The 288,358-nt window shown below is 41.2% G+C and overlaps 1 protein-coding gene, 2 long non-coding RNA genes and 1 pseudogene across 4 annotated transcripts; all 4 read right to left on the reverse strand.

Annotated features, from left to right (window-relative positions):
- Window positions 1–27,158: 27,158 nt before the first annotated feature.
- LOC148030831 (uncharacterized) lies at window positions 27,159–30,586 on the reverse strand (annotated as a pseudogene).
- A 25,275-nt stretch (window positions 30,587–55,861) lies between these two features.
- POD1 (POLLEN DEFECTIVE IN GUIDANCE-like protein) lies at window positions 55,862–199,261 on the reverse strand. Of its 2 annotated transcripts, none has more exons than XM_087684361.1 (13): window positions 198,884–199,261; window positions 197,725–198,479; window positions 197,126–197,434; window positions 128,663–128,814; window positions 125,518–125,624; window positions 125,351–125,439; window positions 125,093–125,166; window positions 124,847–124,997; window positions 124,581–124,748; window positions 124,386–124,483; window positions 124,022–124,144; window positions 82,198–82,266; window positions 55,862–56,147 (listed from the first exon to the last, which is right to left on the reverse strand). In XM_087684361.1, exons 2-13 carry the CDS (start codon window positions 198,458–198,460, stop codon window positions 55,944–55,946), a joined length of 2,280 nt encoding a protein of 759 aa, XP_087540487.1. In that variant the 5' UTR covers window positions 198,461–198,479; window positions 198,884–199,261; the 3' UTR covers window positions 55,862–55,943. The 2 variants fall into 2 exon arrangements, with proteins under 2 accessions (XP_087540487.1, XP_087540486.1); XM_087684360.1 differs by having other exon boundaries at window positions 55,864–56,147; window positions 197,725–198,506; window positions 198,884–199,257.
- A 12,020-nt stretch (window positions 199,262–211,281) lies between these two features.
- On the reverse strand, window positions 211,282–227,099 carry LOC148030833 (uncharacterized). The gene is made up of 4 exons (XR_015691960.1): window positions 226,969–227,099; window positions 211,909–212,341; window positions 211,542–211,741; window positions 211,282–211,470 (listed from the first exon to the last, which is right to left on the reverse strand). It is a non-coding gene; the product is annotated as an uncharacterized LOC148030833 (long non-coding RNA).
- Window positions 227,100–227,337: 238 nt separating this feature from the next.
- Window positions 227,338–228,241, reverse strand: LOC148030834 (uncharacterized). Its single transcript, XR_015691961.1, has 2 exons — window positions 228,128–228,241; window positions 227,338–227,986 (listed from the first exon to the last, which is right to left on the reverse strand). It is a non-coding gene; the product is annotated as an uncharacterized LOC148030834 (long non-coding RNA).
- Between the last annotated feature and the right edge of the window lie 60,117 nt (window positions 228,242–288,358).

The following is a 288,358-nucleotide window of genomic DNA, read 5'->3' on the forward strand; positions in this document are numbered from 1 at the left end:
GAATTGCCTCCAAGAGATATATTTTGTGTAGGCCCCCAAATATCTGTATGCACAACATCAAGAATATTTCTTCTTACATCTCTATCATGTGAAAAGGGTTGTCTTGCCTACTTACCAAACTGACATGCTTCGCATACCTTATGAAATTCTGCAACTCTAAAACCTATAACCAACCCTTTGGACTGCATTAATTTCAGCCTTTGTACATTTGCATGTCCAATGCATTTGTGCCAAATTTCAATATCTCCAACAACACCTTTTTATTTAGCATACATAGCAGTATTCATAGTAGGAATTCTAGCATCCAGAGTAAATATACGTTCAACTCTACTTCCCTTTGCAACCAACCTGCACTTGTCATTGAAGTCTTCTACAAAGCAGCCCTTTGCATTAAATCTGATTTGCAGCCCTTGCTCTACCATCTAACCAACTGACACCAAGTTCTTTGTAATAGATGGCACATGTAATACATCTGAAAGACTCTTTGTCTTACCATCATGCAAGGACAATAAAACTTTTCCAATATGTGAAATTGGGTGGCATGAATCATCACCCGTCTGCACATAACCTGCATTTTGCAAATCCTGCATCTCTCCAAATCATTCTGCATGGCTAGTCATATGATTGGATACACCTGAATCAACATACCAGACATCATCATGTGTTCCCTTTTCTGTAACAGCATTCAGCATATGCTGCATAACAAACAGACACTCATTTTTGTCTTCATTCTGTCGTGAAGATGATGCATAGTTTCCTTGCTGCAACTTACCACTGCAAATATCATCTTTCTTAGCATAACATTGGATTGCAATATGACCTGTTTTGCCACAGTAGTGACACACAATACCAGAGTTGTTAGAACCTCTGTTCTGCCATCCATCTCTTCCTCTAAAGCTCCCCATGCCTCTAAAGTTACCACGACCTCCTGAAACCTGCATATCGCCAAATTTCTGATTCAATTTGTTTTGCTGGTTGTCACTACCACGTCATGTACCATGGCCTCTTAAAGAGAACTTGCCATATCCCCTTCCTGAACTAGAGTAGAAAGCTTGGACCTGTTCTCCACTTTTTTCAGATGTCTCACTCTGCATGTTGATCTCTTCAGTGAGAACATAAGGAAGACCAACTCATCGAAATCTGGAAATGGATTTTTGACATATACAGAAGTTACAAAAGACTTCCAAGCCTTTTCATTGTTAAGTCCACCCAAGGTAGACGACATCAAATCATCATCATCGGGCATTGCATCAATCGCTGCCAAGGCATCTGCAATGCTCCTTACCTTCAGTGCATACTCATTGATAGACATCTTCCCTTTCTTCAATGTATTCAACTCTTGCTTGAGTTGAATCTTTCGTGCCTTTGTATTTACGGAAAACATACTTTCAAGTATGATCCAAGATGCATATGAATTCTCTACATTTCTAGTATGTCCCAACATATTATTGTCAATTACTGTAGACAGCCAATACATGACCTTTTTGTCTTTTGCATTCCATTCCTTCCGTGCCTTTGTCTCTTCTGCACAGCTGGAGGATCACTCACCTCCAGCTCCTTTTCTTCACCTAAAACAAACTCATAGAGGCATTTTCTAATAAGGAAGTTCGTGACATGGAACTTCCATGAAGGGTAGTTGTTCTTGTCGAGCTTCTCAATGATGGGGTTTCCACTATCCTCTACCATTATCACAAAACTGATACCAAACAGCAAGCAAATTTTCTGCAATCTTTCACAATACGTGCACAGCACTACACCAAGCAACCTTTTTCATTGATTGCTCAATAGCACATGTAATCTGCAACCTATTTGCAAATAAACCTTATGTTTGTTTCCTGCAAACACCTCAAAATTTACAGATTCGCAATCTGTAACCTGCGCATCCACTTTCGGTCGATACAGCCGAAATCACAGTGTACCCTGAAACTGCTGTCTGCAACCTTGCGGCTCTAAAACGGGGCCTAAAATGACCTCAAATGGCCAAAATGGCACCGGGAAAGCCCTAAAGGGCTTATATGCAATCTGAGATTTTTTGCTCTGCCCTGCTTCTGGTGCCTCCACAGGCACTGTCCAAGAGAAAGAGTGGAAGAATGGGAGAGCTTCTTATCCGTGGCTTGCTTGCTCGAACCTTGCTTCTTCTCCTTCACTTCAGCCTTCGAAATCAGCATTTCTCAGTGGCGCGGCTCTAATACCATGTCAAGAATCACGTGGTGGGGGGACTTTCTCAAGATGCTACACCGAACACACGCAGAATGCACAAGGAGAAGCTCACTGAAGAGGCAAGAAGAGAGATGGAGGCCAAAACTTTTTCTTGCTGGTTTCTTCTTCTTCTTCCACACACTTTACAATATACACAAAGTATAGATAAGATACAACATAAAGGAAAGTGGCCTACTAAGTCAAACAATGCATAACCGACTACACTAGTCGACTAGCGCTATAACTATGCCAGCTGTAAATAGGTGTAACAACCTGAATATAATAAGTAATGAGTCAGTGGCCATATGAGAGTCATAATGACCACCGATGTGCTAAGTGTAGACGTGCGGACCCATCTAACCAAGCAGTCCATCATTAATGTCCGCATGTGTTGAGCTTGTCATCTCAACAGAATACACTTTATCTGTATATCTCAGTCATAAAGTTGAAGTTAAGTTTGCATGTCAAATAAAGTAAAAAGTATTAAGGACTTATTTGGGGCAGCTTAGTAGGAAAGTTAAGTGACCTTGGATAAGAGTCAGAAGTGGATAACAAGTGTGAATGCTCAAGAGGCTATCCCCATAAAATCTAGTGTAATTTTTTGATAGATTTATTGTGCCTATGATAGTGAAATATTAGCAGGGAAAAAAGCATATTGTGCATGCCTAAATCAAGAGGAAGATATATGACAACACAAACATACTTAAGCTTTTTATATGCATGAAAGTACTGATTTGGGATCTTATGGATTGTAGTTGACTATTCTAAATAGGGTAAATAAGTTGTCTACTACTGTTCGTGCAATGAATACTTTGATCTACCTTGAATGAGAGATGGTTGCTCTTGGCAATTCCAAATAGAGAGATTATGCAGATTGTTTTGGGGTATTCTTGTTCTATTGCTATATTAGATCAAAATAAAGATTTTTGAGCTGAAAGAAAGGCATTTAGAAGCTTCAAAACATGGTATTATTGGTCTATGTGGGCTCCTTAGACACATGACTATTCTAATTCCAACCACAAAAAACTACCACTCTTATCCTTGGTCTAGTGTAGCCAGCATTGACAAGTCACCCTCCTTTCTCATTTTTCCTTACATGAAAAAAGTAATTAGTTATATTTCTCATAAGAATTTACAACAAAGTACATGTGCAAAGTACAACAAAGTTCTATTAAAGATTGAATGAAAAATGCAAAGTTTGAATGATTTGTTACTGAATGTATTGAATTTATAATTTCTCAATTTCAAATGGATGAAAAGGAGTTTATGCTTGTATTGCATGGATTAAAATTATAAGAAATGATGCAAAATATGCTAAAAACTATATTTTTAGATCATAATTAAGAGATATTAAGAATTATGGATAGTATTAATGGAAAATGAATTGAAAATTTTTAAAATTCAGAAAAATGAACCTAGGGATGAAGTTTTACCTTTTGGAGATGAATTCAGTAAGAGATATAAGCAATTTAGTGATAAAAACTGTAGTTTTTTATCATAATTATGAAAAATTAAGAATATTAGTGAATTATTAAGAATGAAACCAAAAAAAGAGTGTATCAGTATGATGGATCTCCTCATCAATTCTTAGCTTTAATGGATCTCTAGAATCAGAGATATCTAATTTTTAGGGTTGGAAATGGCAATTTTTTGGTGTTTTTAGCAAATAATTATTGAATATTAAGGGTAAATGAAAGAATTTGTTGATGTCAAATGGAGGATCGGCTGAATTCATTATGGAGAATATATTTTTAAGAGTGTTTAAATTTTTTAGTTCAAAAATAATTATTACGAATATTGTTATTTTTCTTTGCTGTAATAAAGAAAAATGAATAAGTCATGATAATGAAGGAATTATTTAAAAAAAATGAAAAGAGACTATAGTTCATTTTATGTTCAGAGTTTTTTGTTAAAAATTTGTGGCTAATGGAATCTGTTTGAAAGTACTTTCTTTGTAAAATGCTATTTAGGGTTGAAGTAATCATTAGTATATATCAATGGTTTTACTAAAGTATTAATAGATATTAATGGTGAATTGAGAGTTTTTAGATAAGTTCTTTCACTTATTTAAATACTGAGTAAAATAGGTTTGATATGCTAGGAGTTGTAGTTCAAAATAAGGGTTAAGAAGTAGTATACTTGAAAGACCACAAGTAAGCTAAAGGGGAATGTTGGGTGAGTTGGTAGTTAGACTACATAAGGGAAAGATAGAATGTATTTTATACTGATAATTTAGGGATAAAGAGAGCGTATGACTCCACTTTCAATCCTTAGTTAACACAATGGCTTCACATATAGTCATCTAGCCTATATTTTTGGGGGCTTCTTAGGGGGCCATCAGATTACAAATGGGCTTATAAGATTAAGAATAAGTCAGATGGATCTATTGAGTGCTGTAAGGTATGATTGGTTGCCAAAGGGTATACATAGACTCATGGTATTAATTATGAGAAGACTTTTTCTCCAATGGCTAAAATGGCCATTGTTAGGGCTATCATAGCAATGGTTGCATCAAAGGGTCAGATCACGATCACGCATCAAATGGATGTAAAACATACATTCTTGCATGGGGAGTTATAAGAGGAATTTTATGTGCAGCAACCACCTAGTTACATAGATGAGAGTCATCCAAATTATGTATGCAAGCTTCGTAAGGCCTTGTACGCAAGAACCTAGGACATGGCAGTATTGTGGTCATTACTATATATGTGGATGGTTTGATCATTGTGGGTAATAGTACGACAGAGATTGAAAATGTGAAGGGTCTTCTCAAGATTGAATTTGAGATGATGGATTTTGGAGAGCTATTCTATTTTCTTGTAATTGAGATAATCAAGACTCCAAAGGGTATATGGTTGTTACAAAGATAGTATACATTAGATATGTTAAAGAAGTATGGTATGGCTAATTGCAAGACTATTTCTATACATTTGGATATTAATGCTAAGCTTAGTGCATATGAGGGTAACTTGATTGAGGAAGTCACTATGTATTGGAAGATTGTGGGCAAGCTTATCTATTTGACAAATCACTAGGCCAACCCTAAACTACACAGTTGGTCTAGAGAGTCAGTTTATGTAGCTTCCACAAAAGCCACATTTGGATGAAGTGTGGCACACATTGCCCTATGTCACATTGGACTATGCCTTATTCTATGGTACATGTGTACCATTAGACTTGCATGGTTACATAGATGCAGATTGGGTTGGTAGTATTTTAGATAGAACATCTACCAGTGATTTTACAATGACATTGCACTATGCCAAGTCCACGTTGGGCTATGTCTTATTCTAATGGTACATATATACCATTAGACTTGCATGGTTACATAGATATAGATAAGGTTGGTAGTATTTTAGATAGGAGACCTACCAGTGATTTTATATTTTGCTTTGGTTGTGGGGTTTTTACTTGGAGCAATAAGAAATAACTGACACTTGCCTTGTCTAGTACTACTACAAAGGTAGAGTATAGAGGTGTTGAAATTTGAGTATGTGAGGTAGCTTGGTTAGGCAAGCTACTTAGTGATTTGGGGATGCAGGTGGACAATAAGGTTATCATCTATTATGATAACCTTAGTAGCACTATTCAATTGGCTAGAACCTAGTACATCATGCATGGAGAAAATGCATAGAGATCCATTACCATTTCATTTGAGAGTGTGTTTTGGAAGGTGATATTGACTTGGTTTATATCAACACAGATGATCAAGTTGCTAACATTTTCACCAAGGCCTTAGGCGCTAAGAAGCATGATTACCTCCCTTTTTCTCCAAAGCTCCTACTCTCAAAGGCTCTCAGAGGAGGCCACAACACAACATTGCAACTTGATTAGAATTTGACCTACTATATTAACATAACTAGTAACCAACACTTTGACACTACAAGGATATGGAGGTATAGTGACGGCGATTTGTGACATAAAATAGCGGAGTCGCTATTTGCATCGCTATTATTTGCGACGCTAATAGCGATGCAAATAGCGATGGCACTTAGACGAAAAAAACACGGGCCAAAACCTGAGCACGTTATTTTGCGCGCATATACGAAAGAGAGAGCGAAAGGGAGAGCGAATATCTTGCATTTGAGAGGGAGAGGGAGAGGGAGAGAAAGAGAGAAAGAGGGAGAAAGAAGGCTTCTCACCACTGCCGTCGCCGTTCGCAAAGAGGAGGAGGAGGTGTATGGAGGGCGAAGAGGAGCCGTCGTCGCGAAGAGGAACCGTGAAACCCTTCTTCGAGCCTTTACGGTGAATGCATTGTCCATTCTTGCTTTACTTTTGTGTTTTCTCTCTCTCTTTTACTTGTTTTTGGTATAATTCATGTGTATTGAGAGAGGGAGAGGAAATGAGAGAGAAAGAGTGGGAGAGGGAGAGGGAGGGAGAGGGAGAGAGGGAAACATTAAACATAATAGGGAAAGAGAGAAAGAGAATGAGAGGGAGAGGGAGAGGGGGAGGGAGAAGAAATGAGAGGAGGAGGGAGAGAGGGAGGGAGAGGGAAACATTAAACATAATAGGGAAAGATAGAAAGAGAGGGAGAGGGAGAGGGAGGGAGAGGAAATGAGAGAGGGAGAGGAAGAGAGAAAAAACATTAAACATAATAGGGAAAGGGAAAGGGAGAGGGAGGGAGAGGAAAGAGAGGGAAACATTCAACATAATAGGGAAAGATAGAGGGAGAGGAAGAGAGAAAAAACATTAAACATAATAGGGAAAGAGAGAAAGGGAGGGAGAGGAAATGAGAGAGGGAGAGGAAGGAAAAAACATTAAACATGATAGGGAAAGAAAGAAACTGAGGGTGAGGGTGAGGGAGGGAGAGGAAATGAGAGAGAGAGAGAGAGGAGAGAGAAAAGAGAGAAAATATATTAAACATAATAGGGAAAGAGAAAAAGAGAGGGAGAGGGTAAGGGAGGGAGAGGAAATGAGAGCGGGAGACGAAGAGAGAAAAGTAAATGAGAGAGAGAGGAGAGAGAAAATATATTAAACAAAAAAGAGGGAGAGGGTGAGGGAGGGAGAGATAATGAGAGAGGGAGAGCAAGAGAAAAAAACATTAAACATAATAGAGAGAAAGAGAGGGTGAGGGTGAGGGAGGGAGAGGAAACAAGAGAGGGAGAGAAGGAAATAAAAAAGGAGAAAAAGAGAGAAAAAACATTAAACATAATAGGAAAAGAGAGAAAGAGAGGGTGAGGGTGAGGGAGGGAGAGGAAGAGAGAAAAGGAAATGAGAGAGAGAGAGAGAGAGAAGAGAGAGAAAAAGAGAGAAAAAACATTAAACCTAAAAGGGAAAGAGAGAAAGAGAGGGAGAGGAAATGAGAGAGGGAGAGGAAGAGAGAAAAGGAAATGAGAGAGGGAGAGGAGAGAGAAAAAACATTAAACATAATAGGGATAGAGAGAAAGAGAGGGCGAGGGTGAGGGAGGGAGAGGGAGAGGAAATGAGAGAGAAAAACAAATGAGAGAGGGAGAGGAGAGAGAAAAAGAGAGAAAGAACATTAAACATAATAGGGAAAGAGAAAGAGAGGGTGAGGGTGAGGGAGGGAGAGGAAATGAGAGAGGGAGAGGAGAGAGAAAGAACATTAAACATAATAGGGAAAGAGAGAAAGAGAGGGTGAGGGTGAGGGAGGGAGAGCAAATGAGAGAGGGAGAGGAAGAGAGAAAAGAAAATGAGAGAGGGAGAGGAGATAAGAGTAAAAACATTAAACATAATAGGAAAAGAGAGAAAGAGAGGGAGAGGAAATAAGAGAGGGAGAGGAAGAGAGAAAAGGAAAGAAAGAATGAGAGAGAGAGGGAGAAAACATTAAACATAATAGGGAAAGAGAGAAAGAGAGGGAGAGGGAGAGGAAGGGAGAGGTTATTGTTTTCTTATTTGTAGTAGTAGTAGTAGTAGTAGTAGTAGTAGTTTTTTTTCTTTTCTTGTTTATTGTTGTTTAATTTTTTTATTTTTTGTAGTAGTAATAGTAGTAGTAGTAGTAGTAGTTTTTTCTTCTTTTCTTGTTTATTGTAGTAGTAGTAGTAGTAGTAGTAGTAGTTGTTGTTGTTGTTGTTGCTGTTTTTTTTTCTTCTTCTTCTTTTCTTCTTTATTATAGTGGTAGTGGTAGTGGTAGTCATAGTGGTAGTCGTAGTGCTAGTCGTGGTCGTGGTCGTGGTCGTGGTAGTAGTAGTAGTAGTTGTTGTTGTTGTTGTTGTTGTTTTTTCTTCTTTTCTTGTTTAATATACTGGTAGTGGTAGTGGTAGTGGTAGTGGTAGTGGTAGTGGTAGTCGTGGTCATAGTAATAGTCATAGTCATAGTTGTGGTAGTCGTGGTCATGGTCATAGTCATAGTCGTAGTTGTGGTCGTCGTCGTCATCGTCATCGTAGTCATAGTCGTGGTCGTGGTCGTGGTCATGGTCGCGGTCGTAGTCATAGTCATGGTAGTGGTCATAGTCGTAGTCGTAGTCATGGTCGTGGTCATGGTCGTGGTCGTGGTCGTGGTTGTGGTCGTGATCGTGGTCGTGGTCATAGTCGTGGTCGTAATCGTAGTCATAGTCATGCTCGTGGTCATGGTCATGGTCATGGTCATGGTCATGGTCATGATCATGGTCATAGTCGTAGTCGTAGTCGTGGTCATAATCATGGTCATAGTTGTAGTCGTCGTAGTCGTGATTGTAGTAGTAGTAATTGTTTTCTTGTTTGTTGTTGTTTTTATTGTAGTAATGGTTTTTTTTGTTTTCTTGTTTATTGTTGTCTAGTTTTCTTATTTGTTGTTGTTGTTGTAGTAATGGTAGTAATAGTAGTTTTTTTTCCTTTTTCTGTTTGTTGTTATTGTTGTAGTAGTAGTAGTTGTTGTTGTTATTGTTATTGTTGTTGTAGAGAGAGATATATTTTTTGTTAAAGAAAATGAGAGAGGGGAAGGAAGAGAAAAAAGAAAAAGGAACAAGAGAGAGGGAATAAGCATATATCATAATAAAGAAAGAGAAAAAGAGAGAGAGATGGAAGGAGAGGAGATAATGAATGGATAAAAAACAAAGAGAGAGTGGTGGCGAGGTCCGATGAGGTCCGGTGCAACACCACGAGACGGGAAACACTCCGACATATATACGTTAATTTGTGGGTGGGTGGGTGGAGGCTTTACATACGTTAATGTTTACTGAGTTACAAGAGAACAAATCCCTTCTCAAACAATTTAAGAAAGAAAAAAAGAATGATAACAAAAACAAATTGTTTGTCGTAACATAGACAAAATGCAAAATGATGAAGATCTTGTTGTTCAATATCGTGAGGCGTATCTTAATCAGCGTGTCCCATGTCCTTGCTCTCAATGCAAGCTGGCAATTAGACGAAAACATCGATTGTCTATAGAACGCGTACGATACTTCGGCGAGTTTCAATCTGAGATCATTGATCAGGCGATCTTAGATTTTCAGCAAACAGTAAGAAAAGTTAATATCAATCATGCATTGTGCTCGCAAGCTAATTGAATACCATATACAAGAAGATTGGGTGTGCCTGGCAAATTTTCTATCCAGGGAGGTGACGTCTCGTCCCAAGGAGGAATGCACCCTTTGTGGCCAATTAGAAGAGTTCGTGGGCGTGCGATGGATGGAGTGCCTGAGCCAATCCACCAATTGGAAGGTACTACCTAATCTATACCATCAATACCAGAGGAGATAGGCAACCTTCCAAACCTACCTACAATCTTAGAGCCTGAGATTGAGGCAATGATCAATACATTGATTCCCATGGATGTCGAAACTTCTGGTCTGCTTAGAGAGGAAGCATCCATACCAATATATGATGGGTGCCGAGTATCTCGCCTGAAGACACTGCTTACACTCCTAAGTGTGCAAGCAAAATACGGGTGGAGTGATGCAAGTGTGACCAAGTTGTTCAGGTACCTTGTACGTACGCTTTGTTGATTTCTTTTCGGCACTATCGTTAAAAATATTTGTGCTTTTTCAAGGTGTTTTATGATTTTTTTTAGGTTACTGAAATATCATATATTACCACTTGCAAATATCATGCCTGAGTCTCGTGATGATGCACGATATGTTTTACGAAAGCTTGGCATGGACTACAACAGCATCCATGCATGTATCAACGATTGCATACTGTTTCGAGGAGAATACGAGACTATGGAGACATGTCCAAAGTGTGGTGCTCACAGGTATCGACAGGACTTGCAAGGGCAAACTATCCCTCAAAAAGTTCTTAGACACTTTTCACTTATCCCCCTCATAAACCACATGTTTTATACGTCCGACATAGCGAGCTTGACAACATGGCATGCGCAGAATAGGCCTATAGATGGAGTTCAACGAATATCAGCGGATTCATGCGCATGGAGCCACATTGACTCTACCTTCCCAGGCTTTGCCCAAGAGCCAAGGAATCTTCGGCTCGGTCTTGCAATGGATGGCGTGAACCCATTCGGTCTGCACTCAACTTCTTATAGTGTGTGGCCTATAGTCCTTATCAACTACAATATCCCTCCATGGCTTTCTACGAAGAAAGGACATCTCATCCTTAGCTTACTCATCCCCAGCCGCCTACAAAGTCAAAAATATGGACGTGTATCTTCGTCCATTAGTCGATGAGCTAAAGATTTTGTGGGAGGAGGGGGTCACCATGCAAGATATGAGTAAGCGCGATGGTCGACCGGTTTGCCAATATTCAAGCCATTCTCATGTGGACAATGCATGACTTTCCGGGATTCGGAGAGTGCTCGGGTAAATAGGCTTCCGTTCTCGTTGATAATATCTATTATAGCTCGTTCAAGTTTGTATTCACTAGATAGAGGTATTGGAATAGGTCTGGTTACCTCAGGTTATCATGCATGTCCATTATGCACTAGACTTCCAAAGGTCGCGAACCATGAAGAAGATGGTATATCAAGGATACGCTGCTTTCTTGCCAGAGGCAGGGTCATGAACTCAGGGGAGGTTTTCTTGGACGACCTCCAACACGTATGAATGCCGCAAGCTGGTATGAGTTGAAAATGGTCCACCCAAAGTCACATCCAAACGGAATGCGACGGTTCTTAGTTTTCTACGAGTTGCCATATTGGATCCACTTATAGATCAACCACTTGTTGGATCCCATGTATATTTTCAAGAACATGGGCATCTTGCTATGGGACCACATCACAAGAAAGAGAGACGCTATAGGGGCACGAATGGATTTGAAGGAGGTAGGCAAGATGGAGGCGCTTTGGCCGCAGTCGAGTGCTGATGGTCGCGTGTAGCTACCTCGCGCTCCTTGGGTTTTGTCCACTAAAAAAGAGCACATTGTGAAGCAAATAGTCAAGTCTATCCACACTCCAACGGGTATGATGCGTTCTCTCAGGTCTGTGTTTTCTAAAGATGACCAATTATCAAGGCTAAAATCCCATGATTGGCATAAGATACGTCAGGTTTGTACTACGAATGGATTGTAATTGCCGTACGTATTTTGCTATTTAGAGTGTAGTCATTGTTCATAATGCTTTCTCATTTGTGGCAATTTGTACTACTGATCGCGATCGCAGGATGCCTTACTCCAGAAATACGTGGGGCCATTTACAGGTTGTCGACTTTAGTGCAATGGATCTCACATAAGGATATTAAGATGTCCTCTATTGAATCCACGAGGTAGGGAGTAGTGGAGACTGTCTGTCTCTTTGAGAAATACCTACCTACCACCATGCTCACGATACAAATCCACCTTCTTATGCATCTTGTAGATGAAGTGGAGATTGTTGGACCTGTCCATACGCGATGGATGTTCTTCTTGGAGTGCTTCATGAAAACCATGAAAGGCTTTGTGCGACAACGAGCTCGGCCAGAAGGTAGCATGGCTTAAGGTTGGTTGGTGTCTGAGGCGCTAGTGCATATTTCACAATGGCTACCAACGGTGGATCCAAACAACAATATGCTATCATCACTATACGACAATGATAGACTGATCGGAGATGTGGTGGTTGGAAATGGGGTAGAAAAAAGAATGGATGCTGCAATAGAGAAGAAGGTGAATCGCTTTTTTATGTTGCACCATGCCTCTATGGAGACGTGGCTCTCCACGTACCAGCAAGCTAGGCAAGATCGAGAGGAAGTGCAATCTGAATTTCAACGTAGTACGCGCCATCGATCGATTCGATATCCTGAGGGCATGGAGGAGATGCCACGGTTCATATCAATGCGATGGTTGTATGGAGCTTTGACCGCAGCGTCTCGCGAAGGGGCAAAGGTCTCAACCGAGGAGTGGGAATTCTCCAGGGGATGTAGTCCAAAGGTGATGACGTATTTAGGATTTGTCATATCTATATTTTATATGCGATAACTAATTTGAGTGTTTCAATGTATGTTACAAAATATATAGTGCAATGTGGTCATGCGGACAGCATTTTCGCGTGGAGCGTATTGACAAAATGCGCTCCACAACAGACTATGGTATCATGGCAAGGTTCGAGCAAGAAAGCCGATGACGAGCAATGGATCCAAACACGATTATAGATGAGATGGAGTATTTTGAAAACTTGCAAAGTATTGTTACGATGGATTACTGTAGCTTCTCCATGATACTATTCGATGTGCAGTGGTTCAAAGTGGTACTTGAAAGAGCTGGAGCAACAGTTCGACGAGGTCCATCTAGATTTCTCAAAATAAATTTCGAAAAAAAATGGACGGATTTGTGCGACACCTTTGTGTTACCTACCCATTGTGAACAGGTGCATGAACTCATTTGTTTGTTAATTATATTACGATATGGTACATGTCACAATAGTTTAATCTCTCTTGTACATATTTGTGAACTGGTAATCTTCTATCCAAACCCCCGACAACCTCAATGGTGGTATGTTATACCTTCATCTCAAAGCAATGTTCCGAGCAGCATAGATGAGGACAACATGCAAATAGAGGGGTCGATATTGCAAGGGGTGGAGGCCACCAAAATCTTGGAGCATATAGAGGAGCCATTATCATATAACAATGATGGAAATACAGGAGTCCAAGAATTCTTTGAGAACGAGGTGGACTCATCCTTTTGTGGTGACATGTCTATCGACCTTCTAGTGTATGTGGAGTTGTGTCAAGAGATTGACATGGGACCATAGGATACTTCATACTTGGAGCATCCACTTACTCAATTCATTGACTAATCGCTTATAAGGGTACATAAGATATGCATTTTAAGTGAGATCATTTTTTTAGAATTTATATTACCATACTTTGTATGATTTAAATTGATTATGCTAACATCATTTTTTATCTGTGCAGGTGACCTTTGTGGATACTTAGATCATCAGGATGAGTCGAAGGATGAGCGATGAGGAGTTGCAGGATATCTTCACGCGCATGTCTCCAGATCAGATGGCGAGATTCAGAGATATGGCGGACCAGGAGCTATCTTGAACATTGTCACGCCGCTCTATTAGATCTACTTCGGCGCGATCAGATGCTTCAGCTTCGAGCAGACGAGGTCGACGCTCCGGACTTGGGCCAGAGGGAGGGAGTGCTTCAGGGTCAAGGGAATGCTACAGAGATACGGAGACAGTGAGCCCGCGGTCAGCACGGGATACAGGTGCTACTCCTCGCTCTCGTGGCGATTCCAGAGGGTGTGGCTCATGTGGTTGCTGTGGAGGCACGGACGCAGTGTGTCCATCTCGTCCTTCTGCTGGAGTTGCGTCACCTCCAGGATTTGTCACACCTGTGGGGACGTCTACTCCAGTTACTCTGGCTTTTGCTCAGTTGCCCATAGGTGGCACCCTTATGGGTGCTACACCGATAGATACTACCCCCGTTGGTACACCAAATGTACAGGGGTCTCCTGGATATGCCCAAGAGCATGGTCGCATGTGGGACAGGACCCATCTTAAGCATACCCCAGAGGGGTATGCCTATCTTATCAATGATAGGTCAGGAGCCATCATCATGAATGATGGGGGGGAGGGTGATGGCTCGCATGAGAGAGTTGTGCCAATAAGTTTTTCGGCACAACATCTTAGATCATTGGAAAAACATACCGGATGGGAGCAAGGACTACATAGTAGTATCCTTGCATGAGGAGTTTCTGATTCCAGCCACAGCAGATAGGTTTTCTACGAGCTGAATGATGGAGTGCATGCGTGGATATATGTCACACAGACGATCAGACGCACGCAAAGCACTCAAGAGTGGGGCTACAAAGCCCGAGTAGCTAGATGCAGACGACCGACGTCGACTAAGGGAGGAGACTACAGATTCTCCAGGACGTTGAAGTCAGCAGCGCGAGGCGGCGAGGGCACAACTAGAGGGCCGAGTGGTCCATCATCTTGGGAGTGCCGGTCATAGGACATATCTAGAGGACTTTGTAAGTTTTTCTTTTATTTTGCTTGCTTATTTTTTTGCAATATCCTTTGTACTGACAATCATGTTTCTAACAATTAGTATTTTGTTTTCTTTGCAGCACTCCATTACAAATCACGATCGGACCGGCCTTGAGACTCGATATGCAGAGAGGCACAGTCTCACTGCATTGATCGACCGATTGTATAAACGCGGCAGCCCTGTAAGTCACTCATGTTTCGTATCTGTAATTACCATGTTTAATTAGAATGCATTATTGTATGGTGGATTGATGTATAATTGTTTCTTTTTTTGCAGAATCCGTTCGATTCTCCTTTGCGACGAGACGAGCTTGCAGATGGCGAAGATGTATAGCTCGCCCTTGGATCCCTGGAGCTCACACACCCTTCTTTTTTGGTCGCTTGATCTGTGTAGACATTTTCTATGTAGTAGTGATATCTTGCCATTATTGTACAAGTCACTTTCATTATGCGATCATGTATTTATTTCATCTATCAGCGTTATGATTTAAGTACACTTTGTCTTTATTTACACGAGCATTGTACACAGTGCAGAAACTATTTTGTATGGCCCAAATAAAGCACATAGTGCTATATGTGTTGCCCTGCCACCAAAAAAAAAATTCTAGGTTACCATCGCTATTAGCATTGTAAATTTACCCACACGCGTCGTTATTAGCATCGCAAAGCGTCGTTATTATCAGCATCATTATTTGCATTGGTATCAGTGCGACACTGATACCGATGCAAATAGCGACGCTAATAACGACGCTAATACTGACTGTTCTATGGCGTCGCCAATAACGATGCTTTTAGCGACAACGGGGGTAAATTTCTTTATTTACATTTTCGTCGCTTTTAACATCAGTATAAGGCCTATATCTTGTAGTGTAAGAGAATTGGGGATAAGGAGGGTAGTAGACTTGACTTGTTGTAGTGAGGGTTAATTTTACTCAAGTGCCACATGTGCTTATACATCTAGAAAGAGAGTAAACACCACTATGAGTTTTCAAACTTGATGTATTAAGATAGAGACTTCATGATAAAAGCAAGAATGAATATGACCCTTTCATGTTGCAAAATAGAAGTAGTCTTACATTTGAGAAACCTTGTATCAACCCTCCATCAATAACTTGTGACTACCTCCCTTTTTCTCCAAAGCTCCTAGTCTTGAAGGCTCTCAGAGGAGGTTGCAACACAACACTCAAACTTGATTATAATTTAACCTACCACATTGACATAAGTAGCAACCAACACTCTGAGAACACTAGGGACAAAGAGGGTAGTAAACTTGACTTCTAGTGGTGGGGGTAAATTTGACTCAAGTGCCACATGTGCATGTAGATTCAAAAAGAGAGTAATCACCACTAGGAGTTATCAAACTTATTATTTCAAGGTAAAGACTTCATGTTAAAACCAAGAATGAAGATGTTACCCCTTTCATGTTGCAAAATAGAAGTAGTCTTACATTTGAGAAACCTTCATACACCTATCTTCTTTCTTAATATGAAATCTTACTAGAACTTGATAAGAGATTTTGTTGAGGCACTTGATGGAAAAAACTCCCTTTTTTTATAGAAAATCCTTGATGTAGCTTAATGTGACTCAAGCCTTCCTAAAATTCTTGATAGGGAATTTTTAATAATGAAAACCTAATGACTCACTAAAAATCTAGAGATTAAGAGAAAAAATTAGTCTATGCTTTTAAGAAGAAACCCATAACAAGATTATTGCGAGAAAAACGCAATAAGCTAAAGAGAATCGATTCCAAGTTGCATGCAAGAGCTACCTCGAGAGCTATTAACCTTGGCCCAGGTCTAAAGCTATGAATAATGGAGAATGCTAGGTCCAAGAGCTTGATGAGCTCTGATGCCATGAAGAAAAATATCATATCACAAGAAAGAGGAAAACATGAATATGTGAAAAATATTCACTTTTGGACTCTACTCCTTTTGGGATCTCTCTTTAATTGATATAGTTAGAGCAACCTTTGCTTTTACAGAACCATGAGAATACATCATATATCAATCATGATAGCATAATAAGGATAGAAGATAGAGAACATGATTGAAGAAGTCATGATTAGGATAAAAGAAAGTAGCAAATTGAAGATAATACAAATTGCAATAGCTAAATTAATCTATCTATATCATTGTGTGAACAAATACTACATGCAATAACTATAGGCTGAAATTACTACATCATGAGACTATTGTTACTAGATTTGTGTTGAAATAATCTATGTATAGAAGTACAAAAGAGTTATAGGTGAGACTCCAATGAGTGAGTGGTAGGTGTGAGATATTACATACGATAGATGACCATCTTTAGTCACTAGTCAATGAGGTACATGATTTTATCATAGCTTATCTTTAAAATCATGCAATATATAAAATCAAGCAACAAAGGCCTTATTATTTGTATTTATGCAGGTTTTAGATATATAAAGAGTCATACTTGACAAAGATTCTATGATCATTGATAATCAATATTATTTTATAGCTTGAATGGTGCCATTTATCATCAAACACATGGACATACATACCTATGCATGATGTGTGTGTGTGTGTGTGTGTGTGTGTGTGTGTGTGTGTGTGTGTGTGTGTGTGTGTGTGTGTGTGTGTGTGTGTGTGTGTGTGTGTGTGTGTGTGTGTGTGTGTGTGTGTGTGTGTGTGTGTGTGTGTGTGTGTGTGTGTGTGTGTGTGTGTGTGTGTGTGTGTGTGTGTGTGTGTGTGTGTGTGTGTGTGTGTGTGTGTGTGTGTGTGTGTGTGTGTGATTTTTATGATTCTCTCAAAGTTCTATGCACAAATGACTCATGGTATTATTAAAATATTCTATGCTTATGTTTTAAATCTTGAGAGTTTGTCTATATATTGGCATATGAGAGAGAGAGAAAGAGAGAGAGAGCATATGTGCATGTGTGCACGTGCTTTTGGATATGCATGTAGAGAGGGGGAGAGAGAGAGAGAATGTGTGTAGGTGTGCATGTATGGAGAGAGAGAGAGAGAAACAAAGAGAGAGAGAGATAGATAGATAGAGATTCTGGGGATTCAATATATGTAAATCCTCTATATCTGGGTAGAAACACGATTAGGTGATACTAAAATTACACTATTTTGGTGGTCTTGAAAAGTTTTCCTAAAGGAGGTTTCCTCCTTGCCCAAAGGATTTTATAAAAGGATTTAATTGGATAAAATATGGGACTATAAGTTACTCATGGCATGCAAAGATGGACACTTAGAATGATTACTCATTAAGGTAGTTTTAGTACCCAACACCTCCAACTAAAACAACCTCTTATATGTGTTTGAGCTCTTTCCTATGCTATGTGTTTGATTTGGTGTGGCTCTATGTGCTCTGTCAACATCTATCTATGCTCTATTCATGCTTGCAATAGTGCTCACTTTTGAAAGCCCTCATCACCTTGCGTGTGCTAGTAGTAGAGTTTGCTTTTGAGCTCTCTCTCTCTCTCTCTCTCTCTCTCTCTCTCTCTCTCTCTCTCTCTCTCTCTCTCTCTCTCTCTCTCTCTCTCTCTCTCTCTCTCTCTCTCTCTCTCTCTCTCTCTCTCTCTCTCTCTCTCTCTCTCTCTCTCTCTCTCTCTCTCTCTCTCGCCCCCTTGGCTCTATGTCTACACTCCATTCTTGCTTGCAATAGAGCTCACCTTTCAGCAGACATCTATTTTGTGCCCCCATCCCCCTCATCCAACAAACCTTGATAGCTCTAGCAAGGCTCTGTCCAAAGGTAAGAGGACCGAGTCGTCTATGAACATTCAGCATGTTAGCTACCTTGAATGTTGATTCTAGTTTGTTCATAAATCATTTTTTCTAGGTGCTCAATGCATGATGTTGATATCGCATTTACAAGCCTCAAATGGAGGGAGGTGTGACATTTGGAACTTTGAGTATCCATGCTTGCCTTAGTTCGGCTATATAGTAGAGGAGTTGCATGAGGTCTATGGGTTGAGCTTGTTCGGTGTGCTCTCCCAGCAACAACTGCCAACCATTCTAGAGAAAAATTGGCTATCAGTTGTCAAGGAGGTCAATCTCATCAAGGTTCCAAGCTCTACCTCAACATTTTGAGGTCAGAGTTTATGAACAAGTGATGCATGCTTCATGGCAAGGTCTACTAGGGCACATTGAGTAACAACAAGATCCCCACAAAGTTCACACAATGCTTTGTGTGGGAATGTTGTCCATTAGTGAAGGATAATCCCAGGGAGAATACGATTCCCTGGGTAAAATTTGGGGCTAATGTACATCGGCTCATCTATACAAGCCAAGGTAGTCTTGATAGAAAGGTAGAGAACTAAGGAAAGGCAAATGGTGCAACAACAGGTGGTAGTCCTAGTGCAACATCTAACAAGATAAATATGGGAGATGGGTAGGACCCTTTTTGCATATCAACTCTAGTGCCCAAGCCATCATCATCTTTGTTACTATGCTCTTTGTTACCAACTAATGTCAATGCTATGTATTAGAGGGAAAAAGTGCAAAAGAGGATAAACATGAGACTATTCGGTGTTGCAAATTAGCCTATGATCAAAGAAGAGAGGATTTCCTATGCCAAGAAGGTGTAAGCGATGTAGAAAAGGAGATGATTGTAGAATTGGAGGCCTTGAAGACATAGCTAAAGGACCTCCTGCAATGGACACTTTGCAACTAGGCTGCTTGTAGGGTCACATCAAAGCTTGTGAGAAGGTGATAGAGTATTGTAGTGTGAATGCAAATGAAGGCTCCTTGGACAAGCATCATATAGAAGTATTGTATGTGAGTTTCTCTACTCCAGCTATTTGTGTATGCTAGAAGCATTTTCTTTGTGGCAAAAGCATTTTTTTAAAGGTAGGGAAGCACTTTTTTGAATGCCAAAACAATTTACACTAGGCCATAAGCACTTTGGTTGATTCACAAACTAGTTTTTCTGGGAAGAATAGCACTTTAGGTACCTTTTAAACATATTTTCATGGAAAATAAGCACTTCTTATTGAGTAGAAGCATTTTCTCTAGGAAGTAAACAATCTCTTGGACTCCTTAGAGTTTTTGTGCTAGGCCACAAACACTTTGGATAAGGAAAAACTCTTTATGCTTCCCTTTCTGTGCATTAGGCCATAGCACGTTGTATGGATCAAAAGAAATTTCTTAGAAGAAAAACACTTTGCATATCCTTAAAAGCATTTTCTCTAGTATTGAAGAAATTTGAGTAGTGTAGAATACTTGCCCTAGTGAAAAAAACGTTTTTGAACATCACAAAGCACTTGCATTAAGCTAGAAACACTTTGTATAGATGAAAAAGTAGTTTTGGTGGTTATGAAGTGCTTTGCATGATGGAGGCTTTTTGTTGTGCCTATGTAAGTAGTTTCACATTTTCAAAATAGCTTTTACTAGCCCCATAGCACTTTCTTTTATGTCAAATGAGTTATTTTATCCAAAAAGAACTTTGTTTAGAGAAAAGTTATTTTTATGGACCAAAAGCTTTTTTTTTTAAAGGAAATGTTAGTTTTCTGTGATAAAGCACTTTTTTTATCCGAGAGCACTTTGTTAAATTGGAAAGCACTTCTAAGTGCATGGAGCTCACTACAAGCCTATAGCAAGCATTTGTCTAGTGTCTCACACTCTCCATGATGATGTGTGTAGCTTAACTACGAGATTTCTTAGGCAAAAGAGAAGGATGCAGTCATGCACTTTGGGTTTATAAAGCACCTTATTGAGGAGCTTAGGAAGGGGGTGGTGCACACTATTACCTCTACACCACATGTTCCATCAATGTCACATGATGTAATTTATGTGAGCAATAAATGTGTTGGTTGTGGCTTGCCCTTAGAGGCACCAAAAGTAATTGGCACATACATGCTAGCTTTCTCTCATCGATACCATCCCTATTACTTTGCATCTATGGGCTCTACAAGGACTACATGCATGAAGCCAAGGTGTGAGCAATTGCTACCTAAACTTGCTAGGTCCTAGATTGTAGTAATGCATCACACACAAACAAAATGTAAGATTTATGGTGTACTTGCTGCAAGCTAGGCATGTACATTTGTTTGAAAATATCAATGATGGTTATAGTTTCTAGCTTGTAGTGGAGTACTCTACCAGTTTCAAGCAGAAGACTAAAACCTATGGAGTAGACCACAATTGCTAGCTCTGACAAGCCTAATCGAGGTGGGCAACAAGGATTAGAGAATGAGAAGATAGCTAGGACTTCTACAATCTCTTTAGCGGTTGAAGGTGATGCTCCGCTTGTGATAAAAGAAAACTAGAAAAAAATACTTTGGAACATGCCAATGTCAAGGAAGGAGACAACTTTGCAAGTGGAGATGAAACAACCAAAAAAGGCAGAGTCATGTGGTGGAGAGCAACTTGGTGCTAATGAAGTGAAGTCCTTGGAAAATGAAGATGTTAGGGGACAACCTAAATAGGGCAATGAACAAATCTAGGATGATAGAATGAATGAAACGCTTAGTGTGTTGGCTTAGAGGTTGAAAAATAAGAAGCACAACATTGAGACCCTCGATGATAGCATACTCGTGAAAAACAAGGGAAGGAAGGTAGATGAGGCTACTAAGAAGAACACATGGACGTTTGCAGATTGTTGTTAGGCCAACAAGAAAAGTAAAACTAATACACTCACTTGTGTCCACACCACACTTGCTCATTTTCCCAAAGCGAGGGCATGTAAAAGAGTGTAATGCTTAGTGTTTTCTTGTATTTCCTTTTAATATTAAGAATGCAATAGTCCTCTACTTTTAAAGCCTTACATTGCTTGATCTTATTGATTGTCTCTTTCTTTCTGGTAGTATCCTTATTGCACCAATGTTCAAGTATTGAAGATATTATTTTACGTCTACCAAATTGTTAATTTGTAAGCTTTTCTTTAATGATTCAAGCCTTGATGTGTTCCATAGGGATTAAGTATGATAAGAGGATCAAGATGGAGGAGATCAAAGTGGAGAAGATAGAACAAAAACCACTGATATATAAGACACCACTTACTTTCAATTAGGAGTCTCTTGTAGGCCGAGGCCATTGGTCATATTTATTTGAATGAGTTGTTTTTTGTCAATTTTGCCACTAAGGGTAGCCAGTCCCAGATTTTCCACTTGGTGATGTTACCATGAGGAATCATGGAAAAAATGTGTTGTACATTAGAAACAATCTAGACCTCTTCTTGCTGGAGGCTACCATGATGGTACATGTATTTATTTGGTCAAGAAAGCTACTAGACAACCTCCTAGATTGTGTTAAGGTTGCATTTCCCTAGCAAAGAACCAGATTAAGGGAGCTATTGGGTAGGAGGGGTGCACTGTTGATAGCAAACCCTTTGCATTTGGAAAGCCCATTATCTTCAAGATTTTGAAACACTTTTAGAAAAGTAAGAGTTCAATGAAGACAATACATTAATTATGGATAATGAGTTGTACAAGGTGTTGATGAATCCTACAAGCACCTTCATTGTGGTGCATTCAATGTCAGACCAAAGTGAAGACATAATGAACAATTTTCGGTTTGGTAATCTTGGAGTTTGGTTATTCAAATGTTGGAATTCCATGGAGCCCAGATAGTGGGCAAAAGTCGACAACTAGAGACAACAAGACAATCCAAGCCAGTTATAAAAAGTGAATATTGCAAAGATACAGATGACGACCCATGTGATAAATCTTGGCTAGAAAGAGTGGTACAAACTACAAGTGATCTACCTGCTATAAGCCAAAGTACTAAATTAGTTGTCATAGGCCCTAGACCCATACTACCTTGTTTTATCCCCCTTAATTGTTTTGCTAGTCAAGTAATGATTGTATACTTATATACAAGTTTTCTTTGCCTCATGTTTTCCAACATGAAATGGATGTATATTCTTATGGACACTAACTAGTTCACTAATGATTCATATATACTTTCTTTTGACTCAACAAACTGTTTAAGGCTGTGAGAGTTACATTTGAGTACGTGTTAAATTTATTATCATGGCAAACAAACACTTTGTGTTGAGCAAAAGAACTTACCATTGGAAGGAAAGACCTTTCTTGACTCCCAAGAGATTTTGGACTATTGGAGAAGCACTTTGAGTAGTAAAAAAAGTGTTTTCCCGAGAAATGAAAGCACTTCGTGCTAAGAAGAAGCTCTTTCCCTTGGAAGGAAAGATCTTTCTTGACTCCCAAGAGCTCTTGCATTGTTTCAAAAGCACGTTGAGTAGTTCAGAAAGGGATTTCCCTATAAATAAAAGCACTTTGAACTACATTTGGCCGAAAGCACTTTGAGTACTACAAAAATATTGTCCCTAGGAAAGAAAGCAATTTCAATATTGCTGAAAATGTTTTTCCTAAGAAAGCACTTTTTGCAATAGACCAAAAGCACTTTGAGAAGTGCAAGAATAAATTTCCTTGGAAAGGAAGTAGTTTTTGAATAGCACAAAGGCTTCTATATGTTGAAAAACACCATAGAGGCATCTTAACATGGCCAAGATATGTGACACTTTATGTCTTATTTTTTGAAAATGAAATACAACTTGAGAGTGGATAGAAGCTATCTAAGTTGTTGTAGGCCAAAAGGCATGCTATTGTAAATATTATCCTCAACCTCCTCATCCATTGTGTACAAGTTTGCATCACCTAGAATTGGATCCATCTCAAACTTGATGGCATGCACAAGGTGTGAATACATTAATGCATGTGACTTATCAACCAGTAGTTGCCAAACATACCTTGCAATCTCTCATCGTAGTATCTAGAAATGACCATTGCACATGTAGGAGAAACATTACCCCAATTTTCCTATTGTGCTCTTCCAATTCTAGTCTTTACAACTATGAATTTGATGACAAAGAAGTCTGCACCTTTCTCTGCATTAACAGTGAAATTGTCTCCTGTAGATAATACATCACTTAGGACATCAGGGTGCCCTCCATACAAGGGTGCATTCCTCTCATCCTTGTCACTCTTGTCACTATTGATTGCTACAACTTCAATCAACAACATAATACTGCGATATTCCTAGCTTGGTACGTATCACTTGTTCTTATGTCTTGCCCATTGCCCATCTATGCATTCATCACTAAAGTATGACAATGAGCGACATCATATAGCAAGCGTGTCAATGGCAAAGTATCAATTTATTGAATGTATCGAGTGGGACTTGACTATCTGATTGCAATCCCAACTATTGTCTCTAGACGCCTCCCTTCCTTGATCTCCTAGAAAACCCTCTGCACATCATTGGAAGAGAACCTATCCTCCTTCAAGAAAGCTACAACCATTTGGTTTCAACCACTCATGAATGAGGGCTCGTTTTATCATCGCACCTACACCACCATGTTTCTCCCTTTCCATGCCTTGAACATGGAAACATCCATAGCATTTCTAGTCCAATGATGCTAAAAAATCTAGCCACAAATTAAAATGGGCTTCCTGCCGCCTTGAATTGATTGAATTGAGTTGCACAACTATCCCCAACCATATCCAATGGCATTTGAGTTGGTATCCATGATGATTCAACCCACTATCATGAAGAAGCAAACAATGTTGGACAAACATTGTATTATGTATTTTGTCATCAGAGATATAAAAGTGATATGTCTTTTTCACATCCTTGTTCATATTACAATTCAAAGAAAAAAAAGATAGACAAAGGGACAAGCAAAAAGGGTAGCAGACATGCTCCCTTCTCAGTTCATTCCATCAACATAGTCTGAAGTCAACTGTCTACCACACACATACACAAAGCAAGTAACCTAGTACTAACCATGGTTAAGTCAGTATGACTTAACCTTATTCAACTAAGATACGACTATGACCTTGAATCTCAACACTCCTCCTCAATCTCAAGTGGGGTACTTCACTCCAAGTAGTTCTTTAAAATGCACAAACTTATCTTTACCCAATGACTTCGTAAAGATATATGTAGCTTGGTCTTCTATCCTCACATGGACCAAATCAATGTCACCTGCAATCACTTTTTCTTTGATAAAGTGATAGTGTACCTCAATGTGCTTAGTCCTAGCATGATAGACAGGATTACTGACTAGGAGCACACTACTCATGTTGTCACAATAGAGTGTGATAGGCCTGACCTCTTGCATGCCCAAATCGTCAAGAAGCTTCATGAGCCATGCTGCCTCACATGCAGCTAATACAACACCTCTATACTCTGCCTCAGTACTAGAGAGTGCAACTGTAGGTTGCTTCTTATTGCTCCAGCTGACCATACTACTACCAAGGGAAAATGCATACCCACTAGTAGATCTCCTGTCATAGATACTTCCTGCCCAGTCACCATCTGTATATCCTCTAAGCTCCAAAGGCTTACCATGCTCATAGAGTAGACCATAATCTGATGTAGCCTTCACATATCTCAAGATCCTCCTCATTGCATCCAAGAGTGGCTTCATAGGCTTTTGCATGAACTGGCTAATCAGTCCAACTGAAAAGCTAAGATTTGGTCTAGTAATGATAAGGTAAATCAGGCTGCCCACCATTTGTCTATACATAGTAACATTCTCAATCTCATGTCCAACATCTGTAAGTAGCTTAACATTTTGCTCCAATGAAGTGCTCAAAGGCTTGCAATCCAACATACCATACTTGGTTAACATGTCTTGTGCATACTACTTCTACAACAACCAAGTACCATGAGGTGTAGAGACAACCTCAATCCCAAGGAAATATTTTAGTTCACCCAAATCTCTAACCTGAAATTCAGCATGTAACATTTTCTTGATCTCTCCAATTCCTGTGACATCATCACCTGATGACTAATACGGCATAACTAGCCTTTGTCTTCTTTGTGAATAGGCTATGATTAACCTTGCCCATAGTGAAACCAAGTTTCTATAAGCATGCACTTATCTTAGCATTCCAAGCTCTAGGTGATTGCTTCAACCCATATAATGCTTTCTTCAATCTACACACATATGTAGGAAACTTTGGATGTACATAGCCCTCGAGCTGATCCATGCATATTTCCTCAACCAAATCACCATTGAGAAAAGCATTCTTCACATCCATCTCATACATATTCCATCCTTTAGATGTTGCCAAAGCAAACATTGTCCTCATGATTGTCATTTTAGCAACGAGATTGAATGTTTCCTCATATTCAAGACTATATTGTTGTGCATACCCTTTTGCCACAAGTCTTGCCTTGTATCTTTCCAATATGCCATCTGATTTGCACTTCACTTTGTATACCCATTTGCAACCAATAGCCATTTTGCCTGAAGAAAATCAAGCAAATTCCAAGTGTCATTTTCAACCAATGTTGAATATTCCTCATCCATTGCCTTACACCAATGATCATCCAAAATAGCATCAAAAAACTTTGTGGGTTCTTTGAAGCTAGTGACTTTTTCCATGTATGCATAGTGCCTCACTGTATAACCACTGTATGTAAGCCTATCCACAGGCTTCCTGACTCTTTCTTATCTCCTCAACTAAGGTGCAGCATGAGACTCTCCTCTCTCATGAGGTGGTACATATCTATGTCTCACACCAAGAGTCACAATTGATAGAATACCAAACTCACTATCCAAGCTATCAGCACCAACTGAATCATAACCACAAGTGAGTGGCCATGTAACATCATCAAGTTTTCCTTTGCCTTTATCCACATTTATCCCCCTCACTGACATACCCATGTCAATGGATAAAGATGCTGAAGCCCTCAATCTACATGTCCAAGGACTAACTGATGTAGTAGCATCTTTAGACGGCCCAAAATTTTCTACACTTTCATTTGTATATGCATGTACATAAGTCTCCTGGCAAATATCATCATCATTCAGCAAGGTGATCTTCTTCTCATGCCATGATGTTAGCTCATCAAATACCACATCTCTTGAGACCAATGTCTCATGAGTAGAAGGATTGTAGCATTTGTACGCTTTCATATCTTGTGCATACCCAATAAAGATAGCCTTTTCTGCCTTTGGATCAAGCTTCTTCCTCTTTTCATCTGGAATACGTACATATGCCAAGCATCCAAAAATCTTAAGATGACTAATTTCCAGCTTTATCCCATAAAGCCTCTCATGAGGAGTCACCTCATGTATATATGGCATACACTACTACAGTCATTACAGCCTCTACCCAATATGCATTTGGTAGGCTCTTCTCATTAAACATGGCTCTAGCCGATTCCATGATCACCCTATTTTTCCTTTCTGCCATGCCATTTTGTTGTGGTGTGTACATGCATGTGAATTGCATTTTAATCCCATAGGCTGTCAAGAAGTGATCAAAGTTTTTAGAGACATTCTCCAGCACTATCAAATCTCAAGCATAAGATGTAGCAAGTTAATTCTTTCGCCAGGTCTCTTGAAATCCTAAAAAGCATCCATGACATCACTCTTATGCTTCAACACATACAATCATGTGTACCTACAATAGTCATATATGAATGACACATAGTAACTTGATCCCCCAAGAGATGCATTTTGTGAGAGTCCCTATACATCAGAATGTACAAGCTGTAAAGTGTTGAGCTAAAATATGCATTACTTGATTAGCCTCTTAAATAGCCCCAAAACACACTAAAAATGCTCTTTAAGAGTAAAATCCTAAAACGGAGAGCAATTCGAGAGAGTTCATTAGAAACCCTCAAACGAGGAGCAATTCGAGAGAGTTTAGTGAAAACCCTATTTTTTGGGACGCCCTTCCACATCTATAAATAGACAGGTTGTCCCCATTCAGTCATCATTCTTGTTTGCAGGTTACACCAGTCCACACACCCTTTGCTGTTGTTGGCACCTAGTTTCCAGCCTACAGCATGCCTCCATCTGCTGTCCAGCCATCATCGACTGCAACCACATTATCTTCAACTCTCTCCATTACTGTAGGCGATAGCTCTCAGCTGCTACCGACTACTCCAGACTGTCCCAGACTGTTGTTCAACCTACTGTCCATCATCTCCAAGGTCAGCCAGCCTGTGTTTTCAGCATTGCAAGCCCTGACACTCTCAGACATTGTTTCAGTCTGTTGTTTACAGCAAACTGTGCATAGTTTCCAACCTCCGATCGGTGGTACACTATTGCGTTTACCAGTTTCCAACTGCCAGACTATTGTGTTTTGATGACCAAGCTACTGCCATTCACTATATTCAACACTCCTACACCCTAGTTGGTGGTCACAGACTTGGGATGTATCTTTGATGGACGTCACACTCCGACATTGCTCTACCCTTGAGCATACTGTACACTCTTACATTCATTTACAACATTCATTCACTTCAGAGTTGTATTCTCTCTCCCTTCTTCTGTATGTGTTTGAGTTTTGAGTTTTGCGTTTAGGGTTTGAGTTTTGCCATTTGTGTTTGTGTCTGTCTCTTTGTGTTTCTGTCATGGTCATACACTTTGTGTGTCCTCAATGCAAATCCTAGCAGTTTCCTTCACATAATGATCTAGTAATAGTGCTTACATGCCTCATAAACGGAAGACTTAATTGCTTCCCAAATTGACAAGATTGACATACATGTCCCAATTTCACATGCTTGAATTTAGGGAGTCTAAGTACAACTTGCTTATGCTACATATTCTTCAGCTTCTGAACATTTACATGACTGATCCTTTTATGCCATATCTCAATATCCCTTATTGCAACATTGTCATGTGAGTACATAGCAACATTCACAATGCTAGAATTTTCGTGTCCAATGTAAACATCCTGCCATTTCTTTTGCCTTTAGCAATGAGTTTGCATCCTTGACCATACTCTTCAATGTAACATCCATCTCTATTGAATCTAACTTGTAGATTCTGTTCAGTCATTTGTCCCACAGAAAGTAAGTTTTTAGTTATGGAGGGTACATGTAACACATCATAGAGACTCTTTTTCTTGTCACCATGCATCATCAAGGAAACAGTACATGTATGCATAAAGTCATGTTGCGTATCATCCCCTGTGCAGACATATCCATAAGCACCTTCAACCAATGTGTCAAACGACTCTCCATAAGTAGTCATGTGGTTAGATGTCCCTGAGTCTATGTACCATACATCATCTACTTTGCCTTGTGTAGGCAATCCTTTCTTCACATATTGCATAGCAAACCTGTCATCCTCCTGCATACCACTAGAAGAAGCATAATTTCCATGTTGCTTCTCTCTTGCTCTCTAATCATTCTGCTTCTTGTAGCAATCCTTAGCTACATGCCCGTATTTGCCATAATAATGGCAATCCTTATTTGCATTTGATTGTTGTCCATGAGTCATTTGAGCCTGTTGCCAAGTACCTTTTCCTCTAGCTGAATAGCCCCCTCTTCCATGAGCATTTGAGGCACCTCTATTTGCTTAAGGCTGCCTATTTCGCCATCCAGTACCTTACTATCCACAAGCTGCATATGCATTTCCAGCACCTCTTCCTCTAAAGTTTTATCTTTCTCTTCCACCTCTACCCTTTTGATTGGAGTAGAAGACACTGTCCCTGCTGTTTTTAGACCCACTAGAACATGTATTGAGTCCAAGTTTCACTTCTTCATGCAATAGAAGTGCCACAAGTTCATCAAAGTCAAGCTTCTCCTCTTGACGCACTCAAACAGAAGTGTTAAACTGTTTATATTCCTGTCCAAGTCCATGGATGGTAGTGGCCACCAAATCATCATCCTCAACTTCAACTCCAATTGAACCTAGTTGTTTTGCAATGGATCCTATCTCACTGACATAGTCTTCAATAGACCTTCCATTCCTGGATATATGGCTGAATTTTTGCTTCAGTTGTGTCTTTCTTGTATGAGTGGCATGCCCATAATTCTTCATCAATAAGTCCCAATCAACTTTTGGGGAAGTACAGTTTGCAATTTGCATAGCTTTTGTGTCTGACACACATATAATGACAACCAATGCAAGACCTTGCTGGCCTTTTCCAACCATGTTCTATGTGCCTTTAGTTGATCCTCTATTGGAGGTCTATCCTGTGGTAGCTTGGGCTCATCTTCAAGACCTGTGACTAGGTCCCAATAGCCTCTTCCAATTAAGAAATTAGACATCCTGAATGTCCATAGAACGAAATTATTGTAGTCCAGCTTCTCACCAACTATCTAAGTAATAGTATCATTCTCTCCTATGTTCACCATTTCAAAGTCTTAAGCTTTTCAGAACTAGTCAATTTCTCAAAATGCCAGCCCGGCAATATACTTCAGTGACCTGTAATGGAACCAGATTTTTATTGTAAAACTTTCACAATAACCACTATTGCATTTTCAGACAGTACATGTGCTTCTGTTTCCATTCAACTACTGTTACAATGCATCAACAACTTTGCATTCCAATCTGATATGATGACTACATAAGATGCAATGCATGCATGAAATAGACCCTCAGTATTCCTTCAACTGACTATTGAGAGACCTGTTGTACAATGTAAACATGACCTACAGAAATTGTTTCTAGCAAAGCTTGTACATGCATCAACAATGGGTCTATAGCTAGTGCACCTGCAAATATTACCTACTATGGCAGATTGGATTTGTTATGACAATAGAGAGCAAGTGTGCAGCCAGCACACATTTGATGTCCATAGTCTTGAACTTCAATCATGCAAGCATGCTCAAAACAAAAACAGCATAACTCTATCTCCTCTTCATCATTCTCTGCTTGAATAGCTAATCCATCCAACTCTTCAGAAGTATCAGCTGCACCAGAGTCACCTGCAAAAATATTTTCTTTTTTTTTCAGGCATCATTGACATGTGCCAAAGTATCCCCCAATAACCATTTGGCTCATAAACTTCCATGGAGATAGCCAGACTAAGGGCTCAGTAGAAGGCGAATTCACAACATGCTGCACATGTTGTATTGTTGTACTTCATGGCTATGAAGAACAGAGTGTGGCCTTGTGAATTTCTTTGCATTCGACATGCACATACAAGTGCCCCCTTGTTTAGAAGCAGACGAACTACTGCTAGGGGTGGCTGGATTGGGCAACCAGATGTTAAGGAGTAGCACCACTCCCATCAAGAACATTCACAAACTGAGCAAAACCCCAAGTTTTTTTTTTTTTTTTGCTACTGCGAAAGATTAGGAAGCATCTAGAACTCTCAGAACACAATCAAGATGCCCACTTTTATTTGTTGTCCCCACTGAGATCCATGAAAAACCTACAGTTCTTTATTGCTGTCCATATTGAGTATCAAACGGTTCTTTATCGCACACAATGGCTTGATTTCCTGCCATGGCGATGTAAGCCTTGACTTGATTAGCCTCCTTTCTATTCAGCCTCTTTTTCTACTTTCAAGCCCGACACCTTCATCTAGCCAGCATGAATGAAATGACTTCTTCAAGCCTGACACAAATGTGTTGAGGTCTGCAGGAAGAATGGAAGATTCAAAAGAAAAAAGGGGTGCAACATCTAGGTCACCCCTTTGAAGGATTCGGTTCCTTCTCTGTTGGACAGCATTGCAGCACATTCAATGCTTGGCAAGTGGAGCATACGTTTGTTAATTGTCGCAGATAAACTTTAATTTGCCCCTGAATTTAGAAACAGCAGCCATGGCTAGATGAGCAACTCCAGTCAGCAACATAGATATTGGTCCATCTGTCATCGCAAATGAAGAGCTGAATGATGCTACTGCTGCTTAGCAAGGTCTTGCTGAGAATTCCACATGTGGACACAAGCGCCGAGTCCTGGGCTTCCGCCCTAATCACTCGGCTCTCTTACCTCAAAATTGACGAGTCTACTGCTTCCTTTCATGATCAAATCAAGCCTTTGTTAGCAATGATTCTAGCAGCTTTCATCCTGAGAAAACAGTTGCTAGCTAGTGAAGGAGACATGGCTTGCACGATGCAGCTGGGAGTTCCGTCTGCCTTTCAGGTCGCATAGGTCAAGCCGGCATCTCGTCTCTTCTGCTCAGAGAATGGCCCTCCCTATGCATCTGATTCCCTTTCCACAGCAGTGTCAAAACCTCACGAAGGTGAAGTGGTGGCAGTAGGTGAGGGACCAAAGCTCTGATACCATATTACAATTCAGAGAGAAAAAAGATAGACAAAGGGACAAGCAGAAAGGGTAGCAGACATGCTCCCTTCTCAGTTCATTCCATCAACACAGTCGGAAGTCACCTGTCTACCACACACATACACAAAGCAAGTAACCTAGCACTAACCATGGTTATGACTTAACCTTATTCAACTAAGGTAGGACTATGAGCTTGAATCTCAGCAGTTCACACCAGGGACATACTTAATGTGTACCAATATGGTGACTTGGTCATTGTACTAGTGCATGGACTGAATCTCATTTACATGCTAAAGCTCTTTGTGTCCATGAAAGGACTGATTTGAGATATCTTGGACTATAATGGATTGTTCTAAATAGGGCATATATGTTGTCTACTGCTATTCATGTAGGAAACACTTTGATCTACCTTGAATCTGTAAGAGATTATAGCTCTTGGATATCTTGAATAGAGGGATTTTTTGGGGTATTCTTGATCCACTACTATGATAGATCTGAACACAAAATTTTGGGTTGAAAGAAAGGTCTCCAAAAGCTTTTAGCCTCATATCTATTGTTTGATGCTTGATCTCATGTATGGCAAACATTGATTCATACTTCTAAATTAAAGAGGTTTTTTACTAAGCCATAACCTCAATTTTATAGTCTATAAGTGGATGAACATCAAAGCAAGAATAGTATACTATAGCTTATATTGATATTTTTTCTTTGTCTTCTCCCAAGCTCATACACTCACACACACTTCCTCACTCAAACTATAGCTCTCACAAGCATGGAAGTTACTGTATAAAACAAAGAATCCCTACCTTTTTTTACCAGAGAGATTGGTAGAAAGAGAATGAATAGGAGACAAGCAATAAGCCAAGCAAGAACTAATGCAAAATGGACAGAGGCAATATGCTCTTATTTCAATAGTTTTGCCCAACATGTATTCGTCCTCACTCTCGGTACACTTTCGTCCACCGATTGTGCAAAGAAAGGAAAAGCTTTTGCCTTAGTTCTTTTACCGCATCGGTTTATATGCACCGAAAATTGTGCCACTTTATGTTGATTTAAGTATTGGTATAGGTGTTAATATATACCTTTTAAAGTACATTGGTATATGCAGTGCTATATCTATCAAGTTTATATTGGCATATATATTGACATATATTTAAATGATTATATAGATGCTTATATCGACCTTGTAGGGTTCACTATATATATATATATATATATCTATCAATTTTATATTGGCATATATATTGACATATATTTAAATGATTATATAGATGCTTAGATCGACCTCACAAGGTTCACTCTGTGTGTGTGTGTGTGTGTGTGTGTGTGTGTGTGTGTGTGTGTGTGTGTGTGTGTGTGTGTGTGTGTGTGTGTGTGTGTGTGCATACATACATACATACATACATACATACATATATATATATATCATGTGTGTTCAAGACTTATTTATAGATATTCTTATTTATGAATTTTTCTTGAATAAAACACTACTCTTATTTATTTAATCCATAAGTAACCCCTTTATATGACACCCTTTTGTATGTAAGAAGTGTATAAAAATGGTGTTTTAAAAACCAATTATTTTGAAGTCATACTGTCAAACAGATATGTGCAAAGGTCGCAAAGATTCGAGTTCTTTGAAAGGTAAGGCAAGGTAGGAAAGAGGAGAGAGAAAAGAAGTTTGATTAAAATGTCTCAAGAAAAGAAGCTAAGAAAACTCTAGATTACATTCTCTATGAATTCGTGTGAGCTCAAAACACAAAACTCATGTACCTTGGCTATTAGCCCTCAAATCAACAGGAATCAACCACATGTCAAAACATCAAGTATAATTTTCAATAAAACCTAGCTAGATGCATAGCTTTCTTCTCATTAAATATCAATCCACACTTTGCTAGAAGCAAGAAGCTCTATCTTCAAGCCTTGAGGAGTGTCATCCTATCTTGAATTTCTTATAGCTTAATTTTGATCTAACTTTTGTATATGGACCTGGAAAATAGTCCTCATGGTGCTTTAATTAATTGGAACATGTATGTTCTGCAAGCCATGAAATTTTTCTTTGAATAGTCAAAATTCCACTTTTCATCAAACACACTACTTTTCTTTTATATTTATGGCCAATGCCATGTTGCACTTGAACATAGACTTGAGTTAACCCCAATCATGTAATGTTACTTGCTTTAACAAACAAAAAGATTTGGGCTCTTCATGATCCATCTAGACTCCTTGCCATAGCATTGTAAGAATTCCAATACAAGCTCTTATTCTCCTTGATTGGTAAAAACTAAAGGAAACAGTGATAGATGCACAAACTATATTGCTTCATCAATCTAAAACATGCAGAAATGATGTTGGATCAATTATCCTACTTCCATTCTCTTAGGCTTTTCATGAGTGCATGCAAAATTTCATGACATCCACCCTCTCCACCAAACCTACCCGTCCCTCAGATATGCCATGCTATGTAGTCCACCAAGATCATAAATCTATATAATTATCTTGCATAAATTGCATGCACAAGAATACCCACCTAGATCATATACTCATATCCCTATCATACTTAAACTCCCTCTTAGATCTAAAGGCCATGTATGCCTTGTCCAAGCAAATGTACACCCAAACCATAGGCTTTCTCCTAGATCATGTGGCCCACTCACCATACATAGAACCCTAGGATCATAAGGCCACATCATTCTCTTGCATGCATCTATGTCAAGATAACAACCTTGTGTAACTACAATGTCCATATACTCAATTTTCCCATATGTATACACATAAACACATATTTTTTCCCTCTATTCTCAATGCATTGGAAGCAACCCATATCGGTACTCCGACTCCTTACTCTTCATTTTCACAACTTCCATAGCCTCAATTAAAGCCACTAAATCACTCATATAGGGAGAGATCAGTGCATAATCACACAATACAGTATTAGAGTGCCTAAGCTCAATCGCATCAATCACAACATCCTCATGATTAGATGCATTCCACACATCCATGAAGACTCCAATACTAATTGCAAATAGAGTTGCAAGTTTCTATGAACTCAAAACACAAAACTCATATGACAAACTATTGGCTATTAGCCATCAAATCAATGCGGATCAACCACATATAAAGATATCAAGTATATTTTTTGATAGTGAACTAAATCCGAGGTAGATGCATAGCTTTCTTCTCATTCAGCATTAATCCATGCTTTCCTAGAAGTAAGGAGCCATCTCTTCAAGCCTTAGGAGTGTCATCTTGTCCTGAATTTCCTGTAGCTTGATTCTACTCTACCTTCTATATATGGAACTAAAATATAGTTTTCATGGTACTTAAATCAATCAAAATAGATCCTGCCAACAAGCCAATGTAGGTAGAATTAAGAAATTTATCTTAGAATAGTTAAAAACCCACTTTTCATAAAATACACTTCTTTTCTCTTATATTTTTTGCTCTAAACGCCCTATAGCACATGAACATAGACTTGAGTTAACCGCAGTCATATCATATTACTTGCTTTATTAGTAAAAGAATTGGGTTCTTTATGATCCATTGATACTCCTTGCCATAGCATTGTAAGAATCTCAATATGAACCCTTATTCTCCTTGATTGACAAAAATAAAAGTAAGCAATGATAGTTGCATAAAGTACATTGCCCATCAATTCAAAGCATATTGAAATGGCACTGACTTTATTCCAACTAATCAATTGTCCTACATCCAATCTCCAAGGTTTTTCATAAGTCCATGTGAATGTCATGACAACATTATACATACATATATTCACAAGTTACCCACCCACACCCCCCCCCCCCCCCCCCCCCCCCCCCGAGATATTGACATGCACATTTTTTTGCAAATAGCATCAGAACCTAACTTTGGATTACCCCTCACCCCTTATAGTGGTGGATATTGATTGTTTATATCTTCTTGGGATGATGACAATTTGTTCTACTCCAACATTACTATAATCATCTTAGGATGATCATGGTGGTGGATATTGATTGTTTACCTCTTCTTGGGATGATTACAAGTTTTTCTACTTCTTGGGATGATTACAAGTTGTTCTATTGTTAAGGTGGATTGCTTACTTTAAATCTATGAATCTTGAGTTTTGATACATAGCATGAAAGGATAACTGAGTAGCTAATATGTTTTGTAGAGCAAGGTATGAAGATAAAGAGGATATGATGGCTAATGAGATGAAGAGGCTGAAATTGTGGGTGCAATACTTGATCATGAGTGTTTTATTTCTTTAGTTGAAATATTTTTCGAGGAGTTATATAATGGGGAATCGCTACAGATTAGGTAGTATTTGAGTAGCTAGACAAGAAAATTTGGATGGATAGACGATGATTTCAAGAGAATCAAAAGAAAGACATATGGCTATTTTTTGAACGGCAATTTTCTATGGAAGCACCAAAGGCATAAAAGAGAAACTCATTTGCAAGTAGTGTGCAACAGGGCTACTGGCCTATATATTATGACTGAATTTCATGAGTGTTTATGGGTTGTTCATAGAGGGATTTTGGCTACATTTGAAATTATTAAAGAGAGATACTAGTAGAAAGCCATGTACAAGGATATCTTACAATTTTTTGAGACTTACAATACATGTTAAATGTATTCTTCTCTGAGACACTCCAATTGTTTGCATCCTATGTATCCTCTCTCTATGCACTAATTATAGATTTGCTAACCATGCCTATGGATTATGGTAGAGGAGATATATTTTGTTTGCATGGGAAGACCTTATCAATCAATTTGAAGGCCGAGCTTTGAGGACAAAAGCTAGTAGTGTTGTATGCATGTTCTTATTGGAGGATGTGATACATTGTTATATGGGGAAGATCATAGCTAACACAAGAGAGATGGATGTTGGTAGAACTAAAGATTTCTTCTCTAGGTTGGGGATCAAATTTGCACTCACATTGGCATATAATCGTGAAGAAAATGAACAGCATGAAAGGAGGCATCCATTGATTGTAAGACATTAGCAAAGGCATGTTGAGAAAAAATATGGGAGTGGCCATGGTTACTTCCATATGCTTCATGGGCTAACTTCTATGACTTTCTTCACTCACCCACCCAATATTGTTGGATCAAGCTTTCACCCGTTGTCCAAGATTCTCCAATATTTCCTCTCAACACACAACAGAGCCTAAGTTGTATATCAGTCCCAACGTGGCTAGTCATCCAAAAAGATTAGTTAAGCATCATCGGCTTGGTTGGCCTTTACCAGATGACCAACTATCTAATACTATGTAGGCTCATCAGAGAGCTCTTTATTATCTTGTTGCATAGCTTTATTGCTTTTATTTCTTCGAGATCTAGCTCGAACTGTTTGGTAGGTTCCTATGCACTACTATGCACCCTCCTTTTGCTAATTTTTTCAATTATTCCATAAAACTAGAACAGAAATGACATCCAATTTACATGTATTAAGCATATCACTAGCATTCATTTGAGGCCAAGATCAAACCCAATTTTTTAGTGAATTTTTGTCTTATGAGATAGGTCTTTCTTAGTAAGTTATTAGCTTTTACTAACAATTGTAAGCTGGCAAGGCAAATCATCTTACATTTCGGATACTAGGTTATTCAGTCAAAAAATAAGGACTGAGGCCCTACTTAGGCCAAAGCCACTACTTTTGAAAATACCTCTTATTATAGTTATAGTCTTACCATGATATGTTCTTTTTGGCAGTGCTTGCACTGCTAGCCTTAAATGGAGTTTTTTAGCTTAACATGAAAATATTTATGTCCTTTTAATTGATGTCTCCACTTATTGATTGCATGGAATGAAAATTGAAAATAGGGGATATCAAAGTCAAAAATCTCATCACTTTCATTAAGAGAATTTTGTCTCATAACGGCATCAATGTGATGTGATTAATGTGTTACATAAAAACAATTCGGTGCCCAACCACATTTCCCGATAACTTCTAGTACATATGGCAAAAAATGCAATTTTCACACATCGGGGTCAAAATGGAATTGGGTGTTTCATGTCTTATTAGAGTGCCAAAGATTTCCTAACTTACTTTAAAAACAAAAAATGCAACTATACTAAAGCAAAGAGATATTGGGGCCATGATGAGTTCAATTGATGGGTTTAGAGCAATTTTTTGAAAAGACAAAGATTGTTATGGCACCATTTGGATTGGCCAAAAGAATAGGTTTTAATTATTTGATTATTATTATATAAGAATTTTTTATCCTCATGCAAATCTTCCATCTATGCGAAACCAAATTGTTTCTAGTATACTAAGGTTTTGTTCAATCCATAAACATGTGCATTTCCCGATTGTTATCACTCAACTAGTCTCATCCACTGATAATTTAGTACAACAGTCAATAATTCTTCTTTTCAAGATTGTTATTTTGTTGTTCTAGCTTTAACCAATCTCATTTTCTCTTTGATTTGCATTTCTCTCTTCTTCAATGCCATAAATGTTCAAGAGCTAATGCATATTGAGTAATTCTTCCTACACGTCTATTGGCTTGTTTTCGTCTCAGTGTTTTCTTTTTATACTGTAGTGTTTTGAGAGCTTTTTAGTAGTTGCATAGAATGGTCAAAGCCTTATAGATGACAAAATTGCTAAAAATAAATATTTCTCACACGTGTTCTTTAGGAGAGATGGGTTTCTCACAAGTGCTTAAAGGATATATTATTGATATTTTCTTTCCCTTGGAATGGAATTCTTTTTACTTCCATTGCTCTTTCCCTCTAACTCCATCCTATCACATCATCACCATTGTTGCTACACCTTTTGTAATGTTATGTGGGTAGGAAAGCATAGAAATAAAAGAATTGACAATATGCATGGATAAACCAGTGGATATAGAGAGCGAATAAGAAATAAAAGAAGATATGACATCTATAATCTCAGACTAGGCTATGAAAGCTAGAGAATCATGCTTGGTCCAAATCCAAGCACCCTATAATGTGTGGACCCTCTAGGCTGGCCACCTCAAAGTACTATTATCTAATGCCCAAATCCACAAAGCTCCCAAGTTCATCAATCACAAAGCTCCCAATTTCTCAAAGCAATGGATCAATGCTAAGTTTGGCCATAGAGGTGCCAAGTCATTGTGCTGAAAAGGTGGGGATTTTGTCAATTGCTCTACGGAAACCTCCACTTTGAACTCCGCACTAGCATTCAATGAATTCCACCGATCTGGAAGTTTCATGTGTCATCACAGTCATGGTCTCCTTGGCCTACTCTGCATTGGCATGGAATGAAATTCGTCAGTCTACAGAAATGAAATCGGCACGAAGATACGGATTGCAGAGTCTTTGTTATGGCATTTCAAGAACAACACAAAATAGAGATCTACCCTATCTGTTGCAACCTCTAAGATTCTTGAATCAAAAAAATGACCACAAACAACATAGACTACCTACTTCTTGAACATAAAGGAAACATATATAGGGATTCAAGTTGCAATGTGAACAACCCAAAATGGGCATTGTCCTACATGATTTTATTGTATCAAAAGAGAGATCCAAAAAGATACATCAATATCTTACACAATGATAGCCACCCGTAAACTAAACCTAAAGGGTTGTTCTATAGATAATCATATAAGTGCATACATACTAAAGTCACAAATTATGGTGTGTGATTCAATCCTTAATAATATTGTGGTCTTGAGGGTTTGTTTCCCTTATTTGGAAAAATTGGGACAACATACGTGTTTAACTATGTGTCTTATGATTCAATTGCATGGAATATGCTTGACAATGGTTGCATTAAGGATGGGCTTGCTATGAAGGCAATTAGTTACCCAACAGAGATGCATTTGCAGTGTTTTTATCCTAATGCATTGCAGTGGTTATGACAAAGGAGTGTTCTCTGCAACAATTTTTTGGATATGTAAGCCAAATGTATGCATTGTAAATGTGATGATTTGATAAATGTGTGAATGTGTATGGTGAATGCGGTGGATATGCATAGATGAATGCAATGGTTCAATCAAAGCATGACATAAATGGTTCAAGAGAGTCATAAGAGCAGGAAATGGTTCGTGGATGCAAGATATGGTTCATGGATGAATGTTGCATTCAATGCACAAATTTGCATGCAACATTCTGCACCAACACTATTTGAATTACCTAGACTATAAAAGGCTCATCAACTATCACTTCACAAGCCCTCACATGTAATGGGGAGAGGTATTGTACATTGGGGCATTGCAACATTAGCAATTAACAGGGACATGAAGTTCTTTGAAGAGGGTTTAACAAGTAGCTATATGATACAAAGCTTACCATTCAATACCTAGAACACATGCAAAATAAGGACTGCCTTCTAATTGTATCGAAGCTTGCACCTACAAAATTATTTTGAAAGAATCATGTTTGAAGTCCATGTATTTGGATTTTAAAGAATTACGTTTGAAGTCTATATATTTGGAACTACGATGAGGGAGCACAAGATTGGATTCGTATAGTCATTGCCACCTTGCATGAGTGTGTCAAGTAGAATAATCCTTACAAGAGTTTGTCTTAGGGTACCAAACTCTATGATGTAGATTAAGAAGATTGTGTTATCTTTTTAAGAGATACTTTGTGGTGTTGCAATGTCATCAATGGGTTGTCCACGTAGAGGAGCTCAATTGCCTCTTAGGTGAGTACATGTTTTCAATTCTTTTGAGGTATAGTTCATAGCTTTTATTTCAAGTATAACAATGTTGTTAATGCTGCAACCCCTCCACCAAGACCAAAGTGAATGAAGAATGTTTCTTTTTCTAATGAGATAATTGATCAAGTGAATATGGTGGAGGCACCACTACAACATACTAAGGTGCATGAATTGGGCCATGAGACTAAGAGCCATCATATCGAGTACGAGGCAAATGAGGAGGCACATGACAATGAAGACACTAATGCTCTGTTGGAAGCCAACCTATAGATAGTGTCTTATGTCTTTCAGCCTGAGGTTGGCTCATTGGATAATGAGATGGATGATGCCAAGATATACATGGATAAAGGAGAGGACATCATGAAGAAAATTTGGTTGTTGAGCTATTTTCATTGCCTAGACATATTGATGTGCATGTTGATTGTGTATGCTCATGTCAGAGGGCTACAAGACGATGTTTTAGGATTGTATCAAGATTTATATTTGGTTATGATAATTTTTGCCCATTTTTTAAATTTCTAACTACCTTGGAGATAAATTTGTAGGCTTGAAGTCTGCTTTTGCTAAGGAGGGCTATGTCGTCCCTGCAAAAGGGTGCTTTCATTGTTTCAATATGATCTATAGGAAGATGACTATTGACCAAAGGAAAGATGACACACGTGTGGTAAGTGGTCAATATCAATGAGCCCATCGCATTAGTCATACATCCCCTTACAAAGACGAGTGTAAACTACTATGCTAAATGATAAAATTTTGTAGAAGGCAAAGGAAGGAGAAATTGAGCGATGAAGGAAGTGTTGAAGACGAGTGTAAACTGCTATGATAAATGATAAAATTTTGTAGAAGGTAAAGGAAAGGAGAAATTGAGTGATGAAGTAAGTGTTGAATACCCTATGGATGTGAAGGAGAACAAGGAAACCACTATAGGGAGGAAAAAACTTAAAAAGAGTAAAACTTTTCTTTGCTTGGAGGAGCATGCACTACTTGCTCCAATTTTTTATGTTGGGAACATATGTATCGTTGTTGCTAGGGATTACATATATATTGCAAGAGAGACTTTGTAAGAGGTATGAAGAATCCTACATTCACATTGATGTATGAGCACATGGTGTGAGCAAGGCCTGTAGAGAGGTAGTATGTTAAGAAGGGCAAGATTGTCTCTTGGGCTTCAAACTTTATCTTTTAGGATATTCCATGTGGTGCCATTCTTTATAGTGGTAAGCCAAGTCCAGCATGGGATAGATTGATGGAGGAGAATGCATGATTTGGGATTGCCCTTGATACCTCCACATTGGGAAGATTGTGGTTGGTTGTCGGTCATGGTATCATTTGCATTTACCTACAATTAAATGTATGTATTGTATTTGTGATATTGAGAGGTGATCAATTACATAGAACGTTGTGTTATATTTTGTGCAGGACATTGTATTGGCTGGGTAGAGAGATACACCCATATTTATGATTTGGAGATCATCAATTCTGGTTAAGCATGTGCCCCCTTTTGGGTGTTATGATGTTGATGGTTTCGATTTCTTGGAGTTTGCCTTGTGTTTTTATGTTTTCCTCAAAGTCTAGAACAAATAAATATTCTCAAACCTTGTGTTTTTTTAGGTTGCAATATCAATGTTGTTCATGTTATGGTGCCATGGAATGGACCCTATATGTGCATGGCAAAGAGAATGCCGCTATTTTAGGCCCTTCGCATGCATCCGATGGACAATGTCATGCATCACTACATACCAACCACCATGGCGAGGGCCAAGAGGCCTAATGGTGGAGATTGATGAGCAGGCATGGAGAGGAGCCATACTTTTATGGTATGCTTCTTGGAGCTCCTATGCCCCAAGGAGAGTGTATGCCTGAAGATGGGTTTTCGCACTATGCCCATTCTCAAGGCATGCATTAGGACCAATCATATATGTGGGTCCCTAGATTTGGATAGTGACATCACTAACTCTTGCATGCAACCATTGTTGGCAGCATGAGCAAGCAAGGGGGCAAGTATCAAGACCAATTCTTATGTGCTTGATGATAATGTGGATGACAAACCTGGTGAAAACCCCTATGACTAGTGAGCATCTAGTCTCTTTCATACAGAAGTTAGTCCTAAAGTGCCTCCGATGATTGATACATAACTTAGATGGTCATGTAATTGTCCACGATACACATAAGGATGTTGTATGTTGTTCTCGATAAATAATCATTATGGTTTTTGTTCATTGTATGTATGGAGTTGTGTGAGCTCAATTTGGTATTTAGGATTTATTTTTTTGCTTGAACCTAGCTTTTTATAGTAATTGAACACATGTGACAAATTTTGATAGTCATAAAAAGTGTTGATTTTGTGCCTTCTTGCTATGTTGTTAGAAGTGGGATACCTTTGATGTTGATCCTCATAGGCACAACAAAGGCATTTTCTTTTTGTGGATTTTGAGTGTGAATCCATGTGAGATTGACATAGGCATTGAAGTTGTTGCTTACTCTCTTTCATTGATAGTGAAGAATAGTGAGCAAAAACAAGTTGTTAGATGTTCCTATGGCATTCATCACAAATGACATTTGCAAGAAAATCTTTTTTGATGTTATTGATTTGGATCAACCATTATTGTAACTTCCTTTCATGGTCTACACATGTCAAATGATTTTCCTAATGATGCTATGTGAGTAATTTGAGAGTCAACTATTTGGACACATATTGACATATTGGAACATGCTGAGAGATGACATGTCTTGGAATAACAGCTAGTGTAACTTCATTTCATGGCTTGTGTGTCAAATGATTACTTTGTCGAATACATCATCTAGTGATGCTACATGTCTAATTATGGAATGCATGCTTTTTGCATTTAGAACAAACCATTAAGACAAACCCTACACATATTAAAACATATTGAGAGAGTGGGAAGGAGGAAGGAAAAGTAATGTGCAAAAGATTCATGGTCTGTCTATCAAGCAAACTGTTGGGGGTAAAGGCGCCTCTGCCTAGCCGCCCGTGTATTACTACACTGACAGTCACTACCACTGCACACTGCAGGTGGCAGGCGCCCATCACCGTCACTTTATTCTTTATTCTTTTAGTGACAGTTTGAATAAAGGAAGGCCCGGTCACACATTGTGAATATTGGAGTTCCCATTTCTAGTCTCTCCCTTTCTTGCTCTTGCTCTCCCACCATAGCTCTCGAGTCCAACCTTCGATCTGTCGCTCCCTTTCAATTAGTATCAGAGCTTTGCTTTCCGACTCTTGAGCTTGGTTCGTGGCATTCTCAGCATCCCATCGACTCCCTACTTGCATTGGGTCTCCTTCCCGGCAGCCACATCTGACTCCTTCGAGCTCCCGTCACTCCCCGGCTTCTCGAGCACCTTCCCGCATTGTTAGGCACCTTCAGGGCATTACATCAGAGGTATTTGATTATTTTCTTCAGAGTTTTACTTCAGTTCTCAGGTCTCACTGGCTGTAAACAAGTTGTGGGCAGCCATAGCTCATACCTCTTGGAGCTTCCTTCACCTGGATCTTGCTTCCAACCTATCAAGGCTTGCTGAGGCTTGGTGTAGGCCTTCTTTGGCCCTCATTTGTGCCCCCTTTGGGCCCCATTGTTGATACATGGGACAACAGACCCCCCCCAGTCAGCTGACTTTTTTTTTGTGCCTGTTTCAAAATCTAGCCCAAAAATCACTCTTTTTGTCATATGTCGGGCATTCGGAACCCGATTCAGGCAAGGTAAGAGTTTAAGTTGGGGTTTTGGCATGCTCTGAATGCGATGATGATGTCGGATTTGCCAAATTTTGATGACAAAATCTTCTGCAATAGATTTCAGGTCTGAGACAGCATGTATTTGTATATCTATGCTTGTTTGGGCATGACTACATAACCGGTTTGATGCCTACTGCATCCCGATTGATTGGGGGAATGAAGCTACATATAATGCTATGATTTTGGCCTGATTTTGGGGCTGGAAATACATAGTTTATAACAGTAAATGCATGTTGAATACTCTTGGGCTGAATCTATCTTTCATGCTTTGACATATGCCTATTAGTTCCGGATGTATGTCTTGGGTTATGCTATGCTGTATTGATCATCGAAGGACAACTTTGAGCTTGTCATTCAATCCAGACGCTTTTTGGAAGCTTGAGCTTATTTCAGCCTGCACTTATTGACATTGGTATATGCTTTGACAATTATGCTTCTTGGGTTTATGCATACCCGTTGCCTACGGCTTGATGCTCATGTCACAGTTGATTACCCTATGCATACGTTGAGCTTGAGTGCTCATTGAAGCTCCACCTTGGATGCATTTTGGATTATTTGGAGTAGTCTTGGATGTTACTTGGCTTGTCAGAGTTTGGATTGGGATGTATATGATGTCTTACATGCTTACGGATGTTACATACGGATGCTCTACCACCTACATATTCAGGATGTACTATTGATGTATTGTCTTGGACTTATGTCATTGGCACTGTCTCTTGCCTTGGCTTGAGCTCTTAAGCTCATACATATGGATTTTGTGCCAGTGGGAGCATTCTTGAATGCTTATCAGACATTAAGCAGGTGGTACTTTTATGCATTGAGTCGTTACATGCTATTGAGTAGTTACAGACACTTGAGACTTTGGGACTTCTTACCTTTTGGGATGATACATCATATGTCTTGGTTCATTGTATGCTTATGAGCTAAGTCTCAATTTTGGATCCGTATCATTGTGAGCTGACACCTACTTGCGTCAAGTTTTGGTAGTGGCAGGAACACTTTGTCTCGTTGCCTGGGGGGTGTGCCTACTCACTGGCACATGCTTGTATGACATACTTGGGTGTTGGATTCATGCTTATCGACCATCATATGCTTATGCTATGCATGCATGATGTCGGCTTTGGTCTTGGCAATATCTGATTGCCTTGGGATCCGATTTTGGCACTGTTAGCTCTCTTTTACTGAAATCTGAAATTTATTAGAGCAAGCATATATGTATGGACTGACATGGATTTTTCATGCTAAAACACTCTGAAATGATGTACTTTCACTAGTACTTGGTGGGCGATAGCTTTGGTTTCACTTTCCTCGCCATTTTTTCTCGATTTTTGTGATTTTTTTGTCATTTTCTGCAATAATCAGCAAGCAGTTTTGAACAGTCTACACTCTTCCAACCTGCATTATGGCAAGTTTATCCATTGATCATGCTATTTTTAACATCACTAAGCTTGATGGTACAAATTATTCTTATTGGAAGAGCCAGATTTGGCAGGTGTTGGTGCAGAAATAGCATATTAAACCTTTGAGGTTAAGCGGACATCCACCTAAAACTATGCCAGATGAGGAATGACTTGAGCTTGATGAGTTATGCAAGTCCACCATTGTATTGTCTCTCACAGAACAGGTTCACTACAATGTATTTAAGGAAGAACAGAGTGCATGGCAGTTGTGGGATAAAATCAAGAATCTCTATGACAAGAAAAGTCCAGCGAGTCAAGTGTATTGGCTGAAGCAGCTTATGGATCTGTGCATGAAGGAGAATGTGACTATGTCTGCTCACTTGAGCTAGTTCCATGCTATACTCAAGGACTTGACTTCGCAGGACATCACTTTTGCAGAGGATGCCACTCCTCTTTTCTTGCTTGGTACACTTAATGAGTCATGGGATGTATTCCGCACTGCATTATGTGCCTCTACTGCTACCTTGAAATTATCTGATGTTAAGAGTGCTCTTCTGCAAGAAGAGGTTAACCGTAAGAATTTGGATGCCTCTCGTGTGTCGTATGCTATGACAGTTAGAGGTAGGAATGATGGATATGGAAAGCATGGCAGTGACAGTGGCCGTGGACGGGATTCTCAAAAATCTATGTCCAAGTCTCGTGGGAAGTCACGTAGCAAATCCCATCGTAGGAATGCAGATGTTACTTGTCACCATTGTGGGAAAAAGGGCCATATTAGGCCACAATGCCATGAATTGCGCAATGAAAGGTGTAAAGATAAGGGGAAAGACAAAGTGCAGGATAAGTCTTCTGTTTGCAGCATAGTACCTGCAAAGTCTAGTGTTAAAATTGAAGCGATCAATGTTATGCAGCCTGAGAAAGTTGATGATGATGATTATATCCTAGCAGCTTCTTCTAGTTCTTCGTAGATGACAAAGATACACTCTATGTATGCACAGTGTTGGCTCTTGGACTCAGGTGCGTCCTTTCATGTGACACCTTACCGAGAGTAGTTTCATTCATACCATACTGTTTCCGGTTCTGTGCGCTTGGGTGATGACATCTCTCTTGATATTGTGGGCATTGGTGATGTTAGGCTGCAGTTTCCTTCTGGCAACAGTTTTGTTATGTAGGATGTACGTCATGTACCTGCTTTGACATGCAATCTCATGTCAACTGGACAGCTTAATGACGTAGGTTATCATGTATCTTTTGGAGACTCTGCATGGAAGATCACTCGTGGCAGACTTGTGACTGCGAGAGATGCCAAGGCTGGCCATCTCTACCCCTTGATTGTATCAGCTTCTTCCCTTGATCATGTTTTGTCTGCGGGTTCTATCCCACATGTATCTCTTTCGCATGCCCGTTTGGGCCATATGTCTTTGAAGGGAATGAAAATGCTTTCTAGTTTGCAGTACTTACCGCCCCTTGATTATGCATGTTTGATTCATGTGAGCATTGTAAGCATAAGAAGTTTAGTAGGCCATGCATGAGTGAGCCCTTGGCATTGGTACATTCGGATGTCTATGGGCCCATGCCTGTCTATGGGTGGTGCAAAGTATTTTGTTACGTTCATAGATGATTTTTCACGAAAAGTTTGGGCTTATCCCATTAAGCTGAAATTCGATGTCTTGGCTGTGTTTCAGAGATGGCTTGCATTGGTTGAGAACCAGTCTGGGTATAGGCTAAAATACCTAAGGACAGATAATGGGGGTGAGTATGTCTCACGTGCTTTTGAGTAGTTATGTGATGAGAGGGGCATTAAGCGCTAGTTGACTGCCCCCTACACCCCCCCAGAATGGTTTGGCTGAGTGGATGAATAGAACCATCCAGGAGCATGTACACAATATGCTTGCATTGGTTGAGAACCAGTCTGGGTATAGGCTAAAATACCTAAGGACAGATAATGGGGGTGAGTATGTCTCACGTGAGAGATGGCTTGCATTGGTTGAGAACCAGTCTGGGTATAGGCTAAAATACCTAAGGACAGATAATGGGGGTGAGTATGTCTCACGTGCTTTTGAGTAGTTATGTGATGAGAGGGGCATTAAGCGCTAGTTGACTGCCCCCTACACCCCCCCAGAATGGTTTGGCTGAGTGGATGAATAGAACCATCTAGGAGCATGTACACAATATGCTTAGTCATGCAGGCCTACCACAGAGCTTTTGGACTGAGGCAGTTAGTACAACTGTGCATGTCATAAATAGATCACCTTCTAGTGGTTTGGATTTTCAGGTTGCAGAGGAGGTATAGACTGGAAAACCCCCTCTTATGCGCATCTCTGTGTCTTTGGATGTGAGGCGTTTTGCCATGTGCGCAGGGACAAGAGAGTAAGCTAGATCCTGAGAGTGTCAAATGCATTTTCCTTGGTTATGGGGATGCATGCGAGATGGGTTACCGTCTCTGGGATCCGCATGCGCAGAAAATCATCTACAGTCATGATGTAGTCTTCCATGAAGACAAGATGCATAGGCAGCCTGAGAGAGTTGTTGAGATCTGTAGGGTCATATTTCAGGAGGATCCGAGAGCTCCCACACAGCCAGTTGGACAGCCTACAGCTGCAGTAGATGCTCATGGTCAGGGCATTGGACAGGCAGCTAGGCAGGCAGGAGAGCCTGCCGTGAGACGGTCTACTAGAGACAAACGTCCACCTGATAGATTTTAGCCCTCGATGCATTATGTCTTGGTTACAGATGCAGGAGAGCCTTTCACTTATGATGAGGTTATGCGCAAGGGTGACAGTCACTCCTCGGAGAGGGCTATGCAGTTTGAGATAGACTCCTTGCATAAGAATGAGACTTGGGATTTGGTTTCCTTGCCTACGAGCAAGGAGGCTTTGCCATGCAAGTGGGTGTACAGGCTAAAAAGTACCCCTGGACACCCCAAGTCTGCATACAAGGCTAGATTGGTAGAAAAGGGTTTTAAGCAGGAGCATGGTGTGGACTTTGATGAGATCTTTTCTCTTGTGGTTAAGATGACCACCGTGCGCTTAGTCTTGGATTTGGTTGCTCAGCTTGACTTGGATTTATACCAGATGGATGTCAAGACGGCTTTCTTACATGGGGACTTGCATGATGAGATTTATATGGAGCAGTCTAAGGGCTTTGCAGGACCTGGCAAGGAGCACCTAGTGTGCAAATTGAAGAAAAGTCTTTATGGCTTGAAACAGGCACCTAGGGAGTGGTATCATAAGTTTGATGCCTTTATGCAGTCACAGGGCTACAACCAGTGCTATGGATCCATGTCTTTACACGAAGAAAGCCCGTGATGGTTCTTTATTGACTTTGGTACTCGATGTGGATGATATGCTGATAGCAGGGAAAGCTCATGATGAGCTAGATACTCTTAAGGCTCAGCTCAAGAAGAGCTTTGAGATGAAAGATCTGGGACAGGCCACTCACATACTTGGTATGCACATTACACGCGACAGGCATCAGGGACTCCTCTACTTGTCACAGAGGGAGTATATTCATAAAGTCCTTGAGCGCTTCCACATGCAGGACGTAAAGCCTATTGGCTGTCCATTGCCTTCTTATGTGAAGGTATCACAGGCTGATTGCCCATAGACAGAAGAGCAGAAGGCTGAGATGGCCAAGATTCCCTATGCATCCACAGTGGGCAGTCTTATGTATGCCATAATAGCCACTCGTCCAGATATTGCCTTTGCAGTTGGTGTTGTAGCATGCTATATGGCTACACCTGGCAAGAAGCATTGGGATGCCGTGAAGGGTATCATGAGGTACCTGAAGGGCACTGTAGATATGTGCATATGCTATGGTAGCCAGGATACAGGAGTCATGGGTTACACTGACTCTGATTATGCAGGACATGCAGATAGTAGGAAGTCCACTTCTAGCTATGTATTCACCTATGCTGGAGGTGCTGTTTCTTGGATATCCAGGGTGCAGAAATGCACGACCCTTTCTACTACAAAGGCCGAGTATGTTGCATCCACTGAGGCTTGCAAGGTGGCCATTTGGTTGGGTCGTTTAGTTGCTGACCTTGGTATTGATGCTATCCCTACACTGCATTCGGATTCTATGAGTGCTATTCAGTTAGTCAAGAACCCGGTCTTCCATGCGAAGACGAAACACATTGAGGTGAGGTATCATTTCATACGTGGGGTTGTTGAGGACAATTTTGTTGATCTTTTCAAGATCTCGACTAACCAGAATCCTACAGATCTGCTCACGAAAAGCCTCTCTACAAAGCGCTTTGCCTTCCTCAAGAGGTTGATGGGCGTGAGATGAGATGAGGTCTTTCCTCATCCTATTGTACGTGTGTACATGTTGTACTGTCTTTTTTCTTTTTCTTTTCGCTCCTCACTGGGACAGATTCGCCTTTAAGTGGGAGGTTGTTGGGGGTAAAGGCGCCTCTGCCTAGCTGCCCGTGTATTACTACACTGACAGTCACCACCACTACACACTGCAGGTGGCGGGCGCCTGTCACTGTCACTTTATTCTTTATTCTTTTAGTGACAGTTTGAATAAAGGAAGGCCCGGTCACACATTGTGACTATTGGAGTTCCCATTTCTAGTCTCTCCCTTTCTTGCTCTTGCTCTCCCGCCATAGCTCTCGAATCCAACCTTCGATCCATCACTCCCTTTCACAAACATAGTAAAACATATTAGGATAGTATATGCAAGAGGGAGAAAGGGAAAGATTTAAGCCTAATGGAAAGATTTCAATATTGAGAGAGTATGTGCAAGAGTGGTTGAGGGTTCAAGTTTCACATAGACCTAATTTAAGCCCAAGAGTGCCTAGCAAGAGGAAGGAAGAGCAGGATTTTTGTCATTTTTATTTTAGAATAACAATTAATGCAACTTCTATTCATGGTCTATGTATGTCAAATCATAGAATGGACCTCTAATGGGAAGCAGAACCTCTTACATTGCCCTACTCTATATCGTCTGCTTTGCAATGTGTTACTTAATCATGTAGATTCTTAATCCACGTGACAAATGCTTTTGGTATCTCTCCTTTAGCAAACTTATCTACTATTAACTAACTCTTTGGGTTTTGGATCCTTATTTCATTTCACATTTTATGTTGACTCTTCAATACATTCCAATCCTTTGAATGTGAAAATTACTCGTAACCAAAGTGTGCATAACATTTGTATTTTTTCCATTCCAAGCTTGCAATGGATCAACATTTGGAGGAATTCCATTCAAATTTTATGGGTAGGGGATAGGTTGTGGTTTCCGATATAGCGTGGCCTCTAGAAGCTCATATGTATCAATAGTAGTTGCAATTTTGAACTTCCTTAAAGTGTAATCAACACCATCTCACTTACTTTTGGTAAAGTTTGGTGGATGAATCCTCAATATTTGAATCACATGTGCAATAACACTACTTCCTAATGTGCTGAAATTGCTTGTTGATATGCCAACACCATTTCATAATATATAAACATTACTCTTTTTTATTGTTGAATCCCTTGCCTCTATTGTACTCTTCAATCATTAGATCACTCTTGCCTTTGATACTATCTAAAATTGAATGGAGCAACAAAGAAAATGTGAGAAAAATATAAAGAGGACACATTAACTTACCAAATAACTTAGATTTCTTTATTTGCAAACAAAGTGATACAATGATAGCTCTATCTACCCATATGCTTCCACAAGAAGCTTAGATGGAAATCTAGACAAATAAATATATTGTTGGATGATGATTATTGACTTGCTACATGGATCACCCTTTTAAAGGTACCATGGGTATAGGGATTTTTTAGAATATTTTCTCCAGGAAATTTTCTAGAATGTTCCTTGGACGATTATTCTAAAGTACCCTCTTTAGGGATGTTCTAGACTGTTTCCTTTAAGAATGTTCTAAAAATATTCCCTCTAATAATATTCTAAGACTCTACTATTTAAAAATATTGTAGGAATATCTTTTGGGATCCATATGTGATAGCTTTGATAGCACAATGTACTGTGACTTGAGTTGCTACTAACTTAATAGCTCCATATGACATGTAGGCTACATGTATATAGCTAACTTGTTTACCATCTAATCACATAGACCTCATCTGACATCAATTTTTAGACCCAACCAACATTTGGGCTCACACATGACTTGTTCTCATAATAAGGGCCTTACCATCCAATCACATATACCTCATCTGACATCAATTTTAGGACCCAGCCAACATTTGGGCTCACACATGACTTCTTCTCATAACAAGGTCCTTACAAATTTGAGAACCATGGAACATTGGTGACACCTTATGAGGATGGGGTATGGAGCACATCTATTGATGGCTCTCAAGATCATATATGAAGTATTCTTTGGAACATTCCCTAGACTTGCATATTTCATATACATGGGTAATTGATAGTAGATTGATTGTACCCCATGGCAAGTCAAGCAAAACCATGTGTGCACATGTATGACTATTTGACTTCTAGTAATATATCCTTAAAAGACATATGGGAGATCATGTCTTACAACAAAAATACACAAAATCAAGTTTAATATGCATGAAGCCAAAGTATGGTAATGGATAAAGGATGTAGAAGAAAATTATAAATGCTTGTATCATAAAATGGTTAGTCAAAGATAAAAAATCATGAAAGTTTATAACAAATAAACTTTACCAATATTTTTGTATAGACCAGACATTTGTTTATCAACTATAAACATATAACCCAATATGAACCATGTTTTGAGTACATCTTTTTGGAACATATCCATGAGAAATGGATGAAAATCATTCTACATGTGAACATATCCATAAGAAATGGATAATCATTCTACATGTGAGGACGATAATCATTTCATGGGTGAGGATGATGCATTATATCTGCTTTGAAAATATTATTCTAGTTATTAAAAATAATTTATTATCATAATTGTTTGTAGGATGGCATGTTTTACAACTATTTACAAATCTACCTGGACACACTTTATGGCACTCACTTTTGATAGATGTGATGTATCATATGAGTGAAGCAATGCCATATTTTTAGGTATTGCAATTTCCTAATACATAGAGAATGCATGTATGCAAATTTTGTTGTAGAGGTGGCATAATATTTTCCTATAAACAAGTAAATTCTTATTGAATAGTTAAGAGTTGCTATCTATTTAAAAAGAATATCATGATTTGGAAATTTGACTAATGATAAATAAGTATGATAATGCACTTTCATTATTATTTTTGGATGTATTTGTGGTATATATATCAACATATGTTTTTTTTTTCTTCAATTGCTTCAGTATCTACAATTAGTGGCCAAACAAATATTTTATAGGCATGTAGAGTTACTTGTTTGCACTTATAGGTAGCATATTTTCTTTTTCATTTACCAAAGTCCATGGAAACACGAGAGAGCTCCTAGATTTCCTCCATCATTGCATGACAAATGTGTACATAAACACCCTCCAATAAAATATGGTATTTCAAACAAATGTGAGATATGTATGCTTGTGTGGACAACGCAAGGAATTTTGTGTACCTTTTATAAGGTTTGAGGTGCCCAATCAAGAAAACAAAGTTTGCAAGCTTAGAAAGGAATTATGTGAGCTAAAATAGGCCCAAAGGGCGTGGTACCAAAGGAGAGATGGATTTTTAAAAAAGCATTAGAATTGTGTCTTAACAAATATGGGGTGGTGATTTTATGTGTAGATGGTAATGATAATAGGAAATCATGATGCTTCAAAAGATCAGAGAGATGCTAAGTTTTGAGTTTGAACATCAAGGTCCGCATATTTATGCATATATTTATCTATTTATTTATTTATATTTGTACATCGCCACATGTACCTCTCCTTAAGCAAGCTCAAGAAGCAAGGTCCATCGATAATTAATCGGTGATTTTCAAGCAAAAAAACCAAAACTACCTTGCAACAATGGTAGTCTAGATCGAACTATCTCTAAGAGCATTGTACCCTTGGAACCAGAGAGCTCTTACATTAAAGAATTAACTTCCTTTAGGTTCATAAGAGTGGTATATGCTTTCATAAACTCAAGGACTATTATTCTACCATAATCCTCCATTAAAATGAGTTGATCATCGCTTCTATCATTAATTTAGACTATCAACTAATGTTCTTAAGAACTTGAAAAGTTACATAACTAATTGGTTCCAAACATCCACAGGGTACATTCTTGGGGAAGCACTCAACCACTTTCCACCCAAAAATCATCACAATTAATATATCATTGCAACTAATTTTAAACATGCACACCATCCTTCATAGGCCCATAGTCTTACCAATTGTGATAGATATACACAAACACACACACACACACACATGTAGAAACATAACATAAACATACGCTCACCCACACGTGTAGATACATACATACACACGCATGCACAAACACATACATTATGTATATTCACATGCATATGAAACTTTTATATATACATGCAATGTTGTCATCTAATGTATACACCGCACCTATACTGGTCCCAATCCATTCCAATCACCATCAAAGCTCATAGAAGCACACAAGTGGGCATAGCCTTCAACTAAAATATATTATAGTTTGGCATAGTAGAAATATCTATTCTCTTTCTTGTTATGTCCAATGATGTCTTTCATTGTGATGTGTCTTCTTTCATCAAAATTGATTCCATTCGATAAATTATTATGTTTTAACTTATGAAGTCAAGCACCGCTCAAAACCAAGGGTAATAATGATATGTATGAAAGTAGAGATTATCTTTTAGAGTTTATATGTATTTTATAAAGCATAAGTAATAATATTTTCTTTGATAATGTGATAAGTAAATCTCTAAGACATTTCAAAATGTGTAATTGTAAGTATCATTTTCATATACTATCTATGCGTTTCATATTTTATGAATTTATTTTGCAACGGCCTCTACCCTAACAACTAGTATAGATAAATTATAGACATTGAGATCATACTAGGTTGCTTGTAAAGCCAATCTAGCTTTTAACTCAAGAGCTTAACCTTCAACCAAAAGAGATTCAAATCAAGGTTTGCTTCATAAATACATTGTGCTTAACCTTGAGCTAAAGGAGATTCAAATCAAGGACTGCCTCCATAAATACATTGTGCTCAAATCTAAATAGATTGGTTTCATGTTCCATCTCCAATTAACTTAGTCATACTTCTACAAGTTTTCATATTGTGCTTGTAACAACTTACAAAAGTTGGATACTTGGAATACATGTGATACTAATACATTTTAAACAAACTTTGACGCTCTTGAAGTGCTTGCTTTCATCCTTGCTATCAATTGACCAAGCGTGTCGCATTTTCTCAGGTCCCTATCTCCAAAAATTATGAGACCTGACTTCCAAGCTCTTAAAACCTTTTTGAACCTAGTGCTCATAAAATCATTTTTCTTACTCACTTTGTCACTTGAACTTGGCATCTCTTGAGTTTGATTGGACCTCTTTATTTCTCTGGCTCCACTCCATCTTTATTCCAAGAAGACTTGAGACTCATAAAATCATTTTTCTTACTCACTTTGTCACTTGAACTTGGCATCCCTTGAGTTTGATTGGACCTCTTTATTTCTTTGGCTCCACTCCATCTTTATTCCAAGAAGACTTGAGACTAGTTTAAGGTCTATAATATTACATAATACCTAGAGACACTAATCCATTCATAGAGAGAGCAAGGTCGTGTCCCTAGGACTTGATAGCCCATCACAAGAGTTTTCGTTTCTTCGTGTGATTTAATAGCCTCAAATTGATTTCAAATGTAGACTATTTAAGGTCAACAATAGTACACAATACCCCAATAATTAAAGGCGCTAATCCATATATGGAGAGGACATTCGTATCCCTAGGACTTGATAATCCATCCGAATGGTTATGTTTTCTTTGTGTGATTTCTATCTCCTCATATGCTGGAATTGTAATATGTCCTACAATACTACAATTTATATTAGTAATTTGGGCCTCTATTGTGCCCACTTGATCATTTCAAATCAATCACTTTGGAATTGCTTTGATGACTTTAACATGGCTAATAAGGTATTGATGTGCCATTCAAGCTTTGTAAGGTATTGACAATCATCAAGAGTTTCTACTTCTAGAGGGAGCATCCCTACCCCTACCAAAAGCAAGCATTGATCCCAATTATCAATGGCTTTGCATGATTTTGAGCTTATTGAATCTATCTCATGATACACCTATATCTCGAGCATTCCCATGACTCAATTGTCTCTACCAACATTTCGTAGACATGTTTGCTTGAAAGCAAATTGACTTGCATAGGTTTAGTGTGTCACAGCCAATATCCCCAAGTTGCCATTTGTATACTTCCACATTGTTTGCAGCCCAAACTGGAATCTATCCAGACTGTACCTAAATGTAGTCCTACAGGTAATCTTGTCCTGTGCATTATGGATAGGGTTAAGTGTAAGGTCCCCATTTCAACAATTGAGCTACCAGCCCTATGATACCCCTCAAGCATCTTCTGACGGGTACTTCTAACATTGGTAGCTTAGAAGACATCAACAAGACCCTCGTCAACATTTGCACACATGCATTCACTATCAAGCATAACAGAGAGATCCTATGTTCTCTAGGCTTAGAAAGAAGTGTTTCCGAGCAATGCATTTATGGACTGGTGTTTGTATTGGAGAGGAAATAATAATTCTAGAACAGGATCACATGAATCTCCATACAGCACGGTAGACCAATTTTGGTCCATGGACCACGACACACTTTTTAACAGAAAAAAAAAAGAATTTGTAAAAAATTTTAATCAGAGTGAAAGTATTTTTCTTTCTTTTTGTATCGCTCAACATACCAATTGGCATGTTTCAACAAGCTAAGACCAACCAGAATTTTGAGTACAACAAGTGTACTGTAAGTCATGATACAGAACAAGACTACACAGAAAAGCCGTGGGAATGCTCCTACAGGAAGATACCCTGCATAAAGAGGCATAAGTACTCGCACAACCTGCACAAAGCCAAAAATATGTAAGAAGTTTGCCGATTAGGGGAATAGAGATAGCCTTCATATGTACATCTTTTCTTGTGCATTTTCTTTGGCATGCACAGAGGGATAAGCAGGCCTTTTACAAACCATCATAAACATTGCTTGGAATAAAAAACCAAACAAGATCTGCCTGTGTGATAATGTTTAGGGAACAAAGGGTCAACACGTAACCATTTTTTTTATGAGATACTTTAAAAGTCAATCTACCATAATCACATACTTTAACTGCCAAGTCATGCTAATTCCATATGGTTTTATACTTAAAGACGTGTCCCAAGAGGGGCTTCAGCCTCTTGACTGAAGGGAAGATGGGCTTCAGTCACTCAACCTGGAGAAGACAACATTGGCAGGCACATCTTTGAAAACTTTGCCTGCAGTACAACATCAGAAGTACAGATCTATCCAATCAGATGGCATCCCAAATCCTCATAAAGACCTCATTACATAAAGTTGACCTTCGAAGACCTCGTGAAGACTTTTCCTTGGAATTCTCGATGAGCAAATCTACAGAATGAGCAGTACAGCCTGCCCAGCCTTCTAAGTGGCTTCTCACCTCATGAAGACTTTTCCTTGGAATTCTCGATGAGCAAATCTACAGAATGAGCAGTACAGCCTGCCCAGCCTCCTAAGTGGCTTCTCACCTCAAGATGTCCATTCACATCAATAGCATGGGATCTTTGATGGCAACATTGAGTTCTGAACATGCCAGAGACAGCTATCCAATCCAGCAGAGAGCCCTATTCATCTCCAACTCTAAGGCAAACCAAAGGTTACAACGCTAACAGAGTGTATCATCCTGAACCCCTATCTTTGATGGCAACATTGAGTTCTGAACATGCCAGAGACAGCTATCCAATCCAGCAGAGAGGCCTATTCATCTCCAACTCTAAGGCAAACCAAAGGTTACAACGTTAGCAGAGTGTGTCATCCTGAAAACCACCCCCCACCCCCCGCGCCCCCCCCCCCTTCCCCCGAGATTGTCTACAGCAAAGAGCAAAACAATCATGGAAGAAGGTGCAGACTTTATTGTTTAATCCTCAAGCAAGCTCTTTCATTTAAGAATGCTGCATACAACTATCACGAGAAGTGTAAAGCTCATTATCAGCCCTCATCCAACAACTAGGCAATCCCATCCACTAATGAAATGGTTGTGGTGTTGTCCATACAGGAAAAATCAAACAATATGCAGAAGTTTTCACCAGTTAACAGGCTACCATAAAGCACCTTATGAAGACATTGAACCTCTTAGATAATATGGACCATTGTGGAAAGTAAGCATTGACCCAGCTTTACCAGATTTTAACAATCATCAAACTAGAGGCAACCATTGTAAGCGAGTAGGACATACAGAGTACCAGTTCTATGCCAAATTGGCAGACAGACAAAAGCAGGCAACTATCCACCCATCCTTTAAGAATGGGACAAAGAATTTCAGCAAGTAGCTTATAAGCCACATCCATCATGCAGCATACAGCTCATATAACTTGACATCCCATAGCCCCACAGATGAGGATGGTTGGGCCATATGATGCCCACTCTATGTATCAAGGTTTGAGTATATGGATGATGCTGTATCTTTTCCAAATTGACTTTCACAAGTGTGCCCTTGGGACCTTGGGTGCAGCATTTGAAAATTGAGGGTCCACACTGAGCATGGTCATGCAATGCAGTCAAGGGGGCACTTCACGTAAGTTTCTCCTATATTCAAAATTCATTTGCTAAAATATGATTTTCTGAGCTGTGTTATGCTGGAAGAAAACCACTACCTCTTTGAGGCAAGTCCTCTCCAACAGGAATATAGTTTTGAGGACTGGACAGGGGCTCTCAAAGCTAGGATCTCCCCTTAATGCAGAGGGGCTAGCCATTCTATGATGTCTTAACAATTTGGGTTGAGAAGCCCATCCCAAACTGGGGGGGATCTCCCTCCGTCCATAGTCAACCCACCCACCCACTCTGTAGGACAGGAAGTTTTGCCATGTTCTTGACCCATTTTCCAGGCAACCTGTACAAAGCCTCTCTAACCTTGCAACTCAGCCAGCAACTTGCTTCTCACCTGCATTCCATCCATCCCATCCATGCCATACAGCCATTTGCCTCACCTCAAGATGAGACACTAAATACTGATGACAAAGCACCAATAACCAAAGTCTTCTCAAATTGAGTACACAATGTTTACTATAGTGGTTGTTCACAATGCTAGTGCAACTAATAGAACAAAAGCACCTTTTAACAGATTTACAAATCAACCCTGGCCAACATCCTCCCTGTGAAAAGAATCTCCGAGAAAGCTGCCAGCAAGGGTGTCTTCACCTGCTCCAAAAGTTGGCAAATATAGCTCTAGAAAGCCCATCCACACTAGGGCATTTCTACCCATCCTGATTCTAAGCCTACAACACAACGAGAGGGAGGGGGAAAACTGTGGGGTGTGAAAGAACTGATGATTTAATTAAATTTCACCTAAGAGTTCTAACTAAAATGACTTACTAATTTCGAACCCCTAGATCTGGGCGTGGTGAACATTGCATTGGCAGTCAAGGATTTGGCACTCCGCATGCAATAGACAAGTGTATGGGCTACATAGCACAAAGGCAGGGCAGAATGAACAACGTTAAATGTGGATTGTTTGTTAATTGTTTAGACCTTAAAATTAAGCTACATTGATAGTATCACTCAGTGAGCAATTATTAAAGACCAAGAGGTCCCTCATGTTTTAGAGAATTTTAGAGAAAACAATGCATTTGGAAAGGCATATATTGCCAGGAAACGCTAGAGCACAGAAAGAGAGAACCTAAACAGTACAACAACAATGGAGCACAAGCTATAGAATGCTCAGATGAAATATGAATGAATATGATATAACAAGGCCCTCAAATCTTGGTGTCTCCAAGACTAGAGAAGGTGAGCTGAGAATGGGGATGAGGTGAGCAAAGAATGGTGTAGTATTAGAATTTGATAATTCTGGACAGTGCCCAATGTATTTCGTGTGGTGGAGACACATATTCAAGTGTCAATGTAGTGTGTGTACCGAGTGTCTCTAGACCCCACACTTTTCCCCCTCCATTGCTGGTCCTATTTTCTCACAATTGGTATTAGAGCACTTCTACACGCAAATCCCGAATAGCCATCATCAACCGGTGCCACTCCGCCAATGTCTTGCTGCAACCAGCCAACACAGCTCAAGGAAGAGGAGGAAGAGCCGCCAGCTGATTCGTCAACTCATACAGCTGAGACAGCTCCGTCCGTACATGCTGCCACCACTACTCGTGTCAGCAGCCACCACTGCTCATGTCAGCAGTCACCACAGCTGCAACAGCCACTGCCTGCAGCACTAAGGCCGCCGCCCTGCTCCAGCTCCTGCCACCTCTGTTGCTGCAGGCACCGCCTGCACCTGTGCTGGTCTTCTACCTGCCACTGCTCGCCGCCACCTGCCAGCTGCAGTCCAAGGCGCCAACACTGAGTGGCTGCCGCCCTGCAAACCTGTTGCCACTTCCTGCCCAGTGCTCACACTGAGCCTGTAAACTGAGCGCCGCCAACTGTGTCTTTCTGTTGCAAGCAGCACCGCCTCTACTAGCACCACCCGCCTACCGCTTGCTCCTGCAGTTTGCTGCCTGCTACCAACTGCCATTCGCCTCTACCTACCGAGCTGCTGCCACTCTTCTCTAGTCATCTCTGCCTGCCTATGATGCCCTGTTCCCGCCGCCACCGTCTAGTCAGCCAGCAACAACAGCGCCAACTCAGCAAACTGTGCACACCTCCTGTGCACAATTCAAGACCAGGCAAGCTGACGTTGCACAATTTCCACTAGATTTGTGCAACAAATTTGGGCCTTTTGCCACAGAAGCTCCAGCATACATCCCAATGCAAATTTCAGCTCCTACTCCCGTTGGCATGAATCTTGAGGTGCAATTCTACAGAAATTTAAGCTGTAAGGTAAATATTTCTTCAATTTCTTTGAAATTTCAAGAAGAAATTTGGGGCTTTTGCACTGCACGCATCCAAAGGCAAGAAATCAATGGTACACCAGCATTTAATTGTGGCTATGGACAGATTGAAGAGTAAATTTGGGGGAAGTTCAAAGACTTGTGTGAGAATCAGCATTAAATTGCTGCAAATTTGTAATTTTGTGGGCACACATTACAAGGCAGGTGTATTACAGCAATATACAGTAGTACATTGTTGTTTTTATTGTGCTGAGTGCTATTTTGGGTGATACTTTGGCACTTGTGTGACAACTTGGCACTTGTTTGATGATCCCAAGGGATTTTTGGTGCTCTGGTACTCTAAGGAGTACCAACACTATACTTCAGCATCGAGGTATTTTGCTGCAGATTTTTGCTCATTACTGACAGCATGGCATGTCACAGAAACAATGATTAGAGAAACATCATTGGTGTCCTCGCTCAAGAGGACAAGCTTGATGGCTCCAACTACCTGTTGTGGGGTCTTATGGTCCACAACCTCCTTGTTGCGAAGGACTTGTGGAACTATGTTGCAGGTAACTTGCAACGACCAGGAGTTCTCGCACCTTAGATACCTCAACATCACACTTCAGGACAGGTTGCTAATGTTGTTGCTGCCCCTCCTCCCCCTCCTACAAAGGATTAGAGGAAATGGGATTCAAAGGATACTCCGGCACTTTCTTTGATAGCATTGTCAACAAAAAGAGCTATCATTCTGCACATTTGATCTTGCAAGACCTCAAAATCAGCATGGGACATACTTGAGCATATGTTTGCTGCCTACATTGAGGCCAGCATCAACATGGATGAGGGTAATAGCATGACAAATTACCTTACTCATATATAGGATTTGCATGAGCAGCTACTCAATATTGATGAGATTATTCAGGATGCTCAATTGGTGAACATCACACTAAACTCTCTTCCAAAGTCATATCTTGGTTTTCACACCTCTTTGATGTTGTCATTGAAATGCCTCTTGTTGCAAGAGGAGCAAACTCGGAAGAATGTTGCATTGCGTTCAAGTGATGTGGCTATGCTTTCCAAGTTTAAAGGCAAGGGTAAAGGTAGGCAAAATGCAAAAATTAGCAAAAGGGTAATGCTGAAACAAGGCTGTCCAAGACTTAAATAAGTCTAAAAAGAATTTTGCATTGCGTTCAAGTGATGTGGATATGCTTTCCAAGTTTAAAGGCAAGGGTAAAGCTAGGCAAACTACAAAAAATTAGCAAAAGGGTAATGCTAGACAACCATCAAACAAGGCTGTCCAAGACTTAAATAAGTCTAAAAAGAAGGGAAAATGCCATTATTGCAAAACGCTCGATCACTATATTGATGAGTGCCGAAAGAGATTGGCCAAGCAAAAAAAGAGAGACTCCGGTTTGTGCGAACAACAACAATTATGATGTTTTTGATATTGGGACAATCACTATTACTGCTACAAAATGGTTCAAACTTCATGCTTCTAGATGTATTGTTTGTGCCTGGCATTAAAAAAATTTGTTACCTATTTTTTCCTTCAATAAACATGGCTTTTAGGCTATCTTTAAGGATGACAAATGTATTGTCAAAGATAGAGAGATGGACTATGAACTCAGGCTGTTTGGCACCCTGTACAAGGGTTTATTCTTGTTAGATACTTATGACCGATGGTCCATGATGCTCTGGTAGTCACTAGTCTTACGTCCGCTATGCAAAATGCATAGCTTTGGCATGCCCTCTATAGACATACGAGCTTTGGGAGTTTGACGACCCTTCAGAGGTATCATATGGTAGATGTATTGCCTCCAATGGAGACTCCACCTCCTCATCCATGCAAGAGACGTATTTTGGGCAAGATGCACAAGTTTGCCTTCAAAAAGAATGGTGTAGTGCGTGCTATCCAAAAACTACAACTTATTCACTCGGATGTCTGTGGACACAAGCACTTGGGGGTCATCTTTACTTTGTTACATTTATGAAGGCTCAATCTGATGTATCATGCATTTTAAACATCTTGTGGCAAAGCTTGAGGCTGAAACTAGTTTAAAACTGCAAACACCTTGCATAAATAAAGGAGAGGAGTACCTATCTCGTGCATCTGAGACATATTGGTTGGATCATGGCATTACACATCAAGCCACTATTAGAATGACTCCTTAGCAAAAGGAATCGCTGAAAGTAAGAATCGCACTCTCATGGAAATGACTCGTTGTATGTTGAAAAGCAAGGGGGACTGCCACATAAATTTTGGTTAGAAGGGCTTCAGTATGCCAATCATGTATTAAATCAGACACCTACGAAGGCTTTGAAGACGATCACACCGTTCAAAGCTTGGCATGGCAAGAAACCCAAAGTTAACTACTTTCGTGAGTGTTGGGAATAAAGGCACCTATGCCTAGCTGCCTATATATTACTATATTGACAATACTCGCACACCTATACACTGCACACATTGTGATTATTGCAGTTTCCACATCTTGTGTCTCTCTCTCGCTCTTGCTCCTTCCACCATAGCTCTTGCTTCCACTCACGTGCTTTCACTCTAGGCTCACTCTCTTCAAGTCGCATCCAACCATTAGAGGAGCTTCTTCATTCTTTGTTTTAGCACAGATTCAAAGCTTCAACTCAAGGTTTCATGGCAGTCATTGTTTCTTTCTCTCGAGGTATGCATTAAGTCTTTCCTTCTTCCGGCTTGTTCCAACTTGCTCCGTGCTTGTTGAGGAGCTTCCCAAGGCTTAGCTAAGCCTTCTTGAGTGCTTATTGAGCTGAGGAACAGCCATTTTATTCATTTCTGAGTGGATACAAAGCATATTGTAGAAGTCGTGGGGACAACTATGGCAGCTTGACAACACTGGCGTATTTTGGCCATAACTTTTGCATATAGTATTGGATTTAGACGTTCTATAGCTAGAAACAAAGAGCGCAACAAGATCTACAAATCTGGACACTCACAGAGTTGATTCCTATTTTGGTTTTGATAGCAAACAATAAATTCCATAATGCATATTTGATGCTTTGGGAATGCTATTTTGGTGCCCAAATGGTATGGTTATGCTTTTGGGCTTCGATTGAGCTCGCATTCACTTAGTTTTGACTATCATATCCATGTTTTTCACAATGGACAATAAGCAATTGTCTGAGAAAGATTATGCCCATTATGCTTTGAAGCTACTCGGGTACCACATATTGGATGTACCGACACTTTGGTTGTCATGTATGCCTATGGATATGTTTATGACATGCTCGTAAGCTGAGATTGGAGCTTGGATGTTTTGACATTGGCTGTCATTTCTGTCCTTGGATGCTAGTTGGACGCTACAGTCAGAGTCTTACAAACTACTTGGGTTCAATGCTTCCGGATGTATGCTCTATGGATCTTGGAAACTCAGATGTCATTTACATGATGTTTTGGGCTTTGCTTCCTCATTTGGCATTTGTATTTTGCTTCAATAGGAGCTACTTGAGTTTATGTTATTGAGCCACATTGGCACTTAGATGTACTACAAAGCATTTGGTTTATGCAATTGATGAGCTTAAGCTACTCAGCTTTATGTATTGAGCCACATTGGCACTTAGATGTACTACAGAGCATTTGGTTTATGCAATTGAGCTTGAGCTTATTACAATGAGATAGTGGGACTCATTGTGACATGTACATGCTCTCTTAATATTTATTGGATGCAGTTACCCTATCGTAGGCTAATTTGATCTCTTGGCTTGGACTTGGTACTTATGTCTCTCAAGGTATTATCAATGGTATTTATGTGCTTTTGGGTTATGTATTGAGCTTTGCTCAATGGGTTATGCATCTAGTAGTCCTCTTCATTTACCTTTGAGACCTACGTTGTGCATGATGTCTACGCCTATTTATTGCATGTATGGTTTCTAACATGCTGCAGTTGTGAAAGTCTTCAGTGCCCGTTGTTCCTGGCTTCTTCCTTCTTTGTTGCTCACAGTTGGCTATTGGCATATTGCTGCAGTTTATTACAACAGCTTGTCATTTCAATTTTATGCATTGTATTTGAGGGCAGTCACCTGGACTTGACAATCTTTTGCTTACAAGCTGTGGATAGGTCATTACTTTGGCAGTATCTCCAATCTCCTACTTGATTTAGCAATGGTTTTGGGGCTAATTTCCAGGGTATTGCAGCAGCCCGTCTTGACCTTCTTTGTACTTGCTTCTCATTATGGTTAGTGGTTCTCAGTGCCCTCTTAACACAAGAGGTGAACAGAAAGAATGTGAATGCTTCCCATACGTCCCATGCATTGATTGTGAGAGGCCAACTGGATGAAAATGGCCATGGTAGAGACTCTAACACGTCTCAGTCTAGGACACGTGGACATTCTCGCAGTAAGTTATGTGGCCGTAAGTCCGGTCTTACTTATCATTATTGTGGGAAAGCAGGTCGTATTCGGCCACAACGCCATAAAATCCACAAAGACAAACGCAAGGAAAAGAGAAAGGATAAAGTGCAGGACAATAATGATGATCGCAGCATTGTGCCTAGCAAGTCTAGTGTCAAGATTAAGGAGATTAATGTGGCGCAGCCTCATATATCTGATAATTTTATCTTGGCAACTTCATCTTTGGATGCTTCACAGCTAACTAATGCTTTGTCAGGATATACTCAGTGTTGGTTGATAGATTCAAGGGTCTTTTTTCATGTGGACCCCCCATAGAGAGTGACTTCACTTCTATCGCAATATAACTATATCTGTTAGTTTGGGTAATGACCTGGCATTGGAGATCATTGGTATTGGTGATATCCAGCTACGTTTTGTTTCAAGCAACATATTCACTCTTCATGATGTACGTCATGTACCGGCTCTCACGAAGAGCCTTATCTCTGCTGGCACCTTGGATGATGCAAGTTATGTTCTCTCTTTTGGTGATTCCTCATGGAAGATTTTCCGTGGGAATCCTGTTATTGTACGTGGCGCTAAGTCTAGTAGCCTCTATCCTTTGCTTGTATCTGGGCCAGTTGACCATGTTTTGGTTGTGGCTGTAGTTCCACATGATCTATCTTTGGCATCGTCGCCTGGGCCGCATCTTTGAAAGAAATGAAAATGCTTACCAGTTTGTAGTATCTTCCGCCCCTAGGCTATAAGTGTTTTGAGTCTTGTAATCATTGTTTATATGGCAGACAGACACGTAGTATGCATAAGAAGTCTAGCATGAAGTACACGGGTGAGCCTTTGGCTCTTGTTCATTCAGATATATGTGGCCTCATGCCCTATTGATCCGCTAAGTGGTGCGAATTACTTTGTCACATTCATTGATGATTACTCACATAAGGTCTGGCTTTTCCTATTAAGCAAAAATCGAATGTCTTGTCTACCTTTCAGCATTGCCTTGTTCTTGTTGAGAACCATTCTGGGTATAGACTAAAATGCCTAAGGTCAAATAATGGGGGTGAATATGTCTCAAAAGCTTTTGAGCAGTTTGGCAATGAGCAGGGTATTAAACGTCACTTGATCGCCCCCCATACCCCTCCCCAAAATATTATTACCAAACGCATGAATAAGACAATTCCAAAGCGAGTCCATAGTATGCTTAGCTAGGAAGGCTAACCCCAACACTTTTGGACTGAAACAGTTACTATGAATGTATACTTAATCGATTAAAAGATCCCCTTGCACTGCTATTGATTGCCAAGTTGCAAAGGAGGTATGGACTAGAAAACCTCCATTATATACTCATTTGCGTGTCTTTGGTTGCGAGGCATTTTGCTATGTTCCCAAAGACAAGTGCAATAGGCTGGATCCTAAGTCCGTGAAATGCATCTTTCTTGGTTATGGAGATGCAGGTGAGATGGGCTATCCCCTATAGGGTCTGCAAGCTCGCAAGGTTATCCGCAACCATGATGTCATTTTGCATAAGGAAAATATGCATAACTAGCCTGAGCAGGTGCTTGAGATACGCATGGTGATCTTTCAAGAGGAGTCTCCTACTCCTGTACAACCAGGTCGACAACCTACAGCAATTGATATACCAGTGGCCCAAGCCTCGCCTGTTATGCAAGTTCAGCTTGCTTTGGGACGCTCTACTAGAGCTAGACGTCCGCATGAGCACTTTACACCCTCCATAAATTATGTTATGGTGATAGATGCAAGTCAGTCTCTCTCTTATGATGAGGCCATGCACAGAAATGATAGTTAGTCATGGGACAAGGCTATGTAGTCAAAGTTTGACTCCTGACACATACAAGGGATTTGGTTTCTTTGCCTAATGGCAAGAAGGCACTGCCTTGCAAGTGAATATACAAGCTAAAAAGTATCCCTGGACGGCCCAAGCCTTGCTTATAAGGCCAAATTGGTAGCTAAGGGTTTCAAGCAAGGATATGGTGTTGACTTCCATGAAGTCTTTTCTCCTGTGGTCAAAATGATGATCCTACGCTTGGTACTAGCATTGGTTGCTCAGCTAGATTTGGACCTTTATCAGATGGATGTAAAGACGGTCTTTTTATATGGGGACTTGCATGATGAGATCTATATGCAATAGTCTAAGGGCTTTGAAAACATAGACACAGAACACCTAGTGTACAAGTTGAGAAAGAGCCTTTATGACCTTAAGCAGGAATCTAGGGAATGGTACCACAAGTTTGATGCTTTTATGCATTCACAAGGATATAGCAGTAGTACTTTAGAATTGTGTTTGTTTATACATGAAGAAGGCTTGTGATGCCAACCTTATGATTTTGGTACTCTATGTGGACAATATACTTATTGCTGGGAGAGCTCATAATGAGCTCGATGCCTTGAAAATTCAACTCAAGAAGAACTTTGAGATGAAGGACATGGGACAAGCCTTGCACATTCTTGGGATGCGCATCACACACAATCGCTCTAAGGGGCTCCTTTATTTGTCACAATACGAGTATATCCAAAGAGCCCTTAAAGTTGTTTCATATGCAGGATGGTAAGCCTATTGGCTGTCCTCTACCTTCTCATGTGAAGGTTAGTCAAGACGATTATCCGCGGTTTAATGAGCAAAAAGCCGAGATGGCCAAGATTCCTTATGCATCCACCGTGGGCAGTTTGATGTATGCCATGATAGCCACTTGTCTTGACATAGAATTTATAGTGGGAGTTGTGGCATGCTATATCGCTACACCTCTGGCAGATGACATTGGGATGTCGTCAAGGATATCATGAGACACATGAAGAGCACAACAGCTATGTGCATTTGTTATGGTGGCCAAGATACAAGAGTCGTGGGATACACTGACTCTAATTATGTAGAACATGCAGATAGTAGGAAGTTCACCTCTGGCTATGTCTTCACCTTTGCTGGAGATATTGTTTATTGGATAGCCCGTGGATGAAGGGAAACCTAATGGTCCTCGAAAGGGTATGTTAGGACTCTGTGGACACAATGACTCTCGTAGATGGGTACCGATGCGAGCCCTATGAGAGACTCTTGGTAAAATTCCTCTCTGTATGACATGGTTGAAGGCACTATCAATCTCAAATAGGTAGGGAGTGAAATACCCAAGGCCACAAAAGAGAGAGTGATCGCAGTGCCATCCTTGAGAAATAAGTAGTCCCGACCATGCATCCATCTCTTAAAATATATCATTAGGGCCGGATGTCAAGCAAACTGGTGGCAAGCACTACCTCTATCTGGTGGTGAGCTGAATTGAAGCATGAAGCATCCCTTTCTTAAGGATACCACTCGGATGATCCTAGCTAGGTTACCAATAAGAGCTGCCTGCAAGGAGTCCTTTAGAATGCAAATGGGGAGGCAATCCCAACCAGTCTAGGCCAAAGAGGATGCCTTTAAGGCCATCACTCTGTGCTTGAGTCTAAGCTCTATGTCTACAATGAAGCAGATTGGCAAAAAGGCATCAGCCATAGATGTGCAGGGACTACATTGGAGCCCCTAGCAGTGGTGGACTGACTGACTGCAATCTCATGTGACTTGCTAACTTCATGCATCAGTGGTGCTGGCGCTACTTGGTCGATTGATGCCGAGCTCTTTGCTGTGGTAATTCTGACATCTAGAGGGCATGTGCTGAAATAGGGTAGATAGAAGCAACTTGGGCAACGAATCAACCAAAGGCCAATAGGGTGGAGGAAAAAGCTGAAGACGCATCCATGGCTGGAATCTGATGGAAGGGGGTGCCTAGGACAGCAGAGGTAGGAAGGGGCACCCATGTAGGGGTAAAGGCTGAGGAGGTGGGGGCAACGGGCTAAGCCGGGAGAGTAGGCGGGCCAGATGGCGGCAAGTAGGCAGGCTGTGGGGAGCAGCTAGCAGGACGGGGAAGGTGGCAAGCTGGACAGGCGGTGGCAGGAAGGACAAGGGAGTGGTCACAGGCAACAAGCCAAAGGACGTCAGCTCAGTACGTAGGGATGCTGGCCAGGATAGGGGGCAGTGGCCAGGACAGAGGGTGGTGATCCAGTCAAGAGGCGGCGAGCAGGGAGGGGAAGGCATGCATGACAGGTGGCAGAATGCCAGAAGGGTTGGTGGTTCTGGAGTGGGTGGGTTTTTTCCTCTCTCTTTTTTTTTTCGTAAAAGGTAATTGTATAATTACGAAAAAGGTACAAGTTTACATGATTACAAGATACACGATGGCTCTACCCCATCGTGTGTAAAGAACACACTGTCTCTCTACAAGAACCAGACGACCTAAGAGTTACAAAGTCATGGCAAAGATGCAGAGGAAATTGCCATATGCTAGGGACGTAAGTCCTCCCGAGAGAGTATGTCAGAGTGCCGGAGAAGATCTATCTGCCAATACAAGAGACCCTTAAGCCTAGCAATATGCCGCTGAACATTATAGGCGGAATCAAAAAGAAAAGCATTCTGAACGGTCCAGTTATGCCAACAGCCCCAATATCGAAGAAAGTGAAACACGATCTTTATATGTGGCTGTGTCGGTGTGGGGTATTTGGGCTGCACAAAACCCAATCAAACGGGCGTAGCGAGAAACCAACCACCGCTCGCCAAACGGCTGACAAGAATGACCAGATTTTCTTAGCGATGGGGCAAGAAATAAATCGGTGATAGGCGGATTCCACACTGGTGGTGCAAAAGAAATAGTTGCCATTGGAGATTCGACGCTTGGAAAGAGCTAAAGCAAGCGGAAGACCACCAATCATCACCCTCCAAAGAAAGACCTTATATTTGAAGGGTGTCTTGTTCAACCAGCCCTCCATCACAGTTGCCCTCCAACATGACCTAGATTTACGCAATCCCCACAGAGTATTAGCTTTAGTAACCAGCCATTGATGATCTTTAATCAGAAGATGATACACCTGGTTAGCTGAAGCCTTTTCTAAATTCAGCCGGCCTGCAAAGTCCCAGTCCTGCCAGGGACGATCCGAAGCAAGGCCAGGAAAGGGTTGTCTGCTTTGGAGCAACATCAAAAGCTGTTCCCATAAATGCCTGTATCCACGAGGGATCCTGAAAAGCCACCTAGCTGTACGAAAGGATATCAACACATTGTGACTGGCAAGGGTGGCATCCGCGACTGAAGTTAAGCCCAAACGTGCAATGCAGTTGAATTTTGGTCGAAGCTCATGTTTACCTTCCCATGAAAGTAACCGCGAGACTGCCAACAATTCCAATTGAAAAGAATTAGTAGCTAAGCGATCCTCCGCTGGATGCCATTGAGCCTTCCGGAGGACCTATCTCCAGGAACATACCAAATGGGCAAGCAGAGATGAAGAAGAACTGGATAACCGAGAATCAGCATTAAGAACATGCCACCAAGAACTCCGAATTTGGGTATTACCATGCAGAAGCCCGTGATCCTCAAGAAAATAACGGGCTATAACGACCCACGGATGATGATCCGAGCACATGGCGCGGCCCAATGATTGCAAATCCCACTCCGTGCAACTGAGAATGGCTGATTTCAAAGCATTGATGCGAAGACCGGAAGCCTGACCAAAGAGAGCCCAAACATCTAATGCTTTGCGAAGGTTATCCTTGTCCGCACACAGAATCATAAAGCTGTCATCAGCCAAGGATTAACTAATGAAGTGCTCTCCAAAAGAAAGCGACAATCCAGCCAACTGAGTAGAAGCTGCCATATGAGATAACATCGAAAGAACTGGATGAGTCGCAAGGGCAAAGAAGAGAGGACTCAAAGGGCACCCCTATCTGACATAGCAGGCAAGGACAAATGGCTCGGTAACACCTCCATTCAGCATGACTCGCGAAGACGCCGCAGCACTGATGATGTAGATAAGACGAGACATCCGAGCACCAAAGCCCATAGTAGACATAAGTTCTGCAATGAAAGACCAGTCCAGATAATCAAAAGTCTTTTCCAGGTCTAATTAAATCAGTACGACCTCCTGATTAGAATGCCTTGCTTCATAGTAGCTTGCATGTCCTGCGAAACCTGATTGCGGACCAGATCATAAAAAACTGAACAGGCATGAGTAATTTGGCCTGAAGGTGGAGAAGTGGAACCAAGAAGGTCGAGGAAATAATTCCTACACATATTCACAATAGTCTGCGGATCAAGGAATATTTGGCCTTCTGCATCCTGGAGTCTAGCCATATTCTCTTGAGCAGGAGAGGCATGGAGAGCTCGAAAGAACTTATGAGTCTGACAAGCACTATCTTGCAAAGTCTCCGTCAGATGTTGCAATTTGGCCTGCTGATAAGATTTCAACTGAAACTCTTTAATAAGATCAACCACACGCATTGCCAGTGACAGCAAAAATTCATCATCTGGAGTGTCCACCAGCAAAGAACGAAGCAAAGCCAGCAGGTCCTCCGCTGCTTGTCAACGCCGCCGACAAAGAGAGGCATGATGAATCCCATACTGCCGAGCAATCCGCTGCACATTAGAGAGCAATCGTTCAAACGAAGCAGTGCCCTGAGAGGAGAAGTCCAATAAGAATCTATCAATCAATTGCTGCATATAGCCCTGAAAGATTGCATGCTTCAAATAAGACGAGTTGAAACGCAAAGGGAGTCTCTCCAGAAATTGCTTAAAAGGTGCAATGGGTTGTGCAAGCAACTCAAGCTGTAGAGGGAAATGGTCCGACAAGGCATATTGTTGCAACACTTTCATTTCGAGCATCTCAGGAAGGAAATCATCATTCTGCATGATGTATATGCGGTCCAACCGCGACCATGTTGTTGCATACTGGGCAGAATGGAAAGTAAACCCTATAGAAGAAGGATGTAGCCAAGACTAGAGATCTTGCTTAAGAACAGCAAGAGCCAACTCATGCCACATACGACTTTCCGGTGCATCCATTACCGAATGCTCCGATGTGGACTGCGAAGAATCAACACACATATTGAAATCCCCCATCAAAAAACCCCATTTGCCAAGTGACAAGGAAGTCTGCAAAGTATGCCAAAGCTCCCGACGAGATAAAGGATCATTCGGAGCATAGAGGCCAAGTAACCATAAGATCTCTCCTTCGAATAAAATTTCAATCACAACAAAGCGGCCATGTACATCATTTTTAATAAAAACAGGCTGATATTTTTCATGTACAATCATGAGCAAACCAGAATAATGCATGGCACGTGTCCCTGCATAGAACAAACGAAAGCCATGGCAATCCACAACTTTTCCTGCTTCACCGTGACTCTTGTGCTCAACAGCACACAAGACATCCCACTGATTCTCATGCAATACAGTCCACATGGCATGTTGCTTGTGGCGAGAACAAATTCCTCGCACATTCCACGTGGCTATTTTCATGTGTATTCAAAAGAAAATCAGGTACGAGGCACAGCGTGCCTCGATTTGACATTTTCTGCGAGAATATCCAGGACTCCCTCATCCAAAAAATCAACTAACACGGCAAAAGAGTTCTGACGACCAGATTTGGAGGTAGACGGTATGTCCATTGTCTTGGGGATGGAACGGGGATAACGACGATCCCATGGGGTAATGACCTTATCTCTTGTATCAAAAGCCAGCTTAGCAGGTGGATCCTTTGGACCATCCGAATACACTCTTCTAGTGGCCTGTTAACGGGGAGCAGAGGAAACCATAGCAGGAGCAGAATGCTCTAAAGACAACATTTCTTTCGTACGCATATAAGTACACATGGAATCTTATGAGGCAGTAGGCACAGTATCCACCATGTCAACAACAAGCCTATTGCCTTTTTTTGCGCGTACATCGACCCAGTCATTGCCACGGGAATCCAAACCCGAAACCTGTTGTTTACCTTTATCCAAAACTTTAGGTGGCTGGATAGCATCCTGCGACGGAGCATCACACACTATATCTTCCATGGGCAGCGCAACATGCTCAGCATCTGAAGTGTGGTGCTTCTCTCGGCATTCGGCCATAAAATGCATTAATTTTCCACACGAAAAGCAATGTCCTGCAAAGTTGCCCCATTTCAAACAAAAGTGTAAAGTATACATGCCAGAGCAATTAAGACGTAACCAAGCAGGCCTTTTCCTAGAAGTGTCCCATAACATATACAAACGGTTACGATTCACGGCCCTTAGGCTTGGGGGGAACAGAACAGTGCCCACAGCAGCCATGGCGTCCTTTAACAGTAGCCAATAGACAGCCGGACAGTTTTCCACTTCAACCCACACAGGGCATTCATGTTGCAGCAAGCGCTGAAAATCTACCATTGGGCGCCATGGCACAACATGGACCAAACGGCGATCAAAGAACAAAGGCAGTATAGACAAGAGAGCAGCACCGTGCGTATCAGATTTCAACAGCACCTCAAAAAAGCCTCGGGGCCCAACAAAAATCTCTTCAACGCATTCCCCTTGTAGCAGACTGTGCAGCCACTGGCGAATAAGGGAAAGCTGTGGGATCCTACCAATGAAGAAGAGTATCACAGCACGTTCATAAAACACTGAAAAGGAGCGCAAGACATTTCTCGGGTCCACAGTGGCTTCCAAGACATCTTCAGTTTTTGCAGAGTCAGAAAAGACTTCTTGATTATGTTGAACATAATCGCGAAGCAGAGTGTTGGCAAACTCTAGCAAATGCTCCCAGTCAACATCTTGAGAGTCCACAGAATCAGAAGCAACCTGAGCATAGGAACGATCCTGATGATCCATTGTGTAAATGCCCCGAACAACGTAGTATGCTTAAAAATTATGATATTCGCTTGTTTTCGAGATTTAATATAAAAGAGAATGAACACTTAGAGCTGAAAATGAAAACTACTCACAAAATTACAGCCATGAAAATGTAAAAGTAATGGAGACAAGATTGAGGGTTGAAGCAAACCCCCCCAGAAGGAATGTATTCCTGCTCAACCCAAGTCCCTTAGGAAAGAGTTCAGTTACAATCAACCTGAGAGTGAGAAGAAGTAATTCTCAATCTCACAGATCATGCAAAGATGTACAAATACACATGCATTATCTATTATGCAATGATAAGAACTGATTTCTTTACAGTATGAGAGAAGAAAGAGGGGGAAATCAACCTTTCTCCATCGTTGATCAGCAGTACATGGATAGGGCTTGCTTCTTGTTGCTAAAATGGAAGAAAAAGCTCGAGAACGAGGTGATAGAAGAGGGAATATGGAGGAATTTGATAATGGAAAAGTGGGGGATGATGATGGGGATGAATGGGGCCAGTTTTTGGCTATCTATGGGTGCTGTACATGAGTTTACAGCAAAGAAAAATGATATTGAATGAAGAAAAACGAGCTCTTATTTATAGGAGAGAGAAGAGTTAGTAAAAAATGGGAAAGTGGAGTAGCACAAGACAAGTGTCCAGCCACATGTCATGAGATGTGACAAGTGGTGGGACACTTGGAAACTTGTGTGACAAGTGTCTTGACACTTGTCTCTTCTCTATGGCCTTCCTTTTTGGGCTGAATACTGTCAAGAATAGAAACAACCAAATTTAGTAAGCACAGTCAGGGTACAGAATTTACTATTTTTAGAATGTCATCCCTATTTTTTAGGACTAGCATTTTTAGGCTAATTCGAGGCTCCTAAAATTTAGGGACCCCCCAATATGGATATCATATGAAAGCTTTTTCCGTGTACATCCCAAAAACGGTATCAGAATCTTCATGTGACTTTCCTATGCAAAGAAATGTGCATTTCAAGCTTTCAGCCCACACATGCACATTGTACAAGCATTTCATGATCATGCCATCTTGTTGATTGTAACTGTGTGTTTTGGTGGATCTAGCCCACACTTCAAGGCATCAATCCTTTCTGTGTGCGAGTCTAACCCTGATATGCGTGAGTTCTGGTCACAGGCGTCCAATCGGGCCATATAGGTAGAAGTGTGAACTATCTTTCCTCTAACCCACCGCGTGGGTCCACCATAACCTGTGACCACTCATCAGTGGCCAGCTCCAATGCACTTTTCTTTATATCTAATTAGTGCAAAGGAAACAAATTTAATAAATCATTATATAGACAAATTAATGAAAAAGGATACAAATTCTGTTTCTATAGAGTTGTGACAGCCCTCTAACTTTTATTCAGCTGTCCTCAGCTGAAAAGCTTCTTGATATGGCTGAAGAATGTCTGGGTAATCCTTCATGAATTTTTCATCTACCCACTGTGCATCTGTTGTGGGTAGATTCTTGAATTTTAGTAAGAATTTTCATGTCACAAGGCCACTTCTCGTGGTTCGATCCTTGTGAAACAAAATCTGTTCAGGTTCCAAGAGTTGCTCTGTTTCTTCAACTTCTGGGGGATCTTCAGTAATGGGTTCCTTTGGTTCTGGTCCTATGTAAGGTTTTAACAAACTTACATAAAAAGCATTGTGTATTTTCCAATGAGCAGGAAGCTCAAGTCGATAAGAAACTTCATTTATTTTCTCAATCACTTTGAAGGGTCCAAAGTATCTACTGGAGAGCTTTGGAAAAGATGAATTTTGATCGGAACCTTATTTGAGCCTGCTTTTATCAAACTTTAGCAAGACATATTGACCTTTTTCAAAAGCCAAAGGTCTTCTTCATTTATCTGCTTGCTTCTTTTGTCGCTCTTGGGCAACTTTGATAGTGGCTCGAACTTGATCCATTGCTGTTTTAAAATCTGAAGCAAACTCATCAGCAGCAAAAATCTTATCTTTAGTGCGAATAATTGGAGGAGGAATCACTTTACTCTATACTATTTCATTTGGAGCTTTCCCTGTGGATGAGTGCACTGTATTGTTGTAAGCAAACTCCAATAATGGAAGATATTTCTCCCATTGTGACTTATGTTCACTAACATAAGCTTTCAACATATCCAAAAGAGTGAGATTCATCACCTCTGTTTGGCCGTCAGTTTGAGGATGAAAAGTTGAGGAGAACTTTAAAGTGGTTCCCAAATTCTCAATTAAAGCACGCCAAAAGTTACTTGTGAATTTGGAGTCTCTATCTGAAATGATCTCAGAAGGCATACCATGTAATCTGAAGATATGTTGAATGAAAAGTCTTGCAGCTTGTGCGGATTTCAATGTTTTATGACATGGAATAAAATGTGATTGCTTGCTGAATCGATCACTTATGACCCAAATTATATCATGACCTTGAGATGTTCTTGAAATACCTGAGATGAAATCCATTGTGATAGATTCCCATGGATCTTTGGGCACTGGAAGAGATTGCAACAATCCTAGAGTCTTCTGCCTATCATACTTGGATTTTTGGCATACTAGACAAGCCTCAATGAAGTTATGTGTATCTCTTTGTAATGTTGGTCAATAAAAGTAGCGCTCAATTGCACTTAGAGTGGCTGCCCTCCCTCTATGCCCTGCATAAGGGGGTTCATGACTTTCTTTAAGCACCTTTTGTCGAACAAGAAGAGTGACACAAAGGCGATTGTTCATGAGAAGGTAACCGTCTTTGATGGAATAATCTAGATGAGAACCTTCTTGCTGTAAATTTGACCAAATTGCTGCAAAATCAGTATCTTCATCATAAGTATTCTTCATCGTTTGAAAATCTTCATGATGAGCCACTGTAATAGTTGCAATGCGAGGCACTCTAGAAAGTGCATCAGCAACTACATTTTGTTTTCCTGGAGTGTACATAATTTGAAAATGAAACATACACAAGAAATTTTCCCATCTTGCATGTTTCTCCTGCAAATGTTTTTGAGTCTTGAAATACTTCAAGCTCTGGTGATCAGTTTTAATAAGGAATTCATTGCCTAAAAGATAATGTTTCCATATCTTCAAAGCATGAACCACTGCTAAGAGCTCCTTTTCATATATGTCATACATTTTCTCCACATCATTTAGACGGCGGCTTTCAAAGGCTACGGCATGGCCTTCTTGATTTAGTACTGCACCAATACAATCACCGCAAGCATCTGCTTCCACCACAAATGGTTTTACCAAATCTGGAATGATAAGAACAGGTCCAGAAGTAAGAGCTATTTTCAGCCTTGTGAAGGCTGCCTTTTCTTTTTCCTTCCATTGGAAAGAGATCTTTTTCTTTGTAAGGTCATGAAGTGGAGAAGCCATATGTGCAAAATGCTTAATGAAGCGGCGGTAATAAGAGCATAAGCCAAGAAACGATCGCACCTCATGTACATCATGAAGATGAGGCCATTCTTGGATTATCCTGATCTTTTCAGGATCCATCTGAATCCCTTCAGAAGAGATGACATGCCCAAGGTAATTTATTTTATGCATGAAAAATTCACTCTTTTTACCATTTACCAAGAGTTGATTTTGTTGAAGTAATTGTAGAACAATCTCCAAGTGCTGATGATGCTCCTCTTCATTCTTGCTAAAGACAAGAATATCATCAAAGAAAGTACCGACATATTGTCGATGCTCTCTAAAGATGCGCTCCATCATTCGATTAAAGGTGGTTGGTGCATTGGTTAATCCGAAAGGAACCACCAAGAATTCATAAAGACCGTATGAAGTGCGGAAAGCAGTTTTGTGTACATCTTGTGGTATTACCCTAATTTGATGATAACCACTCTTTAGATCAGTGTGGCTGAAAACCTTTGAGCCTCTTGGACGATCCAAAATATCGTCAATTCTGGGAATAGGAAACCGATTCTTCACAGTGATTTTGTTGAGGGCTCAATAATCAATGCACATCCTGAATGTGCCATCTTTCTTTTGAACAAGAAGAACCGATGAACAAAATGGTGAGCTACTTGGCCTAATTAGCCCACGGTTGAGTAGGTCTTCGACTTGCTTTCTAATTTCTTCTTGTTGAGGACGGCTCACACGGTATGATGCTATATTAGGAGGAGAACTGCCCGGAATAATATCAATATGATGGTCTTCTGGCCTTTCTGAGGAAAGCTGATAAGGAAGATCTTCCGAAAAACAATCTTTATACTTTTCCAAGAGCTGAAGTCGCTCTTGGTTTTCAGCATTCATATTATCTTTTACATCAGTGACATAAAGCAAACAACATTAAACACAATCCTTAATTGCTCTAGAGACTTGCATATGGCTTACCATAGGTATGGTGTCTCCAGAAACTCCATCTTGGATCTCGTACTTCTTGCCTTTGTTGGTGAGTCTACCTTCTTTTTCTGAGAGAAGATAGTTGAATCTACTCTATGATTCTAGGGCATGCCAAGAATCACATCGCAACCATCAAGGTCTTCGATACAGAAGGTATCTTCGTCACTGTAGCCTTGAATTTGAAACTTGAGTTTGCCAATGTAGGGTGTCACAGTCTTCACTGTGTCACCTTCATCGACATTTAAAGCTTGGCGAACTTCTGCCGGAGTGTCTATCTCTTCATTCTTTAATCCAAGCTCTTTAGCTAATTGCAAGGAAATGACATTTTCATTCGCCCCAAGATCTATCAAGAATAGTGCTTGCTTACCTTGCAACTGTCCCCAAGCTTTTAATAATTTGCGCATCTCTGGAGTGTGAGTTGTGTTTGCAACTATATCACTGATAGCATTGATTTTCACTGGCGACTCAGGCTTGTTGTCAGGAACCTTGCTTTGTCCTTTGTTTGGACATTTCTTCGCTATGTGACCTATTTGTCCACATTTAAAGCACTTCCCTTCTTTCATGAAGCGCTGCTTTTCTTCTTCGAAAAGTTGCTTTGCTTGTGGGTATAGATTGGAGCGAAATTGAGGAGCATTAGGAGGTGCATAGGGCTTCTTCTTCTTTTGATTTGATGGCTGTTTTTGTCCTTCATTTGGGGCTGAATACTCCTCATCATCAGCTACTCTCTTCTTATCATTCTTTTGGAATGATTTGTTGCCATTGTGCTCCATTTCCCATGTCTCAGCATGGTCAATGAGTTCCCTGAGACTAGAACAATGATAATGATTAAGAGCAGTACGAAGTTTAAAATGCAAACCTCCTTGAAACTTTCTAAGCTTTTCCGAACTGTTGATCTTCTTGAAATGTTGAACCTTCAAAAGTAGCTCCCAAAATCTCTTGGTATAGTCACCAAGTGACTCATTTTTCCTTTGCCAAAGCCGGTCCCATTCCATTTTTACATCTCTTTTGAAATGAACAGGAAGAAATTGACTTTGTATCATGCGAACAAAGGACCGCCATGATTTTGGGGCAGCATGATCATATTCCAACCCTGTCCACCAAGTATGGGCTAAGTCGGTCAAATGTAAAGCTGCAAACTTAATCTTTTCTTTTTCTTTATACTTGTCACGACCATACAAAATTTGAAATTGACGAATAAACTTCAGAAGAAGATCAGGATTTCGGGAACCATCATACATACTGAACTTGATCTTCTTTTCAAGTTGAGATAGTGACTTAGTCTTCTTCTTATTCTTACGCCTTCGTCCATGCCCGGATCTTGGGGTTGAAGATGATGAAGTGCTTGATGGGGATGAAGATGGAGACGAGGGTGAAGAATGTCGATACCTTTGACGATGATGAGGTCTTCCACGAGAAGGGTGTGACTCTTCGTCACTAGAAGAGGGTCCATCAGAGTAGGCGCCAGATGACTTTGAAGAAGAGGATCAGCTTCGACGCGATCTCTTTCTTTGTCTTGAAGTAGAATGGGACTGCCTCTTAGAAGTAGTTGGACTTCCTGATCGGCTCCTTTCATTGGTATGGCTTTGTCTCCTTGAAGCAGATGGCCTTCTTTCCTTGAATTCTTTGGGATTCTCAACTTTTTCTAGTTTGAGAAGTTGCTCACGAATTTGCTGATTCTCCTCTCTAAGACTTTGAATGGCTTGAAGGATAGCACTCGACTGATCCATTGAGACTCTAAGAAAAATATGCTCAAGCACTCAATGCAAGAGCTAAAAACAAACAAACTTATAATTGTAAGAACTACCAGTGTTAGCGTGAGGACCGAGCCAAAGCTATGATACCACTGTAAACGGCCCGAACAACGTAGTATGCTTAACAATTATGATATTCGCTTGTTTTCGAGATTTAATATAAAAGAGAATAAACACTTAAAGCTGAAAATGAAAAATACTCACAAAATTACAGCCATGAAAATATAAAAGTAATGGAGACAAGATTGAGGGTTGAAGATGGGCAAAACCCCCCCCCCTCCCCCCCCGGAAGGAATGTATTCCTGCTCAACCCGAGTCCCTTAGGGAAGAGCTCAGTAACAATCAACCTGAGAGTGAGGAGAAGTAATTATCACTCTCACAAGATCATGCAAAGATGTACAAACACACATGCATTATCTATTATGCAATGATAAAAACTGATTTCTTTACAGTATGAGAGAAGAAAGAGGGGAAATCAGCCTTTCTCCATCGTTGATCAGCAGTACATGGATAGGGCTTGCTTCTTGTTGCTAAAACGGAAGAAAGAGCTCGAGAACGAGGTGCTGTAATGAATTTACAGGCTTGTTGTCCTGTAAAACAACAGTGATAGAAGAGGGAATATGGAGGAATTTGATAATGGAGAAGTGGGGGATGATGATGGGGATGGATGGGACCAGTTTCTGGCTATCTATGGGTGTTGTACATGAGTTTACAGCAAAGAAAAATGATGCTGAATGAAGAAAAACGAGCTCTTATTTATAGGAGAGGGAAGAGCTAGTAAAAAAGGGGAAAGTGGAGTAGCACAAGACAAGTGTCCAGCCACATGTCATGAGATGTGACAAGTGATGGGACACTTGAAAACTTGTGTGACAAGTGTCTTGACACTTGTCTCTTCTCTATGGCCTTCCTTTTTGGGCTGAATACTGTCAAGAATAGAAACAACCAAATTTAGTAAGCACAGTCAGGGTACAGAATTTACTATTTTTAGAATGTCATCCCTATTTTTTAGGACTAGCATTTTTAGGCTAATTCGAGGCTCCTAAAATTTAGGGACCTCCTAAAATTTAGGGACCCCCCAATATGGGTATCATATAAAAGCTTTTTCCGTGTACATCACAAAAAAGGTATCAGAATCTTCATGTGACTTTCCTATGCAAAGAAATGCGCATTTTAAGCTTTCAGCCCACACATGCACATTGTACAAGCATTTCATGATCATGCCATCTTGTTGATTGTAACTCTCTGTTTTGGTGGATCTAGCCCACACTTCAAGGCATCAATCCTTTCTGTGTGCGAGTCTAACCCTGATATGCGTGAGTTCTGGTCACAGGCGCCCAATCGGGCCATATAGGTGGAAGTGTGAACTATCTTTTCTCTAACCCACCGCGTGGGTCCACCATAACCTATGACCACTCATCAGTGGCCAGCTCCAATGCACTTTTCTTTATATCTAATTAGTGCAAAGGAAACAAATTTAATAAATCATTATATAAACAAATTAATGAAAAAGGATACAAATTCTGTTTCTATGGAGTTGTGACACATTGTCTCTTCCGAAGTATGCTTGGTGCGTTTGCCCGCAGGCTGGAAGTTAGGACCAGGGGGCATTTCTTCTGTGCACGGAACCATATCCTCTGGTTCCTCAGTATCAGAATCCGGACCAAGAGCTGCCACCGTTTGGTCTATAAAAGCCAGATCCAAACCAGCCATATTGTATCACTGCATATGCCGGTCAGAGGCCAAGTGAAGAGCTTACGGGAGGCAGAAACTCGCAGGCCTCTCTCTCTCTCTCTCTCTCTCTCTCTCTCTCTCTCTCTCAGGCAAAACGGGCCCTGCACTGGACTGACGAAGGGGCTTAGGAAGCACACGCGCAGAAACAGACGGCTGCTGTGCAAAGAGGGCACGTCCACAGGCAGAGAAGGCCTCGTTCCCTTGCTGGCTCACGCTCTCGCGCTCGCAAGCAGGCGTCAGAAGGGACAGGAGGCGAATGGACAGGCAGGACGAAACAAGCTCATTCAGGGCGGAACAGACCCTGTCCTGGTGACCTGTCAGTCGCAGAGCAGGGCGACGTAGGCAAGAAGGTCGCACGACAGACAACACAGCAGGTCGCCTAGATGAATACTGGCAAGGGTAGGGCGCGATGACACGAGCAGGGCCGAACGTTGGTCAAAGGCAGCAGACACGTCCGCAAGACGGGGAAATCAGATCCGCCATCGCCCACGCACCGGACGCCTCGCCATCGCGTTGTTCTCTCTCTCTCTCTCTTTTCGTAAGGGGGAAGGGGCACATGTCAGCCAAGGCAGTGTGCGTCCAGCAGGGGGTTGCAGTCCAGCGTCACATCAGTTAATCCCACAGCATGTCTGGTTTCCCTGCACTAAATGTCAGTAGCTTTGTGAACTGCTCCTGGTACAAATGCCTAGTTTTCCAAATGCTTTTTTGGCACCTTGCAATTCTTCATATTTGCAGGCAGTTCTTGTTATTATGTGGGGTGGCACATCAACTTATGGAATGTGAATCACCCTTTCGAAGATATAAACAATTTACAAGGGCACATGGCTCTTTTGTAGCTCAAAACATTAGAAGGGGCGAGAGCCTCATGTCATTTAACATCCATGTGCTTGTTCACATGTCATTTAACATCCACATTTACACTTTTTTATTGTTCACATGTCATTTAAAATCCATGTTCACATTCCAAAAATGACAGCAATACAAATAAGCATTCATCTTGTTTTTACTATATCAACTTGTTTTCAAAAAATAGGTTTTATTCATAATTACAGCACAGACTCGGCATCAGAGCCAGCGAGAAACTAGTGAACCTCTGGACAGAGGGCAATCTTAACAACAAAACCATAAACCAGATTGCATTCATACTCTGTTATGCAAGAGATGTAGGTTTTGTCTTTTCTAATTCTGAAATTTATGGATGTGAATCACATAAGCAGCTCACATGTTAAATGTTCAAGCTTACCACACAGGCTGGAGCAAATGGAACAAAGTCCATTGTCTTATGAACATCATGTGATTGGGAGTTGAGAGTCTGCAATCAGCACTCAGACAAAAAGCCAAAATTCAGAACCCACAAAGCATGCAAATATATAGGGAGTTTGAATATGACATTCCTTCAGCAAAAACCTTTAATTAACAAACAAAATGTAACATGAATTTTTGCTACAAAAGATTTAAAAATAAAGGAAATCAGCATTAGCATTTAAAATCAAGGTAAAGAGATTGTTCCCCCTAATCTAGCCAACTCTTCCACACCATAAGTTTACTAAGAAACATCACGAGCTTCATGGTCCTGTAAAATAGAAGCTTCTTGTCTTAGCTACCATTCCTCTCTTTGACTACATATTCAAACAGTTCATGAATGTTTGATAAGTCACACATCCTAGACAAGATGGTAAAATAAAGGAAAGCAACATTAGCATTTAAAATCAAGGTAAAGAGATTGTTCTCCCTAATCTAGACAACTCTTCCCCACCATAAGTTTACTAAGAAACATCACGAGCTTCACGGTCCTGTAAAATAGAAGCTTCCTGTCTTAGCTGCCAATTCTTCTCCCTTTGGCTACATATTCAAACAGTTCATGAATGTTTGATAAGTCGTGCGTCCTAGACAAGATGGTAGGTATGAGTAATTGTTGAGCTAAAAATACATTAGCTTCACTTAAACAGCCCCAAAACATGCTTAATTAAGGAATAAACCTTATTTATTTAAAAAGAAATGCGTTCCAAGAGAGTGTCTGTATCCCATAAGCACAAACCCACTCGGGAGGGCCCAAACTTTCTATGAATAGGTATGCTGCCCTCCATTCAGCCTTAATCTCGTTTTTGCAGATTTCAAGTATTTCAGCTTGCTGTCCACACCCTGGATGTGGAGGACATCGTGGTCCAAGCTGGCCATTGCTGTCTGCAACAATCTAGCGCCTATTTCCAACCTACCACACATTGTTTGGAGCTGATTTCAGCATGCTGACTGTTGCTGCTGGTTTTTCCTACGTTTTTAATATTTCTCTCTCCTCACCTACGTTTTTAGTCTTTCTCTCTCTTGCACTACCATTTGCATCAGATTCAGCCTTCCTTAGCTGTGTTTGTTGGTATTCGACATCCGGAGGCTACCTTGCTACGATTCAAGATCTGTTCAGAGTACGACGCACTCTCTAACTCATTACCCCTGCCCTGATCCTTGAGATACAGGACTTCAAGGTACATTATTCATTCACTAGCCACGTTGAAGGCATCCCATGGCTATTGAAGAGTCATGAAGCAAGTCAACGTGGCTAGTGCCAGTTTTACGTGGCAGAAAATTGGCTACTACCTAGTCACACTCGTTTCAGCTCTCAACATGCATCTTACACTTTTGATTGCTATGCATCCGTTGCATCTTGTGTGTGTGATGAGGCAATTGAGAATGTCAATTTCAAGGCTGAATTGAACTCCATCTTTGAGATGTCAGATTTGGGCTTGTTGCATCATTACTTGGGCATTAGTTACAGTGCTTTGTTGCAAAGTAAACCAAGATATTGCAAGACTGTAGTATAAATTCAGACTTAAGGGACTACAAAAAGGTGTTTATACCTATGGACACAGGTTTGCATATCTTAGCATTAATTATGCTGAAGATTATTTAATGTTGTTCTCTATCGATACGCCATGGGATGCCTCACCCAAGTACCATGTCCGACGCTAAATTTGCAATGTTTGAGATGATCAGATTTATGCAGGGCCCGTGCACAAAGAATTGGCAAGCAATCATGCAAATATTTCCAAATGTCAATGGCATTAGGGACCCTCAATTGTTTTATCACATGAGGATGGGACCATTGTCACCAAATTTGCATGCTTTTCAGATTTAGGGCTGGTTGTAACAACACACATATGTCCACTCATCATTTTTGCTTCCATTTTCACTAACATCAAATTTTCTCCAAAGATTTTAATTACTGTGCTAGATGACATTTTCCTACCCAACCACATTGTTTTTTATCTCATGCCTCAACAAGAAGCAACCCATTGTGGTCACATCTTATCATGAATCTAAATACAAGATAGCATTCCAAGCTACTATGGATGTCCTCCAATACTATGTCAATGATAGTTAGAACACATTAGCAATTGAAAGGAGTCCAACATTTCACACTCAAACAAAGCAAATTGAAGTGCATTAACATTATGTCAAGGAGAGACTCCATGCAAGGACGATCAATGTGGCTTACGCCAACACACAACATTGTTGTAGATTTCTTTTATAATAGCTTTGCCTCATGAGAAGTTTGAAGCTTTTCACAAAGCTTGTGAGCTTACTCACCTTTGTATAACAATTGTAGTCTATGCTAGATCACCTACAGTATACAACCACTGCTAGCTCATTGTTTAGCTCATCACACAAGGGAGATTTGTTACCATGTTATGGTAGTGATGTATGTGAGCACACTTGGAAACATCAAGGCATTTATTCCCTCTGTAGGAGGTCTTTTCCACGTGCATGTATGCATGCCCACCTAGGACTACATCTTTTCTCACTACAACCACTGCTAGCTCACTGTTTAGCTCATCACACAAGGGAGATTTGTTACCATGTTATGGTAGTGATGTATGTAAGCACACTTGGAAACATCAAGGCATTTATTCCCTCTGTAGGAGGTATTTTCCCCGTGCATGTATGCATGCCCACCTAGGACTACATCTTTTCTCACACACCTAGTAATACTCCTTGAGCTTCTTGTTCTTATTGTAAGTATGTGTCCATTCTTGCAACCCTAGCCCTAGATCCAACAATCCCCAAGCAAGATGATGTAGCCACAAGCCAACCTTAAACGAGAAAATGTGGTTGTGGCTCCCCCTAAAAAGGAAAAGGGTGTGTGTGTGTGTGTGTGTGTGTGTGTGTGTGTGTGTGTGTGTGTGTGTGTGTGTGGGGGGGGGGGGGGGGGGGGGGGGGGGGGGCATCTCTCACCCACTACCAATAATGAGAGCACATTGCATGTCGCATGGGTCTCCAAATCTCCCTTATCCACAAGACAAAAGCAATGACAGACAGAAACCTACATCCTAAAATTGAACAATATGCAAAATTGGAAGCTTAGCTACAGTTGGGTAAAGAAAACTGACCACGCTTTGACACACCACGAGAAATACGTCAAGCACTGCCTAGAATTGGCCCTACTAGTGCCAATGTGATAAAGTACAAGGATTATCAATCACCAAACAGTAATAAGTTCAAGCACATACAAAAATCCTAAAACTTCTCACGTGGTAAAGCCTTGGTGAAAACATCTACAACATTTTTCTATATGGGAACATACATCAAGCTAATCTCTCTTACATAAGATCTCTCTATGAAATAATGGTACTAAATCTCAATGTGTTTTATGTGAGCATGAAACACAAGATTTCATGCTACTACAATAGCACTCTGACTATTCAAAAGAATGGGTGTAGGACCCTCCAATAAAATCTATGGATCAACTAACAATCTGCAAAGCCATACACATTTTTCTATTGCTGTTGTGAAGATTGCTCTGTAATCACCCTCATACAAAACGAGGTAGTCATTGTAGATTGTTTCTTACTAAGCCATGAAATGCATGACAAGCCCAAAAAGAAAAAATATCCACAAGTAGACTGCCAAGTAATTGAGTCTCCAACCCAATCTAAATCCTTGTAAGCCTATCAAGTCATATGTCTAAGTAACTTGCAGAAAAATGGAAGATCCGCTTAATAGCTTGCCAATGAATTGTGTGTGGGCTGTCCATAAACCTACTCACTTAAGATCCTAAGATATTGCAAACTATATGTTAGCATGTGTTGCAAAGATAAATAAGGATTCCAACATCCTAGCTGTAAATTGCAACATCAGTCATCTCACTACCATCATGCATAGATGATAGAAAGCTTCAGCCTTTGCTCCATTAGAGTACTCATAGATTTACAATCATGCATGTTAAACCTATGTAGAAGCTTTTTCACATACTGTGACTATGATATGATAATACCATATTGGTTTTGGGTGAACTAAATCCCCAAATAGTAATGTAAAAGGCCCATATCTAACATAGCAAATGTATTCTTCAATTCAGCTTTAAAATCTGCCATTCTCTCCTCTTTAGGTCTAGTAAGCAATGTATCATCCACATAAAGAATGATGATCAGCAACTCCTCCCCTTCATTCTTAATGTATAGAGTAGGACCAGTCGGCCTAAACCCTTTGCTATTCAAATAAGCACCTCCTCCCCTTCATTCTTAATGTGTAGAGTAGGTCCAATTGGACTGTTCCTGAACCCTTTGCTATTCAAATAAGCATCTAACTTCAAATACCATGCATGAGGAGCTTGTTTCAAGCCATGCAAAGAGTTGTTTAACTTGCAAACTAAGTGCTCTTTGGCTTTAACCACAAACCCGGACGTTGTGATACATAGACATCCTCATGAAGGTCACCATTAAGAAATGTTGTCTTAATGTCTAGCTAATGTACTTTCCATCCACGATGGGCAACCATTGTAGTAACACATCTAATTTCTGTCATACAAGATGTAGGAGAAAAAGTCTTATCAAATCTATGCCTTTTTTTTTAGCATAACTTTTGGCAACGAAGTGTGCCTTATGAGTATAGATTGAACCATCAGCCTTGTGTTTTAGTTTAAAAGCCCATTTCATGTCAATAGCCTTCTCGCCAAATAGCAACTCAACAAGGTCCCAAGTGTCAAAAGATAATGTACCACCAAGACAGTAGGGTTTGCGGGGAGGAACACAAAGTGAACTCGGCAAACATGGAGAAGAGAAGAGAAGAGAGAAGAAACTAATGAATGGAATGATGAGGTTTCAAATCATGAAGTGAATGTGATACAAGGGATAGCACAAGGAAGATGATGAAGATAGCCACGAACCACGAACCGCAATGTCCTCCTGAAGGGGTGTGAGGGTAGTGGAGAGGCTGAAGAGAAGAGGTGATGGACTGAATGAATCAACCGTAAGGAATGAATGAGAGAATGGCCTATAAATAGGCATAGTCAGTCTAGGATGGCACCCCTTTTTGGGGCTGCAAACCCTAAATGCAAAACGCAGAAACGCAAACATGCAAACCGCGGGTGAAGGGTTTCTCAACACCCCCTATCAGGCCCAAAAAGGGAAACAAGAGAAGAGTGAGGTGAAGATGCAATGCTACATGCTGAAGAATGCTCATGCAACAGGTGCCACTTGGACAGTGTCCCTCATGGGGAGATTGTTCACTTGCCCAAGCGCCCTAGTACAAAGATGATGAAAACATGCAATGCATAGGAGATAGAGGAGGTAGAGGATCACTAAGATCCAAGATTTCCACAGGAAAGGGAATCTACAATAAATAACAGTAGACAGAGTGAACTAGAGAACCTAAAACTCAACCTCGGGAGAAAAGCCACTAACTCCGTGCATCCATGCTGGAAGGAATACGAAGGCCTCGTCACCAAGTCACGGCTAAACCTCCCAGGTTCCGATCTAGGTGGTACCTCAAGATCCTGGATATCAGTAGAAGAGATAACTGGTCGAAGACAACCACCCCAAGAAAGTAGAGTGGGTGAAGAACTTCATGTGGAGTAGGTTCCCCCTCTGAGGTGGGAGGTGGAGGGGCCCCCGCTGAAGTCAAAGAAGAAGTAGATGCTCCCGTTGAGGGCAAAGAAATAACATCCCCCTCTGAATCCCCTCTGAAGTAGATAGGGAATCCAAAAACTCATGAATCACGGACTCTGAAATGTTTGATGACGAAGGAAGTACCACCGGTCATGCCGAAGAAGGTATCTGGGGTGCCGAAGAGGAAGCCAGAAAGCACCTAGAAGTGGCCTCTCGAGCCTGAGTGGAAGAGGGTGGGGAAGGAGGAGGCTCAAGATGAGCCAAGGGTGGAGAAGGTGGGGCTCAGAATGAGCAAGAGGTGGGCAACATGCGTTGTCTCTCAATGGAGCAGACTGGGTAGCCGAAGAAGAGGAAGGAGTCGAGCACCCACTGTCTCTCGAAGGAGCATACTGTCGAGGAGACGGTATCAAACAATCACTGTCTCTCGATGGAGCAAACTGCAGATCCGTAGATTATGGAAGCCACTATACCTAAAAATAAGTGGGAGAAGACTGCCGCTCGCATTGTGACAATCTCCAGGAGGTCGTAGCGCCAATCGATCCTCCATGTGCTTGAAAGGACTTAGTGCGCATCGGATGTCTTATTGCCTTGAGCACAGTACTCTAATAGCCAACTCTGATAGCCAATGGAGAGTGTTTTCTGTGGCCCAAAAAGGAGAGATGGCACAAGGAGTGCCTAGTGGAAGACACATATACTCCGGGGGGGGATGGGGAGCAAAGGTCGAAGTCGGCAAGCATCGGTGGTGTGTCCGGTGATGCCACAATAGGAGCACCCAGTAGTATGGATATCTATTGGTAAAGAAGCATGGATACCACTATGCCTTCCTCAAGAAGGAAGAGGTCAGCCACCATGAACCATGAATTGCAATGTCCACCTCAAGGGGTGTGAGGGTAGTGTGAAGCACGAACCACAATGTTCGCATCAAGGGATGGGAGGGCAGTGAAAGGATTGGAAGTGAAGTATGAGTTTGAGGAGAATGCGACCAACAGTAAGAGGTTCCAACCAATAGAAAAATGCACGTGAGAAGAGAGAAAGACTAAAAACGCAGGCACACAAGCAACAAGTGAGAGAAAGACTAAAAACGCAGGCAAGACAGCCTGCAGGAGAGAGAGACTAAAAACGTAGGCAAAAGGTGAGAGAAAGACTAAAAACGCAGGAAACACAGCAGCAGCAGCAGTCAATATGCCGAAATCAGCTCCGAACAGTATGTGATAGGCTGGAAATAGGCGCCAGACTGTTGTAGACAGCAATGGCCAGCTTGGACCGGTGGGGCTCTTTGGTTTGGGAGCTGTCTGGCCTTCGTGTATGGGGTGTGGGCAGCAAGCTAAAATACCTAAAATCTGCAAAAACGAGATTGTTTTCTGAATGGAGAGTAATCAACAACGGTCGTTCTGCTGTAAACAGCTGCAAACTGTGAGTGGAAGGCTAGAAACAGGCGCCAAACTGTAGACGAAAGCAAGGGACAGCTCAAACTGCGATGTCCTCCGCAAGGGGTGTGGGCAGCAAGCTGAAAACACCTGAAACCTGCAAAAACGAGATTTTGATGCAGCGAAAGAAGAAGTGGATGCCGAACCCGCCACTAGTCTTTGCCTTCACTGGAGTGGAGGATCTTTGCCACTATTTGAGCAAAACCGGCTCTGATACCATATCAAAAGATGACGTACCAACGAGACAGTAGGGTTTGCGGGGAGGAACACAGAGTGAACTTGGCAACCATGGAGAAGAGAAGAGAAGAGAAGAGAGAAGAAACTCTGATGAATGGAATGATGAAGTTCCGAATCATGGGGTGAATGTGATACAAGGGACCAAGGGTGCCGTAGCACAAGGACGATGATGAAGATAGCCACGAACCACGAACCGCAATGTCCTCCTGAAGGGGTGTGAGGGTAGTGGAGAGGCTGGAGAGAAGAGGTGACAGACTGAATGAATCAGCCGTAAGGAATGAATGAAGAGTGTCCTATAAATAGGCATAGTCAGTCTAGGACAGTGCCCCTTTTTGGGGCTGCAAACCCTAAACGCAAAACACAGAAATGCAAAAACGCAAACTGCGGGTAAAGGGTTTCTCAACACCAAGTACCATTAGTAGCAATGGAGTCCAACTCCTCTTCCATGGCCTACAACCAATGTACATCCTCTTTGTGCGTCATCAAATGAAGTAGGCTCATCCTCATCCAAATGTGAGCTCATGAATGCATACTCATCAAAAAGAGAGTCTACTTCCAGATTTTCCACAAAATGAAGTACGCTGATCCTCATCCAATTGTCAGCTCATGAATGCATACTCATCAAGAAGAACGTCTACTTCCAAATTTTCCACAAAATATGCCCCCTTGCATTCTGAGCAACCTATTTAGCAGCCTTTTTAGTATGTTGAGGCTAGTTGAACAAGAAAGGGCTGCTGTAAATGCAGTAAAAACAGTCCTGAGATGGTTGTTACTGTGAGAGTGCGCAATGGAAGAGGAAATACGAACACGGAGGGAGAGAGAGAGAGAGAAAGCAGAAAATAAGGAAGAGAAATCTGCACTGACTGAAATGAATGCTGAATACACTGAAATGGACTGATCAGTCCCTGCACGCAGCCCACAGCGTTAGTGAGGGCACCAGATCAGGCTGATGACGATGGCAGCACCACCACGGGGGAGAAGGAGTGTCGGAATCTGCAAGAAGACAACTGACCAAGTGGGGAGGGGGGCTGCCAATAAATAGGCAACGGACAAACCCTAACCCTAACCCTAACCCTTAAAATGGGCGCAAACCTTAAAATGGGCGCAAACCCTAAAAGTGCCCTAAAATGGGCGCCCCACAACAGTGACCAAAAAGGTGGCCAGGCAGCCAGTGTTTCCCACTAAAAGAGGCCAAAAGGAAATACACATCCTAAGATAGTCAGTCAAGAGTGACTAGCCTCCCCCATCATAACACATGACAGACATGTCAGAGCTCCTAATGTCCTCGTCTGACTCAGACTGAGGCTCACAAGCAGGAGATGACAAGGCATGACAAACATGACTGCTAACACCCCCTCTCAGATCCTGGATGTGGCTGAAGGCCGAAGAAGAAATGGAGCCGGGGATGGCAAGAGGAATGCCAATGTCGATAAAGTCCGTCGATGTAGACTGCCGCTGAAGGAGCTCCTCACGATCCTGGGAATCCCCCTCTAAAACACTAGTGTTGAGTGTTGAAATGACTTGTTTTTTGGCTGATTTTTGTTGTTTTTGAGAGCTGAATGGTTGATTTTAAGTGATGATTGATTGATTAGGAAGTGGATTGAGAGGGTTTTGGATGATATTGATTGTGTTTTGGAAGATCATGATGTTTGTTGATGGTTCTGTGATGTTTTGATAGGTTCTGATTGGTTCTGTATACCTTCTGTTTTGTTCTGTTTTGGTCTGTTTTGTTCTGATTGTCTTCTGTAAAGAGGGATAGAGTATTGATTGATGAAGAAAGAGATATTGTGAAAGCTTAGTGAATGGTTTGTGAGATTTTGAATGGTTTGAGAGTGAGTTATGTGGTTTTGATGACCTTCTGTAACCTTCTGTAGGTCTTCTGTAGAGCTTCTGCTTCTGTTCTGTTTCTGTTCTGTTCTGTACTATAACTGTTCTGGTACTGTTCTGTAGACTGTTCTGTAAGTGTTCTGTGGAATGTATGTGTGATTTTGGGAAAGTTTTCTAGCCTTGGAAAGAGGTGAATACAAGTGCAAAAGAGCTGAAAGAAGTGGAAGAAGTAGCTGTTGAAGACTCAAGTGAAGACTAGAGTGAAGTGACAGTAGTGAGCTGTGAAGAGACACTGTAGTGGCTCTGGTGACCTTTCATATCAGACATACCTCTTGGGAGGGGTATCCACGACCTAAGAGTAATTATTGAGAGTAATTTTGAGATATTGTAGTGAGGATATGATGTATGATTGATGGTGAGAGAGAGAGAGAGTCAGAGATAGCCAATTCTATTGAAACAGAGTGATTGTATATGAGAGATTGAGAGAGAAGACTATGAAGATATTGAAGATGAATACTATGTGATGTATTTCCATTCAAAGATGGTGTACTTCTTTGCTTTCTTTGTGATATTGATGGATTTTGTGAAGATATTGAAGAACATGGTTGATTTTATTAAAAACCGTGGGAGATTTACATGATGCTGCATGAAGATTTGTTGTGCCTGGTGTTCTTTTCTTCATTGTGATAATATGAAACATGATAAACAAGCTTGTTGATGTTACAAGATAGATTTTCTTGCAAGAGAATTCCCTTTTCCTTGGTGTTCCTCTCGGGGCTCCATGTTTTTGGTGCGCAGCCGGGGGAACTTGCCATCAACAAGCACCAAAAGAGGCTGAAAATGAAGGAAATGGTATTGCCAAGAAGAGAAGAATTCAATGAATGTTTGTAAAATTCCTTCTTCCACTGAAGAGTTGGAATTTCTCATAATCAAAGCCACTTTCCACAAAAAGTTCATCCCACAATGGCGAAAACACATCACCATCATGATGCATGCTCTATGTGGTGGACAGTTTCCTCTTCCTATTGAAGCAGCAGAAACTTGCATCTTTGTGGCAAACTGTTTGAGAACAAACTGAAGAGCAGAAACAGAGAGAATGACCATCCATGGAAGATTTGGCATTCATTGAAAAGTTTCCAGACAACATCAAGTGGGAGATTGTGAAGAAGCTTCAGGAGTCTTGGTCTGTAGAGGTTCACAGAGACAAGAAGGAAAAGAGTTGGAATTTGTTCGTGGATGCTCAACAGCAAGATACATGGGATGCTTGGTGTACTGATAATCTTCTGTTTGTTCAATTAGCAACCCACTGGAAGTTGGTAGATAGAGTGTTTTTTACAACATACACTATTGAAACCATCAGAAGCTGGCATTACTATAATGATGGCACCACCACAATGCTCAGACGTATGCATTTTGACACCTTCAGAACCGAATACCTTCCTCTGTGTAGTGGCATGAAAGCAGAATTTAGAGACGTTGAAAAGAAAGAAGTAGAAGAAATGTTGGCAAGAGAGTCCTCCAGAGACTGAAGCCTTCTGTTAACCCTCTGTGGAGCACTAACAACATAGTGGAGTCAACCCCCTGATGAATGACGCAATAAAAAGGCAAGCGTTAGAACGAGTCCAGAGATACGTAAGAAGAGAGAAAGCAAGAATCAGAGCCGAGAGCGAGCTCGAAGCAGAAGCCGCCTTTGACGCCCTTGCGAAACTCTTTACAGAAGTCCCAATGGCACATCAAGCCCTTCCTCCTCCTGCTGGAGGTCCACTTCCAAGCCAGATCCGTCCTGGAAATATTGATGACAGACCAGCGAATGTAGTCCCATTGCCAGTTTTTAAGGGAGAATGCAATGAAGACCCCGATCTTCATGTAGCAGAGTTTATGGTAGCATGTGTGGCTAACAATGCCAGAACCCCTGAGCATTGGTTAGCAATATTCCCCGCCACTTTCAAGGGCGCGGCGTTTCAGTGGTATGAGAGACAAGCAGCAGGAACTTTTGGCACATGGGACGACCTGAAGTTGGCCTTCCTCACTAAATTCAGGCGTGAAGGTTTTGAAGAGCGGATGAGAGAGGAATTTATGAACCTAAGTCAGTCCTCTGGAGAAAGAGTAGAAGCCTATGTCTCACGAATGGAATCCATCCTGAAGAGATGGACTAACCATAATCTAGATGATGGCATTCAAAAGGGGGTATTTCTCAGAGGATTACAACCAGAAGTCCGTAAGTTTGTGGAGCTGCAAAGACCAGCCACACTGCAAGCTGCAACAGAAGGTGCAAGACTGTACGATGAAGTGGAAGCTAGACTAGCAATGAATACAGGAAGAGGAGTCCTACCTCCTCTGGTGCCAGGAATGATGTACCCACCAAATGCAGTTCCAGGGACTGTTCCCTATTCCTACCAACAGATGCCCCCAGTATCACAGTACAGTGTACCAAATCCACAGTGGCCACAATCCATGCCTCAAATGATGGCTCAACCACAACAAACATGGTCTCAACCAATTTCCTCAATGCCAAATCAGCAGCAACAGTGGAATCCTACCAACTGGAGTCAACAGCCAACAGTTCAAACAGGAGCTCTGAATCAGAACCAGAACAGAGACCCCTCTGTACCAGCCCAACCAGTTTATGCAGTGATTACAGAAACTCCTCAAAACCCTCCTGCTAGTGCCTCAGGAGGAGAAAGCTTGAAGGATTATTTATCCAACTCAGTTGCAAACATCAAAAAGGAGTTGATGGATGTGATTACAGAACAACTACAGACGTTGAAAGTGAATACCGCTAGCATATCCAACGTTGCAGGAGCAGGAAGGGATGTGATGCAGTCAAATACTTGGTGTGGTAAGTGTCATCAAGCAGGCCATTTAGCCACTGAATGTACACGAAAACCAACCATTCCTGGGGCCTTCTGTTCCTACTGTTTGCGGAAGAACCATACAGAGGACATTTGCTCTCTGAAGGAGATGCATGATAGGAGAAGAAAGGAAGAAGACGCAAGATTTAACTTGCTGGAATCCAAAATGACAACACAAGATATTGGACCCAAGCCTAGAGAGTTTGGTCCTAATTTCGGACCCAGAAGATTTCCTTCTCAAAGTTACAGAGGAAGACAGTCTGGCGGTGGTCAGAGATCAGAAGTGGAGTGTTACAGATGCGGAGAAAAGGGACACATCTCACCAAATTGTCCAAATCCTCGAAGGTCAGTGGATTACAAGCCCTTATGCAGTCGATGCAAAGGAGAAGGCCACACTGCAAAAGACTGTCCAAGCCCAGCCCCAGTGAAAAACAGTGCTACTGATAGTCCGTCCAAGGCCCAAGAGCCTACCTCCAATTTAGTGGAATTGGAAGTTGCTGCCATCACTCGTGCAAAGCAGAAGGAACCACCTATCCAGAAAGAAAATAACCCTCCTGCCAGAACAGTGAAGTTCAATCTTCCACCAGAAGAACAGAACAGAACAGAGCCTAACAGTGCCGTACAGAGCCCTACAGAGCCACAGAGAGTTACAGAGACAGTTACAGAGACAGGACCAGAGGTCCAGGATACAGAAGAGGAGGAAGTGCCACAAGTGGCAGAAGAAGTTCCTGTAATTCCTCTGTTGGAAGAAAGAGGAAAAATGAAAATGGGTGTTGCCCCATTCCCTAACCGATTAGAAAAGCCAGTGGATCCTATTAAGGAATACGATCTGGTCAGAGATCTAGATACCTTTAAACCAAACCTCACATTCCGACAACTATTGATGTTGTCTCCCAGTTGCCGGAAAAGGTTCAAAAGTATATTGACGAAAAGACGTGGTTTAAGGATTGCTCCCTCAACAGTGACAAAGTCCAACAAGACTCCAGAGCCTGTAAAAGAAGTGGATGTGGCTAATGCTTTTTTAGATCCGGGTACCCCAGAGACTGGCGTGTGGATAGAAGGCTGCTTCATTGCAAATGCACTGATTGATGGTGGTTCATCAGTGAACATTATGACGGATGTGACGATGAAGGATCTAGGCCTACAAGGTGTGCAACCAACCCAATGGCTCATCAGACTGGCGGATCAGAGTAGAATCAAGCCTTTGGGCATTCTTCCATATGTGAAGACTACAGTGGCTGGAAAAGATTATTGGCTAACCTATCTGGTGGTGAAGCCAAACTCTTATGGTACATCCTATCCTCTGTTACTAGGCAGACCATGGCTTTTTGAAGCCCAAGCAAGGACGGATTGGTTTAAAGGAACTTTGATCTTGGGTAGAGGACCCAACAAAGTGGTGCTGAAATTGTATGGTTCTCAAAAAGGACATGGATCCACCTCCTTGGAATTATCTTCTGATTCCCCTAACGAGGCTACGGATGGAACATCAGCAGACGAAGATGCTGTCAAACAGATCCTTCCTAAGAAAACAGTGGCACATTCCTTAACAGTGGATACAGTAAGCCGACTTCCAAAGGATGCAAAGCCATTATCAATGGGTGAATACTTCCTGCCTGAACCAGGAATGACTTCTGAAATCACTTCTGACAGTGAGATAGAAGCATGGATGTACTGCTCTCCCTGTTATATAGCCACAGCAGAGCCAGAGACAGAGGCAGGAGAGGAAACAGAGAATCTGTTCTTCTGTTACAGAGCTCCTACAGAGACAGAAGCAGAAGCAGAAGCAGAAGCAGAAGCAGAAGCAGAGATAGAAGCAGAAACAGAAGCAGAGACAGAGACAGAAGAGGATGAATATGATATGGACGAAGAGGATTATGCAAGTGAAGTAGAAGAGTCTATCCCACTTGAAGAGGATACATTTGAGGAAGAAGTTCCAGAAGCATCAGAAGCCGATGAGCTCATGCTATGGGACAGAATGGCAATGATACCATTTGGTCTGGTAAATGGATCTTCTCATATGCAAAACCTTTATAAGAAATGGATTAAGAAGAGCAAGCCGTCTTTTAGCGGTGGCTCATGCCGTCCTAACCCATCCGTGCCAAAGAAGGATGATGATGATGCACCGTGCCAACAAGCACCAGTCCCATCAACCCAACAGGCATCAGAGGGTCCCTGTTATGTGACGTTCCTAGATGTGTCATCTTCAGAAGATGAGTCTTCAAGCCATGAGGTAATTAATTTTGAAACCAAACCCGAAACAGCCCTAATCCCATTCCAACGTCTTAAGGAGCAACCTAAGTCCCCACCAAAAGAAGAAATCGGTTCTAGTGGGACATCAGAAGAGGACATCACTCCTTTGAAGGAGTCGGACCTGTATCCAGAAGCAGTCCGCGGGACCTTTATCGTGAAGTAGAAGGTGAAAGACAGTTAACCTTTGTGGATTCAGAAGGCACTGAACGCCACTTGAAGGTGGGTAGCAGTCTCCCAGAAGAGGAGTTGTTAACCTTGTACAACTTGTTGAAAGAAAATTTGGATGTGTTTGCGTGGTCTTACAAAGACCTAAAGGGGATTGATCCCACAATATGTCAACATCATATTGACTTGGAGCCTGATGCCAAGCCAGTACGGCAACGACAGAGGCGAATGAATCCGAATTATTCCACATTGGTGAAAGCGGAGCTGCTGAAGCTTCTAGAAGCCGAGTTCATTTATCCAGTGGCAAATAGTGAATGGGTTTCACCCATCGTGGTTGTACCCAAGAAGAATGGCAAATTGCGAATATGTGTGGATTTCCGAAAGCTTAATTCCAAGACAAAGAATGATCACTTTCCTATCCCTTTCACAGACCAACTGTTGGACACAGTGGCAGGACATGAACTTTATTCTCTCCTGGATGGATTCAGTGGATACAACCAAGTCCAAATCGCAGAAGAAGACCAATCCAAAACAACCTTCACCACAGAATGGGGGACCTACGCTTATCGAGTGATGCCATTTGGGCTCTGCAATGCCCCTGCTACTTTCCAACGAGTCATGATGGCTGCATTTCAAAATCATCTGCACGACTTCATTGAGGTATATTTGGATGACTTCTGTGTCTATAGTTTGATCAGTGAACATTGGGGACATTTGGAACAATGCTTTGACCGATGCCGGGAGTATGGGATCTCCCTCAACCCCGACAAATGCATCTTTGGGGTCTTTTCTGGAGTGCTGTTGGGCCACATTGTCTCAGCACAAGGGATATCAACAGACCCTGCAAAGATCGAAAAGATCTCAGCTCTGCAAGCACCCACCAACCTCAAACAGTTGAGGGGATTCCTAGGCCATGTGGGTTACTACAGAAGGTTCATAGCTCACTTTGCAACAAAGGCAACCTCCTTACACAAGCTCCTGAGGAAAGATGCAGAGTTTACTTGGACAGAAGAATGTGACAAAGCCTTCCACACTCTGAAGCAGTGTCTGATAGAGGCACCCATCCTGCAACCTCCTGATTGGACGAAAGAGTTCCATGTACACACTGATGCATCAATTGAAGGCTTAGGTGCTGTCCTCTGCCAAAAGGGCTCCTCGAAGTTGGATCAACCGATCTATTATGCAAGCCGAAAAGTCACTGATAGGGAACGAAACTATACAGTGACAGAGCTGGAGTGCTTGGCCATGGTGTTTGCCTTGGAGAAGTTTCGCCATTACCTCCTATCTACCCACTTTAAATTTTATGTGGATCATGAGGCCCTGTCCTTCTTAATGAACAAAGCAGATGTGAAAGGACGAATGATGAGATGGCTCCTTTTATTCCAGGAGTTCGACTTTGAGGTGATTACTAAGCCTGGTCGTTCCCATGTTCTGGCTGATCATCTGTCGCGTATCCCACAAACTGCAGATGAGGAGCAGGATGATCCAGACCTCCCTGATGCTTCCCTATTCTTGGTAGAAACTGTAACTCCCTGGTATGCAGACATTGCCAATTTGCTGGCAACCCAACAATACCCTCCTGGTATTTCTAGTCGGGAAAGGAAGAAGCTCATGCTAGAATCATCCCCCTACACCCTGCTCGGCGGTGCACTGTACAAGAAGGGCAAAGATGAAGTGCTCAGAAGATGTGTTGCAGGAGAAGAGATTGGGATCGTTCTGAAGGCTTGCCACGACGAGCCATGTGGAGGTCACTTTGCAGGAGAAGCTACAGCCAGGAAGGCTCTGCTAGCAGGATATTGGTGGCCTACCATTCATAAGGATGCCTATGATTACTGTAAAAGATGTGATGCTTATCAAAGAATGGGAAAACCCACGAAGACAAGTGTCATGCCACTGCAACCTATCCTTCCGTTGAAGCCGTTTGAGAAGTGGGGCATTGACTTCGTAGGTCCGATCGATCCTCCTACCAGAAGGAAACAGAACAGATACATCCTCGTATGTACGGATTATGTCACAAAGTGGTGTGAAGCTAAAGCCCTAAAGCGGGACGATGGTAACAGCGTGGCCCTGTTCATGTACGAGAATATCATCACCCGTTTTGGCAGTCCCTTAGAGCTGGTAAGTGACAGAGCCACGCATTTCCTTAACAAAGTCATGGAGGAGTTGACAGGGTTGTATAAGATCCGCCATCGCAAGTCCACTCCCTATTACCCCAAAGCCAACGGCCAAGTCGAAGTCACCAATCGCATCCTCTGCTCGATTCTGACAAGGACGATTGCCGCACATCGTCGTGATTGGGATGATCGACTTACAGAGGCCCTCTGGGCGTACAGAACCTCCCATAAAGCAGCAACGGGACAAACACCTTTCCAGTTGGTGTATGGTACAGAAGCAGTTTTCCCTGTTGAACTGGAACTACCCTCTTTGAGAGTAGCTATCAAAGAGCATTTGGGGGATGATGATTCACTGCAACGCCGTCTCCTGCACTTGGAATGTTTGGATGAAATTCGTCGGATGGCTCTACAGTGCATGGAAGCCACGCAAGCTCGACGTAAGGCTTACCATGATAGTTTCATCAAGCACAAGGAGTTCAAAGAAGGTGATTTGGTCCTAGCCTATGATTCACGCTTTGGCAAGTTTCCTGGCAAGCTCCAACAGCGGTGGATGGGCCCCTATAAGGTACTTGCAGTCAACCCTAATGGCTCTGTCCAAATACAGACCCTGGATGCCTCTGATGATCCCTTTCTGATCAATGGATATCGCCTGAAGAAGTACTTCCCTCCTTGGGGATCTTGACAATTACGGTCACTTGATCTTTTCCCTCGTTGGCGCGGCACTGTACTTCTTATGTTGACACTTCTGTTAGCCGTTTTTCAATCACTCCTGATGAAGTGGACGCAACCCTCTGTCCCCTCAAAACCCCCTTCTAGCCTTGATCTCTTATCCTCTATTTTTCACCAGCGACAGTGGCGAGGTTGGTTCTGACACATGGTCTTTCTACCATTCCCTTGTTCAATTTGAAGAAAAGAGAAAAAGAAAAAAAAAAAAAAGACAAAAACAAAACATATCGGTCATGGGAGAAAAGGACTTAGGTCCCTGTCATGCCGACCTATTCTTCGAGAAAAGGTGGAAACACCCTCGGGGATAGGGAAAAAAGAAAAGAAGAAAAAGAAAAAAAAATCAAAGAGAAAAAAAAAAACAAATAAACAAATCTGTTATGAGAGAAAATGAAGCAATTCCCTGTCATAGCAGGCCTCGCTCCAAGAAAAGGTGGTAAACACCCTTGGGCGGAAAGCTGGCTGTGGAAAAGGTGGTAACACCCAGCAGTCCAGAAAGCGGATTCATTAATTGATATCCCTCGGATCCAATTCCGAAGCTGCCTCCCTTGGTACGCTATGTCCTGGGTCTTTCTGCAAAGTGACTACCTGTCCTCTAGCGAACGACCTATTCCTATCCAACACAATGTTCGATTTGATGGCTACCTCCCTGGGTACGCCTCTTCAACAACTGATGACGCGATCTTCATCGACAACCCCTTGAGTGATGTGAGCTTTCATCCTAACCGGATGGGGAAGTGAGTATGGTTGCCCTCTGTATCTATCAACAACGAGTGAGACAGAGGGTGGGGCGAGAGACCAGTCTTTTCCCTTCAAATCGAATGAGAGGTGAGAAGTGTGAATGAAGTGTTGCACCCACGGGATGGGCCTCTCAAAGCACAAAGCACAATTTGTTTCTGTGCACTGCACCATAAGGCTCCCTGGCCTTCCTTCTCGCACCGTATGCTGGCACAGGGCGGGATGCACTGTTGCACCATCAAATGCGCACAAGGCATACAACCTTTGCACCAGTGATTGTGAGAATTACATCAATGGGTTTCAGGAAAAGGCTGCCCCTCTGTATCTATCAACAGAGCGTGAGACAGAGGGTGGGTTGAGTGTGACTGGAGTTTCTTCAATCAATTACCGAGAGGTGAGATTGAGGGACGTTACGACACTTGGAGTCAGGTATGTTCCCGTTTCCCTATGCACCCACGGGATGGGTCTTTACCATCAACACAAAACACATCACCCTGTTCTGTGCAATGCACCATAAGGTTCCCTTGCCTTCCTCCTTGCACCTATGTCAGACGGGTTGGACGCACTAATGCACCGTCAATCGTGCACCCTGGCATACTCCTTCTACACCATTCCCCCCTTGTTGATGCCTCAACCGGGTATGCGATATGGGTTTTAATCATTCTTTCTCGAGTGATATTAGTCATGGGGCGAGTGACTGTTCCTTCATTCCAAATTGAGTGACTGTGAGTTGAGTGCAATATCCCTCATCGACAACGAATTTCCTACGATTCCTTCCATCAGCTACCTCCCTGGGTGCTGCCGCGTGGTCCCTGCCATGACGAACGTGTGCCAAGAAGATGCCTTGGTCCCTCTAGCGCCGACAACAACACTGGACGTGCCGTCGACACTCAACCTTGATTCTTGACGAAACGGGCCAAGTTTTTCTAACCCTACACTTGGGTTTCTTCGTGCCGGTCATGTTTTAAGTGTGGGAAAGTTAGTGGATGGTCTGTGGCATGGTCCTAGGTCCCTGTTGCTCGGTTAACCCTATCCGTTAAGGTCTTAAGTGTGGGGACGCGTCCCTGCGCGTCTACATTGCATACTCATCTGCATATGCCTTATTTTGCTCATGCATGTATACCATGACTTGCTTTTATCCTAATGGGGTCCCTTCCCACCCACCCGGTCATGTTCCACCCACCCTTGGGGCTATTTCCTTGTAGTTTTCCTTCATTCCTTGATTTTGAGGTCCTACTATGTGAATGCATCCTACGTTCACCAAAGTCCAAATCCAACCTCATAGCCCTGTTCCTCCTGTTGAACTGACCATTTTTCCTTTTTACCTACCCCTGTTCCAGTGCACGGTTTTCGAGTTATTAATTTTTGAAACATTTTGCGCAATTTAGCCCGTTTTCCATGTGAACGCACTTTTCTTGCTTCGACACTGTGATTTGACGTCATAGCCCTGACCAACGCTTTTCCCCTGACATTTTTTCTTTTTATTCCGCATCATTCCGATACACGATTTGTCCATTATTAATTTTCCGGTTTTTTACGACTTTGTTCTGCGTATTTTCGACATTTTTCCATGTGAACCTGCCCTATTTGTATCGGCATTCCAATTTGATTTGACAGCCATGTCCCCTGTGCCTTCCCCTCCCTTTTTCCTTTTTCCTCTACCCTTTTTCGACTTCTGGATTTTTACTTATTAATTTTTAAATGAGTTTTCGGGAGTATTTTTGGAGTTTTTCCCATGTGTACCCCTCCTATTTCCGCCGGAACTACGTTTTAACGTGATCACCCTGTGCCACCCCTTCCTGCGGACATTTTTCCCTCTTCTTGCATCTCATTCCGGTAAACGGTTCGTCCGATATTAATTTCTGATCCCATTTTCGGGTTTGTTTTTTGGGTTTTTCCCGTGTGAACGCGTCTTACCTTCGTCGGAATTATGTTTTGACATGATCGGATTGTCGGGCACATCTTTCTGCACAGTTTTCCTTTTTTCCACACTTCATTCCGATGCACGGATCTTTCGATATTAATTTTTAAATTACGTTTTTGGTTCGTTTTTTGTGTTTTTTGCATGTGACCGCCCTTTATCCCTCCCGGAACCCCAGTCTTTTTTTTGTTTCCCCCCTGTCGTCCTTCCCACTTTTCGTTTTTACGATATTTCGTTTTGACATCCGGATTGGGAGTTATTAATTTTTCTTTCTTTTTACGTTTTTTTCTCGCGCTCGTTTTGCGCGTGAACGCGCCCGTTTTCAATTTAACGCGTCTCCACGCGCCCCGGTCGTGTCTGCGTACCCCGTACCGTCATCCCCGCGTCATTTCAATCCGGTCACGGCAAATTTTTTTACCCCGCCCCGCGCACGTGCGCAGGACGAGGATCCGCCTCCTCTTGACCCCGCCCATCCTCCCTAGCCCCTGCCCACTCTCTCCTGCCCTCCCACCCATTTTATTATTATTATTCTTATTCTTTATTTTCTTTTTATTTTTGTTTTTTTTTTTTTTTAAAACACAACAAACTCCTCTCCCGCCTCAACCGTCTCTCTCTCTCTCTTTCTTTCTCTCTCTCTCTCCCTCTCTGCACGTCCTCTCCCTCTCCCTTCTTCTTTCTTCTCTCCCCTCTCCTCTCTCTTCTTTCTTCTTTCTTCTCTCTCCTCTCCCTTCTCTCTCCTCCTTCTCTCCTGCCCGCCATCCCTTCTTCTTCCTCTCTACCTCCTTCCCTCTACCTCCTTCTTCTTCTTCCTCTCTACCTCCTTCTTCTTCTTCCTCCTTCCCTCCTCCCTCTTCTTCCCTCTTCTCCCCTCTACCTCCTTCCCTCTTCCTCCCTTCCCTCCTCCCTCTTCCTCCCCTTCTCCTTCCTCCCCTCTGCGCCGCCCCGCCGTCTGCACCGTAGTCGCCCGGCCCTGTCGCCTGCCGCGCCACTGACCGCACGCCGCGCCGCCGACCGCCCGCCCACGCCTGCGCTCTCCGCCACCTCGCCGCCACGGTCGCCACCTCTCCCCCTTCTCCTTCCCCTCCACCTCCTACCTCCAACTAACCTAGGTTAGTAACTAACTAACCTAAGTTAGTCACTAACTAACCTAAGTTAGTAACTAACCTAACTTAGTTACCACTTAACTAACCTAACTTAGTTAAAACTTAATTAACTAACTTAGTTAGTCAGAACTAACCTAGGTTGCTTTCCATGACCACCATGACTAACCTAACTTAAGTAACTTAAGTAACTTAAGTAACTTAAGTAACTTAAGTGACTTAAGTGACTTGTGACTAATGTGACTTATGTGATTTATGTGATCAATGTGACTTAATTAATCACAACCTTTTTTTTTTCATTAAAAATTTTCAAAAAAAATTTCTAAAAATTCCTTTTGTCTTTTGTTAATTTTTGGACCTTTGTCTGCTAGGAATTGCCTTTCCTATAATTTTAGAAAAATCCATCTTTCCTAAAATTACCCATAAATTGCCAAAAAAATATGAAAAATCATTTTAAAATTGTAAAAAATTCTAAAAAATTCTAAAAACATTCTAAAAAATTTCCCTCACCTCCCTTGCTCATTTTCCATTTATTCCAACATAAAAAAATCACAACTAAAAATAAAATAAAATAAATAAAAATAAAAACCCAACATCAATCAACTTAATACATCTGCTAAGGTGTTGTTTGTTGTTTCATCAGTGCTTTTTGCTTTTCCTTTCCTGGGACTCTTCCGTGCGCATTCCTGCATTTCATACACACCCTTCCAGAAACAGGTTATAAGATGGGGTCGTGGTGGATGGATTCTTTGTAAGAAGATATTGAAGATCAAAAATGAAGCTTTTTAATGAACTTGTATTCCCTTTTTCCTGGGTCGCGAGGACGCTTCCTTATTAAGTGTGGGGATATGTTGAGTGTTGAAATGACTTGTTTTTTGGCTGATTTTTGTTGTTTTTGAGAGCTGAATGGTTGATTTTAAGGGATGATTGATTGATTAGGAAGTGGATTGAGAGGGTTTTGGATGATATTGATTGTGTTTTGGAAGATCATGATGTTTGTTGATGGTTCTGTGATGTTTTGATAGGTTCTGATTGGTTCTGTATTCCTTCTGTTTTGTTCTGTTTTGGTCTGTTTTGTTCTGATTGTCTTCTGTAAAGAGGGATAGAGTATTGATTGATGAAGAAAGAGATATTGTGAAAGCTTAGTGAATGGTTTGTGAGATTTTGAATGGTTTGAGAGTGAGTTATGTGGTTTTGATGACCTTCTGTAACCTTCTGTAGGTCTTCTGTAGAGCTTCTGCTTCTGTTCTGTTTCTGTTCTGTTCTGTACTGTAACTGTTCTGGTACTGTTCTGTAGACTGTTCTGTAAGTGTTCTGTGGAATGTATGTGTGATTTTGGGAAAGTTTTCTAGCCTTGGAAAGAGGTGAATACAAGTGCAAAAGAGCTGAAAGAAGTGGAAGAAGTAGCTGTTGAAGACTCAAGTGAAGACTAGAGTGAAGTGACAGTAGTGAGCTGTGAAGAGACACTGTAGTGGCTCTGGTGACCTTTCATATCAGACATACCTCTTGGGAGGGGTATCCACGACCTAAGAGTAATTATTGAGAGTAATTTTGAGATATTGTAGTGAGGATATGATGTATGATTGATGGTGAGAGAAAGAGAGAGTCAGAGATAGCCAATTCTATTGAAACAGAGTGATTGTATATGAGAGATTGAGAGAGAAGACTATGAAGATATTGAAGATGAATACTATGTGATGTATTTCCATTCAAAGATGGTGTACTTCTTTGCTTTCTTTGTGATATTGATGGATTTTGTGAAGATATTGAAGAACATGGTTGATTTTATTAAAAACCGTGGGAGATTTACATGATGCTGCATGAAGATTTGTTGTGCCTGGTGTTCTTTTCTTCATTGTAATAATATGAAACATGATAAACAAGCTTGTTGATGTTACAAGATAGATTTTCTTGCAAGAGAATTCCCTTTTCCTTGGTGTTCCTCTCGGGGCTCCAACTAGGGGCCAGGGAATCCACAGCCGCATCACCGAGATCGTCCCCCTCTGAAAGGGATGGGAGGTACGAGGGAACCACCGGAGGAGAAGGTGGGGGATGGGAAGAAACCTGTGGAATAGAAGGTGCACAAGTGGGAACGGGTGTAGGAATAGACTGCCTCGGAGGACCCTGTATCAAAGAAGGGGAATGGAGCCTGTAAAGCCCGCTCTCCTGCCAACCTGTAGATAAGACAGCTCCTGTAAGAGAATCCTCAATAACAACGGCATGCTCGGTGAAGATCACTCGTGTGCCAAGCCTCGTAAGGCCATAAAAAGAGGAGGGGAAGGCCCAAATCCGGAACATGTAGGGCCTGTGAAAGGAAGCTCGTAGGTCGGTCTGTAAACAAAGGCAATGTGCCAACACCACTAATAGGCACCGATAAAAGACACTACAGCCACGGAAGAAGGATCCTCCTCCAAAGCATGGATATGAAGGAACACTGACTCATGGGTAACAGCTGGTGTAGAGGTAGAAGAAGGCTCCGATGTAGATCCACCCTTCGCTCCCGGACGAAGGTGAGGGTACTTCTTCCAGCATTTCTCCTCTGGATGTGTCCCTTTCCCACAGTGTGGGCACTTCAGTCTCTCTGAATCTGAGTCAGAGCCTGAAGAACTGTCCTTCTTCTTAGCCTTTGACTTCTTCTTCTTCTTCTGTCCTCCCGAACCTGCAACAAAGGCTCTAGTGGAGTCGGATCCACTAGCACTGACCTCTCTGAGTCGCTCGTCATGCTCCAAGACAAGCGGGGATAGCTCCTCCCATAGAAGCTTCGCACGGGTCCTCGATGTAAGAAGGCTGGTGTAGAAGACATCAAACCGAGGCGATGGCAGCTGAGTCAAAAGAATCATAGCCATGTCTTCAGAAGATATCGTCCGACCGAGGAATGCAAACTCATCCCTCATATCCTGTAATCTGTTGATGTGGTCCTTCATGGAAGGACTATCATCAATAGCGAGCATCCGCAACTTCTTTTCAAGAGATATCCGATGGGCAAACGTCTTTTGTTGATAGAGAGACGCGAGCTTTCTCCACACGTCTGCTGCAGTCTTCAACCTGTGAACATAAACAAGGACAGAATCATGCAAACTCAGAAAGAGGAAAGATCTAGCTCTAGAATTAAGCCGATCCCATAAGGCTGCACGATCCATAGATGTCCCATCTGCGGGATCCACCTTAGGCCGGGAAATAGGAACAGAAACAAGCTCCCAAAGATCGAAGGAGTCCAAGATACACTCCACCTTGCAGGACCATAGAGAAAAGTTGGAGCCATCCAACCGGTCCTCTTTGGGCAGCTGAGGAAGTATAGGTACCTGTACAGGGGGTACCAAAGGCTGCATCGTCGGCCCACTGGAACAGGATCGCCGAGATACATGAATAGAAGGGGGACGGGAACGAGGAATAGACTCCGTAGGACGATCCTCGCGATAGAAATCACGCCTCCGTTCAGATGAATGTCGAGACAAAAGCTCATCATCTGAGTCATCAAAACCTGTAGACTGATGATAAGACATCTTCTAAATCTGCAAAACACCAAACACCAAAGAAAACTGTGCCGATGCCGAAGAATGACCACCAAAAGGGTCACCAACCACCAGAAGAACCACCAAACTCCAGGAAATCAGGTCGCCTATCACCAGGAGGTGAAAACGCAGCTGTGTAGGGCACAAAATCCGGAGGGAAAGTTGCCAAGCACCAAAACGCAGCCAAGAAGAGAAGCGCCAGCTGGAGATGAGCCGCCAGGAGGGAATACGACCACCTTGGATGCAAAACGCAGCCTGTAGTGGAGTCGCCCAGCTGAAGAGAAGGCCGCCCAGCTGAAAACGCAAGGAGACAGGGCTGGTTGATGACGTGGCAGCCTCTGGACGGGGCTGATGCAGCAAACGCAAATATTCAGACCACCTATGCAGCAAACGCAAATATTCAGACCACCTGGAGGGGCCGCCTCGCTGTTGGAGAGAAGGGGGGCAGCAACAGATGATAGGTGTGGTCTCTCTCCAGTCGATGAAGACCTCCGTGCTCTCAGTTTGGCGATGATACCATGTGAGAGTGCGCAACGGAAGAGGAAATACGAACACGGAGGAAGAGAGAGAGAGAAAGCAGAAAATAAGGAAGAGAAATCTGCACTGACTGAAATGAATGCTGAATACACTGAAATGGACTGATCAGTCCCTGCACGCAGCCCACAGCGTCAGTGAGGGCACCAGATCAGGCTGATGACGATGGCAGCACCACCACGGGGGAGGAGGAGTGTCGGAATCTACAAGAAGACAACTGACCAAGTGGGGAGGGGGGCTGCCAATAAATAGGCAACGGACAAACCCTAACCCTAACCCTAAAAATGGGCGCAAACCCTAAAATGGGCGCAAACCCTAAAAGTGCCCTAAAATGGGTGCCCCACAACAGTGACCAAAAAGGTGGCCGGGCAGCCAGTGGCTGCCCACTAAAAGAGGCCAAAAGGAAATACACATCCTAAGATAGCAAGTCAAGAGTGACTAGCCTCCCCCATCATAACACGTGACAGACATGTCAGAGCTCCTAATGTCCTCGTCTGACTCAGACTGAGGCTCACAGGCAGGAGATGACAAGGCATGACAAACATGACTGCTAACAGTTACAAACTGCTTGGTTCATTGCCAAAGGCAAAACATGATCAATTAAGGGCTCGTATGGGGTAGATGGAGTAGCAACAGCTTGCTCTAACACATCTGTACCTACATTCACAACAGGATTAGATCCCAATGTGTGACATTAATGTGACATTAAAAGTGACATTTAATGTCACGTTAAGGTCATTATATGGAATGTGACATTAAAGTGACATTTAATGTGCCATTAAGGTAAATCTAGGGGAACATGCACGAGAATGACCGTCCGGGCTCTTGGGCGCCCGAACGGGGTTAAGGGGAGCCTAGAGAGTAAGAGAGTCCAAGAATAGTAGGACTCACCAATAGTGGACGGCTGGCAGAGGAAATGGATAGAGAGGGGCCAGCACTTATCTAGGCGTGGTTGGGAGGAGAAGAATCACTCGTGCTCAGGATTTTCATCGTTTTCTCTCTGTCTTTCCCGAAGCCATCTTTCATTGGTATCAGAGCCGTGAGGATTCCTGGAGATCTTCAACGAAAGGGTAGCGTCGCACAAGTGCTCCACGATCTGTTCAGTCGACAGTCGATGGACAAGTGCTCCACGATCTGTTCAGTCGACAGTCGACGGACCCGTTAAATCGTGGTCAAACGTCAAGTGCCCGCTATTCAGTTAGTCGACAACAGTCGACGGACCCGTAACGACCCGTAAGCCACTGGTCAGACGTGACGTGACACATCACGAAAAACTTAACGTGACGTGTAATTGTGGTCACGAAACGTATCGAAAGGGCAGCCATTCGTTTTTACGCCTGTTTTTTTTATAAAAAAAACGCGTAAGCTGATCGTGGGCCATCGAATCTTGCCCACGCCTGTCTATGAATGCTCCTCCATGAACACACCAACAAGACACGCATTCTTCTCCTTTTCACGGGCTGAAGTTGAAGTTCTTTTCTGCGTGATTATTAAAGAAGGGAGCTGAATACTAGTCGTTCTGCAAAGAAGCTCCATTTTCGGCGTGACCGACTTTGTCTGGGAAGATAAAATTTGTTCCTTACTCTTCGGATTTCTTTCCAAACCAGCAACCACTGCCTGCCATTAAAATCAGGGAAGTACTTTACTTTGTATGCAAATTTCTTATCTTTGCTTTCAAATTCCAGTATATTAATGGCAGAAAAAGGGAAAGAAAGGGTAATGGAAAGCTCTAGTTCTGGGGACCAACCTAGGGTAGATCCCCATGAACCAGAAATACAAGAAGAACAATGGGAAGAATTTTTTGCTACACGAGAGCAATTTGATGATCTTACTGCTCGTGTGCAAACTCAGGGGGTTCAAATGGAATTTTTAACTCAAACACTCACTGAAATAAAATCTCAATTCACTTTATTGTTGGAAAGAGATAAAAATAAGATAGAAACCTCGGATGTCCCATCTTCATCGAAAGATTTAGATGTGACTATGCGAGATCCTAAGGAACCCCAACCTTACCATAAATTGAGGGATAATCCAGTTCTAAAGGATATGAAACCACCTCAATTTTACGGGGAGGAAAAAGATAGGAATAAAGACACAATCTTTAATTTCCTCCAAAAATGGAAAGATTTACATAAATTAAAAAATACCCCACCACATCTCCAAGCACTGGAGGCTAGTTTAACTTTGGGGCCCAAAGCATATAAGTGGTGGCGAACTTTAAAGGAGGCAAATAAAATACCTGAAACTTGGGCTCAATTTGAATCTGTCTTTTTGAAAGAATTTCTTCCTGAAAATGAAATGGAAAGAAATTGGAAAGATTGGGATTATGTCAGACAAAAGGGACGACCCCTACTGACATATCTGGAGGAATATCGTGAGATAATCCTCAAATTGGAAGGAATAGATGAATTCCAAAAAACAAGAGGATTCATTAGGGGACTAGATAAAGCCTGTAAAAAGGAAGTAAAACGAAGTTTACCTAAGACGCTGGAAGAGGCAATTAAATTTGCATTAATTCATAACGATAGTATGCGTCCAAGTACACTCACTAGTCTCACTGATACGGAGCCCAAGTCTAAGGAATTGGAAACCTCAAAATTTGTGGGCAAATTTAAAAGGAAAATGCCATTTTTTAAGAGTAAAAAACAACCTTTTGAAAAGAAACCATATATGAGGCCAAAGTTAAGTCCTGATGACTTTGATAAGGCCAAAAAAGAAAAGTTGTGTTTCAATTGCCTATCCCCTAACCATGCTGCTTGGAATTGCCCTCAAAAGAAAAAGGGGGAAGACAAAGGAAAGGATAAGGACAAGGGCAAGGGAAAAGAAAAACAAATCCATGTAGTGCAGACCTTAGAATTAAAGGGGCATGAAAAGTACAAATCTTTAGAGGTCTTGCACATGGATGTACAACATAAGTGTTGTATGTCAACTTCTATGTGGCAGCCTACTTTTGGGCCACATGATTTACTTAGAGTACATGGATTGATAGCTGGAAAGAGGGTTAGAGTCATGATTGATGACTCTGCCACACATAATTTTATAAATTATGCACTTGTCAAAAAATTGAAACTTCCCCAACAAAAAAGTGGACATCAATATGTTGTTCGTATAATGCAAGGCCAAGACAATAAAATATGGGATACATGTAAAATATTACACGGCGCAGCGAACAGAATCTGAGAAAGAGATAGAGAGTACACAACAGATAAGAGGAGAATCAGTAAAATTCTTTAACTCCAAACAACTGATACAAAGATGGCTCTGTCCACCCGTGCGCTTCCACTGTGTGAAGCTTAGATGGCGATCTAGACAGAAGATAGGTGAAGAGCTTAAGGCTAGCTGGAACAACAACTCTGACTGGGTGAAAGATGAGTGTGAGATGGCTGCGAAGGGGTTTAGCTTTTATAGCCCGCGAAGGTCGTTAGGTCGGCCTGCTGACTGACCTACCATATGAGCCTCCACTAGTCGGCCAGGGAATATTCCAGGGAATATTCCCTTTACCATCGGGCCGGGGGCGCTGCCCCCGGACCCCCGCCAGGGGGGCTGCTGGCCCCCCTGGGACCCCCCAGCCAGGGGCCGCTTCCGCGGCCCCCGGACCCCACAATAGGGGCCCCTTTTAACTCCCTTACCACGCAACTCAATGCAATGTGCCTCGAGTTGCTACCAGCTTAACCACTCCGTCTAACCCAAAGATTAGACCCACAACAGTCACCTTTTTGCCATCCGGTCACATAGACCTCATCTGATATACAAGTCAGGACTCAACCAATGTCCGGGCTCACATTTGGCTTCTCCTCATAATGGGGGCCTTACAACTTTGAGCATCATGGATCATTGGTAGCACCTAATGAGGGTGGGGCATTGATCATATCTAACACCCCCCCTCAATGTCCACCCATAGGTGAACTATCTCCTTGGCCCAATGCCGAGTCTCTGAAGATGAACTTGAAGCAGATCCTTCGTAAGTGCTTTGGTGAAGATATCTGCTCCATTCTCCTCTGTTGGACAGTAGACCAATTCCACTATCCCATCCTCCATCAAATCACGCACATAGTGATACTGGATCTCTATATGTTTGGTGCGTGCATGAAACACTGGATTTTTGGCAATGGCTATGCAACTCTGATTGTCACATCTCAGCACAGTTGGTTCTTCATCCTGCACTCCCATATGCCATAGAATCCTTCTCAACCATACGGCCTCACATGCAGCAAAACAAGCTGCCTTGTACTCTGCTTCGGTAGAAGACAATGCCACTGTTGGTTGCTTCTTACTAATCCAAGAGAAAATTCCTGAACCCAAAGAGAAACAATAACCAGAAACTGACTTCCTGGAATCAATGTCTCCTGCCCAATCTGAGTCACAGTTCCCCACAAGAGAAGTTCCGAAACTGTATGTGATACCATAGTCAAGAGTTTTCTTCAAGTATCTGAGCACCCGCATCCCAGCCTTCCAATGACTCTCATGAGGTTTGTTTGAGAACCTGCTCAAAACACCAACAGCAAAACTGATATCTGGTCTGGTGTTACACAAGTAGATTAGACTGCCGACCAACCTCCTATACCTCCCAATGTCTGCTAGTGCTGATGTATCCTCAACGGATAACTTTACATTCACCTCCATAGGTGTAGCTATCTCCTTGCACTCGGTCATGCCAAATGCCTTCAAGATCTCCCATGCATACTTCTTCTGAGAGATGAAGATCTTTCCTGGCTCTTGCCAGACTTCAATCCCCAAACAATAGTGCAGCAAGCCCAAGTCTGTCATTTCAAACTCAAAACTCAAAGCCTTTCGAGTTTGGTTGATCATATCTTCATAGTCACCTGTAATAAGAAGGTCGTCCACATATAGGACAATCACTGCAGACTTTTTACCATCCCTGTAAACATACAAGTTAGCATCTGAGGCACATCTTTTGAAGTTTAGATTTAAAAAGAACCTATCTATCCGCTGGTACCATGCTCTGGGGGCTTGTTTCAGCCCATACAATGCCTTCTTCAGTTTACACACTTTGTTCTCAGAATGGGGGGCCTCAAACCCTGGTGGCTGAGCCACGTACACCTCCTCCTTGAGGTCACCATTTAAGAACGCTGACTTAACATCCATTTGGTACACTGGCCACTTCTTGTGGGCAGCCACTGCAAGTACCGTGCGAATAGTGGTCATTCTGGCAGTTGGGGCAAATGACTCTTGAAAATCAAACCCTTCAACTTGTGAAAATCCTTGGGCAACCAGTCTAGCTTTGTACTTTTCTAAGGTACCATCAGCCTTGTACTTTACCTTCCAGATCCACTTGGTGCCAATAATCTTCCGCTTTGCTGGCCGATCCACTAGCTCCCAAGTGTCATTCTTCATTATGCTGTCATACTCCGCCTGCATAGCAGCCTTCCATGATGGATCTGCAAGTGCTTCTTCTAAGTCAGTTGGCTCCTTTACTTCTCTCATAATCTCAACCATCAAGGCCATGTTGACTATGTGAGCAGAAGCCCTCCTTTGCTCCTCTATTCTCTGAGACCTCCTTGGTCCGTCTGCCTTCTCCTCAACAGATGCAGGCATAGGATTATTGTGGTCATAGAGTTGCTTCACCCAGCGCGGCAATGGCTTTTCCGGTGGGGTGATGTCAGGTTGGTGAACTTTTTCCTCATCATCTGAAGATGATGCTTCCTCCTCCTTAAGGATAGGGATAGCTCTCGGGACAGGTTCATAGTGGACTACTTCTTCGCTTGATGATAAAGTGGAAGACCTTGCCTTCTCCTCCTCCACTGTATGCGGCTCCTCCTTGAACACCACATCACGGCTCGCGATGATCTTCTTTGCCTCTTGGTCATATAACTTGTAAGCCTTCTGCTCATCACTATAACCCAAGAAGATACATTTTCTGCTTTTTGGTTGTAACTTGTTTCTCTTCTCATCTGGAACATGTGCATAACATTCACATCCAAAAATTCTGAAATGTGAAACAGATGGTTTCTTACCAGTGTAAGCCTCATGAGGTGTTTTTCCCTTGAGAGCCTTTGTGTAGCTCCGATTTAGAATGTAGACTGCAGTATTAACAGCTTCAGCCCAAAAATGGTTAGGCAATCCCTTGCCCTTTAGCATGCATCTTGCCATCTCCACAATGGTACGATTCCTGCGTTCCACAACACCATTCTGCTGAGGTGTGTGAGGCGTTGTCAATTGACGCTTGATACCTTTGCTCTTGCAAAAGCCTTCAAACTCCTTTGAGTTGAACTCACCACCACCATCTGTTCTAAATTTCTTCACACTTTTCCCTGTTTCATTCTCAACAAGTATTAGCCATTCTTTAAACTTACCAAAAGCTTGAGCCTTATCACGAAGGAAGTACACCCACATCTTCCTACTGTAGTCGTCGACAATCAACATAAAATAAGAAGATCCCCCCAAGGCCTGTGTAGGCATCTTACCACACAAGTCAGCATGCACCAACTCTAGAGGAGCATGTGCTCTATTCTTGCTTTCTTGTGGAAATGCCTTTCTCTGTTGCTTGCCCATCATACAAGCTTCACATGGTTCCTTCAATTCAGTTATTGTAGGTAGGTGAGCAACCATACCTTGCTTTTGCATCTCCTTCAATACTGCAAATCCGATGTGTCCAAACCTTTCATGCCAAAGCTTACTTGTGCCCACTCCAGCGGTGGCTGTAAGAGCACTTAGCTCATACAGGTTGTTCCTTCTTTCTCCTTTGCCAACAATTGTGCCAGCACTATCAATAATTTCTGCACCTATCTTCTTGAACCTCACTTCATGACCAAGATCAGTTATGGCAGCAACTGATAAGAGATTTCTCCTGATTTCGGGAACATACAACACATTTGAAAGCTTTTTGACTTCACCATTTGCAGCAACAAAAGAAATAGTACCTGTGCCCGCAGCAGGGCATTTAGCATCATTTCCAACCGTCACAGTGATGGATTCTTGTAGAGGCTGCATAGAACTGTATAGACCTTTCTTGTTGGTCATGTGACGGGAGGCCCCACTATCCAACACCCAAGAGTCAGTGGTAGATTCTTCTTGCGCCGAGGAGCACACTTCCTCAATGGTCGCCATGAATAATTCCAACTCTGCTTCAGCCGTATTGGCTGTCTCTTTCCCTTTAGTTTTAAGGGTACCATTCTTTTCATCTGCCTTCTTGACACGACAATCTGCAATTGCATGTCCTTTCTTCTTACAGTAGAAGCACTCTCCTTGAAACTTCTTCTTGCCGCCCTTTTTCTTTTTGTCACCATCATTTTTGGTGGAGGAAACACCTTTGCCTTTTGCATTGGCAGAGAATGCAGCATCTCCATTGTTGCTTCCTTCTCGGGCTTTCAGCCTCAACTCCTCCTCCATTAATAATGCACAAAACTCCTCAAAAGTCAAAGCTTGAGGTCTCACCTGAGTATTAAGGGCAGTTACTAGTCCATCAAACTTTTGTGGACAAATCCGAAGACACCTCCGAGCTAGCTCTTCGCTAGTCTTTTGTATCCCAGCGCCAGCCATCTGGTCGCGCAGATTCTTAATCCGAGTGATGAATGCTTCAACCGTCTCTCCTTCAGCAAACTTCTCCGCTGCTAGTTGATTCTCCAAGTTTTGAATCCTTGTTTGGTTTCGTGTTTCATACTGACTCCTTAGTACATTCCAAGCCTCTGACGCTTTGGTTGTATGCTGAATCAGAGTCAAAACACTGTCAGAACAGCTTGTAACTAAGGCACACAATGCATCTGCATTCCTTCGTTTCCACGCTCGTAGAAGATCTGCATTCGGAGGAATCATCACACTAGGATTTGATGGGTCGGGGGTAGGCTGTGGTTCTGCGTCAGTCCCCAGCACAGTCTCCAGAAGCTCATAAGAATCAAGGATAGTAGTAATTTTGAACTTCCACAAGGTGTAGTTTGTACCATCTAACTTGCCTTCGCTGAAGGTTGGTGGACGAATCCTCAGTGTTTGAATAGCCGGTACAGCAGCACCACCTCCTGCACCGCTTCCTGATGCGCCAGAACTGCTTCCCGGAGTCGACATCGTTTCTCTTTGCTGTTGAAGCCTTTGCCTCTTGCACGCTCTCCGATCTCTAGAGCCCCCTGGGCTCTGATACCATGTAAAATATTACACGGCGCAGCGAACAGAATCTGAGAAAGAGATAGAGAGTACACAACAGATAAGAGGAGAATCAGTAAAATTCTTTAACTCCAAACAACTGATACAAAGATGGCTCTGTCCACCCGTGCGCTTCCACTGTGTGAAGCTTAGATGGCGATCTAGACAGAAGATAGGTGAAGAGCTTAAGGCTAGCTGGAACAACAACTCTGACTGGGTGAAAGATGAGTGTGAGATGGCTGCGAAGGGGTTTAGCTTTTATAGCCCGCGAAGGTCGTTAGGTCGGCCTGCTGACTGACCTACCATATGAGCCTCCACTAGTCGGCCAGGGAATATTCCAGGGAATATTCCCTTTACCATCGGGCCGGGGGCGCTGCCCCCGGACCCCCGCCAGGGGGGCTGCTGGCCCCCCTGGGACCCCCCAGCCAGGGGCCGCTTCCGCGGCCCCCGGACCCCACAATAGGGGCCCCTTTTAACTCCCTTACCACGCAACTCAATGCAATGTGCCTCGAGTTGCTACCAGCTTAACCACTCCGTCTAACCCAAAGATTAGACCCACAACAGTCACCTTTTTGCCATCCGGTCACATAGACCTCATCTGATATACAAGTCAGGACTCAACCAATGTCCGGGCTCACATTTGGCTTCTCCTCATAATGGGGGCCTTACAACTTTGAGCATCATGGATCATTGGTAGCACCTAATGAGGGTGGGGCATTGATCATATCTAACAATACAATGGTATCCAATTTGGAAATTGAAATTCAAGGATATAAAGATAAACTTGATTTCCAAATAATGAACATGGAAAGAGCTGATATTGCTCTAGGGAGGGAGTGGCTATGGGGATTGGAACCATCCTTAAAACGTAGTTACCATCATAATACACTGCAATTTGAAAGGGATGGTAAGACTTTTGTTATTCAAGGTGAACATGAAGTATCTGATAATCCTTTGATGTGTTCTACTGAAGTTCAGAAGCTGAGAAAGAAGGAAGTTTGTGAGGTATATATGCTATGGTCTCTTCCTGTACAGAATACTTTTACTTTCTGTAATATAAAGCAACAATTTTCTTATGTTTGTGAGTTGAATGTTAATAATGAATTGAGTAGTTTGTTAGATGATTTTAAAGATGTGTTTCCTTCTGATTTACCAAGTGGCCTTCCACCAGATAGGGGTGATATAAATCACCCAATTGATATAAATAAGGATACACACCCAATTTCAAAACCACCGTATAGGTTAAGTAAAACACAGCATCAAGAAGTTGAAAGACAAATTAAGGATTACCTGGATAAAGGGTTTATTCAACCCAGTAATTCACCTTGGGCTTCACCAATTTTATTGGTAAAGAAAAAAGATGGTTCTATGTGACTTTGTGTTGACTATAGAGCACTTAATAAAATAACGATGAAGAATAAATTTCCTATGCCCAAAATGGAAGATCTTTTTGATCAATTACAAGGGGCAAAATTCTTCACAAAGATAGATTTAAGATCAGGTTATCACCAAGTAAAAATTAAGGCACAAGATGTTTCTAAGACAGCATTTCGTACTAGATACGGGCATTATGATTTTTTGGTGATGCCTTTTGGCCTCATAATGCACCAGCTACCTTTATGAAGCTGATGAATAGTGTTTTACGGCCCTATCTAGGACATTTTGTAGTAGTCTTCTTGGATGATATCTTGATCTTTAGTAAATCAAGAGAAGAACATTTGAAACACTTACAATTAGTATTCCAATTGTTAAGAACACATTCCCTTTATGCGAAGAAAACTAAATGTGAATTCTTTGCACAAGAGGTCAAATATTTGGGGCATATTATCTCCAAAGAGGGAATCAACATGGATCCAGAAAAAGTAAGGGCAATTATTGAATGGCCACCTCCAAGGAACCTGGAAGAGCTGCAGATCTTCCTAGGTTTATCTGGATTTTATCGTAGATTCATTCGAGATTATGCCAAAATAGCTGTTCCAATGACAGACCAACTTAAAGGGAAAGGGAAAAGTTTTAATTGGGGAACAGATCAAAATGAAAGTTTTCAAAAACTTAAGGTAGCTATTGCTACAGCTCCAGTATTATTAATAGTGGATCCCAATAAACCATTTGTGGTTGAAGCTGATGCCAGTGATAAGGCGATAGGCGCGATCTTATTACAAGAAGGTCGACCAGTTGCTTTTGAAAGCAAGAAATTAGATCGTGCAAAACAGAACTATTCTGTTTATGAGAGGGAGCTGTATGCAATAGTACATGCAATGAAGAAATGAAGGCACTATTTGTATGGTGCCAAACTTTTGATTTTATCGGATCATGAAAGCATTAAGTGGCTTAATGATCAACCGGATTTACACGGGCATAAAGCCAGATGGGCCGAACTCCTCCAAGAGTTCGACTATGAGATAAGATATAGAAAAGGAAAGTATAATATCGTAGCTGATGCACTCAGCAGAATGCCCATAATTAATGAATTGAGTTTTACTCAGTTCACTTCCAATTTGCTTGAATCTTTAAAAGGGAAATGCCAGGTTGATCCGGCATATTCCAACATATGGGAAGCAATAAAAAATGGGGATCCAAATGAAAGTGCTTCTACTAAGGAAGGAATATCTGAGGATGTTCAACAAGGAAATGGAGCATCAGGGGTTGCTTAAACTGGATTCAAGTGGAAGAATTTTACCATTGATAATGGTTATTTACTCTACAAGGGTAGGGTATGTGTCCCGAAAGATACAGAAATAAAGTGCCAGATACTCTTTGAGTGTCATGATACCCCTAGTGCGGGACATCCAGCAGTTAATAAGACTTATAGTCTTATTAAAAGGCAGTTCTATTGGCCTGGAATGAATAAGGACGTCCTTGACTATGTGGTCAAATGTAATAAATGCCAGGTTAATAAAGCTAAAAGATTAAAAATGGGAGGACTTCTCCATCCATTAGAAATTCCTTCGGGAAAATGGGAGAGTATCTCCATGGACTTTATTGTTGCTTTACCTAGAACACAGAGGGGGCACGACTCTGTGTGGGTGATTGTGGATCGGTTAACCAAAATGGCTAGGTTCATTCCAACTTCAACTGATGTTAAAACACCAGAATTGGCTAGATTGTTCGTAGAGAACATATACCGATTGTATGGCCTTCCGGCAAATATAGTTTCTGATCGGGATAGAAAATTTGATAGCCATTTTTGGCGTGCGGTATTTAGGAAATTGGATACTAAACTTAGCATGAGTACGGCGGATCATCCGCAAACAGATGGGCAAACTGAAAGGGTTAACCAAATTCTTGAAGATATGCTTAGGGCATATGTAAGTAAAAGGCAAACTAATTGGGAAGAGTATTTACCGATAGCAGAGTTTGCATATAATAGTGCCAAGCACTCTTCCACTGGATATAGTCCATTTATGTTAATGTATGGGTTTCAACCCAGAGCTCCTTTTGCAGTAGGACTGCATAAGGAAAAGGTTCAAGAAGCTAAAGACTTTTTGGAGGATATGAATAGTATGTTAAAATTTGCTCAAGAAAATATTAAAAAAGCTCAAAATCGAGCTAGAGCATATGCAGATCCTCACCGAAGAGACATCTCCTTTGAAGAAGGAGAATTAGTCTATCTTAAGGTGCCTGAACAAACTAAAACTATGAAAAAGGGACAATGTCCAAAGCTTTCACCAAGGTATTGTGATCCTTTCATAATACTTAAAAGGGTGGGAGAATTAGCTTACAAGCTCCAACTACCTGCTGGTAGTAAAATACATCCAGTTTTTCATGTAAGTAAATTAAGGAAGAAGCTGGGTGATTTGGATAATCTAATCTTAAATGATGATATTGAGGAGCTATTCAATGACCAATCTAATCCACATGAACCAGAAAAAATATTAAATGTTCGTAATAGACGAACAAGGAATACTATTTATCAGGAATGTTTGGTTAAGTGGAAAGATTGTTCAGAAGAAAGCTCAACATGGGAGCGAGTAAGTACTTTAAAGAAAAGGTTTCCCGATTTATAGTTAGACCTTCCAAGTATCGTTTTCGATGACGAAACCGATTCTTAAGGGGAAGGAAATGTGACATTAAAAGTGACATTTAATGTCACGTTAAGGTCATTATATGGAATGTGACATTAAAGTGACATTTAATGTGACATTAAGGTAAATCTAGGGGAACATGCACGAGAATGACCGTCCGGGCTCTTGGGCGCCCGAACGGGGTTAAAGGGAGCCTAGAGAGTAAGAGAGTCCAAGAATAGTAGGACTCACCAATAGTGGACGGCTGGCAGAGGAAACGGGTAGAGAGGGGCCAGCACTTATCTAGGCGTGGTTGGGAGAAGAATCACTCGTTCTCAGGATTTTCATCGTTTTCTCTCTATCTTTCCCGAAGCCATCTTTCACAATGCAAGTGGCAAAAGACCCTCAAAGACATCACCGAACTCATAGGTGGTTGGCATCTCAAATTGATCCTAAGAATAGGCTGCATTTTCAGCAAAAAGGACATCTCTACTAATAAAAAACTTTCAATTGCAAGGATCTTACAAATGGTAGCCTTTGCTCTCCGAACTGTATCCAAATAATATATATTTAAGTGCTTTATCATCTAGCTTCCTATGAAGCTCTTTAGGCACATACACAAAAGCTATACATCTAAACACACAAAAGTAATCAACCTTCGGATTTCTATCATGCCACACCTTATAAGGAGTGATCGTCTTGAGTGCCTTAGTCAAAGCACGGTTGAGTACACGATTTGCACATTGAAGGCCCTCAAGCCAAAACTTGTGTGACAACCCTTTGCTTTTCAACATACATTTGGTCATTTCCATGAGCATGTGATTTTTCCTCTCGACTACTCCATTCTATTGAGGTGTCATCCTCACAATGGCCTAAAGTGCAATGCCATACTCAAGCAAAAAATGTCTCAACTGCACAAGACATGTACTCCCCTCTCGATCCATGCATATTGTTTGCACCTTCAAACATGTTTCTGCTTCCAATTTTGCAACCAAACGACTGAAGTTCATAAATACATCTAACTTTGCCTTTAGGCCATACACCCATGTGTAACGAGAGTAGTCATCTATAAAAATCACAAAAATACAAATGATCATTAAGAGCTCTAGTCCGCATAGGACCACACACATAGAGTATATTAGCTGCATTTTCCAAACAACACGCACTGCACCATACTTCTGAAGGGCAAAGCGATGCATTTTTCCAAGTATACACCCCTCATATGCATAGGGAGGTGGAGTAGCAATTGGAGGCAAAGCATCCACCATCTAATGACACTAAAGTGGCATCAAACTACCAAAGCTCATATGACCATATCGAGCATGCCAATGCTCCACATTCTGCATTGCAAAAGTAAGTGCACTAACTATCAGGGTATGATGAGATCTCCTCTCATAAGTATCCAACAAGAAGAGACCTTTGTACAAAGTGCCTAACAAATGAAGAGTGTAATCAAGCTCTCTATCTCTGCCAAGATATTTATCATCTTCAAAGATGACATGAAAGCCTTGCTTATTAAAAGTTGAAACTAAAAGAAGATTTTTAGTGATTCCAAGCACAAATAATACATCCATAAGTTGAAAATCTGATCCATGCAATGATCACAACTATACCAATACCACAAACATCATAACTAGAGTTGTTTGCACAAGAAACTCTATTCCCCGCCAAGGCTGATTGCATGGATGTGAACAAACACTTCTTACAAGTGATATAGCTTGATACCCCACTATCAAAATACCATGTATGCCTGGGTTTCAATAGCATTAAATGTAGAACCGGCCATAGAAGTATCATAACTACAAGTGAAAAATACATAATCCTCCTCGATAAAGTTGGCTAAATCATCACCATCCGAATACTGAGTGGCTAGTGTTTCTAGGACAGCCAAGCCAAAGTCCTTTTTCTCCTTTGCTACATTCATCTATGTAGTGGTTGGGCTTTTTGCAATACTTGCATTTACACTTTTTATTTTCCTTGTCTGTGTCTTGAGCAACCTTGCTAGATGGCTGTCCCATACCAGCCTTGGCCTAATTTTTCCCTTGTTGCTTGCCTTTGCCTTTACCCTTATACCTTAAAAGCATAGCTACATCACCTAAACTCATAGCCATATTCCTTGGAGTCTATTCCTCTTGCAACAAGAGACCAGTTAACTCCATAAATGTGAGGGGTTGTTATGCCGCCCTCAAAGACAAATTCAATGAAGTATGGAAACCGAGATAAGACTTTGGAAAAGAGTCGAGTGTGATGTTGACCATCTCTTCATCGGATATCACCTCATCAATGTTCAGCAGCTGCTCTCTTAGAACTTGTATGTAGGTAATGTGATCTGTCATGCCATCAATCTCATCCGTGTGCATTTACCAACTCTCTTCTCAGGTAAGAGACTATGGCTTCATTCCTAGCTGCAAACATGTGCTCAAGAACATCTCATGATGCCTTCGAGGTCTTACAAGACCGAATATGAGGTATTATTGCTCTTTTGATGGACAGAGGAAATAAAGACAAGGCCTCTGCATCTTTGGAGTCCCATCTCCTCCTCTATTCGGCTACATGAGGAATGGGGGCAGCAACAAGGATGGGACTCCTCTATTTGGTTGTACAAGAAATAGGGGCAACAACAAGGCTAGTTGGCTGCCCTCTAGCACCACTTTGAGGCGTTTGAGGAGCAATCCCTTCCCCCCCCCCCCCCCCCCCCCGGTCTTGCCAAACCACCATAAATCCAGTAACATAATCCCAAAAATCTTTAGCAACCAACAGATTGTGCACCATGAAACTCCACAAGGAGTAATTGGTCCCATCCAATTTGTCCTCTTGAGTAAGGATGCCTGAAATGTTGTGTGATCATGGTGACCCTATTGTGCCATTGTTGCAATAAAAATTGAAATGCACAAAATCTGCAAACAAACACTTTCAAGCTGAAGTATATATTGTACTCCCACAAGTACCGAAATCCCAACACGGGATAGAGAATGCAATCTCAAAATTGTCACAAAACAAGTTCTGACCGAAATGTCCTGTAAAGTGTGCCAAATCTGCACAAAACAGCAATGCACTGCTGTACCTTGGAATGTGCACCCAAAAAGTGAATTTCAGCTATTTAATGCTGTAAATCCCAAATTCGTATAAATTTTTTGACCAAACTGTACCAGTCAGCAAATAAATGTTGTACTTGCACCTATTTTCTGCCTTGGGATGCATGAAACACAAAGGCCCCAAATTTTCTCAAAGAAATTTCGAGAAATTGAAGAAATTGTGTACTTACGGCCTTAAAATTCGATGAACTGTCAGTTAAGAATGCCAATTGACAGCAACACGCATCACAAAAGCCCCAAATTTCTTGTGAAAATGTCAATGAAATTCCAGATGTGTGTCAAACTGTGAGTGACGGGCCGGTGAACCCTGCAAGGCAAGGCACATCTGGCAACAGGCGGCGGCAACTCAAGCATGGCAGGCAGCAGTGCAGCACAAGGAACAGGGCACTGGCGGTGGCTGCCCAAGGCAGGGCACCAGTGGCAAGAGTTCAAGGGCTGCACTGGGCAGTGAGCCGCAAGGCATCAGACAGAGCGCAGGTGGCACAACACTGGGCGGCAGGCTGCACAGGTGACAGTGGACCAGGCTAGAGGCGCTGGTGGGCAGCAGGGTGGCGCTGGACAGCAAGCTCCTCCTCTTGGGTAGATCCAGCAACAGCAAGGGGGCTCAAGGCCGTGACACAATCTCATATGTGCAGCAGCTCTAATACCAAATGTGAGAACTGGCTATGGAGGAGAGAGAAACAGGTAGACAGTGACAATGAGAGCATGAGAGAGAGTGTGTAATCTCTCCTAACGTTACAATTGATTGAAAGTATTGAATGAAAGCACAACTAAGGTCTAAGGTTGACCCAACCAACCTTTCACACACTAACTAGAGTTGAATTAACTAACTCTAGGGCCTAGTGTCACCACATTAAAGTCCTAAGATGCAAGGTGTTCCACCACACTTTGATACTTAAATATACACCACACGAATTACATTGGGTACTGCCCAGAATTGGAAAATTCTAACAAGAATGGGATGTGGGGTCGGAAGAAACTACCATCCCCACAATCCTCAAGTCCAAAAATGACCGTAAATTGTGACTGTTTCCAAAGCACCCCATTTTTGACATGTGAACCACTTTAGTCATTTCATCTCAATAACAGTGTGACATGTTCACCTCCAATAAGCGGTTTCTTCCCTCTTGCCATCGACCAAGGGAAAGCATTAGGCTGTGCATTTGCGTTTTTCAATTTTCTTTTGTAGACCACTAGCAATCATCACTGTTCCATTGAACATGAAAATAGTTGAGCAGATCTCATCCACGCACTTAAGGACTATTGTTAGGCACATCAGAGTGTGACCAAGTGGCATGAAGTCTTCTAGCCACATGGATCTGCAGCCAGTCTTACTTATCAGCCTGTAGAGCATTCATTCGAGTACAGTACTTTGTAAAGAACATTCCCACTACCTGTACAAGGTAGGCAGGGGTGGCATAGCAGTTTTACTTTACTTCTCAATTCTATATTGCATTTGATACCACATAAGAATAGAAGTACATGAAACATTACACTTCGAATTTGAATGGTCAGATTGCAGCAGATAAGACAACCATCTAACTTGGCAGAAGAAGGCACAAAAGTAAAGCATAACTGGAGACCTTGATAACATACCTGTTTGCAAAGAGCTAGAAGAAATTCAGAATAAGCTGCTGGCTTGATTTCATTAAATTTGGCAAGAAATGCATGTTTAATAGAGTCAACAAGAACTTCACACAGCAACATCATGCCTGCATTCTGCACCAGGAAACAAGCTTGGTTTAGCAGTTATTGACTCTTCTCCAAATTAAAGCTTGAAAATTTGTCCACTCAAAATTCCTGAAGCCCTAAGAAACAACAAGCAGCCTTCTGCTTTCCTTCAATATAATCATCAAGCCAACACTCTCCATATCAGCAAAATAGAAATGCACTAAACATCTTTCAAATCAGAACCTATTATTACCCTCTTAAGTATTGTAAAAAAAAAGGGCCTACTTACTGAGGCAAAAGTCATCAGCCATGGCTCATTGGCTGCAAGAAGATTCTGCGCCAAAACAAAAAATAGGTGTGCTATAATGTGAAATCGCTCCACAGTATCTGGTGCAAAATGATAGTTAAATTTCATCATGGAAAATATACAAATTCTTTGATCACAAACTAGTGTACATGCAAAAGAGAGACAGATTTCATGTACCAAGGTAAGCCAGCTTATGGAGGTTATCTTTTCCTAGCCGTTTGAAAACATTACTCTTGATCTCTGCAAAGTTGTTAGAGATCAAGAGAGCTAACAAAGCATTGTTGTGAGATCGTAGCGCTGCTGACACAGTGATGGATTGAGCCAAGATAACAAGAGAATGCACAAGTAAGCACAGTTAAGAAACAGCAAATAGCCAAATGTTGACAACTGAAATTAAGAACCAAACATAAAACACCGACAATGATGCAAAAGGTGAAGGATATTGAAAGAAAAAATAGCAATGCACTGGTCCATTGCAAATCTGAGTGACTCAAACAGCAGACGGTCATGCGAGCAAGTTGCAACACTCTCTGCAGAGTTCAAGACCACTTGAAGTACATCACTGCCAAATGATTGGCAAAGTTTGTCAAATATCTGGGAGCATATACCAGAACAAGGAGGTCAAGCCAAAGCACAGTCCTCTACATTAAACAAACTAGTATGTAAATGGCTCAAAAGAAAATGCATACCTCCAAAACATTATAAACAACATATAATTTGATAGTGGCCTGACTCCTTATCATGTGATAAATGTAGCTGATATCTAAAATCCCAATTGCAAATGCTCAGAATCTGATTTGAAGTATTTCCACCATCCAAGCAATGTTGAAGTTAATTCAAAACCAAAGCTTGGCAAATTGCTGCAAGTAGCATCTTACAACAGATAGATATTAATAATAACTCTTTTAGGAAAGCAACGATTGTAAGCATGCAATAACAGAGATCACCTGCTTGCTGCAACAAGGTTACCCCACAGACCAACACAAGAACAGCACCTAAATCAGAGAGATCATCTGCTTGAAGCCTTTGAAACTGCCTGCCGATGAATCATTAGAAAGCACTACCACACAACTGCTGGTGATTCAAAACAATACACAAAACAAAACCATCCTACCTTCTCTGGAAAAAGCATCTCCAAAGAAAAACAATTATCCGTAATGGCACCACAGTAAATAATGACAGAAAAGAGTCGAGACAGACCAAAAATCCAACTATGATAAGCTGACATAAACACAAGCAAATGTTAGTCAACTAGCCAGGTAGCTAGAAAAAAACCAATTATAGAACTAGAAATATAAAAAGAACACATATTTAATCACAAGAATAGAACCGAAAGCTATGTAGAGAAGAAGATAGCGTATCAATTACATGCATACATCACCTCCCTGGTGCTAGCGTGCAGTTTGATTATATGGACTGAACAATGGTTTGAATCAAAGAAAAGAGCTTGGAAACGGCTACATGTAGATATTCTGGAAATTTGAAAAGAAAGCATAGTCGATGGCAAAGGCTACTGACAGATCGATACAAGTGACAGTGCTTGCTCACCCTTGTGATCTGATAGCAATCTCTCCCTTACCTTTTCAAGTGATCCTTCTCCCCAGATAAAGATTTTGACATACAAATACCATTACCAGGTGTGCATGCTCTTATAATAATCTAGAAAGTTTCTGGCAGAATCTTTCCAACTGGAATGCTCTTGTAACAATCTAGAAAGTTTATGGCAAAATCTTTCCAACTAGACAGGAACACAAAATATGATATGTTCTGCTCTAGTTTTTGAACTACTCAATTCGAGGTAACCAGAAAGGTTCAACTACTTCGTCAATGCTAAGATTGCATACTGGTCAACCAGTACCAAGTCACCATGTACAGCCCAAAGGAGCTTGTAATTGACCAATTACAACACAAGTATTGACTCAGCTTTTAAGGCTATCTCTGGTTCATCAAGCCACCACTGCGATGATCCTTGAGTTCCTACCTGTCACATGCATCCTTAATCAGGCATCCAATAGGCATTTGGGTCACACCAACCAACTTCACAAACGTAATGGCAAAGTGGATGTACAATCTCCTATCACTACTTATGGTGAGCCTTGGCATATATATAAAAGTCGCTATGAGCCTCACCAAGTAGAGCCCATGAGGATCAACCACTATTACCCTCTTGAAAGTCAGGTTTAAGAGGACAGGCATTAGTCCTTTGATCTATGGTAGTAGCTTTAATCTTGGACGATGTGACACCAATCCCTCACTGTCCAACCAGCATAGGTCTGGGCCTCTGGCTGTAACCTCACAAGCATGGTTGCATCCCACACAAGAGGGGCATCACTAGTTTGTTTGCAAATGCCAATTTGTGACCTATTTGTTATAATTCATGATTCATTGCCCTGGAATCTACCTGAAAGCATCAATAGGTACGTGGCGTTAATAGGTAAAAATACTTTTAAAGTCCTAATGTTCAGCCCAATCATGCAATCCCAGGTCATGCCCATTTAATGACCATTATATATGACTAATTATACAATCAGAGGTCAGTATTGATTGCAATGATTTACCCAGTTATACAACGATGGCTCAGGCACTGATTTGCTCCAAGAAATCTCTGCACCCATACCCACATCTCCCAAGAGTCTCAACCAGATTCCAAGAAAATGCCACATAAAAATGAAGCAACACAAAACTCTAATGCTGAAGATGACGCAATCTGTTGGCACAAAACATCTCACTTATCTAAAACCACAAAGGAGAAACCCCATGTCACGCAAAACATGGAGCTGGGAGCACCTAAATTGGCCATTATGATCCAAGCAAGAAATGCTTGATCTGTTCACAAGGGAATGGGCCACTCCTTTGAGAAAAAGGAAGCTCCAATAGATTGACTTGATAAATTGAACTCTGATAGGATTCTGGTACCTTTTTGGATTGGGATATTTCAGGTTCTAACCCTAGCTCTTGCAAAAGAGACTGTCGCCTTATTTTCTTGCTTATGAGTTTTGAGTTTTTGAGCTTTGGCTTTGAGGCTTTTGTTAGATTTTATCTTTAGATTTGCTTTTGATGTACAACATTTACTTCACTTTTCTTGCTTGTCTGCTTTTTGGGTTAAAAGCAGCAGCCTATGCATATATCGTCTTGGAGTGAGGGGCTTCTATCTAACACACAATTTTTAAATTTGGACTTTGGAAATGTCTGGATAAAATGTTTGTATACTTCTATGGACATGCAAAGCTGACATATCATTAATCTTACTAACAGATGCTCATCCACTGCAAAATCCAGACATACCCATGTTTGTCACATTCACGATTAGGGTTTTTATGTATCCGTCATTCATGACTAAGGTTTTTACTTGTTCATCACTAAAAAACCTAATTGAGCACATGAGCAAGAGTTCCATGCAATGTAAATGCCCCAAACCAGCAAGTAAAAAAATGGCCAAGCACTCGCAGGTAAATCTGTATGAAAGAATGCAACCATGAAAATTTGCTCTTACATTTTGTCTATTTGTGGAATTCATGGTCCATTTAAACAAGATTATACCTCATCGTCTATATTTCATTAACTTGTACCCAATAACCCATGTCATACAGTACATCTCCAAAGAAACTCGCTTTTCAAATAGCCTTGTTTACATCCATGTCCCCATCAAAGTAAGGCTTTGGTTGTTTTTGTTTCACATATTGTAGTTATAATATAAGGTACAAGAATAGGTGTATAATTAGCCATCCTAACCAAAGTTTTGACCAGATTGTGACCATCTTCCAAGGCAGAATGGCAAATAAAACAGCAGTCCCTCTGGCAAAATGGAAGAAGGGATTCATGTTTCTTATTCAGCAGTCTGTCCTGCATTTGCTGGTTTTTTTTTTTGTGGTATGGCAGTTCAGATTTGTCATAGATAGGCTCAGCAATTGTCACACTATAGTTCACCACCCATCTTAATGCCTGTCTACCACTTATGTAGTATGCCACAACGCATTTGCTCCATTCTAATTATAATGGAGCCTTATAATTGCATGCATAAAATGGAAAACTGTGAACAGGCACATTGTCCAATTCTGCATCAAAGATTGGAACAACAGCAGTGTCAAGTATGACACCGGTGATCATAACCTAACATACACATGAACATTGGAAACACGAAGGTGTTATGCTACACTCATCAAAATCTAGTTTCAAGGAGACATGAATGTTAAGATACTGAAAGCTTGACAGACCTCAAACTTAATTTAAAGATAAGGATAGATTCTTGCACTGCATACCAATTCACATCTCCAAGGGACGTGAAACATAGTATTGTAAACATGTTGCCGTTTCTTGTCAGTCTCAGCAGATTGTGTATCTTGTAAGTAGCGTGGCCGAATAACTTCTCCAAGAAAATAGCGAAAAGGAGAGGTATTGACATGCTGAGAACCTGGCTTTTCACAATAAATAATTATGCCATCTCAGATTCCTCTAAAGACACATGCTTAGAGTGTACAAAAATACAGCCAAAATTAAAAATCTGGCCATCCTCACTGATGCATGACTAACTTGGAATGTTCTTGAGACAACTTTAAGCATCTAAGGTTGCAAATAATTAAGCGCTTCTATTAAATCGACATAAAACCAAATACACTGATCAAGTCAATGTTGTCTGATCAAGTCACCAGTAACTTAGGAATCCTTGCCAACATAAATCTGCTTGACAGTATGTGTCTCACAAACTTCAATTCTGTTTTCACTCAGCACTAAACTGCTCAACTTTGAATTTTTGCCACCTTCACTCCTTGCAATCAATCTTGCAGTGAAAGAGAATAAAGCAGAAATAGAGCAGCACAAATTCACCCCAACACAACCAACAGATGTCTTACTGGATAATGGGACATATGAACCAGACGGAAATCTCTGAACAGAATGCATCAAATGAAACTAAATGGTGGCTATATTTTAGGCAAGAAAACTGCACAAATGCACCCCAAACATAAGTCACAGATGTATTACTGGAGAACAGGAAGAGACGCACCAGACAAAAATTCTCTGAGCAGAATATACTAAATGAAGCTAAAGGGGGACTTTTTAAATAGGCAAGAGAACTGCAAAGAGCCAAGCAGTCGGATGCATCTGATGGTCTCGGCTGCTCTATGTTCGCTCCAATTTTAGATCTATTTCAGTTTGCAAACACAGACTTCGTCTGTTTTCCTTTAATTGTGTGTTTATAAAAAATGAGAGGTTTCAATACCAGGGGGTCAATGTGAGCACATGGCTCATGTAAAGTAGATATTGAACCACAAGTTTGAGATGACAAAAGAACTCAGTGTCCTTCATCAAAATAGCAGCCCAATTCATCCAGAGGCACAAGGTTCAGCATCTTTCAGGTGACGATAGGCTTCATCTAGGTAAAAAATTTCAAAATTTCTTTGATTTTGCTCCAATTTCACAAGAAAATTTGGGGCTTTCGACGATTTTGGCCTTACTCATCCCAATTAGGGCCAAATTCAGCATTTACTGTGAGATTGAGCACCATCAGGGTCCAAATTTCATAGAAGTTCTTCAAATTTCTCTTTAATTTCGTAGTAAAATTTGAGGCTTTTCACCATTCAAGCTCAATTTTACGCAGATTTCTTCAAAATTTTTGGGCCTTTTTTGAAATTCAAAAATCAGGCCTTCATTCAGCTTCAACGGCAACATTCGACATCATGGTTAATCACCCTATCCATAAAGAGAGGTATAGTTCCACATATTCAATCATGCACGATAGCTAAGGATGCATGGGATCAAATTGCCTCCTTATATCATGTGTGCAAGCACAAGTTGCTTACTTACATAAGCAACTACAAGACATTTGCATGGAAGGACAAGGTAACATGGATGCCTATCTCACTGGCATCAAAGATTGTCAAGGGCAATTATTGAATATTGATGTAGTCCTAGATAATCAGCTTGTTTCAATTACTCTTAATGGTCTACTTGAATCTTATCAAAGTTTTGTTACCACTTTGTGGCTGGTAACTATGGGCAGCCAAGTTGCCTATAACTTACTGCAAGAAGAACAAGGCCATCTCAAACCGCAACGCTACTTTGGCAACCGAACAGGCCTTTTCCACCCATCATCATGGAAAGGGCAACCCTAAAGCCGAAAACAAGGCTGCTGATCAAAAATCAGTAAACCTTCATGCTGGTCATCCTTCTATTTCCATACCTTCTACATCAAAGGCCTTCTCCCATGCTGGCCCATCTTCTTCCAACCCTTCAAAAGGTACATTCAACAAATCCAAGAGGTGCAATTACTGTCAAAAAACAGGGTACAACATCATTGAATATTGAAAGTGCATGTAGAGTTGAAGCAGAAGTAGATAGAGAGAGAGGAGCAGGCACTTTAATCAAGGTGCACAATGATCTAGAACTGAACAGTGTTGAAGAGTGAGATGGAGTGAGAGTGAGTCGACGGATAGGTGTGTACCAGCGTGGTGCACACAAAGAATAAAAGAATGTATTTATACTTAGGGTACGATACACTTACACCCGCTAGGGTGAGTTCACATGTGTGAAGTAATATATACACGGGAGAGCGTAAAGGGCCTTTACACTCAACAACCTCGCACTTAAAGGTCCGAAACGAACCTTTAACCAACTCCCACAAGTCTAATGCAATGCTCATGTTGAGCCTTTGCAAGACTTTTAGTGAGAATATCTGCAAGGTTATCCTGTGATTTGATCTTAGTCAGGGTGACTAGACCATCATCCAGAACCTGTCTGATAAAATGATACCAAACATCAATATGTTTGGTACGTGCATGAAACATGGCATTCTTAGCCAAGCATACAGCGCTCTGGCTATCACATCTAAGTACAGGTGTTTTGGTGGGCAGCCCGAAATCCTTGACCAAATGACCAAGCCAAACTACTACTTTTGATGCTTCAATGGCTGAAATATATTCAACCTCAGTGGTAGAGAGTGCTACTATTTTTTGCAATCTAGAGCACCAAGAAACCGCCCCACTAATCAAGGTAAAGATATACCCGCTAGTAGACTTGCGAGTATCCAAGTCACCTGCCATGTCTACATCACAACATCCCTACAGATCTAACGTACCCTTGCCATAGCAAATACATTTTTTTTGTGTGCTCTTAAGGTACCATAAGATACATTTCACTGCTTTCCAATGTGCTTTGCCAAGATTTGACATGAACCTGCTTACAACTCCTACTGTATAAGCAATGTCAGGTCTAGTGGCAACCATAGCATACATGAGTGATCCACAAGCTGAAGCATAAGGAACACCCTTCATAGTACTGGCTGCCTTATCATCTTTTGGGCAATCTGCTTTGCTAAGCTTAAGATAAGGTGGAAAAGGTACACCAAGAGGTTTAGCATCAGCCATAGAAAAATGATCAAGTACTTTATTGATGTACTTTTCTTGTGAGAGAAGTAAGAGATGTTGCTCTCTATCTCGTGTTACACGCATGCCCAAAATATGTTCAACTGCACCAAAATCCTTCATGGAAAAGGTTAAATTCAATTGTCTTTTCAATGCATTAATCTAGCTTTTATGCTTACCAACAATAAGAATATCATCCACACAAAGCACAAGTATAATAAGGCTTTCATCATCAACCTTCATAATATATAAGCAGTGATCTACACTACTTTTAAATCCATGTGAGAGCATGAAGGCATCAAACTTTTTATACCATTGTCTAGGAGCTTGTTTCAAACCATACAAGCTTCTCTTAAGCTTACATACCAAATGCTCCTTTCCTTGTATAACAAAGCCTTCGGATTGTTTCATGTACAGCTCTTCTTCCAGATTACCATTCAGAAATGCAATAACACTTCCTAAGATTTATGCCCTCCTTTTGTGTATAGCCCTTAGCCACAAGTTTGGCTTTGTATTTGGATTTGCCATCCACACATTTGATTTTATAGACCCATTTGTTAAGAATGGCTTTTCTATCCTTGGGCAATGTAACCAAATCACAAGTATCATTCTAATACAATGACTTCATTTCTTCCTACATAGCTAGCTCCCACATTTTCTAGAGGCTCACCTTCATCCGTGAGCAAAATGCAATCCAAAGAATGATCAAATCTTTGTATAGGTCTTCTAACACGTGTAGACCTTCTTACCCAATGATTTGTGTTATCAACTAATGGATCCACATCCAAGGGAATGTCAATGACCTCATTGTTTGGCTGCTAAACTGCATGTTCAGGTTGCTGTAATACAATTTCAGGCTGCTGTAATTCATTTTCAGCATGCTGATTTTGGTGCTCGCATCCCTTTGCTGCTCATTTTCATCTGGCTCAATAATGCTACACTAATTGTCATAATCAGCATCAAAAGGAGCTGAATTTTCAGTGGCTGATGGCTGCTCAAGTAACTGATCATGAAGAAATTTAACTTCCTTTTTTACTAAGTCATTAGATGTGACATTTTTCGGTAGCTTTGACTCATTAAATACCACATCTCGGCTACGTAGCACTTTTTCATGGTTGAAAGCCAAACTCTATAGCCCATTTCACCTTCATCTCCATAACCCATGAAGATGTCTCTACGAGATTTCATGTCAAGTTTGGTTCTGCTATCAACAGGTACAAGTTTGGTTCTGCTATCAACAGGTACATGTACATAGCATTCGCAGCCAAAGACCCTTAAGTGGCTATATGAAGCAGATTTACTAGACCAAATCTCTTCAAGGATGCCACTTTCAAGTGCACAATGTGGAGATCGGTTGCAAATATGCACCGCGGTTTTAAGTGCCTCTCCCCAAAACGATTGCGAGAGATTAGCTGTGGATAGCATACACTGAATCTTCTCACATAACGTGCAATTCATTCGCTCAGTCACACCATTAGATGATGGATTGTAAGGAGTTGTAAGCTCTCGTTTAATCCCATTGACATCACAAAACTTATTGAATCCTTTAGATACATACTCTCCCCCATTATCTGTTCTAGTTGCCCAAAAGAAAGCAAGCTCTTCTTGATACCAGGTACATACCTAACATCATGAAAATCAATTCCTGACCACTTTCTAGAGCAAGGTGTATGGTGCCCATTCCTTCAATATCACATGCATGATTGTTGCCAAGATAGACTTTTCCAAGATTACCTTCTGCATAAGTAGAAAAACACTCAAGAGATGGAGTTACATGAAAAGAAGCACCGTTGTCAACAATCCACGATTGTGACAAACCATCATGAGCTGACAACAAAGCATCTATCACATCTGTTTTAGTGATATACATGTCCTCCACTGTCATAGCAAGCGGATCTAAAAATGCAACCAACAAATCAGCATCTTTATTCTTTTTTATTTCCTCAATAACAACACTAGATACCACATTTTATTTTTTGTCTCTTTAGAGGTAGAGCTGCCATCCTTGTCATTCTTTTTTCATTTTGCATTAGCCTACTTCTTGCGTTCTTGTTCGTTTTTAAAGTACCTGCAATCGGGCTTTTTATACCCTTTGCGAACACATTGATAACAAGCTACATCTTGCTATTTTTCCTTGCCTTTGCTGCAATTTTTGTTTTTATTTACAGCATTATATCTTTTTTTCAGTTCTTCCTCTTACATTGTAGGCTAATCCACTGTTTTCCCCACTTGCCTTGCATCTAATCTTTTCATTGAGAATAGAACCACGCACACCATCAAATCAAACTACATAGGCAATATCAAGCCCCTTTATATCAACCAAGATATCATTTGTGACGGCCATTTTAATGTTAGTAATGGCCTTTTTATTCATTTTAGCCCAATCCTCATCTGACAAAGCAACAAGCTTATGTTCTGCTAAAGCATCATCACAATCCTTTAGAAAGAGTATACCCTGCATACGATCTTTCCAAAGATCAAAACCATTCCCATCAAATTTACAAATCTCAAAGAGATTCTTTGTGTCAGATGTAGATGCACTACCAGCCATCTTTAGCAGTACACAACTGCAATAAAGAGCTGAATGCTTAAGAAATTAGCAAGGTTGCTGAATTGTAACAACAAATACACACTCTTGTACTTCCAAGGTGTCCAAGAAGCAGATATTTAGCTGCAATTTCAGTCTCAAGTACTGATTACAGCATATACATGAATCAAAACTAATACATTTGCATTAAAGACAAATCCCACTTCAGTGATACATCACCAAAATTCCCAAACGCAATGACCCAAACGTTGTATTTACCACTGTTTCACTGAATAGTGAGTACTCAGCAATGCATGTACCAAGAGAAGCTGCCCTTTTTCAACATTTGAATCATCCAAAACTCAAAAGACTCCCACTCAACAATGAATGTGCTGCAAATTTCACTATCCAGTCTCGAATCGACTCAAAATACATCACCAATGTGAAAAGCCCCAAAATTTCTGCAGTGAATCTGCTCCAATAACATCAATACATCTTTCCAAGCATCAAGTATAGGCTAATGTTTCAGAAATTTCACAATTTCTACAAAAGCCTCAAATTTTGGGATCCAAGAGTGCACAATTTCCAAGAAATTGGCTCAAACAAGCAAAAAATTCACTTGCATCTAAAAATCCCTAAAATTTTTGAGACCAATGCACTCAATGTCTGCAATTTATGGATCAGGAGTCATTGACACGTGTCTGGCACCAAATCTAGGAAAAGCCCCAAATTTTAAGGAGCAAATTTGCACAAATTCATGCTCTATGCTTGCTCATGTGAACACTCGAAAGAGGGGGAATAAATCACACTGAAAATTTTTTATTTTAAGAAAAAGAAAGTATTGGGGGCGATGTCGTGCTGACCTAGAGCTCACATCGCCTCGCCACGCGCAACCTTCGTCTATCGCCCACGCTGGTCATCAGCCCGTCACTGGTCGTCAGTCCGTCAACTGCCTACGTCCCCCGTCTGCCACTTGTGCACTGGTCGCACTAGTCCCCGTCAAATGTTTGCTCCCTCATGTGATGTTGATTGGTTGATTGCTCTTCATCAGTCCCCAGACTGTTACGCCTATTGCCTGTCACACTCCTCTGTGTTGACTACAAGAGTCACCTTAGTCTCCACTGCCTACGTGTAACCTAGGTTTGACAGTTGTCCCTGCCCTATCGAGCTTGCAGCTGGCGACTACTACCTATGGCTTGCGAGAACCATTGTGACTCTAATATCAGTTTGTAGAGTTGAAGCGGAAGAAGATAGAGAGAGAGAGAGAGAGAGCAGAGAGCAAGCGCTTTAATCGAGGTGCACAATGATCTAGAACTAAACAGTGTTGAACAGTGAGATGAGTGAGAGTGAGTTGACAGATAGGTGTGTACCAGTGTGGTACACACAAAGAATAAAAGAATGTATTTATACTTAGGGTACAGTACACTTACACCCACTAGGGTGAGTTCATGTGTGTGAAGTAATATATACATGGGAGATCGTAAAGGGCCTTTACATCCAACTGTGCATTGCATTGGAAAAGGAGTTGTCTGGTCTTGTTATCATACACGAGACCATGAACTATACTCGGTTTAAGGATTATAATTTTCATTCAATGCCAATATAATCCTTCCATTCATGATACTTTTCTAGCTTTTACAATCAAATATGAAGCAAGGACAAGTATGCAATTTCATACTTCCAAGGCCATCTATGGTTAGAACTATTAGACAGAGAGCGAATAACAAAGTGAGAGAGATTCTAGGTGAGCCTTTCCATATCAAGGCTAGCTTCAAGGGCAAGAAAAAGGAAGTTGTACTCAATGAATTTAACAATATTTTCCTTGACTTGCCCACCCTACAATGTTTACTGATCACATTCTATGACTTGTCACTAGAAGAGGCACAAGGAGTGGCTAGATTTGTGGTTAAACTTAATGAAAGTAAGATTCTAAAATGCATAAAACTAGAGAGGGAGGGCACAATCATGTGTGCCAACAATGCCTCTTATGCAACAAAAGGCATTGATCATGTGCATGTTGTCTTTGTTTCAAGCACTCCTTTAACATTGCACAATGTTCTCTATATGCCCAATATCAAGAAGAATATTATCTCTATATCAACCATTGCAACTTCAGGGTTTCGAATCATTTTCAATGGCACCCGATGCATAGTATATGATGATCAAGCTTCTTCTTTCATTGTCTTGACAGGCACCCTCACTAAAGGCCTCTACCATCTTGATACATATGATCAACACCTCGTTGAAACTCCTATCGATCGTGCCTTATTAACAAAGAAATCTTTCCAAGTTCCACATTTTAGGCATTAGAGGCTTGGCCACAAAATTATCGTGCATTGATGAAGCTCCAATCATAGGATATAGTCAAATATCTTGGAATTGTTTGTGAAGCCGATCTATTTGGTAACATGCACCATCTTTCCTTTCCCAAGGATTCTCGTATTGATTCTCCATCTATGTTGCATCTCGTCCATGTCAAAAAATGACTACGAGACTAGAGAGAGAGTAAGGTTTGCGAAGAAAAACACAGAGTAAGTATGGCAAAACACACTGAGAGAGAAAAGAAACTCAGAAACACTCCTCCAAGCAACTGCCTATCGAAGTAATCGCACACTAGAAGGTGAAGGATAGCTATCGAGGGAGCGGGGAGCGAAGAGCAATCTTCTGATGCCATCAGAGATGAGGAAGATGATCACCAACTATTGAGGGAGCGAACCACAGTCCTCAGATACCGCGGAGATGGCCTCGCTACAAAACACAAATGCTAGATGTGTGTGAGCTGCCAAACGCAGATGTTGACAGCCCAGATGCTAACACCAAGTGTGTGGATATTGACGCCAAATGAAAGGAGTGATAAAGGCTACAAACGCAAACACCAATAGTCTGTGTGATGACACTTATGGCCTGAGAACCCTTGAATTTGCCAAATGCAACAGTCAAGATGATGCCAAAAGTGGGAGGGGTGACACCTGATGGTGGAAATCCTCCAGGAGTGCAAACGCAAGCCTGTAGCCTGACGCCAAGGTATGGATGTTGTCACTAGGTAGAGGAGTGAAGTTGCCAACAGTTTGATGATGACACCAACAAGGTGGAGTCTCCAAACACAAGACTTGATTATGGAAACAAGACACTTGAAGGAGAAGAGAAAGGGTGGCCATGAATGGGAAGCAGTGGTGTGGAGAGAAAAGAGTGTTGGAGTTATGGAAGAACGGTGAAGAATGACTAAAGGGATGGTGGTTGTCGTGAAGAATAAATGAAGTGATGGCCTATTTATAGGCATAAGCTATCTATGGTGGTATACCATTGTGTGGATGCCCATTGAAAAAGTGACCAGAATGTGGACACCAATCCATTTTGGGGTTGTCATTGCAAAACCCTAAATGAAGTGTGTAAACTAAAGAAGTGGTTTCTCAAGAGTCCACAATGATGTTTGTGGTCTTATGTGGACCAAATCTCTTGGTGGATTCCAATATTTTTTCACCTTTATTGATGACAAATTTCAATTCACTTGGGTATATGGGCTGCAATCTTAAGTCTTAAGTTTTCTATTGCTTCAAGACTTTTATTGCCATGGTGGAGAACCAAAGCGGGTCTCGCATTCAGAACCTTTCCATCAACAAGGGGGTGAATATCTTTCTAAACAATTTTCAAAGCATCTTGCATCTTGAGGATGTTAGTAGTCTAGTCAGCTCATGTATAAGTTTGGGCTATGCCTAGTAGTACTAAGGTATCTAGGCATTTTTTAGTGATTATTATGATGATTATTTTGGCATTTTATGCTGGTCAACCTGATGCCATTTATGGCATTCTTTTGGCCTATATATTCACGCTCCTCCTTCACACTCTACCATTCATCACTGCAGATCCAATGCATGCCTTATGGAGAGAGGGAGCCGGTGCCAATGCCCACGCACCTATCTACTCACTATTTTACACAACTTTCTCGTGTTTGGTATATGGATTCCATTTCCCGAGCACATCTCTAAGTTCTCCATTGCAATGTTCTTCTATTTTCTCTTTTCTCTCTCTTCTATCTTGTGTTCAGCAGTTTATTTCAGCATTCTTTCATGCTTCCATTGCTGCATCCACTTCTAACATGGTATCAGATTTTAGGATCTACACTCCTACTGTTGTTTTCTCCTGATTACATGTCTTCTACTGCTGATCACTGATTTCCCGACTGCTGCCTGCAAATCGCCCTATTTCCAGCCTCTGCAGTCTGCATTAATTACCCCTACTACCTCTGTTTATCTCCAACAATCTGGGTTTTGAATTTTTGCATTATTTGATTATGGTACTACTACATTTAATGCCTCTTTTGTCTATGTTTTGCCTCCTACAAGTTAGGTGACTGTATTTTCGGGTTCTGTTGGCTGTAATTTTCACCCTCTGGCTGTGTTTGATCAGATTTTGTCCTTTTGCAGCAGTTATTTTCTGATAAGCTATCTCTACACTGCATGTGAACTTCAATCTGTATTGTGCTTTGGCTGTTCTCTCTCTCTCTCTCTCTCTCTCTCTCTCTCTCTCTCTCTCTCCCCCCCCCTTTATTTTCTCTTCCTATCCTCTCCCGATGGCTCCTCCCTACTATTCTACTGATGACAAATTACACGGCCCTAATTACCTAACATGGAATGATGTTATGAAAGCATGGTTTGTGCAAAAGTGGTTATGGTACGTTGTCTCTAGAGCTTTTGAGCAACTTGAGCATCCATTGCTGCATCCACTTCTAACATGGTATCAGATTTTAGGATCTACACTCCTACTGTTGTTTTCTCCTGATTACATGTCTTCTACTGCTGATCACTGATTTCCCGACTGCTGCCTGCAAATCGCCCTATTTCCAGCCTCTGCAGTCTGCATTAATTACCCCTACTACCTCTGTTTATCTCCAACAATCTGGGTTTTGAATTTTTGCATTATTTGATTATGGTACTACTACATTTAATGCCTCTTTTGTCTATGTTTTGCCTCCTACAAGTTAGGTGACTGTATTTTCGGGTTCTGTTGGCTGTAATTTTCACCCTCTGGCTGTGTTTGATCAGATTTTGTCCTTTTGCAGCAGTTATTTTCTGATAAGCTATCTCTACACTGCATGTGAACTTCAATCTGTATTGTGCTTTGGCTGTTCTCTCTCTCTCTCTCTCTCTCTCTCTCTCTCTCTCTCTCTCTCTCTCCTTTATTTTCTCTTCCTATCCTCTCCCGATGGCTCCTCCCTACTATTCTACTGATGACAAATTACACGGCCCTAATTACCTAACATGGAATGATGTTATGAAAGCATGGTTTGTGCAAAAGTGGTTATGGTACGTTGTCTCTAGAGCTTTTGAGCAACTTGAGCATCCTACTCTTCCAACTAATTTCGACAAGGACAACTATGAGGAAGTTGTGCTCACATAGGATACTAATCGTGCCCATGCCTATTCTGCCCTTCTTTGTTGTATCTTCAAAGAAGTTCTTCCGACAATCACCTCCTATAGAACTTCTTCCGAGATTTGGGCAAAACTTCAAAGGTTGTACGAGACCCCTTTGAACTTGTGTGCCGTTACCCTTTATGGATAGCTCCAGCAGATGAAGTTTGAACCAAAGAATACTATTCAATCATTCCTTACACAAGTACAAGACTAGCTTCAACATATGCAATCCACCCTTCCAAAGGCTCATCTTGAGGGGACTGTGATCTATAAGCTCCCTCTGAAGTTTGATGGTATGGCATGCTTTACAAGCCCAGACATCAAGGCCAATGAGTTTTACCCATATATTCTCAATACTGCTTGAGCATGAGGCATCTTTGCGGTTACAAGGGAGGCTTCCATCTCAGTACGGTGGCCCTAATAAGACCTTTGTAGCTTCAAAGAGGGGTGAAAGGAAGAAGAAGTCAAAGGCCTAGTATTATCATTGCGATAAGAAGAGACATTTACACAAGGATTGCAAATAGTTAGTGGCTTCAAAGAAGATGGAGAAGAAACAGCACCAAGATACAACCTACTACGATGAGTCATCCACCTCCTCCGACTCCAACTCGGATCCTCCAGCCAAGGCCAAGGCTAAGGTGCGAAAAGGATCATCTTCTTCATATCACAGGAAGGGCTTAGCATCCCCTCCTGCTTTCTAGTGCAAGTGATGCGATCATCCCTCACAACTCTCCAATGCCAGAGAGGGAGTGTGAGTGTTGAGGTGGGGTAGGTGAGCCTCATCTATACAAGTATATAGGTGCACAAGTGCCAGAGAGGGACATTCTTGATACATCGACCAAAGTCTAGCAAGTTTTGAAATCTTGGAGCTGGGATTGACTTCCAGATTGGGTTGTTACTTGATAGAGAGCGAGATTAGCTCCTAGTTTGGGCTCACATGAGGGGACATTTTGGTGGTCTTGGCCAAAGGCAGGGAATCCATGTTCATGTATGATCAAAAGAATTTTTGACAAGATGATCATATATTCTACTACGAGGCGTTAATGACACACACAAAGAGGTGTTATGACTCTTCTCTATTTTCAAGAGTTTGTATAATCACCATCAACAATTAGATTCTCTCCAAGACAGCTTGGTGGTGGCTTGATCACCCATTGCTTGGATATCCATGGTCCTATTGTAGTGTGTCTTCGTTATATGCACTATGATGAGTCATTATCATTGTATCATTGCATTGTATCAAATCTCCCAAGATCTGAGAAAGCGCGTCAATAGACTAGTCAACTCATGTGTGAGTTTGGGCTATGCCCAGTATTACTGAGGTATCTAGGCATTTTTTAGTGATTATTATGATGATTATTTTGGCATTTTATGCAAGCCAACCAGCATTAACTACTAGCTGACCTGATGCCATTTATGGCATTCTTTTGGCCTATTTATTCAACCTCCTCATCCACACACTGTCATTCATCACTTGCGGATCCAATGCATGCCTTGTGGAGAGAGGGAGCCAATCTCATTGCCCACACAATTAATGACTCACTATTGTACGTGATTGTCTTGTGTTTGGTATATAGATTCTATTTCCTGAGAACATCTCTGAGTTCTCCTTTTTAAAAGTTCTTGTGTTCTCTTCTCTCTCTCTTCTATCTTGTGTTCAGCAGTTTATTTCAGCATTCTTTCATGCTTCCATTGTTACATCCACTTCTGACAAAGGAATGGAAAAATAGATCCTAATGGAGATAGCAAGATACGTGATAAAGAGAAAGAATTTACCAAAATCTTTTTGGTTCGATGCTATTCTTTGCATTGCGTATGTTTTGAACAAGTGCCCCACAAGAGCTTTGAGCACCATCACTCTTTATGAAGTATGGACTAGCTCCAAGCCTTCTTCTCTCATATGAGGACTTTTGGATCATTTGAGTACACTCATGTGCCCTCTCAGAAAAGGCAAGAGTTGCATGATAAGGTTGTCCATTGCATATTTATTAGGTAAAAGCAAAGGATGGCGATTTTATAAAAGTTCTATCGGCAAGATTATTTTCAATCGAGATGTTATCTTTGCTCAAAAATGCTTTTCATCCTTTACTGGACTGCCAAAAACAGCTTATTATTGATGCTGCAAACATCTTTGACAGCCTGTTACCGCTCTTCCATTATTTCCCTGGCTCATTCTTCTATTCAACCCTCATCTCCACCATCTCTAGATACATTGCAGAAAATGAATCGGCTTGAATTACAACCACAACAACAGCATGATACCTTTTCCATAGGCAGCTCACTATCAATGATCATTTGGAGCATACAAGGTCTGAAATTCAGCAGGCCAAAAGAGTCCCTCTTTGGCTGCTCAACACTCTTTGGATAGCAAGCAGCCTCTTCCTTTGGCTGCCTACACACGAGCCTCTGCTCTCAAGGAATAAGATAATCTTCTTAACGTGTGCATTGGTGGCCACATCATGCAATGAAGAACCTTTATGATACAGAGATGCTTCAAATGATCGTTGGGTGGAAGCAATGAAGGCAGAAATTGAATCCATCCATCAAAATGAAACTTGGGAGCTATGTGACTAAGCACAGGAAAGAACATGAGAATGACAATACTTTGAACTTAACCAACTCGATCAATTATCATCATGAAAATTAGAAAGAGAGAGGAGTCAACAAAACACCACGTTGAGAGGGGAACTGGCCCCTCCCCCTTTACAGGAATGTATTGAAACAAAACCACGGGCACGAAGTGCCTGAACCATATACAAAAGGGCTGATTTGCTACAATTCTGAAAATTAGGATTTTGAAAGCCTACTTTAGGCAAACTCCGGGCAACAAGCTGATTTTCTTCTTTAGAGTTTGGATTAGATCAAACTAAGTAGAAACTGCTTCTTGGATGAGAGAGAGATAGGAGAATACAATGCATGTGGCTGAAATTTCAGCATAAGAGATTATCCCAAATGAAGAAAGAGACCTCCTATACATAAGTGTGTGGCTTGGATGCTTAAAAGTGGAAAGTAGAGACTACGAATGACAAGTATAGGGTTTCTCTTGGGCATTTCATCAATGACAACCCAAGTATGATTATAGGGCATTCTAGCCATTGGCCACCCTTGAATAGAAAGATGAACATTTAATCCATAGTAACAGGGGACGCCCATCTCGGGCCCCCGGGACACCGAAATGCAGTCCCGAGACGGGACACCTGTGTTGGACGTGGAGGTGGAACGGGGAACGTCCCCGTTCAAAAGCGTCACAAGGGGACCCCATCCTAGGGACATGTTGCCTATTGGGGATGGACTGACATGTTGCCTGTCGGGGACGGACAATCACCGTCCCCCGCTTTTGGGTTGTCTTGCCTCCCACGCAACTCCCGCCAAGCCGCCTCGCGCATCTCTCGCCTGACTCGCAGCTCCTCTGACGCCTGCTCCAGCTACCAACTCCCACTCCCCCCGCAGCCCGCCTTACTGCCCGCCCTGCAGCCCACCTTACTACCCCCCTTGTAGCCCGGCCCACAGCCCTTCTTCTTCTTCTTCTTCTTGTCTCCTCCTCCTCCTCCTCTTCTTCATTATCATCATCATCATCTTCTCTTCCTTCTTGCTCCTTGCAACTTGGACTCCTAGCCTCCCTACATCGAGCACCTGGGTCCCGCAATGAGCAACTGAGCAACCAGCATGGCTTCTTCACGACCGGCGAGTCGAGTCGAAGGGAAAGGTAGACGCACCGGCACATGGCCATGGTGGGATGAGGTAAATGCTGAACGTCCATCAAGTGGAGGCGGATCACGCCCTTGGTTATGCAAGCTGTGTCCATATCGGTGTACGAGTGGCACAAATAAAGTAAGGACCCATTTATTACATGAGCCAAGATTGGAAGTGCAATTTTGTCCCAATGTCACGCCGAAGAAGAGAAGGGAGCTTCTAAATCGTGTGGCTAGACAAGAGGCTCTATTTGCATCGAGGCGTGCACGAGTGGCAGTCGATCCAGCTACACTTGCAGCAGCGGTAGCAATAGCAGCAGCAGTTGATAGGCCTAGAGCTTCATCTATAGTAGCGAGTGTGGTATCCACACCACATGGAGTCGCTGGATTGAGTCCATATTCACCATTAGTGCCTTCATCCTCAACCATTAGACGCCAGACTACTCTCGAGGAAAGTTGGGACCCAATCAGAAAAGAGGAGACAGATTCAATAGTGACTCGTTTCTTCTACCACGACCATATTGCATTTCATACAGCCAGGTTTTGAGTCGTGATTAATTGATATGCTCGAATCTTTACTATTTACATTTTTTTTCTTAAATAATATAGTTTTTAAATTTATAAGTTGGTTATAACTTATATAATATAAACTTATAACTTATTCTAAAATCATGTCATCATGATAATTATTGTGTTTATTATTTTATGTCTCTAGGTCAGAGTACTTTAGAGCCATGTTGAAGAAGGTTGGAGAGTATGGACCTAACTATGTGCTGTTGAGCTAAAATATGCATTGCTGATTAGCCTCTTAAACAGCCCCAAAACACACTAAAAATGTTCTTTTAGAGTAAAACCCTAAAACGGGGAGCGGCTCGAGAGAGTTCAGTGGAAACCCTAAAACGGGGAGCGGTTCAAGAGAGTTCAGTGGAAACCCTAATTTTTGGGTCGCCCTTCCACATCTATAAATAGACAAGCTGCCTCCATTTAGCCATCATCCTTGTTTGCAGGTTACACCAGCCCACACACCCTCTGTTGCTGTTGGCGCCCAATTTCCAGCCTACAGCCCGCCTCCATCTGCTGTCCAACCGTCATCGACTACAGCCACATCATCTTCAGCCTGTCCATTGCTGTAGGCGACAGCTCTCAGCTGCTCGCAACTGCTCCAAACTGTCCCAGACTGCTGTTCAGCCTGCTGTCCATCATCTCCAAGGTCAACCAGCCTGCGTTTTCAGCATTGCAGGCCCCGACACTCTCAGACACTGTTTCAGCCTACTGTTTACAGCAGAATGTGCACAGTTTCCAGCCCCCGATCGGTGGTACACTGCTGCGTTTACCAGTTTCCAGCCTCCAGACTGCTGTGTTTTGGTGACCAGCCTGCTGCCATTCACTACTCAGCACTCCTACACTCCGACTGGTGGTCACAAACTTGGGATCCGTCTTCGATGGACGTCACACTCCGACATTGCTCTGCCCTTGAGCACACTGTACACTCTTACATTCATTTACAGCATTCATTCACTTCAGAGTTGTGTTCTCTCTCTCCCTTCTTCCGTTTGTGTTTGAGTTTTGAGTTTTGCGTTTAGAGTTTGAGTTTTGCCCTGTGTGTCTGTGTCTGTGTCTGTTCTTTATGTTTCTGTCATGGTCGTACACTCTGTGTGTCCTCAGTGCAAACCCTAGCACTCTTCTTAACATGGTATCAGAGTCGGTGCTCTTGTAAAGAGTATCCTGCGGATATTGTTGAGAGCTAGTCTTTGTGCAAGGCACACAATACGGCTCATAACCGAATCACAATGTCCCAGACACCTTCTTCTCCAGTTCCTATGATGCATAGTTACCTGGAACGGGGAACGGGAACGGGAACGGGAACGGGACCCCCTGGAACGGGGGGAACGTCCAAGGTCGGGGAACGGGAACGGGGGGAACGGCACATGTCCTAAGTGCCCCAAATATGCCCTGCATGACCCAAACTGCCCCAAAGAATGTCCCTCTAATTGCCCCAATACCCGTCAATGCATGAAATTGACCCAAATGTCCCAACATTGACTCGATTACCCCCATAGCTCCAAATTGCCTTGAATTGCCCCAATTATCCCAATTTCCCTTGAAATTAGACAATATAAATGGATGAATACCTTGGAATTGAGGATCGGCTGAAATTTGATTCTGATTTGCAAGAGTTGATAATGCATCAAATTTGAACTTTGCATGGACTCCTAATTAGATTGTGGGTTGTCTTGACACTTTGAATCTTCAACCCGAGAGAGAGAGAGAGAGATTAGTGTGTGCACATTAAACAATGGAGATGGGTGAATATGTGGTAGAAGGACTATGACCCAAGTTTTTTTTTTTAAAACAAGAAAAAACGTCAATTTTCAGTAAACAGGCCTGGAACGGCCGTTCCAAACAGGGAACGGCAGGGAACGGTAGGGAACGGCAGGGGGAACGGCAGGGAACGTTCCCTGGCCGTTTCACCTCCTTGGAGGGTTTGGAACGCGTTAGGCCGTTCCTACAGGCCGGAACGGCCGTTCCCTGTTTCTATGCTATGATGTCTTATCAGGCTTCTCCATCATTGGAGGCCCTAAGACGGCACTATGGACTTGGTGGTGAGGACGGCACTCCACCTTCACCAAATTTCACTAACATGACAGAGGAGGACTTTGCGGAGTACTATCGCAACAAGTACGGTGATGTTTACACCCCTCCTACCAATTTTGCTACCACATTCGGACCGGTTGGTGAGACTGGCCACCTCTCCAATCATGGAGGACATATGGCATTCAAAACGTCTGGCGATCCATCTTCATCATCTCCGCCAGGTCCAATGTCAGGCTTGTACAATTCTTTTGTTTTGCATGAATCAAAACCCTCGTCTATTTCTTCTTTTAAGGTACAAGATCCGGATGGCTTTGCGTATGTGAACTTCAATAGAGGGGGCTCACGAAGCAGACGAAATTCAGGTACATCTACAGCTTCTGTTTCATTTGAGCATATTACACACACTTCTCACTTCCCTCCCATCCCACCCTCTTCTATATCACACCTTGATCACCTCTCATCATCTTTCCAAAATCTTGGATTATACTCCACATCTGCATCACACACCCTAGGGGTTGGATCTACCATCTCCGCTCCTAGCACCTTTTCCTTCTCCACCCCATTCTCTATCTCTTTGCACCATGGTACTTCGTTAGGGGGAATGCCACCCTTTAACACAGTGTCTCTCACCTTTCAGTAAATGAGCACACCCATCACTCCTAGGTCGACTGTGATGGGCATCCCCCTCACTATCCCCAGCTTCACATCTCCCATGTCCACTCATACGCAGGGGTTTCCATCCTCAGCTTATGGTGCGTCTTCACACTCTCCTTGGGTTACACCTACGCAAGGATTCCCATCTTCTGCTCCCCGTGTTTCCATCCCACCTCCTTGGGTTCCTCATGTGGCTACCATGCCCATGCCTAGTCAGCCCATCCCTACCTATGGATCCACCTTGCACACTACCCTTATGCCTGGTGGGCACTCTAAGGCCCATTCCTAAGTGTACTCTACTCCCCCATCCTACCCCCACTACACTTTTTCACAATATCCATCTCCGAGCACTACCACTCCTGTTGCAACGGCCCATTCGGCCCCCAACTCGAGTTCGGCCCTCGAACTCGGCCATTCGGCCTTCGGCCGCCCGACCAAACGAGACATTCGGACTTCGACGGTTCGGACGCCGATTCTGGGATTCAGACCCTGCCATTCGGGCCAATTTTGGCCGAATGCATTTTTGAAATTATTTTAATAATTTAAGCCCAGACCCGCGTTGCCGACACTAGTGCGACCCTGTAGGTGCGAGAAAACCATAGAAAACTTGGTTGTGTGGCTAGGACACCTAGCAGAGTGTGTTGTCGCAGCCTAGTCGCAACAGCAGACCAGACATATGACCCCCACATACCTGAGAGACGCAGCAGAGACCCAGACTTTAACCAGGCAGCCGTGTGCTGACCTCATACCCAGTGGCCAAGAGCTGAAGTTAGCATTGACATCGCACTTGAGTGCTGTAATCCTGCACACATAGTAGGCCACATTGGTTGTGCACTGAAAGAACAGAAAGCCTGATTTCGCACCGAACGCACAGACACCACATTGAGTGTACATAATTTGAGGATTGGTTGTAATAACAAGGAATACACTCGAACATAATCATTCAAGGAACCCACCAATAGGAGTGAGCCCCAAGACTTAGCAGACAAACAGGGTTAGGACCCAGGACGATGTTAAGTGGACGCAAGGATCCAGAAGACAACAACATAGAGGATCGGGCGCTGCCAGAACTACTCAAACTGATCGATAGTCTTATGGAATTGGAGGCAGAAACAATGTCAGGATCAAGAGGCGACCGAGGAGAGGACCGGCTAGACCTAGGAGAATTTCCACTCTCAGTACAGAAACTAGTCCATGACTACGATTTACTTACTAGGACCGTGATCCAGAGCAGACCTGTAGAAGAAGTGGTAGCAAGCCTCGAAGAAGAGAAAAGAGCAATCAAGAGAGCGCTAGAAGGCATAATTGCCTACAACCACGAGCAAAGGGCTAGAAAGCTACAGTAAGACATAGATATGTGCGAGGCTAGAAGGGTGCTAGACCTAGCTAGGGCAGCCAAATCTAGACCGAATGAAGAGGGAACGGGCAGCAGAGGCTGACATGACATTGAGCGAACTTGTAGCCAAGCGACTCATGGACAATACGTCCGTTGAGCAGAGTGCTACAGCCCTAGCCACCGCACTACTCTCGGGATTGGGAGTCACGCAAGGGGCTAAAGGGCAGGCTACAATCCCTATCGTAGCAAAACAGCTAGCGAAGTATGAGTCTAGCAGTGACCCATACAGCTTCATGGAGCAGTTCGAGCAAGTATGCGAAGCAAACGGCCTTACTGACCCTGCGCAACTGTGACATTAATGTGACATTAAAAGGGATATTTAATGTCACATTAAGGTCATAAGTGGGGAATGTGACATTAAAAGGGATATTTAATGTTACATTAAGGTAAATTTAGGGGAACATGCACGAGAATGACCGTCCGGGCTCTTGGGCGCCCGAACGGGGTCAAGGGGAGCCTAGAGAGTAAGGGAGTCCAGAAATAGTAGGACTCCAGCAAGTTGACGGCTGGCAAAGAGATAAGCTTGAAGGCCAGCACTTATCTAGGCGTGGCTGGGAGGTGAAGAACACTCGTGCTTCCATCAGTCTGAAGAAATCTATCTCCCGTAATCTAACATTGGTATCAGAGCCTATGTTTCTGATCATTTGTCAAACAAGAATCCGTCAGGTCGTCAGTTTGGTCATATCGTGTGAGCAGCCGGAATCAGGAGCTGTGAAGACGTGACGTGATTCGTCACGGAAATAATCGTTGGGGTCGCTGGTCATCAAGACGTCGCGTTAATACTCGACGGGTCATCAGTCAGAAAATAGGCCGCCAGTCAGAAATGCCCCGTCCCGTTGCGTTAGAAAACGGGCCGTCAAAATTTTAAAGATTGCAGCGCCACGTCACATAAGTGACATTGAATACTGGTCTAACGTCACGGGGACCTGCGGCAGGAACGAAACGGGCAGAGAAAAATTATAAAAAAAACGTAAAGACCAGCGCGAAGACCAACCAGACCAGACGTGCAGCCGCCAGCATCCACGAGGACCAGGAGTAGAGTCGCCAGCATTCGCGAGGACCAATCAGCTCAGATGAAGCTGCCAGCAGCCGCGAGAAACAGATCAGAAGTGGAGTTGTCAGTATCAGATTGCTGAGTCGGATTGGACTGCGACTGCTGTGAGATAGGCAGAAAAACTTCATACATAACTGAAGCCACAGCCTGCCATAAAAATCAGGGAAGTATTTTATCTTGTATGCAAATTTCTTATTTTTGCTTTCCAATTCCAATGTATTAATGGCAGAAAAAGGGAAAGAAAGGGTAATGGAAAGTCCTAGTTCTGGGGATCAACCTATGGCAGATCCCCATGAACCAGACATACAAGAAGAACAATGGGAAGAATTTTTTGCCACGAGAGAGCAATTTGATGATCTTTCTGCTCGTGTGCAAACTCAAGGGGTTCAAATGGAGTTTTTAACTCAAACACTTACTGAAATAAAATCTCAGCTAACTTTATTGTTGGAAAAAGATAAAAATAAAATAGAAATCTCGGATGTCCCATCTTCATCGAAAAATTTAGATGCGACTATTCGAGATTCTAGAGAACCCCAAACCCATCATAAATTGAGGGATAATCTGGTTTTAAAAGATATGAAACCACCTCAATTTTACGGGGAGGAAAAAGATAGGAATAAAGATACAATCTTTAATTTCCTCCAAAAATGGGAAGATTTACATAAATTAAAAAATACACCACCACATCTCCAAGCACTAGAGGCCAGTTTAACTTTGGGCCCCAAAGCATATAAGTGGTGGCGAACTTTAAAGGAGGCGAATAAAATACCTGAAACTTGGGCTCAATTTGAATCCGTATTTTTAAAAGAATTTCTTCCTGAAAATGAAATGGAAAGAAATTGGGAAGATTGGGATTATGTCAGACAAAAGGGACGACCCCTACTGACATATTTGGAGGAATATCGTGAGATAATCCTCAAACTAGAAGGAATTGATGAATTCCAAAAAACAAGAGGATTCATTAGGGGACTGGATAAAGCCTGTAAAAAGGAAGTAAAACGGAGTTTACCTAAGACGCTTGAAGAGGCAATTAAATTTGCATTAATTTATGAAGATAGTATGCGTCCAGGTACACTCACCAGTCTCACTGATATGGAGCCCAAGTCTAAGGAATTAAAAACCTCAAAATTTGTGGGCAAATTTAAAAGAAAAATGCCATTTTTCAAGGGTAAAAAACAACCCTTTGAAAAGAAACCATATATGAGGCCAAAGCTAAGTCCTGATGACTTTGATAAGGCCAAAAAACAAAAATTGTGTTTTAATTGCCTATCCCCTAACCATGCTGCTTGGAATTGCCCTCAAAAGAAAAAGGGGGAAGACAAAGAAAAGGACAAGGGCAAGGGAAAAGAAAAACAAATCCATGTAGTGCAGACCTTAGAATTAAAGGGTCATGAAAAGTATAAATCTTTAAAGGTCTTGCACATGGATGTACAACATAAGTGTTGTATGTCAACTTCTTTGTGGCAGCCTACCTTTGGGCCACATGATTTACTTAGAGTACATGGATTGATAGCTGGAAAACGGGTTAGAGTCATGATTGGTGACTCTGCCACACATAATTTTATAAATTATGCACTTGTCAAAAAATTGAAACTTCCCCAACAAAACAGTGAGCATCAATACGTTGTGCGTATGATGCAAGGCCAAGACAATAAAATATGGGATACAATGGTATCCAATTTGGAAATCCAGATTCAAGGATATAAAGATAAGCTTGATTTCCAAATAATGAACATGGAAAGAGCTGACATTGCTCTAGGGAGGGAGTGGCTATGGGGATTGGAACCATCCTTGAAACGTAGCTATCACCATAATACACTGGAATTTGAAAGGGATGGTAAGACTTTTGTCATTCAAGGTGAACATGAAGTATCTGATAATCCTTTGCTGTGTTCTACTGAAGTTCAGAAGCTGATAAAGAAGGAAGTTTGTGAGGTATATATGCTATGGTCTTTTCCTGTACGAAATACTTTTATTTCCTGTAATATAAAGCAACAATTTTCTTATGTCTGCAAATTGAATGTAAATAATGAATTGAACACTTTGTTAGATGATTTTAAAGATGTGTTTCCTTCTGATTTACCTAGTGGCCTTCCACCAGACAGGGGTGAAATAAATCACCCAATTGATATAAATAAGGATACACACCCAATTTCAAAACCACCATATAGGTTAAGTGAAACACAACATCAAGAAGTTGAGAAACAAATTAAGGATTACCTGGATAAAGGGTTTATTCAACCCAGTAATTCACCTTGGGCTTCACCAATTTTATTGGTAAAGAAAAAAGATGGTTCTATGCGACTTTGTGTTGACTATAGAGCACTTAATAAAATAACGGTGAAGAATAAATTTCCTATGCCCAAAATGGAAGATCTTTTTGATCAATTGCAAGGGGCAAAATTCTTCACAAAGATAGACTTAAGATCAGGATATCACCAAATAAGAATTAAGGCACAAGATATTTCCAAAACGGCATTTCGTACTAGATACGGGCATTATGATTTTTTGGTGATGCCTTTTGGTCTCACTAATGCACCAGCTACCTTTATGAAGCTGATGAATAGTGTTTTACGGCCCTATCTAGGACATTTTGTAGTAGTCTTTTTGGATGATATCTTGATCTTTAGTAAATCAAGAGAAGAACATTTGGAACACTTATTATTAGTATTCCAACTGTTAAGAACACATTCCCTTTATGCGAAGAAAACTAAATGTGAATTCTTTGCACAAGAGGTCAAATATTTAGGGCATATAATCTCGAAAGAGAAAATCAACATGGATCCAGAAAAAGTAAGGGCAATTATTGAATGGCCACCTCCACGGAACCTGGAAGAGCTGCAGATCTTCCTAGGTTTATCTGGATTTTATCGTAGATTCATTCGAGATTATGCCAAAATAGCTGTTCCAATGACAGACCAACTTAAAGGGAAAGGGAAAAGTTTTAATTGGGGAACAGACCAAAATGAAAGTTTTCAAAAACTTAAGGTAGCTATTGCTACAGCTCTAGTATTATTAATAGTGGATCCCAATAAACCATTTGTGGTTGAAGCTGATGCCAGTGACAAGGTAATAGGCGCGGTCTTATTACAAGAAGGTCGACCAGTTGCTTTTGAAAGCAAGAAATTAGATCGTGCAAAACAGAATTATTCTGTTTATGAGAGGGAGCTGTATGCAATAGTACATGCAATGAAGAAATGGAGGCATTATTTGTATGGTGCCAAACTTTTGATCTTATCGGATCATGAAAGCATTAAGTGGCTTAATGATCAACCAGATTTACATGGGCGTAAAGCCAGATGGGCCGAACTCCTCCAAGAGTTCGACTATGAAATAAGATATAGAAAAGGAAAGTATAATATAGTAGCTGATGCACTCAGCAGAATGCCCATCATTAATGAATTGAGTTTTACTCAGTTCACTTCCAGCTTGCTTGAATCTTTAAAAGGGAAATGCCAGGTTGATCCGGCATATTCCAACATATGGGAAGCAATAAAAAATGGGGATCCAAATGAAAGTGCTTCTACTGAGGAAGGAATATCTGAAGATGTTCAACTAGGAAATGGAGCATCAGGGGTTGCTCAAACTGGATTCAAGTGGAAGAATTTTACCATTGATAATGGTTATTTACTCTACAAGGGTAGGGTATGTGTCCCGAAAGATATAGAAATAAGGCGCCAGATACTCTTTGAGTGTCATGATACCCCTAGTGCGGGACATCCAGCAGTTAATAAGACTTATAGTCTTATTAAAAGGCAGTTCTATTGGCCTGGAATGAATAAGGACGTCCTTGACTATGTGGTCAAATGTAATAAATGCCAGGTTAATAAAGCTGAAAATTTAAAAATGGGAGGACTTCTCCATCCATTAGAAATTCCTTCGGGAAAATGGGAGAGTATCTCCATGGATTTTATTGTTGCGTTACCTAGAACACAGAGGGGGCACGACTCTGTGTGGGTAATTGTGGATAGGTTAACCAAAATGGCTAGGTTTATTCCAACTTCAACTGATGTTAAAACACCAGAATTGGCTAGATTGTTCGTAGAGAACATATACCGATTGTATGGCCTTCCGGCAAATATAGTTTCTGATCGGGATAGAAAATTTGATAGCCATTTTTGGCGTGCGGTATTTAGGAAATTGGATACTAAACTTAGCATGAGTACGGCGGATCATCCGCAAACAGATGGGCAAACTGAAAGGGTTAACCAAATTCTTGAAGATATGCTTAGGGCATATGTAAGCAAAAGGCAAACTAATTGGGAAGAGTATTTACCGATAGCAGAGTTTGCATATAACAGTGCCAAACACTCTTCCACTGGATATAGTCCGTTTATGTTGATGTATGGGTTTCAGCCCAGAGCTCCTTTTGCAGTAGGACTGCATAAGGAAAAGGTTCAGGCAGCTAAAGACTTTTTGGAGGATATGAATAGTATGTTAAAATTTGCTCAAGAAAATATTAAAAAGGCTCAAAGTCGAGCTAGAGCATATGCAGATCCTCACCGAAGAGACATCTCCTTTGAAGAAGGAGAATTGGTCTACCTTAAGGTGCCTGAACAAACTAAAACTATGAAAAAAGGACATTGTCCAAAGCTTTCACCAAGGTATTGTGGTCCTTTCATAATACTTAAAAGGGTGGGAGAATTGGCTTACAAGCTCCAACTACCTGCTGGTAGTAAAATGCATCCAGTTTTTCATGTAAGCAAACTAAGGAAGAAGCTGGGAGATTTAGATAATCTAATCCTAAATGATGATATTGAGGAGTTATTCTATGACCAATCTAATCCACATGAACCAGAAAAAATATTAAATGTTCGTAATAGACGAACGAGGAATACTATTTATCAAGAATGTTTGGTTAAGTGGAAAGATTGTTCAGAGGAAAGCTCAACATGGGAGCGAGTAAGTACTTTAAAGAAAAGGTTTCCCGATTTACAGTTAGACCTTCCAAATATCGTTTTCGAGGACGAAACCGATTCTTAAGGGGAAGGAAATGTGACATTAAAAGGGATATTTAATGTCACATTAAGGTCATGAGTGGGGAATGTGACATTAAAAGGGATATTTAATGTTACATTAAGGTAAATTTAGGGGAACATGCACGAGAATGACCGTCCGGGCTCTTGGGCGCCCGAACGGGGTCAAGGGGAGCCTAGAGAGTAAGGGAGTCCAGAAATAGTAGGACTCCAGCAAGTTGACGGCTGGCAAAGAGATAAGCTTGAAGGCCAGCACTTATCTAGGCGTGGCTGGGAGGTGAAGAACACTCGTGCTTCCATCAGTCTGAAGAAATCTATCTCCCGTAATCTAACAGCAACACTCTCAAGCTTTTGGCTTGTGCTTAGGCGACAAGGGGAGAATCTGGTATTCTAGCCTCGATGACGCAGAACGTACAAACTTTGTTCACCTTAAGGGCCTCTTCATCAAGAGATTCTCGGAGGCAAGGTATTCTGACAACCTCATCGTTCGGTTGATGAATATCAGCCAAAGGGAGAAGAAAGACGTTAGGGACTACGTCACTCATGTGCGTAGCCTCCTCAAAAGGATCCCTGCCAATGAACGACCTACTGAGAGAGCAATGTCTACAGTATTCATGAACGGAATTCGGAGTGAGGAGCTCTACAAGGCTTTAGCCAGTAGCTCTACCTTGCAACGAGACGTGCTAGCTAGAGTTTTCGAAGAGGCAATACGTGTAGATGATCAACTTAGGGAACAAGGCATGAGGACTACCAGCCGAGAAAGTGCAAATCAGAGGAATCTAGAGAGATCAACTATTTCGGGAAAAAAAGCAACCGCTAGTGTGCAGGAAAAGGGAAAGAGTATGGACCAAGGCCAGGAGATGGCGGAGATGAGAATGGAGATTGCACGACTGCAGGAACTGATAAGGAAACCTGCGCGATCGCATGTACAGTGTATATACTGTGGCGGCAATCACCTCTCAGCTGATGCCAAGATCCTAGATCTAGGCCATGCTCAAATTGTAGTAGATTCGGGCATGATGCATTGCATTGCAGGATGCCGAGGAGATTTCCATACGCACAGCAATACAATCCTTCGTACTTAGGTAATAGACCACCCAATTTCTTTGGGAGGGGAGCCCAATTGGCACTCCCTGCACCAAATGACTCAAGACCTGCCGTACCTAGGCTGGAGATGAACCCAACATGTATACCAAGACCACCAGGGCCTTTTGTAACCCACCCACCGAGCGATGCTCCAGTTCACTATGTGGAAGAGCCTAGTGAAGAGGAGACATATGTCAACCCGTACATATCCTATGACGAGGAGGGCAACCCAGTCCTGATGGACTATCGGCCGGTGTCGGTGATGGCATTAGGTAGAGGAAGAGGCAGAGGCTTTGGAGGGCCAAGCCAAGATCCGATCACATGCTGGACCTGCGGCCATCCAGGCTACATTTCATCACGTTGCCCACAGAAGGAACAAGCTAACAAGGACAAAGCGGATCTCCGATGCACAAAATGTGGGATCACTCACCTGTTTCCTGGCTGTCCTAGGCGGAAACCATTAGCTAGCTCTGCCAACGTACCGTCAGTACCTCTGGGGCTGTTTGAAGTGGAAACCTTTGATAGTGAGGACACACCTATCCCACTACAGGTTATGACGCGAGCTCGAACAAGACAGGCAGGTATCTCCTTGCCTGGATCAAGTAACCTTGACGCAGCCTCGATAGGAAAGAAAAGCCGAAGGAGAAGGAAAAAGAGAACAGACACGAAGATAACCCTTAAAACCGAGGAAGCCACGACGTTAGTGACAAGAAAGAAAGTCACGGATACAAAGGCAAAGAGCTCAACCCCGAAGACAGCTGAGCTAGGGAGTGCCAAGGTAGGGGGAATATCCCCATCCCAAACGGCAACTCGAAGCTATAGCCAAAGTCAAGGAGTGGGTCAAGGATGCCCAGGAGCACCTCAACGATGTTGAACCCATACTAGAAGATCCAATGGACGATTTTTCCAACGTGAGCACACCAGTCTCACACACAAAACCACAAACTAAAAGTGTATCCTTGCCACAGGGGGCAACTCAACAGCAAGGCCAAAGGGGGACTTACCAGGGCAGACAAAATGCATGGCCCAGGAGTGCTAGCCTTAGGGAAAGACAAGAGCCCAGCAGTCTCCTTGCAACCTTGCTGTCCACCCCAGTAACTCTAAGCGTAGAAGACCTGCTTAGGCAGAATCCTTCTTTATGGCAGGAGTTAAAAGATTTGGTGGAGGGACACACAGGACTTACGGGTGCTGATCAGCAAGATCATGATGCAGTTATGCAAATCCCAAGTCTAACTTTACACTCAACTCCTAAGTCATTGCACATCAATGCTTTCTGGGAAGGCACTGAAATACATGCAGTCCTACCTGTTCTAGCCTTAGGAGATATGACGCGGAAAGGAATTGTAGACACAGGCGCCGGTGTTAGCGTACTGAGCCATGCAGTTTTAGAGGCATGGGGAAACCCTCCTGTAGAGACTGCCAGGTTCAATATCACGTTAGCAAATGGAATGAAGATAAGGCCATTCGAAGTCTTAAATAACTGGCCAGTAAAGATTGCAGGTGTGCAGTTTTTCGTGAACTTCATTGTCAGAATGGAAATGGACCAAGCCTCTACGTGATCTGTTGACTAAGCCAGAATGGAAATGGACCAAAGTCCACAATCTGAATTTGTTATACAATTGGGCTTTAGTTACTGACGACAAGGAGACTGAAGAGGAAAGCTTAGGCGATGATGAACGGTTTGAAGAGCAAGACTCTAACGATGAGGAAAATGAGGACTGCCGCTCTACAAGAGATGAAAGTGAGGAAGAGATAGATACAGTAGAGTATGACACAGAAGGGAGAACGATAGAACAAATCAAGGCAGACTCGAGACCCAGGAAGGAAAAGACGAATTGGAGTGAAAAAGGAGTCATGCGGATGGAGTGCGATAGATCCTGGCTAGAACACATAGGAGCCGTGGATTACGAGCAAGCCGGAGTAGCACGACCATGGGTGATCCCAGTGCTCAAGACGGATGCACCTACTGAACTACGACCCCTGGGGAAACTCCTTCCTCGAGCGAGGGATGCGAGTTAAACTCGGAGTCGGAAGTCAGCACTGAGAGTGATCCTGAGATACCCCAACCCTCTAAGGTCAAACGTACAAAAGGGGACTTGCCAGTCCACCTAAGGCGCAGGAGATTAAAGAAGGAGGCCAGGACGTGAGCGAAGGACTCAGAAGCAGAGAGGCAAAAGAAACCGCAGGATCTACCCAAACGGTTTACAAAATTTAAAAAGGATGACAGAGTAGTGATTCTGCTAGGTGCGAAGAGACACGGCCAAACTAGTGAACCGATCGAAGGACCTGCCAAAGTCAAGGAAGTCAACTTGGCTGGGGAGGGCGAAAAGCCAACACCTATATTCATTGCAGACGATTTGACCGAGGATGAGGAGGCCAAACTTGTTGCAGTCTTGCAAGAGTATATTGATGTATTTGCCTGGACATTGAAAGAACTTAAAGGGGTCGACCCTAGGGTTGTGACTCATAATATCCCAATGGTCCCTGATGCAGTGCCAACAAAGCAACGACCTTACCCCATGAATCCCAAACACGCCCATGCAGTAAAAGAGGAGATTGATAAGCTCATGAAGGCGGGATTCATATATGAGATTGAGCACACGGACTGGGTATCACCGATTGTGATCGTGATGAAGAAGAACGGAAAAATCCAAGTGTGCGTTAATTACAAGAAAGTTAATGCCGCTATGAAGAGAGATAACTACCCTTTACCATACACCGAGTACATGCTTGAGAGGGTAGCAAGTAAAGAGACCTACAGTTTTCTAGACGGCTTCTCGGGCTACAATCAAGTGCAAGTGCACCCCGATGACAGGCACAAGACTGCCTTCGCCACGGAATGGGATGTATTCACCTACATTGTCATGCCCTTTGGGCTGATGAATGCGCCTGCAACTTTCCAATGCTTAATGTGCACTATCTTCAAAGATATGCTTAGGCACGAACTAGAGGTGTTTGTAGACGACTTATGCGTACACTCTAGTTGGGCCGAACACTTAGAGAAGTTGAGAGCTGTCTTTGAACGATGTCGGTTATACAACCTCTCGTTGAACCCCTTGAAGTGCCAGTTCTGGGTGAAACATGGATGTATCCTAGGACACGTGGTGTTAAAGAACGGCATCGCCACGGACTTTTCAAAAGCAGAGTCATTGTCGACCTTCCGCCATCCAATAACTACAAGGGAGTTCAGTGTTTCTTAGGACATACTAGATACTATCGCCCCTTTGTACTAAATTATGCACTAATTGCTAGACCATTGTACAAGCTGTTGATCGTGTTCGAGTGGACTGAGGAACGCCAGCGCGCTTATGAAGAGTTGAAGAAGGCTCTTACCACTGCACCAATCTTATGAGCCACAGACTGAAACATAACGTTTGATGTGCACATAGACGCCTCTAAGTTTGCTATTCAGGCCGTGCTATGCCAGCTTGGTGAACATAACTTAGACTATCCGGTGAGTTTTGCCAGCAGGCAGCTCACAGAGACCGAGGTGAATTATTCCACCACAGAAAGGGAGGGGTTGGCCATGGTGTTTGCTGTAAAGAAATTTAGACATTATCTGTTGGCCACTCCCTTTGTCTTCTTTGTTGACCATCAAGCCTTGCTCTATCTTGTGAACAAGCCTTGCGCTAAGATGCATAGCTAGATGGTTACTTCTCCTATTGGAATTTGATTTCTCTGTGGTTGTACGCAAAGGAAAGCAGCATTACATGGCTGACCATATGTCCCGCATACCCACAGGAGAAGCCATTGGACAAGGCATACCTGACGATTTACCGAATGCTCATCTCTTTAACCTGTCTAGTGAGAGAAAATTGTTTAAAGCTGATCTGTTAGCAGTCAGAGACCCTGTCCGGGTGCAGTCGGACAGATTCTGTCCAGGTGCAGTCGGACTGCACAGTCGGACTGCCATGTGGCAGTCCGACCTGTCTTGTCAATGCAGCTGCCGACATGTCTTTTTCTGGCGCCCAGATTCTGGCTATTTATAGCCGAGTTTTTCAGCAGTCTCCCACACTTTTCTGCTCGCAGATTACAGACTGGTGGATCGCGCAGATTCCGTCTCTGTTCGCAGATTTCTGACAGGAGACAGTGCAGACTGCAGCGGACTTCGAGGTGAACAGCAGGTTGCATCGTCGAGGTGGAGACACGCAGTCCAGCGCACTGCGCCCGTATACATATCTGCATATCTTTGTATACAGCACACTTTATACAGCAGATCTTCATCTTCCACTGTCTCTTTCTCTCTCTCTTCTCTCTCTGCGTTCTCTCTCTCTCAGTCCTACGCTTCCGCACCGCTGCACTCTGACATGGTATCAGAGCAGTGTTGAAGGGCTGACTAAGTGCAGAACCAACCTGAAGAGGAGTTTCTATCGCAACACAAGGCTGCGTTTTCAGTGTTTGAGGGCAGGCAGGAGGGCTGCGCCTCGGAACACGGCTCAAGCAAGCGTGGGCGCGCAGGAAAGGAGTCCAGGTGGTGGATTTGCTACTGTTTACTGCTGTTTGACGAGGAGGAAGTTTGAGTTTTCAGCTTTCAAGTGCAGGTTTTGCTTTTTCATCGCCTCCGGCGGGTGAAGAAGTTTCAGGACACGGAAGAGCCCTAGCAGGCTGAGTTTTCACAGTCAGAGGTGGCTGCTTTTGCGTTTGTGAAGGCATTACAAGTGAAGATGTCTACAGAGATTGACTTGGAGTTCCAGACGATTATGGACCGGAAGGTGCCTATCTTACCGGCTCTTCCCGCAGATCAGAAGCTCAATGGCGACAACTACCGCATCTGGCGCGTCATGATGTTGGCCATCCTTGAGTCCTATGATTTGGCGGAGCTTGTACAGGAGGAGATCGACCAGCCCTCGGTAAGAGATGAGTCCAAACTCTCTTCTGATGCTCGTGCAGAGTTGGCCAAGGCTCAGTCTCACTGGGACAAACTGAATGCCAGGATTCATTCCTTTCTTTTTCTATCTTGTACTACAGCCGTGATAGCTCACATCGAGCACTTGACGGTGGCTTAGGAGATATGGCTGGAGCTTGATCAGATGTATAACCGAATGACCCTAATGAAGCGGGTTTCTTTGGAGGTTCAGATGCGGACCTTGTCCGTGAACAAGTCTTCTTCGTTGCGGGAGCACATCAACAAGCTTAGACAGCTTCAGATGCAGGTTCAGAATGCGGGGAAGCCGATTTTCTCCGAAGACATGGCGATCACACTCTTGTCCCAGTTGCCGCCACGATTCGGTACTTTCTACTCCGCCCTTATTGCTTCGGGGCGAGAATCCACTCTTCGGTGGGAAGAGTTGGTTCCTATGGTCTTGGACCAAGAGGAACAACTGAAGGGACAGAATGCTTCCAAATCGGAGGCATTGACAGGTCAAGCCTCTCAAAAGAAGGGGAAGGACCAAAAGAAGAAGAAGGGGGATAACAAGTCAAAGAAGGACAAGGATAAGGACAAAGAATCCACATGCCATATTTGTGGAAAGACTGGCCATTGGAAGAAGGATTGCCCTAACAAAGACAAGAAGGACACCAACAAGAAGGACACGAAGGATTCTGGAGCGGTGGCTGCACCCTCATCAGCTGCATTTCTTCATCTAGCTGTCATTGAGGACTTCACCGAATGCTTCTGATGCTGCAATGACGGCTCCCCAGGCTCGAGAGTGGATCGTTGACAGTGGTGCCTCCCGGCACATGACTCCTTCATCAGATGGTGTTGCCCAGTTGCGCCCTTTGCGTGGGCAAATTCTCATTGGAGATAGCTCTTCAGTGTCTATTGCAGGACGGGGTGAGATGCAGCTTACTCCAGATGGACGTGGTGGTACCCATACCTCAGAGGTCTTGCATGTACCAGGTTTAGGGTATCATCTACTGTCAGTTCATAAGATTTGCTCCCTTGGACTTTTGGTGGAGTTTGACAATGATTCGATGCAAGTCCTTGATCCTGGGTCAAGGAAGGTTCTCTCATCCGGATATGAGGAGAACGGCATCTATAAATTGAAGTCTTCCACTGCCCTCTCTACTCTTCTTCTTACCTCTCAGACAAAGTCAAAGTTATGGCATGCTCGGTTTGGTCACCTCAACTATAATTATCTTTGGAGGGCGTCACGTGGACAACTTGTTCGAGGGTTGCCGGATATAGTGGTGAGTCAGCAGCCATGTGTCTCCTGCATTCGTGGGAAGCAGCATAGGGATGCCATTCCCCAGAAAGCTTCGCGGCGGTCTACTTCACCGATGGAGCTTGTATCTACGGATCTTTGTGGCCCTATGAGGAACGAGTCCTTGCGCGGGAGCTCCTACTTCATGCTGATCGTAGATGACTACAGCAGGATGACATGGGTCTATTTCTTAGCATTGAAGTTAGAAGCCTTCTCCCACTTCAAGGATTGGCTTCTCTTTGAGGAGAACCGATCAAGCCGGCGATTGAAGACCTTGCGATCCGACAAGGGTGGTGAATTTGTTTCTAGTGAGTTTGCTCGTTTTTGTGCAGATAAAGGTATTCACCAGGAGTTTGCTAATACCAACACTCCTCAAGAAAATGGCATTCTTGAACGGAAAAACCGCAGTGTGATCGAGATGGCGCGCACCATGATGGAGCACCGACAGACACCACAGTTTCTGTGGGCCGAGGCTGTGGCTACTGCAGTCCACATCCTTAATCGATCCCCCACTTCGGCCGTTGATGGGATGACACCTTTTGAGGCTTACTTTGGGACTAAGCCCGATGTTTCTTATTTTAGGGTCTTTGGGTGTGATGCCTATGTTCACATTCCCAAGGCTCACCGTGATAAATTTGAAGCAGCTTCCCGAAGACAGGTATTTGTTGGCTACAGCTCCCAGTCCCAAGGCTATCGATTGTATGATCCCATTAAGCGGGGTGTGTACACTAGTCGAGATGTGCGGTTTGTGGAGGTTCCGGCCATATCAATGGGTGAGGAGCATCCCGTTCTTGGAGATCCAGGGGAGAGTTGGGCTCCTGCTACAGTTCCTTTGGAGCCCGTGCCTTTTGATTCTGATTCTGTTTTTGACACCGGTCACCCCCGAGGAGTTACCACCAGTGGATATCCCAGAGACTTCAGCTGATAGAGAGAGACGAGGGAAGGTCCGGCCTCCTCCTCGTTGGGCCCGTGACACACTTCGTGATTCAGGGATCGAGGGGGTCCCTGAGGAGTGGGGACCGCAGGATGGTCCGTGGCGGTCACAGAGGCACCAGGCACATTCTACGGAGCTTGTTTGCTCTAACTATTGTTTGATGACCCGTGTTATGTAGGATCGAGAGCCCACCTCCGTGCAGGAGACTTTACAGTCTACACCATGGAAGAAAGCTATGGAAGCCGAGTTGAAGGCTATTGAGAGGAATGGCACTTGGTCACTTGTGCCACGTCCCCCGAATAAGAAGGTGATTGGCGTCAAATGGGTCTTCAAGACCAAATACCTTAGCGATGGTTCTTTGGACAAGCACAAGGCTCGCCTTGTTGCTAAAGGTTTTGCACAGCGCCCAGGGATTGATTGTCATGATACTTTTGCCCCCACTGCTCGTATGGCGACTATTCGAGCTGTTCTTGCCTTGGCTGGCCATAGGAGATGGCCTGTCTATCAATTGGATGTGAAGTCGGCCTTCCTCAATGGTGATTTGAAGGAGGAGATCTATGTCGAGCAGCCTCCTGGCTTTGGATCTTCAGATGGGAAAGTCTAAAGGTTGAAGAAGGCCTTGTATGGCCTCAAGCAGACTCCGCGTGTATGGAACGAGAATATTGATTCGTTCCTTCAGTCACAGTTGGGATATCGGCGTTCTAAGGCCGATCCGCAGCTTTATGTTCACACTTCCGAGGCTGGTTGTGTGCTTTTTGTGTTGTATGTTGATGATTTGATTGTCACAGGTGATCATGCACAGAAGGTCCAAGAGATGAAGGCAACTTTACATCGGACATTCGAGATGACGGACTTGGGTCTACTCCATTTCTTTTTGGGCCATGAGATTTATCAGTCTCCGAGGGGGATCTTCATCTCTCAGCAGAGATATCTACAGGAGCTCTTGGTTTCTTTTGCGATGGAGGATTGTCAGACCATTTCTACTCCTATGGATCCGAACTGGAAGGCCACTTCCCATTTAGCTTCTCCTATGGCAGATGCTTCCCGCTATCGTCAATTGATTGGATCATTGATTTGGCTCCTCAACACTCGTGTTGATCTTTGTTTTGCTGTTGGACTCTTGGCAGGGTTTATGAGTGAACCTCAGACGATGCATTGGCAAGCTACTCAGAGGATACTTCGGTATTTGAGGGGGACATCTGATTTAGGGATTCATTATCCAGTAGGCACAGATGGTTCAGATCTTGTACTTGCAGGTTGGAGCGACTCGGATTGGGCCGGTGATGTGGACCACAGGCGGTCTACTACAGGTTACTGTTTTACCTTGGGTACAGGTGTTATCTCATGGAGTAGCAAGAAGCAACCCACAGTAGCCCTTTCGTCTACTGAGGCGAAGTATCGGGCAGCGTCTTCCACCACATGTGAGGCTGTGTGGCTTCGGAGATCTGACGCCATGTTGGGCCGATGATGTAGTTCAGGTGCTGGAGAACAGATTACCTAAGAGACCAATTGAGAAGGCCAAGCTGAGGAGACTTATTTTGAAAATGCAACCATACCAATTGATAGCCGGCCAACTCTATAGGTTAGGACAAGACGGTTTGTTGCGCAGATGCATGTGTGAGCACGAGATGCACGATGCGTTGAAAGAAGCACATGGCGGAATCGCTAGAGGACACTTTAGCGGGGATACAACAGCCCCAAAAGTTGCTGCAATCCCAACTATGGTGGCCCACCCTATTTCATGATGCTGCTAAATTTGTGAAGCACTGCAACAAATACCAAAGAACCAAGGTGCCCGTGCGCAAAGATAAAATGGAGTTGACCCCTGTCATAGCCCGACAACCCTTTGAAAAATGGGGCATCGACTTCATTGGACCTATCAGTCCTGCGGCACAGTACTCTCACGCTCGCTACATCATAGTGGCAACTGATTACCTAACGAAGTGGGCAGAGGCAAGAGCTACAAGGAAAAATGACGCTAGAACCACTGCAAAGTTCTTGTGGGAGCAGGTCATTTCACGGTTTGGGTGTCCAATAGAATTAGTCAGTGATCAGGGCACATACTTCATTAATGAGGTGATATCGCATCTGCTCTCTACTTTTCTAATCATTCACAGAAAATCCTCGCCCTATTACCCTCAGACTAACAGACAAGCAGAATCCACCAATAAAATCCTAGTCAATGTACTCACAAAAGTGGCATCTACATCTCGGAGTGACTGGGACAACAAGTTAATGGCGGCCTTGTGGGCCTATCGTACGGCTTATAAAACGGCTATAGGCCAGACGCCCTTTAGGCTAACTTATGGAACGAAGGCCATTCTGCCCCTAGAGTTTTTTGTCCCTAGCTTAAGGATAGCAATGCAGGAGCGCTGGGAGGGAAGAGACCCTTGGACAAATCGCTTGGTAGAGCTGGAACGTCTCACGGAAACCCGGCTCTTGGCCACCCATGCGTTGATTTGTGAGAAAGCACGGAGAAAAATGTGGTTTGACAAGCATGTCAAACAACGCGACTTTGATCAGGGGGATCTCTTCTGCTATACTCTGTGAAAGGTCACAAACAGAAAATGAAATTCCGTGGCCTGGGACCTTTCCGAGTACGTGCAATTAGTCGAACGGGCAACGTTGAATTAGAGACGCTCGAAGGCGAAGAAATCGGCTTTTTCAATGGCAGCCGCATAAAAAAATACTATCCTCCTTCCCACCCATTGCATGAGCCACCTATGTTGGAAGCCCCTGTCAGCGTCTGTGTGGCTACTATTACTGAAATAACAGATCAAGATGAAGAAGCAATGGCACCCGCCTACTTACGAATCACCGTCACTGCGGAAAAGACATATTCTTTTGATGCTTTGATTGACGAAGGTGCCGACTACAATATCTTGACGCATGACCATTGGACACGCATTGGTCAACCTAAACTGCAGCCCACCAACGCCAAACTCACCCCATTTGGGGGCAATGCTTACACGCTCTTAGGGAAGTGCAAAGTGGTCATTTCTATCGAGTCTGAGCGTATACCAGCTTTCTTTCACGTCTTGCCTAACACAAAAGGGGCCGGTAATATGTCACTATTAGGTCGTACTTTTAAGAAGCAGACGAATTGTAATGTGGATTATAATCTAGATTGCATCCATCTTGCTATAGGCAATGTGCGTATAGTGACGACTTTCAGCAAGGGCTATTCTGACCCTTTCAACATTGTGAAGCCACCGGTAGAAATCACTATGACCGCACTTACGCTCAAGTCTACACAAAAGGACACTAAGGTCTCACGCCAAGCTCTAGACCCTAGACCCAAACCCACCAAGAGTGCTCACAAGGCCAAGGAGTCTAAGCTTATATGGGTGCCAAAGCGGCAAAGACTACCTCTGGGTAGACCACCCAAACATGCTTCTAAACGCCAAAACAATCAATCATCACGGCCTAAGAGGCAATTTGGACGCTATCAGCGTAGGCACAAAACCACGCCGTGATGGATCCCCAAAGATCTCTTGCGAGGGCAAGGCTACTATGAAGGCAACCCCTAGATTTGGGTGCCTAAGAATGGCAAGTCTAAAAGCTCATCTCCAAGCAACCTCACTCTAGTGAGAGAGGCTTGCAAACATAGCGCCCGGGCCGTAGTTAGCAAACCACTGCCGGCTGTGACTAATAAGTCCCAGCTAATTTATCGACCAAAGCAATCGCTAAAAGCCTCAAGCTTACCTCACTCAAAAGAGTTGAATACTTCCGTGACTGTGCACTCAGAACCCAGCACAACTTCCATGCCACCAGAGCTTCCTACAGCACTTCAAAGTGCTTCGAAGTGCAAAGCCACACCCGTGACACCAACAATGGAGTCACTGCTATCCAGCTCAATTGCACCATCACCACGAGCAAGTCTTAGGCCTTCCTATGCGGTACAATCTTTCCTTTCCTTGGCTAAAGACCTTGCTGAAACTTCGGGAGATGACCTTGTGACCTGCATTAAGGTGTTAGACCATACTTTCACCACATTTGCTAGGAGTTATGAGCGGTTGGACCTGGATCTTCTTGATGAACCACTTGCTTCTGATGTTCGTGCATTACCATGCACTTGGGAGGAATACGAGTTTATGACCGTCAAATTCCCCAAGATCGCTGCTGAACTAAAAGCAAGAAATCTCAAAGGAGCAAGCTGTTCTCAGACGACTAATCACCTCATACCGTAAGCCTCCTCGTTCTGCTCCCGAACAAGAATTACATTAGCTCACGCAACTTGCAAGCTCAATTTCCTCGTTCTTACAGCAGTGGTTCACTTTGCGGACCCAATGGGAAAAGAAAGGCTGTTGTATCATGACAAATGATGAACAAAGGAGGGCAATCAAGACCATTGAGTACAATCCTACTTATGTGGCACCTCTTTCCTTTAGAGTTTTGGCCATTACCCGGAACCAACACTTACATGACCAGGTCCTAGCCCACCCTTACATTGACCAATTCCTTACGGAAGAAGAACTGCACGTTGTAAGCCGCCTTAATACCGGAGATATTTTTCACGATGTCTTGACCTATATCTCCCAAGTTTCTGTACAACCCTGTGAACTCGATCGTCACGCTCAACTTGAGTACAACTCTGCATTTTATGAGTGGCTGTTGGCCGGAACATCCCATCACAATCACCTTTGATATCCTCACCACTTCGTTCAATCCTAGGAAGGATTTTCATCTTTCTGAGGGGGCGGAATAAGGCTAAGAAGGCATAAATAATTGTTGAAAAGTTGAACTCAGTGATCAATAAATAAATAAATAAAAGTAAAAATCAAGTAGCAAAATTTTTCAAGTTCTTTGCATTCCTGTTTGGCGTATTTTCATGCTTAGCTTCATTTAGCCATGTTTTCCTTTTCCACTTGTGATTAATGAAAAGTATTTTTGCTGGGCAGGAACCCAAGATGGCTCATCAAGATTACGCTCATAAGCTTCTCTTCACGGAAGAAGAAAAGTAAAAATATATGCTGAATCTGGAAATTCAAGCTTACGGACGGCTGAATTTCCGAATTGTCCACAACCTATCCAGGGTCGTGGAAACGGAGGATGCAGCTAAGCAAGTCATAGAAAAGTGCAATATGACCAAGTATGTGGAGAAGGCGGAGCAAAATGTGGATCATGCAAGATGTGTTGAGTTCTTACGAACTTTCGACTCCCACGGTGGGGTGGGAAGGGGGGATGCTGCCAGGCAAGTCAGGGTACTCTTAAGCAAGGAACTAGTAGAAAAGGCACTGGGCTTGGAATCGAGGGCCGTAAAGAGACCAAAAAGGGATGTCTTCGCCATGCTAAAAATGGACAGGGACCAAGTGCGGTCCAACGACGGAGTCAATATCCAGGACATCCATGATGACGAAATCCGCATGCGTGCTAAAGTCATGCACACCCTCTTCTCCAGCCATCGATACACTGCCTATATAGGCAGAATAAATGTGTCTGTGCTCGAAAGCCTCACGGCCAATGCATCGGAAGAGATCAACTGGAATGATTATGTAAGACACACAATCGAGAAGGCTGCCGTAGCGCTTGATCTGGGAAGCCAACCTGCTGGAGGTGAATCCCCAACAGCCAAAAACAGAAAGAAGGCCGCCTCCAAAGCATCATTCATTGGATATGGAGATGTACTAACCGCCCTCATTGAAGAAGCAGTAAAGGAGGCAGAAGCAGCAGAGGAGGAGTAGGAGAGACCGCCACCCTCACCACACCACAAAGAATCCTCTTCCTCTGACAAGGAAATAGAAACTGACGAGAGTAGTGATGAAGAAGAAAAGCAAGAAGAACAGCGCCAGCAGCAGCAAAGAGAGCAGCGCACTAAGCGCTTCCAACAGCAAAGGGAAGAAGAAAGGAGGAAGAAAGAGAAAGAAGAACTGCAAAAAGCGCAAAGAGTATCAAGAGCCCAGGAAATAGAGAGGAAAAGGAAAGAAAAAGAGGATGCACAGAGAGTGGAAGAGGAGTCTAGAAAGGCAGAAGAGGAGAGGAAAAGAAGGGCTGAGGAGGAGGAAGAAGCCTTGAGGAAGAAGGAACAAGAAGATGTAGAACTTGCAATTCGCCTATTTGTGGAACAACATCAATGACAAAGAAAGTAAACCCCGCCCCAGGAGGATGAGAACCCGGACACGAGCATGAATGTGCCAGATCCCATCCCGCCGCCGATCGCAGAGGGCAAGGGCAAGGAGGCCATCACGCCTGTCCCTACCACTTTTGTGCCAACTAGCCCTGCTACTTCCATAATAACAATCCCCGTCCCAGAAACTTCGCCAAAGGTCGATGAGAGCAATATGGTCACATGGCTGCAGTTCCTGGTGGAAAGGGAGTTGGCAAGAGAAGCTGGCGTAGCCACCCCAGTGTCAGGAGTGAAGAGGGCAGCCACGACTGATGTGGAGCCAAGCCCAGAGCTTAAAAGATAGAAAACAGAAGCTACCACCACCGCCGCCACCATGTCCCATCCCCCACCTCCAACAGGCCAGTACGATGAGTACATTAAAGAGCTGCTCTCGCAGCTAGAAAAGGCCAAGGAAGGAAAGAGAACTGCCATGGAAGAGTTGGCAACAGAGCGAGAATCCAAAGCCACTCTCCTGCTGAAGAAAACTAAACAGATAGCAAAGTATCAAAAGGAGATTGTTGTGCTAAAGGAGGAAGCCAGCAATAGAGATGCAGAAGAAGCAAAAACCCTAAAGGAACGTGATGCTGCCTAGGAGGGAAGAAGAAAAATCCTAATGGATTGCCTCAACAGAGAGAGAGAGACCACTGCTCACTTGCGGCGCAAGAACGACCAGCTCACTGCAGTCAACCAGGAGGCACAAAACCAGCTTGAGAAGATCAAACAGGAGACTGCAGAGCTAGACAAGCTAAGAGAAGAGCAGGTGCGAAGAATGCAGGTGAAGCTGGATCAGCTCAGTGCGCAGATCGCCAATGAACACCAGGAGCAGTCCCGCCTACACCGCGAGCTCAAAGACCAAGAGCAACGCCTCATGGCTATGACCCTCCATCAGGGAGAGAGCCTGGAAGATATGGAGAAGAGAGCGAAGGAATGGGCTGACCACAATGAAAGGAGGGTACGAGACCTGGCACGCCAATTGGCCAAAGCAGAAGAAGATAGAGTGTTGGCTGAAAATCAGGCAGAGGCTGCCCAGCTCTCAATGATGGCCCAGCAGCACACTTTCCTCAACACACTGCTTCACTCCACCAAAACAGAGGAAAACAAGGCCAATGATCAGCTGCACAAGAAGCTAGCCATTGCACGCAGAGCCATAACAGCAGGCATGCACTTACCACTGCAACTAGGAGGCCCGCCACAGAGCCTGGAGGAGCAAAGAAAATACCTTACACAGGTAGGCCTGACGGTGCAAGAAATTGACGAACTTGGTTTCACAGAAGAGAAGGTGCAAGAAGAAGTGCAAGCAGAAGGGGGTGGACCAGAGTTTGATCTGGGACCTCAGGAGGAGGACTACGTCCCACCACCCTCTCCTCCACGACAAGATGAAGTGCAACCCACTAACACATCCGCTGAGAGGGAAGCAGCCCTAGCTAAGCGTAGAAGAGAAATGGTGGAGAAGGCAAGGAAGAAGCTAAACATTAGACCTGTCCCGAGGCAACCTGCCCCTCTCCCACCGCGCCCTGAGGACCTCCCCGCTGGATTCCATGCAGAGCTAATCATCTAGGAACAGCAAGAATGTGCCCGTAACCCCTTCGACTTGAGCTTCGAGCTTCCCACTAAACTAAATAGAGTAATGCCCATTGAAGTTGTAAACGATGTAATCGCTATGGGTGCAAGGCTCAAGGACAAGTGGCTAGCGGAGCGAGAGGCCAACCCAACTGCTTGGGGAACCAAGGACCGCGAATTTTGGCATGATAAAGTCTTCCAGGTGCCTAGATCGGTGGAGGGCTACAATTGCCAACCCACCTGGAGAAGACGCATTTTTTATGTCAACCTTGACGCTTGGATGGCATTTTGTAACACCCTTCCTTCTGAGAGAAACGACTCCACCTTCATGCCATATCCTCGAAAGATAGACGTGGATTTTAATCCGTCCATTCATGGCAGGTTCGACTTCCCTATCATCTATAACGCCAACAGCACCTCCTATAAAGATGCCCTTGTATTTACCCTCCCTAATTTGTACAGTTCCATAGATAGATTCCTTAGTGAGTTCACATCCTGTCCTGACCCCGCCTTTATAACGACCTGTAATTATCTTAGACTAATTAGGGTCCTAATCTCCCAAGAGCCTGCACCTCAAGAACGCCACCTTCCACCCCTTTACTTCGACCCCAATGCCATACATAGCAGCACCATGACTTGCCTCATGATGCGCGCTACTCTTTTGCCATCCTTCTGTATTGCACTGCTTGAGGATATGAGCGATAGTAAATTCACACAGTGCAACCACCCTTTCCTTTCCACCACCACTCTTAAGACCCGCCTCAATCTCAAGGGCTACTTGCTAAGCCGCAGATTTCTTAACAAAGCCCCTCGCCCTCCACCATCCCCTACCCGCCATTCGGATGACGAGGATTAAGCTCCCATCATGCCCTTGTATCACACGCATCTATGTATAACCTCTATTTTATTTTTATTTTTATTTTTTTAAGAAAGAAAAAAAGCCACAAGGCAACAAAAGAAAAGGTGAACTGGAAAGAAGAGACAACAGCAAAGAATAGCAAAGCCAAGGGATGAATCTACTACTAAGCAAAGATAAGAGAGAGAAAACTTCACATGATGAGCTTGCAACTTCCCTTCGCTTTGTTGTGCGCCACAGTCACTGCATCTAGGGTTCTCCCTAGCCCCTTCCCCACTTCACACTTAGGGCACATTAAGGGCAAAACTTTCAAACCTATCACCCTAAGATTTGCACCGCACCTCCAACGATATTCGAACTGGGTCCTCGAGTGTGGGACATTACCAAGGGCTTGCCCAAGATTAGACTCATCTTCCAATTTCACTGCCACGGGCACCATGCACTACACGGTGAGGCAGACACACCCCTTAGGGAATGCACAACTTTTCTTACAGGTTGTGTTCGTGTTTCAAGAACTGGCTACTCAGCTAAAGCACTGAAGATCTTGAAATCACAGACAAAGATCTTCAAATCAAAGACAAAGATCTTCAATGCGAAGACAAAGCATATCTTTGTCAATCGGGGGGGGGGGGGGGGGGGGGGGGGGGGGGGGGCGGGCTTCTCCAGGATAAATCCCTCCAACACCATCCTCCTAAGGGATTGCTTATTGATCAAGCGTTTCTGATGCTCAAGGGATGACCGGCTACATATTTTTTCACCAGCCAACTAGAACCCCTATCAGTCGTCGCAGAATGGAAGCCACAACTGTGTGAGAAATGCCGAGCATCTTCATGAAGCCTAAAGCACTCCGGAATCTCTCCTGGTCATTGTCATTAAACTCCATCACCTCTCATTCACACCCTCACCTTTGAATCAATGTCATCTACCCACCAGTTCCGCTTAGCAGCAGACCCAACTATCCCACTACTTCCCACCGCAGTGCCATGGGACTGGCACTTGGCTAGGAGGGGGGTAATGTTTACCATGTTTACCGCAGCACAGAGGAGCGGGAAAATGAAAAAAAGGAAATAGCAAAAAAGACGCAGGATAAAAAAAGAAAAAGGTGCCTTGACCGGTAACCAGACCCTGAAAATTTTAAATGTTCGGGCACGACCCCCAGAAAGTCTTAGTGTCACCCCGAGAAAGCAAAAGAGTAAAAAGCGCACCATTAAATGTGGAAGCGCTCCCGAATCCTTGTAAAAGAGTGCCAGGCTCGCTCCTGTGCAAATTGTATGCATTAGTTGGGAATAGGATAAATTAGAATGGTGGAAAATGAGAAATGGGCTTAGGCCAATGGCGGCCAATGGCCGGCCATGTAAAAAAGGGGATGACCGCCCAAAGAAGAGAGAGCATGTATATAAAGTTCAAAAGTGAATGAGAAGCTCATTCTTGTGTGTGGCAAAAAGTGGCTCTCTTCTTCTTCTCTTCTTCTCTTCTTCTTGCTTGTGTGTGCTCTTGAGAGAGGGAGTGTGAGAGTGTGAGGGAGTGAGTGTGTGGGAGTGAGGGATCAAGAGGGTGAAGCTCTTCACCATCTCCTCTTCTCTTCTTCTCTTCTCTTCTCTTCTCTTTTCTCGCGCGCGTGGCTATGGAGGATGGAGCTCATGGGAGAGGGATTGAGGTTGCTTGAGCTTGCCACAAGGATCGTGGAGCTACCGGTATGCAAGAGAGAGGAGGGTACTCGATCGAGCATCAAGGTAAGCTCACTACACTCGTAAGGTAGGTATGGCGCATCGGCTATGTGAGAGGTAACCATGGCCGCTCGGCTTGAAACACTTGATCAATAAGCGGTCCGTAGGTCTCGGGGTAGAGCTTGTAACTCCCCTTCAACAAGCCAATCCATTTACCTAGTGGGAGATGGAGTAAAAGGAGGAGCATACTCGTTTTATGGAGACTATACATGGCACCCATAATCATGAGGCTAGCACTTCAAGAGCTGCAGATGAGCATTTTGCTGGAGATAATGATGATTCCCTCTAGATTTGGCCTTATTCCTTGCTAGAGTTCATTTTGTATATTGGTTCCAGGTTTATGGCTGGTTATAGCTTGGTATCCAACTGCCAGCTGCATATATGATGTCATGACCTATTGCCACATGGCACAACTTGTAGATGCTCATTTTGTTGCAGATGATGATAATTATTAATTTCCTTTAGATTTGGACTAATTCAATGCTAAAGTTCAATTTGTATATTGCTTTATGGCTGGCTACAGCCTAGCAGCCAGCAGCCAGCTAGCTGCTGCCTGCGCCCTAGGGCCTACATGATGTCATGAATGATAAAGCTACTTTAGTCTTTCATCTTTTACTACTCAATGTTGACTCTTTTTCTCCTTGAACATTTGTTTTTAGTTCCTATCTTTGAAGTTTGAAGTTTGAACTCTTAAGCTTTCATGTCACATTAACAATCACAGGTCACAGTGGAGTTTGGACGCATGCCCTTTTGTAATACATTGATTGTTAAAGTTTGTCCATACAGTTTGTATTTGTCATTTGCTCATCTCATGTTCGTTATGCGATATGCTGATAAAATTCAATGAAAAATCATGTTTTTAAAGCTCAAACTGTGCTTATTTATATATTTCATTGCAATAGAGTCCAATGTGATGAGCTGAAAACTGTTTTATATGTGAAAATGCATTTTTTTAATATGTCGTTCCCCCGTCCCCGTTCCCTGGTTTTGGCCGACCCCCATCCCCGTCCCCATTCCTATCCCCCGTCCCTTGTTTCTATGATTTAATCGTATTTTGAAACACTTGAATAATACAAATCGCCTTACAAAGTATATGAGCATCAAATTAACTTGAATCATTGAGCCAATATGTCTTGGTAAGAATTGATATATGAAAGGTTGGTTACATAGTATCAGATAACCCTCAAAAGGGAAGTTAGGGTAGTGGCAACCAACAAAATCAAAGGCAATGGCAATCTTAGACCCAGACAACCATGGGTCAACAATCACAATCGGCCCTATTCTCAGCACGATCGACTTTTGTTCTCAGGCCCACCTTGTCTTTGTAGAGACATCAAAGGATACAAGCTTCGTCCATATTTGCAAGTTGCTCTCTAATGAGGTGACCGAAGAGGCCTAATCTACCTTGTCGAGCTAAAAATTCATTATCCATTGATTAGCTCTTTGAAACAGCCCCAAAACATGCAAATTACCAAAAATACCATTAAATGGGGAGTGGTTCTAAAGAATTTATGTGTCCCACATGCAAAACCCTAATTTAGGAGGATCCTCCCACATGTGTAAATACATAGGATGCCCACCAATCGACCCCATCCTTGAGTGTGCAAGTTTCTTGCTCCCATGTGCACATTTCAGCAACAACCTCCAAAGCCAAACGGTCACACAAGTGGTAGTACAAGCCACTCAATACTCAACCTATGTATATGATAGGGCAACTGTGGGCTGCTTCTTGCTACTCCACAAGATAGCACCTACCCAAAATGAAGCAATAACATGTCATTGATCTCTAGTGGTCAACATCTCCAACCCAATCTAAGTCCCGTCCAACCTTATAACAAAGCCGAACAATCTACACCTACTAGATAAAATAGGCCAACAAGTCCCCCTCAAGAACCGCAATATCCTCACTGCAGCCTACTAATGAACCTTTTTAAGTTCACTCAAAGTCTGCAAGCAAACCAACTAGAAAGCACAAATCAATATGAGTATTCAAAAGCCATATCAACAATCCAACCAACTTCTTGTAGCAAGAAGCATCGGCCAAAAGTGAATCTACACGAGCTCTAGCCTTCTAATTCGGATCGATGGGAGTAGAAATGATCTGACACTCCTGCATGTCAAAAGTAGTCAAGAGCTCTTACACATGCCACTACTGAGACAGAGTATTCAAAAGCCATATTGGCAACCCAACCAACTACCTGCAGCAAGAAGCATCTGCTAATAGTGAATCTACATGAGCCTTCCAATTCGGATCCATGGGAGTAGAAATGGTCCAACACTCCTACACCTCAAAAGTAGTCAAGAACTCTTACACATACTACTACTGGGAAGGAGAGATCCCCCTCCCAATCTACCATATCTCATGAACTAGAAAGAAATGAAAAAGCCCCAAATCCATCATCTCAAACCTCTCATGAAATGCTTCCTTAGTCTGTCTGATCATCTAGATATGGTCATCTGTCAAGATAAGATCATCCACATAAAGCACAAACACCACGTGCAATCTAGCTAACAGGTGGACATACAAATTTGGATTGGATGTAGATCTTCAATAACCTAGTCACTGTTCAAGAATGCAGACTTAACATCCAATTGATAAATCAGCCATCTTCTACAACTGCAAGAGTAAAACTATCTAAATGATGGCCATACGAGTTGTGGGTGCAAACGTATCATGAAAATCAACACCTAGCCTCTACGCAAAACCCTTCGCAACCAATAGTACCTTGCGCTTGTCGAGTGTTGCATCATTGAGATACTTGATCCCAATCACCTTGCAATAAGCGAGCTAAGGCACAAGATACCAAGTGCCATTATGTTCAATAGACTCCAACTCCTACTCCATGGCCTTTTGACGATGATTTGAGTGTAATGCTTCCTTTACTAATGTCAGCTCCCTATCCCAATTAGTAGTACAAACAAGCTTGGTGGAATGTGCCTCACTTCTACAAGTGTTGGGAATAAAGGCCTCGTGCCTTTAAATGTGCTCGGGTGTAAACACACCCTTGGCACTTGTACTTACACATATATATCTATCTAAAAACCTAAAGGTACACACTCATCATTGTACCTACGAACACGCACACTCTCTACATTGCTCTCTCTCACTCTCTATGTCTCTCCGCACGCAATGAACGCCTACTGTCTCGATCTTCGTACCTCTCCCGTCACTACAAACCGATATCAGAGTTGTGGTTGAGGCGTTTGTACTTCCCAGAGTTCGTGCAGGTCAATAGATCACGTTTTTTGTCAATCGGCAGTTCCAAAGTGCAGGCACAGGTTAAACACGTCATCTCCAGACAGACGACAAGTCGTTTCCTGACTTGGCAAGCAGGCGTGAACCAGGCGACAGCTTTCAAGTGCGTGACAGGTCAGCGACTGATTGGCGGCAGCTTCCGACAGCAGGCGACCCCCCCTATGTGTTGGACCTGCGTGGACTGGCGGGAGCTATAGGCGTGGCATTAGGCGGCGCCTTTTCTGCAACGCGATTGCAAGCTCCAGTCACATCGCAAGCAGGTCAACAGGGTCACAAACTCCAGTTATTGCGACAGTCAACGGGGATTTTTCCAGATAACGCAAGTCTGACGGGCAATTGGCGGGGCTTCAGTCACATCGCAGGCAGGTCAACGGGGTCACAAATTCATTTTATTTCCTTTAAAATTCTTCTTCAATTTTCCCTTGGCCTGACGGGGATTCACGTGCATAACCACAGAATTCAGATTTGTGCATATTTTGGCCCGAAAATTTAGGGCTTTTCCCGGAATTGGAGATTGTGATGCAAAGCAAGGTCATTTGTCTCAAAATTGCAAGAATTTTGTGACATTTTGTCCCCGACATTTGGGACTTTTCATGTACATGCATAAATTGGGCTGCAATTTACCCAATTTCTCGACATTGATGCACATTGGAGCCCGTGCAATTTGGGGCTTTTGCAGTTTGGGCAAAATCTGAGTAGCATTTGGGCATTTTATGTACATGCAGGTTGAATTCCATGCAATTTGGACATCAACACTTGGTAACATTTGGGGGTTTTGCTGAAATTGCTCTATCTTGGAAAAATTGACCTGTTCTATGCATGACAGAGAAAATGCAGATGTGTGGTTGATGCTTTGAGCACAAAAATTTTGGGGCTTTTGACCGTTCTTGTCAAATTTTATGCCCGTGGGTACATGTACAACAAAAATTGCAGCTAAAATTTTGGGATTTCTCAAGTAATGTGATGCATATGCCCTTGGAACAGCTGTAATCAGTTGTGGAATGCTATAGCACATGGATTGGTGCTTCTGAAAATTTAATTACAGATCTGAAATATGTGCTTCTACGTGGTTATTTATTGCTGGTTGCTACTTGTTTGTACCTTGGTCACTTGGGTGACAGTATAGGGCCTGCATTTGCTGTTTTTTGGTCACATTTGGGCTGAAAATCATGGCTGGCAGCAATGACTGCAATAATCTGATGCACATAAAGAAGCTTGAAGGTACACATAACTTTGCAATTTGGAAAAAGCAGTGCTACAATATCCTGTTGCAAAAGAAGCAAGCAAAGCCGATCAAAACCAAAGGGGCAAAGCCCGCAAACATGGAACAGGACGATTGGGATGAGTTAAATGAGCTTGCACGCTCAACCATAGAGCTATCGATTTCAAATGCCTTGGTGTTCAACATTGAAGGTTTGGATTTTGCATATGCTATATGGACTAGACTCGAAGAACTGTATGTACAAAAGAGTGCTACAAGCAAAGTGTATTGGGTGAAAAGGCTAATGGATTTGCGTATGAAAGAGGGTACAGCAATGTCTACTCACTTGAGTGAGTTTAACTCCATTTTCAGCCAGCTGGTTGCCTTGAAGTTCATGATTGATGAGGAATTTAAGGCTACTTTCTTGCTTTGCACTCTACCAGAGAGTTGGGATACATTCAGGACTACTATGAGCAATTCTAATATGATCCTTTTGTACGCTGATGTAGAGAGTGCTCTACTTCTGGAAGAAATGAATCGGCAGAACAATGCATCCAATAAGTCTTCCAATGCTTTGGATACTAGGGACAGATCACAACAAAAGGGCAAATATGATAGTAAGGGATGCAGTAAATCACGTGGCAAAGATGTTGAATATCATCGTTGTGGCAAGAAGGGTCACTTTAAACGTGATTCCTACAAATGGAAGAAAGAGAAAGGAAAAGGCAAGAAGACAGATGATAGCAAGGAACAAAAGAAGGACAGTCAACCTAAGAAGAGTGGTGTAAGAATTGAAGATGTGAATGTAGTCATTCATGACAGTGATTGTGGGAGTGACGTACTCTTTGTCTCTTCACACTTTGGTGCATATGCTTTACTTGCAGATACAGATGATGACATGCATATCTGGATTCTCGATTCAGGTGCTTCCTATCATGTCACCCCTCATCGTGAGTGGTTCTCTGCCTATACAGGGGGTCGACATGGTGTTGCCCATCTTGGGGACAACTATGCATGTGAGATTGCAAGTATTGGCAGTGTGCAGTTACAGTTTCAGCATGGCTTTGTCTTTACACTTCAGCATGTACGGCATGTTCCTCAGCTCAAGAAAAGCTTGATTAGCACAAGGCAGCTAGATGATGATGGTTTTCATACCACCTTTGGTGATGGAAAATGGAAGATCTGTAAGGAATCAAGAGTGATTGCCATAGATTGCAAAAGTGATACTTTGTATCCACTTCATGTATCTAGTGTGCGTGACCATCGACCAAGCAGCCAAGCGTTTCTTTGTGGCATGGCCGGTTGGGACACATGAGTCAAACAGGAATGAAAGTGCTTTCTTGTTTGGGTTACTTGCCTTGTCTTCGTTATGCTGATTTTGAGCATTGTGATCATTGTATTTATGGCAAATATACACAGACATCACATAAAAAGTCTCTTTCTTTGAAATATTCTCCTCTAGAGCTAGTGCATTCGAATGTATGTCAAATGCCAGGATTATCTTTAGGGGAAAAGAAATATTTTGTCACCTTTGTCGATGATGCTACATGGAAGGTATGGGTTTACCCTCTTCGTAGCAAGGATAAAGTGCTTGACAAGTTTAAAAAATTCTTAGCATTGGCTGAAAATCAAACAGATAAGACACTTAAGTATCTTCGCTCTGATAATGGTAGAGAATATATATCCAAGGTCTTTCAGGCATTTTGTGACAGCAAAGGGATAAAGAGAGAGCTCACTGCCCCTCATAATCCGCCCCAAAATGGAGTTGCGGGGCATATGAATCGGACCATACAGGATAAGGTCCGTACGATGCTGTCTCATGCTATATTACCCCATGGTTTTTGGGTTTCACTTAATTAATTGATCACCAAACAGGTCTTTTGGGGGGGAGGGAGTTCCCTAAGAAGTATGGTCAGGCAAGCCACCTTCATATGCTTATCTAAAAGCATTTGGCTGCAAGGCTTTTGTGCACATTCGTAAAGAAAAACGCAGCAAACTTGAGCCAAAGTCCTGTAAATGCATTTTTCTAGGATATGGTGACGAGGGTGAAATGGGGTATAAATTGTGGGATCCCAAGAAAAGGAGAGTAGTACGCAACAATGACGTTATCTTCCGGAAAGATCGCATGCACAAACAACCCAAAAAGACTAAGGATATCCGTAGGGTTGTATTCCGCGAAGAATTACATTTTGGACAGCAAAATGTGCCCGCTGTACTGCAGCAAATACCTGCTGTAAATGAACCTGTAAATGCAGAAAATGATACTAGAAATGATCAGCTAGCTATTGCCCATGATAATGAGCCACTACATGTGCAGGAACAGCTAGGACAGCAAGCTGTTAATGCTGATTTGCAGGCTGAAATGCTAGGACAGCATGCTGAAAATGGAAATTTACAGGAACAGCCAGCAAACAATGACCATTGGGTTAGGAGATCGTCTAGGGCTACTAGACAACCTGACAGATTTGTTCCTAGTGCAAACAATGTGGCTGATTATGTCATATTGACAGACTGTGGTGAACCATCTTGCTTCAAGGAAGCAATGGATAGACAAGACAGCAAGAAATGGTATAAAGCCATGTTGTCAGAGATGGAATCTCTTGAGAAAAATGGCACTTGGGACTTGGTGCAGTTGCCTAAGGGGCAGAAAACACTTCCATGCAAATGGGTTTACAAGATGAAGGTCACTTCTAGTTCCTCACCAAAGTACAAAGCAAGATTGGTTGCAAAGGGATACAAGCAGGAGCATGGAATTGACTTTGATGAGATTTTCTCTCCTATAGTCAAGATGGCTACATTGAGAACTATTTTGGACTTGGTTGCAGTTGAGGATATGGAACTCATACAAATGGATGTAAAGACTGCATTTTTACATGGTGATCTGCATGAGAACATATATATGCAGCAACCTGAAGGGATTGTTGAGCAAGGGAAAGAGAAGATGATATGTGAAGCCAGCCTTCCTTCTTGGAATGGGTGGTGATAACCTGATTTAAGAGTTAATTACAGCAATAAATAAATGCACATAAAATGAAATACACACTTTACCATAACATTTTTGGACAATAGACTCCCTGTTAGCCCCAAAATCGGCGCCCCTTGTGGTATTTCTTTAGCTTTCATTCAATTGGAAGGAGTAAAACTCGAGATTCTTCAATCTCCTCCTACTAACCAATTGCTCTTGCTGTCATAAATGACCAGCAAGCCTTTTGGGTCATTTGCCCCTTCATTCACCCAGGACTTCTTCTCCAATTTGACCCTTGGCTGGCCAAATGCTACCCCAAATCAATTCAAGATGGGCTGGCTCCTGAAATCCCTTGATAATATTCAATTATCAGCTGCTGATTTCAGTCCCTTGAGCCTTCAATCTCTGTCACGAATCCCAAGTGGCTACTAAACCCTAATTTCTGCTGTAAATTAGGGTTTACTGCAGAAATTACAGATCAGCCCACCAAAAATGGCTGAAATCTCCTCCAAATGGCTGAGCATGGGCTGAAGGAGATGAAAGAATACTGTAAAGAGAGAAAATTCTGAGATTTGTCGCGAAGAACTGATCAAAATCAGCTGCTGCCCTGCTGTACCAGCCCCAAATGGATGCATCAACAACAATAGGAGCATCAAAGACTGTGATCTTTAGGAGAAAGTGCATCAACAACAATTGCCAGCTTCCCAAGGTCAAGAATATGCAATCTCCATCACCAAAATGGTCTCCAATGGCTGGGAAATGGCCCCAAAAGCTGGCAGCAACAGTCCAACACCTCTTCCCAACAGCTCCAAAATGAAAAAACGAGATTTCCCTCTCCCTTCAACCCTATTTAACCTTTCCCCCACTTGCATGGGAAAGTTTTGCCAAGTGGCAGCTTTCTTAATCCATTTTCAGTAATTTTCAGTCATTTAATTAATTCGGCCCTTAATCCATATCCAAAAATTTGACCTTGCCCATCCAAAATTTAATTGGCTAGGCCATTTGCAACCCAAAGTGGTCCCATGCATTAAGTGACCCTTGGACAAGCATTAATCCATTAATTAATGCCTAGTCCTTAGAGTCACCACTGACACTTAATGGCCAATTAATGGTCCTAGGGGCAAACTAACACCAAAATTCACCTAGAATCTAACCAGTGTAACTTATTACAACTTTTGCCTTTGACACCCATCTTTTTCATAGGGTCCTTCGGCCTTCAACTGTGAAAAAATAGCTTGCACCTCACATATGCAACACATGTGCATCTTTTAATTGCACATTTGATTAAACATAAGCATCAAATTTTCACGAGTCAATTAAACATAAGCAAAGCATCAAATTTTCACGTCCTCGTGACAGTATGTAAACTCAAAAGGAGTTTGTATGGGCTGAAACAAGCACCAAGAGAATGGTATCATAAGTTCAATACATTCATGCAGTCCCAAGGCTTTCATAGAAGTCAAGTGGATCACTGCTTGTACACCAAGAAGGTAGCAAATGGCAACCTAATTATCTTGGTTTTGTATGTTAATGACATGCTGATTGCTGGCAAGGATACTCATGCCTTGGATTCATTGAAGCAAAGTCTTCATGATGGCAACTTTGACATGAAGGATCTTGGTAATGCAAATCACATTCTTGGCATGCGAATACTCAGAGATAGGTCGACAGGCTTACTCTATCTATCTCAGCAGGAGTATATCTCCAAGGTTTTGCAACGTTTCAACATGGAGAAGGGGAGAACAATTGGGGTTCCATTGCCTCCATATGTGAAACTTAGTGTAGAGGACAATCCTATATCTGATGATGAGAAGGCTGAAATGCCAAAGTTGGCAGTTTGATGTATGCTATGGTTGCTACACGTCCTGACATTGCCTTTGCAGTGGGAGTGGTTAGCAGATACATGGCAACCCCTAGCAAGAAGCATTGGGATGCAGGTGAAAGGTATTATGAGATACCTCAAAGGTACAAAGGAGTTGTGCATCTGCTTTGGAAAGCAGAAGGCATCTGTTGTTGGCTTTACGGATGCAAACTATACTGGTCATGAGGATTGCAGAAAATCCACTTCTAGGTATGTGTTTACTTTCATAGGAGGAGCAATCTCTTGGATCTCCAAGCTACAAAAGTGTGTTGCATTGTCTACTACAGAGACGGTGGCTGCCACTGAGGTATGCAAGGAGGCTTTATGGCTTTCACGTTTGGCGGGAGAGCTTGGCATCATAGAGTTACCTATTCTCCATTGTGATAGTCAAAGTGCTATCATGCTAGCATAGACACGGCTCTCTCCACTACAAAGGCCGAGTATGTTGCAACCACCATTGAGATTTTAAAGAGGCCATTTGGTTAGGTTGTTTGGTTGCTAACCTTGGTATGACAACAAATGCTATCCCTACACTACATTCGAATTCTCTAAGTGCTATTTAGTTAGCCAAGAATCCGATCTCCCATGCAAAGATGAAGCACATTGAGGTGAGGTATCACTTCATTCATGATGTCATTGAGGATAGGACTCTCGATCTTGTCAAGATCTCAACTAACTAGAATCTTCTAGACTTGCTCAAAAAATGTCTCAGTAACACCATATTGGAAAATATAGGAATTTTCCATAAGTTTGGGACACATGGTCAAATCTTTGGATTTGTCATAACTTGAACACTAACTCCAAATCAAGTACTCTATAGCTCAATAGATTCCATTTTTCAAGTGCTTTCCAATGATAGGTCAGATCATATGGTTTTGAGAAACTTATGGACATGTTATTGTCAAAAGTGGTGCAGCAATGGAAGCATAAACAACATGCTGAAATAAACTGCTGAAACACAAGACAAGAGAAAGAATAAACACAAATACAAATGAGAACTCAGATGTATGCCCGAGAAACGAAATCCATATCGAACACGAGACAGCAGCATACAACAATGAGTCACTGGCTGTGTGGGCACCCTGGCACCGGCTCCTCTCCTTAGAAGAATCCACAAATGATGGCTGAAGTACAGAAGAGGAGGAGGAGTCCTAGCAATATATAGGCATAAAATGGGGGGAGCAATAAATGCAATCGGCCAGCATTTAATGCTGGTCGGCCAGCATTTAATGCTCCCCAACCCTAAAAAGAGCACCAAAAAATGCCATTAAAAAATACTAACAACCTCTGCAGCACAGACTCACCCTGAGCTGACTAATCTACTAATAGTTATCTGAGTGCCACCTTTTTAGTATTCAAAAAATGGGAATTGGGAGATTCCCAAACTCACTGCTATTGTGTTCAGTGGAGCATTTTCCCTTCCTTAGGAAGATGATAGGAATAGGATGAGATGACGTCTTTCCTCATCATGTTGTACCTATGTACACTTGTACTTTTTTCTTCTTTTCCTCCTCACTAAGGCAAATTCATCTTTAAGTGGGAGGTTGTTGGGGGTAAATGCACCTCTGCCTAGCCACCTATGTATTACTACACTGATCAGTACTCACACCTACACACTACAGGCGGCGGGTACCCATCAGTCTCACTTTATTTTTTATTCTTTCAGTGACATTTGAATAAAGGGAAGGCCGGTCGACGATCACACAGTGTGACTATTAGAGTTCCCACATTTGGAGTCTCTCTCTCTCTTGTTCCTACTCCTTCCACCATAGCTCTTGCTCTCACTCGTGCTTCTACTTCAGGACTCACCTCCCTTCACGTGTAGATTATGTGACACTCCTACATGATTTCAGGGATATATTTGCATGGAGTTATGGCAAACTAAAGGGGATTCCCCCCTCTATTGCCGTGCATACGATCCCATTGAAATAAGATAGTAAGCCAGTGAGAAAGAAGGTTAGATGTATGTGTTTTCAGTTGAGAGAGCCTCTTTTTGGAAAATTGATGCATTTAGGGAAGGATGGTCTAATCTTTCCTATTAAACATATAGGGAAGGATGGTCTAATCTTTCCTATTAAACATACAGAATGGTGCTCACTGGTGGCAATAAGAAAGAAAAAGAACAATCAAATCTGCCTATGTGTCAATTTTAAGGAATTGAAAAGGGAGATGGTGAAGGACTATTATCCTCTACCCTTTATCGATCAAATTTTAGATCAGCTAGTAGGGCGAGAGATATTATACTCTTTTATAATTTAAGGGGTTGAAAAGGGAGACGGTGAAGGACTATTATCCTCTACCCTTTATCGATCAAATTTTAGATCAGCTAGCAAGGTGAGAGATATACTCTTTTATAATTTAAGGAATTGAAAAGGGAGACGGTGAAGGACTATTATCCTCTACCCTTTATTGATCAAATTTTAAATTAGCTAGCATGGTGAGAGATATACTCTTTTATAATTAGGGTTATAATTAGATATACTCTTTTATAATTATGGATTATTTTTAGGGTTGTAATTAGATGGCCATAGCTAAAGAGGATAACTTAAAGATGACGCTCGTTGCAATTTTTGGTAGTTTTGTATACCATGTGACGGATTTTGGCCTATGTAATGATTTTGGGTCTTAGTAAATAATGGTTGAAAAGACATTGGCCAATATATCCCTTGAAGAGCTAAAGGTTTTCATAGATGATTTGGGGATAGCTACCATTACCCGTCAAGAAATTTAATTATTCTACATGCATGCTTTGGGCGATGTTGTGAGTATTGCATAGCATTGAATCCTCGAAAGTGTGTATTTGGGATGCCTTATGGTTTGCTATTAGGTCATGTTGTGAGTGCAACCGGTATTACACTAACCTTGAAAAGGTGGTTGTTATTATGACCCTTAGCCCACACACTTACCTTAAGGAAAGTTCACAATTTTGTTTCATCCGTGGGATGCTATCGTCGGTTCATTAATACATTGGCTGAACATTCATTACCCTTGATGAATATTTCATCTCATACCTATGTTTTTGAATGGACAGAAGCATGCAAAGTGACATTTGAAGATGTTAAAATGGAATTATCCAAAGCGTTGATTTTAAAAGCTTCAAATAGGGGTAAGGTTTTCTATATATACACGACTGCAACAAGGCATAGTATTAGTTGTTGCCCATCCCAAATTTAGGAGGCACAGCTTTATCATTCTATTGCATTCATAAGCCAAAATTTGGAAATTTCAGAGCTTTGTAACAGCAATTTGGAGAAGGTTTTCTTGGCTATGGTGTTTGCCACCAAGAAATGTAGACACTATATTCTTTATAAAAAGGTGGTGGTGTTCATCAAGGTAGAGAATTTTTGCTTATTACTGAACAAGCTTGAACCCCTTGATTGCCTAGCCAAGTGGTTGATCTCTTTGCAAGAGTTTAACTATGATATTAGGAGCAAACCACCAAAGCTACAGGGTATTGTAGAGTGCCTAGTAGATTGTGGTGAGCCTAAGGAAGAGTGGGTTGATATTAGTGACTGTGATGATTTATGAAAAATTAATGTACCCTCTATTCTATCATGGTATGTGTCTATCACACATTATCTATCAACAAGAAACCCGACAAAAATTCTTTCTAAATTCGAGAAGAGGAAGATTAAGCAGCAAGCACTTTGCTTTTCAATAACACCGGGCATCTTATATAGGAAATGTGTGGATGAGATTTATCATTGTTGTATGGTGCCCAATGAGATACCCTTTATTTAAGTATCAAGTCTTAAAGTATTAAAAAGTGATAAATAAAAAGTATCTAAAAATATAAGACTAGGCGATAGGAGTCCTCACCCAATAGGAGTTCTTGGTCCAGTTTCCTTATCCTCCTCGGTCAAGTTGGTATGTCAGACCACCACTTAGAATAACCTTTTTTATAATTCTTTTTTGCTGATCAGTGTTGGAGCAATTGATTAGTGACTAGCTCTAGATCATTGTCAGATTATACTTGGCATATCCCTTGTGGTTTTTTGTACTTTGATTTTGTCAAGGGGTAGGGTGAGAGCTATGTTTGTGTCTTATTGTGTATTCTCCTTATAGAAGCTTGATGCTCTTTATGGTTTCTATATGTGCAGATCAGTTAATGGGTTCGACGGGTTGAGTCGCCCTATCTCGTGGTTGCCAATAAGAACAAATTTTAAAGTTGGAATTCATACGCAAAATGGCACTGGGAGGCGTAAAAGAGAAAATTTTAGTGCAAAATGAAACAATTGCAAATCAAGGAGCTAGAGTTTTTCTTGATACATTTCAACATAAAAAATCCAATGCAAGTGTCCATTTGTCAATTAGAGTTTGTTTGATCTCCCATTTAATGGCTGCAAGGTTTAGCATTATGAAGCAACTACTAAATTCGGAAGCTAGAAAGCATGTGATAGAGACCAAGATGATAGATTTCGATGCCAGAAAGCCACTCGTCTAGTCAGATTGCAATTCCGAGATTATTTGCCCCCTCAATCGAGCTGGAACCACTTTGGATTAAGTGTGAAAGTGTCAAAATGAACTAGTTATTTGGTGATTTAATGTTAATCTTGATTAAGGAGGAGCTAAAACTTGATAAATTAAATGACATGGGGGGTGCATCTCCTCCATCCTCCCAAAATTGAAAATTTCGAACCTGTCATGATTCTCTTCTTCCTCTTGGGCATTGGCTACATCAAATTTTTGCTCTTCATCGATGCTTCGATTCTTGTGCAAGAAATGATGTAGTACTCAACAAGATCAAATTTCAATATTTCTCTCTCCTCTTTCTCTCTCGCCATAAACATGGTTCATATGGGCTGAGAGAATGAGGGGAAATGGATATCGCTTCGCAATAGAACGCAAAAGATAGATCAAGGAAGCATCAGCAGTTGTAAAATGAGTATCACGAACTTTTCTTCTTGAAATATGACAAATGCGTATGCGGTTTTATGAGTAAGTGAACTTCCTCTCGATTTTATGATGCATATTGATTTTTTATAGTTGAAATTGGTTTCTAGTGTTTGAAAATGGTTCATTTAATCAGACTGTCAATATGAATAGCAAGTCTTAATCATTTAGGCACTTTATTCAAAACACGCAAAACATGTAAAAGTGTAGTTTTATGCCAAATCATTAGTTTTATGAGTTCCATCATAGCTGATCATGTTCTAAACATGTAAAAGTATAGTTTTATACCAAATCGTTAGTTTTATGAGTTCCAACATGGTAGATTATATTCTCATGGAAAAAATGGGGAGAAATAATAAATCTCAATATCCTTTAGTGTTTCACATCGAAAAAACGCATTCTTTCAATAAATTAGTTCATAGTGTTTATACACTCCTGGCCATGAGGTCATCTGGTTGTTTGGGTGAGTATAGGAGGCCCAACTAGAGCCCTAGAGCCAATGTTGGGCCCATTTTTTGTCTTGACATGCTTGAATGACTATTTTCATATTCATATTACTCGTGCGGTTGGTACCTCTATTGACATATGCTTCAAGTGATACTTTACAACCAAACATTACTTAATCCACCTACCCAAGTTAGAAGATATTTATCTAGTCATCATGCCAGTTAGCATGTTCACACTTTGAATTCAAATTAAGAAGAAGAAGAATAATAAAGAATATTAGGATTTTTAGCTTCCTATCTTGTGTGCATTGTTTATATATCATAGAAGAGCTCAAGATCCCTCTATCTCCCCGTCTCTTTTCATGATATCACAATCTCTTCCAAGTAATGAGTAGTGAGATGCAAGTACAATAGTCTACAAAGAAACCTTTTTATGGAATGTACCTATGGATATCTATCTCATATGATCTTCGATTGATGAGCTATCTTCACAAGCTTGGAGTGGTTGAGGGAGCATTGTAAACCTCCATCCTAGGCCTCTACAGTTGGATTTGCATTTTGGACATATTCTAGCCTTTGTTTAGGAGTTAAAGGGCATTTTTCTACCAACCTGGTAAAGTTCAAGGACTCTATAAACATTGGTTTTTCACAAATAAATTGTAGGTCATCTTGGGTGTGATAGATGGTATTTGTAGACTATTAGTCATTACATGTGTTTCTCAACATATGCTTATATAATGAGCGTAACAAAAGTAGATATTTGAGTTTTATTACACAATGTCTATGGGGTTTAATTAAAGTATTAAGTGAGATTCACAAGCTTGACAAGCATAGCTTCCATGCTTGGAAGTTTGATTGATCAATTGGTTACTGGGACTAGATTGAAGGAGATAACACTGAGGCCCTAGAGATACTAGTGGAAAATGCTACACCTAAGCAAGCAAAGGCATTTAAGAAATGGAATTAGGATAATCATGTCATGATTCATGTGGTGGGGGGACTTGCGTGAGCTATTGTGTCAAACATACACATGAAAGAAGAAACTCAAGAATACAATAAGAGAGATGTAGGACAAAATGTTTTCTTACTAGTTTTTTTCCTTCTTTCTTACACAATATAATATAGAACAAGTATACATAAAATAGAACAAAAAAAAATCTGACCTACTAAGTCAAACAATGCATAACTAGCTATATTAATCAGCTGGTGCTATAACTATGTCAATTATAAGTAGGTGTAACTAACCAAATATAGTAAGTCATAAATTACTAGCCATTTGAGAATCATAATGACCACCAATGTGCTAAGTGTAGATATGTAGAATCATCTAGCCAAGAAATCCATCAATAATGTCCACACATGTTGAGCTTGCTATCCCAACACTCCCCCTCAAGCTCAAGTACATCTTTGTAAATTTAAGTAAGCTTTGTAATCCGCAAAGCTTCTTTGCATCCAATTCCTTTGAGAAAATGCCAACAACTTGATCCTATGTGCTGACATATACCAAGTTAATCTCACCTACAAGTACCTTCTCTCACAGAATAGTAATGCATCTCAATGTGTTTTGTCCTAGCATAGAACCAAGGTTCCTACCCAACTATATACTATTCATGTTGTCATAGTAAATGACAATTGGACCATCTACATGCACATTCAAATAACGCACCAATAACTTTTGTGGCCATACCACCTAACATGATGCCATAATAGAGCATTTATACTTAGCCTCTATACTTGATAAGCAACAATTGGTTGCTTTTTGTTGTTCCAAGTAACCATTGTAATACTAAGAGAAAACATGAATTTTCTAGTAGATCTTTTATCAAACATGCTACCAACCCAATTTGCATTTGTGTACTTAAATACATGTACATCCTTACCTTCTTCATTAAAAAAGTCCATAATACAAGATGGAATTCATATACCTCAATATGCATCTGACTACACTCCAAATGAGGCTTCATGTACTTGCATAAATTGACTCACAAGTCTAACAACATAGTTCAAGTCTCATGTAAGGGATGGGCAATATGATAAGAAATAGTGGAAAATAAGGTGATAATACTTGTCACATGGATAGGTATAAAAGTGTGTTAGAGAGTTATCATTTTTCATCATTGAATATTATTAAAAGTCACTTTTCTTCTTAATCTCTCTCCTCTAGCTTTCATGGATGCCTTATCCTTCATGTTTCTATGTTTTTACTACTTAGGTTAGCAACTTGGTGGCCATTCTCCTTTACAAAATCCTCATAGGTAACCTTTTACTATTTTTTCTCCTATAAGTGATGCTTATGCTCTCTTTTCTTAAGTTATACTTTTTCTTTTTCTTGAGAGAGCTTGATTTGGACTGTCATCAATTGGTGGTTCATATGAACAATCTTGTCCATTTCTACCCATTTTTCTTTTAGTGAAATCTTGCTTTCCCGAACCTTTGTGGCTTGCATTTGTAGGATAACCTCTTTTCCTTGCAATTGCTTTTGAAGCTCCTCCTTTAAGGTCACATCCTTTTGCTAAGCTTCTCCACCTGCTCCAGTAAGGAGTTCTCCTTCTCTTACAAATACTTTTTGAATTCCTCCCTTAATAGTACCTCTTTGTTAGTGAGCTCCTGTCAGAGTGCAGCGGTGCGGAAGCATAGGACTGAGAGAGAGAGAACGCAGAGAGAGAAGAGAGAGAGAGAGACAGTGGTTTACGGAAAAAAAAAAAGAGAGAGACAGTGGATGATGAAGATCTGCTGTATAAAGAATGCTGAATACAAAGATATGCAGGTATATACACGGGCGCAGTGCGCTGGACTGCGTGTCTCCACCTCAACGATGCAACCTGCTGTTCACCTCGAGGTCCGCTGCAGTCTGCACCGTCTGCTGTCTGAAATCTGCGAACAGAGACGGAATCTGTGCGTGTCACCGGTCTGTAATCTGCGAGCAGAGAAGTGTACCAGACTGCTGAAGAAGTCGGGTATAAATAGCCGTAAAACCGGGCAAAAGAGGGCGCCAGAAATGCCCAGTCGCAGCCGACTGCCTGCTGCGGGTCGGACTGCCACGTGGCAGTCCGACTGTGCAGTCCGACTGCACCAGGCCACCTACTCTGCTGCCCTGATCTGATCTCTAACAGCTCCTCTGTCTTCTCTTGCAAGGTGTTTTGCTTCTCTTGTAGTTGCTTTTGGAATTCTAACTTCTATTTCTTTGTCTCTGGATAATGGAAGTCTTGTAGTTTATTTGAGTCTTCTCTAGTTTTCCTTGGGATTTGTGTTTCTCTTTAAGTGCTACTTCCTTGCTCCCCTTGAGCTCTCACGCATTTTTTTCGAGGTTTTTATTTTTACCACTATGCCTTGTTGCTTGGGATGGTTTTGGGTTCTCCTTATTTTTCCCACTATGCCTTGTTGTTTGGGATGGTTTTGTATTCTCTTAGTTTGCTCTTGTCATTCCTGATGTGTTGCAGTGATGATCTCTACTGTAGGTCGGCCTTGGCTAGCTCCACTTAAGGGCTTTTTCTAGCAAAATTATATCTTCTTCATCCTCATCATCTTTCATTCATCTTTTTCGCTACCTTGATTGCCCCCTCATTCTTTTTCTTGTTGTTTCTTTTCTGACTCTTGTAGGCTCAGTGGTAGGAGAGAGACAATGTTAGGTCCTACGAAGATGCCCATATGAGTGGTTCTGAGGTGGGAAAGTGTATTTCCATAATTAATTATAGTAGTCTTAGCTTCCATGCAATTTAGCTTGTTGGTTTTCTCCCTTGAGAAGACCTTTTGGGCCTTAGCCAAGGATTCTGCGATGCATTTGATCCATAATGTATTCAAATCTTGCTTTGTTCAGTTTCCTATCAAGATGTCCTCCATAGGCAACTTGAGTTTCTGGTCTAGCCAATTGAGGGCTTGTTTTGTAAGTGAAAAGATGATGGAACGCTTCTGTGATGGCCTTTAGCTCTTAGGAAGTAGCACTTCCTTTTCGCCAAGAATGTTGGGGGTAAAGGTTGCTTTACCTATGCCACCTTGTACTTACTTCACATACCATGATCACACACCTGTACACTACAAGTGGTAGGCATTGATCCTCATTGTTCCTTTATTCTTTATTCTTTCACTCGTCGTTCCGTTATTCTTTATTATTTCAATCAATATTGAATAAAGGAAGGCCAGCCACACATTGTGACTATTGGAGTTCCAACATATGGTGCGTCTCTCTCTTGCTCTCTTACTCCATCCATCATAGCTCTTGCTTGGCTCTTGCTTCCGCTTATTTACTTCCACTCATGCTCTACCTCTCAATTGGTATTAGATCTTGGACGTGAGGAGCTTCAGTTATCATTTGCTTCATACCATGAAGAAGCTTCAACTCAAGATCTCATGGTAGCCATTGTTTCTTCCTCCTTAGGTATGCATTGAGACTTCCCTTCTACTAGCATTTTCTAGTTTGCTCCCAACTTATCGAGAAGCTTCCCAAGGCCTATTGAGAAGCTTTCATGCTTACTCACTTACAAGTACTAAAGCTTCATTGATCACTTATGCTCTTGGATAAATTTGTGATGTGCTTGGGTTTCTTGGATGCTTTGATGTATATGCCTAGGCTTTTCTTTCTCACTTTGCATTCTAGATTCACTTTGAGTGGGAGATGCTTGTACTTACTTAGCAGAGCCTAGTTCTTTAAGACAATGGGACTCTTGCTTCATGTATATGCTGTGCTATGTGCTATTGGCTATAATTACTCCCACTTGTGACTGATTTGATTATGTATACTTTGGACATTAGCACTTCTCTCTTTCAATAATGTATATGCTTATGGGATGTATGGTTTACTAATACTTTGAGTTCGTGATAGTCTTGGTACCTATGGTCTATACTTATTACCTGTTGCATTCTTTGTATCCTGGTTTCTATTCAAATATCCCTAGTAGTGAAAGCTTTCTTTCTTGGCTATTTGTCCACAATTAGATTGACATTTATTATTGTCTTTATTTTAGCATTGCTAGAATTACAATTTTCAGCATTGTCTTGCAGAGCAGATATTGTACTTTGACAATCTTTTGCTTGCAATTGGTGAATAGCTCTATATTTTGATATTTCTTCCTATTTTGCCCTTGTTTTGGTTGAGTTTTGGGGGTTGATGTGCACTCATTTACAACCCATTCTCTTGGATTTTGCATTGGTATACTATCATTATGGCTAGCTCTTTGAATGATAGTGCTATTTTCAATATTGAAAGGCTTGATGGAACAAATTTCACCTATTGGAAGTTCCAAATATGGTAGATATTAGTTCAAAAGAAGATGGCTAGGCCATTGGAAAACAAGAGTGTAAAGCTTAAGGCATAGATTAGGATGAGTGGGATGAGTTGGATGCCTTTAGAAAAATTGAAGGCATATCCAGATGTGGACTTTTTTCTAATTGCATGTCTTGCATATACTCAGAGTCAGTGTAACCCACAATTGTAGTATCCTAGCCACCATAGAAAATACACATATCTATATGCATAAGGGATCTTGGCCATCTCAACCTAAGCTTAACATCTTGCATATGGAATTGTTCAAGCACCTTCTGTGTGTACACCTACTATGACAAGTAAAGAAGTGCCTTAGAGTGATTATGTGTGATGCATATACCAAAAATATGTGAGGTATGCTACATATCCTTCATCTCAAAGCTCTTTTCGAATTGAGTCTTAAGCATCTAGCTCATCATGAGCTCTCCCAACAATCAATATATCATCATGTCTTTCATACAAAGACGAAGCACATACAAGTGAAGTACCACTTCATTAGAGATGTACTTGACAGCAAGAACATTGAGCTTGTCAAAATGCATACAGATGATAATCCTGCAGACCTCGCGAAGGATCTTCCAGCAGAGCGGTTTGCTCATTGCCGACAGATAATGGGAGTTGGATAGATATATGTATTTCAGCTTTGTACATACCTAGACTTAGCTGATTCTTTTCTCCTCTTAAGGCACATCGCCTTTAGGTGGAAGATTGTTGGGAATAAAGGCCTCATGCCTTTAAATGTGCTCAGGTGTAAACACACCCTTAGCACTTGTACTTACACATATATATCTATCTAAAAACCTAAAGGTACACACTCGTCATTGTACCTACAAATGTGCACACTCTCTACTCTGCTCTCTCTCACTCTCTTTGTCTCTCTGTGCACAACGAACACCTGCCGTCTTGATCTTCGTGCCTCTCCCGTCACTACAACAAGATCACCATGGGCCACCGTGCAGTTGCCAACCCTCAAGAAGCCCCTCAATCCCTGCATCATGGAGTGTATCACAAGCCCAATGAGGAGGCAGCCAATACTCCCCTCACCGCTCTACTCTATCGAAGTCTTTGGAACATCCACCGATGGGGAAGCCAGTGGAGAAACAATCTCCTTAACTGTAGATGGAGCCTCAAGAGGCATAAACTCCACTAGAACTCGCTCACATGCCCAACTATAACCTGGATCTCCAAGAATAGGGCACCCCTTACCCCCCCTAAAAGCTAGAAAGCCCACAAACCACACATCTCAACTCATATAGACATCCTCTGAAACGGAATCATATATCTAATAACCCTACAATTGAGAGTTGTAGCCAACAAACACTTATTTCTTGAAAATCAACTCGAACTTATCCCTTTATTTCTTTGGAATGTGAATATAGACATCACATCCAAAAAACGTAAAATAGCAAGCATCTTGCTTTAGTCCAAAATACGCCTCAAAAGGAATCATACTTGTAACGACAGATGTAGGTGACCAATTTAGAATACCAACTACAGTTGCCACTACTTTGGCCCAAAGACAAAAAGGTGTTTGTCAATGCTTCATCACAGTTCGAGCCATCTCGATCACACTCCTATTCTTCCGCTCCAAAATGCCATTCCCTTGAGAAGTATTCATGTTAGCATACTCCTTATGAATCCCTCGATCTGCGCCAAACCAAGACAATTCATTGGAGACAAACTCCTTACCTTTGTCGACTATCACTGTCTTCAACTTCTTGCCTGAACAATTTTCCTCAAAGATGAGCCACTCCTTAAAATATGAGAAAGTTTCGGATTTTAGTGCCAAAAAATGTGCCAATGTTATGATAATATGATTATCCACAAACAACATAAAGTAAAGACTCTCCTTGAGCGACTATATCCTCATCGGTCCACCCAAATTTGTAGAGACAAGCTCCAAGGGCTCCTTTGCCCTTCTCGATGCCTGCTGGGAATCGCAATCTCTATGTTGTTTACCACAGGTGCAAGACACACACGTTGGATGGCTTATCCCAACATCTAGTAATCCACGCACATCAACAAGCTGCCTTCCTAAGGTACTTGTAGTTGAGGTGGTTGTACCATAGTTACTAGGAACGGGGAACGGGAACGGGGGGAGAGAGAGAGAGAAAGAGAAAGAGAGAGAGAGAGAGAGAGAGAGAGAGCTTATAGATTAAGTTAGTTAGAAGATTGCAAATTGGTTTATCTAGTAGCATGGTGGAAGTGAGAAGGGTGGCATGATATGCTAGGTACAATATGGGACAACTAGATTATGGGTAGTAGTATGGTAGGCATTGAAAAGATCATGTTCGACGTGCCAATTTAGTGACCTAATGGATCACGCTTTTCAAGGGGGGACCAACAACACAATTAGTAGCAACATGATTAGTAATCATATGTCACACACACCCACACATGCACATATGTTTGTATATGTGTGTGTGTGTGTGTATCTATCTCGTGTGTGTGTGTCTCACCCACTCACTCACTCAGGCGGCCAGGAGAGGCAGGAGCAGGTAGGGCCCAAGCGAGGCAAGTGGGAGCAGGCGGAAGCAGGCGGGCGAGGCAGGCGGAGCAGGTGACAGAGGCAGGAGCGGGCGGGTTCCAGGGAACGGCCGTTCCAAACAGGAAATGGCTGCTGGAACGGCGCAGAACGGAGTGGAAGGGGGCTAGGAACGGGCAGGAACGTTCCATGGGTGTTTCGCTAGTAGACACATCCCGGAACACATTAATCCGTTCCTAAGGCCCGGAACAAGCGTTCCCTATTTCTATGGGTTGTACCAAGCATGCTATAGATGGATTGAGGCTAAGAAGTACAAAGAAGAGTAGTAAGGGCTGAAAAACTCCAAATCTTGTAAACACCATTCTTTTCATGCCCTTGGAAAAGCATCTATCTAGTCTTTTCATCAAGAACTTGAAAGGAGTCCCTATCAAACTCAATTGTGAGACCAAATCCACAAATCTTGCTCACCAAAAGAAGATGATAGCCCAAGTCTGAAACATAAAGAACAGCTGAAGTTTGAGCATCATCGTGCCCATCTGGAATAAGTTGCATATCACCCTCCCCCTATATGGGAACTTAAGAACTATCACCAATCACAATGTCTATACATCGGATGCATATGGGCAATGCCATCTAGAGGATTCGTGGTGGGAAGTACCACTATTCACAATCTACTCACGAGTCTGTGGGGCCATTAATGTTGCACCAAACGAATCCTGTGAAGAAGGCTTCAACATGATATGCTGGAAATTTCAATGATTATAAACTTCATTGTAATCCCTGTGAGTTTCCTTAAGGTAGACAACTCTAACTTGAGACACATTGACATCTATATCTTCAAGGTACTGTAGAGTAGTCCACATTACCAAGAAGATTCATTAGTGTATCTTCCCGCTTGGATTTAGGTCTAGGAATATCTATATTCATCGGTGTCGCATGTAAACCAATAGAATAATCGTTGAGGAAGTCCTATACTTGAAGGATACAGTTTGCACCTTCCATTTGGCCTTGACCAATAGGACTAAGCGATTCTGTTGAATGGTTTACGTGTGTAGTGTCAGTCAAGTGAGGGCACTTTCTTTACTTCATCCCTAAGGATATTGATGAGGACAACAATTAGTGACAAAGGGGACAATGTTGCATCCTTGGACATCATGGATGGATGCCCATAACATTGGCCACTAAGGATCACCAAGTGTAAACACGTACTAAGGGTCTAGTAGTGTGAGTTCACTAAGGGTACCTTCGGGTTTTAGGCGGCTAGGTTCTACAAAAGGAACCCAAGGCTCATTTGTGCACATTATGGTGCAAAGCACTATTGGACTCAAAGGTCCTAGGCAGCTCTACTTGCATGCTGTATTGTTGTGGGCTAGTGGTATGGGATGGTAGTGCTTGTGGTACAAGCATAGACCATTTCCTACTAGTTCTCAGGCTTGCATGAGCCCGTATTGGCACTATGGCTGGGAGGTGAGCACGATGTTTGTTTCCTTATGCTTGTTTATGTTCTTGTATGGCTTGTATTATGCTATGTACAAGATGGATCCTAGAAAGTCATGAAAGCTACAAATAGGATGATAGAGGAGCAATAGGAGTTAGTATATGATGAGCATCCATATAGAGAGGATCGTAATCGATGTGCTGTGAGGTCAAACTCCTATAGCTCTCCTAGACATGCAACAACTTATGTATTAGATCCTAAGTCTCAAGGTACACCTAAAGAAAATGACAAAGAGGTCAAACTCCTATAGCTCTCCTAGACATGCAACAACTTATGTATTAGATCCTAAGTCTCAAGGTACACCTAAAGAAAATGACAAAGTCTTATTGTGGATCATGTAGTGTGCAATCAAGGAACTAGGTGCAAAATTAGAGAACTTGCTGCATACAGATCCTTTCATTGCACATATAGTCACATTGATACAGATGAGAATTGTTTCAAGATTGCAGTTGCCTTGTCATGGGAGGACATTAGCTGCATGGACCTACATTGTAGCTTGGCTGCCACAGTGCATAGCAGCTACTTTGTCATGGGAGGACATTAATTGCAATGGGCCCACCTTGCAGCTTGGCTGCCACAGCCTGTAGCAACCTTAATTTGACACATACCGTCTGAAAGATTATCTTTATTCAGTACAACCTCCAACAACACAAGCTAATAGTCAGAAACACGCATGCCAAACCAAGTACTCACAGCAACTCAAAACATTAACTCTATATAATTGCAGTCATAAATAACTACAAAGACCTGAACGAAACTCGTAAGAAGAGTTAGCTGCTCACAAGAAGAATTCGCTGCCATTAATCGTTCCCAGTCAAGAAGATGAGGTGTTTCACGAACAACTGCAGGCCTTGCAGCATTTTCAGGAGTTAAATGATAGTGGTCACCTTCCTGAACTCCGTCATTCACAGTCAGTTGTTCAGAAGTTGCACTCTCCGATCCCAATTCTTTTCCATCATATAGAATTTCTTCTGCATTTTTCCTTCGTGAATCCATGCCTGAAACATGCACAGTTCGCTGCCTCAACTCAGCTTTAGGCAACAGATTAGTGGAATATTGATCATCTTTGTCCCTCTTCTCTGGATTTGAACCTGAAAAATGAGCAGAATAAATGCTTTGAAAACCATGTAAAATTTTAGTTTGCAGCATCTGTCACTTTTTTAGAGGTTACATGGGCAATCCCTCATATACAGACACACCCCCATGCACACACATGAACCTGTAAAAACTGTGGAACAAACACTTCGAGAAATGCACATAATTTTTATTTTTGAAGAATCTCTGCCACTTTTTTAGAGCTTACATGGGCTATCCCTTATATGCAGACACCCCCCATGCATGCACACATGCAGTAAAGAAAAAGGAGAGCAATGATAGCTACCTGGAACTGATATGACATCTCCTACAACGGTACAGATGTCAGAAGGATAACCATTTGAGGCAAGGCAACTAGATGGTATAGCAATAGAACCACACAGAGGAAGCACTACATCTGTGACTTTATTGTGAATTGCTTTATTGAGGGAAGGCTCATCTAAGCCCACCCTAAAACCATTCTCAGCTTGATCCCTATCTACACGGGATGAAATATCAGATTGATTATCAGCTAAATCAGTTGAAGCCAAGAAACTCTCTTCAGAAGGATCACTTGCATGAGAAGCTCTAGCTCCATCCATTCGCCAATCACAATCCAAATATGAGGGCTTTGACAGGTTATCTCCATCAATCTTACTGTCAGAAAGATTTGACAATGATCCTGTAGCAAAGTTATCGTTGTGACATGTAGCTGAAGACATGATATCACGCTGTTGCAGACTTGAAAAAGTATCACCACCGAAATCATTATGGTCCGATTCTAAACTTGTTCCTCCTGGAGTAGATGCAGGAGAGCACTGAGGAGAAGAACTGTCATTTAATAGACCATTATCCAGTCCAACTTGTAAGGAGTCCACAGATGAAAGGGATAGATTGCTCTTCCTATTTTTAATCCGACGTCGCCTGCGATGGTGTGCACTTCCAATTTGGCTTTTGTTAGCTGCAATAAGCTCTCCATCCCCTGGACTGTCTCGTGGCAAAATGTGAAAGGACAAGGTTTTTCTACCAAGTCCCTTCTCCATGGATGTAGTAAACCGCTGACTGCCGAATATTCAGTCAATCAAAACGCTGCAGATTAACATCATCCAATAATCATCTCTCGTTCTAACACAGATGAAGAAACAGAGTGGGATAAAAAGCAAACGCAACATGCCTTCCTGGTTGACAAGCTAATGGAAAACTACACTTGATCTCATGTAAGCCATTTAACAGGATGTGCATCTTTCACAAAATCAAAGACCTAAATCAACGATACAAAATAACGATATGGATGATTCAAAGAAGAGAATGGTCTTGCTTCACCAATCACAAGCAAGAAAACAGATAAGGTTGTTGAGACATTGTGAGACCCTAACCCTGCGGGTACTCTAGCAGAGCTGATCAGCTTCAAGGAATCCAAACTCCGGATCTAATGCTTTGAAAAAGAAAAGAGGGAAGGAGCTTACTTCGTTTGCTATTGCTGAAGATGAGCTGATTTTGCGAACTTATAGAGAGACTTCCTCACTGCGCCATCAGGGAACGTTTGGTGCTTAAGCCAGCAGATCCTTTCCTGCACAAGACATGCACCGAAATGCAACGGCTTCAAGCGAGCTATTAGGTGCACCAGCAGGCGGGAGGCATATAAGACAGGAAGTGATGCCGCCTGGAAGGAGAGGATGGTCTGATCACTATGAAAGAAGAGGAGGTACGTGTCGGAGACCAACTCGACTCAAGTCGCAGTAAGACTTTTGTTTGATTGTTTCTTTGTTTGTTTGTAGTGAATGTTTATGATGAAATCCCCACAGCGTGGTCCGACATGGCATATCAACGAATTCAGAATTCTTTTTAGCACGCTTGATCTAGCATCACCATCCTTCATGCACTTGCTTAGGGAAGGTAATGCATAGGGTAAAGGGGCCAATAGATTGTTATCTAACAATCCTTCATTATAATTTATTTTCCTAAGTGAGTTGCATAAATGTTTTTTAATAGTTAAACTATTTATATTACATAGAGCTCAAAGAAAAAATATTGGGATATTTTAATATTATTATCAAGTAATCTTAGTTACAAACGAAAGGTTCATAAAAGAGGGGAAGGAGGGGCCAATAGAGTGACACTCGAGGATCCATTGCTTTAGGGTTTTACAAAATCTCAAATATAAAAAATTTTACATGGCTCAATTGTTTGACTTAAGTTAAGCTCATCTGTAATTTTAAAAAACTCATATTATATTGTTAAGTGACTAAAAAAGCCACATCTTTCTTGTAAAATTGTCACTCAATTGGGATTGGGTGTGTTTTCTTGTTGGAGGGCGCTACTTTATTGGCCCCTTTACCCTAGTACAAATTATCCAGTTCTAAATGTTCCCACAAGGATCTCTTTGTATGCAAATTATTGTTTTGGTTTTTGGGGAAGAGGCAGCAATGTTAAAGGTAAGAAGAGAAAAAGAGTTACATGGTTTTTTATTCATGGAAACCTTTCTAACCATACCTAGGAGTATCCTAAAGTTATACTTTAACCACAAAGGAGCAAAGCTAGACTCAAGGAGTTAGCATTTCTAAACTTCCTAAAAAGGAATAATTAGGGAGGATTATTTTTGAGTTTCCTCAAAAAACTAAATAAGGAGGGTTCTTGGTTTGTCAAATTTATCATGTGTATTTACAACTATAGTCTAAATAACAAAATGAGACATGGGCACTCTAATCGAGAGGATCCTCGAATCAAAGCATAGGTCTTAAGGTTTGTATGATATGATTTTTTAATGGTGACAAGAACACTAGCAAAAAATCTTCTTCTCACAACTATTGGAGAGCAAAAAGGGGTAGTTGAGCAACTACATTCTATCCTTCCTCTGTCTTGTCAAACTCTTCCAACATTACTATACTTCATTAACATCAACTACTAATCTGCACAAAAGGAAGCCATTCTTATCCATGCAATGAAGTAGTGACCCGACCCTAAAAAATAGCTTCATTTCTTCAAAGAAAATGAGCTCTTATGGAGTTTCAAATTCAATTGGGGACCATTAGACTCTCCAAGAAGTAGAGGTGGACCTAAGTACTGAAGGCACATCAACCCCCATTGATCTTAATATCTTTGGGAGATTTGTGTCTAACCAATAGGATGAATAAAGGTTATCAATGTTATCTTCCCAAGGACAAAGTTGTTTAACTCAAAAAGCAAAGCAATATGGGTTTAAGTATGTTGTTCTTGGAACTGTGGCATCTTTGGCATCCATACATGTACTACTACTAATTGGGCTTTTATCAAAAGGGAGCTATTAACCTAGAGAGCCTTCAAATCTTGGATGAATGGACCCACCAAACCTATTCCTATCACTACTCAAGTGTGGGATAGTCCTTCCAACCAAGGATGTGCATTTCAACTTGACCGTAGTGGATGGATCAATGGTCAAACCTATTGGCATTCTTAAGGATTGGCTAGATTGGAGGGATGCAATTCTCAATTAATTGTGTCATCTTGAAAGGAGTGGATAATGATCTCCTACTAGGATGACCATAGATGAGATGTAAGGCTCATACAAGGTTGGGAAAACCAAACTTGTGTTTTTCAAAAATCACACTAATGCAATGTGATGGTGATGGAGACTTGGAAGACTTCAAAAAGTTGACCTTGATGCTAAGGCAATACACAATGCAGAGTTGGAGGAATACATGCAAGCTGATGAGAGAATGAGCGTCAAAGAAGAGCTAGCAACAATGAATCAAACAAAGCCTAATCACTTACCTTTTGTGCCAGTCTATATGATACTTGGTTCCTCATAAAAGACTACTAAACAAGGCTTTACAAGATGCCAATGAATAAATTTGAGCTAATTGAAGCATTGCAATCTCTAAGGGGAAGACTTAGCACAACCCTCTAGTGAACCTAAAACCATTATGCAAGCTCTTAGAAGCTACAACATGGAGTCGAGAACTAAGATGTATGATCCAAACTTCATGTCTAAGAGGGAATGGTTGGAGTTTGGAGATCTTGAATGTCCTAAACTAAGAAAAAAATAGATTGGAGATACCTAATTTGGTCACCCCCTATACAAAGTGTAGGAGCACACAAAGCATGAGAAGAAGTGATGGGTTGTGGAGTCATAGGCTTAAGAGAGCAAGAGAGAAAGCAAGAGGACATGAAGTGTTTCTTATGGGTACTATGTTACCCTTGTTCTTTATTAGCTTCATTTATATATGAATATACAATGTATACATATAAAAGGGGTGTTTTCTTGGCCTTTGGACCTTGGCATTTACCTCAACAATCAACTTAAAGGCCAATGTGCCTTTTGGAAGAATAAATATTGGGGATACTATCCAATGCCCACTAGCACTCTTTAGCATGCAAAAAGCATAGAAAAACTCATTGTATAAGAATATCTATAGGGTTGTCATTTGTGTGAATCTTAACAAGATCAATCTACTTGTCCTCAAGTAGCTCCTTGAGGAATTGATACTTTATCTCGATATTCTTTATCTTTGCATGGAAGACAAGATTTGTGTCGATTGGATGCTGTGGTGACTATCACTATGCAAAATGGCACCTCTCTTGCAATAATGCCCAAATCTCCCACTAGACAAGTAAACCATATAACTTCCTTGCATGCCTCAATGGTAGAAACATATTTGGCCGCAATGGTTGAGAAAACCATACATAGCCGCAATCAAGAGACTAATTGCACTTATGGAGGGGGGGAAGGCTATACGTGTCCCATTGCTTCCATATTTAAAACTCGGGCAAGAGGACAACCCTAACTCACTTGAGTGAAAGAGAAAAGTGGCAAAGATATCCTATGCATCCATGATTGGTAGCTTGATGTGTAATATGATAGCTACACATCTAGACATTTCTTATGCAATGGGAGTAGTTAGTAGGTTTATATCAAACCCTGGCAAGAAGCATTGGAAAGCAGTGAAGAATATCATGAGATGCTTGAATGGCACAAGACTATGCGCATTTTCTTTGGAAGGAATGACACATCTATCATTGGTTATGTAGACATATATTTTTAGCAGACATGGACTCCAAGAAGTTTATGTCAAGTTTTCGTTTCACATTCACAATGTAAGCAAATGAGTTTCTTGCCTGGATAATTCTCTTTGTAAGTTAATAACTTTAGAAATGCATCAATTATATCACTCTTTTTGCAAGTAGGATAAACCCATACTTTTCATGTAGTTTCATCAATAAATGTGACAAAGTATGATACTCCTGCCAATGACATTGTAGGCATAGGGAAGATTCTTCTTATGTGCCAATTTTGTTTGCTTCCCATATATACAATGCTTGTATATCTCAAAGTCTTAAAAGTTAAAACAAGAAAGATAGTACAAAATAAGAAGAATTTTAATTCTTATCACAAACATGTGACCCGATTGCTAATGTTAGAGAGATATAGATGGTTGCTCAATCATAGCTACAATATGATCCTTTACACTAGACACATGCAAAAGAGTACAAAGTGCCAAAATTTGGCCCTTGTGCAATAAAAAGATACCCTTAATAAATCTTCCATGAGTGACTACCAAAGGCAACATGGCATCCATAGTCATCTAACTATCTAGTGCTAATCAAACTCTTTTTGAAATTTGGTATATGTCATACATTCTGAGCACAAAGGGAGAACCATTAGTAAGAGGCAATGTATATCTCCCTCCATGCATGGTCATTGCCCAAATAGACACATCCTTTTCTACCTACATCATAAAATACAAAGCACTCCCTATGTGGAGTAACATTAAAGAATGCTGAGAGTCATGGATCCAATCCTATTTCATACCATCATTAGTAGAGCAGTTGTAGTAGATTTCCAATTGCGAGAATGTTGTGAAAGAAATCCTGTTTGGAAGGACCTTCAAGTGGGCAACTAGATGTAACATTGATTTTGAAACACAATACATACAAAGCCTTCCTAATGTCAATATCATAATTGCTTTTAGTAAAGGAGACCTTTCTCATTTCAAAAGAAGGGCAAGAAAATTGCATCATAATTGACCGCAATCTCAAGTAAGAGGGGTAAGAAAGTGCTCTGCGAACTAGTCAAAGCCCAAATCAAGAAAAAGAAACCAATTAACCAAGTGTTTCTTGAAAAGATAAATATGAGTGCTAAGTGGGCACTTAAGAATACTAATCAAGATATAACAATCTCCAATTAATTAGGTGTTTCTTGAAAAGACAAATATGAGTGCTAAGTGGGCACTTAAGAATGCTAACCAATATATAATAGCCCCCAAGCCTATAAAAAGAAAACAACAAGTAGTCCCACCATGGAAATTGAGAAGTCTAATAGCTTTTATTTATATGTATTGACAAAGAGTTAGCTTGACACTATGATAGGTTCTCAAAGTGCAATTGCATTATCAAGGATATTATTGTTAAAATACACGAGATCTAGAGCATGGCAGATGCGGAAGCTATGGAGGTCTTTACTGTAAAGAAAGAGTACTATCATTGCATTAGAAAAAGAGTGCAAGTACAATGCTTTATAGGATTTGAGTGGTGGTACTTTCTCCTGCTCTGCATATGGGATTCTAGTCCTGAGCCCTCACTACTCCTCACAAAGGGACTAAAGTTGATGTGATTGCAAATATTTCAATACCCCTCCTCAATCACAACCAGAAGTACAAAGCGTATAGAGGCTTTAGTAAAAGCAACACCTGCAAAGTGTGGGCACACCATAAACATGGAAAAACACCAGAGGCAATCGCAGAAAAAGGCTAAGTGTGGGTACCACAAACATGATGGACATCTAGAGGCTATAGCAAGGGCCTCATAAAGTGTATAGAGGCTGTAGTACAAGGCTAACTGAGGAGTTTACAAGTTTATGTTTGAGGCATTAGGGCTAGGAAATACAAGACTAAAAAAGTCTATCTGAATAGAAGAACCAATGAGGTTTGTCCTTCTCCTGGTGGTCTTCTTCTTCTTCCTTTTCTCCATTTTCTTCTTCTTCATTGACTGCAACTAGATAGGCCTTTTGGGACCTCTTTCTGGCATGGCAGAACTTCTCGGTGTGTCCGGTCCTTTTGCAGAAGTCATAGAAGAGCCGATCCTTCCTGCCTTTGTACCTGTTGTTGCTAACATATAATGCATGTTCATCTCTAGAGGTGCTTGGTTCTTCTTAGTTTTTAGCTTCTTTTCCTCCTCTAACAGTGATGCCTAGATACCAACAAGTTCAGGATTTGGCATGTTGATTAAAGTTGTTGATACATTATTATATTCATGATGCAAACTCTTAAGTAGAACACCGATGCAAACATCTTCTTCCATTTTAATGTTGATTCCCGCAAGTTGGGTTAGAAGTCCTTCCATGTAATTTAGATGCATGGCAAGTGATGTGTTGGACTTCATTTCAAGCCTAAAAAACTCAATCAAGAGACCATACTTTGATGATTTAGATTATGCACCAAACAAAGTGTCAAGTCTCTTCCAAATATCCTTTGAGGTGTCACAAGCATCCACATGGTGGATATAGCTGTTGTCTAGCTCCAGTTTGATAATGTCTTGAGCCTTATCATCGTTCTTTTGCCAAGTGACAGCAAGATCCACATCACAAGGCTTCTTTTCTTTTCTAGTGGTAATGGCCCAAAGGCCCTTCTTCATCGTAATGAGTTTGATGTGGGTATGCCAGGTGTGAAACCTAACTCCTTTGAAGCGAGTAGTTGGAGAGTCTTTGCCCATGTTAGACTTATAGGAACAACAACAAATCATGTTCAGACTTATCAGATTTGAGCAGTAGAAGAGTTGGTTGAGATGTGTCAAAAGACACAAGTGCTAAGAGCACTAAATGCGTGTCAATGAACACTATGTTTCTTCCTTGAGTCTTCCAAATCTGCAAAATCCTTCAAGTTCTTTCAAATCTGAATCTTCTCCTTCTTGATTTGATGCTAGGACAGTAGATTGGAGTGGCAGTGGGTTGTTCTAGTGGCAGAAGAGAGAAAATTATGAGATTTTTGAGCTTCAGTGAAGTTTAGCTATGGCTTCCTAGATTAGGGTTTTGACCTAGCCTTAGTTTTTTGCTGATTGTGGGAGCTATAATTGATCATTTTCAAAACTTTTTATATCAAAGTGATATTTGAATGATGGGCTAACAATGCCCTATGGTGATTGTCAACATCGCAACTTGTAGCGACAGTAGTAGCACCACGAATGGCAGCAGGCGCATTCTGGACAGTGACCACGAATTTTGTCAATGCTGGGCTCTGGAGCGGCCAATGTCAAGGTGTTAGGTGATAGGAATCTTCTACCTGAGCAAAGGCACAACTCTCTAGAAGGAAGCTTCCAAAGATATGAGATCTATGATGAGATATAAAAGTTCCAAGTGCAGTAGGGCATGTGTGGCTATGGGGGCCACATAACAAAACATGAGAAAATTAACAATGCTGAGTGGTGGATTAGGCAATGTCAAGTTCTGAGATGATATAGAGAAGCATCAATAGCGGGGGAACAGTTCTCCAAAAGGAAGCTTGGAGGCAATGTCAAGTTCTGAGATGATACAAAGAAGCATCAATAGCGGGGGAACACTTCTCCAGCAGGAAGCTCGGTAAGATTTGGCTTGTGGAGTGAGATACAAGAGCTTCAATTTGACAGGGTGCTGCTGGCTATGGCAGCCATGAAGGCAAGCTTGAAGGTGGAGATGGAAAATGAGTTCATAGACTGAGACTGAGTTGAGTAGAGATGGACCAGAGGTGACGATCTATTAAAATGAGCTAAGCCATGCTCAGCTAAGCTCTGATACCATGTTAAAATACGTGGGATCTAGAGCATGGCAGATGCGGAAGCTATGGAGGTTGAAAGAGGAAAAGGAAACTCATGAGGACATTGACCCTTACAAGGACAAATTGTTACACAAGTGAATTAGGTTCCAAGATTGAGACTTGGACTCATAAACAGAATCTTGTGTATTGATAGTGACATGACACTTTACTGGAAAGAAAGAGTACTATCATTGCATTAGAAAAAGAGTGCAAGTACAATGCTTTATAGGATTTGAGTGGTGGTACTTTCTCCTACTGTGCATATGGGATTCTGGTCCTGAGCCCTCATGCTCCTCACAAAGGGACTAAAGTAGGTGTGATTGCAAATATTTTAACAATTATGCATAGAATTGATGGGTTGGTTACCTAGACAATCTAAATTGGCTCCTCATATGCTATAGTATCAAGGAGTCTAATTATCTAAACCATCTGACTAACTACTCTTGCATCAAAACCTAGACCTTAACAAAAGCTCCTTCTAAACCTAAGAGTCAAAAAGCCAAGTCTAACATCATAAACTAAGACAAGTCAAGAGTTAAATATGCCAAAACCAAAGAAACCAATGGCGATATCAAAGAAAGACATTAGAATCAACAACACAATAACTACTAATGCATTTGCAAGTCAATGTCTAAGGAAGTAATACTAATGAACAATCACAAACGAGGAATGGGACACAATTAGCCCTATGCCATTGCTCAATCCAACAAATTGGGTCCATAAGGAAAAATAACTAAACTATTAAAATATCAACAATACTAGTTTGAGACCCTTGTTGATTCTAAGACTTCTAAACTAATAGCTACTTCCAATTTGCATTCATATTCAAGTAAATAACCATTTTGAATTACTAACAACATTAACTCTATGTGTTGTGAGTCTCTACCATAGAGATCATTCCCTTTACCATTATGTGTTCCTTGAAGTGTAAGTGCAAGAGAAGTAAAGGTTGCATCTAGGTTCTTCCTATTTACTTCTTCTGATAGTAAAGCACTCTCGACATGGAAGCATTTAAAGCCATCTTCAAGAGGATTAAAACATTAAAATATGGAATTCATCTCAAGACTCAGGTAGTGTGACAAGCAAGGACAAAGACTTTATGTTATCCTCAAACTAAATGCCCTACGAGATAAGATGGCTAAAAATGAAGTGGAACTCATTCAAATGAGTGGACATAGGAGTTCCCTCTTGGGAAGTAGACCTTGGTGGTTGCCTTGCCAGAAGGGTAGCCTCATTTCTTTTTTGTTTAATCTTAGGAATCCACTTCTCTTGGGGTGTTTTTGATTTAGACAATTTGCTCACTTATTTAATAGTGGCTCTTTTGCACAGTGAGAGTAATTCCTTGAGCAAGGTTTTACCCCCTCACTAGAGATGTCATTAAGTTTAGTTGAAAACATCAATGGAATCTCTTGGTTTAAGTAAATAAGCACGCCCTTGCTAAAAGCCGCAATGATTATCACGTGAACAAGTCCATGCATATTTGTTATGTGTCATAACCTACACTAACTATGGCTTGTTACTTTCTTTTTCCATAAATCATAAGCACGACCTTCGATTGCAATAACATTGAAGCACACATGCTTAGACAAAGACAAGATAATGGTGGACTTGCATAGCTCGTTAATCTCTTACCAATCCTATCTATTCTAATCTTCTGGATTTATTCCCTTGGATTTTAATGGCCTCACTTGCTTCTTTTGTACTAATACTTGCCAAATCTGAGTCTTGCAATGTTGGAAGTTATTGGCATCTAGCTTCTCTATGTTAAAGATAGCATTGTCATTAGATGCATTTGAAATCCTTGCCATGTCTACCAACCAAAGAGAGTATGGGCTACTATGACAACAGTAAATCAATCCCAAAATTGCACCAAAATGCATACAACAAGATGAAGATTGAGGCAATACATTGCTATCCACAAGTAGGAAGTATTAGAGTGTGCAATACAAGCATCTACTCTCAAAGAAACTACTCAAAATTGAATTTTTACATGGTAATAAATGAATGTATGACAACTATTGGCAAGTGAGTAAAAAACAAAGCATACATTGCCAGGGATATTTGGATAGTAACCAAGATATACACTGCAACTAGTAGTGCAAAATAGAGCATAAAACCACTATGGTACCAAATGCTATTAGAGACCCAAAGATGTCAAATACATAGATGTAATATGAAGCAAGCAAGTACCATGTATGTAAGCCAACTATGCATAAGAGATCTCCAAAAGCAATAGAGATCCATCAATCTACAAGTAACTCATTGTATATGAATAGTGAAGATCAAGTACATAACCAAGAATGCATCAAAGCTAACCAACCCATTTGACAAGAGGAAGTGCCAAGTGTATAAAACCAAAGCTAAATCAACCCACAATCATCAATGTCTATAGCAAAGAACAATGTATGCATAAACCAATAAGCATGTAAGAGTCTCTCACTAACTCAAGAGTCCAAACTTTGCAATGAAAATAGCAAAGTGCTTCTATGAAAGAAAATTCAAAATGTCTTAGAGAAAACCAAAGCTTAATACATGTCTCATAACATCCAGATACCCAAAGACATGACGTAATACATCAAGGAGCATGTACTCACAATAATCCTTCAAGCGTGTAACCAATAAAGCTTCAAAGTAAGTAGTCATTGTAAATATTTATCCGACAAAGCTCAAATCCAAAGTTTAGAGCTCAACATAAGCATACTATAGGCATAAACCTCAATGTTAAGCATCAATACATACATATAACATTCCCAAAGTATATATAGACATTTGATACATGAGCTTTCAAAGTGAATGGCATTCAATACATAAGCTTTCACTGTGAATGCTTATTGCCCATAGGGTAAAATAGCATATAACACTTCAAATGCTGAGCTAAACAAGCTCTAATCATTCCAAGTGCCTTTCATGAGCATCAATGCATCATTTGAGAATGACAAACACTACAACATATAGACCCAATAGCGACGTTTAAAGCGACAGAATTATTCATGGAAAAAATTATCCCCGTCATCGCTATTCGCGTCGCTATTAGCGAAGCGATCGATTCGTCACTATTTGCGTCGCTATTAGCGTCGCTATTTGCATCGCTATTTGGGTTAGCGACGCAAATAGCGACGCAAATAGCGACGCTAGTAGCGACAGTTGCAGAGTAAATTTGCGATGCAAATAGCGACGGTTACAGAGGGGGATGCCCTGCCACCCTTCTAGCTATATGCACTAAATATTCTTGCATAATTCATTTGCCAATGTCAGCTACATCTAATGTCTAAAAATTGTGTATCAGATTATTTAAAAAAAACTGAATCCTTTGATTGCAAAAGCAAGATATAATTAATTCGAAAAGGTATTTCGCAAGGAGCTTTTTCATCACTTACTTAGGCCCGAGAAAAAAAAGAGATTGTGATTACAAAAGCTAGATATAATCAATTCAAAAAAGTATTAATCAAGGAGCTTTTTTATCACTTGTTAGGCCCAAGAAGAAGAGCTTCACTTCACGCTTTCATTATAGTCCCATTGAATAAGTCCCATTGATCTTCTGCTTACTCCAGCTTATTCCAACATTGTTCAAGTCTTTTTGGGGGAGCATTTGGACATCTGTAAGAGTTATACCATGGTGTTGGAGCCAGAAACCCTTATATAGGGAGTGGTAGTGTCTCTAAGCTCTACTTCTTCCTTTTTGTTTTTACCTACGTCTAAGTCATCTTCTATCTCTTCTTTCTTGTCTTCACCCTCAATCTCAATGGATGGAGGTGTTTTAAGATCAAAAGAATCAAGCTCATCCTCCCCCTTCTCAAACTCCATTTTTTGAGCTCAGATTAGTTACTGTACTCCAAGTAGATCCATGAAACAAACAAATTTCTCTTTACCAAGTGATTTGGTAAAGATATCGGCTACCTGGTCTTGTGTCTTCACATGAAGTAGATCAATCTGTCCTACAAGTACCATTTCTCTAATGAAATCGTAATGAATCTCCATGTGTTTGGATCTAGCATGATAGACAGGGTTGCTAGCTAGTATCCATATACACCTCAGGTTGTATACATAACCCTCATGCTACTCCATATATACCTCTTCAAGCAAGTCACCATTCATGAATGCATTTTTTACATCCACTTTTCATAATTTTCAGCCCTTAGAAGCCACTAATGCAATGACTATTCTCACCATTTCCATCTTAGCAACCGAGCTGAAAGTCTCCTCATAATCTAGGCTGTATTGATGTGTATATCCCTTTGTAATGAGCCGGGCTTTATACCTTTCCAACGAACCATCTGACTTGCATTTCTCTTTATAAACCCATTTGCTTAAAGACATTGAGTATCTCATCCTTGTACTTCCGAATGTACAGCCATGTGTATCAGTTGAAATCATCTATCCAACCGACACTAGATTCTTGCAAATTTCGTTCTGCCATCTGTCCAATCGACAATATATTTTTGGTAATAGAAGGTACATGTAGTACATCATGTAGGCTCTTCTTTCTATCGTCATAGCTGTAGCAGTCTACCTTCCTACTGGTGGACTGTCTCACACTCGTGTCTGGTTTCCATCTCCTCTTCTTCTCTAGTGGTCGTTGTGCTCTATGGGGAGTAGCTGTTGCTGCACTAGAGGAGGCTCCACCTTGTACTCCAGGTGGCGGGCTTTGGCATGAGGCCTCTCCATGGCCGAGAAACGAGGAGATGCTTGCTTGGTGCCTGTCATGCAAGATCGAGGAGGCAAAGATGGAGAAGAGACAGAGGTTGGCTTCTCCTTTGTAGTTGTCCCCTCTCTTTTAGTGGATGTGGTGGCAATGGTAGTGGCAATGGCAACTTCTCTCTCTCTCTCTCTCTATTTTTGTGGTGGCAATGGTAGTGCCAATGGTTCCCTCATTCTTCTTTGCATTTGTCCCCTCTATTTTTGTGGTGGATTGGCGATGGTAGTGACCTCTCTCTCTCTCTCTCTCTCTCTCTCTCTCTCTCTCTCTCTCTCTCTCAATCTCCCTTGCGCACGTTGGTCTCTCTCACTTTTTCTCTCTATACACTCTTCATCAACAAAAAGAAAGAGAGAAGTAAAGAAAAGAGAAAAACAAAGAGAGAATAGATAATGCACTTACCTCAAAGCTTGAAGAAGAATCCCTTCGCGCTACTCTCCTTCTTCTTCTTCTCCTTCACGGGTTCCCTCCTTCTTCTTTGCAATTGTCCCCTCTCTTTTTGTGGTGGATTGGTGGTGGCAGCGACCTCTCTCTCTCTCTCTCTCTCTCAATCTCCCTTGTGCACATTGATCTCTCTCACTTCTTCTCTCTATACACTCTTCATCAACATAAAGAAAGAGAGAATTAAAGAAAAGAGAAAAAAAAAGAGAGACTAGATAATGTATTTACCTCAAAGCTTGAAGAAGAATCCCTTCGTGCTACTCTCATTCTTCTTCTTCTCCTTCACGGGTTCCCTCCTTCTTCTTTGTAATGGTCCCCTCTCTTTTTGTGGTGGATTGGCGGTGGCAGCGACCTCTCTCTCTCTCTCTCTCTCTCTCTCAATCTCCCTTACGCATGTTGATCTCTCTCACTTCTTCTCTCTATACACTCTTCATCAACAAAAAGAAAGAGAGAAGTAAAGAAAAGAAAAAAACAAAGAGAGAAGAGATAATGCACTTACCTCAAAGCTTGAAGAACAAAGAGAAAAACAAAGAGAGAATAGATAATGCACTTACCTCAAAGAGAAAAACAAAGAGAGAATAGTTAGTACACTTACCTCAAAGCTTGAAGAAGAATCCCTTCGCGCTTCTCTTCTTCTTCTTCTTCTCCTTCACGGGCTCCCTCCTTCTTCTTTGCAGTTGTCCCCTCTCTTTTTGTGGTGGATTGGCGGTGGCAGCGACCTCTCTCTCTCTCTCTCTCTCTCTCTCTCTCTCTCAATCTCCCTTGTACATGTGTTGATCTCTCTCACTTCTTCTCTCAATACACTCTTCATAAAAAAAAAGAAAGAGAGAAGTAAAGAAAAGTGAAAAACAAAGAGAGAATAGATAATGTACTTACCTCAAAGCTTGAAGAAGAATCCCTTCGTACTTCTCTCATTTTTTTCTCATTCGGGAGTTCCTTCCTTCTCCTTTACACTTGTCTCCTCCCTCTTCATGGATGGTGGCAGTGACAACGGCCTCTCTCTCTCTCTCTCTTGCTTGTTTACAAACCTATAAAATGCCATGCTCGGGTTTTGACAAATTTTTATGAAGCCCCTCTCTCTCTTGTTTTTTATTTCTTTCCATCTCTCTCTTCCTTCCCCCTTCTTCTCTCTATTTCTCTCCCTCCTTCCCTCCCCACTCTCACTCAACTCATCTCATTGCAAAGACAATCAAAGATAGAAAATAAAAAGCTTAAGAAACAAAGATATTGAAAGAAATGTCACCCCACCTCTCTTTATCTCTCTCCCCCCTCTCCCTTTACTTTTCTTTATTAACCTTCTCTCTCATTCTCTCATTGTTTTCCTATTTCTCTCTCCCTCTCTCACGCTCTCTATTTTTTCTCTCTATCTCTCTTTCTCCCTCTCTCTCTCTCTTCTTTTCACTCTCCTTCCTCTCTTTACCTCACCCTTCTTTTCTACGTCCTCCTCCTCTCTTCCTTCCCTCTCCCTCTCTCTATTTCTCCTCCCCTCCCGTCTCTCTCTCTCTATTTCTCTCCCCCTCTCTTTATCTCTCTATTTCCCTTTCTTTGTTTCCTCTCTCTTTGTTTTTCCCCCCCCCTCTCTTGTTGTTTCTCTCACTCATCCTCTCCCCCTCCATTCATATATGCGACGCAAATAGCGACGGAAATAGCGACGCAAATAGAGACGCAAATAGAGACGCAAATAGCGACACATATAGCGACGCTTTTAGCGACACAACTTTTTTGTGTCGCAAATGGCCGTCGCTATTGCCCCATTCCCTTGTAGTGAAATGGGTCCCCTAAGTATTAGTAGAGCATGAACCAAGTAAATACTTGTTTTCTAAACAGTGAACATTGGATCTATCCTACATAGTAGGTCAATGGTTGACCTCAAACATTCCAAATAATGATGTCCTCAATGTTGAGAAGGATGCCAAGCATGTAGCTAATGTTGGAGCATGTTGGAGATGACTAAGAGAAGACATCTAGGATAATTGACACAAATCACATAAATTGTTTTGCATGGTATTATTGCTACTTCTAGCCTCAATGCCCACTTATTGGAGCGTAAACCAACATTTGGAAGGTCCTGATCAATGCTAGAAAGAGTGTGATTGATTAGAGAAGCAACAAGACTGATGCATACCTTAATGAGTGGCTGCCATGAAAGCTAAGAATGGATATTAGACACTGACAAGAAAATTGGCTAGCTTATAAAATTGGCATAGAATCGATATTAGACACTGACAAGTAGCCATGGGTCTAGCTTATAAAATTGGCTTTAGTCTTTGGACACTCACTGCCCAAGTAATCATTATAGATATACACCCTACCTACCTAAAAAGGCTAAGGATAGTGTCTAACTTATAAAATGAATACTTTCATCTAAATAATATTCATTTCTCTTCTTCCTAGCAATGTGATGATGAAATTCACTCAAGTCCTAGGTTGGCTGGAATTTGTAGCTAATGTTATTGGCATCAATAATAACTGTTTAGGGATGATTACAATTGCACAATGCATTTACATGGATGGTCCCAACCATATGTCTTTATATGATGTAGCCATACCCTCTAAACTTTCAATACTAGTGTATGCTATTTAAAGCACCCAAAACTTTAGAAGACTTGAAGATTTGAAGACATCATAACTTCTATTTCTATACTTGCAAAAATATAGCTTCAATAAATACACTATACTCCTTCTAGAATCAACTTATGTTTTTTAGAGTTATCTTCACCATTAAAGCATTATGCCTTTATATAATCAAGACATATGTATTTAAGCTATACTATTTTCTTAAATTTATATGATTGCTCTTTAAGAGGAGAATTTTTATGTGATATTCTAGAGAATTAGAGTGTGACATTGCATAGCTTCTGAGCTATTGCTAGAAGAGACATTAGCAAACTATCATCAATAGGAATAGGGAATCGATATTAGACACTGACAAGAAAATAAGGAAATGCTAGATAAATTGATAGACTTGACCATAGAACTCAATGTGAGGAGAAGATATAGCTAGAGGTTGATGATATAAGGACGCTACTAGATAATGTAGGTTGTGTTATAGGATCTTCAACTGAGTCACACAGATTTAGCACAATGAAGATTACTAGATAACTCATATGCTATTCACATTAGACTACATACAACTAATTCTTTGTCAACAAAACTTGGACTCATGTGTGGTTTCAAGGACCAAGCAAAGATTCCCTTGATCTCTAAATTACATAGCAATGGATGTACCCTAGAACTTTGTAGAGAAATTTGAGGTGTGTGAGGCACACAACCTCACTATGAAGATTGCTCAAGCCTACATCATCTACACACTCCGCGATTTGTCCTATAAGCATAGGGCAATGGAAGGCTACTATATAGGTTACCTTCTCATCTAAGGAAGCCTTCTCCTGTGAAGGTTGATGCCATAGAGAAGATTGTGGAGACTTGCTCTTCTACTTCGAAGGTTCGCATGTTTCTTGGGGCTTGTGTGTTTTATCTTATTTGGATTCCTCATTTTGCTCATATTGCATATGATCTCTACCAGCTCTTGAGGAAAGGGCAATGTTTTTCTTGGGAGATAAAACATACTAAAGCCATGCAGAAACTGAAGAAATTATTGAGAGTTTCTCAGACTCTTCGAAATGTAGATTATGAGTGTGGGAGACCTATTGTTCTTACTGTTGATACTAGTCCTATCGCCATTGGATGGGCTGTTGGCCAAGACGATGCAGATGGACATAGGTATGCTATTCGATTTGGGGTGAAAGTCCTAAATGAACGACAACAAAGGTATTCACAAGTTAAAAGAGAGCTCTTGGGAGTTGTCACGGCTCTCAAGGATGATAGAGAGTACTTCATTGGAGCTGATGTGGTAGTCGAGATTGATTGTTTGTCTCTTCTAGGTATGATCATGTGTTGTTCTACTCTAGATATTGCCATGCTTAGGTGGATTGGGTACATAAAGTCCATGAATCCTGAGTTCAGGCACATAGTAGGTAAAGACCACCCAGTAGCCGATATGCTTTCATGAGCAAGGTATGATGATACGGATTTTTCTTGCATTGATGATGTTGATGATGGGACTGACTTTTAGCCATGCATGCTGATCATATTTGTCATGTGTTTGCTTTGGAAAGCTTTGATGAGACTTTGTATATAGGAGAGTATTTATAGATTGGGCATTATTTGAGTACTATGTCTAAATAGGATGGATGGACTGATGCAGAATTCAAGAAGATTAGAAGAAAAGCTTATGGTTTCTTCTTGCGAAGTGGGATACTTTGGAAGCATCCATGAAAACAAGGAGGACAGCCATTGAGAGTTGTTTGTGAAAGATCTTCACAGGTATGGATCATGAAAGATTTTCATGAAAGTCTTTGGGCTGGGCATCGAGCTGTTTGGGCGACCTATGAGAAGGTCAAAGAGTGCTATTAGTGGAGAGGCATGTATAGAGATATCTCACAGTTTGACATGCCCTAATTGTCAATTGTTCTCTTTAGTGAGGAATAGAGATGAGCTTCATCCTATCTACCCGCTATGTATTCATTACAAGTGGGTTCTTGATTTGATTACTATGCCTATTGGTTTATGGGGGCAGATGCGCTATATTGTTTTGGCACGAGAAGATCTCACAAATCAAGTGGAAGGAAGAGCATTACGAACAAAATCTTCAGTGGTTTGTAAGTTTCTGTTGGTGGATGTTATTTGCAGGTATGGATGTATTAGAAAAGTTAATGTAGATAGAGGTGAGTTGGATGCTGATGAGGCTAGGGAGTTTTTCTCTCACCTTGGCATTAAACTTGCTTTGACTTCAGTATATAATCCAGAAGGCAATGGGAAGAGCAAAAGAGGCTATCCACCAATTGTGAAAGCCTTGGCCAAAGCATGCGATGGACGGGTTCGAAGTGGCCTAGGTTGTTGCCTTATGCTTTATGGGCTGATCGCACTACTCATAGTGTGACTACAGGTTATATGCTAGCTGAGTTGATGTATGGGCAGAAGCCATTCATGCCTACAGAGACTTGCACACTTACTTTGAGTGCTTTATCATGGCAGCAAGAAGATATGACTAGAGAAGATCTTTTGGCTCTTCGTATTTGTCAGTTGGAGAGAAGACCTGAAGATATTGAGAGAGCAATTCAAAGACTCAAAGAGGCCAGGATTTACAACAAAGACCACTTTGATAGCAGACACAAATTGAGGCCAAAATAAATTAAGGAAGGAGATTGGGTGTTGGTCTATGACAGCAGTCTAGACAACCAGTATAGTGCTATTCGCAAGGTTTCCACATGATGGTTTGAGCCCTATTTAGTTCAGCATGTCCATGACAATGCTACATATTCCTTAGCAGAGCTTGATGGTACGGCTTTGCGGATTCCAATTGCAGGGAAGAGAATCAAACTATTCAAGGGAAGAGATGATGCAATCTATGCAGTCGAGGAATTTGATGATGCAATTTATAATGAACTTGAGCCAAGACATGAAGAAGATGTATCAAGAATCACGTGGTGGGGGACTTGCTTGAGTTGCTGCGCCAAACACACAATGTATACACAAGAGGAAGCTCACTCAAGAACACAAGAAGAGAGATGGAGGCCAAAACGTTTTGCTTCCACACACTCTACAATGTACACAAAGTATAGATAAGATACAATGTACACAAAGTATAGATAAGATACAATATAAAGGAAAGTGGCCTTCTAAGTCAAACAGTGCATAACCGACTACACTAAATCAACTAGCGCTATATCTTTGCCAGCTGTAGTAGGTAGGTGTAACAAACTAAATATAATAAGTGATAAGTCAGTGGCCATGTGAGTGTCATAATGACCACCAACGTGCTAAGTGTAGACGAGCACCCATCTAGCCAGGCGGTCCATCATCAATGTTTGCATGTGTTGAGCTTGCCATCTCAACACTCCCCCTCAAGCTAAACTCTATCTCTGCAACTCCAAGTAAGCTTCAGAACTTTTGAAGCTTCTCTGCACCCAATGCTTTGTAAAAATGTCAGCTATCTGATCTTGTGTACTGACATATACCAAGTCAATCTCTCATACAAGTACCTTCTCTCTCACAAAGTGGTAGTGCACCTCAATGTGTTTTGTCCTAGCTTGGAACACTGGATTCCTAGCTAGCTATATGCTATTCATGTTGTCACAATGAATGACAACTGGACCATCTCCCTACACATCTAAATCACCTAATAACTTTTGCAACCATACCACCTCACATGCTGCCATAGCAACACCTCTATACTCAGCCTCTGTACTCGATAAAGCAATTGTAGGTTGCTTTTTGCTACTCTATGTAACTATTGCACTACCAAGGAAAAACATGAATCCACCAGTAGATCTTTTGTCTTGCATGCTACCAGCCTAATTTGCATCTGTGTATCCAAAGACCTATACGTCCTTACCTGCCTCATAAAAAATTCCATAATGTAAAGTTGACTTCACATATCTCAATATACGTCTAACTACATCCAAATGAGGCTTTCTAGGCATCTGCATAAATTGACTGACAAGGCCAACAACATAGCTCATGTCTGGCCTTGTGATAGTCATATAAATCAAACTCCCTACTATCCTCTTGAACATAGTAGGGTCTTCTATCTCATCCCCAATGTCGACAGTCAACTTCACATTTTGCTCTAATGGTACTGAAAGAGGCTTACATGCTGTCATACCATACTTGGATAACATATCCAAGCCATACTGTCTTTGGGATAGCCATATACCATCATCACATCTGATCACTCAATACCAAGAAAGTATCTCGGCTCACCCAAATCTTTCATCTCAAACGTCTTCTTCAAGAAGTCCTTAACTTCAGCAATCCCACTGTCACTATCACCTGTAATAATCAAGGCATCCACATAGATGATTATGATGACCAAACCTGCATCTCCCTTTCTCACATAAAGTGAGTGATCAGCATCAAAAATACAAAATCCAATATTGACAAGATACTCTTCAATCTTGTCAGACCATGCTCTAGGTGCTTGCTTCAGTCCATAGAGCACCTTTAACCTGCACACATATGTGGGATGCTCTAAATCCTCATAACTTGCTGGTTGCTCTATATACACTTCTTCTTGCAATTCACAATGCAAGAAGGCATTCTTAACATCCATTTGCTACAAACTCCAACCTTTGGCTGCTGCCAAGGCAATCACACACCTAACAGTTGCTATCCTAGCAACTGGACTGGATGTCTCTTCATAATCTATGCCATATGTTTGAGCATAGCCTTTTGCAACCAGCCTAGCCTTATACTTGCTAACTGAACCATCTACATTATGCTTGACTTTGTAAACCCACTTACAGCCAATAGCTTTCTTACCCTTAGGTAAGGGTACCAAATCTCAAGTCTTATTGGTTTTTAATGCAACCATCTCCTCATCCATTGCTGCATCCCAATGAGCATGACCAACAGCATAAATGTGACAAAGTATTTGTTGCCACCGAGACACATTCTCTCTAGGCCCCCAAACATCTGTATGCACTACATCAAGTATTTTTCTACTCACTTCTTTGTCACGTGAGAAGGGTTGACTTGCTTGCTTACCAAACTGGCATGCTTCACAGACTTTATGCAATTCTACAACTCTAAATGAAGGCAACCCTGTAACCAATCCTTTGGACTGCATTAATTTCAGCCTTTGTACATTTGCATGTCCAATACGTTTATGCTATATTTCAATATTTGCAACTACTCCTTTTCCTTTAGCATACATAGGAGCACCCATTGTAGGAATTCCAACATCTAAAGTGAACATGCGGCCAACTCTACTTTCTTTTGCGACCAACTTGCACTTATCATTAAAGTCTTCTACAAAACAACCTTTTGCATTGAATCGGACCTGCAATCCCTGCTCTACCATTTGGCCAACATACACTAGATTCTTTGTGATTAATGGCACATGTAATACATCTGTCAGAATCTTTGTCTGGCCATCATACAAGGACAAGGGAACCTTTCCATTCAACAGACTGGTCATATGATTAGATGCACATGAATCGACATACCATACATCATCATGTGTTCCCTTTCTTGTAATTGCATTCATCATATGCTGCATAACAAACATACGCTCATTTTTGTCTTCATTCTGTCGTGAAGACGATGCATAGTTTCCTTGCTGCAATTTACCATTGTGAATATCATCCTTCTCAGCATAGCAATGGGTTGCAATATGGCCTGTTTTGCCACAATAATGGCAAACAATGGCAAAATTTTTAGAACCTCTATTCTGCCATCCACCTCTTCCTCTTGAGCTTCCCTGCCTCTAAAGTTTCCTCAGCCTCCTAAAACCTGCATTTCACCAAATTGCTGATTGAACTTGTTTTGCTGGTTATCGCCAGCACATCCCATACCACGGCCTCTCGAAGAGGATCTACCACGTCCCTTTTCTTAACCTGAGTAAAATGCTTTGATCTGTTCACCATTTCTTTGAGATGAATCACCCTACATATTGATCTCTTCAGTAATCATGAGAGAGGTCAGCTCATCAAAATCTGAAAATGGCTTCCATACATATACTGAAGTAACAAATGATTTCCATGCCTTCTGATTATTAAGGCCACTCAAAGTGGATAAAACTGAATCATCATCATCAGACATTGCATCAATTGCTGCTAAAGCATTTGCAATGCTCCTCACCTTCAACACATACTCATTGACAGACATTTTCCCTTTCTTAAATGCATTCAACTCCTGCTTGAGTTGAATCTTTCGTGCCTTTGTATTTACTGAAAACATGTTCTCAAAAATTGTCCAAGTTGCATGTGAAGTTTCTACATTCTTGATATGTCCCAGCATAGTATTATTAATGACTGTAGATAGCCAGCACATCACCTTTTTGTCCTTCTCATTCCACTCTTTCCATGCTTTTAATTCATCTGCAATTGGAGGGATACCTAGATCTGGCTCCTTTGTCTTCACCTGAAACAAACTCATAAAGGCCCTTTCCAATGAGGAAGTTCCTCACACGGAACTTCCATGAAGGGTAGTTGTTCTTATCGAGCTTCTCAATAATGGGATTTCCACTATTCTCAGCCATTATCACAAACAAGGTTACAACACAGCAAGCTAGTCTTTTGCAATCTTTCACAACACGTGCACAACAATACACCAAGCAACCTTTTTCATTGATTGTTCAATAGTACATATAATCTGCAACCTGTTTTGCAGATAAACCTTACGTTTGCTTCCGGCAAACATCTCAAAAATTACACATTCGAAATTTGTAACTTGTGCATCAACTTTTGGTTCATACAACCGAAATCACAGTGTACCATGAACCTGCTGTTTGCAACCTTGCGGCTCTAAAATGGGCACTAAAACGGCCTGAGACGCCCAAAATAACTGTGGGTGTGCGAGCAGAGCACTGTGACATTTGGTGTGTGAGCAGAGCCTATTTACAGAATATACAATGCTTTGCTCGCACACCAAATCTCACAGCAATCTGAGATTTTCGCTCTACCCTGCTTCTGGTGCCTCCACCAGCACTATCCAAGAGAGCTCGTGAAAGAATGGGAGAGCTTCTTACCCATTGCTTGCTTGCTCAAACCTTGCTTCTTCTCCTTCACTTTAGCCTTCAAAATTAGCCTCTCTCAATGGCGTGATTCTGATACCATGTCAAGAATCACGTGGTGGGGGACTTGCTTGAGTTGTTACACCAAACACAAACTGTATACACAAAAGGAAGCTCACTCAAGAACATAAGAAGAGAGATGGAGGCCAAAACGTTTTCTTGCTGATTTTTTCTTCTTCTTCCACACACTATACAATGTATACAAAGTATAGATAAGATACGATATAAAGGAAAGTGGCCTTTTAAGTCAAATAGTGCATAACCGACTACACTAAATCAACTGGCGCTATATCTTTGCCAAATGTAGGTAGGTGTAACAAACTAAATATAATAAGTGATAAGTCAGTGGCCCTGTGAGTGTCATAATGACCACCAACGTGCTAAGTGTAGACGTGCAGACCCATCTAGCCAGGTGGTCCATCATCAATGTCCGCACGTGTTGAGCTTGCCATCTCAACAAGATGAAGATGTGAACTGCATCGCTTGAAGAAAGAATGAGGTCACCTTCTTCAGATCCGTGTGATCCACACCCTCCTATGGCAACTTCAAGTCTAATAGCATCAGAATCATCTTCTTGAGATCTCAAAAGCTGTACTTTTTGCAGACTAGAATCAAGAGACCAAAAGGGTGAGATCAACACTTGGCTCCCTTTTGGCCCATGCAATCCACTATGGTTTTGTAGATTGCTTAGGTCAGAAGAACCATGCTTGAAGTTGATGGTAGATGTTGCTTTATCTTGTTGTATTGACAAAGATTGATGTGTGAATCCATTGAGATTACGTTGCTGCATGGCTGTATGATTTACAAGACTGACATATCTTACTCCAGAGTTTTGCATCATTTAGATAAGATAAGGTTCTAGAAATGGCATCATAGATGACATCAAGAAAAGGGCTCTTCTTTGGTGATTGCTTGCAAAGAATACACATCACCATTAAAAAAACACTTTGACATGCTCCTCAAGTCTTCAATAATCGATAATTTCTTTTATAAGTTATTGGCTTTTGTTCGTGCAATGTGCCCTAAGAAGTATATGCTTTGGAATAGGACTTCGTGCCCATACATACATGATTAAAGAAGATATGAAAATTGGAATTCATGCTATGCAAATACTCAAGCAATGCTCACATGAAAAAATATGGATGCACTTGAAGAATATATGTTGTGCTTAGCCTATCTACTCGTGCTTGTGCATCATACAAAATGTAGACAAAATTCCTTGATTATTTAAATCCTTATCCTCATCTCTCAACGGTCTTCAAAAAGATATAACACACTCCGCTCCTTCCGCCCATAATCTCACGAACACTTAAGAAATGATGGTCCTCAAGATGTTGACTAGATATGAACAATCCATTTCTCAATTGGTGGCGTCCTTCACGACCCTCTAACTCACCCAACCACCTTACACACTCAACCAGAGGTTTCTAAATTTGTGATGATCATCCCAAATATTGTGCGTGTAAGAAGTGTGCGTGCTCAATGACAGGTGTTCTCTCATGTGCATGTGCATCTAAAAGTTATTGCATATAGCTGTAGCGGACCTCATGTCATGCAAGTGCTCAATGATGGTGCAAAATGTGCATAATCCCAACCCATGGCATGGAAGTATTTGATAAGAACAGGAGACGACCCCTGAGTGCAGTGCATCAACAAGTGCAACGTGAAGTGCTTGTGAACCCATTATCCCCGTGATGTGTAAGAGTCTCAACAAGAAAACAAGCCTTGCTCCACAATGTTCGGTAGCTAATAGCAAACTCCAGCATCAACGTGTCCAAAAGAATACCAAGCTCGACCAAGGCTATCAAGTTTCACATTCAACAAATCAAACAAAATGACAAAAACAAATCCTAAGCTAGACAAACACAAGAAATTCAACAAAATAACAAAACGAACTGTCGCGCAAACAACTAAGCTAGCAGAAATCAAACCTAACTACAATTTGACTAGGGGTTTTCGATTTTCAGAAAAACACTTGACATATTTAGCCCTTCCCCTAGTCTGCAAACATTTAGGTGCAGCAGTTGCTTTCATAGAGTGTTGCTACATCATCCATTTAGTTTCCTCATTCTTTTGTTGAAATTGTTGTTCTGACCACTCCTCTATTTGTATTGTCATTAACCTTGATATATACTTCTTTAATCTATACCCATTTATCCTTTGTTTATGTGCCTTCCTATCCAAATTTTCTAACGCATAAGTTCCATTTTTAAACTTCAGAAACTCTGAATGGTCTTTCCCACTTTGTTTGGAATTTCTTTTGAAAAGTATGATCCAATTTACTAATGTATCTCAAAACTAAATCCTCTTTTTTTAATATTTATATTTATATTTTTAATTAATCTCTTGTAGATTTTTTTCTTGACTTCTCTCATATTGATCACACACTTCCTGTCTATTTAATTGTGCTTCTTGTAATTGTATCAACCTTTTTGCAAAATAATTTTTTTCCTCTCCTTCAGTCAACTTTTCAAACATCCTTAAAGTCGATATTTCTACTTCTATAGGTAGTAAGCCTTCCCTTCCATAAACTAGTTTAAAAGGAGAAAAACCTGTACTTTCTTTCCTTGCTAATTAATAAGCCCACAAAGCACTTGGCAACTCAATATCCCATGTTTGAGGACGATCCTTTGTCATTTTAGACAGCATTCTTATTAACTCCCCATTGAATTGCTCGTTGAGACCATTACACTGAGGATAGTATGGTGAGACAAATCTTTTTGTTATTTTTAGTTTCTCACAAAGATAGTTAATTAATTCTCCCTTAAAACGTGGTCCTCTATCTGACAAAATCTCTAGAGGTGTTTCAAATTTATAGCATATATATTCATAGATGAATTTTCCCACATCTATGGCTCTGATGTTTTTTACAACTTTAGCTTCTACCCATCGAGAAAGATAATCAATTGCTGTCAAAATATATATTTTTCCTCATGAAGTATGTGGTAATGGACTAATTGCATCTATTCCTTATTTTTCAAAAATTTCATATGCAAGGATTGTTTTTCTTGTTTTTGGTTTTAATATTCTCTTACTCATTCTTTGACATTCATGACAAGATTTGCACCAGTGATTGACATCTTTTTGAACACTTGGCCACATATATCCTTCAATTAAAATCTTTTGCAAAGTTATTTTGTAAGAATAATGTCCCCCACATGCCCCCTCATGATTTGTTTCTAGAATGTGATATATTTCTTCTTTCCAAGGCACTCTTCTTAAGATTAAATCCACTCCTTTAGCATAAAGGACATTGTTCACCATTTTATATCTTCGAGGTCTTCTTAAAAACCCATATTTTTTGTTTTTTTGAATACTAGACTGCACTTTCCCTATTAACATAATTTTTTCTTCCAAATCTCTATAGAGCTTCTCTTCCTTTATAAAGAGAAAGATCTGCTTTCATTACGAATACTTGACAAATTGCTAATTGGGCTGCATTGTGAGCTTCCTGATTTTCTTCCTTGGGAATATGTTTCAAACTCCAGGCTTCAAACTGTTTTAAATCTCTTCGAATTCTATTACACAACCTGCCAAACTCTGAGTATTTGCTTTACTAATAGTAGAGCATCACCTCTAATTCTCAACCTTTGAATTCCTATTCTTTGACATAGCATAATGGCTGCTTGTAAGGTTGCATACTCAGCTTCGTTGTTACTTGTTGCCTCAAGTTTAACTATTTCTTTTTTTATCAACTTCCCTTAAGGATCATAAACTACTATTCCTCTTGATGATGCTTGGTGTGCCTTACGATATGATCCATCAAAATACATCAAAAATGAGTTTTCTATTTCTGGTTTTACTTCTTCTTTATCTTCAAATTTTCCTTTTAGCAAGAAGGAGATTCCTCTATAGGTCAAAAGGTCTGCTAGTGTAGCCCTAGTTGAGTCTTCAACCTAGAATTTATATTGAAATTCTTCTAGTTTAACAATCCATTTCACAACTCTTCTTGAGAGATTTGAGTTATTTACCAACTGTGGTAATAGTGTATAGCTTGTCAAAATAGTAAAGGATTTTGGTAGTAAATACCTTCTAAACTTTCTACATGCAAATATCACACTTAACATTACCAGTTCAATTTCTGTATATGTTTTTTCTATTTGCAACTTCACTCGACCTGCGAAATAGATAGGTCTCATATATCTAGAATTCCTTCCTTGTTGCATCAGAATTGCTCCAATAGCATATTCTCCAACTGAAGGATTCACAAAAAATTCATTTTCCCAATCATGTGCTTGAACTGATGATGCACGACCCACAATTTCCTTGACCTGTTGAAACGCTTCTTCAACCTCTTTAGTTCACTCTAAAGGATCCTTCTTGGCTACCATTTGTAAAACTGATAGAGTAACTGAGATGCCAAAGGAATGAATCTTGATAGATATCTTACCTTATGAATGAATGCCATAAGTTCTCTAGTATCTATAGGTGATACTAAGGTTACTAGGGCTTCCACTTTTTCAAGATCAGGCTCTATTCCATTTTCTGAAACTACATGACCAAGAAGTTTCACTTTTTGGTTGAGCTATCTTGCATTTTTTTGGATTTAACTGACAATCGTAACTATCCAATCTTTCAAATACTTTTTCAAGTTTTTCACAATGTTCTAATCTTGTACTATGAACACAAATATCATCAATGAAATCTCTAACAAACTTCCCTAAGTAAGGGGCTAACACTCTATTTATCCTCCCTTGATACCAAGCCGGCCCATTACTAAGTCCAAAAGGTAAAACTCTATAGCCAAAACAACCCCATGGTGTTATGAAAGTCATTTTCTTCTAATCTTTAGGAGCAGTTAATGGGTAATTGAAAATATATGAAATATTCATCACAAACACTGTACCTTTCAAAACCTGCAACTGAATCTAAGATTTCATCTATGAATGGAAGTGGATAATGATCTCTTTTTGTGAAAACATTTAGAGGTTTATAATTTACACAAATTCTCCAACCTCCTGTTTTCTTTGATGCTATAGCTATTGTGCTTACCCATTCTAAATGTTCTACAGGATAAATAAATCCTACTTGAAACAATTTATCTACTTCTTCTTTCAAGACTAACATTTGTTTTGAAGTCAAGGGCTTTAACTTTTGACATACTGGCTTGGCATATTCTTTCAGTTCAATTTTTAGCCCTTCCCCTTTCATTCCTTTCATTCCTTTGACTTCTATGTATGAAATTGCAAAAAGATTTGGATATTTATTATTACAACTTCATCAAAAGTACTAGGTTCTTTAATTTCCAATTTTATCCTCATCTCTCCCTACAAAATTTTAATAAAATGTTTAATTTTCAATATTTCCAGGGCTCTCTCTCCAGGGCCTAAAGTTACATTCCAACGATCCCAAAGTCTAGCGTACTCCATGGCAAAAAAATCTATGGTATAGTCTTCTCTCTTCTGGCAAGTTTCTATTTTTCTCCAAAGGTCCTGGGAAGTCTCAGTTTCCTTAAAACGGTCAAGGAACGCCTACTTAGTTGCTTCATATTCTATAGGAACAAGACGATTTCACAATCTAAGGGTCTTCTCATAATCCTCGAACCAATTATAACCTTCATCCAACAATTGAAATTTCAAAATTTGGAGTTTTAGGGTTGAGTCATTTATTCACTGGATAATACATCCAAGCTCCAGTTTTTCGAGGAAACACTGAGGATCCTCTCCCTTCTTACCATAAAATCCAAGAAAAGAACTAGCCATTGGAAAAACAATTACAAATAAGAAATCAATCCACAAATCATGCACAAAGTCAAAATTTTTCATTCGGCACTCCTCAACTGGGGCACCAAAAAAGAGATGTTACACAAGAGGTGATCGAGAGCAAACCTCACTCACAACTTGATAACGAGATGTTAAAGAGTGCCGGTTGAGGTAATTTGATTTTGTCAGATACACAACACAACACAAAAATTTAAATGTTTTGACAGAAACCACACGAACCACACACGAAAAATAAAACAATAAACAACGCCTCTTGTAGCTCAAGACAATTCAAACCGAAATTCAGGTAGAGTATCACAAAACCCAAAAAAAAAAAACAATTTGAATATAAACCAAACGAAATATATTCTCATACCTTAACAACCGTGAGCTGACGCTCGGCACTTCGACATTCAAAAGCTTCGACTTCAAATTGGCATGACACGGGCTCACTCTAGCATGCAACCCTCCACACTCTTCTCTCATAAAATACAATTGCAATCAAAGGGGAAGGCCCTTGGCGCTCCCTTCTCCTCTCTTTATATAGATTTTTTTGGTTACATACGTTGAGTGTGCTTTTCTAAAAGCATAAGTGGTTTCTTTCAAGGCGTAGGCTTGGAAAAAAAAGAAACATTCAAAATTAAATCCTTCGGGCTCATTTCTAAGTGGAAAGCCTTAAAGGCTTTTAATAGTCTAGTTGAGTTTTTGAAACGCTATCCCGTGCTTGTCAGAGAATGCTGTCGTCGTCTGTACTCATGATCAGGAAGTTTTTTTGGAAAACCTTGAAACCCTCACTAGCTCTTGTGTTAATTTCTGCACTTGTGCATTAAACTCTTGACGAGATACATGAAGCTTTTGAGCATCAGCCTGTGCTCTCTGTAGTTCAGCCTTCAAGGGCTCAATGTTCTGTAGGTTTGCTTCCATCTTGGCCACGGCTCCTTCTCATTCCGCCATCCTCACCGGCCATGCCGCCGCGTCCAGCTCCACCACCTGCAACTGTAATGCCTGAGCCTCCAACCCGGGACCTACCTTCATGGCCACCTGCTGCTGCTGCTGCTCGGCCATGGCCACCCGCGGCCATGCCACCGTGTCTAGCTCCTCTGGATATACTAGCTCCACCACCCATTGCCGATCCTCCAGGACCGCCTCCTCTTGCCATGGCACCTCCAACTGCGGACCTAGCTCCATGGCCACTTGCTGCTGCTGCTCCTCCATGGCCGCCAGCTGCACTCATTCAAGCTCAAGCTTCCACTTACTTGGAGGATGATAGTTTTCTTCTTCGAGCACACCCTCATTCATCTGTTTGCCTTTATCATTGTCCTTCAAGCGGCTCCTAATCGGAAAAGCCTCCATGGACTTTCTCTTACTTTCAGAAGAGTTCTGAGTTCCCTCATCTACAAAAACAGAATTGCTGTTTAACTTCATGGGATCTGCTAGGCACAGACTCGATTCAATCTGCCTTATTCTCCTCTCTCCGCTCCTTTAATCATGGTTTTTAGCACCAACTGCGTCGCTTGAAGAAAGAATGAGGTCACCTTCTTCAGATCCGTGTGATCCACACCCTCCTATGGCAACTTCAGGTCTAATAGCATCAGAATCATCTTCTTGAGATCTCAAAAGCTGTACTTCTTGCAGACTAGAATCAAGAGACTGATAATTTCTTTTATAAGTTATTGGCTTTTGTTCGTGCAATGTGCCTTAAGAAGTATATGCTTTGGAATAGGACTTCGTGCCCATACATACATGATTTAAGAAGATATGAAAATTGGAATTCATGCTATGCAAACACTCAAGCGATGCTCACATGAAAAGATATGGATGCACTTGAAGGATATATGTTGTGCTTAGCCTATCTACTCGTGCTTGTGCGTCATGCAAAATGCAGATAAAATTCCTTGATTATTTAAATCCTTATCCTCACCTCTCAACGCTCTTCAAAAAGATATAACATACTCCGCTCCTCCTGCCCATAATCTCACCAACACTCAAGAAATGATGGTCCTCAAGATGTTGACTAGATATGAATAACCCATCTCTCAATTGGTGGTGTCCTTCACGGCCCTCTAACTCACCCAACCACCTTACACACTCAACCAGTTCCTAAATTTGAGATGATCATCCCAAAATATTGTGTGTGCAAGAAATGTGCGTGCTCAATGATATGTGCTGATCTCTCATGTGCGCGTGCATCTAAAAGTTACTGCACATAGCTGCAGTGGACCTCATGCCATGCAAGTGCTCAAGGATGGTGCAAAATGTGCGTAATCCCAACCCATGACATGGAAGTATTTGATAAGAACAAGAGACGACCCTCGAGTGCAGTGCATCAACAAGTGCAACATGAAGTGCTCGTGAACCCATTATCCCCGTGATGTGCAAGAGTCTCAACAAGAAAACAAACCTTGCTTCACAATGTTCGGTAGCTCATAGCAAACTCCAGCATCAACGTGTCCAAAAGAATACCAAGCTCGACCAAGGCTATCAAGTTTCACACTTAACAAATTAAAAAAAAAAGACAAAAACAAATCCCAAGCTAGACAAACATAAGAAATCCAACTACGAAATAACAAAGCAAACTGTCATGCAAACAACTAAACTAACAGAAATCAAACCTAACTACAGTTTGACTAGGGGTTTTCAATTTTCAGAAAAACGCTTGACAACGTGTTTAGGAGTCTAATTAGAGTCATCAGGGCCAGGGCGTATTTTAGGTCCCAACAAGTTTCCTCTTAGGTTGGGGTCACTCTTTTTCCACTAAGCTTATGACTAGTCGATTTTCCTTTTATATGCACTTTGGCTTTTGTGGGTATAGTTTGTGCAAATATGAATAGAAATTGTTTGCAACCTTTTCATCCATTGTAGGTTTTCTAAGTGTAGCTTCATGTGATAATATAATTTTCATGAAAATGAGCTTATATTTTAATAAATATTCACAATAAAAAGTTTTCTTCATCCATAAGTAACGAGTTAAAAATTTTACAAAAGCGTTGTGTGCATGTGTCATGCCTAGATTAACACATTCCACTCTTTAAAACTTTATCACAATCCAAATGATTTGACTTTGGTATCTTTTGATCTTTTCCATTCTTTCTTGCTTTCACGTTAGCTTGCCTTCAACAATCTTTTCTTATGAGGGTTAACAAGCATAGTGGCATTGTTGCAATAAGCTCAATGTGGCACATACAACAACCATATGTGCTTATCACTTCAAGATGATTTGAGCATCAAAAATCATTAGTGAGCATGATGGTGCCAAGTCTACTATGTAAGACAATGCTATTGTCACTTTCCCTAATTTTACCGCACTACTCTACAACCTTTAATGTTGCTAATATGAGTTTGGCTATTGTAATATAGATTACTACTACTATTGATTAGGCCCCAACTTGAACTCTTACCTTGAGTCTAGCTCAAAGATCTATTGTTTGGGTCATTTTGAGCTAGTTGTGCGAATGGTGATAGGTTCTTTTTTAGTTTTAGCCAATTTGGCTCTTTTTTGTGGTACAACCCCCCGTGCAATAGATCTCAAACTCGCTATTCCATAGAAGGGTGACGAGCCCCAAATATTACATATTTCTCCAAAAATATTTTGCTAAAGCATAAAATTTATAATAGATATACAAACATGGAGAGAAGTAGCATCTTTATTACTACTGGTTTGCCATCAAAGGATAGGGGTTTAGATTTCCCCTTGTCAATTTTCTCTCACTCTTTCTTTTCTAGCCAATCTACTCTTTTTTTCATGATAATTGTGAATCCCATTGGAAAAAAAAGATAACAAAAAGTTTGCCCAAGGCCAATTAGTTTGAAATCGAAGGCATCGAGCCAAGGTTCTGGGTCTGCCTAAGTTAGTGGAATTAATATTTTAGCCTTAGGCTTACTATTTTTAGAATTAGAGAGATCACAAAATTAAGTATAGGCAGGTTCATGATCGATTCTTCTCATCTTTAACTAATTTTTAGAATTAGAGAGATCACAAAACTAAGTATAGGTATCCTTGAAGTTGATTGGAGCCCGAAGAGGAACACCAAGAAAACGGTGAATCTACTACAAGAAAATATATATTGTATCATCAACAAGCATGTTTTTCATATTTTAATCAACCACAAGAAGAAAAACCACACCAATCTTCTCAAATCTTCATGCAACATCATATAACAATTCTCCAATGGATTTATCACAAAAATATTTCAACACATTCTTCATGTTCTTCATCAAACGAATAAGAGAACACAAAGGAATACTCCACTTTGAATGAAAATCATCACATAGTATTCATCTTCAATAGCTTCAGAGTCTCTCTCATAATCTCCTCACTCATAGATACATTGTTTTGCATGAAAAAATAGCTATCTCTCACTCTCTATCTCTCTCACTAATGCTCTCTCTCAATAGTACATTGCAATAATCAAGAATAACCATCCATAACCCCTCTTTGGTTGTGGATACCCCTCCTAAGAGGTATGCTTGATATGAAGGCTCACTAGAGCCACTATAGTGTCCTTTCGTAGCTTAACAGTATCACTATCACTTTAATCTTTACTTGAGTCTTCACCAGCTACTTTTTCCACTTCTTTGAGCTATTTTGAACTTGTATTCATCTCTTTCAAAGATTAGAAATATTTTCCAAGCTATACATTCATCCCACAAAACACTTACAGAGATATACAGAACAAAAACATAATAGAGACAGAGGCTCTATAGAAGCTCAACAGAAGGTCTACAATATCATACATAAGGTCATCAGAAAGCATTTAGCTCAATTAAAATAATTTAAAACCATAAAAAATCATTCAATAAGCTTCAAAACACTCTTAAAATCCATCAATCATCATTCCAATCTCTCATTCAGAAAGAAAATAGAACAAAACAAAAGCTGAATAGAACTAATCAAAACCTATCAAACACTCAACAAAACCTTTCAGCACATCATATCTCCACTGAAAAACATAATGAGCTTCTCAAACCTATTGAACCTTATCTAAAACTCTCTAAAACACTTCCAAAACAATCGATCATAATTTAAATTATACATAAATCACCCAAAAATCCAACAAAAAAAACAAAAAACACAGCCATATCAACCCTCAACATATCCCCACACTTAATCAAGGAGCATCCTCACAACCTCAGAAAAAGAGAATAAAATTTCAAAATATAGCTCAACTTGATCTTCCACAGTAACTTCAGGAAACACTATCCAAGCACAACCCTAGCTTATAACCCACATCTACTATAGAATTGTGATGAAAGGAAAATACATTTATTTATAAACACTGCTTAGAAACAGAAAAGCTTGACAAACTTTTCCAGGATATAAGAGGTTTCTTTCGCAAAAGCATCCATCCATCAGATAGAATAATGAACCACCATCAATTAACTTCTTGATTAGCTTCGTCTTGATCTTCAACTCCACACAAGAAGGATAAAACACCACATATACATCATAGAATATACACAAAACTCACACACACACAAGACATAGTCTAAATGGCACATGCTCCCAAAACAATGGAGAGCAAAGAGAAAGATTTTCATTAAAAAGATCAGTACAACTAAGAGAGTATCCATAGGCTATGTCGGATGAATATATTTTTTCTTGAACTTCATACTCAGCTTGAGATGTTCCAAACTCTTATTCTCATCTACAAAATGTAGAGGCACATTTTGAAGAAACTATAAACAACACATCCTTTCCAACATGATAATAAACCTAGTATGAAAAGCTTGTGCAAAATAATATAGGACATCTATTTGAGCAACAATCACATCTTCATTATGATTAATTATCAAGTTTGGAATACTCTTCCAAGTATTCAGATGAGACAACTAATGCATAAAAGCAAGATACCAACAAAATGACATGCCAAGCATACCGAGGTATCTTGAGAATGAGCACGTACTCTAGTAAATTAAAGATAAGTAGAACATTCTGCATAAGTGTCCCAGGACCCAAGAATGATAGACCAATCAAACACTAGTCGTGTCAAAGATTCATTCAATGTCCACTATCATCGACAAAGGATATCACTATCATATCTAGAAGTATCCATCACTAATTATGGAGAAAAATTAATATAGTTAGATGGAGATGGTAAGGAAATAAGAGGGGAACAGTGAAGAGGTGGGTAAGATAAATCATAAAATGAAGATATTTGAAGAGATAATGATGATGGAAAAGAAGGCAAAGAAAGTAAATTTTTTTTGAAGGGATTCTATTGGAAAAACAGAGGGAAGAGGTGGGACAGCAGGAGTAGGCAAAGATGCAGGATTAGCAATAAATGGGCAAGTAGTAAAAGAGGGGAAACTACAGGGGTAAAAGATAAGAGAGGGATACTATCTAGATTAGAAGTGAGGATGGCAATATACAAGGGTAATCGATAAGAAATTAGGGAATAAAATAGGATCTCATGAGGATTATATGGGTAGATGGAACATTGAAAATCAAAAGCTGAAAAGAAATCCTCAGTAAACAAGGGATTGTTAACAATATGGTTCAACACTTGGGATTGCAATGGTTGGATACTCGACTTATGAAAGACACTCCGTTGACGGCGAGGATCCAGAATATCATCCTCCAAAGAACGATGCCAAGCATAGCCTCTACACCACAATGTCTGTTGATGATAATTCTTGAGGCCATCAACCAAAGTCATCTTAGTAGAATGTACATACATAATTACCGGCAAAATCACATCTCTTACATAAAGATTCATGTCCTCCTTATTAGGGACATGCAGATCTCCTTGAAGATACATAAAAGATAATAACTGGGCCTCATGAGAGATTAACTCATCAACAAATCTATCAAACACTGCTTTGAGTAACTCTACAAACTACATGTTTTGCCACCCATCCTAAGTCCACATTACTCAAGGAAATGTATAATGCAAAGCACTGCTGATGATACTTAATCCAAAAGGATTGTGGAGGTGACACCAATTCAGTTTAGTGGACAAAATATTTCTAAACATAATTTATACTCCCCATCACACAGTTTAGCTTTCTGTTGCAATGTTCTAGCTCTTCCTTAAAAGACAACAAAGAAGACATCACCAGGGCTAGAGGAGGAATAGAATGAGCAGCAAAATTTTGGTTAAGTTCTTCAATAAGCTTCTTTTTTGACTCTAAAATTTCTTGGGAATGCTGCAACTAGCCCTCACATATACCAAGCTTACGAGCTGATTCTATCATTTCCACAAGAGCTACATTTTCCTCCTTGGTTAAGGATACATTCTCTTCTTCTAAAGTGGAAACTTTAGCTTCTAACTCCTTGGATGAAGTGAACCCTAATGGCTTTATGCAAAAAATGATCAAAACCTTAGCAAAAGCACTAGCCACAGGCAGAAAACCAACTGGTGGAGAGTCCCCAGCCTCCAATGTGAGAAAGAAGTCATCCTCCAAGGCCTCAACCATAGGATTTGGTGGGGTATCGATGGCCATCATCCAAGAGGCAATAAGAGAGGTGTGAGGCAAAGAACAAGTTGAAGAGACACTCGATAGGTCACCATTCAATGAGCAGGAACAATCTAGCAAGGGAATGGTGAGTGAGGAAGGAAAACATGAGACACAGTCTAGCTAAGGAGGGGCTAGGAAGCAGAAGAAGAGGAGTTCCCAAAAGAAAGCTAAAGAAGAGAGAAGGAAGAAAGAAAAATCTGACTTTCTCAAGGCGCAAAAGGAGTTCAAGAAGGTCGAAGAAGAGAGAAAAAGAAAGGCAGATGAAGAGGCTAAAGAGCTTAGGAGGAAAGAAGATGAGGACATGGTTAGGGCCATCTGCATGTTAGTAGAGCAATGCTCTAGGGAGGAGTCAGTTGCCATGAGCCCTTTTAGAGAAGAAGGCCCAGAAACTAGTGCACAAGTGCTAGACTTCATATCACCCTGGATGGCAAAAGGCAAGGGCAGAGGCTTGCTTCACCGAGTCCCCCCCCACTTTCCTGCCGACTATCCCAACTACCACAACCACCCAAAGCACTACGCCCAAGGTAGATGCCAGCAATCTCATGGCCTCGGTGCAGTTCTTGGTGGATAGGGCATAGGAGACAACCCTGAAGATTGTAAGTGTAAGAACCCTAGTGTAACTAGAACTAAGAGACCAGTGTGATTGTAGAGCAGAACAACTTGTAATCATCCCAAGAAGAGATAAACAATCAATATCCACCACTATAAGGGATGAGGGGTATTCCAAAGTTAGGTTTTGATGCTATTTGTGAAAAAATGTGCATGTCGATATCTCGGGGGGAGGAGGGGGGGGGGGTGACTTGGGAATATATGTATGTAAATTCACATGCACTTATGAAAAACCTTGGAGAATGGATGTAGGACAATTGATTAGCAGGAATAAGGTCAATGCCATTTTAGTATGTTTTGGATTGATGGGCAATGTAGTTTGTGCAACTATCATCGCTTACTTTAGTTTTTGTCAATCAAGGAGAATAAGGGTTCATATTGAGATTCTTACGATGCTATGGCAAGGAGTCTCCATGGATCAAGAAGAGCCCAATTCTTTTGCTAGAAAAGCAAGTAACATGACATGACTGAGGTTAACTCAAGTCTATGTTCAAGTGCTACAAGGCGTTTAGAGCCAAAAATATAAGAGAAAAGTAGTGTATTTTATGAAAAGTGGATTTTAAAATATTCTTGGATAAAATTCATAATTCTACCTATGTTGGCTTATAGGCTGGATCTATTTTGATTGACTTAACTACCATGATAACTATATTCCAGGTCCGTATATAGAAGTTAGAGTACAATCAAGCTGCAAGAAATTCAAGACAATATGACACTCCTCAAGGCTTGAAGACATGGCTCCTTACTTCTAGTAAAGCATGGATTAATGCTTAATGAGAAGAAAGCTATGCATCTACGTGGGATTTAGTTCACTATCAAAAAATATACTTGATATCTTGACATGTAGTTGATCCACATTGATTTGAGAGCTAATAGCCAATAGTTTTTCATATGAGTTTTGTATTTTGAGTTCTCAAAAATTTGCAAAAATTTTCATCTCTATTTGCAATGAGTATTGGAGTCTTCATGGATGTGTGTGGAAATGCATCTAATCATGAGGATGTTGTGATTGATGCTATCGAGCTTGGGAACTCTAGTACTATATGGTATGATCATGCATTGATCTCTCCCTATATGAGTGATTTAGAGGATTTAATTGAGGCTATGAATGTTGTGGAAATGAAGAGTGAGGAGTCAGGGTACCAATATGGGTTGCTTCCAATGTGTTGAGAATAGAGGGAAGAAATATGTGTTTATGTGTATACATACGGGAAACTTTAATATATGGACATGGTAGTTACACAAGGTTGTCATCTTGACATAGATGCATGCAAGAGAATGATGTGGTCTTATGATCCTAGGGTTCTATGTATGCTGAGTAGGCCACATGATCTAGGAGAAAGCCTATGGTTTGGGTGTACATTTGCTTGGACAAGGCATACATGGCCTTAAGATCCAAGAGGGAGTTTAAGTATGATAGGGATATGAGTATATGATCTAGGTGGGTATTCTTCTGCATGTAGTTTATGCAAGATAACTATATAGATTTATGATCCTGGTGGGCTACATAGTGTGGCATATCTAAGGGATGGGAAGGTTTGGTGAAGAGGGTGGATGTCATGACATTTCGCATGCACTCATGAAAAACCTAAGAGAATGGAAGTAGGATAATTGATCCAGCATCATTTCAGTATGTTTTAGATTGATGGAGCAATGCAGTTTGTGCAGCTATAATTGCTTCCTTTAGTTTCTACCAATCAAGGAGAATAAGGGCTTGTATTGGAATTCTTACAATGCTATGGGAAGGAGTCTAGATGGATCATGAATAGCCCAAATGTTTTTGTAGGTAAAGCAAGTAACATTACACGATTGGGGTTAACTCAATTCTATGTTCAAGTGCAACATGGCATTGGCCATAAATATAAAACAAAAGTAGTGTGTTTTATGACAAGTGGATTTTTAACTATTCAAAGATAAATTTCATAATCTTGCCCATGTTGGCTTGCAAAACAGACATGTTCCAATCAGTTCAAGCACCCTGATTTGGGTCCATATACAAAAGTTAGAGCAAAATTAAGCTACAAGTAATTCAAGATATGATGACACTCCTCGAGGCTTGGAGATAGAGCCTCTTTCTTCTAGCAAAGTGTGGATTAACATTTAATGAGAAGAAAGCTATGCATCTACCTAGGTTTTATCAAAAAATATACTTGATGTTTTGATGTGTAGTTGATCCAAGTTGATTTGAGGGCTAATAGCCAAGGCATATAAGTTTTGTGTTTTGAGTTCACACGAATTCACATAGAATGTAATATAGAGTTTTCTTAGCTTCTTTTCTTGAGACATTTTAATCAAACTTTTTTTCTTTCTCCTCTTTCTTACCTTGCCTTACCTTTCAAAGACCTCGAATCTTTGCGATCTTTGCACATATCTCTTTGGTAGTATAAGTTCAAAATAATTGGTTTTTAAAACACCATTTTTATACATTTCTTACATACAAAAGGGTGTCATATAAAGGGGTTACTTATGGATTAAATAAATAAGAGTTTTGTTTTATTCAATAAAAATTCATAGATAATACTATTTATAAATAGGCCTTGAACACACATGATATAGAGGATATGTATATATATATGTATATATATATATATATATATATATATATATATATATATATATATATATATATATATATATATATATATATATATATATATATATATAGTGAACCCTGCAAGGTCGATATAAGCATCTAAATAATCATTTAAATATAAACTTGATAGATATAGCAATGCAAATACCAATGTACTTTAAAAGGTATATATCGACACCTATACTAACACTTAAATTGACACAAAGTGGCACATTTTTTAGTGCATACAAACCAATGTGGTAAAAGAACTAACGCCAAAACTTTTCCTTTTTCTACAAAATCTGTGGATGAAAGTGTACTGAGAGTGAGGATGAATACATGTGTGGCAAAAATATTGAGATAAGAGCATATTGCCTCCCTCCATTTTTCATTAGTTCTTGCTTGGCTTATCGCTTGTCTCCTATTTATTCTCTTTCTTCCAATATCTCTGGTAAAGAAGGTAGGGTCTTCATTTTATATAGTAGCTTCCATGCTTGTGAGAGCTATAGTTTGATTGAGGAAGTTTGTGTGAGTGTAAAAGAAAAGATATCAATATAAGCTATAGTATACTATTCCTGCCTTGATGTTGATTCATTGTACAACACATTCATCCACTTATAGACTATAAAATTGAGGCTATGGCTTAGTAAAAGACCTCTTTAATTTAGAACTATGAATCAATGTCTGCCATACATGAGGTCAAGCATCAAACAATAGATATGAGGCTAATAGCAGTAGACAACATATATATCATGTTTAAAATAATCCATAATAGTCCAAGATATCTCAAATTGGTCCTTTCAAGGACACAAAAAGCTTTAGCATGTAAATGAGATTTAGTCCATGCACTGGTACGGTGACCAAGTCATCATATTGGTACACATTAACTATATCCATCTGAACAAGGATGTGAAAAAGATATATCACTTTTATATCTTTGATGATGAAATACATGATACAATGTTTATCCAACATTATTTGCTTCTTCATGATAGTTGGTTGAAGGTTCAGGGATACCAACTCAAATGCCATTGGATATGGTCAGATGGTTGTGCAACTCAATTCAGGGTGGCAGGAAGGCCATTCTAATTTGTAGCTAGATTTTTTCGCATCAGTGGACTAGAAATGCTATGGATTTTTCCATGTTCAAGGCATGGAAAGGGAGAACATGGTGGTGCAAGTGCGATGATAAAACGAGCCCTCACTCTCATGAGTAGTTGAAACCAAATGGTTGTACCCTTAAATGTGTAGTTGATTGTGTTGCTTTCTTGAAGGATAGGTTCTCTTCCAATCATGTGTAGAGGATTTTCTAGGAGATCAAGGAAGGGAGGTGTCAAGAGACAACACTTGGGATTGCAAGCGGATAGTCAAGTCCCACTCGATGCATTCAATGAATTGATGCTTTTCCATTGACACACTTGATATACAATGTTGCTCATTGTCATACTTTTGTGATGAATGCATGGATGGGAAATGGGCAAGACGTAACTTGAACAAGCGATATGTACCAAGCTAGGAATATCGCAGTATTGTGCTATTGACTGAAGTTGTAGCAAGAAATAGTGACGAGAGTGACAAGGATGAGAGGAATGCACTCTTGTATGGAGGGCCACCCTGATGTCCTAAGTGATGTATTATCTATGGGAGACAATTTTTCTATTAATGCAGAGAAAGGTGTATACTTCTTTGTCATCAAATGCACTGTTTTAAAGACTAGGATTAGAAGGGCATAGTAGGACAATTGGGGTAATGTTTCTCCTACATGTGCAATGGTTGTTTTTGGATACTACCATGAGAGATTGCAACGTAATGTTTGGCAACTCCTAGTTGATAAGCCACCTGTATTAATGTATTCACGCCTTATGCGTGCCATCAAGTTTGAGATGGATCCAATTCTAGGTGATGCAAACCTGTACACAATGGATGAGGAGGGTGAGGAAATATTTACAACAACATGCCTTTTGGCCTATAGCAACTTAGACAGCTCCTATCCACTCTGAAGTTGTATTCCATTTTCAAAAATTAGACATAAAGTGTCACATATCTTGGCCATGTTAAGATGTCTCTATTGTGTTTTTCAACATACAGAAGCCTTTGTGCTATTCAAAAACTGCTTTCTTTCCAAGGAAAATTATGCTTGCACTTCTTAAGGTGCTTCTGGCCTATTGCAAAAAGTTATTTCTTAGGAAAAACATTTTCAGCACTACACTGAAATTTCTTTCTTTCTTATGAAAGTATTTGTTGTAGTTTTCAAAGTGCTTCTTGCCCAATGTAGTTCAATGTGCTTTTATTTCTAGGGAAAGCTCTTTTTCTGAACTACTCAAAGTGCACCCTAAACAATGCAAGAGCTCTTGGGAATCAAGAAAGATATTTCCTTCCAAGGGAAATATCTTCTTCTTAGCACAAAGTGCTTTCATTTCTAGGTAAAGCACTTTCTGTACTACTCAAAGTGCTTCTGGAGTAGTCCAAAAGCTTCTGGGAGTTAATGAAGATCTTTCCTTCCAAGGGAAAGTGCTTTTGCTCAACACAAAGTGCTTGTTTGTCATGATAATAAATTAAACATGTACTCAAATGTAACTCTCACAGCCCTAAACAGTTTGTTGAGTCAAAAGAAAGTATATATGCATCATTAGTGAACTAGACATTGTCTACAATAATATACATCCATTTCATGTTGGAAAACATGAGACAAAGAAAACTTGTATATAAGTATACAATCATTACTTCACTAACAAAACAATTAAGGGGGATAAAACAAGGTAGTAGGGGTCTAGGACCTATGACAGCTAATTTAGTAATTTAGCTTATAGCGGCTAGGTCACTTGTGTACCAAATTTTCTAGCCAAGTTTTGTCACATGGGTCGTCCACTGGCTTGAATCCTCTTGTTGTCTCTAGTTGTCAACCTATGCCCACTGTTTGGGCTCCATGGAATTCCACCATTTGAATAGCCAAACTTCAAGATTACCAAATAGAAAATTGTTCATTGTGTCTTCACTTTGGTTTGGCATTGAAGGCACCACAATGAAGGTGCTTGTAGGATTCCTCAACACCTTGTACAACTCGTTAATGTATTATCTTCATTGAATGCTTGCTTCAATTTCCAAAAGTGTTTCAAAATCTTGAAGATAATGAACTTTCCAAACGCAAAGGGTTTGTTGTCAACAATGCACCCCTCCTACCCAATTACTCCCTTAATATGATTCTTTGCTAAGGGAAATGCAACCTTAATGCAATCTAGGAGGTTGTATAGTAGCTTGCTTGACCAAATAAATACATGTACCATCATGGTAACCTCCAATAAAAAGAGGCTTAGATTGTTTCTAATGTACAACACATTTTTTCCATGCTTCCTCATGGTAGCATCACCAAGTGGAAAATCCGGGACTAGCTATCCTCATTGGAAAATTTGACAGAAAACAACTCATTCAAATCAAATATGACCATAGGCTCGACCTATAAGAGACTCCTCTCACTGAAAGCAAGTGGTGTCTTATATATCGGTGGTGTTTAGTCTATCTTCTCTACTTTGATCTCCTCCATCTTGATCCTTTTATCATACTTAATCCCTATAGAACACATCAAGGCCTGAATCATTCAAGAAAAGCTTACAAATTAACAATTGGTAGAAGTAAAATAGTATCTTCAATAAAGTTGAACATTGGGGCAAGATAGATACTACAGGAAAGAATGAGACAATCAACAAGATCAAGCAATGCAAGGCTTTAAAAGAAGAGGACTATTGCATTCTTACTATTAAAAGGAAATACAAGACAACACTAAGCATTATGCCCTTTTACATGCTTTGGCTTTGGGAAAATGAGTGTCTAGTTTTCTTATTTGTTGTTGTTGTTGTAGTACTGGTAGTAGTAATAGTTTTTTCTTCTTTTCTTGTTTGTATGGCGCTTGGGGGCCATCGCAATCGGGACTTGGGAATAAGTCGGGCAGGTGGGGGGTGTGCTGAAATTCTCTGCAAACTGGTAGTCCTTCCTCCCTGCAAGAGAACTCCCTTCGCAAGTAAGTTGTGCCCTTCCGCGGTCCGCGGGTGAAACACCCCCTAGGAAGTTTTTTTGTGGAAGCTTCTAGAAAGCTTCTAGGAAGCTTCTTAGAAGCTTTTTTTTTCTTTTATTTCTTGTTTTCTGACAGGGGGACCCTGATGGCATCGAGTTGAGGATGGGGAGGAAGATGAAGATGATGATGATGATGAGGGAGGCAACGATTTCAGGTGGAGCAAGGGGGTGTGGCACATAGGCGGAGCAGGGAAGGGGTTGGCGGCATTGCTGATCACGGGGGGAGGGGGTGGGCTCCCCTTAAATAGTGGGGAGGGGGTTTTTTACGAGGGGGGAGACGGCTGTTTAACGGCCGCCACCCCTCCACTTGGGGGGTGCATGCCCCCCTCTCCCTCTCTTACTCCCCTCTCTCTCTCTCTCTCCCGGACATGCTCTCGGTGGGGAGAGAGAGAGAAAGGTAAAAAAATTTAAGTTAAAAAAATAAAAAGAGGGGGCGTTCTTATGCACGGGGGGGATGCTACATCCTCTCCCTCTTAGAGGAATCGAGATGTCCTCATCTCGAGAAGATCTGGGGGTATTGTTGATTGAGAGTATTCTCATTCATCCAAGTGGCATCCTCTTCGGGATAATCTTTCCTCTGGATGAGGTATTCTTTCAAGGTCCTTGATCTCAAGTGCCTCTCCCTAACATCTAGGATTCTATCAGGCCATAGCTCAAGCACTCCTTGGCTAGGCATTACAATTTGCTGATCATCAAGTACATAATTCAGATTAGGTAGATATTTTTTCAATAGGCTAACATGGAATACATTACGAACCTTTAGAGTTGTGGGCAGCTGTAGTTTGTAAGCATTAGGCCCTAGGCACTTGATGATCTTATAAGGTCCACAATACCTCAGACTTATCTTCTTGCACTCTCCCAAGGACAGTGAACCCTTTTTAGGGCGTACACGGATGAAGACCATATCACCTTCGATGAAGGATTTGTTTTGCCATTTCAAGTCAGCATAAGCCTTCTGTCTATCCTTGGCAGCTTGAATGTCTTGTCTTATTGATTTGATTTGATCATCCATGTCTTCCAGCATCTGTCTTGAAGCTTCTACCCTCAAAGTTGGATTCGAGAAGTTCAAAGGGGTACGACAATCATGCCCATACAATGCTTGGAAAGGGGTCATCTGAATACTTTGTTGGTAAGAAGCATTGTAGGCAAACTCAACCAGGGGTAAGTATTGAATCCACTTTTTGGGTTCGCGACAGCAATATGCCCTAAGCATATCTTCAATGACTTGATTGACTCGTTTAGTTTGTCCATCAGTTTGGGGATGGTAAGCTGTACTGAAACAGAGTTGAGTTCCAATAGCCTCAAAGATAGCCCTTTAGAAGTGTGATGTGAAAAGAGAGTCACGATCACTAATGATTCTTTTGGGTAACCCATGAAGTTTGAATATTTCCTTGATGAATAATCTTGCGATGTCTGAGGCTTTATAGTTCGTCTTGACAGGGATGAGATGTGCGACCTTGGTGAGCATATCTACTACAACCATAATAGAGTTATATCCTCCCTGAACTTGGGGTAAGCCAACAATAAAGTCCATACTAATGAACTCCCATTTCATTTATGGAATGTCAAGTGGTTGAAATTTCCCAGGCATTTTAACATGTTCTGCCTTAATGCGTTGACAAGACAAACATTCCGTGACATATTTGAGTACGTCTCCCTTGAGCCTTTGCCAAAAATATCTCTTTTTGACCGTGTTAAGGGTCTTGGCATAACCAGGATGTCCTGAGAAAGGGGAGTCATGGGCTTCCCAAAGTATCTTCTGCTTGAGAGTTTGGCTTGCAGGAATACATAATCTTGTCCTAAAGTAGACAAGTCAACTACTGATGGAGAATTCTTGATACTTCATCTTTAGCTTCGGGTCTTGATCTTTGATGGGGATCTCCCTTAGCATTTTCTAATAGACTGGGTCATGATATGTCCCTTCTATTGCTAGCTCAAGAATCGGGTTGTTTGGCATTGATACCTTTATGGCTAGAGACCTTGTTGTTGATGTATCTTGCAAAATGAGAGAATTTAGAAATGCCTTGCTGAGTGCATCGACAACTACATTCTCTTTTCTATCCCTATATTTGATTTCAAAATCATATTCTTCCAGCACTTCAATCCATCGATGTTGCCTCATATTGAGCTCATTCTGGGTGAAAATCCGTTTAAGACTCTTGTGGTCCATTACTAAGGAAAATTTGTTACCTAGCAAGTAATGTCTCCAAAGTTTGAGAGCATGGATGACAGCCAACAGCTCCAGGTTGTGGGTGGCATAATTTCTTTCATGGCTCTTCAATTTTCTTGAAGAATATGCTACGGGATGACCTTCTTGCATAAGTACACATCCTAAAGCAAGTGTGCTAGCATCAGTTACCACTTCAAACTCCTTACTAAGATCAAGAAGTTTCAGGATGGGTGCTGATACTAAGCTTTGCTTTAATTTGTCAAAGCTGGTCCATTCAACAGTTGACCATACAATTGCTACTTCTTTAGTAGATGAGTCAGAGGTGCTGCAATCAAAGCATAATCTTTGATGAAAATTCTGTACCACCCTGTCAACCCAAGAAAACTAGGTATTTCTTTGACAGAAGTTGGTGTTGGCCATTCCAGAACATCTTTGACCTTAGCTGGATCTACTGAAATTCCTTATGCTGATACAATGAATCCTAGATATTCAATCTGTCGCTTGAAAAATGTGCACTTCTTCTTCTTGGCATAAAGCTTGTGTGCTCTCATTGTTTCAAGAACAATGCAAAGCTGGGGTTCATGATCCTTTTCCTGTTTTGAGTAGACTAGAGTATCGTAAAAAAAAAACGAGTATGAAATCATCAAGATAGAGCCTAAAGATATCGTGCATTAACCTGTTGAAGGTAGCAGGAGCTTTCGTCAGTCCAAATGACATCACTAGGAATTCGAAGTGTCCATACCTTGTACTGAATGCAGTCTTCGGAATATCTTCTTCTTTGACCCTTATCTGATAATATTCAGATCTGAGATCTATCTTTGAGAAGATCTTTGCCCCTTGAAGACGGTCAAGTAATTCATCTATTCTTGGAATGGGGTATTTATTTTTTATGGTTGCTTGGTTCAACCCTCTGTAGTCAATGCATAGGCGAAGCGTTCCATCTTTCTTGTTTTGGAACAACACTAGAGCTCCCCATGGAGAACTGCTAAGACGGATGTAGCCTTGATCTAATAGTTGCTTGAGTTGCTCTTTCAGTTTGATAGCTTCCAGGATGGACATCTTATATGGCCTCTTTGCGACCGGTGCAACTCCTGGCATAAGTTTGATTTTGTGGTTGACTTCCCTTTGGGGAGGAAGTTCCGTCATATCTTCAGGGAATACATCTGCGTATTCCTTTAACCATGAAGGTTCTTCTCTGGATTCCTGATTCTGATCTAGCTTATTCAGTTTAATCAGATAGACAGGTAGACCAGAATCAGCTTATTCAGTTTAATCAGATAGACAAGTAGACCCTTTTGAACACTTTTTATTATCTGTGTTGCTTTTGCCAACTGTATTTTTGGCTTACCAGCCTCACCTTGAGTCGTGACTAGTTCCCCTTCAGAATTGTGGAAGGAGACTTGGCCCTTCCCATAGTGGATGTGGGCATCATTGGGTATTAGCCAATCCATTCTGAGTAAACATTCGTGGACACCGAGGTTCATTACCCTGAATCTCATAGAAGTTGGCTTCCCACCCAATAGGAATTTCACCTTAGCAGTTTGCCTAGTACAAGTGACCTCATGACCATTTGCTAATTCCACAAGTAAAGTAGGTGCATCTATTGTGGCTATCCCTAATATTTTTGCACAGATGGGTGAAATGAAGGAATGTGTATTGCCACAGTCAATCAAGGTTTTGAAGCTTTTACCTTGATATTCTGATGGAGTTTGAATTACTGAGAATTAGCAATTTGGACCCTTCCTGTGAAGAGTGGTGTGAACCATCGCCCTCTCAATGTTAGCATCCATGGATGGATCTTCTTCATTGTCCAGCTCCTTGTTGGAAACACTGGAGGTTCTCCCTCTGGCCATAATGGTGGTTCCTTGGCCATGATCGGCTCTATTTTGACCTTGGAATTGCCCTTGGCGATGCCCTCTGCCAAGCTTGGGACACTCCCTCTTGAAGTGTCTAGGCTTGTTGCAATGGAAGCAACGTGGGTTGCGATCATTGCTTTGTGTTGGAACAAACTTGTTGATAGCATTGACTCTAGCTTTCTTTCTTTGGCCCTGATTCTAACCCTGTGCTCTCTTAGTCTGAGCCTTAGACATGCCCTTATTTTGATCTTTGTAAGGCCAAATCCTGTTGTTCCTTGGTTTGGTCTGCACCTCTTGTATTATTGGAGCAGCTCGAATGAGTACGTCTTGTAGGTCCATTGGGTGCATTGATTCCAATCAAGTGTTTATGGGTGGATTCAACCCAATACAGAATTTTGATGCCTGCTGTGTCACATCCATTGGGGGTGCATACTTTAGGAGTGAAACAAACTTCGAATAATATGCTTCAAGGGATAATCCTAGATGCTTCAAGTCATAGAATTCATTCATCTTTTGTGTGCAGTAGGCAAGTGGCAGGTACCTCCCTCGCACAGCTTCCTTAAGCTTATCCCAAGTGACTGTCCCCTCCGAGATCGCTTGGTCTCTGCACCACTGTTTTCACCAAAGTCTCACTTCTCTTGTAAGCTTAAGTTTGGCAAGCATGGCTTGGTTAGCAAGTGCAGTTCCTGCTGCCTCAAAATAGTCCTCCATGGACTCAATCCAGATCTCGGTATCAGCTTGAACAGTCATTCCCTTGCCATCAAACTCGGGTGGCTTAATTTGTTTGAGAAGGAATTTCTTCTCTTGAGCCAAAACTGGACTTAGTGTAGGAGTCGGATTTGGGACCTGTGCTTGGGGTTGCGTCTGAATAATAAGATTCTTTATGTTAACATCTTATCATACGTCCCCATATTATGTTAATATGACTAGCACAGCTTTTTAGCTAAGTGATTTAATCACTTAACACCTCAGCTAACATTTATGATAATTGTAAAAAGTCTTATTTATTCATGAAGGCATATCCCTTTGAGTGCATTTATTTTGGATAAGTAGGACAGGCTGATTGATACATCAGTTTGGGAAAATAGGATTGTGTAACAGTTGGCTATAGGGACGGAATAATAATATGGAGTGGGGTCATGGATTTTCAAGAAACGGTAAGTCATAGGAAGCTTGGGGTATCCCTTTCTTTGATACCCGTTCTTCTCATAGCGCCCTAACACTTTGATTCTGTCCAGCAGAGATCACCTGGGTCACCTCATACTTGTTCTGCTTGACTTGCCGACTGCTAACATACAAAGTTGCGTTTATGCGAGCTTCGACAAAGATGAACAGCTTCATGATCTTTAAATCCTCCATCCACTTGATTCTCTTCAAGTTGGTCTGAAGGTACGCGAGTCAGTGGGCTGCTATGTAGTATATTCTTGAGTCTCCCGTCCATCTCCGCTCCGCATACAAGGGTGAAGGATTATAGATGCGGTCCAGAATATTCATCTTGCCAAGCCTCTGATGATAATTCTAAGCTTGCAGTCATGAACATGACCTGGAACACTAAGAACTTGCTCCATGCTTCGTGACTCTGCAACCCAGCATCCATAAGTGAGTAAAGAAATGTTTTCAACAGAAAAAACTTCTCTATTCTACTCACCCTCCCCTGTTTATCCCCTTATTCCCTTTATTTTCCTCCGTTAAGTTTCCTTGTAATCTTTAGATCTCATTGGTTCGCTCTGATACCGATTGTAACATGTCTGCTTGTCCACTTTTGGGACGCATCTTAGCATCCCATCAGGAAGAGAGTCTAGAAAGCGCCAACTAGTACTCACAAGGAATGTCACAGGGTTTGCAATCTAGGTCTTCCCGAGTCTGCCCTGAAGCGGAAGTATCCGACCGTTCCCACTTAGGACCGACCTGAAGTCAGGGTTTCTTTCCTATCAGTCAAGTCCCCAGGAAGTAGCTAGCATCGAGCTCCAGATGAACCACTTTGCGAAGGAACAACATAGTCGAAGCAGATTTGTGCTGCACTTGGTTCATGGAGAATGGGAAACGAGAGAGATGCAAAGCTCAACCTTTCTACCCATAAGGCATAGTCCCATTCCGCTCCCCTAAAACAACATAAATCGGGATTCTAACTCTACTGACTCTAGGTCTTCACAGTCTCGTTATCATGTCTTTTGAGAAAAGTTCCCAGCTAACCGGGACCACCCTTCCATAGGACGGACCCAAGTCGCGTCCACCGCACTTTCCTCGAGTTGCTTAGTTATCTAATTACTTACCACATTATGTTTGACATGCAAAAGCAGCTTCCTTAATTAATCAATCTAAACATAGGTTCCTCCACGTAACTTAGACACTGACATTAAAAAAACAATGTCAAGCAAGTTCCTTTTCCAAATATTTGACCTTTATTTATCATAGTCTTGGAATACATCAAGTATCATGCCTGAAGGCTATCCCAGTAATCAACAGGATTGCTGCTCCAAGTTTCGTCCGTAGACTAGTACACGGGCCTCGAGATCCCATCTCGAGTCACATCGGCCTCTTGTACGGGATCCGGAGGCAAGGAATTTACAGCCAGAGCCTCCCCTAGCACCCAAGCGTCCTCTCGCTCCAAGCAGCACCCACGGAAAGACCTCTCACGATGGGTTCGGTCCATGTGCCCGGCGTAGCTAACAACCCCCTTGGATAGGGCCAGGCTGGTAGTCGGAGGTAACTGAACTTGCCTCTCCCTCCAGGCTATTAACTTGAAGCATTAAGTGTTTGGCCTTGAATTAGTTCCTTTAGCAAAGAAGTTTAAACAATGTACCTAAGTGTACAATCACGATCATTTCTGTGATTGTTCATACGATAACTACTAAGGTATGATTTCTTTTTCCCGAATACTCCTAGCATTCGATCCTGGATCGTTCGTGACTTGGCAAGATTCCAAGGGCTTGACAAGCTAGGTTGCTTATTTCCTCTTTTTCTTTGGGTTAGGGTTTGTACCCTACCAACCCTAATTATCCTTACCTTAGGTCTCCTTGTAAAAAAGATCTTGGACAACCCCGTCGCCCTCGGTTGGTCAATTTGCTTCTTACAATTTACAATTTCCCTAAGTTTGACAAATTGGTCCCCAAGAGAGAGAGAGTTGTAGTAGGGCGACTACTCGACTTCTTAACGAATCTAGCTTGTAGTTAGATCTCGCCTTCCTTGGCCTAAGACATAGTAGTAGCATCTTATGATTTAGTTGCAATAGCATCCGACCTTGCATACTAGTTGCACGAGATAGGTAGCAGTGCCTATCTTGAGGAATTACATCCCTTTGTCGATATTACTAGTATTCGTGTCCTAAGGCCTGGTACCCTCTCTTACTCGCAGCATAGAATGATCTAAGTATGAGAATGCTGGATTAACTCTGCAAGCGCAATACTAAGAAATATTTTAACTTAACTTAACCTATCTTTCATATTGAATGTAACTGTCATTTCATGCGTATTATATGCTTTTCATCAAATGAAATATAACCCTTTTCCTTTCCATACATTTACTTATGCAGGCAAGTTGCTTATGCATGCAGGTTATGCTATGTACAGTTACAATGATATTGAAATAAAAACATAATCTTTTCCTTTCCCATGCAAGCCACGCGAAATAGAATGTAGTTGCTTATGCTAAAATATAACCCTTTTATTCCTCTCCATAGCAACTACCTAATCTTTAATTAAACATCCTTCTACGAATCAACCTATTTACAGTCGTCACATGGAATTTTTTTTTAATTGCACAAATGCATTGTGTGCAACATAACTCATTCTTGCCAATGTAAGTTACCCAATGCAAACTTTCCAATGCACATGAGCATAGCAATATATATTTAACCTATGTGCGCGATGCAACTAGGACATTATTGCATAAGTGCATCTTTTAACACCTGAACCGTATACTTAAAAACACAACAACCTTTCATCATAATGGTGCGAGAATTATAAGTACCTTGTCATTCAATTTAAGACTTTTCCAAACATTCCTATGATCTTTTTTAAAATCAAAGCGTTCTAATAATGCAATTAACTTAATAATGCAATTAACTTAATGCACCCATATCATGCAAAAATGAAAAGGGTGAATTTGATGGAACCTGAATATCCGCGGGAGGGGTATTATTGATTCTTGCGCTTCGGGTGGGGACTCCTACATGTGCTCCTCTTACTCCTACGTGTGCTCCTCTTGTGTGGCGCTTGGGGGCAGGGGGGAGGGGTATTATTGATTCCTGCGCTTCGGGTGAATTTGATGGAACCTGAACATCCGCAGGAGGGGTATTATTGATTCCTGCGCTTCGGGTGGGGACTCCTACATGTGCTCCTCTTACTCCCACGTGTGCTCCTCTTGTGTGGTGCTTGGGGGCTGAGGGGGGAGGGGGGGTGGGCTCCCCTTAAATAGTGGGGAGGGGGTGGTTTACGAGGGGGGAGACGGCTGTTTAACGGCCGCCACCCCTCCACCTGGGGGGTGCGTACCCCCTTCTCCCTCTCTTACTCCCTCTCTCTCTCTCTCTCTCTCTCTCTCTCCCCGACATGTTGTCGATGGGGAGAGAGAGAGGTAAAAAAATTTAAGTTAATTTAAAAAAAATTAAAAGGGGGGATGCTACATTGTCTTTCTTTTTCTCTTGAAGGAATGTTGGCCTTTCATAAAATTTTCTTAACCTAGAAGGAGTCATGCATATTATTTCATGCTATTTAAATCTCCTAATTTATCATAGAGTCTCATATTTTGGGTTTGTTCCTAGCCTATCTCTCTAATGTATTCTAACCATCACAAATTTTAATCAATGGTCTATCTAAGCTATTGAGATAGAGCAAAGAATTGAAACAGATGGGACAAGAAGAATCATCAAGTTGTAGTCAAAAGAATCTAATAATTTTCCAAGATCCACTAATCTCAATGTTACAAATCTCCATGCTCTATACTTCTTGATGCCATAAGTTTGTATACAAGAAAGAGGACTCCACTACTTTTATTCTCCAAGGAAAACACGAGTAAGATCTCTCTCTCTCTCTCTCTCTCTCCCTCTCATCATGTAGATTAAGAAAATAAATTTAAAAAAGAAGAGAAATAACACTCCAAACAAGAGAAGAAGGGAAACCTACTATCCCTCAAAGCTCTAGGGTAGTAAGTGATATGTGCATGCAAGTTTGGTGTATAGAGAATCCAACTGAAAAGGTGGAGCCAAAGAAGATAAGTTCATTTGATTCACAACCAACAAAATAAATTATTTGATTAAATTTTACTCATTTGCACACGGAGGGGGTTGTTTAACTCTTAAGTGCTCATATTTGGTCACTCTCTTATATGCAATTGTAGGACATTTATCATCCGGTACGTTTAATGTAATTATCATGAATCCACTCCCTCATGATGCTTTTGTGTGTGCATAATTTGAAATTACAAGTTGCACAGGATTGACACTATAAGGGATATTGAGGAGAATATTGACAAAAGATTTTGACACATGATTTTAAAAAACTATTGATGATGTCATCTGCATTGGAACATATGTCGATATGTATGCTAGTATATGCACCAAAAATTACTTAGAGTTTTCCAAAACATAAATTGATGATCATAGTAGTGATCCTAATTATTTGTATGTGAAACATGCAATTAGAGAGAGGGAGAGAGAGAGAGAGAGAGAGAGAGAGAGAGAGAGAGAGAGAGAGAGAGAGAGAGAGAGAGAGAGAGAGAGAGAGAGAGAGAGAGAGAGAGAGAGAGAGAGAGAGAGAGAGAGAGAGAGAGAGAGAGAGAGAGAGAGAGAGAGAGAGAGAGAGAGAGAGAGAGAGAGAGAGAGAGAGAGAGTGTGTGTGTGTGTGTGTGTGAAGGACATGTGTGGAATTGTTATAGCATACGTCTATAAGGTGATTGAACTAGTTAGGAGAGTGTTTTGGGCAAGAAGCTTGTCATTGTGCACATCAATGTTTATACCTTTGGGCCTACTTCAGTATGTAGATCGAAAACTTATAAATTATAAGTCTAATATTAATAAAATTTTAGTATTTATTTAATAAGTTTAACAAATAAGAAAATATTTGTTTGATATGAGTAAAAGCAAAGAGAAAGTAGAGTAGAGAGAGAAGAGACAAAATAGAGTAGAGAGCAAGTAGACAGTAGAGACCAATTCTAGTAGAGACAAGAGAGAGGAAGTATAGAGAGAGAGAGAGAGAGAGAGAGAGAGAGAGAGAGAGAGAGAGAGAGAGGAGAGAGAATACTGAGAGAAAATATGAGAGAAAAGAGAGTAGAGGGAGTATAGAGAGGCAAGTAGGAAGAGAGGAGAGAGGAGAGAGGAGAGAGGAGAGAGGAGAGAGGAGAGAGGAGAGAGGAGAGAGGAGAGAGAAAGTAGAGAGAGGAGAGGAGAGAAAGTGTAGAGAGAAGAGGGAAAGTAAAGAGGAGTAGAGAGAGGAAGGGAAGAAGTAGAGAGGAGTAAGGGAAATAAATGAGAGAGGAGAGAAGATAGAGAGGATAAAAGGAGAAAAGAGAGTAGAGAGAGAAGATAGAGAAAGTAAAGCAGAGAGATCTAGCGTAGAGGGAGTACAGAGTAGAAATAAAAGAGAAAGTATAGTCGAGAGAGGAATGGGAAGAGAGGGAATAGAGAGAAGAGAAAGGGAAAAAACATAGAGAGAGAAGAGATGAGATGAAAAATAGAGAACAATAATAACAATAAATTAAATAGTTCTATATTTATTTAATAAAATGAAAAAATAAGTAGGAAGATATCAAAGGGAGCAATGAGAAAAGAGAGAAATGAGAGGAGAGAGGAGAACGAGAGAGAAGGGAGGGAGAAGGGTAAGAGAAGAGAAGATAGTAGAGAGTAGAAGGAGAGAGAAGAGAGGGAGTAGCGAGAAGAGAGAGAGAGTAGGAAGAAGAGAGAGAAGAGAGTAGGAGAGAGGAGAGAAGAGAGGGGCAAGAGAGAGAAGAGAGTGAAGAAGAGAGGGTAGAGACTAGAAGAAGAGAGAACAGAGTACATAGAGGAGAGAGAGGAAAGAAACCTAAAGAGGTCATGCCCTTATCCTTCAATTTGTTGATTTGGAGTCATAAACAATGTTCCTCTCCAAAATGAAGACACATAAAGGAAGGGGGGGTTCTAACTTGAGAATGATCTCACACCATTCCAAAGTGATCCACTATTGGGAGTGCATACCATAGATTATGGAGGCTCACAAAGTGAGAAAATGAATAGGATATATGAAAACAGACAAGAGGGAAGAGAGGTAAAGAGACTAAGATGGCCAAAGAGGAAGCAATGAGGAAGAAATTGACGATCTAAATTATCAACAAATGCTAAAGGAGATCCTAGCCAAAGAAATAGATCCTAAACTCAAGCGCAAGTATCAGACCTTCTTTATTGATGAAGGACTTGTTTACTTCAAGACAAGGCTATGCATATCGGGGAGAGAGAGAGAGAGAGAGAGAGAGAGAGAGAGAGAGAGAGAGAGAGAGAGAGAGAGAGAGAGAGAGAGAGAGAGAGAGAGAGAGAGAGAGAGAGAGAGAGAGAGAGAGAGAGAGAGAGAGAGGGAGAGAGGGAGAGGGAGAGGGAGAGGGAGAGACAAAAAGAGAGAAGAGGGAGAGGGAGAGGAGAGAGAAAGACAAAAAGAGAGAATTTCAAAAAGAACTTATTACAAATAAATAAAAGATAAAAATTTATATTTTTTAAAAAGGAAAGAAATAGACACTTAAATTCTCTCTTTCAATGAGTTATCTTGCATTTCATTATTTAAAAATAAACTTGATACATTTGATCCCTTTGCAAAGTATGTAGGTAGGTAAATGTAATATGTTTTTTGGACTTAAGACACTTAGGTAATTTAGGATTATCAATGGTATGCAGATCATAGGGTCCTTCATGTGAATGAGATCAATGGGAGGATCTATTGATCTTGTTTTATAATGCCAAGAAGTTACATAAAACCCTTTGGGGGAAGGATACCTAGTTCAAAAAACAAGGAATCATCTTAGGAAATCCTACATCAAGAAAGATTTCAAAGGTCTTGAGGAATTCTCTATCCTAACAAGTCAAGGATTCAGTAAGACATTTTTATTAAAGTATAAAAATGATTCTTGATCAAACCAATATAAGAAAGGTTATCCAATCTTTAACAAATGAACCAATGCTAAAGGATTGTTCAAATAAAACCCTAACCACTAAAAGAAATTGATTACTCATTTTTCTAGTAAGATAAGGGAAATATGGCAAAAAAAATTTAACTTGAAACTCTTAGAAATCCTAAGGGAAAGTATTAACCTCAGCACAAGATGAAAGCGAAAAAAGTGGAAAAGTGCAAAGCTAAGGCAAATGCAAAAACACATTCTTAAATGCAAGGCACCCCTAAAACTTTTTGTAAAAGAGCGACAGGCTCCCTCTTGTGCAAATTGTAAAGGTAGATGGGCGGTAGAAAGAAAGCTCAGAAGATAGGAGGACAATGGGAAAGAATGCCTAGCCATGTAAAAAGGGAAGAAGGGGATGACTGCCCAAAAGGGATTAAGGGTTTTGCATATAAAGTTGAAAAGTGCATGAAGAGCTCATTCTTTGGTGTGTGCCAAAGTGGACTCTTCTTCTTCTCTCCTTCTCTTTTCTTTCTTGCTTGATTGTGAGTGCTTGAGGGAGGGAGTGTGAGTGAGTGAGTGTGTGAGGGTGAGGGATCTTGGAGGTGAAGCCCTCCACCATCCATTAGGGCCAAAAATACTTCAAAAAAGGCACTTGTAAGAAAGTGATTAAGGTGCTAATTAGTTGAGGTTTAGGAAGAATGAAACCTCTAAATTTGGTTGTCCAGATGTGATTAATGAGAGAATATTTGGTTCATGGAAGAGGTCGGCCATTAATTTCCCTCATCTTTTAATCCAAGTCAGGGGTCACCTTTTCGGCTGTTTTTGTCTTGGAACTTGAAAGATTTTGTATTTTTGAGATTTTTGCATGAAAATCGCATTTGTTTGCTCCCGCGTTTTCTTTCTACACACTATTCTCTTTCGCCATTCTTTTTGTTGCACTTGCTTCCTATCACTGTGAGATTCTTGCTCGGTGCATTTGCTAAAATGTCTAGCAATACCTCTTCAAATAACACAGGCGCAAGCACACGTAAATACAAGCTAACTATTCAGCTAGATCCGATTTACACATCTTGGAGAAGTACACATAATCAAGTATTGATAGATGAGATTGGGATAAATAGTTCCATCCACCCACAAATCTATATGCTTCATTCCTTTTGTAGAAGGCCAACACATCCTCATGTTCAATGAGTGTATTGTGGCAGGAACCACCTGCCAATTGAGTGTCAGGACCCTAGGTCCCACCGACCTTGCATAAATTACGATAGGTTTGACCATGATGCCATGCACTGCAGACTACCAAGGAGACTCATGTACTCGTAGCCATATAATCCACCATACCTAGCGAATAGACCACCAACCTTCTTCAAAAGGGGAGCCCCATTGGCTCTCCTAGCACCCAATGATGCCAAGCTAGCCATTCATAGGATGGAGATAAACCCCACAAGCATACCTAGACCACCTAGATTGTACATGACCCATCCACCAAGTGATGCTCCAATCCACTACGTGGAAGAGCCGAACAACAAAGAGCCTTACATACACCCTTACATCTCATTCAATGAAGAGGGAAATGTATTCCTTATGGACTACCAACCAATACCAATGATGGCCTTAGGTAGAGGGAGAGGTAGAGGCTTAGGAGGGCATACCCAAGTACCAATTACGTGTTGGATTTATGATCACCTGGGACATATCTCTTTGCATTGCCCTAAGCGGAAGCAAACAAATCAAGACAAGGCCGATCAAAGATGCGTTGAATTCGGAATCATGCACCTCTTTGTTGATTGCCCCAGAAGAAAGCCCTCCTGTAACTCGGTAAACAAGCCCTCAACTCCATTAGGGTTGTTTGATGTCAAGACGCTCGATGGGGAGGCCATGCCTATCTTGTTGCATGTCATGACAACCCGCACATAGACAAAGCAGGCTAGCATATCATTTCTAGGGCTTAGCAACTTAGATGTAGGCTCAATCGAAAAGAGGAGCCATAGGAGAAGAAGGAAAAAACTCAACACAAAGGCCATGCTGAAAACAGAGAGTGCCACAACGCTGCTTGTAGGAAAGAAAGTGATGGATAAAGAAGCAGAAACGGCATCCCCAAGGATGGTTGAGAAGGGAAGTGCAAAGGTCGGGGAGTACCCCAACCCAAAGCACCAACTCAAAGCCATCGAAAGGGTGAAGGAGTAGGTGAAAGAAGCCCAAGACCACATAAAAGACGTTGAGTTCATATTGGAGGACAAGATTGATGATCTCTCAAGCATAAGCATGCCAGTGTCACCTCCACGACCAAAATCGAGAGATGCGATTGCAGCACAAATAGTGCTGCATGAACAACACCTAAACGCTATGGGCCAGCGAATCAACCAAGACCATTGGCCATGAAGCATAGTGATGAATAGGAGCGCAACAAGCAGCTAGCAATCTCCTCACCTTACTGGTAACCATCCTTCTGACACCAAGCCTATGAGATCTGCTTAGGAAGCATCGGCCGTTGTGGCAAGAGCTGAAACAGTGGGTTGAAGGACCAATGGGGCAAGATGCTGCTGACTAGAATGAACATGATGCAGAAACAAAGATACCAAGTCTAACGCTGCACTTAGTGCCAAAATGCTTACACGTCAATGCTTTCTAAGAGGGCAATGAAACGCATGTTAACAGTCTTTCCGTTCTTAGCTCTAGGTGGCACCACAAGGAAATGAATCGTGGACATGGGAGTGGGAGTGCTCCAGACCTAGGGTAACCCACCAGTCAAGATGGCTAGGTTTAACGTCACTTTGGCTAATGGAACGAAAGTGAATCCATTCAGTGTGTTAAAGAATTGGCCAGTAAAAATTGTAGGAATCCAATTCTCGGTTAATTTTATAGTCATGAAAGGAGTGGACTATGATATCCTGCTAGGTTGACCCTGGATGCACAATGTGAGAGTCATAGAAGACTGGGGAAACGGTTTGATCTTCCTAGGAAAATCGAACGGAAGCCTTAAGAGTAGAGATGGACACCCGAAAGACTACGACGGTAAACCTAGACACCATCTCCTCTATACTGAAGGGTGACAGCAAGAATAGGAGATCTTACGGGGGGCTAATTAAGTATATCCCTTGCCTTGAGGACAAGCGAGACTGGATGCATGCCCTTGCCACAATTGACTTGGTGTTCTTAGACAACAACGAATACGAGCAAGCTATTAAAGTAGTTGTTAAGACCCAATAAGAGCCTTCAGTGGCAATTTGAATGATGGCTAGGAGTGCGCACAAAGGACCCAGTTTTGTCCTATTCAAAGCATCGAGCAACAAGCGAGAGCTCCATGAGATCTTAGGGCACTTGACCAACAAGTTATTTGGTAACCCATCAGCAAACCTTAAACCACTCGAAGATCTCTTGAATGAACCTAAGTGGCGATGGACCAAAGTGCATGACTTAAACTTGATCTACAATTGGGTCTTAGACACCAACGAGAGGGACGAGACATGTCAAGATGACCTAGGAGATAACGAGCAATTGGACGGAGATAGCTTTAACAACAAATATGAGGACTAATGTTCCTTCAATTACGAGAGTGAGGGAAAATTAACACGATAGAGTACGACACTAAGGGACCGGTGATAGAGCAAATACGAGCAGACTCCAAACCACACAAGGAAAATGCCATTAGAATCAAAAGAGGAGTCATGTGAATGGATTGCGATCGCACCTGGTTGGAGCACATAGGTGTGATAGACTTTGAGGAAGCAGGCCTAGCCCAACCAAGTGTCGCACCATTGCTTAGGATGGATTCACCGTCCACCAAGAGAGACTCTCTATTCTAGCAAAGATGGAGAGTTTGATTTCGAATCAAAAGAAATCTCAAATAATGTTCTCGAATTACCTTGACCTCCTAAGACTAGACACACCAAAGGGGACATACCCGTCCACCTCAGATGCGGAAGGTTAAAGGCGGAAAGAAGGAAACTGCCTAAGGATGTGCAAACAAAGGAGCGAGGAAGACCACACGGCCTATGAAGAAGATTCGCTAAGTTCAAGAAAGGCGATAGGGTAGTGATCTTGCTGGGAGCCAAATGCCAAGGGCAAGCAAGTAAGCCAATAGAAGGACCCGCCAAGGTCAAGGAGTTCAGTTTGGCCATTGAAGGGGAGACACGTGTCCTGCCTTTATGGCTGATGACTTGGTTGAGGAAGAGGAAGCAAGTCTCAATGCTCTCTTGCAAGAGTATGTAGACATGTTTGCTTGGTCCCTCGATGAGCCAAAAGGGGTAAATCTGAGTATAGTGACTCACAACTTACCCATGACACCTGATGCAACACCAATCACAGTGACTGTATCCAATGAATCTCGAGCATGCTCACGTAGCAAAAGAAGAGATTGATAAGCTGTTGAGAAACAATATTCATTTACGAGATTGAGCACACGGATTGGGTCTCACCCATAGTGATCCTGCTAAAGAAGAATAGAAATACCGAAGTGTGAATCAACTACAAAAAGGTAAATGCTACTACAAAGAGAGTTAATTATCCATTTTCATATACCAAGCACATGCTTGAGAGAGTGGCTAGTAAAGAGGCCTACAGTTTCCTAGACAGCTTCTTAGGGTACAACTAGGTGGACTAAGTGGGGAGTCTTTGCCTACATAGTCATGCCCTTCGGGTTGACTAACGCGCCAGCTACCTTCTAGAGGCTCATGTATGCTATATTCAAAGATATTCTTAGGAAGAAGTTAAAGGTTTTTGTCGATGATCTGTGTGTTCACTCCACGTGGGAGGAGCACATAGACAAACTTTGAGCTATCTTTGAACGGTGTCGTTTATATTGTCTCTCGTTGAACCCTTAAAGTGCCAGTTTTGGGTGAAGCACAGATGTATCCTAGGGCACATGGTATCAAAAAATGGCATTGCCATCGACTTCTTGAAAGTCAGGGTTATCGTTGATCTCCCACCACCAACTGATTACAAGGGAGTTCAGTGCTTCTTCCTAGGCCATATAGGGTATTATCAACAATTTGTGTTGAACTATGCATTGATTGTTAAACCTCTAAATAAGCTGTTGATTATATTTGAGTGGACCGAGAAATGCCAACGTGCGTATGAAGAGTTGAAAAAGGCTCTCATCACTGTACCAATTCTACGAGCCCCAAATTAAACAATCACTTTTCATGTTCACATTGACGCTTTGCTTGTAAGTTCACTGTAGGAGAGTACTGCTTTGCCAGCCTAATGAACACAACTTAGACTATCCTATGAGCTTTACTAGCGAAATACAGAAATGAATTATTCAACAACAGAGAGAGAAGGTTTAGCCATGGTGTTTGATGTAAAGAAGTTTCAGCATTATCTTTTGGCTACGCCTTTTACCATTTTTGTTGACCATCAAGCCCTACTCTACCTCATTAATAAATCATATGCTATAGGATGCATAGCTTAATGGCTACTTCTACTTTTAGAATTTGACTTCTCTGTGGTCATGCATAAAGGAAAGTAGCATTATATGGCTGACCATATATCTCGCATCTCCACGGGAGAAGCCACTAGACAAGGCATTGTAGACAAACTACTTGATGCATATCTATTCAGTCTATCCAGCATAAATCCAACCTTATCAATTGATAGCAGGCGAACTCTATCAGCTAGGCAAGATGGATTGCTGTGCAGATGTGTGTGCAAGCATGAAATGCATGATGCGCTGGCAGAAGCACACGTTGGAATAGCGAGAGGGCATTTCAACGGAGACATAATAGCCCGCAAGGTGCTGCAGTCTCAGCTATGGTGGCCTAATCTTTTCTGAGCTGCAGCACAATTTGTAAAGCACTGTGATGAGTGCCAAAGGATCAAGGTACCAATTCGCAAGGACAAAATGAAGTTGAGTCCAATTATTGCAAAGGCAACCATTCAAGAAGTGGGGAATCAACTTCATTGGGCCAATCAGTCTTGGAACACAATACTCACAAGCGAAGTGCATCATTATTGCCACAGAGACTACCTCACGAAGTGGACGAAAGCACGAGCTATAAGAAAGAAATACACTAGGACCACTGCCAAGTTCTTTTGGGAATAGGTAACCTCAAGATTTGGCTATCCCATCGAGCTCTTTAGCGACCGAGGCATACTTTTTATCAATGAAGTGATTTCTCATCTCCTATCCACCTTTCTTATCATCCATTGGAAATCCTCACCATACTATCCTCAATCTAATGGCCAAGCTGAGTCTACGAATAAGATACTAGTAAATGCCTTGACCAAGGTAGTCTCTGCTTTGCGTAGTGACTGGGATAACAAATTCATGGAAGCCTTATGGGCCTACCACATAGCCTATTAAAAAACTATGGGATAGACTCCCTTTAGGTTAACCTACGGGACTAAAGCAATTCTACCTATAGAGTTCTTCGTTCATAGCCCGAGAATCGATCAGCAAGAGAGATGGGATGGAAAGGAGGCATGGACAGAGTACCTAGTTGAGCTAAATCACCTAATAGAAACTTGACTTATAGCCACCCACACACTAATATGCGAGAAGGCAAGATGCGAAAGTTGGTTTGACAAGCAAGTCAAGCAGTGAGATTTTGGACAGGGAGACTTGGTAATCTTGTACTCTATTAGGGGTCATAAACAAAAGATGAAGTTTAGAGGGCTAGGGCCTTTCAGGGTCTGCGTCATTAGTAGAATTGGTAATGTGGAACTCAAAACCTTGGAAGGAGAAGGCATAGGTTTTTTTCAATGGTAGTCGTATTAAAAGTACTACCCTCCCACGCACCCATTACATGAGCCTCCAATGCTGGAGTCCCCCATCAACGTGTGAGTGGTGACATGAGATTGATGATGAGGATGAAGAAGCATTAGAGCCAACCTATCTGAGCATGGTCATTGCCAAGCAAACACACATCCTCAATGCATTGATCAATGAGGGAGGTGGCTTTAATGTCTTAACTCACGATCATTGGAATCACATTGGCAAACCACAGTTACAACCCACCAATGCCAAAATTAGCCCATATGGGGACCGATCATGTGCACTCTTGGGGAGGTGCAAAATAGCAATCTCTATCGAGTCTAAGAACATACCAATAATCTCTTATGTGCTACCAAACACTAAAGATGTAGGTATGGGCTCACTCTTAGGACACACGTTTAAAAAGCATGCTCATTGCAATGTTGACTATGAGTCCTAGTGCATTCACCTCACCATAGGCAATGCGTGTATAGACACCATTTTTAGCAAGCACTGTGCAACTCCTTCAAAGTATGCAAGGCCACGAGTAGAGAAACCCACCACCAAGTCTAAGGAGTGGGTTTGTGACTCATCGCAGCCTACCAAACCTAAATACCTGCAAACTGTTGAATCCAAAATTGCTACCCATGAACCAAGGCTTCAATGGATACCTAAACATCCAAACCCGCAACATAGGCACACATATCCCTGACTCCACGAGGCTAATAACCCACACTCAAACCATAGACATCGGCGTACGATCAAGTAGTGATGGGTCCCTAAGACCTTATTACAAGCGCAAGGTTACTATGAGGATTGTTTTAAATAATAAGAAATTCACCCAAGATAAGGTAAGCTAAATGAATCCACTAGTAGGAGAAGACCCCAGACATCAAATAGTGGCCAAGGAACCCAATCACCAAATAGTGAGAGACTTGAATCATCGAGCCACTAGGGAGTAATAGCAACATGCATGATTAGGGATGCAACTCTGCACAACTTGATCAATCTAATTGACACCTTAATTGCTCAAGAAACCAACAACATGTTAGGGGCCAACACCAACCTTGAAAATGATGAGCTTGACTTGGGGTAAATTTCAATCGACATCTAGCAAATGATAACCTGGTATGACCTGCAAACCAAAATGGAACATCACAATAGACCAATCGAGGTCATCATAGCTGATCTCGAGGAAGAATAGAAGTTGGCAAGGAAAGCGCTGCAAGGCACAACTACCTACAACCAAGAGCAATGAGCTCAAAAGATGAGGCAAGACATAAAAATGTGCAAGGTCCAATGCTTCTTAGTGCTTGCCAAGTGAAATAGAACATGACCAAATGTGGTGAGGGAGAGAGCACTAGAGGCTACTGAGTGAGCTACTCAAGAAGCTACTCTTAGACAACATGACTACAGAATAGAGCGGAGTAGCCCTAGCAACTTGGTTGCTAGCAAGACTAGGAATCACCTCGAATTCTAAAAGCCAGACCAAGGTTGCTAAGAAACCCAATAAGTATCAGCTCAACAATGATCCGTATAGCTTTATGGAGTAGTTTGAGAAAGTATATGAGGTGAATGGTCTCACAGACCTTGCTCAATGTGCACACGCTTTTAGACTTTACCTAAGAGACAAAGAACGGGCGTGCTATACTAGTTGAACGTAATAACTTCAATAACCTCAAGAGTCTCTTCATCGAGAGATTCTCTGAGGCGGGATACTCTGACAACCTCATCGTTAGGTTAATGAACCTTAGTCAAAAGGACAAGGAGAATATCCGAGACTACATCATCCATATAGAGAGTCTCTTTAAGAGAATCCCAGCCCATAGAGCAACCTAGTGAATGAGCGGTCTCCACTATATTCATGATCAGAATCCTAAGTGAAGAGCCTTACAAGGCCTTGGTGAGCAACTCAACCCTACAAAGAGATGTGCTAGCTAGGGTCTTTGAAGAAGACATATAACTAGATGACCTACTCAAGCAAAGGAGCTCAAGACCAACAAACCAAGATAGCATTGCTACTAGAACCTCAGAAAGAGCCACAACTTCTAGTAAAAGATCTAGCCAGAGCACTCAAGACAAGGGAAAGAGTGTCGATTAGAGCTAGGAGTTGACAAACGTGAAGCTAGAGTCATCTAGGCTTCAAGAGATGATAAGAAGGCCCACACAACCTCATGTGCAATGTGTGCATTGTGGAGGAAACCACCTTCCGACCGAGTGTATGGATCCTAGATCTAGACCTTATGCCGATTGTAGTAGGTTTGGCCATGATGCATTGCATTTCCAACTACTAAGGTGATTGGAGTACTCACAGCCATATAATCGGCCTTACTACCTAGGGAATAGACTACAATCTTTTGGAAGGGGGCTCCACTAGCTCTCCCAACACCTAAGGATTTAAAGCTAGTCATCCCTAGGATGGACATCAACCCCACAGGGATACCTAGACTACCTTGACCCATCATGACCCATCCACTGAGTGATGCTCCAATACAATACGTAGAGAAGCCGAATGAGAACAAAGCATACATAAACCCTTACATCTCATATGACGAAGATAGAAATTTTATCTTCATGGATTTCAAACTAGTGCCAATTATGGCATTGGGCAGTGGAAGAGGCAAAGGACTAGGAGGATAGATCTAGAAACCCATCGCATACTAAAATTACAGTCACTTAGGACACATCTCTTCTCGATCCCCCAAAAAGGAGTAACCCAATTGAGACAAGGCCGACCTAAGATACCCTAAGTGTGGGATCACACACTTGTATGCTGAGTGCCCTAGGTAGAAACCTTTCAACTAGTTCAATTATCATGCCATTCATACCATTGGGACTGTTCAGAGTTGAAACACTTGATGAAAAAGCCACGCCAATTTCACTGAATGTCATGACCCACAAAGCACATCAATATTTCATTACCCAAACCTAGCAATCCCAATGCATCCTCAATAGGAAAGAAAAGTTGTAAAAGAAGGAAAAAGAGAGCTGAGACAAAGATTACACTCAACATGAATAGTGTCACCACGTTATCAAAGGGAAAGCAAGTCACAGATGTAGAAGCAAAGACGTCTACTTCTAAGACAACAGAAAAGGAAAGTGCCAAGATTGGATAATATCCCGATCTGAGGTACCAATTAGAAGTGGTTGATAAGGTCAAGGAGTGAGTGAGAGAATCCCAAGAACACCTAAAGGATGCAAAACCCATTATCAAAGACAAGATCAATGAGCTCTCTAGTGTGAGTACATCAGTCTCATCCACTCAATTCAAATCAAGAGACGCATCCACACCCCATGTAGAACCACATAGACAGAGCCTAAATGCCATAAGTAGGCGGACATGCCAAGATCATTGGCAAAAGAGCATAGATCCCAATGAAAAGTAGGCAGTTGGAAATTTTCTCACCACAACATTGATATCGGCCCTTGTGACTATTGAGAAATCAAATTATGTATGCCCATAGAGGCTGGATGTATTCCCATAAGTGGCTTTGTATGGAAGATATGAGAAAATATGTATACTGTAGAAGCTCTATGAGAGATGCCCAAAATCCCATAAGCACAGTGAGGAAGAGTGGTACTATCCAAAAACTATATAAGCATGTACTTGGCTATATTTTCAAAGTAAGGTGCCATCATTTTGTGACACTCAAGATTGTTTTTATGAGTCCAAGTTAATCTATCTTGGAACCTAATTCACTTGAGTTACAATCCTTTATCTCACTCATGTTTTATGTGTATAACCTTTGTCCGTCATAGCTAGTATAGCTCTAGATCTGTGTTTCTCAACATGGTATTAGAGGCATGTTGAGCTATGTCTAGCCAAACCCATTCTCTCTTCTACTTCTACTGTCTTGTTTTTTTTTGTCCTCACAGTAATGATAGTGGTTTAGCTTAGAAGGAGTAGAATCAGCTTGGTGGTGTTGGAGAGAGAGAGAGGCCTTATATTGAGAGGAATTGAAGGCCAAGTTGGGAGCCTATTTTCAATTGCAAGCAAGGGTTGTTTTGGCCTAAAGCCCAAGGTCTGCTTGGCTTAAAAGAAAGGAGTCTACCTCTATATCAGAGAGGTGTGAAGGAAGAAGATTTGGTTCTGCGTTAGAGTTAGAAAAGGGGAGGTCTTGATTAGCTTCAATTCTGCACTTGAAAGTTCTGTTATGTTACTCAGAATATGCCTCTTCTTCTTGTGTGTGCCTCATCATCAAAGTTTTCCAAAGTACCTTGGTTGCTCATAGCCAAGTCTTCTTCTAGTGCTCAAAATCTAGAAACAATCTGCATTCATCGTCAATGGCAAACAAAAGTCATAAGGCCGCATACTAGTTGACTGCTCTATGTGGTACACCACACTTTCGGTGAACTTCAAAGCCATATTGAAGTTGACTGCTAGGCCAATCATCTGCCCTCTCTCAGCGCAGCTTTTGTTTGTCCTTTCATCTTCCCAATACATTTGGCTAAGGCCACAAAAGTCTTCAGACTTCATTAACCTACTGCTAGAGAGACAAAGGGTTATTATTATTATTATGGTTTATCCTAAGCTGAACTCAAAGCCTTGATCATAAAGGCCATTCACATTGGATCGTCAAATTCAACCCCATTTACACCTATACCCCTTGCACCAACTCATCATAAAGCCCTTTCACACTCGTATTTTCAAACTGGTTCCATCTCAAAATCCCTATTCACACCACCTTATCTCAACTAATACCTTCACACCCCCACTCACATCTTCTTTTACACATACAAGGCTATGTTCACATTGCCTACTCTCCAAACTGATGGCCCCTTAAGAAGCCCCCAGATACGTGGCCAAAATGACTATGTGTGAAGCCATTGTATTAATTAAGGTTTTAGGATGGACAATTATATTTTCGTTACTTATAAATTACCCACATAAAAGTATCATTTCATTTATCTCTATAGTCCCAACTATCAATCAATAATAACTTTCTTTACTTATTTACTATCCTTTTATCATTACTATCTAACCTGTCAATTTGAACTACTGCTCATAGATTATAAACTTCAATAAACTCAAGAATTAAATTAGAAAAAGAAATTATTGCCATCACAACACGATTGGTAACCTCTACAACACCATTAGCACATGGATAATACGGGGTAGAATTACAATGCTTAATCTTATAACGATCCATCAATTCTGAAATTAAATTATTCAAAAAATGAGATTCACAATCACTGACTAATTCTAGTGGGCAACCAAAATGAGTAATAATGTTCTCATAAAGAAAGAGAGTAGCATCCTTGCCTTGATCAGTTTTGAGTGCTTTCGCCTCCACCCATTTGGTGACATAGTCCGTACACACCAAAATATAACAATTAGAATGATATCTTGTAGGTGGTCAATGGGACCAACAAAATCTATACCCCATTTTTCAAAAGGTTCCGATGCCAATACATGAGTCAATGGCATGGCAAAGCACTTAGTCGATAGCCTAGTACGTTGGCATTTATCACACTTGCAATAATGTTCATATGCATCTTTGTATAAGGTAGGCCACCAATAACTAGCAAATAAGACTTTCTGTGCTATCAGATCTCCTGCAAAATGACCCCCATAGGGTTCATCATGTAATGCAATTAAAACTCATGGTACCTCATCTTCATGAACACACCTTCGATAAATCTCCTCATGAGGAAAATATTTATATAAATAACATAACATTAAAACATAGGAACATGACTGACAAAATACGATGGCATTCATGCTTAGGTGCAGTTGGTGGATACTTAGCCGTACTAAGAAAATGAGCAATATCCGCATACCAAAGTAATGTAGTAGAGATGTCAAATAATTGAGCATCATGCAAGTCATCATCTACACCTTCCTATGTATCATCCGTAATTAATCAAGACATATGGTTTGCAAGAACGTGGGATCGGCCCACACAAGTAATAACTTCAAAATAAAATTCTTGAAAAAGCAACATCCATCGAGTAACTCGACCACTAAGCTCGAGTTTATTCAATAAGTATTTTAGTGCCTCATGATCCACATTAAAAAAAAACTTATTGCCCAACAAATAATGCCTAAACTTGGTAATAGCAAACACCATCGCTAAATACTCTTTCTCAATTATGGTATAGTTTTTCTCAATGTCACTTAAATTACGACTAGCAATAATAAATTAGATGATCAATGCTCTTATCATCTTCTTGGCGTAGAACCACTCCCACTGTATCCATAGAAGCATCGGCATGAATATGAAACTATTTAGACCAATCTGGTGAAACCAAAATTGGTCCTTCCACCAACCGAAGTTTTAATTTTTCAAATGCAACTTGGCATATTGAATCCCAATCATAAGGTTGATTTTTCTTAAGTAAAGCAGTCAAGGGAGAAGCCACTATTGCAAATGATTCAATAAAGTGCCAATAAAAATTTAAATAACCCAGAAACCCACGTAATTGTTTCAAATTTGGGGTGCATGTAAATCAACAATTTTCTATACTTTAGCCATATCCATCGTAATACCATCACTCGAAAAAATATGGCCTAATAATATACCCTGTGGTACTCCAAAAACACACTTTTTTGGATTTAAGAAAACTCCTGTACTTTCACAACATTGGAATGCCTCTTTTAATCGATCGGCCATATTTTCATCATTGCCATGCACACAGAAGTCATCCAAAAAGACTTCCATCCACTTAATTAGAACATCTTGAAAAATTGCCGTCATTGCTCTCTGAAAAGTACATGTGCATTACATAGACCAAATGGCATTACTTTATAGGCAAAAGTCCCCCATTTAGTAGTAAAAGTAGTTTTGGGCTAATCTTCAAGGTTAATCAAAATTTGATTATAACCACTAATCCCATCCATAAAAGAGTATAGTTGATGTCTTGCCACTCTATCTAATAATTGATCGGAGAAAGGTAAAGGAAAATGATCCTTACGAGTTGCTTATTCAATGCACCATAATCCACACAGATGCGAATTTTATTAGAATTATTTTTGGGAACAATGACTATAGGTGAAACCCAGTCACTGTACGTAATAGGATAGATAAAACCCACATCTAATAATTTAGAAATTTCAACATGCACCTTATCTGCATAGTTAGGATTTGTGTGCCATTGATGCTGATGTATAGGTCTGACACCTGGTTCAATATCAATATAATGTTGACACAATTCAAGTTTCATACCTTTCAAATCCGTGTAGCTCCAAGCAAACACATGTGCATATTTCTTAAGAACATTCTATAATTTCTCCAAAGTAGCACCTTGCAACTATCTACCCAATAAGAGAAACTTATTTGGTGCCACTTCAAAACGGGTTGTTTCAATTTTAGAATTGCGCACATAAGCTGTTTGAACCTTGTTAGGTTTAATGAGTGGTACCTCAGCGAATTTCTTCATAGATACATGACCTAATCAATTACTCACTCCCATAGGTTGTCCATCATTAATATCAGATGATAAGTTTTGAGATGGAGGTTTAAATAATGTTTGATACACAACTAGTGCTTTGGAAGACTCTTCCCATTGTGAAAACTCAGTAATCTCAACCATATAATGGTCTAGCACATCATGGTCCCCCATGGATAACTACCAATCCTTAGATCCATATTGTGTACTTGTATGCCTATTTTTATTTTTATCATGCAACTTCTTATGGTAATATCGTAAAGTTTGATTATAATGTTCAAGACACTATTGATCTTGATAAGTCCATGTCCATTTCTTCCGTTTCAACTTGAGTATCAACAAATGAAGATTTTCATTTACTTCACCATGTATACGACAACATAAATAATGAATAATCCTCTTAAGCTCAATAAAATTGGTTGGACAACTGGTTCGTACCCTAAAAGAGGCAGTTCAATTCCATCGCCATAAATTGTGAAATCCATAACCTTTTCACCAGGATGAGGTAAAACCCTTTTTGTACTACACACACCATTTACATGCGCAGACAAACGTCCCACCATCCTCGATCGTAAAGACATGCTTCTATCAAAGTAATTTACTTGACAGAGTTGTGATAATAAAGCCAAGGGACATTAGTAACCCTCTGCCCCCTATTAGTGGGTATCACAACTCTTTCATGTTTTAATATTGAATTCATTCGCCCCTGCAAGAGGCACTAATCACAGTAGTCTGCATAGTTAGTTCATCCATTAATCAGGATTGTACTTGCTCCAAGTTTTGCTTTTCTTGCAATATTTTCTCAGCAAAATTCTCGGTTTGAAACAATATCTTCTAAATGATTCATTTCTTCATCATAATAAGACTGTAAGCATTGAACCAACTTTTTGTTTTTTAATGCCTTGCATTCTACAGCAGCTTTATCTATCTCTAGTTGAGTAATTTTATTCAACAATGGTTGAACAAGGGCAGTATCATTTGCAATTTCATTCTCGTAATATAAAATTTTATCATTAAACATATCCACTGAATAAGATGCCATTTCCTGAGAAACCTCAATTATTTTCTAGTGGGGGTTCAATTCATCTTCCCATTTTTCCTCCCAACAATCATTGTAGCATAACATGAAACAATTATGCCATTTGAAGGATCATCCTTATCTTCCTTGCAAGAGGAAGACTGAAAAGGTCTACAACTACTACTACGGGATTCACGAACTTTTTGTCTCCAGTGATAGAAGTAAAGTTGTTGTATGGACAAAGGTAATTGACCAAACCCAAATGGAATCTCATTTCTCAGGATAGGAGATAAGGTCTCAAGTAGACCCTCTATCAACATTCCATTGGTTTCCATTACTGGTATTAGCTCTTTAATAATTGGCTCATCGCCTATCTCCTATATTTCATCTTCAAATTCTTTTGATTGTATCACAACTCGGGAATCATACCCAAAAAATAAATCTTGAGAATGATCTTGCTCTTGCGTTTCAGCAACAATTGAATTTGTACGCTCCCTCACTAAGCTTCCAACATCAAGAAGAGAACTTTCCCATTCATCTTCCATATTTTCCTCCTCCACAGAAACTACCAATAAATCAAATAAAGCATTATCAGAAGTAGTCAACCAATTGGCAATATCAGTATTAGTGTTGTCTTTTGAAGAACAGTGCACAGAATATTCCCCCATTCCTAAAGGTTTCGCAACATTCTTTTGATGCACCATATTAATTGTAGTCTTGTCCCCATCTAATGAGGCTTGATGACGTAGATCTCTATGTAGCCACGCATAATTTTGCTCATTCTCCGAGCTCTCATTCAATTCCTCCTCAATCATTGAGGCATTAGATCTATTCCTATTTGTGCTTTCCTCCATTGGTTCATGCAAAAATTCCGTAGTTACAACTCGCAATTGCACCCGATCATGCTTAGGTTATATCGTTATAATACCTCTATGCCACAGCTCTGGTCATCAAGACTGCAACATACAAGGTCTACCCAAAAGAATCGGATAAGAAGAAGCTCCTTGAATAGGTCGCACAACCAAGAAATTAATACTAAAATCCAAACCAGCAATAACAATTGGAATTTGGCTTAAAAGACATAAAGGTGTGACCCTTTGTTGATCAACTAAACGTAAAACAATACTGGTAATCTCCTTCTTATTGGTTAAACCCTAACTTAAGCATTGTTTCCTCTATTATCAGATTCACTGCTGCCCCACTATCCAACTAAGCTTCGAATACCATATGCTTCATCACTTCCATGTCTACAATTGGAGCCCTTGGATCCAAGAACAAATCCACAGTCCTTACGGGTTGAACACTTTTATCTGCTTTAACAGTTTTTACGTTAGATGAAACAGTCACAAAATTACCCCTTTTTGCCCTTCTCCGTACTAGTTTACGATAGATCTCCCTTCTACAAGTAGGGGTGATTTCTAGTAATTGTCTTAGATTAATCGACAAATGTAAACTCTCCAACTCGTCCCACACATCAAAGGATTTCCTTGATTCCTTATCATCTTCTTTAGCTGCCTTTGAAGCTCTCAATCTTTGAGGAAATGGGGCCACTCCCTCCTTAATCTTTGGGGAATTCAAAGGAATGGTAAAACTGGCTGATCCTCTGAATTGGGTGGCGAATCTGTCGCATCTTTCTCTACATCATGATCTTCTACATGTCTTGGTAAAGATGTTTCTTGCTTTAAAGTTTCCATCATAGCGTTATTAGGCTCCATCAAACCCGAATCATTTTCTTGATCTAAGATAATCACTAGGTTTGATTTTGAACGAGTGATTGCTCCAATCATAACATTTGAGTTAAAGGTAACATGTTTTTTCTTAATTGGTTTATCCTCTAATTCTTCCACAATTTCTACCAAATTTGCAGTCGAATTAGTAATGCATTTACCCTTATCTTGATTCTTCAAAGAAGTACCTTCTCCTAAGCAATTCTTTTCATAATGATCCTCACGAGAGCACTTGGCACATAAGGGAACATAGTCCTTTTGTTTCTGCTCATTTGGGTAGAACCTAGCTACATGTCCAGGTTGTTCACATCTCCAACAAGCCATGCTTGTTCCTGCATTGTTATTGTTCCTTCTAAAAGTAGAATTTCTATAGGGTGACGGTCGCCTCTCATTTCCAGAATACCCTCCTTGCCCCTGATTCCTTGGCACTGGGGGTGCTCCTTGAGTAGGCATACCTCTCGGCATAAATTGCCTATTAGGAGGACCTATTGGATAAGTCACATTCTGACTATCCATATAATTATAATTTGTTTGCATTTGGTTTGCCTGTTGCCATAAATAGGTTTGCTTAACCCAACATTGATCCTCCACATGATTATTTCTCAAACAATACTTGCAAAACAAATTTCTTGGTTGATCAGGCACCACTCTACTTGGCATAGGACATTGTGTTTGCTAAGTGTCCAAAACCATGGCATTTCCCACACTAGGCATTAGACCTTGGGGATGTGGAATTTCCCTAACTAAATACTTGAGTTAAACTTGTTGCATTAGTGGGCTAACTAACAACATAAACTCCCTTCACATTGGGATTTACTTTTGCTAAAATCTATTTCTTCATATCTGCCAAGGATTTAGTTATTAACTCAGCCGCCTTAAACTCATCTAAACTTCATCCTACAGGTGCAATAATTATTGATAGGGGTGGATATATTGGGGGTACCATGTATGGATTTAGTCTTGAATATGGTATTGATGATGGTGTAACCCCCGCACTTGTCATATAAGCAACATGAGGAGCTACTAGAGCTCCTGCATATGGTGCGCTAGTTGCCATAGAGGGCAACATACTTAAGGGAACTAATCCAGGATTGTTATATAATTCTTTCCTCTTCAATTGTCCTAATTGCACCTCTTCCCACCAACCTGCATCTGTCTTTGCATCTACTACATTAGCTAGTCATTTAAGGATTATGTGCTCCCTGATAGTCTCCTACAATCCTTCAATAAACTTCTTTTTCTGCATATCTTCTGAAGGAGCATTTTGCCCCATCTTTCTAATTAATGTTTCCATCTTTTCAATATAATGCTCCACAGTTTCTCCCGGGGTTTGTGTTAGATAATCGAATTCTAACCCCAAATGGTCTTGAAACCCTTGCCGTCTAAACTTAGTTAGGAATGCACCTCTTAACACTGCATAAGTCACCCGTGTGACGTCATGAAGATTTCCATACCACAAAGCTGCTTCATCCTTTAAAGTAGTTGGAAATACATGCAACATTTGATCATCATCAATGATCTCATTCGCTATACATGTAACTTCAAACCAATCAACATGCATATTTGGATCATCATCCCAACGGCCAGAGTATTGAGTGAAGTCAGTAAGCCACACAGGTGCTCTCACAATCATATAGAATGATCTTAGTACCTCCTCTAGATCTTCAAAGATTGGAGCCTGTTCTTTTGGGTTTTTAAATAACCTACTATGACCTCAATATTCTGCAAGACTATAGATACTATTATCTTCTATTGTACATTCAACAAATTATTTGTCTGTTATATATCCTACTGTTTCAATGGAGAACTTATCAGACCCTGAAAATCAATGTTTTGAGCCTCTTCTTTTGCTTCTTCTTCCTTCTTATCACTAGCAATTAACCCCTTCTTCGAGCTACCTTTATTGGTACTACTCGTTCCCTCAGAGCTTGCTGCTTGCTTCTCCCAATCATAACCTGATGCAGTTCAAACAGAAGACGGCTCCCTAGTGATTTTTCTAGTTTCTAGTGATAAATTCAGTTCACCTTGCAAAGTATTCTATAACTCTTCATTCAACTTTTCTAACTGCTCCACTATTCTCTCAGCCTTTCTTTCCAATCTTTTTCTTGCTCGCTCGTCCCATGCTAACCTTTGACTTTCACTCATTTACTTTGGCATGTAATGATTGTCCCTTCAAACACATTCCTCTATCTATGTCTATTGCAAGAGCCCTTGCTTATGGAGGCTTTAACTTATGCAGGATATCAGGTAGTCCCTTGTCTTCCACACCATAAGGTAACTCTTCACTAGGTTTTTCTACTATGCCCAAAATCTCAGCCACGTCTCTTGTGTCACTAGTCTCGAATGTTACTTTAACACCCTTAGTTAATACTACCCACTTTGACATGTTAGCCCAATCTATTCGCCTAAACAATTTGTATCCCTCTCTCGTAAACCAATCATAATGATATTTTATGCTAATAGTATTCAGTTGAATTTCATCAACTAACTTAAAGTGCGCTGCTACCAAGACAATTCCCTTTGCTTCATCTTGGAACATCCAATTCCAAGTGCACAATTGCTCAACATCAACCCACAGTTGAGGTCTGAAATTCTTACCCCCATCTACCAAATCGGTATCCCTTGCCTTGTTGACAATGATATGCTATATAGCCTTGGGCAATTCACGAAATAAGTTTCACAAGAAAACTTCGTTATAGTGATAAAGCAGAACCTTGATAGCCTAGATCAATACGTTGTTGAGTAAGTTTCAAAATAACCAGTCAAATCCTACAGCAAGGTCAAATAGGTGTAAGATTCTAATCCTAGGCTCTGCAGCTTCTCCCCATCTCTCAGAGGAGACTCCTTATATGTTGTTCCTGCCAACTTGTGGCGGTTTGTTATTTTCCCCTTTCGAGATGTTCAACTTTAAAGAGAGTGTGGTTTCAAATTATTAAATAATCTTCTAGATCTTCCCCTCTTTTTCTGTTCCTTTTTAATTCCTCATATTCAACTTACACAATTAATGTCCTTTTTGCTTATATTTTAGATTAACAAGCCGTCACCCCCTCTTCTCCTTAATTAACACACTTGCCACTCCCGGCAAATGCACCAAAAATGATGGGGCCCCTAAGAAGCCCCCAGATACGTGGGCAAAATGACTATGTGTGAAGCCATTGTATTAATTAAGGTTTTAGGTTGGACAATTATGCTTTCTTTACTTATACATTACCCACATAAAAGTATCATTTCATTTATCTCTGTAGTCCAGCTATCAGCCAATAATAACTCTCTTTACTTATTTACTATCCTTTTATCATTACCATCTAACCTATCAATTTGAACTACAACTCATGGATTATAAACTTTAATAAACTCAAGAATTAAATAAGAGAAAGAAACTATTTTAAAATTTTTATTTCATCTATAATCTCTGTTAATCCTTTGATATAAACCCTAATATCCACTAATTATCATTTCAGTCGCCCTATATATCATTTTACAAAAGAAGTACCTACAAACGGAATCCATTCTTAGTAAAAGTTTAGGAGCATGTTCTACATAGAAAAAAACTACAAACTCTTTTTACTTCATCTCTTAATTCCTTCATTATCAAGCGTTATTATTTTTCTATTATTACAATCCAAAATAATAATAATATTCATAAAAAGTATATATGATCATAAATCATCAAACCCAATTAACCATACATCCATCATGATACATGTAGTTGATATACCAATTTACAACCGTAAATTCTTGCATTTCCTCTTAATATTCACTAATCATCACTAAAAAATACCCAAAAACTATCATTTTCACACTTTAAAATTCAACAACTTAAATTTCAGACATCCATTTCACCTAAGATTTCATGAGTGAATGCATTATCACATAACTCAACTCTTTTTTGGTTTTTATTCCTAATCTTTTATTAAAACTCTTAAGTATCAATAATTAGGGCAAAAAACAGCCATTTTAAGCACCAAAATACATATATCTCTCATTAAACTCATTTTCAGGTTATAAGATTTTCTTTTTAGGTCTTTCTTAATGTTTTATTACTTTGTTTTTACTCATCTCTCATTAAGATCATGCAGAATTCTTAATTTTCACTAATTATGGAAAAAAGTGTAGTTTTTACTCTAATTTCAACCATTCCTTTATCATTTTAATGCATCTAATGTAAGAACTTTGTTTCTTTTGTTCCATTTCACCTTTAGAAATCACAAACTAAATGTATATGATCACAAAACATCAATTCTTTCCATTTCTTGTTCAAATTTCAATGAAAATCAACATACCTGATTAACTAGGTAATTAGAGTTGTTCCACCGTATTCGAGAGTGCTGGTGCTTGCTCCTCCACCCCCTTCACTTCTAGAAATCAGAAAACTTCTAAATCTTCCACTCCTCTCACTAATATTCACTAATCCTATCTAAATCTTACAAAAATTCTCCCTCTCAATACCCAAGAATGGTTGCCAAGAATGGAATGAGGTTGAAGGAGATGCAAGAGGGGATCAAATGCAGCCTTCCATTGTTGGAAATGAGACAGAGAAATCATCAACATACTCTTGCATGATGGTGCCCATTTTTTTTGTGTCCTCTTCTTCCTTCATTCAGCCTCTCTCTTCACAAGACACACTCCACATAACTTCTTGATTAACCTCTTTTCAAAAATTGACCATTTTTCACTTGAACTGGTTTCTTTTTGCATCTCTTCACATCTCTGGACCTAATTTGTCCCCTGCCCACATGTTCTTAACACGAAATTTATGTATGCATGCTAAATTATACATGTCTTTCTACCCATCTCCAATTGGTCTACGCTTCCCACTTAAAAATTTTCCACATCCACCTTCTACCACTTAATATTTTTCCATTCCCTAAATTTTCCACTAAAAAATATCCTAACTCTCAACTTCTAAATCATCCCACAACACTGCTTAAATATAGCTTTACATCCCTATTTTTAATTAAAATTTATGAAAAATAATACATTATAAATAGCTGAAACTCTTCAAATTTTCCAAAAAATAGTGTAAAAATGGCACAAAATAAGGAGTTATCACAAACTGGTTTTATTTCAATTTTTCACCTTGAGAGGTTCATCATTTTTACATTTCTTCTTAAGCCAAATTAATGTGTAAGGGACTAGACACTGCTTGAGCATTTGCTCAATGGTAAGACCTTCCCGTGCCTTTAAAAAGGAGATGACTTATTTGCACTATACTCAAGATGTACTACCAAGCCATGGATTCCAACAAGCCCAAGAGCCATCTAAAAAAAAATGGATTCACCTTGCATGCCTAAAACACGGTGATGAGTCAAAGGCCAAAAATCCTAGGTATCCCAAGATCCATGCTCAACTTATGTATGTTAGGAAGGGTATGTCAAACCAAGGAAATGTACCCATTTGTATCTATCTAAAACTCACTGGAAGGGATTACATCAAGAAGACTGGAGCACAAGAAAAAGCGCCAAGCATCCACAAAGAGAATGAAGAACAAAAACATGAAGACAAATAATACCAAGGACAACAAAAAGAACACCATGAAGACCAACAATGAATACAAAAAAATTAAAGATTGGAGTAAGAGACCAAGAAGAAGACCATCATTTTCAAAGCAAGGTACCATCATTTTGTGACACTCAAGATTGTGTTTATGAGTCCAAGTTAATCTATCTTGGAACCTAATTCACTTGAGTTACAATCCTTTATCTCAATCATTTTTTATGTGTATAACCTCCATCCGCCATAGCTAGCATAGCTCTAGATCCGTGTTTCTCAACAGTGACTCTACCTTTGGGAGAACTTCTTAGGCAGAGTCTAACCTTATAGCAAGTGCTAAAACAATGGGTGGAAAGATCAAATGACCTTGGAGCAACTGATCTGCCTGACCACAACAATGCAACCACACAAGTACCTAGCTTGACCCTAAACTTAGTGCCTAAGTCCTTACACATGAATGCTTTCTAGGAAAGCATGGAAATTCACACAATCCTACCTGTCATAGCATTAGGGGATGCCACACAAAAGGGGATCGTAGACATAGGAGCAGGAGTTAGTGTACTTAGCCATGAAGTCTTGCAAGCACGGGGTAATCCACTTGTGGAGAACGTAAGGTGTAACATCACCTTGGCCAACGGAATGAAAGTGAGACCATTTGGGGTACTAAAAGGCTAACCCCTAAAGATAGTAGGAGTCTAGTTCTTAGTGAACTTCATAGTCATGAAGGGAGTGGACTATGATATCCTAGTAGGCTAACCTTAGATGCAAAGCATATGAGTTATAAAAGATTTGGGGCAACGGTCTCATGTTCTTGGGCAATAGACCAGAGGTTGTAAGAGTCAAGATGGATATCTAGAAGTCCACACCGATTGACCTAGACACCATCTCCGCTATCTTGAAAGTAGACTCATAGGTTAGGAACTCTTATGGGCCACTAACGAAGTATATCCCTTGCCCCGAGGATGAATGGGATTGGATACATGTGCTAGCCACCATCAACTTGTGGTTATCAAATGACAAAGAGGATTATAAACATGCTGCAAGGACAGCCAATGAGTCCCATGAAGCCATGACATCTCAGCTGTGCCAAAGGGTAAGACCCTGCCCTTAGTACCACTTTGCATGATGACCAGGAGCTCTAGCAAACAACTACCACATGTCCCTTTCCACATTTGGTCTAACAAACTCAAACTCCAAGGGATCCTTGAATACTTGACAAGAGGGCTGGTAGGTAACCTAGCTATACCAATCTCAAACCCCTTAAGAATCGCATGGATGAGCCAAAGTGGTACTGGACCAAAGTGCATGACTTGAACCTAATATAAAATTGGGCACTGTCATGGATGAGAAGAAGGTTGAGAATAGAAATCTAGGAGATAATGAGTAATCAGAAGGTAACAATTCGAATATGAAGAGTGCTACTCTACAAATGAGAAAAGTGAGGAAGGGGCTGAGACAATAGAGTATGACACGAACGATCGAGTGATTGAACAGATACACGTAGACTCCAAGCCATAGAAAGCCAATGTATTTAGGATCAAAAGAGGAGTCTTCATAATAGAATGTGACATACTTAGTTGGACCGCCTAGCGGTGATATACTACAAGCAAGCTGGATTAGTTCAACCCAGTACTACACCACTCCTTGTAATAGAATTGAACTCAGAGCTACAACCACCAGGGGAAACTCCTTCTAGCAAAGATTGTGAGTTTAACTCAAAGTCAAAAGTGAGCTCTGAAAGCGACCCAGAACTACCCTGGCCGGGGCAGTTTAACTCAAAGTCAAAAGTGAAATATGAAAGCGACCTAGAACTGTCCACCTAAGGCCAAACACACCAAAGGGGATCTACCAGTCCACCTAAGGCATAGGAGGTTGAAGGAGGACAAGGGAAAGTAGCCAAGAGGTTGGAAGTCAAAGAACAACAGAAGCCCCAAGTCTACCTAAGTGCTTCACGAACGTCAAAAGGGTGAAAAGGTAGTGATCTTGTTAGGAGCTAAGAGGAAAGGACAGGAAAATGAACAAATAGAAGGGCCTACTAAGGTTAAGGAAGCCAACTTGGTAGGGGGATAGATGTTGAGGTATCGAGCTTCACTCGTGATATGCCAGGGTGACCGTTGTGCATTTATGTCACCGACTTGTCAGATGCGGTTGGTACACCGCCCATGAATAATAGCTAAATGACAGCTATCCTTATCTACTCTAGTTCATGGCTCACTTAGTATGCCACCTTAGTTAGTTGAGTTTGGTTTGAGACCCATATATAGGGTTCTTCTATTTCTATGTACTAGAGTTCTTTTGGCTTACACAACTAAGAAGAGGAAAATTGTTTTCAGCCTCCACCTTTGTGTGTATTCCCCCATTGTGCAAGCAAGAAAGCTACAAGTGAGACTCCTTTCTTCTCTCTCACAATCTTGACATGGTATCAGAGCATTGTTCGTGGTAAGGAGCTCAAGAAAGCAAACCAAGTTCGCCGTGTTCTGGTAAGAGAACCAGTGTTGCTTTCATTTTTCTGTTTTGGGAGCAAGTCTTTGCAGGTAGCACAGCCGGAAAGTGCAAGAGTGCATTGTCTTAGATTGAGACGCCCTTCGCGGTGTAGCAAGAGGGCAATATATGCTGTGGGTGAGGGCTTTAGCCCTTGGTTGCTTTGTTTTTTTTATTTGAGGCCATTTCGGGCCTGTTTTGGAGGCAGAAGTTTTCTGCACGCACTCAGGAAAAGGCCCAATTTTTTGCTATGCGACCATTGTTCTACAGGTCAGTGAAAAGTTACTATAGAAATTGCATCATATGCCTGTGCGCAAAGATATTGGGAGTTATAAAATCATCCTTGTTGCCTGTTGATGCAAAATCGTCACCAGGAAGTGACTGTGTGGTCAAATACCACTTTCGTCAATTTTGCAGATTTGCCCTTGTGAGGCTGAAGCTGTGTTCTTTGCAGTGTTAGAATTTTTTGCAGTGTTCTGTAATGGCGTCTGATTCTCTTTCACAGATTGTCACTAAAAAGCTTGATAAGAACAACTTCCAAGCATGGAAGTTTAGAATGACGAATTTCCTTATGGGAAAAGGATATGGGGAATTCGTTGCAGGAAATGAAGAAGAACCAGTTCTTCCTTATGTTTCCAATCAACAGCAAATGCAAGCATTTAAAGCATGGCATGAGAGAGCTAGGAAAGTTATGTACTGCTTTCAGACTCTATGATTGTGCATATTCAAGATGCAAGTACACCAAAGGAGGCATGGGATACTTTGTCAAAAATATATAGCACAAATACACAAGCCAGGAAAATGCAGCTCAAGCAAGAGTTGCACAATGTGCAAAGAGAAAGTATGAGCATCAATGACTACCACATGAAGGTGAAGAAGATTGCAGATGCACTTGCTTCCATTGGGTCACCAGTGGAAGATGATGATTTAGTTTCTGTGACCTTGAATGGTCTAGGAAAGGATTATGCACAGTTCTGAACATCCATTTCCGTTCGTGAAAGATTTCTTGATTTTGAGGAGTTGATTGCTCTTCTAATTTCTGAGGAGTAGAGAAATGGTGGTGCATCTTCTTCAGAAGGAACTTCAAAAGAAGTTGTCTTCTACTCAAATGCTGGAAGAGGTAGAGGCAGAGGTAGAGGAGGCCGTGGTAGAAATCAGAATATGCAACAAACTCAAGAAAACTAGTCCTATGGAGGAGAACATGGTAACTCTAGAGGCAGGGGGAGCCAAAGAGGTCGTGGTGGATGGCAAAGTGGCCAAAATGCAAACAGCAATGTTGAATGCTACTACTGTGGTAAAATGGGTCATATGGCTAAAGACTGCTATAAAAAGCAGAATGACATCATGAATGGAATATTGCAACAAGGGAATTATGCATCTTCTAGTAGACAGGGTGATGACAAAAATGAGCATTTGTTTATGGTGCAGCACATGACCAATTCTGTGACAAGTGCAGAAGAAAGAAACGATGTGTGGTATGTTGACTCAGGTGCATCAAACCACATGGCAGGTCATGCAGAATGGATGCAGGATGTAAGGAAAATGGAAAAACCAGGATTTGTGGAGACTGGTGATGATATTGCACATCTTATTGTGCAGATTGAAAAAATTCCTTTGTCTATGCAAGATGGGAAAAAGAAATACCTGTCGGATGTATTTCATGTCCCGAATATCACCAAGAACCTGGTTTCTGTTGGTCAAATGGTTGAGCAGGGCTTGCATGTCATATTTAATTCTCATGGGTGCTTTGTTGAGGATATAAAAAATAAAGGTCGCTTGATAGCAAAAGGAAAGAAGAAGGGCAGAATGTTTACGTTGGATACAGACATGCCTGAATTGAGTGCAGCAATGTTTGCACATGGGACCAGTGTAGTTGCAGATATTGATATCTGGCATAAACGCATTGGTCATGTTAATGTACAGTGACTTAAATCAATGCAAGCCCAAAATATTGTTGCAGGATTGCCTAAATTCAAGGTTGAAGAAATGCATAAGGTATGTGAAGCATGTCAATTTGGAAAACAAGCAAGGAAACCATTTCCTAGACATGTTCAAGAGAGTAATAAGCCATTGGAATTAATCCACTTTGATGTGTGGACTACTAAAGCTGCATCTCTTGGAGGCTGTCATTATTTTGTCACTTTTATTGATGACTATATAGAAAAGTTTGGGTGTATTTTATGAAAAAGAAAAGTGAAGTTTTTGGGCATTTCAAAACTCTCAAAGCTATGGTTGAAAAAGAAACAGGCCTGCAAATAAAATGCCTAAGGTCAGATGGAGGGGGAGAGTACCTCTCAAATGAGTTTACAAGGTTCCTGCAGGAGCATGGCATAAAGCAGTAATATTCATGCAGTCATACCCCACAACAAAATGGAATTGCAGAAAGGAAAAACAGGCATATTGGAGAGGTATCTCGTGCCATGCTCAACGAAAAAGACTTGCCAGATTTTTACTGGGCTGAAGCAGTTGCTACAGCAGTCTACATAATGAATAGGACTCCCACTGCAGCAATACATGGGATGACTCCAGAGAAGAGATATACTGGTAGGAAACCAGATATTTCTCATTTGAAGATTTTTGGTTGCATTGCCTATGTTCATGTGCCAGATGAGTTGAGATCCAAGTTGGATCCAAAAGCTGAGAAGTGCATCTTTATTGGTTACTCTTTGCAGTAGGCAGAAAGGGTATAGATGCTATAACCCTTCTACTCGTAAGTTTACAGTGAGCAGAGATGTTATTTTTGATGAGATGAGTAGCTGGTATAAACCAGTAAATGTGATTGATGATGTAGATGCACAGAATTCACAGCAGCAGTCACAAAATATTAGTGGACTTGGAGTGTCCTCTAGCAGTGGTTCACATTCTTCGCCATGGACAGGCAGATTGAGATATGGAGAATCTCCTCAAAAAAATGCAGATAGTGATATTCAGGTTTCACAAAAAGGAAAAGAGAAGGTAGATCAGCCCACGTTTGATGTGAATGCATATCACTCTTATGTGGATGGTGAATCCAGTGGCTCAGAACAGAGCATTGATGATGAGTTGGATATTCCTTCTATTGTTACACCTGGAGTAAGGAAGACCAGGGATGTTTTGAGAGCACCTGGGAGTGAACCTACTTTGCGCAGGTCTACCAGAGCTAGGTATCTTGTGGAAAGGCTGAAATATGATGGATTTACAGCCATTCACTATGCCTATATGGTCAAAGTGATATAGGAACCAGAACCCACTTCTTTTGAGCAAGCCATGGGAAAAGAAAAATGGGAGAAAGCCATGGATGAAGAAATGGATGCCTTGGAAGCAAATGCTACATGGGAATTGGTACCTTTGCCTAAAGGTAAGAATGCAATTGGTTGTAAGTGGGTTTATAAGGTGAAGCACAATGCAGATGGTTCTGTGAATAGATACAAAGCAAGATTAGTAGTCAAGAGGTATGTACAAACATATGGCATTGATTATGAAGAAACATTCAGTCTGGTTGCAAGGATGGCAACCGTAAGAGCAGTCATTGCTATGGCTGCATCAAAGAAATGGTCTTTATATCAGATGGATGTAAAGAATGCTTTCTTGCATGGTGATTTGCAAGAAGAGGTATACATGGAGCAGCCACCAGGTTATGTGCATGCTGTTCATCCTGAGTTTGTTTGCAGGTTGAAGAAAGCATTGTATGGCTTGAAGCAAGCACCTAGAGCATGGTCTGACAAGATAGGACAGTATCTTGTCACTATTGGCTTTCAGATTTCCAAGGTAGATTTCTCACTTTATGTGAGAAAAACAGAGAAAGGTATTATGCTACTTGTCATTTATGTTGATGATTTGATTATGACAGGTGATAGTGATGAAGATATCCTTCATGTGCTATTGAAGCAGAAGTTTGAGATAAAGGATTTGGGAGAGCTACGTTATTTCTTGGGCATTGAGGTGATTAGATCACCAAGTGGGATACGGCTCTTGCAAAGGCAGTATGGATTGGACATGCTGTCCAAATATGGGATGACAGGCTGTAAGCCTATTTCAGTTCCTTTTGGAGTAGAATGTGAAGGTGAGCACAGATGCAGGTGAGCTTCTGGAAGACCCTACTATGTACAAACGCATAATAGGAAGTTTGATTTATATGACTATTACCAGGCCAGATTTGAGCTATGTTGTTGGATTGGTAAGTCAGTTTATGCAGGCTCCAAGAAAACCGCATTTGGATGTAGCTAGATATCAAGATTGTGGGAGAAAAGGAGGGAGTCTCACTTGTAGCTTTGTTGCTTGCACAATGGGGGAATACACACAAGGGTGGAGGCTTAAAACAGTTTTCCTCTTCTTAGTTGTGTAAGCCAAAAGAACTCAAGTACAAAGAAATAGAAGAACCCTATGTATGGGTCTCAAACCAAACTCAACTAACTAAGGTGGCATACTAACTGAGCCACGAATTAGAGTAGATAAGGATAGCTGTCATGTAGCTATTATTCATGGGCATTGTACCAACCGCATCTGCAACTGACACGTCGATGACATAAATGTACAAGGTCATCCTGGCATATCACGAGTGGAGCTCGATATCTCAACACTCCCCCTCGAGCTCAATCCCAATTCCTACACACCAAGCAGGTCTCTGAACTTGCGCAGCTTCTCTACGCCCAATGCCTTCGTAAATATGTCAGCTACCTAATCCTCTGTGCTGACATAAACTAGATCAATAAGACCTAGTAAAACCCTCTCCTGCACATAGTGATAATGCACCTCAATGTGCTTTGTTCTAGCATGATAGACTGGGTTATTTGCCAAGTGTATACTACTCATGTTGTCACAATAAATGACAACTGGCCCATCTGTAGGCTGATGCATATCATAAAGTAGCTTATGCAACCAAGCTACCTCACATGCAGCCATTGCTGCACCCCTTTACTCAGCCTCTGTGCTCGACAAGGCAACTGTTGTTGAGATATCGAGCTCCACTCGTGATACGCCAGGGTGACCGTTGGGTATTTATGTCACCGACTTGTCAGTTGCAGACGCGGTTGGTACACCGCCCATGAATAATAGCTACATGATAGCTATCCTTATCTACTCTAGTTCGTGGCTCAGTTAGTATGCCACCGTAGTTAGTTGAGTTTGGTTTGAGACCCATATAGAGGGTTCTTCTATTTCTTTGTAATTGAGTTCTTTTGGCTTACACAACTAAGAAGAGGAAAACTGTTTTCAGCCTCCACCCTTGTGTGTCTTCCCCCATTGTGCAAGCAAGAAAGCTTCAAGCGAGGCCCTCGGCGACCTTGTTTTTTTGATTTGAGGCCATTTCGGGGCCTGTTTTGCAGACGGAAGTTTTCTGCACGCACTCAGGAAAAGGCTCAGTTTTGTGCTGGTTAGCCACTGTTCTACAGGTCGGTGAAAATTTACTGTAGAAATTGCATCGTATGCTTGTGCGCAGAGACATTGGGAGTTTCAGAATCATCCTTGGTTCCTGTTTATGCAAAATCGTCACTAGGAAGTGACTGTGTGGTCAAATACCACTTTCGCCAGTTTTGCAGATTTGCCCTTGTGAGGGTGAAGCTGAGTTTTTGCAGTGACAGAATTTTTCGCAATGTTCTGTAATGGCGTCTGATTCTCTTTCACAGATTGTAACTGAAAAGCTTGACAAGAACAACTTCCAAGCATGGAAGTTTAGAATGACGAATTTCCTTATGGGAAAAGGATATTGGGAATTTGTTGCAGGAAATGAAGAAGAACCAGTTCTTCCTGATGTTCCCAATCAACAGCAAATGCAGGCATTCAAAGCATGGCATGAGAGAGCCAGGAAAGTTATGTACTGGCTTTCTATCAGTATTTCAGACTCTATGATTGTGCATATTCAGGATGCAAGTACGCCAAAGGAGGCATGGGATACTCTGTCAAAAATGTATAGCACAAATACACAAGCCAGGAAAATGCAGCTCAAGCAAGAGTTGCATAATGTGCAAAGAGAAAATATGAGCATCAATGACTACCACATGAAGGTGAAGAAGATTGCAGATGCACTTGCTTCCATTGGGTCGCCAGTGGAAGATGATGATTTAGTTTCTGTGACCTTGAATGGTCTAGGAAAGGATTATGCGCAGTTTCGGACATCCATTTCCGTCCGTGAAAGATTTCCTGATTTTGAAGAGTTGATTTCTCTTCTAATTTCTGAGGAGCAGAGAAATGGTGGTGCATCTTCTTCAGGAGGAACTTCAAAAGAAGCTGTCTTCTACTCAAATGCTGGAAGAGGTAGAGGCAGAGGTAGAGGAGGCCGATTTGGAGGCCGTGGCAGAAATCAGAATATGCAGCAAACTCAAGAAAACCAGTCCTATGGAGGAGGACGTGGTAACTCTAGAGGCAGGGGGAGCCAAAGAGGTCGTGGTGGATGGCAAAGAGGTCAAAATGCAAACAGTAATGTTGAATGCTACTACTGTGGTAAAATGGGTCATATGGCTAAAGATTGCTATAAAAAGCAGAATGACATCATGAATGGAAAACTGCAACAAGGGAATTATGCATCTTCTAACAGACAGGGTGATGACAGAAATGAGCATTTGTTCATGGTGCAGCACATGAACAATTCTGTGACAAGTGCAGAAGAAAGCAATGATGTATGGTATGTTGACTCAGGTGCATCAAACCACATGACAGGTCATGCAGAATGGATGGAGGATGCAAGGAAAATGGAAAAACCAGGATTTGTGGAGACTGGTGATGATACTGCACATCCTATTGTGCAGATTGGAAAAATTCCCTTGTCTATGCAGGATGGGAAAAAGAAATACCTGTCCGATGTATTTCATGTCCCGAATATCACCAAGAATCTGGTTTCTGTCGGTCAAATGGTTGAGCAGGGCTTGCAGATCAGATTTAATCCTCATGGATGCTTTGTTGAGGATATGAAAAATAAAGGTCGCTTGATAGCAAAAGGAAAGAAGAAGGGCAGAATGTTTACGTTGGATGCAGACATGTCTGAATTGAGTGCAGCAATGTTTGCACATGGGACCGGTGTAGTTGCAGATATTGATATCTGGCATAAACGCATTGGTCATGTTAATGTACAGCGACTTAAATCAATGCAGGCCCAAAATATTGTTGCAGGTTTGCCAAAGTTCAAGGTTGCAGAAATGCATAAGGTATGTGAAGCCTGTCAGTTTGGAAAACAGGCAAGGAAACCATTTCCTAGACATGTTCAAGAGAGTAAGAAGCCATTGGAATTAATCCACTCTGATGTGTGGACAACTAAAGCTGCATCTCTTGGAGGCTGTCATTATTTTGTCAGTTTTATTGATGACTATAGCAGAAAAGTTTGGGTGTATTTTATGAAAAAGAAAAGTGAAGTTTTTGGGCATTTCAAAACTCTTAAAGCGATGGTTGAAAAAGAAACAGGCCTGCTGATAAAATGCCTAAGGTCAGATGGAGGGGGAGAGTACCTCTCAAATGAGTTTGCAAGGTTCCTACAGGAGCATGGCATAAAGCAGCAATATTCATGCAGTCATACCCCACAACAAAATGGAATTGCAGAAAGGAAAAACAGGCATATTGGAGAGGTATCTCATGCCATGCTCAATAAAAAAGACTTGCCAGATTTCTATTGGGCTGAAGCAGTTGCTACAGCAGTCTACATAATGAACAGGACTCCCACTGCAGCAATACATGGAATGACTCCAGAGGAGAGGTATACTGGTAGGAAACCAGATATTTCTCATTTGAAAATTTTTGGTTGCATTGCCTATGTACATGTGCCAGATGAGTTGAGATCCAAGTTGGATCCAAAAGCTGAGAAGTGCATCTTTATTGGTTACTCTCTGCAGCAAAAAGAGTATAGATGCTATAACCCTTCTACTCGTAAGTTTACAGTGAGCAGAGATGTTATTTTTGATGAGATGAGTAGCTGGTATAAACCAGTAAATGTGATTGATGATGTAGATGCACAAAATGGTAATGCTGCACAAAATTCACAGCAGCAGTCACAAAATATTAGTGGACCTGGAGCGTCCTCTAGCAGTGGTTCACATTCTTTGCCATGGACAGGCAGATTGAGATCAGGAGAATCTTCTCAAAGTAATGCAGATAGTGGTATGCAAGTATCACGAAAAGGAAAAGAGAAGGTTGATCAGCCCATGTTTGATGTGAATGCAGGTCACTCTTATGTGAATGGTGAATCCAGTGGCTCAGAACAGAGCATTGATGATGAGTTGGGTATTCCTTCTATTGTTACACCTGGAGTAAGGAAGACCAGGGATGTTTTGAGAGCACCTGGGAGTGAACCTACTTTGCGCAGGTCTACGAGAGCTAGTTATCCTGTGGATAGGCTAAAATATGATGGATTTACAGCCATTCACTATGCATATATGGTCAAAGTGATACAGGAACCAGAACCCACTTCTTTTGAGCAAGCCATGGGAAAAGAAAAATGGGAGAAAGCCATGGATGAAGAAATGGATGCCTTGGAAGCAAATGCTACATGGGAATTGGTACCTTTGCCTAAATGTAAAAATGCAATTGGCTGTAAGTGGGTTTATAAGGTGAAGCACAATGCAGATGGTTCTGTGAACAGATACAAGGCAAGATTAGTAGTCAAGGGGTATGCACAAACATATGGCATTGACTATGAAGAAACATTCAGTCCGGTTGCAAGGATGGCAACCGTAAGAGTAGTCATTGCTATGGCTGCATCAAAGGGATGGTCTTTACATCAGATGGATGTAAAGAATGCCTTCTTGCATGGTGATTTGCAAGAAGAGGTATATATGGAGCAGCCACCAGGTTATGTGCATGCTGTTCATCCTGAGTTTGTTTGCAGGTTGAAGAAAGCCTTGTATGGCTTGAAGCAAGCACCTAGAGCATGGTCTGACAAGATAGGACAATATCTTGTCACTATTGGCTTTCAGATTTCCAAGGCAGATTTCTCACTTTATGTGAGAAAAACAGAGAAAGGTATTATGCTACTTGTCATTTATGTTGATGATTTGATTATGACAGGTGACAGTGATGAAGATATCCTTCATGTGAAAATGCTATTGAAGCAGAAGTTTGAGATGAAGGATTTGGGAGAGCTGCGTTATTTCTTGGGCATTGAGGTGATTAGATCACCAAGTGGGATACAGCTCTTGCAGAGGCAGTATGGATTGGACATGCTGTCCAAATATGGGATGACAGGCTGTAAGCCTATTTCAGTTCCTTTGGAGCAGAATGTGAAGCTGAGCACAGATGCAGGTGAGCTTCTAGAAGACCCTACTATGTACAGACGCATAGTAGGAAGTTTGATTTATATGACTATTACCAGGCCAGATTTGAGCTATGTTGTTGGATTGGTAAGTCAGTTTATGCAGGCTCCAAGGAAACCACATTTGGATGCGGCTAGACGCATACTCAGGTATGTGAAGTCCACATTGCAGTATGGACTATTTTATGAGACTGGGGTTCAAATACAGTTGCATGGATACACTGATGCTGATTGGGCTGGTAGTATTTCTGATAGACGATCTACCAGTGGATATGTGTTCTCTTTTGGGAGTGCTGCAGTCACTTGGAGCTGCAAGAAACAGCCTACAGTTGCCTTGTCGAGCACAGAGGCTGAGTACAGGGGTGCAGCAATGGCTGCATGTGAGGTAGCTTGGTTGCATAAGCTACTTTATGATATGCATCAGTCTACAGATGGGCCAGTTGTCATTTATTGTGACAACATGAGTAGTATACACTTGGCAAATAACCCAGTCTATCATGCTAGAACAAAGCACATTGAGGTGCATTATCACTATGTGCGAGAGAGGGTTTTACTAGGTCTTATTGATCTAGTTTATGTCAGCACAGAGGATCAGGTAGCTGACATATTCACGAAGGCATTGGGCGTAGAGAAGCTGCGCAAGTTCAGAGACCTGCTTGGTGTGAAGGAATTGGGATTGAGCTCGAGGGGGAGTGTTGAGATATCGAGCTCCACTCGTGATACGCCAGGGTGACCGTTGGGTATTTATGTCACCGACTTGTCAGTTGCAGACGCGGTTGGTACACCGCCCATGAATAATAGCTACATGATAGCTATCCTTATCTACTCTAGTTCGTGGCTCAGTTAGTATGCCACAGTAGTTAGTTGAGTTTGGTTTGAGACCCATATAGAGGGTTCTTCTATTTCTTTGTAATTGAGTTCTTTTGGCTTACACAACTAAGAAGAGGAAA

This window comes from Lygodium microphyllum, chromosome 9 (genome assembly GCF_053477565.2).
Source record: "Lygodium microphyllum isolate KBCC chromosome 9, Lygodium_microphyllum_v1.1.10, whole genome shotgun sequence".
NCBI lineage: Eukaryota > Viridiplantae > Streptophyta > Polypodiopsida > Schizaeales > Lygodiaceae > Lygodium > Lygodium microphyllum.

What these genes read in the sequence shown, in the direction of transcription:
- POD1 (XM_087684361.1), bottom strand. Translation starts at nt 198,460, where the DNA reads ATGGAGAAGGGACTTGGTAGAAAAACCTTGTCCTTTCACATTTTGCCA. An exon ending in GGCTGATGACTTTTGCCTCA is followed by an intron (nt 124,145 to 124,385) that starts GTAAGTAGGCCC and finishes TTCCTGGTGCAG; the next exon opens with AATGCAGGCATGATGTTGCT. An exon ending in TTCTAGCTCTTTGCAAACAG is followed by an intron (nt 82,267 to 124,021) that starts GTATGTTATCAA and finishes TGCTGATTGCAG; the next exon opens with ACTCTCAACTCCCAATCACA.